General features: G+C 48.5%; 84 protein-coding genes, 1 non-coding gene and 2 pseudogenes across 87 annotated transcripts, besides 1 other annotated feature; 47 read left to right on the top strand and 40 right to left on the bottom strand.

Moving 5' to 3' along the window:
* Window positions 1–2,148: 2,148 nt before the first annotated feature.
* On the bottom strand, window positions 2,149–5,763 carry ARB_01895 (serine/threonine protein kinase (Kin4), putative; the record flags this gene model as incomplete). Its single annotated transcript, XM_003011867.1, has 1 exon — window positions 2,149–5,763. The coding sequence occupies one exon, from the start codon at window positions 5,761–5,763 to the stop codon at window positions 2,149–2,151; it is 3,615 nt and encodes a 1,204-aa protein (XP_003011913.1).
* Window positions 5,764–8,748: 2,985 nt separating this feature from the next.
* On the bottom strand, window positions 8,749–10,491 carry ARB_01894 (uncharacterized protein; the record flags this gene model as incomplete). The annotated part of the gene is made up of 2 exons (XM_003011866.1): window positions 8,749–9,680; window positions 9,843–10,491. 2 exons carry the CDS (start codon window positions 10,489–10,491, stop codon window positions 8,749–8,751), a joined length of 1,581 nt encoding a protein of 526 aa, XP_003011912.1.
* Window positions 10,492–13,499: 3,008 nt separating this feature from the next.
* Window positions 13,500–14,674, top strand: ARB_01893 (uncharacterized protein; the record flags this gene model as incomplete). Its single annotated transcript, XM_003011865.1, has 2 exons — window positions 13,500–14,251; window positions 14,308–14,674. 2 exons carry the CDS (start codon window positions 13,500–13,502, stop codon window positions 14,672–14,674), a joined length of 1,119 nt encoding a protein of 372 aa, XP_003011911.1.
* Window positions 14,675–15,863: 1,189 nt separating this feature from the next.
* On the top strand, window positions 15,864–17,606 carry ARB_01892 (uncharacterized protein; the record flags this gene model as incomplete). Its single annotated transcript, XM_003011864.1, has 1 exon — window positions 15,864–17,606. One exon carries the CDS (start codon window positions 15,864–15,866, stop codon window positions 17,604–17,606), a length of 1,743 nt encoding a protein of 580 aa, XP_003011910.1.
* Window positions 17,607–21,121: 3,515 nt separating this feature from the next.
* On the top strand, window positions 21,122–22,720 carry ARB_01891 (uncharacterized protein; the record flags this gene model as incomplete). Its single annotated transcript, XM_003011863.1, has 2 exons — window positions 21,122–21,535; window positions 21,644–22,720. 2 exons carry the CDS (start codon window positions 21,122–21,124, stop codon window positions 22,718–22,720), a joined length of 1,491 nt encoding a protein of 496 aa, XP_003011909.1.
* A 706-nt stretch (window positions 22,721–23,426) lies between these two features.
* Window positions 23,427–24,973, top strand: ARB_01890 (uncharacterized protein; the record flags this gene model as incomplete). Its single annotated transcript, XM_003011862.1, has 2 exons — window positions 23,427–23,522; window positions 23,594–24,973. The coding sequence occupies 2 exons, from the start codon at window positions 23,427–23,429 to the stop codon at window positions 24,971–24,973; spliced, it is 1,476 nt and encodes a 491-aa protein (XP_003011908.1).
* A 393-nt stretch (window positions 24,974–25,366) lies between these two features.
* Window positions 25,367–27,339, top strand: ARB_01889 (glutamyl-tRNA(Gln) amidotransferase subunit A, putative; the record flags this gene model as incomplete). The annotated part of the gene is made up of 3 exons (XM_003011861.1): window positions 25,367–25,559; window positions 25,649–26,185; window positions 26,255–27,339. 3 exons carry the CDS (start codon window positions 25,367–25,369, stop codon window positions 27,337–27,339), a joined length of 1,815 nt encoding a protein of 604 aa, XP_003011907.1.
* Window positions 27,340–28,005: 666 nt separating this feature from the next.
* ARB_01888 (uncharacterized protein) lies at window positions 28,006–30,455 on the bottom strand (the record flags this gene model as incomplete). The annotated part of the gene is made up of 6 exons (XM_003011860.1): window positions 28,006–28,166; window positions 28,238–29,176; window positions 29,244–29,895; window positions 29,964–30,190; window positions 30,270–30,354; window positions 30,426–30,455. 6 exons carry the CDS (start codon window positions 30,453–30,455, stop codon window positions 28,006–28,008), a joined length of 2,094 nt encoding a protein of 697 aa, XP_003011906.1.
* A 1,036-nt stretch (window positions 30,456–31,491) lies between these two features.
* Window positions 31,492–32,784, top strand: ARB_01887 (uncharacterized protein; the record flags this gene model as incomplete). The annotated part of the gene is made up of 3 exons (XM_003011859.1): window positions 31,492–31,838; window positions 31,945–32,476; window positions 32,644–32,784. 3 exons carry the CDS (start codon window positions 31,492–31,494, stop codon window positions 32,782–32,784), a joined length of 1,020 nt encoding a protein of 339 aa, XP_003011905.1.
* Window positions 32,785–33,436: 652 nt separating this feature from the next.
* Window positions 33,437–35,048, top strand: ARB_01886 (uncharacterized protein; the record flags this gene model as incomplete). The annotated part of the gene is made up of 3 exons (XM_003011858.1): window positions 33,437–33,494; window positions 33,528–33,852; window positions 33,908–35,048. The coding sequence occupies 3 exons, from the start codon at window positions 33,437–33,439 to the stop codon at window positions 35,046–35,048; spliced, it is 1,524 nt and encodes a 507-aa protein (XP_003011904.1).
* Window positions 35,049–38,825: 3,777 nt separating this feature from the next.
* On the bottom strand, window positions 38,826–40,340 carry ARB_01885 (uncharacterized protein; the record flags this gene model as incomplete). Its single annotated transcript, XM_003011857.1, has 1 exon — window positions 38,826–40,340. The coding sequence occupies one exon, from the start codon at window positions 40,338–40,340 to the stop codon at window positions 38,826–38,828; it is 1,515 nt and encodes a 504-aa protein (XP_003011903.1).
* A 3,517-nt stretch (window positions 40,341–43,857) lies between these two features.
* Window positions 43,858–45,951, top strand: ARB_01884 (uncharacterized protein; the record flags this gene model as incomplete). The annotated part of the gene is made up of 3 exons (XM_003011856.1): window positions 43,858–44,452; window positions 44,526–44,831; window positions 45,020–45,951. 3 exons carry the CDS (start codon window positions 43,858–43,860, stop codon window positions 45,949–45,951), a joined length of 1,833 nt encoding a protein of 610 aa, XP_003011902.1.
* A 1,249-nt stretch (window positions 45,952–47,200) lies between these two features.
* ARB_01883 (uncharacterized protein) lies at window positions 47,201–49,116 on the top strand (the record flags this gene model as incomplete). The annotated part of the gene is made up of 3 exons (XM_003011855.1): window positions 47,201–47,311; window positions 47,376–48,106; window positions 48,201–49,116. 3 exons carry the CDS (start codon window positions 47,201–47,203, stop codon window positions 49,114–49,116), a joined length of 1,758 nt encoding a protein of 585 aa, XP_003011901.1.
* A 493-nt stretch (window positions 49,117–49,609) lies between these two features.
* Window positions 49,610–51,476, bottom strand: ARB_01882 (C6 transcription factor, putative; the record flags this gene model as incomplete). Its single annotated transcript, XM_003011854.1, has 3 exons — window positions 49,610–50,612; window positions 50,754–51,207; window positions 51,284–51,476. 3 exons carry the CDS (start codon window positions 51,474–51,476, stop codon window positions 49,610–49,612), a joined length of 1,650 nt encoding a protein of 549 aa, XP_003011900.1.
* Window positions 51,477–54,325: 2,849 nt separating this feature from the next.
* ARB_01881 (short-chain dehydrogenase/reductase family protein, putative) lies at window positions 54,326–55,240 on the bottom strand (the record flags this gene model as incomplete). Its single annotated transcript, XM_003011853.1, has 1 exon — window positions 54,326–55,240. The coding sequence occupies one exon, from the start codon at window positions 55,238–55,240 to the stop codon at window positions 54,326–54,328; it is 915 nt and encodes a 304-aa protein (XP_003011899.1).
* A 741-nt stretch (window positions 55,241–55,981) lies between these two features.
* Window positions 55,982–56,071, top strand: ARB_01880. The gene has a single exon. It is a non-coding gene; the product is annotated as a tRNA-Tyr (tRNA).
* Window positions 56,072–56,481: 410 nt separating this feature from the next.
* Window positions 56,482–56,569, top strand: ARB_01879 (annotated as a pseudogene). The gene has a single exon. The product of its transcript is annotated as a tRNA-OTHER (tRNA).
* Window positions 56,570–63,037: 6,468 nt separating this feature from the next.
* Window positions 63,038–64,750, bottom strand: ARB_01878 (uncharacterized protein; the record flags this gene model as incomplete). Its single annotated transcript, XM_003011852.1, has 1 exon — window positions 63,038–64,750. The coding sequence occupies one exon, from the start codon at window positions 64,748–64,750 to the stop codon at window positions 63,038–63,040; it is 1,713 nt and encodes a 570-aa protein (XP_003011898.1).
* Window positions 64,751–65,676: 926 nt separating this feature from the next.
* On the bottom strand, window positions 65,677–70,384 carry ARB_01877 (gelsolin repeat protein, putative; the record flags this gene model as incomplete). The annotated part of the gene is made up of 3 exons (XM_003011851.1): window positions 65,677–65,929; window positions 65,990–70,055; window positions 70,222–70,384. 3 exons carry the CDS (start codon window positions 70,382–70,384, stop codon window positions 65,677–65,679), a joined length of 4,482 nt encoding a protein of 1,493 aa, XP_003011897.1.
* A 2,071-nt stretch (window positions 70,385–72,455) lies between these two features.
* ARB_01876 (uncharacterized protein) lies at window positions 72,456–74,748 on the top strand (the record flags this gene model as incomplete). The annotated part of the gene is made up of 2 exons (XM_003011850.1): window positions 72,456–74,638; window positions 74,691–74,748. The coding sequence occupies 2 exons, from the start codon at window positions 72,456–72,458 to the stop codon at window positions 74,746–74,748; spliced, it is 2,241 nt and encodes a 746-aa protein (XP_003011896.1).
* A 552-nt stretch (window positions 74,749–75,300) lies between these two features.
* ARB_01875 (uncharacterized protein) lies at window positions 75,301–77,806 on the top strand (the record flags this gene model as incomplete). The annotated part of the gene is made up of 2 exons (XM_003011849.1): window positions 75,301–77,040; window positions 77,102–77,806. 2 exons carry the CDS (start codon window positions 75,301–75,303, stop codon window positions 77,804–77,806), a joined length of 2,445 nt encoding a protein of 814 aa, XP_003011895.1.
* A 670-nt stretch (window positions 77,807–78,476) lies between these two features.
* On the top strand, window positions 78,477–80,606 carry ARB_01874 (uncharacterized protein; the record flags this gene model as incomplete). Its single annotated transcript, XM_003011848.1, has 4 exons — window positions 78,477–78,484; window positions 78,559–78,703; window positions 78,794–80,371; window positions 80,433–80,606. The coding sequence occupies 4 exons, from the start codon at window positions 78,477–78,479 to the stop codon at window positions 80,604–80,606; spliced, it is 1,905 nt and encodes a 634-aa protein (XP_003011894.1).
* A 411-nt stretch (window positions 80,607–81,017) lies between these two features.
* Window positions 81,018–87,183, bottom strand: ARB_01873 (uncharacterized protein; the record flags this gene model as incomplete). The annotated part of the gene is made up of 6 exons (XM_003011847.1): window positions 81,018–82,080; window positions 82,146–82,749; window positions 82,807–83,016; window positions 83,076–86,869; window positions 87,030–87,052; window positions 87,124–87,183. The coding sequence occupies 6 exons, from the start codon at window positions 87,181–87,183 to the stop codon at window positions 81,018–81,020; spliced, it is 5,754 nt and encodes a 1,917-aa protein (XP_003011893.1).
* A 1,949-nt stretch (window positions 87,184–89,132) lies between these two features.
* On the top strand, window positions 89,133–90,134 carry ARB_01872 (uncharacterized protein; the record flags this gene model as incomplete). The annotated part of the gene is made up of 2 exons (XM_003011846.1): window positions 89,133–89,595; window positions 89,746–90,134. 2 exons carry the CDS (start codon window positions 89,133–89,135, stop codon window positions 90,132–90,134), a joined length of 852 nt encoding a protein of 283 aa, XP_003011892.1.
* A 1,715-nt stretch (window positions 90,135–91,849) lies between these two features.
* Window positions 91,850–92,683, bottom strand: ARB_01871 (uncharacterized protein; the record flags this gene model as incomplete). Its single annotated transcript, XM_003011845.1, has 1 exon — window positions 91,850–92,683. One exon carries the CDS (start codon window positions 92,681–92,683, stop codon window positions 91,850–91,852), a length of 834 nt encoding a protein of 277 aa, XP_003011891.1.
* A 453-nt stretch (window positions 92,684–93,136) lies between these two features.
* On the bottom strand, window positions 93,137–95,296 carry ARB_01870 (uncharacterized protein; the record flags this gene model as incomplete). The annotated part of the gene is made up of 2 exons (XM_003011844.1): window positions 93,137–94,883; window positions 95,070–95,296. The coding sequence occupies 2 exons, from the start codon at window positions 95,294–95,296 to the stop codon at window positions 93,137–93,139; spliced, it is 1,974 nt and encodes a 657-aa protein (XP_003011890.1).
* Window positions 95,297–96,222: 926 nt separating this feature from the next.
* ARB_01869 (uncharacterized protein) lies at window positions 96,223–97,101 on the bottom strand (the record flags this gene model as incomplete). The annotated part of the gene is made up of 3 exons (XM_003011843.1): window positions 96,223–96,540; window positions 96,629–96,812; window positions 96,965–97,101. The coding sequence occupies 3 exons, from the start codon at window positions 97,099–97,101 to the stop codon at window positions 96,223–96,225; spliced, it is 639 nt and encodes a 212-aa protein (XP_003011889.1).
* Window positions 97,102–99,430: 2,329 nt separating this feature from the next.
* ARB_01868 (methyltransferase GliN) lies at window positions 99,431–100,333 on the top strand (the record flags this gene model as incomplete). The annotated part of the gene is made up of 2 exons (XM_003011842.1): window positions 99,431–99,765; window positions 99,829–100,333. The coding sequence occupies 2 exons, from the start codon at window positions 99,431–99,433 to the stop codon at window positions 100,331–100,333; spliced, it is 840 nt and encodes a 279-aa protein (XP_003011888.1).
* Window positions 100,334–101,503: 1,170 nt separating this feature from the next.
* On the top strand, window positions 101,504–103,565 carry ARB_01867 (cytochrome P450 pisatin demethylase, putative; the record flags this gene model as incomplete). The annotated part of the gene is made up of 5 exons (XM_003011841.1): window positions 101,504–102,352; window positions 102,406–102,720; window positions 102,845–102,967; window positions 103,050–103,213; window positions 103,388–103,565. 5 exons carry the CDS (start codon window positions 101,504–101,506, stop codon window positions 103,563–103,565), a joined length of 1,629 nt encoding a protein of 542 aa, XP_003011887.1.
* A 388-nt stretch (window positions 103,566–103,953) lies between these two features.
* Window positions 103,954–104,038, top strand: ARB_01866 (annotated as a pseudogene). The gene has a single exon. The product of its transcript is annotated as a tRNA-OTHER (tRNA).
* Window positions 104,039–104,403: 365 nt separating this feature from the next.
* ARB_01865 (uncharacterized protein) lies at window positions 104,404–105,914 on the bottom strand (the record flags this gene model as incomplete). Its single annotated transcript, XM_003011840.1, has 2 exons — window positions 104,404–105,149; window positions 105,230–105,914. 2 exons carry the CDS (start codon window positions 105,912–105,914, stop codon window positions 104,404–104,406), a joined length of 1,431 nt encoding a protein of 476 aa, XP_003011886.1.
* Window positions 105,915–106,450: 536 nt separating this feature from the next.
* On the bottom strand, window positions 106,451–108,519 carry ARB_01864 (Ser/Thr protein phosphatase family protein; the record flags this gene model as incomplete). Its single annotated transcript, XM_003011839.1, has 2 exons — window positions 106,451–108,123; window positions 108,192–108,519. The coding sequence occupies 2 exons, from the start codon at window positions 108,517–108,519 to the stop codon at window positions 106,451–106,453; spliced, it is 2,001 nt and encodes a 666-aa protein (XP_003011885.1).
* Window positions 108,520–109,671: 1,152 nt separating this feature from the next.
* On the bottom strand, window positions 109,672–110,614 carry ARB_01863 (protein kinase, putative; the record flags this gene model as incomplete). Its single annotated transcript, XM_003011838.1, has 3 exons — window positions 109,672–109,844; window positions 109,902–110,046; window positions 110,129–110,614. 3 exons carry the CDS (start codon window positions 110,612–110,614, stop codon window positions 109,672–109,674), a joined length of 804 nt encoding a protein of 267 aa, XP_003011884.1.
* A 1,347-nt stretch (window positions 110,615–111,961) lies between these two features.
* On the top strand, window positions 111,962–112,960 carry ARB_01862 (acyl-CoA thioesterase, putative; the record flags this gene model as incomplete). The annotated part of the gene is made up of 2 exons (XM_003011837.1): window positions 111,962–112,244; window positions 112,362–112,960. The coding sequence occupies 2 exons, from the start codon at window positions 111,962–111,964 to the stop codon at window positions 112,958–112,960; spliced, it is 882 nt and encodes a 293-aa protein (XP_003011883.1).
* Window positions 112,961–113,499: 539 nt separating this feature from the next.
* On the bottom strand, window positions 113,500–114,754 carry ARB_01861 (uncharacterized protein; the record flags this gene model as incomplete). Its single annotated transcript, XM_003011836.1, has 3 exons — window positions 113,500–113,878; window positions 113,970–114,092; window positions 114,180–114,754. 3 exons carry the CDS (start codon window positions 114,752–114,754, stop codon window positions 113,500–113,502), a joined length of 1,077 nt encoding a protein of 358 aa, XP_003011882.1.
* A 3,930-nt stretch (window positions 114,755–118,684) lies between these two features.
* ARB_01860 (Hsp70 family chaperone, putative) lies at window positions 118,685–123,445 on the bottom strand (the record flags this gene model as incomplete). The annotated part of the gene is made up of 8 exons (XM_003011835.1): window positions 118,685–118,884; window positions 118,952–119,390; window positions 119,441–120,376; window positions 120,451–121,218; window positions 121,260–121,589; window positions 121,741–121,770; window positions 121,883–123,125; window positions 123,222–123,445. The coding sequence occupies 8 exons, from the start codon at window positions 123,443–123,445 to the stop codon at window positions 118,685–118,687; spliced, it is 4,170 nt and encodes a 1,389-aa protein (XP_003011881.1).
* Window positions 123,446–132,053: 8,608 nt separating this feature from the next.
* Window positions 132,054–134,722, top strand: ARB_01859 (fungal specific transcription factor, putative; the record flags this gene model as incomplete). The annotated part of the gene is made up of 4 exons (XM_003011834.1): window positions 132,054–132,491; window positions 132,555–132,579; window positions 132,724–133,483; window positions 133,555–134,722. 4 exons carry the CDS (start codon window positions 132,054–132,056, stop codon window positions 134,720–134,722), a joined length of 2,391 nt encoding a protein of 796 aa, XP_003011880.1.
* Window positions 134,723–135,102: 380 nt separating this feature from the next.
* Window positions 135,103–135,836, bottom strand: ARB_01858 (uncharacterized protein; the record flags this gene model as incomplete). Its single annotated transcript, XM_003011833.1, has 4 exons — window positions 135,103–135,295; window positions 135,371–135,438; window positions 135,630–135,761; window positions 135,819–135,836. 4 exons carry the CDS (start codon window positions 135,834–135,836, stop codon window positions 135,103–135,105), a joined length of 411 nt encoding a protein of 136 aa, XP_003011879.1.
* A 799-nt stretch (window positions 135,837–136,635) lies between these two features.
* ARB_01857 (autophagy protein Atg27, putative) lies at window positions 136,636–137,625 on the top strand (the record flags this gene model as incomplete). Its single annotated transcript, XM_003011832.1, has 2 exons — window positions 136,636–136,873; window positions 136,946–137,625. 2 exons carry the CDS (start codon window positions 136,636–136,638, stop codon window positions 137,623–137,625), a joined length of 918 nt encoding a protein of 305 aa, XP_003011878.1.
* A 950-nt stretch (window positions 137,626–138,575) lies between these two features.
* On the bottom strand, window positions 138,576–139,563 carry ARB_01856 (uncharacterized protein; the record flags this gene model as incomplete). Its single annotated transcript, XM_003011831.1, has 2 exons — window positions 138,576–138,776; window positions 138,832–139,563. 2 exons carry the CDS (start codon window positions 139,561–139,563, stop codon window positions 138,576–138,578), a joined length of 933 nt encoding a protein of 310 aa, XP_003011877.1.
* A 2,498-nt stretch (window positions 139,564–142,061) lies between these two features.
* On the top strand, window positions 142,062–142,914 carry ARB_01855 (uncharacterized protein; the record flags this gene model as incomplete). Its single annotated transcript, XM_003011830.1, has 2 exons — window positions 142,062–142,520; window positions 142,597–142,914. 2 exons carry the CDS (start codon window positions 142,062–142,064, stop codon window positions 142,912–142,914), a joined length of 777 nt encoding a protein of 258 aa, XP_003011876.1.
* Window positions 142,915–143,062: 148 nt separating this feature from the next.
* ARB_01854 (uncharacterized protein) lies at window positions 143,063–143,697 on the top strand (the record flags this gene model as incomplete). The annotated part of the gene is made up of 2 exons (XM_003011829.1): window positions 143,063–143,119; window positions 143,227–143,697. The coding sequence occupies 2 exons, from the start codon at window positions 143,063–143,065 to the stop codon at window positions 143,695–143,697; spliced, it is 528 nt and encodes a 175-aa protein (XP_003011875.1).
* Window positions 143,698–144,797: 1,100 nt separating this feature from the next.
* ARB_01853 (uncharacterized protein) lies at window positions 144,798–150,173 on the top strand (the record flags this gene model as incomplete). Its single annotated transcript, XM_003011828.1, has 1 exon — window positions 144,798–150,173. The coding sequence occupies one exon, from the start codon at window positions 144,798–144,800 to the stop codon at window positions 150,171–150,173; it is 5,376 nt and encodes a 1,791-aa protein (XP_003011874.1).
* Window positions 150,174–151,004: 831 nt separating this feature from the next.
* Window positions 151,005–153,770, top strand: ARB_01852 (uncharacterized protein; the record flags this gene model as incomplete). Its single annotated transcript, XM_003011827.1, has 1 exon — window positions 151,005–153,770. One exon carries the CDS (start codon window positions 151,005–151,007, stop codon window positions 153,768–153,770), a length of 2,766 nt encoding a protein of 921 aa, XP_003011873.1.
* Window positions 153,771–154,495: 725 nt separating this feature from the next.
* Window positions 154,496–157,328, top strand: ARB_01851 (uncharacterized protein; the record flags this gene model as incomplete). Its single annotated transcript, XM_003011826.1, has 2 exons — window positions 154,496–154,683; window positions 154,751–157,328. 2 exons carry the CDS (start codon window positions 154,496–154,498, stop codon window positions 157,326–157,328), a joined length of 2,766 nt encoding a protein of 921 aa, XP_003011872.1.
* A 1,047-nt stretch (window positions 157,329–158,375) lies between these two features.
* ARB_01850 (uncharacterized protein) lies at window positions 158,376–158,597 on the top strand (the record flags this gene model as incomplete). The annotated part of the gene is made up of 1 exon (XM_003011825.1): window positions 158,376–158,597. The coding sequence occupies one exon, from the start codon at window positions 158,376–158,378 to the stop codon at window positions 158,595–158,597; it is 222 nt and encodes a 73-aa protein (XP_003011871.1).
* Window positions 158,598–158,929: 332 nt separating this feature from the next.
* ARB_01849 (cholestenol delta-isomerase, putative) lies at window positions 158,930–160,157 on the bottom strand (the record flags this gene model as incomplete). Its single annotated transcript, XM_003011824.1, has 4 exons — window positions 158,930–159,391; window positions 159,477–159,673; window positions 159,711–159,997; window positions 160,123–160,157. The coding sequence occupies 4 exons, from the start codon at window positions 160,155–160,157 to the stop codon at window positions 158,930–158,932; spliced, it is 981 nt and encodes a 326-aa protein (XP_003011870.1).
* A 507-nt stretch (window positions 160,158–160,664) lies between these two features.
* On the top strand, window positions 160,665–162,330 carry ARB_01848 (uncharacterized protein; the record flags this gene model as incomplete). Its single annotated transcript, XM_003011823.1, has 2 exons — window positions 160,665–161,154; window positions 161,225–162,330. 2 exons carry the CDS (start codon window positions 160,665–160,667, stop codon window positions 162,328–162,330), a joined length of 1,596 nt encoding a protein of 531 aa, XP_003011869.1.
* A 511-nt stretch (window positions 162,331–162,841) lies between these two features.
* On the bottom strand, window positions 162,842–164,797 carry ARB_01847 (uncharacterized protein; the record flags this gene model as incomplete). The annotated part of the gene is made up of 1 exon (XM_003011822.1): window positions 162,842–164,797. The coding sequence occupies one exon, from the start codon at window positions 164,795–164,797 to the stop codon at window positions 162,842–162,844; it is 1,956 nt and encodes a 651-aa protein (XP_003011868.1).
* Window positions 164,798–165,382: 585 nt separating this feature from the next.
* On the top strand, window positions 165,383–167,565 carry ARB_01846 (mtDNA inheritance protein Dml1, putative; the record flags this gene model as incomplete). The annotated part of the gene is made up of 6 exons (XM_003011821.1): window positions 165,383–165,454; window positions 165,509–165,714; window positions 165,805–166,243; window positions 166,311–166,858; window positions 166,946–167,217; window positions 167,417–167,565. 6 exons carry the CDS (start codon window positions 165,383–165,385, stop codon window positions 167,563–167,565), a joined length of 1,686 nt encoding a protein of 561 aa, XP_003011867.1.
* A 3,181-nt stretch (window positions 167,566–170,746) lies between these two features.
* On the top strand, window positions 170,747–174,485 carry ARB_01845 (uncharacterized protein; the record flags this gene model as incomplete). Its single annotated transcript, XM_003011820.1, has 2 exons — window positions 170,747–173,867; window positions 173,932–174,485. The coding sequence occupies 2 exons, from the start codon at window positions 170,747–170,749 to the stop codon at window positions 174,483–174,485; spliced, it is 3,675 nt and encodes a 1,224-aa protein (XP_003011866.1).
* A 1,667-nt stretch (window positions 174,486–176,152) lies between these two features.
* Window positions 176,153–179,164, top strand: ARB_01844 (uncharacterized protein; the record flags this gene model as incomplete). The annotated part of the gene is made up of 1 exon (XM_003011819.1): window positions 176,153–179,164. One exon carries the CDS (start codon window positions 176,153–176,155, stop codon window positions 179,162–179,164), a length of 3,012 nt encoding a protein of 1,003 aa, XP_003011865.1.
* A 1,107-nt stretch (window positions 179,165–180,271) lies between these two features.
* ARB_01843 (uncharacterized protein) lies at window positions 180,272–182,169 on the top strand (the record flags this gene model as incomplete). The annotated part of the gene is made up of 5 exons (XM_003011818.1): window positions 180,272–180,424; window positions 180,486–180,655; window positions 180,706–180,864; window positions 180,917–181,061; window positions 181,114–182,169. The coding sequence occupies 5 exons, from the start codon at window positions 180,272–180,274 to the stop codon at window positions 182,167–182,169; spliced, it is 1,683 nt and encodes a 560-aa protein (XP_003011864.1).
* Window positions 182,170–182,465: 296 nt separating this feature from the next.
* On the bottom strand, window positions 182,466–183,689 carry ARB_01842 (uncharacterized protein; the record flags this gene model as incomplete). The annotated part of the gene is made up of 1 exon (XM_003011817.1): window positions 182,466–183,689. The coding sequence occupies one exon, from the start codon at window positions 183,687–183,689 to the stop codon at window positions 182,466–182,468; it is 1,224 nt and encodes a 407-aa protein (XP_003011863.1).
* A 3,337-nt stretch (window positions 183,690–187,026) lies between these two features.
* On the top strand, window positions 187,027–189,238 carry ARB_01841 (uncharacterized protein; the record flags this gene model as incomplete). The annotated part of the gene is made up of 5 exons (XM_003011816.1): window positions 187,027–187,588; window positions 187,643–188,069; window positions 188,135–188,516; window positions 188,581–188,813; window positions 188,872–189,238. The coding sequence occupies 5 exons, from the start codon at window positions 187,027–187,029 to the stop codon at window positions 189,236–189,238; spliced, it is 1,971 nt and encodes a 656-aa protein (XP_003011862.1).
* Window positions 189,239–190,450: 1,212 nt separating this feature from the next.
* Window positions 190,451–191,494, bottom strand: ARB_01840 (uncharacterized protein; the record flags this gene model as incomplete). The annotated part of the gene is made up of 3 exons (XM_003011815.1): window positions 190,451–191,003; window positions 191,080–191,247; window positions 191,313–191,494. The coding sequence occupies 3 exons, from the start codon at window positions 191,492–191,494 to the stop codon at window positions 190,451–190,453; spliced, it is 903 nt and encodes a 300-aa protein (XP_003011861.1).
* A 4,169-nt stretch (window positions 191,495–195,663) lies between these two features.
* On the bottom strand, window positions 195,664–197,721 carry ARB_01839 (uncharacterized protein; the record flags this gene model as incomplete). The annotated part of the gene is made up of 2 exons (XM_003011814.1): window positions 195,664–197,558; window positions 197,676–197,721. 2 exons carry the CDS (start codon window positions 197,719–197,721, stop codon window positions 195,664–195,666), a joined length of 1,941 nt encoding a protein of 646 aa, XP_003011860.1.
* Window positions 197,722–197,908: 187 nt separating this feature from the next.
* Window positions 197,909–199,012, top strand: ARB_01838 (uncharacterized protein; the record flags this gene model as incomplete). The annotated part of the gene is made up of 1 exon (XM_003011813.1): window positions 197,909–199,012. One exon carries the CDS (start codon window positions 197,909–197,911, stop codon window positions 199,010–199,012), a length of 1,104 nt encoding a protein of 367 aa, XP_003011859.1.
* Window positions 199,013–199,384: 372 nt separating this feature from the next.
* ARB_01837 (uncharacterized protein) lies at window positions 199,385–202,817 on the bottom strand (the record flags this gene model as incomplete). Its single annotated transcript, XM_003011812.1, has 4 exons — window positions 199,385–199,854; window positions 199,911–200,163; window positions 200,210–200,391; window positions 200,579–202,817. The coding sequence occupies 4 exons, from the start codon at window positions 202,815–202,817 to the stop codon at window positions 199,385–199,387; spliced, it is 3,144 nt and encodes a 1,047-aa protein (XP_003011858.1).
* A 360-nt stretch (window positions 202,818–203,177) lies between these two features.
* Window positions 203,178–205,629, top strand: ARB_01836 (ankyrin repeat protein; the record flags this gene model as incomplete). The annotated part of the gene is made up of 3 exons (XM_003011811.1): window positions 203,178–203,596; window positions 203,655–203,920; window positions 204,044–205,629. The coding sequence occupies 3 exons, from the start codon at window positions 203,178–203,180 to the stop codon at window positions 205,627–205,629; spliced, it is 2,271 nt and encodes a 756-aa protein (XP_003011857.1).
* A 541-nt stretch (window positions 205,630–206,170) lies between these two features.
* ARB_01835 (uncharacterized protein) lies at window positions 206,171–207,451 on the bottom strand (the record flags this gene model as incomplete). Its single annotated transcript, XM_003011810.1, has 1 exon — window positions 206,171–207,451. One exon carries the CDS (start codon window positions 207,449–207,451, stop codon window positions 206,171–206,173), a length of 1,281 nt encoding a protein of 426 aa, XP_003011856.1.
* A 941-nt stretch (window positions 207,452–208,392) lies between these two features.
* Window positions 208,393–211,728, top strand: ARB_01834 (C6 transcription factor, putative; the record flags this gene model as incomplete). The annotated part of the gene is made up of 7 exons (XM_003011809.1): window positions 208,393–208,442; window positions 208,490–208,800; window positions 208,918–209,070; window positions 209,137–210,102; window positions 210,159–210,259; window positions 210,384–210,996; window positions 211,049–211,728. The coding sequence occupies 7 exons, from the start codon at window positions 208,393–208,395 to the stop codon at window positions 211,726–211,728; spliced, it is 2,874 nt and encodes a 957-aa protein (XP_003011855.1).
* Window positions 211,729–212,379: 651 nt separating this feature from the next.
* On the top strand, window positions 212,380–214,923 carry ARB_01833 (uncharacterized protein; the record flags this gene model as incomplete). Its single annotated transcript, XM_003011808.1, has 1 exon — window positions 212,380–214,923. The coding sequence occupies one exon, from the start codon at window positions 212,380–212,382 to the stop codon at window positions 214,921–214,923; it is 2,544 nt and encodes an 847-aa protein (XP_003011854.1).
* Window positions 214,924–216,837: 1,914 nt separating this feature from the next.
* ARB_01832 (uncharacterized protein) lies at window positions 216,838–217,398 on the top strand (the record flags this gene model as incomplete). Its single annotated transcript, XM_003011807.1, has 1 exon — window positions 216,838–217,398. One exon carries the CDS (start codon window positions 216,838–216,840, stop codon window positions 217,396–217,398), a length of 561 nt encoding a protein of 186 aa, XP_003011853.1.
* Window positions 217,399–218,019: 621 nt separating this feature from the next.
* On the bottom strand, window positions 218,020–219,109 carry ARB_01831 (uncharacterized protein; the record flags this gene model as incomplete). Its single annotated transcript, XM_003011806.1, has 3 exons — window positions 218,020–218,584; window positions 218,690–219,059; window positions 219,097–219,109. The coding sequence occupies 3 exons, from the start codon at window positions 219,107–219,109 to the stop codon at window positions 218,020–218,022; spliced, it is 948 nt and encodes a 315-aa protein (XP_003011852.1).
* A 3,089-nt stretch (window positions 219,110–222,198) lies between these two features.
* Window positions 222,199–223,314, bottom strand: ARB_01830 (uncharacterized protein; the record flags this gene model as incomplete). Its single annotated transcript, XM_003011805.1, has 2 exons — window positions 222,199–222,225; window positions 222,319–223,314. The coding sequence occupies 2 exons, from the start codon at window positions 223,312–223,314 to the stop codon at window positions 222,199–222,201; spliced, it is 1,023 nt and encodes a 340-aa protein (XP_003011851.1).
* A 637-nt stretch (window positions 223,315–223,951) lies between these two features.
* On the top strand, window positions 223,952–226,291 carry ARB_01829 (uncharacterized protein; the record flags this gene model as incomplete). Its single annotated transcript, XM_003011804.1, has 1 exon — window positions 223,952–226,291. The coding sequence occupies one exon, from the start codon at window positions 223,952–223,954 to the stop codon at window positions 226,289–226,291; it is 2,340 nt and encodes a 779-aa protein (XP_003011850.1).
* Window positions 226,292–226,622: 331 nt separating this feature from the next.
* Window positions 226,623–227,165, top strand: ARB_01828 (uncharacterized protein; the record flags this gene model as incomplete). The annotated part of the gene is made up of 3 exons (XM_003011803.1): window positions 226,623–226,781; window positions 226,840–226,992; window positions 227,067–227,165. 3 exons carry the CDS (start codon window positions 226,623–226,625, stop codon window positions 227,163–227,165), a joined length of 411 nt encoding a protein of 136 aa, XP_003011849.1.
* Window positions 227,166–227,612: 447 nt separating this feature from the next.
* ARB_01827 (uncharacterized protein) lies at window positions 227,613–230,964 on the bottom strand (the record flags this gene model as incomplete). Its single annotated transcript, XM_003011802.1, has 4 exons — window positions 227,613–227,801; window positions 227,867–230,371; window positions 230,448–230,489; window positions 230,593–230,964. The coding sequence occupies 4 exons, from the start codon at window positions 230,962–230,964 to the stop codon at window positions 227,613–227,615; spliced, it is 3,108 nt and encodes a 1,035-aa protein (XP_003011848.1).
* An 838-nt stretch (window positions 230,965–231,802) lies between these two features.
* Window positions 231,803–232,492, bottom strand: ARB_01826 (uncharacterized protein; the record flags this gene model as incomplete). The annotated part of the gene is made up of 1 exon (XM_003011801.1): window positions 231,803–232,492. The coding sequence occupies one exon, from the start codon at window positions 232,490–232,492 to the stop codon at window positions 231,803–231,805; it is 690 nt and encodes a 229-aa protein (XP_003011847.1).
* Window positions 232,493–233,187: 695 nt separating this feature from the next.
* Window positions 233,188–233,595, top strand: ARB_01825 (uncharacterized protein; the record flags this gene model as incomplete). The annotated part of the gene is made up of 1 exon (XM_003011800.1): window positions 233,188–233,595. One exon carries the CDS (start codon window positions 233,188–233,190, stop codon window positions 233,593–233,595), a length of 408 nt encoding a protein of 135 aa, XP_003011846.1.
* A 319-nt stretch (window positions 233,596–233,914) lies between these two features.
* ARB_01824 (uncharacterized protein) lies at window positions 233,915–235,242 on the bottom strand (the record flags this gene model as incomplete). Its single annotated transcript, XM_003011799.1, has 3 exons — window positions 233,915–234,388; window positions 234,444–234,766; window positions 234,828–235,242. 3 exons carry the CDS (start codon window positions 235,240–235,242, stop codon window positions 233,915–233,917), a joined length of 1,212 nt encoding a protein of 403 aa, XP_003011845.1.
* Window positions 235,243–235,558: 316 nt separating this feature from the next.
* ARB_01823 (uncharacterized protein) lies at window positions 235,559–236,443 on the top strand (the record flags this gene model as incomplete). The annotated part of the gene is made up of 1 exon (XM_003011798.1): window positions 235,559–236,443. The coding sequence occupies one exon, from the start codon at window positions 235,559–235,561 to the stop codon at window positions 236,441–236,443; it is 885 nt and encodes a 294-aa protein (XP_003011844.1).
* Window positions 236,444–236,677: 234 nt separating this feature from the next.
* Window positions 236,678–237,627, bottom strand: ARB_01822 (uncharacterized protein; the record flags this gene model as incomplete). The annotated part of the gene is made up of 4 exons (XM_003011797.1): window positions 236,678–236,843; window positions 236,909–237,028; window positions 237,103–237,169; window positions 237,366–237,627. 4 exons carry the CDS (start codon window positions 237,625–237,627, stop codon window positions 236,678–236,680), a joined length of 615 nt encoding a protein of 204 aa, XP_003011843.1.
* Window positions 237,628–238,155: 528 nt separating this feature from the next.
* On the bottom strand, window positions 238,156–239,202 carry ARB_01821 (alcohol dehydrogenase, zinc-containing; the record flags this gene model as incomplete). Its single annotated transcript, XM_003011796.1, has 1 exon — window positions 238,156–239,202. One exon carries the CDS (start codon window positions 239,200–239,202, stop codon window positions 238,156–238,158), a length of 1,047 nt encoding a protein of 348 aa, XP_003011842.1.
* A 2,387-nt stretch (window positions 239,203–241,589) lies between these two features.
* ARB_01820 (uncharacterized protein) lies at window positions 241,590–243,310 on the bottom strand (the record flags this gene model as incomplete). Its single annotated transcript, XM_003011795.1, has 5 exons — window positions 241,590–241,980; window positions 242,048–242,742; window positions 242,834–242,911; window positions 242,968–243,093; window positions 243,167–243,310. The coding sequence occupies 5 exons, from the start codon at window positions 243,308–243,310 to the stop codon at window positions 241,590–241,592; spliced, it is 1,434 nt and encodes a 477-aa protein (XP_003011841.1).
* Window positions 243,311–244,233: 923 nt separating this feature from the next.
* ARB_01819 (MFS transporter, putative) lies at window positions 244,234–246,167 on the top strand (the record flags this gene model as incomplete). Its single annotated transcript, XM_003011794.1, has 5 exons — window positions 244,234–244,492; window positions 244,661–245,165; window positions 245,226–245,459; window positions 245,524–245,771; window positions 245,857–246,167. The coding sequence occupies 5 exons, from the start codon at window positions 244,234–244,236 to the stop codon at window positions 246,165–246,167; spliced, it is 1,557 nt and encodes a 518-aa protein (XP_003011840.1).
* Window positions 246,168–247,040: 873 nt separating this feature from the next.
* On the top strand, window positions 247,041–247,822 carry ARB_01818 (nitroreductase family protein, putative; the record flags this gene model as incomplete). The annotated part of the gene is made up of 3 exons (XM_003011793.1): window positions 247,041–247,352; window positions 247,403–247,517; window positions 247,611–247,822. The coding sequence occupies 3 exons, from the start codon at window positions 247,041–247,043 to the stop codon at window positions 247,820–247,822; spliced, it is 639 nt and encodes a 212-aa protein (XP_003011839.1).
* A 192-nt stretch (window positions 247,823–248,014) lies between these two features.
* ARB_01817 (nucleoside-diphosphate-sugar epimerase, putative) lies at window positions 248,015–248,998 on the bottom strand (the record flags this gene model as incomplete). The annotated part of the gene is made up of 1 exon (XM_003011792.1): window positions 248,015–248,998. The coding sequence occupies one exon, from the start codon at window positions 248,996–248,998 to the stop codon at window positions 248,015–248,017; it is 984 nt and encodes a 327-aa protein (XP_003011838.1).
* A 1,296-nt stretch (window positions 248,999–250,294) lies between these two features.
* Window positions 250,295–251,511, bottom strand: ARB_01816 (uncharacterized protein; the record flags this gene model as incomplete). Its single annotated transcript, XM_003011791.1, has 4 exons — window positions 250,295–250,347; window positions 250,417–251,071; window positions 251,142–251,275; window positions 251,421–251,511. The coding sequence occupies 4 exons, from the start codon at window positions 251,509–251,511 to the stop codon at window positions 250,295–250,297; spliced, it is 933 nt and encodes a 310-aa protein (XP_003011837.1).
* Window positions 251,512–252,237: 726 nt separating this feature from the next.
* On the bottom strand, window positions 252,238–253,037 carry ARB_01815 (uncharacterized protein; the record flags this gene model as incomplete). The annotated part of the gene is made up of 2 exons (XM_003011790.1): window positions 252,238–252,726; window positions 252,786–253,037. 2 exons carry the CDS (start codon window positions 253,035–253,037, stop codon window positions 252,238–252,240), a joined length of 741 nt encoding a protein of 246 aa, XP_003011836.1.
* Window positions 253,038–254,654: 1,617 nt separating this feature from the next.
* On the bottom strand, window positions 254,655–257,009 carry ARB_01814 (uncharacterized protein; the record flags this gene model as incomplete). The annotated part of the gene is made up of 4 exons (XM_003011789.1): window positions 254,655–255,686; window positions 255,736–256,571; window positions 256,646–256,813; window positions 256,877–257,009. The coding sequence occupies 4 exons, from the start codon at window positions 257,007–257,009 to the stop codon at window positions 254,655–254,657; spliced, it is 2,169 nt and encodes a 722-aa protein (XP_003011835.1).
* A 323-nt stretch (window positions 257,010–257,332) lies between these two features.
* ARB_01813 (uncharacterized protein) lies at window positions 257,333–261,220 on the top strand (the record flags this gene model as incomplete). Its single annotated transcript, XM_003011788.1, has 3 exons — window positions 257,333–257,489; window positions 257,562–260,209; window positions 260,273–261,220. 3 exons carry the CDS (start codon window positions 257,333–257,335, stop codon window positions 261,218–261,220), a joined length of 3,753 nt encoding a protein of 1,250 aa, XP_003011834.1.
* Window positions 261,221–261,643: 423 nt separating this feature from the next.
* Window positions 261,644–263,920, top strand: ARB_01812 (uncharacterized protein; the record flags this gene model as incomplete). Its single annotated transcript, XM_003011787.1, has 1 exon — window positions 261,644–263,920. One exon carries the CDS (start codon window positions 261,644–261,646, stop codon window positions 263,918–263,920), a length of 2,277 nt encoding a protein of 758 aa, XP_003011833.1.
* Window positions 263,921–264,100: 180 nt separating this feature from the next.
* Window positions 264,101–265,756, bottom strand: ARB_01811 (uncharacterized protein; the record flags this gene model as incomplete). Its single annotated transcript, XM_003011786.1, has 2 exons — window positions 264,101–265,546; window positions 265,622–265,756. 2 exons carry the CDS (start codon window positions 265,754–265,756, stop codon window positions 264,101–264,103), a joined length of 1,581 nt encoding a protein of 526 aa, XP_003011832.1.
* A 1,703-nt stretch (window positions 265,757–267,459) lies between these two features.
* ARB_01810 (uncharacterized protein) lies at window positions 267,460–269,449 on the top strand (the record flags this gene model as incomplete). The annotated part of the gene is made up of 4 exons (XM_003011785.1): window positions 267,460–267,648; window positions 267,709–268,063; window positions 268,138–269,224; window positions 269,299–269,449. 4 exons carry the CDS (start codon window positions 267,460–267,462, stop codon window positions 269,447–269,449), a joined length of 1,782 nt encoding a protein of 593 aa, XP_003011831.1.
* A 71-nt stretch (window positions 269,450–269,520) lies between these two features.
* On the bottom strand, window positions 269,521–270,341 carry lsm7 (U6 snRNP-associated protein Lsm7; the record flags this gene model as incomplete). The annotated part of the gene is made up of 3 exons (XM_003011784.1): window positions 269,521–269,792; window positions 269,860–270,034; window positions 270,117–270,341. Coding segments are annotated over 3 exons (672 nt in total), but the record flags the coding sequence as incomplete, so codon positions are not given.
* Window positions 270,342–270,976: 635 nt separating this feature from the next.
* Window positions 270,977–271,415: a repeat region (AT_rich region).

Raw genomic sequence — 271,415 nt, 5'->3', positions numbered from 1 at the left:
GGAGAGATAGATAAGTTTATTGCATGCATGGAAATATATAGGAGTAACTCGTCCTAGGCTAGTTACCTTACTCTCTGGCCTGCTCTGTATAAATTGACTATTTCTCGGGCCGGTATGCCTTGCTCCCTTGTACAGAGACCTACATATGAAACCATTGGAGACCTTCTTTACCTGCCCCTAGCCATCAGTTTGTAAGAATCTATTTGGCCACCGGTTTTATACAACTTTCGCTTGCGCTGGTTTATCTACATAGTTACATTCAGAGTGCCAGCTTGCCCAGACAGATATTCATATCTATCTTGGTTGATTCTTAAATAATATACTAAGCAGGAAAACAGCTTTGTGATCTATTTCACAGACAAATATAACTATAACCTAGGAGACTAGGAGATTGGTTATAGTAGAGCGGGATATTCAGCTTGCCCATAACTAGTCGAAGTCTTGGGCCACCTTCATTAGATATAGAAACACTACAGTCGAGGCCGGGGATTAGGAAGGCAAGACAGCTGCTTGGAAACCTGATTGAATAGCTAGACTATATGAGAAACACTGCAGCCCGACCTTCTCTCAATATCCATATACTCTGGGTGTGTAATAAAACAAAGAGTGCAATACCAACTACGTCTACATCCAGATTGTAAAGAAACGCAGGGTCGGATGGTAGAAAGATGATATCAACAATTAGCCTATGTGGTGATGTTGGACAGGGCAACAGTGCATGCCTCATTAATATTAAAAATTCAACGGCTAAATCATTTGCCAACTCAGGGCTTGCGTTGTTAACAACCGGCAACTGCGCAGAAGTAGATGAACAGAGTGGTATGCTGAAAGGTAAGCAGGCCGGCAGATATGTAAAGGGACGTGTAAAGAACAAGGCAAGCGGATTCTGATCCGGCTGGCTGAATGGGGGGAAGAAGCGAGGAAGAAAAGGGAGGCCTAACTAAGTACTAAAACGCAGCTATGGATTTATAGACAACAAGAAACGAAGAGGATAAAGAGGCTGGCTGCCTGGGGGGGAAACAAAGCATTAAAATTAAACAAATAGACAAGGTAAAAGGAAATTATGAGACATAAAAAGGGTCTTCTGTTCTCACTTATTCTTTTCCTCCTCCATGGTCTCGGTTTCGTGTACAGCCCTATTTCTGTTCCGTTATTTGTTTGCTTCCATATTGCTTTGGTACGAGAAAGGCAAAGGGGGTGCGCGGATGGAATCGGGGAATGGTCAAGGGATAAGGGTGGGAATATGTAGTTGCAAAGCAAGAGGCTTGTGGGTATGGTACGGGAGGCTAGAAGAGGGTAACATGCAGAATCTGGCAAGGGAGGATAGAAAGCTCGATAAAGGTGATAGCCAGACAGAAAAAGACACAGACATATTGAATGGAAAAAAATCAGAAAGAACTATAAATGAAACCCAAACCCCAACAGAGACAAGGAAAAAAAGGGGGAAACACGAAAAAAGATCCCATCTGTTGTACAATGACCAATCAATGAACAAAATGGAACACTGGGAGAAGAAAATGAAATGAAAAGAATAAAAAAGGAAAAGATAACAAAGGAAAAATGGAAAAGAATAAAGGGATATCAATCATCCCCTTACTCCTCCGACTTCATCATTTAGCCGGACTGTACTGCTCAAACTCAACATCCTTCTGATTCTTCGATCACCCTCCTTTTTTTTTTTCTAACCTTTTCTCTCTCCTTAAGCTGACCCTCTTGATATTAAAATCGAATGGTCGACGGCCTGGTTCCAACTCCAATGTATGGAGGTTCGGTTTGATAAGGTGGAAATTATCGAAAGTATCACCCTTTTTCTTTATATTGAGCCGAGACAGACAATTGGTGCATCAAATGCAGGTGGTGAATAATAAAACGGCCAATTGCAGGCGCAAAGGGGTATCAAAAGTAGAAGCGGGAACGCAAACCAAGACAAACTAAAATTAAAGGGGTGTCAATAAAAGCCATGCGCGCTTGTAGTGTTGCGAACAATTCTTAGAATAAAAAATGAGACAGGGATGAATATCTCATTGTGTTGGTCTGGTTGGATCCGAGCTGAGGTGCATGTTTCCGGCTATTTGTTCAATTTATCAACTGTATGTGTATTGACCCTTTTTTGCTTTTTTCGGTTTGATAGAAATATGAGCGGGCGAGCTACCGGTCTTCACCAGCTCTGGCTTTTCCACGTCGTCTGAAGAAATCCATCACCTTTCTCGCAGCGCCTGAGCTTCCGGAGGTATGCGAAGGAGCCTGCTCGAACTCATAAGCATCGGCAAACTTGCGGTGGCCTTTCTGGAGAACATTGTTTCTTGGTTGTCGGCCTGCTTGCATTGATGGGCGAGAACCATTGTCAAACTGATGATCATATTGTTGCGGTGGCTGGTGGTCCTGGTCAAAGCCTTGAGAATGAGCATCGGGATACCCTTGCTGTTGGAGTGGCTGAGAGCTTGAGCTTGCAATGCCGAACATTTGATCATCACGCGGATGGGATTGTGGATAAGTGGGCTCAAAGGTATTTTTGATCTGGCCCTCTTGGCTGCTGTGTAGATTAGCAAACTGACGATCAATCTGAGCAGACAAGTTTAGTGCATCAATTTGATGGTCTCTAGAGACTGAAACTCGATCTTTGTACAGGTCGCTATCTTGATCGTTGGTTGGTGCCAGAGTTGCAGGCACAGCTGCAGGAGCGGTGGATAAACGCCGCTCTCGCTGGGGTTGCTGCTGTGGTTGCTGTTCTGCTTGCTGGGAATACATGTAATCATCAACATGAGTGGGACCAGGCTCTTCGACAGCTTGATGTTCTTTGCTTGAGGAGAATTTTGAAAATGTGGGGAGCAGGGAGAATCGGCGGGGACGAGAGACATTATGAGCATCACTCTGTCTCCTAAAGGCATGCGAGATGGAACGTCTGGAATCGATGGATGCGCGTGGTTCGTCCATCATTACATAAGGATCCTTCATGCTGGTAGGAGGATAACGCTTGCCTTGCTTCAGACGAGGAGAACCGGGGGTAGAAGATTTACCGCCGAAGATAGAGGATGCTGGTCTCCCAAAAAGTTTCTCACTGATGCTAGTAACAGTGCTGGATCGCTTGTGGCTCTTTGATGTCTGCTGAGCTGGTCCAGTTGGGGCACCAGAAATGGTAGTTGGATGGCCCACAGACGCGGAAATCTGTCCATGCGATGCAGGCATAGGGGCTGAAATGTTGTATGCCTTGCCGTTCTTTGGCTGTGCGAGCTTTCCTTGTACGTTGGTAGCAGCAACGGCGGGTGCAACAGGTTGACTGTAAGACCCTCGGGATGGCAGCCGAGAATCCATTCGACCAGCCGAAGCCATGGAGCCTCCAGTCTGGGGTCTTCCTGTAGGGATTTGGGAACCTTGAGTCCCAGAGAAAGCACCAGTTAATTCTGATACAGACCGTGCAACGTCTCTTGATTTTGGCCTCGTCATACCTTGATTGCGGTCTGCATAATTGTTGGTATAGCCCATTCTCTCACGGTTACGATCAATAACAGGTCTGGGAAGCGGCTTGTCGAGCTGAGGCTCGCCTTTGATGGCGCCGGTTGACGCAGCAGATGTGCGAGTGGCTGCGGGAGCCGCAGTTGGAGCTGAAACTGGAGCAACAGAGGATGCTTGGCCAGGAGAGCTTTGCTGATCGGAAGTGGAGCCACCTCGAGCGGTTGATGACTGAGGAGCAACGTATTCAACCTGGACAGTTCTACGTTTGGCATCTCGAGTGCGTTTAGGTTTCTCTTCTGGCGTCTGTGACACCTGTCCTGGCTGCTGGGTAAGCCCACCAAGGACGGCAGTATTGTTCTGTACATGATGAGGCTTTGGTGGTTCCCGGACAGATGCACTGCGCTCGAGAAGCGGTGTGTCTCTCTTTTCTTCTTCTACATGATTGCAGTCAGCGACCAAGCCAATGGTGAAAGGGGAAAACTGAAAAATAAGCATACCTGAGGGAACGGTTGTGTTTGCAATGTCTGCTACATCCGTAGTGTTGCTAGTGATATGAGAGACAACCGTGGCATATTCAGCAAGCCAGCTGTGACGGGCGACTTCAAAGAGATCGGCACGCTTTCGAGGGTCGGGCACCAAGATGCGGCGTAGGAGGTCACGGGCGTGCGGAGTGACATATTCAGGGAATGTGAGAGGAGTTGTCACGATGTACTTGTACAGAAGATTGATATTATCTCCGTCTGGGTTTGCTGGGTCATCATCGAAGGGGAGATACCCGGCTAGCATGGCGTAGAGAATGACACCACAGCTCCAGACATCCACTTTTCGCCCTGTGTAGAGCGAGTCACTAACGACAAGTTCGGGAGCAGCGTAACAGGGACTGCCACAGCTGGTCTGCATGAGGTCTCCTCGTCTGAGTCCGTTGGCATCAGTGCGGTCCAGGCGCATCTGCTTGACAAAGTCTCGGTTGGTGAGATTGTATTCAATCTCCTCACTCAGTTCGTCACTTGGGTTAAATGTATTCGCAAACCCAAAATCTGTAATGATAATGTTGCGGTTTCGGTCTAAAAGCAAATTCTCTAGTTTGAGATCACGGTGGACGATGCCCATTTTGTGAAGGTAGCCAACTCCGGAGACTAGCTGTGCGAACAGGCGACGAGCGGCATTGTCCTTTAGGTAGCGATGGTTAAGAATGTAGTCGAAGAGTTCACCACCCGAGGCGTACTCGAGGATGATGCCAATGTGGCGGTCTGTGTGAACGATTTCATGGATGCGAACAATGTTTGGGTGGGAAAGCTTCTTGAGAACGGATATTTCACGGTTGATCTTGGGCAGCCGGCCAGGATTGGAACCCAGGGTTTCACGGCGGATCAGTTTGATGGCAACCTGTACGCTTCCGTCTCGTTTCCAGCCAAGTCGCACTTTGCCGAATTCACCTTCTCCGAGGGTCTGGCCGAGAATATAGTCGCCAAAGGAGGTTTCCTTTCGCTTTCCGCTGGAGCCATCATGTCTACTCTTGGGGATGTTCGCTCCTTCATCCTCATCTTCTTGGAGGTCTGCTTCGTCAGGATATCCGGAGGTAGTAGTACCGTGTCTGGTATCAATATGTACATTTTCCTGGCGTTGCTGTGCTCGCGCAATATCAATGTCCGGGTTTGTCACGACCATGCGATCGAGCACGACACTTGGTTCATGCACAGGCCCAGTTGGAACAGAGCTGGGGCCCATAGCAGCTTCAGATCGGCTCTCGAGCGCACCGACGTTGGAGTAGTCCCTCGGCTCTCGAGTACTCGCAGCTCTCTGCGGGCCCTCTGGTGAATGGGGGGTCTTACGACGGGGCTTGCTGCTGGGAGGGCTCATATCATCTTTGGCTCTCTGCTGGCTATCGCCATGGCTCCTGCCGTTCTCACGACGTTTACCTTGTCTGGACGAGACATCCTGCGGACTAACATGGGCCTTGTTGTTGGACGAGGAGCGCGGTGGAGGAATAGGAGGGCTCCCATAGCTATTATCGGCGGTCCCTGGCCGGGCTCGCGGACTGGTGGAGCCAGGCTTGCCTGGTGGAGTGACCGGCGATGCGTAATCCTGGCTGCCACTCATTCCCGGTGACGCAGCAGACGGATGCAGACGCTGCGAGGCTGGCGAGCTCTCATTGTAGCCCGAATGGTCTCCTCCATGGGGGTATTGTACTGGTGACAGAGGGGATCCGGGAGGATGATACTGCTGGCCGTTCGACGTGGGGGGATGCATGTACTGGCTTCCAAGCTGCGGAGGATTCAACTGCGGGCTAGCCTGCAGTGAAGAAGACATGCCTTTCCCTTGGGGAGAGGCTGCTTTGGGGGGGTTGGAGGTATAGAGGTTGTCCGGCTGGTAGCAACGCTGCAGCGCGTTAAGGATGATGTCGTAGGCGTTACCAGAAGGGAATCTAAAACAGCAAAGCTCTAGAAGGTCTTGTTAACACTCTAAGCCATAAGAATTGGCCGGAACAACGCGTCTTGTCTAGGTAAACAACAAAGCTAGAGGTGCTGCGCGGGTGAAGCTGAGGATGTGATGTTGTGAAGTTGAAGTTGCGAGGTTGTGAAGCAGCAGAAGAAGATATCAGGGCGTTTCTTTTTTGGGCCAGCCCAACCTCACTTCCAACGCGCTAGCACAGCAACACACACAGAGCACAGCATAGCAACAGGACAGGATACAAAAGATAAAAAGACAAAAGCAATACTTACAGCAAGATGCTTCTCAGGACCAGTGTCTAACTGGAGTCTGCGGCTCTCTGCTACCCGGAGCGCGTCAATTCGACTGCTATCACGTCGCAAAGGGTGAGCCTGCCAGCCTATTCCATCCAGGCTGAACTGGACTGCACGGCGTGTTTTATAGTCGACAGCCAGGTCGAGCGCGAAGAGAAGAAAAAAAGACAAGAGGAAACAGGAGAAAAGACGAAGCGGAAGAATAGATCAGGCACCCACAGCTTGCAGTTGGACGGGAACAGTCAACCCCAATTGAAGCAGACACGCAGACAGGCAGGCAGCGTTGCCGCGTGCAGCGAGGGTATATATTCTTATACTACCGGTAGCGAGAGGATGGGTCGAAGCCAGCGACTTCACCGCGGCGGTCACAGGCACGACTTTATGGGCGGTCTCGTCTCGCCTTGGTCGGGTTGCAGGGGGAGGAGGGACGGGTTGGTCTCTCTCTGCGCTGGCTGAACTGGTCGAACGGGTTTCTCTCTCAGCTTGACCAAGGCAGCATGCTTGAACCGGCGGTAGGAACGACAGAGAAGCCAGCCAGCTAGTTACAAGCTATGAAAATTCAATGCGAACGAAACGGACCGTGGAGAAGCCGTCCGGGCGGCCTGGTCTTGTTGACGGGGCAAACGAACGATTGGCGACGAGTTCAGGACGGGAGGGAAGCATCAAGAGGGGCTTCTTCCTCAGGAGACTCAAATCGGAATCGGGGACGGGGCGAACGTCTGGCACACCTTTCGATGGTGTTGGTTGGGTCCTGTCCAGGGGGCAGAGGGTGGAAGAGACAGAACGGGTTGCGAGACAGAGGGAGGCTGGGAAGAGCGGCCGAGCGGTGAATGACGGGCCAACCAGCGCAAAGAGGAAAATAGAGAAGGAGAGGAAGAAGGGGATAAGGAGAGCGTCTACCGGGACAGAGACATATACTCTCGGGCTCTCTCACAGGCACACGCACACGCACACACGCACCTCGTCGTCTCCTTGGGGAGTTTTGGAGATGATGGATGAGCGGACGGGGACTGGAGGAGGAACAGACAGACACAACAGGAGTAAAAAGGCCCTGCGATGCTTCGCTGGTTTAGCTCGCGGTTTCGTGTCTAGCGCAAGCATAGGATGGAGTGACCTGGCACTTGGCGCTGTTTTGAACCAGGGCCATTCATTCTCCAGCCTGCGGGAGGCTTGCCAGAGACGAAAGGCTGCTGGCTGCTTTGCTTTTTCAATGCTCTGGCCGGGATTGTTGAGCTGGCTGCTGCTGCTGCTGCTGCTGCTGCTGCTGTTGTTGCAGGTACAGAGTATACGGTTTATGGCTACTACTCCGTACTTCTGGTTGCTGGTTGACGGTTGCTGGTTACTGGACCTCCCTGCTGGCCCGGCCTACGGTGCGACATCCCAACGTTAATTTCGTCTGCGGTACTCTGTATGGGCGCGAAGTGATTACTATATTTTACCAGTGCAACCAACTCGCGATGCATCCCATTATTAACACACCATCCACACGTTATGGGGATGCGCGCGCTGGCCTGGTTGGCGCTGTTGCACCGTCCTGGATACGTGGATGATACATCGTCCAGCCCCCTCTCTCCATCCACCACCCCCCTAAAATCCGCCTGACTTTTACTACGGGTACTTATACGGAGCATTTATGGCTGCCCTTGCCGTCTCTCTGCCACTCGCTGTTGCTGCCGGTTGGGCTGCGCTGGCAGGGTCTGGCGGTAAGATTATCCCCGGCAGAGCCTAAGACATCCATCAATATCAAATCAAGCCAGGACGGCGCCGCCGACTCCAAACACCGTCGAAAGCTCCGATGTGACTACGGGGTGCTAGATGAGGTGATGAGATAATAATAAATTATGGAGATGACAAGATGACGATGTTCCGTCTCCAGTCGATTGTCCGCGCTAATCTTACCTCGCTGCGAGTGTTGCTTTGCTCCGGGACTTGAAACGAGGCTCGTAATACCGCAATGTACCGGCGGACCCAGGGGACGGATAAGCCACCAGAAGCGATCTACGAGGCGTTATTTCGCTTGCGCGTGGTGCATATGGGAAAACACATTGGGCTGCAGGGACAAAAACAATCGCATCTATTTCCCTCTCTCTCTCTCTCTTTCTTCCCCTTGGCTCCTTGATGCTGAGGGCTGGCGGTTTCGAGTCAAGCGGCCGAACATGAGAGCTTTCTTTCTCGCCGGGAATGGCAGTTGAACTATCATCTTTTTTGACTGCTAAGCTGCCTGACAGACCTATCTGGCTACTATTTTTCCTGTCACATTTCCTTCCCGGCCCATTTTTTTGCTATCATCCAAATTAATGTCCTGAACCTCGTTCGTTCGTTCGAGGGAACCAGCCAAACCAGGAAAAAACCAAGGGGCGAAAAAAAAGAACCATATCAAAAAAAAAGGACAAGAGAAGAAGAAAACATCTTGCCATAGAAAAAAGGAAATCGTCCTCCAAGGTCTAACATAACCCACTATTCAAGATTGAAATTCATTAAAAGAAAAAAAAAAAAAGGTGAGGGAAGAAAGCGAATGCGAAGAAAGGGGTTCTTTTGTTTATCCCCCGAACTACTGGTACTTGTGACTGTCGTTCATCGGAGTGCCCCCCAGCGATTTCCCCCCCTGGGCGCCATACGCTGGTGGCGGCGCAGGCGACTGTGCTCGATACATCGGCCCTGAAGACGATGACGATGAGGATGCTCCAAATTGAGGCGAGAGGCCTGACTCCGGCTTGCCAGATGGTGGAGAGAGCACGCTAGATCCGATCTGCCCGCCGTCGCCTCCACCAACGACAAGCTGCTGTCCATCCTTCATACGACCGACAACCATCCCCTTGGCCACCGACTTGAGGATTGCCCGTCTTGAAACGCCCATCGCGTCAATATAGACTAACCCGACGTTCTTGACGCCGCCAGTGATATCTGTCGTCACTGCCCGCGCCTCTTCGCCGTATCGGTGGCCCATGACTTTGGACGCAGCCTGAGAACCGGTTGACAGGAGATGTCGAGCACTGTGATCGAGACCGTCACCCAGGGTGGAAATCGCAATCATTGACTTGTTGAGGATACCAGGCTTGTAGTCTGGTATCGGCTTGCCGTTGATGTCGTATCCTCTGTTATACGGATCACGCTCACCCCGACGAGTCAATGCCGCGCCCAGGTTCTGTGCATATTTACCTAGCTGTCCCACGGTTTTGGCTGATAGGCCAGCAGCAGACTGCGAGAAGGTGTTGATCTTGCGAATGTGTGCCTGTGCGGATGGCGAGAATGTCATGGGTTTGGCAGCGGGCTTGGTACTCCGGGTGAAGCTGTCTGCTCCAGTGTTTACCAGGCTGGCCAGTGCTTCGGTGGTAGTCACCAGAAGACGGGAAGCCATGGCTGAACCTTGAACAAGCGATGACTTTGCATATGCAGGGTGGCTTGCCATACGCAGGTACTCTGGCGGTGCATTGCTGACCGTGATCTGGTTGCCTGTCTCGGGTAGTTGGATCTGAACGGGGTCTAATGAAGATTAGCTTGACGTCCACGAGGAATAATCAACGAGGAATAATACGAGATGCCAAAATAAATATGGAAAAACAAAAATAAAATAAAATAAAGAGGAAGACACATTATTGAACGGCAGTTGCAAAAGAAAAAGAAAGAATTGGAGAGCTGGCATACCTTTTGACCCAGGCTTGACGTCTGTCGACTGCACAACACTGAATCCCTCGGTGAGTTCTCCCACAACACTCCCGTTCTCCTCATCAACTAGAACAATCTGGCCGTTCTTCTCATCGCCAGTCCCTGCATAGCCCTCTCCAGGTGCATATGTTGCAGGGTTATATCCTCCCTGTTGTTGCTTTTGCGGCTGCTTGCCCTGGTGTTTTGGGGGTGGAGACCGCTCAAGAAAAGCAGTACACTGCGCAAGAATGGTCTCAAATGTGTCGACGTCCTCCTGTGATACCATTCCAGACCCGCTTCCGATCTTGGGGAACTGAATGCGAGTAAACGCACCGGCCTCAGGCCCTAGATCCCATCTGGGAATCAGGTAGCTGTCTGGCGGCTGGTGGTAAACCTGAGTGGTGGCGGGCAGTGGGAGCTCAAGCTCTGGCGGCAGGTGAAGATGGAGGTAGAAGTCTTCCTCTGTGTTTCCTGACGCAGCGTGCGGGTTGGCAGGGTCTACAACGGGGATGGTCGTAGGTACCATGAGGAGGGAGAGCGTCTGAGGCCCTGAGGGGGTGAGTTCCGTCTCCTCGCCATCCTGGACATGGAATGCCCGCACGTTATCGAGACTGAAGAAGAGTCGAGGGTCGCTTGATCCCCCAGCCATGGCGAATGGCTCACTGTTCTATCTGGCTGGTCTTGAGGATGTATCGACTTTGGATAGTTAGTGGGACTTGGGAGAACTTGTGGCCTGATTTGTTTGCGTATATGTGTTAGATCGCGGGGTGTTTGGGTCAGAGATCCTCACAGCAGCAGCAGCAGCGTTTATTTTCCTAACAGCAAAGACAGGCAGCAGAACCACCCTGGCTTTCAATCCTGGCGTAGTCGAAGTGTGATATGTGACTTGAATAGGTGATGTGACTGCCTTGCGGCTTCAGCGCTTAAGTAGAAGAAACGACGTGCGAAAGATGCACCGCCACAAACGCGGCCTCCCCGCGCCCCGTGACAAGTGATGATGTCATCACTGCACAGCCTCATATGATTATGTAATACATGATTTGGCAGGCACGAACTGATAAGATAAAGACGGAGTTTAAGTTGTGTTTGATGTCGATATACTCTGTCGAAAGTAAACAGTTGCGGGAAGAGAGTGAAGGAAGACAAGACGAAGCAAGGAGCAGCTCGAGGCGGACGATGCTCGGGTGACGGAGATAGCCTGACCTTGCAGGGGACAGCACCAGCAGGGGGCAGCGAGTCAGGCCTCGGGACCAAGGCTGTGAGACGGCTGGTATGCAGATACGGGTTGCTAGCAATCCTCCGCAAGACAAAATGTATTCCCTCCCGCCTCTCGGGGCAAAATGGGCTGTCCATCCATCGACATGTCTATTTTTACGATAAATTTGTGAAAAGGACAGGCGAAGAGAATTCCGACTGAACAACAACCGCTATTACATTCCGACCATATCAACAACAATGCGGCTGCATCTCCTTGTATTCAGCCTGGGACTTCTGCCAGAGGCTTTTGTCCAAGCAGATGAGCTCTACCACAAAGTTCGGCTCGCCTTGAATTCCACTCCACAATAGCAGTAACTAACAGTATTCCAGGGTGACAGCAAGACTCCGTCCGTTCAGCATGATATTCGTGGCCTAGTCTCCTGCTCCGTCCCCGAGAGAGATGACTGCTCCTTCTACCTATCCTGTCTCGAGGCTGCGGTACCATGTGGACCCGAAGGCTACGCTACTGCCTATGGCGACCATTACTGCCGCAAATTTCAGTCAGAGCAGCAGAAGTTCTCTGACAAAGGGCAAGCCTGGCTAAGCAATACCATGTACTGCCTGCAGAGCAAGCTCGTACCATACGCGACTGGACAAAAACAAGCCACCTGCGACGCGATCCGGAAGTACGCCTTCGGAACACATCCCTCCTGTTATATCGACAACGGCTTGTGCACCCTCCCACCGTCGGACTGGTTTCTTATCCTCGATATCGTTGGTGTCGAAGGCCTGTTCGGTAGCATAGAAGCTCTTATTGCAACACTGGAGGCCGCAGGTGGATGTGGTGAATTTTACCTTTGGTTAATCAGGAATCACTTCATTGAAAACGCGGAAAGACGGATCACCAGCAAGGACGCGTGAGAGTATTTTCAAGTCGTATCTTGACAGTAACCAGAGTAACAGTATTGTAACTCTGGGTAGCTTTCGACTCATCCACGGTTCAGCGTACGATAATTTAGGTTAGCCTTGAATATATTCTAGGTTACACAAGATCTTACCAGACCTCAAATATATGTAAACACACCTTGCCTTAAAGCGAGGAACGAAGGATCATGGTTTGCTGGTTGATGCGACTTTCATGGTTCTTTTCATCCAGGACCTGGATTCCCAGGCGTAGATTCCAGGTAGAGATGGCCTGGCTGGAAAGTCAATACATTTCCCTAAGGTGAAACATGAATAGCGCAGTATATGATAGCAAGATTGTCCATCAGAGATACGCGTGGATGGCAAATTCAAGTCCTGAGCCCATACTATTTCCCAATAAAGCGCCAATGGCTGATGCTGCGGTATCATCAAACAATGATACCTCTTCAGGTTATCAATGAACACTGCTCAGGTTGCATCCATCCGGGTTTCAAGCTTATTTTGTGTATGAAACCCAACCCCAGAAAAGAGGAAGAACTAGATCTTCACCACGCAGTGATATGGATGACGCGTTGATTTATGAGAGCCAGTAGTGGCTATGGAGAAAATAGCTGGGATCCGCGCGAGAGGACAAACGCTAACTTAAAGATTGGATCTAACAATCGGATATGGGCAGTATTTATTATGGGTATTCGAAGGTCAAAGCTAGGCTTTTCAAATCTCATCTAACTGTGTATTTTGTTTTCACGGGAAACACAGCGGTAGACCTTAGAGTCGTGTGATAAACAAACAGGACTCTGGAGAGGACCACTCCAGTTAAGGGAAGAAATTTGGGTTTGTAGGAGCAATTTAGCTCCATCTTGGCTAACTTATTGCACCGTAAGTTCAGGTACCAGACTTCTGTAGGAGTTTAGTTGCCTTCACACATCGACTTGTTTATCAGATCTCAAGGTCAGGTTCGAGGTTTCTATCTTTAGCTGTCGCTAATTTAAGCTTTACCACGTGATAGATGTTATTAGTCATCTAGAGCTTTGACTATATCACGTGCCAACTTTGCATCCGTGTCTAGCCGAGGTTAAATAGAAAATCACGTGGCGCTTCTCGCTGCCTTCAACTTTCGGTCTTTCAAGTCCGCTTTTCGATTCTGATTCTTCTTCTCTAGGCCGAACGTTTGGTTGATTTCTCTGCCGTTGAAGTGCTTGCCCGGTGCCTGTTCTGCGTTGTTATACCCCGTATAGTCACTATCGCTCCAACATGGCATCCATAACCCGTGCGCTGCGACCCTTGTCCAGGAGGGTATATGCGCCTCTCCTATCCACGGCAAACAGAGCTACGGTCTCCAGGGCCGCACAATGGTACGTCAAAGCACATATTCCCTTGGAAGCCAATGCTGGTATCATTTCACAGCTCCGGTACATGTTATGCTGACTTGACTGACCTGGGTGCAGCTCCCGGGCGTTCTCTGCTACTCCCCTCCGCCGTGATGCCGACCTCACCCCCACTCCCATCACCTACCTCTCCGAAACCGAGTCGATGATGGCAGAGTCTGTCTCCAAGTTTGCCGTGGAAGAGATCGGCCCCAAGGTCAGAGATATGGATGAGGCTGAGACCATGGATCCTGCTGTTGTCGAGCAGCTGTTCGAGCAAGGGTTGATGGGCATTGAGATCCCAGAGGAGTACGGTGGTGCCGGCATGAACTTCACCTCGGCAATCATTGGCATTGAGGAACTCGCTCGTGTCGACCCCAGCGTCAGTGTCATGGTCGACGTGCACAACACCTTGGTCAACACCGCTGTGCTGAAGTACGGTAGCGCCGCTATCAAGAAGAGATGGCTTCCTAGACTGGCCACCGACACCGTGGGATCGTTCTGCTTGTCCGAGCCCGTCTCCGGATCCGATGCTTTTGCCCTCCAGACCAAAGCTGAGAAGACTTCTTCCGGATACAAGCTTAATGGCAGCAAGATGTGGATCACCAACTCCATGGAGGCTGGGTTTTTCATTGTCTTTGCCAACCTGGACCCCAGCAAGGGATACAAGGGTATCACTGCCTTCGTCGTCGAGAAGGACATGCCAGGATTCAGCATTGCCAAGAAGGAGAAGAAGCTTGGTATCCGTGCCAGCAGCACCTGCGTTCTCAACTTCGATGATGTCGAAGTTCCAAAGGAGAACCTCTTGGGCGAGGAGGGCCAGGGATACAAGTATGCCATCAGCTTGTTGAACGAAGGCCGTATCGGTATTGCTGCCCAGATGACCGGTTTGGCCCTCGGTGCCTGGGAGAATGCTGCTGGGTATGTTTTTTTCTCCTGAACTTACTTAACACATTCAATACTAATTGTGATCATAGTTACATCTGGAACGACCGCAAGCAGTTCGGCCAGCTCATTGGTACTTTCCAGGGAATGCAGCACCAGGTTGCCCAATCATACACTGAAATTGCTGCCGCCCGTGCTCTCGTCTTCAACGCCGCTCGCAAGAAGGAGGCTGGTCAGGATTTTGTCCAGGATGCCGCCATGGCCAAGCTCTACGCCTCCCAGGTCGCCGGCCGCGTGTCCGGTCTCGCCGTCGAATGGATGGGAGGCATGGGCTTCGTCCGCGAGGGTATTGCTGAGAAGATGTTCCGAGACAGCAAGATCGGTGCTATCTACGAGGGAACAAGCAACATTCAGCTCCAGACTATTGCCAAATCTCTGCAGAAGACATACACTAAATAAATATAAGCATCTGCAATATTACCTTAACTCCAATGTGAGTTCCAGAAGACCGGAAGTACTAAAAATGAGGACGTCTGGTGTTTGTTTCAGACTATTTTAATGCATGTATGAATATGTGCCAAGGGGATTGACTGATTAATTTCTGCTTTGGCAAGGACTATTTCTCTTGCTTTGATACGGAGTATCATTGTTATTGTTCTTTTTTGAGTCGACCTGGAGGTCTCGAGTATCATGATATAAATCTATAGACTGAACAAAGAATAGAATATTTGTCTGTGGTTATGTTGATGTCCTTGCTCGTCGGTCTTCTTTCATGCAGCAAAGCGTCAAGCAAACAAGGAAGGAGTCGGAATATAACTTCCTGCATCAACAACCAACGACTTCAACTACTAAAACTCGGCCCCCGGTCTAACACCTCTACACCAGCATTACGGCTGTCAGATGACGAGCCGTAGATGCATACTCCGTACGCAAAGTGAAATTCGTGTCTTCTTACTTGACTTGTCCACGTCGAGCAGTTACACAATGATAGCTCACGCCCCAGCAGGAGTTGCAGACGCCCCGAGCCTCTTAGAGCATCCTCAACTCAACACCAGCAAGACAGAAATACCTATCCGAAGATGCCTGGACTGGTCCACAGGATCGTTATCCATAGCTACGGGAATGATATCCATCTCGACTGATTGTTTAAGCAGCCTTGGTTACGGAGTAAATCCCACTCACTCTATAAGGTCACTCAGTTTTCTGGCACAACAGCGGGTGACGTGAAGGCTTACGCACTTACAGCGTACCGCCCAGTCTATATCACCATCAGGATCCAATTCGTCGGCTGCAGCTCAATAGAACAGGTGACTAGGGTTTGGCGTGTGCCTTTGGAACCACCTAAGCGTGTTAGACTCAATAATGGCGCGGAACCTCGATGGGAATTCGCTGGAGGCATATCACCACCGAGAGACGCCTCTAGATGGCGTCCCAACTAGTTAAGCATTATTAGACTACTTACTATCGATGGAATGGGGACCTTCAGGCTCTGATCCGGCACATTCTCGCACGACATGGGTTTTCTTCTCTTTTCTTCCTGGAGGTTAGAATAACGGAGAGATGTCTACGTTTTCCTAGGCGGTGGTAGAGGGTTGTGCGACTCGTGCTGGTGTGGGAATTATTTCGAGCTGCAGTCACAAAGCTCAAGATGAGAAACGACGAAGAAAAGGTCCCTATCTACAAAAGGCCTGATTCATCCTCTTCACAGTTAGATACCACGAACAGGCCAAGAGAGGATGAAGACGAGGCCACTGCGTCGTGGGCCTCAATGCCAAAGAAATGGCAGTTGGCTATCATAGTGCTCTCCTGGTTTTGGGAGAATGCGGCAATGGGAAGTCGAGGGACCTACATCCTTTTTCAACTCAGGATGTTCAGACTTCCTGATGGTTCTGTGCCCAGTGCAGCAAGCCTGGCATTCCAGGTCTCCCTCCTAAGTGTTGCAATCGCTGTTCCGCAGCTCTTCCTCTCGCCCATCTGGGGGATGCTAGCGGATTCACCCCGGGTCGGCCGCAAGAAGGTTCTGCTAATGAGCCTTTTTATGACTGGTATTTCCTGGCTGGGGCTTGCATTCTGTAATAGTTTACTGGGGGTTGTAGCATGTCATGTTCTGATCGGTCTAGCCAACAACAAGATTGCTGTGATGAGAACTATTGTCAGGGATATCAGCGGAGAGAAGTTTGAGTCACGAGCAATATTGCTGATGCCAACTGCTTTCAATCTTGGATCTACAGTCGGCCCTCTGCTAGGTGGCATACTCAGTGACCCTGTTAGAACATATCCAAACGCATTCGTTCCTGGAAGTTCTCTGACTTGGTTGTTGGAGAGATGGCCATATGCTTTGCCAAACATGGTCAACAGCATAGCCATAATTTTATGTGCGATATTGACGGCCTTTCAGTTTGAAGAAACACACCCAGGCAAAGGGCAGCGGTCCTTGTCTGTCATTCCGGGCTGGGCGAAGAATCTGGGTAGACGGTTGTCCTGGGGAGGATATGAAAAGCTCTCCACCGAAGACCACGAGCGTATCGAGATGACTGGTCTAAGGGAGGATGATTCAACGAAAGCTGGTCTGGCAAGGCCAGCAGCAGTCAGTATTTGGACCCGGCGATTGACCATGACTCTTTTCTCCAATGGGCTCATGATTATGCATGTCGGTATCTTTCCCGCATTACTTGCAATATTCCTCTCTACACCCCGTTATGACCCGGCTGGAGTCTCATCAGCAACGAACACATCCCCAAATGGCACCGATCAGCAGTCCACTGCATCCAACGGTGCCCTGTCTGTACCGCTCAACTACCATCCCCATGCGCCTTTTGTTTTCACTGGAGGACTTTCCTTTGAGCCAAATAACATCGCTTTTGCCCTTGCTATCCGAGGTGTCATCGGATTGTTGCTGCAACTCCTTTTCTTCCCTTACTTGAAGAGAATCTTTGGCCTTTTCCGGCTATATCTGTATTCTCTTCTGGTATTCCCGGTGACATATTTTGCTGTCCCGTTCTGGGCTACTGTCCCATCAACTACATCACCTCCCTTACCAGCGTCAGGGGCACTGCTCTGGATTTTCATCGCCATCACCTTATCCCTTCAGACGACTGCTCGTTCCTTCGTTACGCCTGCCTCACGCATGATTCTCAACGCAGCTAGTCCGGATAAAACCTCCCTTGGCACCGTTAATGGTATCGCCCAGAGTGTTGCAGCTGCTGCCACAATCGTAGGCCCGTTGATTACAGGTTGGACGTATGGAGTGGGACTGAGGCAGGGTATTGTCGGTGTTGCTTGGTGGACTATGTCCGGTTTCGCTATATTGAATGCCGTTGCGGGCGCTGCTCTCATGTATGAAAGCCGACGTGGAGAGAAGCGCAAGTTTCCTATACAGGGTGAACCGTAGCCGTCAGCTCGGCAGCGGATTGGAATGACGACATGGTCGATTATCCATGTATGACTTGATGCTCAAGTATGGAGTACTTGTATAGCACTTGTCGTTCTGCTTGATGGACCGATCTCCAACGGCAAAGCGGTTTCAGGGCCATGTCGTCAGTGGCAGTGGGTTTGTTTTTGATACTTGTGGTATCACAGGTGATGATGTATGGAGACGTTGATGTGTCCTGTTTCATGAAGTCTCAACTGGATAGTTATGAATAGCATGAATATGAACGTTTAAAGGAGCTTCTTTGCAAATAGACTCTCTGCGGGAGGGGGTATCATAACTAGTGCAGTAGAGGATCCTCGTAGTGAATTCGATAGTCTTGTATATCTCTGGCCGTTGAACTGTTGGTCTTCTGGAGTGTAAAGTGGCCATCAGTAGTCGGATTCAGTCTGTTTCATCAGCAATTGAAATCGCCCGTCGTATCCGATACACCCTTGGTCATCCCCATCGTCGATAGCCGAAGGATGGCTCCGTGCCATCAAACGTCAAACATCTCTCACAGCCATCATTCATCCTGCACCTGCCCGTAGTAATGGAAGGGATACGAATAAGATAGGCTGGGATGCGTTATCTGCAGCTGCACAATGATAACAGCTACTTAGTTATCTAACTGATAGTTATTTGTCATCCCGTTTTTGAGGTCTGATAAGAGCGATCAGGAGAGAGAAAAAAAACGGTCCAAAGATATCATTTCCCCAGGTCTATCTAATATCTGCCATCCTAAACACCTTGCAGAACATACGCTGCACGCCCAGAGTCAAGAAGAAAAGCTAATAATGGTACAACGGGAAGACTTCCCCAAATTAAAAGAATTATGGAGATACCGGAGGCCAAGATGGAGGGAGGGAATAGCGATAAGGGTTGCCAGACATGAAAGAGCCGGGCCCATCAGTCCAGCGGTGAGCAGCACCGGTCGAGATCATGGCCATGCTTCATCGGATATGAAGAAGGACAGCACTGCGCCCTAGCGCCAGGGACGCACGGAGGCGGAGATCCTGTTCGGGGGAGAGAGAGCGAGAGAAAAAGGACGAGGGAAAGAAAAAAAAAGCAAAAAGGGGCGAGAAAAATAACGGTTAAAAAAATAAAAAGGAAAAAAACAAGGTGATTAATGTCGGTCCAGGGAAGCCGAACGGGGAGATCGGGATGGAAGGATATGCTTTTTTTTTTCTTCTCTATTTCCAGCCCCCTTGAGCGTTGGATTGCTGGCATGAAACCTGATACACCGAGTTCTGTCACAGGTTGGGCCAGGGTGTAGTATGTACCTTGTCTGCCGCTTGTAAAACGGGTTAGCCGGCTGTTCCAGAATATTCTCATTTTATCGGGATGATTCAATGGTTCATGAAGAGGGAAAACGGTGAGGCTCGAGTCGGTAAGCAGTTGGCATTGAGCAAATGTAGACGCAGGCTATGGATGTTGATGTAGATGTACCGATTCAGAGACATCTACCATAGTGGTAACTAGTTAAGCAGCAGGGCGAATGGTTGAAGGGAAAAGAACAGAGCCTGCGGCCGTCCTCAGGCCTTCTTCGGCGCCCCGGCCTTTGCATCCGGGGTTGTATTCTTTGCATTTGCGCATTCGAGGGCCTGGCGGCACTGCCTCGAGACGTTTGCCTGCGTATATCGCTGTCGAAACATGCCGAAGACAAGATATCCGACTAGACAAGCCCAGGCAAAGCCGATGATGAACATGGCCTGCACGAGTAGATCCATGGCTTCGAACCCGCCGGTTCAGGCGTATGAAAAAGATGTAGCAGCAGAAGCAGTAGTGAGTATGTTGATTTCGGAGTAGACAGTAGGTGCCGGCCTTGGTAAATAGAGTACTCTCTGGCTGCTCCGCTGGTGGTACAGCAACGCAACTCCGGAACTAGGGGATGCCTGGTCTTCGGCCGGATAGCTTCAGGTAAGACTTTTTTTCGCGCGATTGGAACTCTCCCGGCGCAGATGGAAACGACTGTGAGTGGTATATGAAGGAAAAAAAAGAAGAAGAGAGAAGCGAGGGAGCTTGCCAGATGGCCGTTTCCTTTCAGTTGATAGTTGACTGCGTGGAGCCGAAGTACGTGGCTGAGGGTGAAAAGTGATAGCTAGCGGTTGACGAGGCCCTAAGACGATGAACAGCCACTAGACAAGGCAAGTATATGCATAGACGTGTTGTCTGAGGTCGGTTCAAGGTCGTTATTAGTTAGATGGCGATATTGAAGGGAGAGGCGAAGGAAGAAGAGCCGACTCTTGCGATGAATGAATGAAATACGGAGTCTGGCTGGAGCTATTTAAGGGGATGCCAAATTGCCGCGACAGCTCAGGTTGTTATATATATATTTTAATACCTCCCCCTTCACACGGATAAGGGATAACCAGACATCTGGATGGACAAAGGGACCGTTTCTTCCCCTTTCTCCTCGTCTTCTCTCGACCCAATTTTTTTTTTCCCGTACAGGTTTAAGCCAGCCCTGATTGCCGGCCAGACTGGATCCGTGGGCGAGAGAAACGGTAAGGGAAGGGGGTGACAGAGCTAAATTGTGAAATTATTTCATTCCTATCTGGCCCATCAGAAAGCTAGGCTGGGGGAGGATAGTTATGGTGTCATTCTTTTGCTCACCAAGTTCTCATTTCCTCCACAACAGGGGTGTGTGTTTTTTTTTGGTAGAGTTGAGATCCATCTTTTTTACCCCCTGGTCTGACTTGGCGGGTGTTGCTAGCTAGTTTATGCCCCGGCCGACGGGCATGTAACTATACAGAGAGGGAGTACTGCTGAGGCCCGCTGGATGTAGGTAAACCAGCTACGGGTTAGCCATTCGGAGTTGGATGAGCGGGCAGGTCAGTCACTGGCGGTTCTTCATGGTGGATGAATGCAACCCGGAGACCTGTCGACGAGCAAGCAAGGGTTTCGCGTAAATATACCCTGGGATCAGTTCCTGTTCTTGCATGAGAACGGGTGGGTAAAGCACCCTGGCACTGGCAGCACCAGCGGTGATCGGATGGAGTCGCTCTGAGGTAGTTTGAGGAATCGAATGGCTGAGAGACGCCCTTGGGGGGCCACTGACGCTACTAGGCCAGAAGACCTGCTCCTTATATCCTAGCCATGCATAGACGAGTCCGGCTGTAACTAGCCAGGGGCCCTCGTTGGCTAGCTGACTAGTTAATTCCTCAAGGTGCCCTCGTTTTTCAGCCGCTGGGTGCGCACTGCCTGCGTCGTTGATGCGATGTGCCGCAGCCCCTGGGAGGCCACCTTAGTTAACTAACCTAGCGGACTCGCCACGGTTTCAGGTCGCATAAAATATCTTTCAACTGCATGAACTTGCATGTGCGGCGGCTAGCGGTGCCTCTGAACTCTTCGCTCTGCCTCTGTGTCTCCCGGCAGGTTGGACTCGTAACAGCTATCCATCCCGGCGGCAAGGTGTTTCTTTTGATAAACAAACCAACGCCACAGCCGGCCTCGCGCTTCTGATTGGAGTCCTCGTCCTATACTCAATATTAGCCATGCTCATATCCAATGAATACAGGAATGCACTTATAGCATCTGCTCCTACCGTCTTGCCTGGAAAAAAAAAAAAAATCGAAGAGAGGTGCAAGATGAAACTGGTGGAGTGTCCTAGGGGACGAGACCTGCAGGCCAGCGCCTATTTACTTTCTCAATGCCCTCTGCGAAATGTGTCTAAGAGCCATGGACGGCCAGATACCACTCAGATGCTCCGCCCATGGGAATCTATTTTTACCATATCCACCCTTTTCTTCGTGTTTGATATCCTCCTGCTCTTTGCTTGCTCCCGGCTTGCTCATTGGCCGCGCCTCCATCTCGGTCCTCTGGGGGGGGATAAAGGGGGGTGTAGAGCAGCCCTGAGGCCGGCGCGAGATCATACCTCTGCTGTTTCTCATGGCCAGATATCTGTCCCGGTGCTCTGGTTCTTCCTGTTTCGCGGTTAAGATCCTATTCTTGGGGCTGGGAATGCTCCGAGCGCTGCGCCGGGATTTCATACGCTTCTCAATTTTTGGAATTGATAGGATGGCAGCTCTCCTTTCTGCTGGACTCAGGCGCCTGTCCTGGCAGAGGCTGCATCTGGCCTCTGCTTTCCCCTCCGTTCAATTTCTGGGTTATCCTCTTTCGAGCATTCGAAGGAGGCTGTATCTGCCTTTTCTTTCTTAACTCTAATCCTTATAAAGTCGACTGAGTTTGTCCTTGAACTGGGAGTCTTTCAATTCAGATCTCAACCACCACGGCTTTTGATAACTCTGCTACACGCTCTATATACCCAGATACTTGTTTATTGTTTAATTGACTATCCTTCCTTTGGGCTCGGCGTCTGCTCTTTACTATACCAATCCACAAAGCCCAACACTGTCACCATGTTCATTGAACGCCGCCGAAGCACAGGTGATGGCTACCAGAAGAGAGTCCTGTTCAGTCCCAAGGGGTTCACACAGCACCTATGCGAGGACATGGCCGCCCATGGATTCTTTGCAGAAGAGGAGTTGAGTGATATGGACGACGCCGTCAATCTCACAGGCTGTCCCCGGGAATCTGTAAGGGCATCTCAGTCCTCCCGAGTCCGCATCCGCATCTCCGTCAGCCCACAGGGAAAAGGCCATCGTCGGTCTTCCAGCATCCAACGAGACGTTGAATACGATGAACCACGGAACACTACGCTTTCCCTGACCAACAACAGCTCGATTGCTGGCCTCCGCAGGAAACGGTCTCCTTCTCCAACACCTTCAATGACATCAACTTCATCTACCGAGGAGGTCATTCGGCCCTCCAGGAAGAAGACCACTATTATGAAGCCGCTGAATAAGTTCAAGGAGGTCGTTCCGGTTGTGCACATCCCAGAATTCAAAGAGCTACCCGTCAAATCGAGACGCTTCAGAGAAGTGTCCCCCTCTGCCTGCCGCAAGGGTGATCCTGTCGTTATCACTCCAAGAGTCAAGCCGACGGTGCCTAGGAATACGACGCCTGAAGCAACCAAGGGCAACGCTACGTCTTCACCCAAAGATGGGAAGAAGAAGGTCCGTTTCGTCCTGGGAGATGATGACGGGAGACGCGAGAGTCCTCCTGTTCACGGTGTAGCCAAGCGTCTTTCTTGACCTTCGAGTCAAGCAACAAGCAGCTCGACAGTTAATATCACATAAATGGAGCTGTCTTTGAACCGACAATAGATTCATCGAGGCGACTCGGTTTGCAGCATCTAGCTGCTCATGTTCATATTCCTTCCGTTTACCTATTTTTGCATTATTTTCCTACATTTCCCTGCGCTCTTTTCCTGCATCTTTTGACCTAGCTTCCCTTGCATGTTCCGTCTGGTGGTAAGACGGCTTGATACCCTCGTTTGAATACTCTGGCATGGCGGTCGTTTTTGATTGATATTGGTGGTCTTGCATATCGGTTGGTGATTTGCTTCTCTGCGCTTGTACAGCTACTCTCGCTCTAGTTTCCTTATGACTCTCTTTTGTATCTTATGAACTCATGATTTTACGCTCGAATAAAAAGCATTCACTCACTTATTTGCTGTCTGGTCAAATTCGTATCGACGTCATCAATAAAAAATGCCGAAGAAACGAACAAGTAGTTAGTCTCAGCTTACTCAGCAATTTCAGCGACTTCGCCGGCTTCAACGAAGAAGAAGAAAAGAACAGACGTCGAAAAGAGAGAAAAGTGACCAGGCTGGCTTCTTCGTGGCATTGGCAGCTATTAAAGAGACGAGGAGCCCGGCTTGCCAGATGAGAGTGTAGCTACTACACGAGGGCTGCCTGCTGACGGTGTTTGCTGGAACGACCGCATCGCGCATCCATCATGGCTGAGAGCTACAAAGCTAGAAAGGAGGCCTTCGTCTCCAACCTCTCGGGCAGCAGCGTATGGGATATCCACACGGTTTCAGCTGTTGTCCCGGTGAGTATACGCATATTTACGGGTCTCCTCCTCCCATTATACAGTGCTGCTGGCTAACGGTTCTTGGGTAGAGTGCGGTTCTACTCTGGTCCGTCCTTCAATCGCGTCGCTCGCTATTTACTCCCTATGAACTACCGGCCGTGATAGCAGACTTCCTTTTGACCGTTGTCACTGTACTGTTCGCAGTGACAGCGTACTCCTCCTCGCCGATAGTGCTGAATATACTGCTCCTCTCTCCTGCCGCCCTGCTCCTGTTAAGCACCAAGCCCAAAAATGTACGGCAAAAGGCAAAGCCTCCACCAGGGTCTGCAAAGAGCACGACACACCAGGGCCAGGGAAGCTCTGATGCTGCGTTAGACGCCCTCCCACAGCGTCCATTTCTCACCCACTACCGAGCAAGTCTGATGATAAGTACCTGTCTGTCGATCCTGGCTGTTGACTTCACTGTGTTTCCTCGGCGGTTTGCAAAGGTGGAAAACTGGGGGACCTCTCTCATGGACCTGGGAGTGGGCTCGTTCGTCTTCTCGGGGGGCGTCGTTTCAGCGCGTTCGATCCTGGGACATAGTAGTGCCGCCTCCCGGGGCTCGTTCGCAAAGCGCTTACTTGCATCTGCACGCCACTCCATCCCTCTCCTGGTACTGGGCCTGATTCGCCTGTACAGTGTCAAGGGGTTGGACTATGCAGAGCACGTAACAGAATATGGTGTGCACTGGAATTTCTTCTTTACTCTAGGACTCCTCCCGCCCTTTGTGGAGATATTTCATGCCATGACCGCACTGATCCCGTGGTATGAGGCCCTCTCGCTGCTCGTTATCGGAGCGTACCAGGTAGCGCTAGAATCCACGAGCTTGAAGGAGTACATCTTGGTCTCTCCGCGGGGGCCGTCTCTGCTGTCCAAGAACCGAGAGGGAGTGTTTTCCTTCCTTGGGTATCTTGCCATCTTCCTGTCTGGCCGAGCAGCCGGGTTACGGATAATACCTCGCAAACCGCGCAGGACCCTACTCATCCAGCTGGTCTCATGGTCAGCAGTGTGGGCGACCTTATTCATTCTCAACTCCTCCTACTTCTTCGGCTACGGCGCGGGAATCCCGGTCTCCCGTCGACTGGCTAATATGCCCTATGTCTTCTGGGTTAATGCATTCAACATGACCCATATGCTGCTCTACTGCCTCATAGAGACCGTCGTCTTCCCATCAGTGGAGAAGGCGTCGAATAAGAAAGAAGAGGCGGAACAAAGCGACTTTGCAACTAGCAGGGTCATGCGGTCATTCAACAAGAACGGCCTGGCCATCTTCCTCATCGCCAACTTGCTTACAGGGGCTGTCAACCTGGGCATGAACACGCTCGACACCCGAAAGGAACTGGCCATGGCGGTTTTGATGCTATATTCGGTCATCCTGACTGCCATCGCATTGGCGCTTGATTTCTGGAATGTAAAACTCAGGCTATAAATAAAATAGACACGGAATAAATACATAATAATTGGACAGCAGCTTTTGAAACGTCAACGCCTTTTCTTTTTCCTTCACATGCGTCTTTTGGCGCTTGTCAAATGTTTTCTTTTTCTTTAGTTACTTTGTTACCTTTGAGCTGTCGGAGTCAACAAAGCTCAGGGATGGCTTTTTTTGGCCGAGGTTGGTTTGCACTGGTTGATAGCTCGGCTGCTTTCGCCGCTAAAGTTAACTGCCTAACCTCCTTTCAAACTGAGGGTATAGTGACATCGAGACATAACCAACAACAACGACGACGACGACGACATCGACATCGATCAACTTGCAAAAACCTGCTCTGTCGGCTTCTGTCCTGCATTGAAAAACCGACGCCCAGGAATTAATTGGCTGAACATGGCTGCCAATAAGAATCCGTACCGGACATTCCCCACGCCCGTTGAAGGCCCGAAAGTACCATACAAGGCTGCGCAAGAATCGAACCCCATCTTACGTGGCCGCGTGCTGGAAATAGCTGCTACTCTGTCAGTCCATCCCCATGTCTGCTATGGCCGTCGGTTTTATGTCCTTGCATGGGCTGCGTTTGCCGGTAACTAGCTGGTTAGAAGCTAACACGGTTTAATATCTACAGAGTCCAATCTTCGAGTTTTATCCAGTCCATTCTCTGGCGCAATGCAGGCTTCTCTACCATCCGTGACATCCAAGACCTAACGGCATACGAGCCAAAATTCGACCCTACTGTCCTCCCCCCGCTGACCCAGCAATCTGGCACTGAGACACCGGAGCTACCGGCCCCTACCAGACGACGCCAGGATGGCAAGGGCGACTACTATACGTCTGCTGATTACCGTGAGCTTTACAAGGCCGGCAAGCTGACTCCTACTGCTGTTGTGGAGGCGTTGCTGCCTGTGATCCGACGTGATACTTCTCCTCCTGGCGAGTTTTCGGCCGGTTTCTCCCAGTCAAAGATTGATCTCGTTCGTGCCGCCGCAGAGGCTTCCACACAAAGATGGGCTAATGGCACGCCATTGGGACCAATGGATGGAATACCCGTTGCTATCAAGGATGAAGTGGACATTGATGGATATGATAAGTACCTGTCGAGCAAGGTCGACTTCACAGCTAATCCTAGCTTCACTTCCTGGTGTGTGAAAAAATGGGAGGAAGCCGGCGCCATAGTAATTGGAAAAACCGTTATGCATGAAATTGGGCTTGGTACGTCTATCATATTGATCCAAAAATGGCGTCTGTTCTTGTGGTTTACTTGAATTGACACTTTTCTAGACACTACAAACAATAATCCCGTTGTTGGAACCCCGAAAAACCCCCATAACCCAGGATACTACACTGGAGGCTCCTCAGGAGGCTCTGGGTATGCAGTTGGCGCTGGTGTTGTTCCTCTTGCCCTCGGAGCTGATGGTGGTGGCTCTATCCGCATTCCCTCCAACTACTGTGGCATCTATGGGCTCAAGACAACTCATGGCCGGGTTTCAGCTGCTCCAACGCGTAGACTGGCGACAACTGTAGGAGTCTTTGGCCCAATGGCATCCAATATCGATGACCTGGCTATGGGCTACCGTATCATGAGCGCACCTGACCCGAGCAACCCTGTGTCGGCGGCATTCCCTGACCCCTTACTGAGTATTCCACCTTCGTCTTCCTCTAGGGGCAAGGTTATCGGTGTATACAAGGATTGGGTTGAGCGGTCTGACCCAGATGTCCTAGCTATGTTTAATAAGGCTATTGACTACTACCGTGACGAACAAGGTTACCAAATCGTCGACATCACCATTCCATACATCCCCGAAGGTGGAAAATGCCATGCCCTATCAATTCTAAATGAGATATCCAGCGGCCTTACCAAAGAACAAATATCCCAACTATCTGCTCCTACAAGGATCATCGTCTCCGTGGGCGGAACCCAAGGTCTTGCACAGGACTATTTTGCCAGCCAGAGGATGCGCCATCTCCTCATGAACCACCTTTCTTTCCTCTTCCAAAAATACCCCGGCATCATCATAGCAACTCCCACAACACCCACAGCCGGCTCCAAGATTTCTGGGGGCGAGGCTGATCTTACCAATGGAATCAGTGATTCCAATGCAACCCTGCGATCCATGGAATATGTATACCTCGCCAACTTCACCGGGTGTCCTGCTATTTCATGCCCAATGGGCTATGACGATGAGCCTTCCGTTCCTGTTGGGCTGATGGGTATGGGAGAATGGGGCAGCGAGGAGGCCTTGATGGAATGGGCTCGTGACGGCGAGGGAATGCTAGGTGATAAGGGTTTGAGAGCGCCTAATAAGGAGAAGGGCGGGAAGTGGGTTGATGCTATCAATCTGGCACTTAACCCAAGCACTGAATGAACCAACGGACTGTTTGCAATTGTCTGATATTGCCTGACACCATACTTTCTCCAGGCTTCCGAGTTATTTCACTTACGCCTCTTTTATATTTAGCAGGGCCTGGTGTTGTTGTTGCCTCTTTCTTCGATTAATTCTGGTAATTGTGTATTCCTAATGACTGCCTACCAATAATATGGAACTACTGAAATGGTCGCGCTTCAGTGTAAAGAACTGGATCATGAGCATCCAATAAACATAGCCAAGGTCCAAACACCATTCTTTTCATTCAAGTTGATGAAACTCCATTTTCGTGCCCGAGTCAAACAGGTGGTAGTTATTGGTAACAGGATAGTACATACCGGTCAAACAGCTGCTAGATAGCAAGATAAATGGATACAAGCTGCACCCTCGTCCTGCGACTTCTAATAGTCCTATGTCAAAAAGAAGAGGGTATTAAAAAGGACAACAAAGAATAGCAGATAAAAGGATAAATAAATGAGAACCATATCAATTGGCTAACGTGAATAAACCATGAGTGAGCTTTGATCGTCTTGAAACTGAATTTTAAAAATGATAGAAAAAAAGGTAAAGATATCAACTTTAGAATAAAACATGACCTTAGAAAAAGGTAAAAGGGAACATGATGGCATTGTAAATTCTCGGCTAAAGGGTCGGGTGTATGTGGATTTATTCTCCGTCAGTGTCTGTTTCGGTGTCTGTTTCGCTTGTGTCATCGGCAGCGTCGCCGTCGGTGTCACTCTCGTCGTCTTCGCTGGATTCAGCGATATGCTTCTTCTTGGGAGGTGCTTGACCGGTTTTTAAGGCCTGCATCTGTCCGGCAATGGAATCTGGAAGGTTGTTAGAATATATATGCATTATAAAGTGTGCCTACGGTATTAGTAGTAAGTTCAATGCATACCTTCGTCTGGTTCACTGATGTCATCTTCCTGAGCTACAGCAGCGGCCTTCTCTAAATCCTCAACTTCAAGAGTAATTTCTTGCTCCTGGTCAAATCCGATGTAGCTGTCGCAAACGATGTTAAGGACGAATGGGAAACTCCCGACCTGTGGAGGAGCCTGGAACTGCATCTTCATCGTCTGTACGTTGAAAGTTGGTTTGCCCTCATCGTCAAATATGGGCTTGTCAAATTTGGTGAATGTGAAAGGAGGAACGGCCATACGGTCCTGCTTAACATCCGCGAGGAATATGTGCCATCTTGGGGAGTGGTCTCGGGCGAAGTAAGGGGCATGGGCAAGAGGAGGCTGAATTTCAGGCTCATCTTCCTTTTCACTCTGGGTCTTCTTCTCTTTCTCCTTAGGGTCAACGGTAGCATTTCCTGTCTGGGCGTCTGCTATGGCGTCTTCGTCGATATCTTCAATTACGAGGTCCGACTCCTTGACCGGTGGAACGTATTCGCAGCCAGGTGGGACAAAGCGGGCTTTAACAACAAGTTGTACCAAGCTGCTAGGAGTTATGACTTTTTCGCTTTGCACTCTGAGAACAGCCTTGCACAGCTCCAAGGCGGGTATTCTCCTTGCTACCGATACTGCGGTTTGATACTGCGAGTCTGTCAAAAGTCCACTACCGATAGTCATGCTTCGTCGCTTGACTTCTGGCAATTTCATGAACTGCTGAATGGTCATGTGGGTTTTAGAATGTTCGCCTTCCACGGATCGGACAACGTTAGGGGTAAAGTAGGGAAGCTGAAGAAGCGGAGAGGAGTTCGGTGCAATAGCTTGAATGAGGTTTTGGGATGTATAGAGTGATGTCATGATAGGTTGCAGGTTGCCGAAAGCCAGGGCAATTGTGGTGAATGCATTGTTGAGGGTAACGGCAGGGGGTGCGACTTGGAACTTTTCTAGGAAGGTTTATCGGATTAGCTATGTCAGGCGGCCTCCTTTGGAGAAACATTAACATAAACCTACCGTTGTTAAGGGTATTGTCTTCGAGGTCCACCCTTCCAAGATAAGCCCATAACAGCGCAAGTGCCTTTCTCCTCCTCTCATCATCCAATTTGCTTAGAGCGAGTTTATCCTTGGGTGACATATCCACCGACTCAAGGATTTTCTTCTCAATCTTAGCTAGCCCTGAATGCGCATGATCCCCATCGAGGAGTTCTGTATACTCATCTCCTACGCTCATGGTGCCAATCATATCCCCGCCAGTCAGGCCCGGTTTGTACTCTCGGAACAGGTTCCCTGCGCTGGCCACAAGAACGTTGTCCTTGGTATAGCGCTGGTTACCGTACCACCACCTTCCAACGGTATACGGAAGGAGAACACCAAAGAGGATTCCATACAGCAAAAGGACAAACTTTCCATTTCCTTCCGTGACGATAAATTTGGGCAGGGCGATACCAATGCTGAAGCTCTGTTTTCCGTCAGGGTGGCCGAATTGGATGTAGTTGTTTCTGATTTCTTCGTCTGTGAGTGTCTTGTATGCCTTTGTAAGTTCGACGAAACGTTCGTTGAGCATCTCAACGGTTTCATTTTTTGCAGGGTCGGGCTTGATCTTGTCTGGGTGGAATTTGACGGAAAGGCGTTTATAGTGTTTGCTGATAGCTCTCTCATCCGCGCTCTAAACCAATAGCCAGCCATGGTTAGACAGTAAAAAAATTGTTATTTAAAAAGTAAAGGTAATCTCACTCTTGAAATTCCGAGAATTTCATAGGGATCCCAGATCTTGGGGGCAGATCTTGCAGTCACGGTGATCAGGTAAACCATCCAGGCCATAACTGCATAGCCAACTATCACCGTAACGATCCTCTTGATACGGCGCTCCTTTCGCAGAAGCTTCTGCTTCTGACTCTGTATGATATTGTCATGTTGTGGCTTGAAATCAGACTTGATTCGAGGGGCAGAATTTTCGAGTCCTACACGCGGGGGAAGGCAATATCAGCAAAGCTGCAAGGCACACGACATACAACGGCCTCGAGACGAAGGCTGACAAACCTTTGACAGGCCTTAGAAGGGTATATGTGAGAGGGAGGGTAACGAGGCCGGTCAGGGTGAGGATGAAGAAAGGGAAGAATTGGCCCTAGACAAAGCAAGCGGACGGGTCAGTCACGAACATTACAAGATATACACGTTGCATTGGACAATACCAACCTGCTCGTCGTAGTTATAGTCAGTCGACATGGCTGCGGATGCTCCAGCTCTCTAATAAGGGTCGAATGTATGTCTCCGGGTGAGCACAAGGGCTCATAGGGTGTGGTCCTCCCTTATATCTCGCTCCTCCGGCGGTTCTCACAAGCGAACACAGCTTTGAAAGAGATCGTAATGAAACTAGCACCTCAGTCTCGCGGGCCCCTATATCCTCGACATGGAAATATCGCAATATCTGGCTGGCGGCAACCTATCGACCCGTTGCTCTCTTTGTCGTCTTCTTCGGCTTGATCTTTGCGATCTCGATGTCACATCCGTGGCCTCTTTTGATAGATCGCCTGATCGGGACTAGCGCCATGGTCTAAACGTGGATTTAAGCTAATGAACTAGGCCTAATAGGGAAAGGCGCAAAGAATTATCTAACCATGTTAGGATAGTTTTCCCGGGGTCGGCACGGATGAGTAAGCGTCCAAAACGTACCTATGGATGGATTGCCCTATGTGTATACGGAGTGGCGTGCACACAAATGGATGACGGCATAGCCAAAGGTTAAAGCTTTCTGATATAAAAGCATCACTTAAGGACATCAAACCGCTATTTGGCTATCAAAGAACTTATCCTTTCCCTGGACACCGTAAAATACGCAAAGGTTTACTTTATTATAACGATATCACCTTGATAAGGGATGGTAATAGTGAACTTCTACTATTACCTCTCTCTGGTGGTCTGAAGCTCCACGAGGATTCTACTTGCTAAAATTTCCTAATAAGGAAACATATATACCATTTTCTTTGTCTACTACCAGATTCAATCTATTTGTTAGCGTCTTATGTTATTTGTCCTGTCCTGCAGCTGTCCTGCTATCTTGTGTTCTTGCCCCGCTCTTTATTTGACAAGCTAAAACTTCCATATTCCACAAACATAAAAGGCAGCTTGTTCCCCTCCACCTGTCTCCCAAACATTGAGATCAAACATATTTCCCTCTTTACCAGCTTCAAATCATAAGCCCTCCTGGATTCTGATTCTTGTGTTGAAATTCTTCGTTTCTTGAACTACATTTCATACAGCAATGCGTCCATTCCTTCGCCAGTCCATGCTTCACGCGCGTCGCCCACATTGTAAGTTAAATTTACAGTTTTTCATAAGGAGTGCAAATATTTATACCCTCCGGAATACCTCATGGACAAGCCGTGACCGGGCTCCAGCCGAACGGCCACAGGGTCCCCGGTTTCATACCCCCTATACGACACAAAGCCCAGAAATCTCTCTAGACGATGATTTCATCAGCCCAGAGCAAAGGGAACAAATATTCAATGGAGTGTTCCCTGCTGACTTTTCGGGCGAAGTGATATCCTTGAAAACAACAAGACAAGAATTTCACCACATAGCAAAGGCATTTAGAGACTCAACAGACAAGTACGCTTGCCTCTACCCACTATAATTACATTGCATGCTTACGCTGTCACTGGGGAAATAGGAAAAGCCAAAATGCAACTGTGCAATTTAATGAGAGTTTTCACAGTACCACCATTAGGCACAAACAAGTCTCTGTGCATGAATGTTTAGTCAATTCCGTTTCTCGTCAACTTCAGAATCTCATAAATCTGCATGAGATTTCATTTTACTGTGATTCAACGATATCTGAGGGAATCCCCGACCCAGACATTCAGATGGTCATAGACACAAAATCCGGCATGGAGTCCGTTCTTGCTGTTGAAGTTGGCTTCTCGCAGACCAGTGCCGACCTGGAGAAAAGAGTCAGATGCCTTATTGAAAAGACTACAGTCAAGGTCGCTATGCTTTTTGATCTCAAGGAGACTCCTAATTATAAAAACCCCCTCCGAACGGAAGAAAATAAAAAAAAATATCACGCTGAGAGAATGGCCCAATCGGAAAATCCTACTGCATTAATTCGGCAGTACTGCGAAGGAAGGGCTCCCTATAGCCCCGTGCTCTTATACGGCGCTCGATGGACGGGTGAGCTTACTGCCGCTATGCAGGTATTTGTTAAGAGCACCTCTACAGGAGAGCCCATCCCGCGGACACCAAGAATTGTAAGTTCATTTATTTCCCCCTTACATAGCTTAACAAATGCTAATGTCTACGCTTTAAGACCTTCTTCGGGCCCCCAAAGTCTCCGAAATTGAATGAGAGGCAATTGGAGACACCTATCTACAACGCCTACCCTTGTTTGAATGTAAAGTTGTCAGACTGTGTACAGTCGGAAGATGAGGCTTACAATAAGGAGTTGGTACTGGACTGGGACGAAATAAGACACCAACTGGAGAGAGCTAGGCGCCGTCTTGCTGCCGAAAGGCACGCAGCGGCTGCCCTTAAGTTATCTGCTGGTGGAAACCTATGATGACTTAGGTAGTTTTGGAGAATGGCGAAACAGTTAGGCTGGCGATAGGAGAGAACAGGAAATAGAGCAGACTCCGGGAACGCAACTAAACAGCAAGGCTCATCAGAGGGACTGATAACGTGCTGCATTTTTTTTTTTCATCTTGTATTTTCAGCTGGCTTAACTGCTCGTTAATGTCCTAATAAAAGAAACATCTCAACCAACACTTCTTACTCTACTTACTCTATTCTGTCCTCTGTGGCTTTAGTACATATCTAACATTATAGTAGCACGCTGGTAGCGTACACACATATATTCAGGGTCTCGTTAAAGGTTAAACATATTCCATCTACATCCTGAGTCCTTCGTCTTCCCCCTTTGCTTACATTGTTAGGATGAGTCATCCTCTGTGTTAGTAGAACTCGCCTGGTCCATGTTCCCTTTGGGAACATGGGGCAGGAAGGCCTTTTTTGTCCCATGGTCCTGTGGTCCATGTTCCAACAATTATTAACTTAAGCCTTAGTTAGCCAACTAGATTTGAGTTAGGGTTGGCTAGTTAGTTAGCAGACTAGGCTTAGTCGGGGCTAGTGAAGTCTTAAGCTAGTGAGTGACTAGCTTAGTTCAACGTCCCCCACTCCATCCACACCACGACCAGCAAAGGATACATGTCAAGATGGCGTCCTACTCGGTCACCGTCTCGGTTGCGGGAACCAGCATAAACAAGTATCCTGGTAAGTAACAGATTATATGAGTTGGTTAACTAGCTGGGTCAGCTGGATTCGACCTAGCTATGGCTGACTCGTATGATCCAGGGAAACAGCATGCCCGCAGAGTAGCCGCCTACCTGCCGAAGCAGCAGGGCCTCATTTATCTACCGGGCCAGCAGACGGTGTTGTCTGAAGACTCAGACCAGGCCAGGCCGTTTAAACAGCGCCGCTATTTCTTTTATGTGACCGGCGTCGTGGAGCCGGATTGTCATGTTACATATGACATCGCGGAGGATAAGCTGACGCTATACGTGCCGGACTTTGACTTCAAGCGGACTATCTGGACAGGTCCCACGCTGGGAAAAGATGAGGCTAGCCAGAGGTGTGTATTTAATGCGCTTCTTGGACTCCTAACGGAGATATTGACCTGAATGCAGGTATGATGTTGACCGAGTGGAATACTTCTCCGCGTTGGAAGGCGATGTTCTGCGTTGGTCCCAAGCGAACCCATCGCTACCCATATATATACTACACCCAGACCAGCGGCCGGTAACTCCGCTGACGGTGGCGTATCTCTATGAGTCAAAGTCACTGAAGCACGCGATGGATGCGTGCCGGGTGATCAAGGACGAGCATGAAATCCAATTGATCCAGCGAGCGAACCGCGTCTCTGGGGCAGCTCATCGGAGCATTCTAGCTAATCTGCACCATTTCAAGAACGAGGCGCAGATAGCCGGTCTCTTCATTGATGTCTGTCTGTCCCTGCGCTCGAAAGGGACGGCATACCAGACAATAGCAGGCTCGGGATCTAATGGTGCAACGCTGCATTACACCCGCAACAATGAACCGCTGGCTGGCCGACAGATGGTTGTACTTGATGCCGGTGCTGAATGGAGTTGCTATGCAAGCGACGTGACACGATCGTTTCCTATCCCTTCAAGCGTAAGCGGGGGAAGAGACTGGCCAAGTCGTGAGGCTGAACAAATCTACGCCATTGTTCAGCGCATGCAAGAAGAATGCATCAGTAGAGTAAAAGAGGGGACTTTGTTCTTCTCAATCCATCAGCACGCTCACGCCATCGCACTGGAGGAATTACTCAAGCTAGGAATACTGCGTATCCCCCAGGGTTCGACCAAGGCCGACCTGATCAAGGCAGAAGTGACAGCTCTCTTCTTTCCGCATGGTCTAGGTCACCATCTTGGCCTGGAAGTGCATGACGTCTCACCCGATAGCGGCACCATACCTGTCGAGCTTGCTATAGAACGGGAGAAAGGACTAATGAGTGTCACGGAACATCGACCGCCGTGCACGCTCTCTGCACCACCATTGGCGTCTGGAATGGTCATCACCGTGGAGCCAGGGCTGTACTTTAACCGGCTGGCCATCGACCAGGCACGAGCTGAGCGAGACGAGCCCAACTCGAAAGGCAGGTTTGTCAATTTCGATGTAGTGGAACGGTATGTGGATGTTGGAGGCGTGCGTATCGAGGATGATGTACTTGTTACCAAGGATGGTAACAAAAACCTCACCGATGCACCTAAGGGGAAGGAGATGCTTGATTTGATTTATGGCAGGTAAGCGAGCTTGTTATAATCCGTGTAGACGTTTTAAGTGTCGGCTAGAGGCTTCAACAGCTTAAACATGCATATACCTACCTACATAGACTAGTTTCCTCCATATCAGAATGATACTATGACTACACACAGGCACGATCTTACATCACTTTTTTACCCCCTAACTAGTTATCAAAGTCATGTTCTTGTTCCACAAATTTTAAAATTACTCGCACACCCTTTAGATCTGTTGGAGTCACTGCGATCAGTGCAAGGCAACCCCATTAATTGCTCCTCTAAATCTGATACCCCCTTCCCGCCCACTTTGTACTCACAAGCTCGTAAAGCCCAGGTATATGTGCAGATTATAACACTGTTCGAATAATAAATAGGTTAAAATAGCAGTCTTTCTTGTGTTATTATTATTATTATTATGCTTCATATACTCCTATGCAGTCATAGACTATGAGGAGTCCTATATCTAAATACAGGAAGAAAAGGAAATCAAAACTTTAACCTCCTAAGGCTCTAAGGTTTGGGGAAGGAGCAATTTGGTAGTAGCCTAACATAGGCAAGTTCCTGGTCTAATTAGGTGTCTTTCTTGTATTTCCTTCACGGATATATATGGCCTGTACCATTTAGAATCAGCAACTTTCCTTCTATTGTCGTTGAAATCCAAAACCTAAACTTTGAATAGGAATATCCCGGCGCTGCTGATCACGGTGGCATCCCGAGCGACGGAAAGAATTTTGTGAAACTCCTTAAAGAGCTAAAACAACCATTTCTTGTACTTCCTTCCCCGATATATATGGCCTGCACCATTTAGAATCACTGCGACCAGCACAGGACTGTCCCATCAGCGTCTCGAACTCAGCACCTAAACTCGTTACTCCCATTCCCGCCCATTCTATGCTCACAAGGTCGTAGAGACCAGGTATGTGTAGGGCACATACTATGGTTCGAATGACGAGTAAATCAAACACGCAAGGGCCCCCCAGCTTATATCTCCTACCCGGATACAGGTCGCTGTGAACAAAACACCTATAATCGATAAGTTTACCCGCTAGCAGATTTCTGTGTGCTGATCGAACACCTGACACTAGAGTTTTAATCCCCTGTTCACTAATGTCAGGCATTCCCTCGTCCTTATAGTCTTCTAGCCGATACCTCCTCTCCGCCGAGTAGCCAGAGTGCAGCGCAGTTATGCAGAAGGACGAAACGATTTTATTGCTAATCTTCGGAGCATTTAATATCTCTGCTGCATTAGGTGGGTAAGACAACCTAGATAGTGTAGCCGGGCTAGTGGAATCCCGGAAGCTCGTAAATCAATAGCTGAATTCCAATTAACTATCGGGGTGTAGCTCGGTGAGGCCAACCGCAACCTAGATTACGGCTCCAATAGTTGAGGTAATGTAGGGTTGCCTAAGGAAGGAGACCTAGTTGGGGGTATACGGTCACGAGTATAGCCCTAATAAGCTACTCTCAATCTAGCCTGTGGGGTGGGAGTAGTCGTCGATAGAGGTATTAAATACCTAGTTATGGAGTTACCGGAGGGTGTCGACTTCGGCGTAGAATCAGGCTTTCCAGAGCGAGATTGAGAGGGCGTTACTAGACCCCTTCGTGGCGTAAGGTGCAATATTGGCTTGGCCGAGCTAGGACCCTCGGATAAATCGTCTGATATTGTCGAGCTGAACGGGGAAATTGGAGGCGGAGGTGACTGAGAGGGTGCCAGAGGTACGCTCTGATAGTCAAGGCTACGCGGGGTGGTATATGTGCTGGTCGCTGGCGAGATAAGGAAACTCTGACTAGGAGCGGGAGCTGTTATGTTAGATAGCTGGGGCCGCTTTGTCCTTATAATCCTTTGTTCTTGCCGTGGTACCGCAGTAATACCCGTAGTTTGACTAGTGGGCGGAATGGTTGCAATCAATGATGGACTATGCTGGCTTACCAACATCCATCCAGACCAGGGGGCTATGGAATGGTCTCCCCATTGTTCCGGCATTAAACCGTTATAAAGCGAGTTGGTGATAATAGAGATCATATATGTAGTGGTTGAAATAGGCTCGAGCCTAGCTATGTCGAAATATATGTAGTGGTTATTCGCTGCTGCCTTGGTTTTTATACCAGGCTGTATCTGGGTCAAAATATTTTTCCGAAGTAGAATGCATATCAAGCCAACCCTGTGATAAAGGCCCCAGAGTATGCTGGATATTGTGGTATGTATGCTAATAACTAGTATAAATTAGCAAGTGGAAACATAATAAGGGTAACTGTATGCATACCTTTTATTATGTTTTGGAGAAGACGTTGAATTCCCAAAGTCTTATCCTTGGCCTTGTTGAAGCTGTGCCCAAGTAGGTCCCGAGCCTCACGGTGTGCTCAACCTCCAGGCTGTAACGCAATATGGTGGCAGGCCTGCACCAACAGGGATGGGCATCGGGTGGTGGTCGATGGCGGGACGGTAGAACTCAAGCTCCCCGCCAGTATCTGAAGACAATGCATCACAGCTAAGGGAATATCAAGGAGTTGACGACATCGTGCTCCAGGGTATACTCTAGTTCGAGACAGGTAGGGGGTCCGTCCTGTGTCCCATGGATGCCTAGTATGTAGGCCCATGAACGCCAAGATATATCACGTGAAGACTTAAACTTTCGGGTGTCGGTTGCTTTTTCCGGCTGCCAAGAAGTGAAGCCTTGGCAGCCTTCGAGCGCGCGCTCGAAAAGGGTCCCCTTCGCCCACGTAGCTGATGCGGAGGCCAAGTCGGCCGGTGGTCAGCCGGTGGTCAGCCCGGGGTAACGTATGGCCGAATGCCAGCCGCTATCAAGCCTCATATCACGTGAACATCAGACTCGAAGTATAGAAGCACTCGCCTGGAGGTAGCTGGCGATGCCTGGCAGCGAAGGGATGCCACACAATTAGGGCTAGCTGAAATCACGTGGCCCGTGGTGTCAGCCTACCCTTCACCCCCTCCCCTGAGTCGGTTCCAAGTCGTACCTTCCACCAAGTCTGTCACCAAACGTCCATGGTGGTACGGAGGGTACCTGGCGGGAAATCGGAGGGAGGAGTGAACTCGAGCAGGTCATGCAGTGCAAGTATCGAGCAAAATGTAACTGGGAGTGTCATCAGCTCGGGATAAGGTAGGTTCACCGGATAAAAGGGCGTTAGGCAGCAGAAAACTTATGGAGAGAGAAAAGGGAGACGAAAAGCGGATGGACAAGCTGTTATAAAGCTCTCCATTTTAAGCTTTTGATCACGTGAAAACAACTTTAGGGGTCGGATGTCAACCTTAACCTAAAAATAAGGCTTCGGGTCAACAAGTTACCAAAAGCGTTTACTACTAAGGGGGTGGGGAAGAGTGGTCTAATTGAAGATGGATTTGTGAGCCTGACGGTATAAGTTAGGTATGTATTCAAGATCAGACTGGCTTACATTAAGCAAGATGAGTCCTCTTTTCGCAATGATGACATGAATCGTTGGGCTAAGGTCTATTTAAGGAGTAACTTGTAGTGACATTCCTACAGCCCAACCTGGTCCAGCAAACAATCCCGGGCTGCAAGTTGTTAGTCTGAGAAGACATATGTGTATCTTCTTTACTTATAATTGAGTGAGATCGTATGACTACTGAAGAATGGCTCCCACGTACTATGCATGGAAAGGTCAATAATGCAGAAGTATGTAGGTAGGTGCTTTAATTACAGAAGTCTATCAATACTACTATCATCATCGGCAGTAACCATGATAAGCCTATAATTCGTCCCCCGTAACCTGTATAGGTGTTTTACTCCTTGCGCTTCTTCTATCATTAGCCCAAACTTAAGAAACCGCCTGTCATTCTTTTCACATCATCTTGGATAACGTCAATAGGGGTGACGAATGTAACGTTGAATTGTCCTGCTCGGTGATCAATCGCAGACACCATTCCAACAAGTTCACCACGCACATTGGTTACAAACGAACCAGAGTCTCCAGGGGCGGCGAAATTCGCTGTATAAGACAAGATTTCAATCTCAAATGTGGTTTCGCCTGATGGCCACTGCACTTCTCTATGCATATGGTTGACCTCCCCGGTAGTATACCCAGTAGAACGACCGCGTTTTGTTACCCAACCCCCCAAACGAAGCTGGGCTAACTGCTTTACTTTAGAGTCGGCATTTTGAGTGTAGGCCTCATTGTAGGGAAGTTCGAAAGGAGGTTGGATAGCGTCGCCTGGGGTTGGCTTATTTGCGGTAAAAGTCTTCGGGCTTGAAACCAGCGCCCAATCTAGCCTGGTATCCTTAGCTGTTCGCCTGTGACCTGAAGCGAATATGACATTCCCAATGCTGGGACTTTGAAGTCGAGATAAGAGCGCCTGGTAAGTCTGATCGTTGCTAATATCTCCTGGAGAATCTTTATATATCCGTTCAAGTCGCCGCATAGTATGATGAGAGTCATAAGCTGCCGGATATTCGACTTCAACCTGCCCGCGCGGATCACCACGAACAACACCGTTCATATCTGTATATATGGAGGTTGCATTGTCTGTAGACCTTACATCATGATAACAAGTCAGGACACAAGGGATCGCCTGCTTCTCCTGAGGCATATTTAATAGGAGCCATCCACCAAGAGAGCCAGCTTCCTTACTATTCCCTTTAACTCCAATGGATGAGCCATTCTGGGGATTTTCAGACAACCCGCTTAGGTATATGGGCAATTCATTGGGCTGAGAGAGATGAACTTGTCCCGGAAGAAATTCGACGTAAATGCGAGAGGTTACTTTCTCTAAGACTTGGAGAATCTCCGCCTCCGCCGTTTTAAAATCGCAGGACGTTCCAGGGTAGCAGAACACCACAATGGTAGGTTTCCAAAGGGTCTCATCCAAGGTCGATCCTAGAGGGGCGCGCAAATGGTATGCAATGGATGACATACCCACCATCCGAGTATGGACAATCTTTGAAACATCTGGCCTGATAGACCTCATATCGTGGAGTAGAAGCGGATCATTGGGTAGAACACGAGAAACATCGGAGTACATGCGGTGTTTGTTTTGTATTTCCACCTGCGTCTGGCCAGCAAACTGAGGAGGGAGTGCCTGGTTGAAAATTGAGAGTACGTATCTTGACGCCGCTTGCCAGTTGACGGTATTTTCATCATTCGTTTCGATCAAAATAGTATGTCTTGGGCTATCACGGCTATTTTCGCGCCAATCATCGAGGCGTGACAGAGAGAAGGGCACATTATACTCCGCCAATATTCGAGCTATCTCTGGTTTCACTTTGGTATCGAAGATATGCTGCAACTCTGGAGGGCTATTGCGGATGATAACAGGATATATCATCGGGGTGCCAAAGGCAACAACCCGAAATCTATCTTTCTGCGCTACCCATTCTTCTATAGTAGCTATTATTCAGAAGTATTATATATTAGCCACTTCTAGATTAAGAACGGACGCGAACCTACAGCTAATATAGCCGGGACCTTCAGACAAGTTAGCTCTCCTGACTCCGACCATATCTTATTGATAACTACGCGAGCTGTAGAGGCTACAAGTAGGTCGGGTATATCTGATGTATGTGGAATGGTTGAGTGATGCTCCTATGTGTCAGTTAGAAGGCAGCGTTGTTGCTCATAACTTTTCTTATAAAAGAAATCTTTGATAGTCGATGCAGGAGGATCTGCTGGTTTTATGTTGTTGTGTTGGTGTGTTCCAAAGAGAGCAGACCAGTTTGACATCATTAGTTACTTTGCAAGGACCACGAGACCAAGGAGCAGGGACTGTAGTTCTTCGTATGGTACGATTTGAGGGCGTTCCGAGCAAGGAAATCAATCAGAAGCCTGTCCTCGAGTATCTAAGGACTAGGAAGGAATAGAAAATGTTCTTAGTAGTATGAAGAGTTCTTAAACGTGTTGCACGTACTTTTGAAGTTGATGGTGATGGTGATGATGATGTTCTTCTTTAGGTTAGTTAAAGACTAAATAGAAGAAGCAGCCACGTGATGATCACCTGACCTGGTAGCTTAGGTAAGTTAAAGTGACTAAGCATTCGATGACTAAAATCAAAATTTCAACTCTGTTACTCCGGAGTTAGTCATAATATAGAGATATAGAGATGTTGTAGTTAAACGACATCAAGACGACATCAAGACATCAAGACGACGGGCATCGAGAGGACTGCGCCATCTAGCGTGAGCATGACGTCTGGGATACGCAAGTCAACACGCAGCTTGCAACTTGCGAGATGAGGGATTGTCCCGTCAGGCCACGAGATAGCGTGATCCACGAGTGACTGATCGCAGGCTGCTGCAATCATCCGCCAACATCACACCACCCACGGCCAAGCTGCAGCTTTTCCTTGACTCACGCCGCACCATCCGTCTCATAGCCTAGCCGCCCACTTTTTCACCTGGCCAACTCGCCGGCCGCTCCACCAGCAGGCAGCTTTGGCAGCGTCTGACTGGCCAGCGCCAGCTTAGTGAGCTTAGCTTCCGCCCGAGCAGCAAGTCAGGCAGCTCCACGCCCGTCTGAGTCACGGCTGATAGGCTCCCGACTGCGGCAAAAGTTAGCACCGTAGGGCTGCCTTATTTATATGACTCCTTCCACCCTCCCTCGAGGAGTTCGTCTCTTCCCCCCTTACGACTGGACTCCGACTCTGCCGACGAGGCAAAACTGAGTCGTAAGTCGTCGACTTCTGCCTGGCCGGGGGTGGGAAACGAGAAGGGGGAGGTTGTGGTATTTAAGCGTGGCCATGGCCCTGTTTGCTCTGGACGAGGGATGACAGTCCACCACGGCGGTTAGCAGGAGACGACTGACTCTCTCTCTCTCTCTCTTCCTGTTCTATTCCTGTTCCTGTCTCTCCTTCGGTTTTTCGTACTCTCCCATTTTTCTTAATGCTTGCCACGGCGGCACTACGAAACGCATAACGCATAACCAAAAGTTCTTCCTTGCTTTTTGCCTTGCATCGCTTAAGCGCCGGCCTCTTGCTATTTTTAGACCTACACCTCTATACCCTCTCTCTATATATACATACAATATATATATACATCGCTTGGACACCCCCACGATGGGCCAGAGACACAATCGGCGCCGGACAAGGCCTCGCTCTCGACGACGGATGAACAACAACAACATCAACAGCTCTGCCTCGCGGCTTCAGCCGGCCGTACCTCCGCTGCCAGAGGTATACAGCTCTTCATGCTTTGCTGCTTCCTCGATCCCTCCACCCCCTGGATTGCTCCCCAGTGCTCGAAACCACTGCCATGACCGTGTGCCCTCGGCCCAACTCTGGCATAATCGGTACGTGGCATGGCATGGTCGAGGCTCAGGGGCATCCTCTCCCACCTCGCAGCAGCAGCAACAACAGCAGCAGCAATGTCAAGAAGCGAGTGACAAGCTAGAGGCAGAGCAGTGCCGATTGTTTGGCGGGGAGCCCGGAGACGACGTGACGCTTTGTTTTCGCATGCTGGAGTTTTTTGGCGGTCTTGACTTTATCGAGTGAACCTCTCTTCTCGCTTTTTTATATCTTCCTCTCTCTCCTCTTACTCTCCTCTACGACTCCACTTTTTCACTTCATCCTACATCCCCATAACATCTCCCATCACACGACGATGGATCGAGATTCCACGGACATGCGCCCCATGACTTGCAGCAAGGACGGCCCTAGATGGGCTTCGACCTGGTCTAACTTAACGGGGATACGTTGATGTCCACCACCACCGCACATGGAGACTGGAATTCTCGACCTTGAAGGAACAAGAAACACGACCCCCAACGCCGCCACGGCACTGGTTGGGCGCCTAGTTGAGCTCGCACGCACGGCTTGAGCACTGCATGCCCTTTTTGCTTCTGAAAGGACATATCTGAGTTCGCCTGTGTTGCTTGAGCTCCGTTTGGCACTGCTGCCTAGGCTAGGCGGTAACTCCAGGGGGGCCAAAAACCAACGACCACCACAACCAACAAACCAACGGACAAACCGACTTCTTCATGATGCTGGCCATCATCGATCCAATAACGTGATGACGAACGATGTGCTCTCTTTCTCTTTTCTTTTGTGTGTTCACTTTTGCATACCCCTTCCATTCGTTGGGGTTGGGTTACGGCAAGCATGCATGCATTCTATGGGGGTTTTTTTAACGACATGTACATTCTAAATAGCCAAATTGGAAAAAAACGGCAAAGGCAAAGGGCAAGGCAGGGGGGGGAGTCATGGGTTGGTTTCTCTTCGGTTTAAACAAAAAAGAAAAAAAAGACTGTATATAGGATTCAAATCACAGCAAGCTATACTCTTCTTGCAATCGTCCTCAGCGATCAGGGTAAATATGGCCCCAGATCATCGTATATCTCCAGGCCGTCTCGGAGGGATCGGCCGCTGCCCTGGGTAGTTAATTGGCTGTCTTGCTATTTATAAGTGTGGCGGCCTGATCGGCTCGAGCCGGCCATGACGTGGAATCAGCGCTAAAGACAGGTAGAGACAGGTGAGACCTTGTTGAAACACCGGAAGCCTGCGATTCTCCGCTAAACCTCAGTAAACCTCAGTTAAACCGAGTCATCTCTCCAGTTAAAGACTCCAGTTAAAGCCAGTTAAAGATTAGTTAAAGATTAGTTAAAGGCCGCCGCTTTCCAGTTAAAGCTTTAGCTAAAGGTTAGTTAAAAGCAGGCAAGCGACCCGCTTAGTCAGCACCTAACCGCCGACTTTCTTCTGCGACTTTCGACGCCACAAGCAGCAGAGCCAGCTGAACCAGCAGAACAAGCGGGAGACGAAGACGAAGACAAAGACGAAGGATAAAGACATCGAGAGAGACCGCGAGACACAAGGACCCGACGACCAGACGGCCAGCAGGCGATGTCGACTCGCTGAGATGCGACTATCCGCGCCGTCCCGCTTCACCACCTCCGTCCGGCCCAGGTCGACCCAGCCCAAGTCCAAGGCTGCCGCCTCCACAACCACAACCACAACCACAACTACGCCTACAACTACGCCTACAACTACGCCATCGCCCACGCCCACGCCGACTCCAACACCGTCGAGATCGAGCTCACGACCGCGAGAGCAGCTGTCTCACTACCGCCTCCTCTTCAACAATGTGCGCCCGCAGCTGACTGACGACCAGTTCGCAAAGATGAGACACCAGGAGCCCGTTCGGCTGCCCTTCGACACCGCCGGCAATGGGCCCGTTGGCATCCCAGACGGCCCTCCTGGCGCCGGCGAGGGCAGCGATGGCACCGGCAGAGGCATCCTGATCGGCCTGCTGTCGGCCTTTGGCTCGGCCGGCGTCGCCCTGCTGGTGCTCGCCCTCTTCTTCTTCTTCAGATACACCCAGCGAGGCCGCATCCTGCTCGACCGCATCGGCCGGCCGGGCGAGTACGACGACGAGCAGGAGTTCGCCCGCGAGGAGGCAGAGGCCCTCGAGTCCATGGACGAGCTGCAGGCTGCCGAGTACTTTAGAGCAAAAGGTTTGGTTTTCTACTTGTGTTGACTGCTATTTACTTGCTTGTGGTTGATGCTAACTACGGACGAAACACACAGCCTTCGTTCAGGCAAACCCGCCAGAGACAATGCAAACCGATATATCGCTCTCCCAGTTCCTTGCGATCCAGGAAAAGGGCGTGTCAGCATGGGAGTTTGAGCCGGAGCTCGAGATTGCCAACTGCTTTGTCGAGGGACGCACCGAGATCGAGTTCTTCGACTCCGAGTGTGGCGTCCAGAGCAACCTGCCTGTCCCGAAGCAGAATGACGTTTACTACTGGGAGGCGAAGATTTACGACAAACCGGAGACCACGCTCATCAGCATCGGCATGACTACCAAGCCCTATCCGCTTTTTAGACTGCCTGGTACGTTTTTTCCTTTCTTTCGTTTGCATCCAGTTTGCTCCGTATATTTAAAGTAATGCTAATTCGGGGTATCTGGTTAGGCTTTCACAAGTCGTCGGTTGCGTATCAATCTACCGGCCATAGGAGACACAACCAGCCCTTCAATCCAACGCCCTACGCACCGCCTTATGTCCAGGGTGACGTTGTAGGCGTGGGCTACCGACCTCGCAGCGGAACCATCTTCTTCACTCGCAACGGCAAGAAACTCGACGATGTAGCCCACGGCCTTCGGTCGCAGAACTTCTTCCCTACTGTTGGTGCCAACGGGCCGGCTACCGTGCACGTCAACTTCGGCCAGATGGGCTTCGTCTTCATCGAGGCCAACGTCAAGAAATGGGGTCTTGCGCCCATGACCGGAAGCCTGGCTCCTCCGCCACCATACGGCAGCGAGCAGGGAAGCATTCTTCTCGAGGCCGGAGGCGAGAGCTCAATCGCGGCCCAGGAAGCTGCCGGTCACCAGATGCACGGCTCTACCACTGCACCTGTACAGCAATGGTGGCATCCAGAGTACATCCAACACCACGCCCAGCATGCTCATCAGGTACTGCAGCACCAGCGTCAGCAGCAGCAGCAACAACAACAGCAGCAGCAGCAACAGCAGCAGCAGTCGCAAACACATGCACGAACCCGCAGTGGGACGGTACGAGGACACAGTCTGCATCCATCCACTCAGGCGCCGTCAGCACCCGTCCGGACACCAACAGACATCTCCCTGGGCCCCTTGCCTCATATAGCCTCGCCATCAGCCTCCTCGACTGCTGGGGCTGCAGCTGCTTCACCCTCGACTGTCACTTCAGACGCCCCCGCTGGTTCCGAGACGTCTGAGGCCACGACCGTTGTTCTGGTAGGCAATAATGGCAACAACAGCAGCAGCAACAACAACAGCTACAGTGCCAGCGCCAGCAACAACCGTCCTCCGCTCGATGACGTTCCTCCGCCAGAATACCGTAGCCCAGGTCACTCGCCGCCGTGCGGCCAGGCCGGAGGTCCCCCAGGCGAGGTCCCGCCTATACCAAGCTACGATGCAGCAGTTCGTCAGTCCAGGGAACGAGACGGCCCACGAGATCAAAACGACTCTTGATATATCCTCCTCTGCTTTTGTGTACCTTTTTTTTTTTTTTTTTTGTTTTGTCTTTCTGCTTTGGTCATCTGTCTGCTTTTTATATTTTTGCTCCCCTTTTTCTCGTCTGCTTTATATCCCTATCAAATCTATGCTCGTTTATTCCCCTGCAAATTAGCGACTCATTCGATCTGGACGGAACACGGTGTGGTACGGGTGCGGTCTCCTTCTCGGTGCTGGTGCGGTCTCTTTTTCCATCTGATATTTCCTATGCTCTGTTCTTGTTGTTCAAAGTCTGCTTGCTCTTCCTACACGGCGTTTCCCGCCCGTCCTGGTCCTTTCTCTCGCTCCTATTTTCCCTTTTGACACTCTTGACTCTCTCTCTCTCTCTCTCTCTCTGCTTGCCTGTCTTTCCCCCAGTGGATATCTATCTTTATCTCTTTTGTCCCGCCCCTTGATGCAGCCCTGCCGGCGGCGCAGTCTCCTATCAATCAGCCAAAACCTATCAAACCCCCTTACCATCCCCAGTGCAACAAGACGCCTTGCTTATTCTCTCGCTGCCCATTTCCACCTGCCTACCTACATACACCCATGCTTTGCTGTAACTAACGAGACGGAGGTTAATAAGTAATAACAACATACGCAGCCTGTCCTTGTACATATATCTGCCTGCTCCCTGTCTATAGCCATCGCTGCCATCCCTGCCCTTCGATCTCGAGATCCATCCAGTAGCTATCGAGTCAAGCAAGTCAAGCAAGTCAAGCAAGTCAAGCAAGCTCCTCCACGATGAAAGAAGCTGGACAAAGAGAACTCGCCCTGCAGCACGCCACAGCCTTCTATCTGCTCGGGATAGACGGAGTACAGAGTATCTGTATAAATAGTGACCCGCCTGGCTAGTTAACTAGCTCGTTGGCGAACCAGGCCGGCGGTTTAGCTGCTGAGCTAGCTGGCTCGCTGGTTAGCTATTTAACTAACTAGCCTGTCGCTTCCCTTCACCCGCCATCGCAGGTCGCAAACCGTGGCGCGCTACACGATACGAGACGACAGATTAAATTTATAATAGCTTGCCTCGTTAGAGCCCTGCAGCACTCGATTCTGGTCGTCGACGGGGTGGCTTCAGCGTGACCGCGGACGGCGTCGTCGAGTTCTTTTTCTTCTGGCCGGACGGGATGCGAGGACGTCGGCTTCATCTTCGCCTCATCGTCGCATAACAAACAGCCAGCCAGCCAGCCAGCAGCACCGCGGCTTCAACTCCCCCTTCTTCTCGCTGATGCCTCGAGCTCGCGCTCGCAGACCCTCGTCGTCCGGCTCTGGTGCTGGCTCTGGCAGGATGATACCGAACGGCAGCGCGGACGGGCATGTCTTCCATGTCGTCGTCCTGGTGAGTGTCGCATGCCCTCCCCGTCCCGTACGAATTGCCATCTAGTTATTATTATTGCTAACAGGATACCCAGGGAGCATCGGGCGGACCGCGAGAAGATACAGCAACGGGCATGCTCGTCCGATCCACAGCTACAGACTGGGCCAGGGGCTCTGTCGTGGCCGTCGACGCCGGAACGCTGCTGTCAGCCATCATCCGCATCCTCGAGACCGACTCGCCCTCCGAGCTCGACACAGACTCTTCCCACGCCCGTACGCACCTCCACGGACAGCGGAGGGTGGTCTCCTCGGGGCCCTTCGCCGGCCTGGAGCTGCCGTTTGTCTCCGCTGAGGCAAACGCAGCGTATATCTTCCGTGACATCCTCGCCGCAGTGCTCATCACACACCCGCATCTCGACCACGTATCCGGCCTGGCCATGAATACGCCCGCCGTCGAGGCCCAGTCGGGGCCCAAGACGGTCGCGGCGCTGCCCTCGACCATCGCGGCGTTAAAGAACCATCTGTTCAACGATATCACCTGGCCGAACCTGTCGGATGAAGACGGCGGTGCCGGACTGATCACGTACCAGCGGCTGGTGGACGGAGGAAATCAGCGTCTTGGACGTGGTCCGGCAAAGGGATATGTGAGGGCTTGCGACGGGTTGATGATCAAATGTCTCGGTGTGAGCCATGGGAGGTGTAGGCAGCGGTACAATCCTGAGACAGAGAAGCATCATCGAGCTGAAAGCACAGTGTTTATGACTGATCCCGTACTGTTCCCGTCACGGCGGGTTTCGATCGACGCCTCCTCGTTACGGTAGGTCTACTACGGCTTTGTTTTGCTTTGCTTTGCTTTGGTAGTTCCGGGGATATGATACATCTAACTAACTACTTAAACTTGTTACTGACAGGTCGTATTCTCCATCAACTCAAGCGCAGCAACTCTCTCTTAGCACAAACGGGAAGGATAGCTCGATATACGCGACGGTCGAGAGCTCGGCGTTCTTCATCCGGGATGATCTGACGGGCGCCGAAATTATTATCTTCGGAGACATAGAGCCGGACTCGATATCGCTGGAGCCTCGCAACGAGCGAGTCTGGGAAGCAGCTGCTCCGAAAATCAACGATGGCTGTCTGCGTGCGATATTCATCGAATGCTCATACACCGACGCTGTGGAAGACAGCGCTCTCTACGGCCATCTATGTCCTCGCCATCTGATTGCGGAACTCGAGGTGCTCGCCGGGAAAGTCCTTGATTCCCAAAAGCCTCACAAGGGAGACTCAAGAAAGCGGAAACGAGCATCTTCTTTTACCGGGCTTCCTCCCCCAGCGGCACCGCCAGCAGAGCAGTCCAACGCACCGCTCAGTCCAAAGTCAAAGGAAAACAAATCGCCGTTTGCCGCTCCTTCAGCTCCCAAGACAAGGTCGGCCACAATAGCAGATTCCGCTACATCACGACATAACACCCGCCAGTCCGCCGAGAGGGTAGAATTCCCTACGGCCTACGCTCCCCAGCCACAAGGGAAAAGACATTCTTATTCCACTTCTTCTGCCCCCGGAGTCCCTGACCCAATGGCCATGGATACCACGACAGATTCACCTACAATCTCAGGCCCTCAAACCCGTTACCGCACATCAATAGGCGGAACTGCTCGCCCTCTACCTCTACAGGATCTAACAGTGTACATAATACATGTCAAAGATACCCTTACAGACGACGGTCCGCCCCGGGACCAGATCCTAGCTGAACTACGTCAGTTAGGTGAAGAAGCCGGTTTGGGATGCGAATTCCACGCTCCCTTGTCCGGTGAGGGAGTGTTCATCTAGAATGACCGGAAAGGACGGATATGAGATGATGTTTTTTGCAACGACTCTCTCTTGGGATGTTTGGATGGCGTTGTTCTTTCTTTTTTGAACCTTTTGCTGGTTTGCTTGCTTGGGTGGGTGGGATGGAGGATAAAAAGATGGTATACGGCCCTTGCAGGTGATGATTGGATGGCATGTATGACCTTTTTTACTTTCTTTCTTTTTCTCCCCCTTTTGTTCATGCTACTACTTTGCTTCGCTTTGCGTTGCTTGCTTTGGTTACGGTGCCCAGCATTGATGTTTGATATTCTTAGTTCATGTACCTCTTATGAAACGAGTAGTGTTAGGATAGTGAGACCCCGTGTTTAGACAGTATTGTTACGAAGTATCTACTATATTGTAAAAAAACGCAAATGGATATATTATGTGTATATGCTAAAAGATGATTGAATGGATATCAAGAATAAGATGTATGATCAAGGAATCAATTTGTTTCAAGGCGCAAGATTCGCTCTCACTGGCCGTGTCCCTGACTAGCTCTCTCGCGCTTCTCCAGCGCAAGATGGTGCAGGCTATTCATACAATGACATGCCTTGCTAGCTGACTCGCATGTCCCAGCGAGAGTAGATAGCCAACGAATAGCTAGGTCCGACTGGCTAATAATATCATCCATTTCCATCGGTAAATGGGGCTCATCGAACGAAAGTTCCGTTATAAGCACACTACTGGCCTGCACTATGTAATGCAGTATACACCACCAGGGGGTCTTGCCATGTAGTTCGACGATATCGATGTTCAGCGGCAGAAGCTGCAGTATCTGTCGAGCAGCCGATATGCAACGCACAGCTGCATCGGAGTCCATCTGCCTTGACGCCTCAGATTGGTAAGGAATGGTTAGAATTAGTTCGGACGGATCACACAGAACAGGTCTGTTGATCAGTATCCTTGCGCTAAAGTAGCGGAGGTGCAGGTATGTTAGGCTCGTGGAGGGAGGAGCGCAGAGGTCTATGGATTGGACGGTGTATGGGAAGCCAGGGTCAATGCTTGCGTACCATTGGCTTAACTTGTTGTCTAAATCGCTTATCAGGCGCTGCGTATGTGCCCATGTATTATCGAGAGACTTCATGCCGTACAGAGAGGTTATGGCTTCGTTTACAATTTCATCTAGTCGGAGCCCGGTGATGAAATTGCTGGATGGGTATTCCTCGTCAAAGGAGTAGACGGCGGAGAGTTCCAGGTCTAATGTATTACCTAGGATATTGAAGTTGGCCAGAGGAAGAGGACTTCTGATGAAAGGTGGCTCAGTAGTTTGGAACGGCCTAATGTGAATTGGCTGACCTTGAAATTCAGATGGATATCCTGTGAGTATGCAGAGGAACTGCTCTAGAGATCGAAGTGAGTGCCAAACGCGAGCTTCAAGCTGCTTGGATTCTCCGGAGAGTTCAGGGGCAGTGGCTTGTACATTGAGAGATCGATTATACGCAAACTTCAGCGCAGTGGTGACTGATGTCCATGCTCTGGCAACGCCAAATTAGTACTTGAAAGACTGCAAGCAGCCATCACGGGGAAAAATCGGACGTTGAAATAGTTACCCTGTGATTTGATATGTGGAAAGCTGATACACTCCCCTAATTGCGATAAGTTGTATCGGCTCTAACGAGGAATATGTGTCCGGATAGCCGCGGGGGTCGACTATCCCCTGAGCCAAAGCCTGTGATCTGGCACAGTATATGCTATGGTCCTCTACTTCACCTGTCGGTATCTGTGTATAACGAGCCCACAAAGATCCGAGCGCAAGCACCATATTTAAGAGAGCCAGCCAGGGGTAAACGCCAAGCGGGTCGCTCCCGTTGTGGTAGTAGGAATTATATCGAGACAGGAATCTTACCTTTGGAAGAACGGGGAAGAGAGGATGAACGGTGGTGAAGTAGGCATTTACCAGCAGATCAGCAACATCTTTGGGTGGTAAAGAAGTCAGATTATGCATCATGTCAAGCTGGGGGAGTTCAACCTCGCCGGAGAAATAGTTGCATTTTTCATTGACATCGTCTATCTTCGCAGTTGTTTCCAACTTCCAGGACAAATCATATGAAGCCATGGACATAATATTCTCTGGTAACGCGGTGAGATTATTTTTAGCTGATCATAATAATAATAAAAAACTGGTTATTTGAGGAGGATCTCTTACCTTCAGACATAAAATTCGGTAGTTGTAGCTTTACCAGAAGCATGCCCAGCCACCTAATAGTCGAAATTTCGCCTACACATTCCACTGGCTTCCTACGTCCAGAATAAGCCCGTAGGGGAGAGGCGATTCCAAATAGAACGGAATTTTCATCTTCAATAGTGTCTTCGGCTGATGGTGAGTTTTCGTCTGACATTGAGACGTCATCTTCAGCTACCGTAGAATTCTAAAAGAAATTAGATTCAACAATCTGATCATGAAGTAGCCGTTGCTGTACATATATATACCTCGTGCAGTGCGTTTCTAATCGCCTGCTGTACGTCAGGACTTTGGCTAGGTATGAGTTTCGTGAGGAGTTTCTCGTACACGCTTATCTTCATGGACATCGTTTGTACATTTCTAGACCTCTTTTTTTAGAAAGAATATCAAGAATAAACAGTCGTAAGCGCATGGTATGGGGTATAGATGTAGCGAAAGAGTAGTAGCGAAAGTGCATAGGAGAGAGGGAGAAAACGGACCGTTTCAGCCTTTCTCGCTTTCCGTCTGCATATATGCATTCAACGCCCTGGTTCTTGCAACGAGTACAAATCGGATGTACACCATCGCATTTGGATTTGCGTTTTCGGCATGGTTCGCATGCATGGTTCACTCGATTCCGGTCTGGAGCCGGCGACTGCTGTGCCACTCCGTGTAGGCGGGGGATGGCTACTTTGCCCTCAGTGGGGGTTCCTACCGGGTTGCTTGCTAGCCGCGCGGCTGATGGAGAAGCAAAGGAGGAGGATGACGCTGAAGCTGAAGCTGAAGATGAAGCCGTGAAGTTCTCAAGTTGACGTTGATATTGGGTCGAAGCTCTGGCTTGGCGGCGCGGACCGGGTGGTTGGGCCATCGATGGGCCAACTCTGTAGCCAAATTGTTGCCGTCGTGCTCTCTTGCACCCCTTTATCGTTTTTTTATTATCTTTTTATCTCTATCTCCCTGAGCTGCTCACCCTCACGCGATTCAACATCCAGGAATGATGGACCGGGCCAAACAGAGAAACGCACATGGAGACGGACGTGTAGCAGCTATATGTGCAGTAGCAGGAGAATGCCTGCTCCCTGGCCAAAACAAGGCTACATCAGAGCAAAGCAATGCTTAGCCTTGCAGACCGCAAGACTAATGGTATCGATGCCTCACCTGGCTTAGCAGGTCCATGGAACATCCCCGTATTCCTTTGTTTTCCTGCTTCCAACCGATTCAGCCAGCTCCCGTGGGGTCGATTGGGCTCACACGGCTCTCGTTCGTATACGGCCAATGTGATGCGCAAATCCACACTGCATCTATCTCCATGTCGATAGGCCAGGGATCATCGTCTCGAACGAATTGGATTTTCTTCTGCAAGACCAAGGAGCAATATCACCACCATCCTTTGTTTATCGGGCGAATACCCACTACTACACTTCATGGAAGACGTTTCTGAGAGGTAGTGCTGACACGGAGTACGCCTGGGATTGGCGTGTCTCATGGGCCCTTGCTTCCTGCACCCCTGGCAGACTACAACATCGATAAATCTGATGGTTCTTTGCTTGGGTTAAAACGGTCCTGACCCAACGCGGCCTCTTGCGGCCATATCTATCCATTCATCCGACCCCGAATTCCTTTTTCCGGATGGGCTTTCCACGGGATCTCGTGGCCGAAGTCCATCATGGGAGCAGCGAGGATAGACGGTTGACTTGCCCAAAGGATGGTGCACTGACCCCTTGGCTCCGTGTCCTCGCAAGAAGATAGGCAGCACGACCCAGTTCCATTGCACCCCCGCCAGAAGAGAGGTTGTGCCTCCTGCCGATAAGATAAAGGTTCAATATCGTTTCTGTGGCCAGCCTCCATAGATAGCGGCTGCAATTCCGCCATTTAACCTATACCCTCTAGACGCAAAGCTCCAGCCTCAGCTCTCAAAGTCTCGTTTGATATCCCTGTCGATGGGCCCCAATGTCGAAGAAGGTACTCATTGGCTAAAACTGACGTAGTTAAGCTCCTTCGACGTTGAATATCCTTGAAATCCGTGCCATCATGTGAGGGCTTTTAATTTTTCTTTTCCTTTCAAGATGTCTGTTTCAGCTCTGGTCGACACCTCCGATTCTTGGATCCTTCCCACATCTCGGGGTTTGGAACATCTGGTCCCACTAAACGATCGATTTCCAACGTTGCAGCCTTGCATCTGCCCCTCTGGGGTACATATCTTCACAAGGGGGGGAGCAGGAAGAATGAATTCGTGTGATTTGGATTACCTTGAGTAGAGGCCAAGCCCATGCTCACTCTACCACGCCATGGATCTATAGATATCCAACGCCTTTTGCTGCTTTAGATTCGGAGCTTATCGTATTTCATATCCCCCGGACACTACGGAGAACCTTTCTTCGTATCGAGATGTCGTCGGATATCGCCTGGACAGCTTGTTCGGTTTGGTTGGCTCTGGACGCTTGATCCCCCAGCATTGGCAAGAAACCTGCATATGCGACTTGGCTTAAAGGGAAACATGGAAGAGAAGTGCTTAAGGCAGCCTCAAATTCGGATTGACATGATTTCAGGTCACGAGCAGCTGGGTAGTGACTTGGCAATGAAGCTCACACCGCTCTGCTGACACTCGGGGCATTGCTCTCTTCGCATCAAGATAGACAGCATGGTAGCAAAAAAAGGGTTGTTCAATGATCATACCAAGATAAAATACAATATGGATGTGGAGAGGGGTATGTTTGGGTGGTGGGGCACGTAAAAACATAACGGACAGATATGATAAACTGTAGGAGGAATCTACAGTAATTAGAACCTCAGACAAGATTTATCATATGTTGTCAATTGCATCGACCGAGCCGTTCAACCTCGGGAGATCGAAGCTTGAGCTCCCCCACGATCTCTTCCCAAGCTCGTATCTGTAACACTTTCCCCTCGCTTGTTCCAGTAAGAGTAGCCGAGATGCTGTAACGGTTAGTTCCCAAATATAGAACGGAAAGAGGGCTTGATAACTACCCTGCATTGTGGGGGAGGATATATATAACTTGGGTGATCTTACTCTGGATATTGGTCACTTCTCCACCATTTTCCATGGGACTCCTCGCCGAGCATGGTAGCGCTCACAAGGGTCCTGCTACCTTGCTCTGACGTACGGCCAAAGATGAGTTCAAACACAGCAACGAACATCCTCTCGTGCCATGCGTCGTACTCGCGACCTAAGCGGGAACGACAGAACCCCGGACAGGCAGAGTTGACGATGACTCCCAGTGAGCCATCATCGCAGCGGGTTAAAGCAGCAATGCTTTTTGCGGTGTATTCGACAAGGACCTTCGATAATCGGTACTGAGAGTGCGCACGGAAGCTTTCCTCGCTATTCAAGTGTTGAAGGATGCTGTTCACTCCATCAGGCTGTAGCTCCCCTGCCTTTGCATGTCTGTAAGATCCGCTTGACACAAAAGTAAGATGAGCGGGGGCTCCCGTTGCGGTATCACGGCTATCTCTTAGCTTTGGGAGTAACAGTAGCCCCAGCAGTGCGGTTGAAAGTGCGTTGACTTGAAGCGTCTCTTCCCATCCGTCTGGTGTCAGGGTATATTTCCTATGCATGACTCCAGCATTCAACAGTGCTATATCAAGTCGTGGGACTTCATCGTTGATTTTCTGCGCAAAAGATGTCACGCTTTGATAGCTGGCCATGTCCAGGGGCCATATTTGAATGTCAAAACTGGCGGAGCTGCTCGCATGTTTTGCACGTTGTTCAATAACTTTTTTCGCTTCATTGCCCCGTTCAATGCTACGGCAGGCAATTATCAACGAAGAAACTCCCAAATTTATATATTTTATGGCTGCTTCGAGTCCCAGGCCAGATGTACCGCCGGTGAGGAGGACTGTTTTCCCTTCAAGCGAGGCTGTTGGGTTGGCAGGTGGGAACAGTCGGCCTTGTATGAGCCGTCCGAATCCGACGAGTGGCATTGTGCTCTACAACGAACAACACTAGAATATCAGGGAGAAACTGCAGGGCGATGAAGCGGCATTATCAGGATCTTCGCAAATGTTGGGTGTTTTTGACGATGTTGGCACAGAGTGACGTTGAAGCTGATGGGCATCTAAGTTGAGCGGCGCAGTTGACTTTTCCTACTCTGACGCTCTCCTGAAATTTCTTTTTCCGGGGAGCAGAAAGAAGCTTTTGACAAGCCCTGGAGCAATTCTCAGTTATCTTAGCGCAGTAAACTAGATATATTCTTCTTCCAGATCTAGCTCAATTGGGGAATAAGGACATTTAACACACTGCTTCTATGTATATTTCTATGCTAGTTCCTGGTCTCCCCAGAATATCCATCTCAATCTAAGCCTCCAGATCAGTATATGGTCACCATAGCAGATTAGTATCTGTAAGGGGACTTGGTCGTCGTGGTGAGGTCATGATAATATGTGGATAACTTTATAGAGAACAGTTTGTCAGTAACTCCATTCCCCTTTATATATCTATATTTATCCATTTATTTCTGGACTTGTTCCTTTGTAATTGAGCCTCTAACATAAGGTGAAGTATTCTTTCAACTAAGTGGAAGAATAGAAGGTTGCAATAGAGTCCGCGGTCTCCTTTTCCTTAGATGTGCCCCTGGAGGTGATGTTTTTATTTATGGCTGCCAATTCAGGAAGCGCCCTTGTCTGGTGATAGACAGCTCGTTCCGGGCTGCAGGTACCTGAACGCCCCTGGTCGTCTAGTTGGTTTAAGGCGCTCGGCTGTAATTGTTAACTCATGAAACCGAGAAATCGCTGGTTCGACTCCAGCCCAGGGGAGTTTCCTCCTATTTTTGGCCCATTTTTTGTGTTGATATTTTTTTTTTCTCGCTCGCGTTGTGGACATGGATATAAAAGCGCGGCTAGCCGGCGGGTAAATGTTTATTTACCCGATATGCACGTGATTTGCGGCTAATCTGCTTAGTAAGATGGCCAATCCAGCGATCCCCGAGAAGAAAATGGCGAGCGCAGGAAGAACGAGAAGAGGACGCTGGATATGCGAGGAACAAGAGTAGAAAAGAGCATGAAGCCCACCTGGGATACATTATCTACATTTGTGAACGTCGGTTTTCAAGTGTAAGCTACATTGTGCGACGTCGCCGGCGACTGTCGCTGGAGGACTCTTCGGTGTCGGGCGGGAGGAAGGCCGCTCAAAGGGACGCCAAAGAAGGGCCCTTCAACAAAAACATCTCCTGATGGTCTAGTTGGTTTATGACATTCGGCTGTAACTGAAAAATTGTAACCGAAGGGTCCCTAGTTCGATTCTGGGTCAGGAGAGTTTCTTTTTTTGCTTTTTATTTTTTTCACCCCATCAAAATTTCCCTAACAGCATAGAAGCCAATTAGTCGTCCACTTACAGATGAATAATGTCGGAAGTTGGGCATTTATAAACACTTCCTGCGCTCGTGAGGACACATATGAAAGTACCTAGCCTATCGTAAAGTCCCTCCTTTCCCTGGGGCTCCTTGCTTTTGGTGCAGTTCCTTCGCGATATACATAGTGGTTGACCAATACGCACCAAAAACCCCGTGCAAAATCCTACAGTCCCGATAATTAACCTACAGGTAAAGGAAAAAATCAAATAAAATAAAGCTAGACTAAAAAGCAAGGAAATAAAAGGAGTGAAGGATAATAATAACGAAAATCGGACACATCAATAGGCCATGTGGCGAGGAAGTTCCTTGTACCAAAGGTGTGCTGGCTTGTTGATAGAGCCACTGGCTGTAACATGCCTGGTAGGACAATCGTACAATCCGCCTCTCACATAAGTACTTACTCATTATTTTCGAGAGATTAACGAAATCGACGCAATGTATACATCCATAGCAACAAGGAAGTGGTAAAAGTCATAATGAAACAATATTTTATGGGTATCTCATGGCCTCGTGAGAGAAATGATTTATCGAATAGCGCAGGATGGCCCCCGGAATTCGGGCAGTAGCTGATTGACAGAAAGTGATTTCTCCTTGCTGGCGTAGAAATCATGATGGAAACTGGGACGGGTGTATCATAGGCACATATTCTCCTGCGGGGTGTAACCCTTGAGTTCGGACCACTCGAGGGTGTACCGGCCTGGATCTGATACACGTAAACCGTCGGCAACCAGTATCTCCCGTCGTAATGGGTAATCAAATTATGCCGACCATCCCTGCTGTGTGTTCCAGGCAGGTTGTTGCTCTACTTCAGAGTACGGATGGTGATACCCTGGGTACTGGACAGTAGTCGCGGCAGGATAGCCCAACCGGGGATCTGTCTGCGGACAGGTACTAGGCGTCATGGTTGCATTGTTCACCGAAACTGGGGATGGAAGGCTGTTACAAGCTAGGGTACTCGCTTGGTGGCTGGAGTGGGTGGGGGAGTAGTTACCCGACACATTGTTGAAGCTGGTAGAGTCCACTCCAGCCCGGTTATACTCAGGAGCAACATGTGTGAGGGCGACTTCACCGTTCATAGGCCAAAATGCCTCCTCGCGTCCAAATACCCGGAACGCTTCGTGTGCACCGTTGGTAGGCGAAGACTCGCATTTCACCAGGTCAGGCTCGGATGGGGTAGATATCGAGCACGAATCGCTGGACCGGGACCGGTCAAGCGCACAGCATGGCCTGATGGGGGAATTGTCGTGTTCTGGTGTATTCGGTCCCGACGATTCGTTTTTCCAGTACTTCGAAGCTGCCATCAGCTCGGCTTCTACGTTATGCGTAATATTCTGCTCCTCGGCTTGTTTGATAAGGCCGAGTCGGTCCAAGATCGCGTGGGTTAAAGGGTACCCATCCACGAGCTCGATGGGTTCGCCCGGAAAACACTTGTTGTTGATGCAATGTGTATATAACTGCTGAAGTGCCTTGACAACTAGAGCGTGATGGGACTCCAGCATCTCAACGAAGCTATACAATGCCACAGAGTAAGTTATTTGCAATGACGGCCGGTTGTTTCCTCCCAAGATGATTCCCCTAAAAATGGAAGTATATGAGACACCGTTCTCCTCACCCTCTGGAATATGCCTTGGTCTGTGTTGCCTTCCTCTCCCGGAACAGGCACGGATGGTTATACACAGCACATCGATAACATGGTTGGTTTCCGTCACACTGTAAACACGTTTTATATATCAGCGTCAATTAAGTATTCACAAAATAGTTGAACTTGGACACAAAAGCACAAAAACAAAGCCACAGCAGCCAGAAGACATTGCTGGGTGGATATATATACCTTTGTCTTCTTCACCCTACATCGATCACAGGCTTTTAGAACGTGCTTCCGCTTCGTTCGTAAGATCTGATGGCGTTGATTCATGTCCAGGGGACGAGGGACATGTCCATAGTTGGGGATGGCTACCATGGCCCCGGGTATGGGCAACGACTCCGAGAGTCTGGATGAGACATGGAGTTTCGGATAGATTGGGTGTGGTTGCGGCATTGAGACGTAATCTAATCAACCAGACGGGGGAGGAGGAATGTTTTACACGCCAGGAAATTGGGGTTGGAAGAGGTCAATTCCAAACAGTCAATAGGTGTTATCAGGCGGAGAGTAACCAAAAATGAGAGCAAATAAATTTGTCCCCTATTTGAACATGAGAAGGGGCTCGTGTGAGGTGAGTACGGAAATGGCTTGGTTGGAAATATGAAAGGGGAAGAGTGTCCTGTGATATAGTGAGGTTGATTTATGTTGTAGATGACAACCGATGTAGGAGGTAGATGCACTGCAAGTTTTTAAACATGCCTACCTATGGCTGTTTTCTGGAAAAGATCGCCTCAAAAAGCCCCAAATAGTGGGGATGACGTGGAGAAACCCGTTCTCGTCACTCTTATGTACCGGAATGTTTTGTTTCCTCAATTTAAAGAAGCTCGACACCTCACACGGAAATAAAAAAGAAGTACCTTTGTAGCGGCTCGGAAATAGATAAAACGGGGAGGGGGGGAGGAGGCAAGGATACCCACTTAAGCTAGCTAACTAGCGGTCGTCCTTGTATGCATGGGGATGGTCTCCCATAAATGACATCCTTTTCCACAGGTCATTCCCGATCTCCACCGCAGCAGCTCTGATGGAAGGGTGACTTGGCTTGTACTAATTAGTGGAGAATTCCAGTACCGCAGCCACTTATAACGGGCCGACCCGGTTTCCACAATGGGAAGGGGGGGTAATGTATGCATGGGAATGAAGCGAGGCGGGCGTGTAGCATAGAAAAGGTTGCCTAGGACTTTTGCTGACAAGGAAGTCTTGGGCAGCAACTTGGACAGCCGAGAGGATTTCAAAAGCTGCATCCTAAGGGCAATGGGAATAGCCGACGGATCAAAAAAGCAAACAATGGCTTAAAAAAGACGGCTCTATTTTCAACCGCAGTCGCTTTTTTTTGCGTTTTTATTTTTTATTTTTTAATGTTGAGCCAGGGGGGTATTTAGCTCGCAATTTCAGCTTGTATGGAAACCGAGGCTTACTAGCGACCTAATGGTTGGCAGGTCCCGTCCGTTCTGTCCCTCTGACTAGGGCCAGTCACACGACGACGGAAGAAAATTATGAGATTATCAGATCTGGTGCTCCGAAGTTGACTTTCAAGATAAACGCGATGTGAATGTTTCATCTGCATGAAGTAGTTGATAATTCCCAGTTGGATTGGGAATGGGCGTTCCAATTTGAGTCGTGGCAGCAAGAAACGGCAGAGCGAGCAAGATCTGCCATTTTGCTTAGAAAAGAAAAGAAAGGAGGGAAGAAAAACAATCCTAGCATTTTTACATACGCAAACCGCGCCTGTAAGGTAAATAAATCGGTCATGGACTCCTGATAGCAGCTTTGACAGAGAGCGCAAAAGTCCAAGTTAAAATGATCCGTCTCTTCACGTGCGCCCATAAAATGGCAGAAATCGTACCACCGTAACCTGTAACATGATAGCTGGATTGACATAACCTCCTTTCTCGTATGGCCAATAAACGGAATAGGCCAGGGGTTGAGCGCAGTGAGGGGGTTGCAGAACTACGGTGTCCAGTACAACAGAGGGGTATGATTGTACTCTGCAGCGGCTGTGTCGTTTCTCGCTTTGTAACTAGTACCAAGATGTATCAGCGTCTCTTCTCGAGTGAACCGCGTTCCAACAAGCAAATGCACTCGGTAGTCCCTTCTAGCCCCCTTGAGGACACGGCTGGAATTGCGTTGAGGCGGCAGTAGTGGGACCGTATCGGCCATGCAGCGTTCATGTCGGTGTTAGTGATGGCGTGTGATGGGCCTCATAGGCCGGAGGTACAGGGACAGGGCCCCTGGTACGTACAACGCCTTGGAGCGTATTTTTTTTTGTTTGGCGCTGGCAGTGCTTTGATGCAGGCTATGGTCATCGGTCGTCCGTGGACGGAGGTCGCAAGCGACGTCCTAATTGGGATCCTCGATAAACTGACAGGATCACGTGGTAAGAGATAAGATTAACCTCGAATCACGGGCCGCCCCGAGCTTAGATAAGCTTAAAACCACCTCGTAACAAAAAGTGATAGCTCACAGTCTATCTGCCTCCACCACACGACTCCCGAAAACGACGTCTGCGCGTAAACTGTCCTTTTTTTTCATGTGCATGATAGTTATGTGTTATGTATGTCAATGATGTACGACATTGGCCGCGCATACGGTACTCTGACAGAAACCTGCTTTGTACCCACATGCTTCTTATTCCTTCATGGTATTTTTCTTCGTCCAATAAGCTCTTTATTATTTCGAACCAGGATTGACAGGATACCATCTAAACAGCTTGGTTGGCCTATTTGATACTAGCAGAACGACGAGATCTGCATACTCCGTCTGTACATCCGATAATATCTCACATTTCCCCAGCTAATATTGATGTCCTGGATACGCGCCCGACGAAAAGCAATTCCATGATCACCTCGTTATATTGGTTCTGTAAAGGAACATATGCATGTTATTGACTCGCAACTTGTCTCCGTTAAAAATAGTGGTCTCACATACATATCTTGGCATGCAACGCCGTAACCAAGGATTGCCTTCTGGGTTGGGGTTGTTATTTGTTGGTGGTAAATTCGAACCACCAATAACATTGTAAAGCATTGTGCTGCCTTGCAAAATATGTGCATGGATCGTGGTTACTTGCTAACAGGTGAAATGCTCTGAAAAATGCAGCCTCGATGTTGCATTTAGTCAGGCATCGTGGCTCCAGGTTCAATTAACAATCCATGAGAATATAGCCTTCTGTCAGAATGTCTGCTGGACAGTCTAGAACTAGCGGAAGATTTATACCAGAAACACCCGGGTGACGGGAGTATACCCCGTGTCGGAGGTTACTCTATCCATGCCGTTTTACTTGCTGTGACAGAGTTTCCTATCCCATGGGACATAACAGTGGAGTATAATTCCCGTTGTGTGCAGGAACAGGCCTTCGTTTCTTTTTCGGGGTTGTTATCATGTACAAAGCTCGATCCTACACTTTGCAGCCGATGGAGATCATTATTACGAATCAGCCCATGTAAACCATGGTCGACAAACCTGATACTTTGCCAACAGACGTGCATATATGTGCGTATTTTTTTTTTTTTTTCTTTTTTACCTCCACCCTGCAGCTAAGGGTGCAAGTGCGGCTGGCGGCTTTTCCTTCGCGGCTGCCTCTAAGTACAGCGGGCTCCTTCCCTTGATTTCACGCTGTGCTCGCTGTATGCGTTCGACGATTCCCGAGGACAGATTGAATACTTGCATTGTATACTGCGTCTATATACAAAGAAGATTGTTATACCCACTGCTAGAGGCATATATATTGTGGAAGACCAGTGATCAAAAGATAGCTTGGCGAACAGCGTCCGTGCAACAGGGTGTGGTCAATGTGCAGGGATAGGGGAAGGTTGTGGCCAGGGGGCTGCAGGATAAGGCCCTTAATCAAATGCCGACCGAAGCTAACTCAGGGTACATTTCTGTCTGCGGGCCAGTCATATCATCAGGTCGGCTATTGATTCATTTTCCGGCTGCTGGTTTAGCCGATATACTTCCCGCTTTTTTGCTTTCTTTCTTCCTTCTTTGGAAGCGTCATCTTTGACTCCTCATTACAAATTGCAAAAACTAAGCAGAGTCAACGCCGAAAAAGTTAGAAACATAACAAAAGGAAAATACCTCCCAGAAAGGATGATTGCTGGCTTAGGTAACCCTAACGAAGGGCTTATATGCTTGTGAATTCACTATGTTTAGACACTGACATGCGGCCTCCCTGCGAGTTATATTCGATGTACTCTGAGCGGAGCAAGGGAGAAGGGCTGATCTGCCGCCGGGGTAAGTTTTACGGAAAGCTCTTGAAGAAAGTATGTCTTCATTAGGCACACGGACGGTATATATAGCAAAAAGTCATATATATCTACCCTCTGTCACCTTTCTTTCCGGGCCCTGGGCAACGAAAGATCAAAGAGAAGGGTTTGAACACCGTAGTTTTTCAACCCAGCAAGGGCTGCTAAAAAGTGGCGCATTGGGAGTAATCCCGTTGGTGCATTTCAAGCGACTCGGTGTCCAACCACAAGGCTCATTTAATAGTTAGTCAACTAAATTAAATTGATTTGAAGTGCGTAGGCTGCGCGCCTGCATGTCACTGTACAGGGCGTCAACAATTTTCCGCCCTTCCCATACGATACCAAAACATGCCTACAGGCACAAATCTGCATTTGAACAGATAAATAATATAAAATAACAAAAATCAAGGATAGATTATTCTGCATACTCAAAATACAGCTGAAGAATGATGCTGCGAAGTGATCTCTCGACTTCATAGTCGCCCTGCTAAGGCAGAGTGATGCTTGCTTCCCCTTTCGCGAGGTGGTCAAAACTTTCCTCGCTTGCAGAGGTTGTTGGTGGGCTTGGATGACTGCCGGCTGCATTCGCACCGTCCTCCATATCCCCATTGCCGTGTGGGGTACAGCCGGGGATAGTGCCAATCCACTCAATGCCATCCCCGGCCCCGGGGGCACCTAGCACCCGTTGCTCCTTGAGCTGTTCTTCAAACGCTAAAGTCTGGCCAGGTGATTGCGATGCAGCTGTAGAGGGGGGAAGTAGGTGTCTTCTGTGCCACGCACCCAGAAACATTCCATCAGGATCAGCCTCATTTCTGGCCTGTAGCCATTGATCCAAGTTGTCCCCGTACATTTCTCGGAGGGCCTCATACCCAAGGTCTTCTCCAAAATTTTTAGCCCAATGTGGTTTCCCACCTAGATCCCGCATGAGCCATTCAAATGCCTCATAGTACCTTTCCCTGCAAGGAGGATCACGCAGATAAGGCCGATATAGAGTGGCGTTGAGAAAGAGAGTAGGGCCATCAGGATAAGTGGAGTCCAGGTACGGGCGAGGAGTCTTTGAGATCGAAGTATCGGAGACACGTACTTCAATGGGGCAATGTACCCAGACAGACTCGGAACTAAATGGTATACGTGCAGTTTTCTCATCACCATGGAACCAGGCGGACAGTCGGGTAATGGCCTCTGGACCCTTTTCTAATGGAAGTGCCCATTCGTTCACAAATTGAGAATACAGGCAGTCCATCAACAGACCAGTGCGAGCGGGTTGGACTGCCTCAGTAATAGTCTTTCCGGGCGTAAAACCATATTGCATGCCAAACACAAACCACTCAACCCAAGGCAGGATCCGGGGCACGTAGTTGGAGAGATACAATAGGTTATGGTAGATGAAGTAACCTAAAGCACCACCGTACCAGCTTGCAGGGGGATCACGAGTCGGGAGATCGGTCTTGTCCGCACGCCAGACAATCGCGCGCTTCATATAAGGCATCCACCACACCCTCACATACTCCGTAGATGTCCATAAGCCAGAGTCCCACGTATCCAATACCTGTGGCAATGTCTTCAGGGACTGCTGCCAGGCGATATTGAAAGTTGGGACTGCCTGCAAGGTCATCTCCGTGATGATACCAATGGCTCCAAGGGACACCAGGGCGGCACGAAACAGCGACGGATTGGTCGCCTCGCTACATCGGACAACCTGGCCATTCGCAAGCATGATTGACAATCCCAACACACGTTCGGACAGCAAGCCATACTTGAGTGAGCTGCCATGTGTCCCCGTTGAAATCACTCCTGCTATAGACTGCTCATCGATGCTGCCGAGATTAGGAAGCATCAGCCCATTCTTCTCCAGCTCAATGCCAAGCTGTCTCAGCCGTATACCGGACTCGACCGTAACAACGCCTGTATCACGCGAAAACGAGAGGACCCGACGGTAATTGTCCAGGTTGACAACCCATGATGACGTGCAGGTAAGATCAGACGGCGAGTGACCACTGCCGACGGTTACTATGCGTCGGCGGCATCTGCGAGCAAGAGTGATGACCTTTTCAATCTCGGCAACTGACTCGGGCTGAATGTAAAGTTCTGGTCGAGAATAGAACGTTTTTGCCCAGGTGTGATGGAGGTGTGACTTGGTCGCTCGAAATGGCACCGAGGGGTCTAGTTTGGCGAGTTCGGCGGTTACGAGAGCGTCCATTTTTCCCGTTTCTTCCGCTTCTCTCCTACTCTTCTCCTTTTCTCTTACCCAAATTTCCTTTTCCCGGCCCCTTTGCCAGGCTTTCGAGTCTGGATCTCGCCTGCTGGCTGCTGTTCAATAGCCGGTCGTTCGTCTGGAGGGAGAATCCTTTTCCCCACCACGATATCTGAAACCAGGAAGTACCTCTCGGCAGGATGGCAGCAAAGTCTACTCGATCAATGCATGACAGCGGTGGCGTAGGAGAGAATGCCAGCTGTCTGGACGATGATCTTGTCTTTTCGTCTTCCTCCCGCGGGTGTGATGTTCTTCGGAGGTTTGAGGTTGAGATGGGAAAAGGTGAGACGTCTCGATAGTTAACTAGTTAAACCTTGGAGAGCCACCGGATTAGTTAGTTTTAACCTTGAGCGGTTCTGTTGGGTAAATAAAAGACGCAACCTGTAGTATATAGAAGAAGTTAGCAGTAACTAATAGATCTGTAAAGGTGATGGACAAATTAATCGAGCTAGAAGTCCAGCAAGACACAGTCTTGATACTTATCTGACGTTCATATCGAAGTTCCACCTTGAAAATGGCTGGTGGCTCTGATTTGTTCACCCATGCAGCCAGTGATGTTGCAAGAAAATAGTTTATCAAGATTTAAGAGGAAACAAAAAGTACAAAAATTCATGCTATTCTATGCAGTCTATGCCATGTAGCATCCAATGGTTTTCATGACCCTACTTCTGAGTGCCGATAAAAGTTGTACAAAACCCGAGCTGACAGAAAGACGGGTAGCCAGTAGGAAGAGAGTAGACGAAGTATAAAGCAAGAATTGATAGCCTCCAAAAAAACCGCTAATATGGGATAAAAAGTAAAGAACAAGGGGAGAATCGAAGATAATGCTAGTAAGAAATGGTGCCAAAGAGTATATGGTGAATCATGGTAGCTCATCGGATTGCATCGATAGCCACAGCCAGTGGAATGATGATAGGAGTCTTGTTTAGCGTGCCGAGGGAGTGTCTGCCGTTCCAGTTTCTGAACGCTCGTTTGCACTCTGTCGGCAGGCCTTCGAGAACAACATGGCTCTTTGGCAGGAATGGGCGATCTTGCTCAGAGACAGCGAGGATTCCATATTCCTGGGCAAATACGAGAGCGGAAGCAAACTCTGCCGAACGTGCGTTTGATCGATCACCAACAATACTAGAGATTGGTTAGAATCTCGGGTAAGAGAGTGTCAGCTGCTACATGAGGCGGACTTACACATAAATTTCAAAAAACGCATCAAGAACGTAAATATGCGCTGGGTCAAGATCACGTTGGCAGAACGGTTCGATCTCCTGCACTGTGTCATTCGGTCGAGACACTGGCGATGAGGCTCCACGACGGTTGAAAAAGCTCGCTCCAAACCACTGGCCAAGCTCATGGTCGATACGGTACAGTCGGCACGAGTATTTATCGTGCTTCGGTTTCAGCTGCCAGTAGTCTGCTGACGGTGGCACCGCTTTTTCCTGGCTGGGGAAGGATTCGAAGAAGCTGCTCGGTTCCTCGCCCTCGGCGACCTCTTCGATCTCACCTGTTGGCCCGATGTCCATACCTATCAAACGGGCACAACCGATTTCGTCGGCTGTGCTTCCGCGTCCTTGCCATAGGAATAGTCTATTGTTCTTGCCGGATATTATGTAGGTGAATCCTGAGCAGAGGTTGCTGATGGACAGATCGACCTCGTCAAATGCTATTTGGCCCATGTGTCGTCTTCCACAGAGCATGTATTGAGCTGACGAGCCGGATCGACTACTTGGTCCTCGTCGCGTAATCATGATACCACCGAGGGCTTGGATGAAGTTTGGTGTCTCTTTACCCTGCTTCAAGAGCTCAAGTTTGCAGTTGTGCTCTCTTGCGACCTTGCGAGCAAAGAGCTGCGCATCTTCAGCGGTTGCTTCTCCAACTCCGTCACCACACCATAGGTGTACTTCTGTTGCTCTGCCACCAGAAGATTTCTCGAACGTGTGAACGCAAAGGTACATGCTCTCATCGAACAAAATATACTCTTGGTTGCCTGGCAAATCTTTTCTCTTTCCATCACCAGTCAACTCCCATACATGCTTGGTGAGGGTTGTGGTCTTGGGATATGTCTCGGGTTTGCCCATCATAACTGATGCGGGATCAATCTCTACTTTATCTTCAGCGGTAGGCTGGTTGAGGAAGAAGTTCGAAAACATTTGAGATACTTCGGAACTTTGGGCAAATGCTGGGGTCTTAGTCGGCGACGGCGAGCGAGATTGCTCTCTTGGTCGATTAGCATTCAAACCCGATAAGAACGAGGGCTTTCCCAGGCGTGGAGGAGCTAAAGTAGTGAAATCTGTTAGCCCAGCCTTCGCCTCAGATTGAACTGGCCTCTTCTCTAGCGGAGAATCTAGTCGTGCCTTTTGTGGTACGGGAGAGTCATCTACCAGGGTCTGCTTTTTAAGACTGAGTGGAGAAGTAGAAAGGGTTGCGGATTTAGGTGGAGGGCTGGGCCTGTCCTTATTCTCAGCAGGGCTGCTCTTTGATCGACTGGGTGCTGCGAGGTCTGCTTTAGATGATTCGCGCTCTACTGCGGGAGTAGAAGGAAGGGATGAGTGGAGAGGAACCTCAGGTTTCTTCTCTTCGCTATTTGATGTTAGAAATTTATTCTTCAATTCCGAGTTCAACGGTTTTGGCGCGGTAACAGGTTCATTTTCTGTGGATGGTAAACGACTAGTCATAGCCGGCCTAGCTTCAGGTAGCTTTTCTGGAGCAGTGTCATCGGGTTTGGCAGCTCCAGGAGTCGATTCCTTTGCAGTACCTTTAGGTAAACGTCTCTTGGGCCCTCTGGCACGAGATTTAGTCATGTGTGTTAGTGCTTCTGTAGTAGATGGCTCAGCGGTTGATTTTGTTGACACGGACGCTGAAGGGGCAGCCTTTGATGGAGCTGGAGGTCCCCGAGCAATGAGATTTGCTAACATGGGGTTCATTCGATTACCAAGCTTGCCCTTGGCTGCGGGAGACAAAGTGTCGTGGCTAGGAGGAGCTGCTGTCATGGTTGCATTCGAGCCATCAAGGGTGGTGGTAGGGGGTTCTGTTTCTGTAGGTGGTGATGGGACAGGTGATTTCGTCGGCGGCGATTCTAAGGCCTGAGGCGGCTGGTTCTCTTTTTCCTTGGGGATCTCTTCAGAAGAAGATGAACGAAGGGCTGCCGGCTTTGACAATGGTTTGGCAGGTGCGTTTTTTGATCCAACTGTGTTTCTTATACTATTCGACCTACCAAGATTCTGTCTCACGAGAATGGCTTCTGGGGTAGAATCTTGCGGGGGCGGATTATTGGAAGGCCCAGTGTGATCCGGGCGAATTGATCCACCTGCAGCTTTCATTGCCTCCTTGCGCTTCAAGAGGCTCTCTTTGAATTCGTCCACTCGCTCGGTTTTCTTGGGGCCGCCGGTCACAGTCAGCCCAGCTTTACCGCGAAGTATATTGCCTTTGAGCTCGTCAGGGGCAACATAATTCTTAGTTTCGGCGCGCCGTAATTTACCAAAGACTGCCTTGAATTCTGGCTCGTCCTTTTTAACGCTATCACCGACCGTTTCACGACGGCGCAGATTGGCGCGGAAATCAATTTGGGAGGACTTTACACTAGGTGCAGTTGGTTTGGAGGGGGTATCTTGGGCTGGAGATGAGACTGATCCCTTTGTTTCCGACTTCAGGAATTCACTTTTTGCTGGGATTGGAGGTGACCTGGTGGAATCTTTGGGAGGTGGGACTTCAGATGGGCTCGGATTTGAAGATTCTATGGCATCCTGAGGCGGATCTATTTTCAGATCAGAGGAAGACTCCTTCAATATTGGACTCTGAGATTTTTCCGGTGAGCTGGGAGGGTCCGGTTGTTTAGTTGCGGGTGCTACAGCCTTTTTGGGCTCAGGGGTCGCTGTTTTCTCTGGCTGATTCAGTTCCTTAGCCTTTCTCAGCCTGTCTGTTAGGTCCTTCTTCCATTCTGGCTCCTCTGGCACACGAGGCTTTGGTTTGGGGGAGTCCGGCTTGCTGAGTGCACTCTCTAACCAGGATGCTTTTGTTGGACTCCATCTTCTTGGATCCATAGTCTTAGTCGGGCTGACTGGGAGGCCCGAATCTCGTCCACTAGCTGTGCTCACCGATTCCCTCCGTCGAGATGGAGGTCTTACATAGGCATCCGTCGACCTACTTATCACTGATGCATCATCTCCATCTCCGCGAACAACTGTTGCATCACTATGGCTAGATCCAGGTCGAGAGTCAGGCCGTGAACCAGGCCGCGAAGGCATGCCTGAAAAACCATCAGGAGACATTGCGGGTGACGGAAGGGCCCTGGCACCGCCTCCACGTACGGAATTCGTAGGGAGTTGGGCACTCCAGCGTTTAGATACACTGTCTGACCGTTTAAGCATGGCACTCTGGACGAACCCACCGAGGCCCTTGGTTGGTGATGAAGGTCTATCGGAAGCCAAACGTCCCTGCGTAGGTGACATTGTTAAGTGGTCACCTGTCTGCTGTTCTTCATATATCGATGATGCGCGTTCGTGCCTCCGAGGGCTTGTCAACGGAACTGGAGAGCCCAGTCCTGCTGTCGTCGCAGAAGACACGCTCGAGTATCTGTTCCCAATGCTACTGCCACCATATACAGAGCTTGTCCTCGATGGTGAGCGCGGTCTCTCTTCACCCAGCTCAGAGGCCGGACGCGTACCGAGATCACTGACGGCTTCCCGGCTGAGTCCCGGCAATTTCACATTCGATCGACTTGTAGAAGCTTCGGAAAAGGAAGAATTATGAGCTCTTCTATACGCACGCGAGCCTTCTCCTCTGTCACTAGTCTGCTTAAAAAAGGCCGGGTCCTTCGACCCCAGGGATTGAGCAATCTGTGTGCGAGACACTGCAGCATCGTCCTCCTCCTTTCTCTCAGGGCCGCCCGTAGCTCTGGTATCGGTAGCAGCTTTCTCTTCTTCTTCTTGTATGGCCGGCTTTAAAGTGACAGGGCTCGGCGAGCTCTGGTCTCGCGACATAGGACGTTGTTTCCAGGACAATGGCCGGCCGCCTAGAGGAGAAGACTTCATGGTATCCGGCGAGGGCTGCTTGGGTGGTGTTTCTGACTGGTTCATCTCGGAATCACGTCTCGGTGGGCCACTATTGTCCCTCGAGGCCGAAGACGACGGTAGCAGGTCGACAGGAGGCTGTATTGAGTGGGAGAGTGGTGTTGATGGCCCGGAGTCTCTCTGTATCAGCTCGTCAAGTTGTTGCTGGAGGGGCGAGTCCTTGGTGGGAGAAATTGATCGGGCGCGCTCTATATCAACAACCAAGGTCCGTAGTCAGTAAAATAGCTTGGATGCAGCAGCGATACGGCAATGAACAGGATAACAGGCCAATGGAGGAGGCAAAAGCAAAAAAGAATGCGTGGTGTGTGTATGTATGTATATGTGTATGCCTGGGGAGTGCAGCAGCAAGCGTACCAGCTCTCCTGGCCTGTCTCTCTCGGCGGCCCTGCAGGATCTCCTCCTCCAGTTTTCGCGTGCGCTCTTCGTCTTCCTTGTCCCGCTTGTTCCCCAGCTCTCGGATGCGAACTAGAAAGTCGTTAACGTCTTCCGACCCGTCTGCGTCGTGCGAGGTAGCCATTGTTGTTATTTTATTTGTTTATTTGTTTCCCAACGCCGGACGGACAACAAGAACTAAGCGGGTGACACCGAATACGGATAAACATAAAACAAGTAGGCGGCAATAGTTATATATATATATATATATAATTTATTTATGAAGAATAGAAGAGCTATCGACAGCAGAGGCACCAGGCTCGCAGCGTGTCGGGAGGGGAGGGATCCGGCGACTGTTTGAGGGAGAAATGATGAAATGTAGCAAAAGATGAAACAACCGCCAGAAGCGAATCCAAGCCGATTTGAATGTTTGCGATGCTCATGAAGAAAACAAAAGTCCACCTCATCGAAATAAGTGATTGGCCCCCCTGCTGGCCAGTCTCGTTTCTTTTTCCAGCCTACCATGGCCAATGATCGGGGGCGAGCTGAGATCTGGTGGGAACCCGAGGAGGTCTCGTATACGCTGGGTTGGGTTGGGCGGCGGTTCATGAGTTGGGATGGGATGCATGAGGGTTGCTCGAGAGGTCGGGATGCCCTGCCAACCTGTGGATAACCAGTTATCCGCTGGTCAGCCAACAAGCTAGTTAGTTAGAAGCGAGCGTGATGGTAAATAAACAATTGTAGATCGCCTGTCAGGGCCAGTTCAGTAAAGGAAGAGCCGGTCCTTTGCATCTTGGACGACCCAGGAGAGGCCCTTGGTCAGGTTCAGCCCCGTCACGGCACTGCAAGGCATAATCGTCCACTTGTGCGTCTTGATGGCGTCGAGCTCAAGTCCCTAGTTATAACGTATAGCTAATTAGACCCCATAGACGAGGACAATGGACGGGTGGTAAGAAATAATTACTTTTCGAACTTCGTCCTCGGTCATGCAACCGTCGACATCCGTCTTGTTAAGAAAGACAAGAAGGCTTGCTCCCATCAGCCGCTGTAATATTATTAGCCAAAATATTCCACTCTTGCTGTCTAGCAACTGATAGTTAGTTAAGGGAGTCTTACCTCTTCCACAAGAAGTCCAGCAAGCTCGCGTCGACAGTCATCGAGTCGGAATCGGTCAGTGGCGTCAACAATCCAAATCAACGTATCTGTCTTTTCAAAGTAATTCCTCCAGTAGGACCGCAGTGTCTTCTGACCACCCACGTCCCCTATACAGTGTCAGACGATCTATTGATCTGCGTAGCCAGTAATTATAGCTAGTTATGTGAAAAACTCACATATATTCAATTTGTATCTGTTGCATGGAGTTAGCATTGCTCGGAACTGGACAATCCACCACCACGGACACTCACCCCTCAAAGTCGATGGACTTGATGATAAAACCCAGCGTAGGGCTCACCGTAGTTATATCTTCTCCCATGATCCTCTTCACTATTGTTGTCTTGCCGGCATTGTCGAGTCCTCTGGGTGTCCTGGGTCAGTAAATGGGCATCTCAACAGCTGGCTCGATCTTACAGCATCAAGACTCTCATCTCTTTATCCTTTAGCCTGGCCTTCCTCAGGACAGACAGCATTTTCCCCCTTGTCTTTCTCTCTTTTTTCTATAGGAGGTAGTAAGTTGTGGGTGGTGGATGGTTGGCTGCAGTTTGGTTACTTTATGTGCAAATTTGGTATTTTATTTGCCTATCCTTTTAGTCAGTCTCCAGCATCTAGACAGTCTTATAGTGTAAAGTTATAATCATAAAATATGAATGTCTGCCTGTCAGAATCAACTTTGCACATAGGCCTGGGTGTGGCTCTGAGCATGATCAAAGTGAAGTCTGGTGGTTGCAATAAAGATAGATATAAAAGTTCTACTAGACTAGTCGCTAACTACGCGTTTTTCTTCTGCTCCAAGATCTAGATATAAAAACAACAACATCACGTCCTCTCGGCGAAAGTGCAGACCCTATCAGGCAAGTCAAGCAAAGAACGCAGAACCCTTCCCAAGCTAATAGAGTATTATCTCTAGCTCCTCCATAGTCTCCTAGGCTATTAGGAAAGGCTTCTAGCTCTCTAGCCCCTGAGGAAGCTGGGAAAGCTCGCGTTGACCTGCATTTCTTCCTCCTTTGGTTCCCCTGGCTGACCTGATATCTAGATAGGAACGCTCCGGAACAGTCACAATGGCAGAGTCCAGTCAGCAGGGCCAGGAGAATGGCCAAGAGCGAATCAGCGGCGTTGAGCAATGGGGTGATTATATTGCTGCCATGAATGCTTTCAAAGCCATTGCGAGTAACATTTACAGGCCACCAGACAAGTCAAAGGCCCTCGCACCAGCTACCAACGTAGCAGTTCCTCGCCCCGACAAACTTGCTGTTCCAGCCCTAGCTCCAACTGACGCTCCGGTTCGGACTTTAAGTGCCCCGGCGGAGGCAGAACCTTCACTTCACGTTTCGTCAAACGCGAGCAGAGCCGTTACCGCTAGCAACGAAGCAGTCAGCGATCAAGAAGCATCTGGCGCGTCTAGTTTAGCTGCCATCAGTCCGTCTGAAGGCATGACACCACGTCTATCTTCTGGTGCAACTGCAAACGATACTTCTTCCATGAAGATGGAGGGAGAGCGAGCTGAAGCAAGCCAAACACCAGCGGGTGACAGCAACAAGGCACAGCATTCTCAGTTGACCGGTGAGTACTTGCTCTGGAACACACACATGCCTCGTGAGCCTCAACTGAAATCTCACTGTAACCTAGCAGGAGGCTCTGATGGTTCAGATGAGGTCGTGTTTCGACAGGACGAACTGCGAATGGTCGGGCCCAACATCCCATACGGCTTTCGTAAAAACGAAACTCTGAAGGCTCCCAAGTCTGTTGGTCAGATCAAGATGAACTATCCTCGGGAGCAGGAGAATAATGATAACCATCCTCCTCATAGACACCGTCCTAGCCGTGGACGTAACTATAGGAAGCACGACGCTCCAGCAAGGTCAACCCATAAGCAAGGTTCGGAAACTAATGGCGTCGTTTTGAAGGCCCCGGTCACCGCCATCGACCGTATCAAGGAGGCTGCGAAGGCGGAGTTGCTTGAATTCCAGAAGAAGGAAATGGAGCGATACGGAAAGAAAGTTATGGGACTCTTGCCAGAAGAGTCTCCAGAATCCATAGCACTGAGTCTCGCCCGCCAAGGTCCTGGGGTAGACCCAGATTCTGTCTTTTGCAAACAGCATCCGTTATACCTCTTGACCGATTTGGCAGAGAGCCTCAAGACCCAGACCGACGAGGCTCAGGGAAAGCTTGAAAGAGGAGATGCTCGTTCAACTGATGACGATCAGCAATCTGGCCCCGCTATGAATGAATGGGCCCTTGGAAATACAGCTAGCGCTGTTGCAGTGGACTGGCAATATCGTCCATGGGAAAAATACGGCGACGAGTTCTTCGCTCAGAAATTCCGTAATTGGTTGGACAAAACTATGAGAGTTGGTTTCATCGTGGACATGACCCAGGAAGATTTTAGGAACGGAGAATATCATGCTAACCTTGATACCGGAATGGGCCCTTCAACATTTGTCTGCCCCGAAACTCTGAGAGATATCTCCGACCCTGAGACCTTGAAGCACGCTCACGAGACAGCAATTGGTTATGTTCATAACTGGAATCTCAGAATCCGTCAAGAGGAAGAGCGCAAAGAAGCAGAGCAGCAGCAAAGAAAACTCCTGGCCATTATGCCAAAGTCAGACTCCGCTTTCAACGAACCGAAGCCATTGGAGCCGAAGCTCAACATGTATATCCGTCCAGTCGAGCCAAAGGATATCATTGCCCTTGTTGAGCTTTTCAACTGGTATGTCAAAAACACGGTACGTCGGGCTGATACGGAAGAGATATCCTTTGATGAAATGAGAGAACACATCGAGGAACTTCAGCACGACAACTACCCTTTCATTGTTGCTGTGCAGAGACATCCTCGAGCCTGGCATTCCATGAACCACGAAGCGGAAATGCTGTACGGTTTCTGCTGCATCAGCGACTTTACCGGGCCTCTCTCTACACAGCGATTTTCCTATGACTTGGAGGTGTTCGTGCACCCAAAAAACTTCAAGCAAGGAGTCGCAAGTTGTCTCCTTGACAAGATGCTCGAAATCTGTGATCCCAAATACAGCGCTCAAGGAGGGTACATCTTTGACTGTTCCTCTCGAGGTAAGGATGTGTACACTTGTGGGCTGTCTCGTCCGGCTATGAGGCTCTGCGCAGTCATCCACCACTCGGACGAGGAGTTTGCAGAGTATACTTGGGTCAAGGAATGGCTTGGCAAGAAGTTCGGTTTCGAAGAACAGGGTTACCTTAGAGGATTCGGTGTCAACAAGAAAGCCCCGTAAGTTCCCATGATATCACCGTTGAGACTTTTGCTAACGGTACTTCATTAGCGTCAATGCTGGCTACATGGTGTACAGCACTGGCATCGACATCCCAGAGAGCGAATAGACGACATTCCACATTCCGATAAGGGTAATATCAAGACAAATCTAAGCCTTGGGTTTAATTTACTTGGTATTTCCACGTCAATGCCAACGAAATGCTCAATGCACTATCTCGATCAATTCATGGATTTCTGGTATCAAAGTGGATGCTAGCATCACCAGTGGGTTTAGTATGTCAACAGCCATAGCCAGGTCGCATTTTCAAAGAGGGCCGAGGGGTTTGAAACGTGTCTATGGGCTTTGATGCATCTACATGCTTTTTCTTTTCGTTTCGGTTGTTCTCTTGACGTTGTCTTTTGGCGGTTCAATTTAGGTTGATGACTAAACATTTGAAGTCTCACCGCTTTCAAAGGCATTGTGGCAGAAAAAAAGTAAAAAAGAAAAAAAAAAACTTTGGGTTCAATTTTATATCAAGAAAATATTTCAGTTGCTCTTAATTGTATTAGAGAATAGCTGCACTGGTCTCCCGGCCCTGGAACGTGCAATTGGCTCGTGGGCGTGAGATTCAACTCAAGTCTCCCCCCAATTAATTTACAATTGAAGATAACCTAAAAACATGGCGCGACTCGATCCTGAAGACGACTTCGTCTTCACACTGTCCGACGAGGAAGCCCCTAACGTCGACTCGGATGACAAAATCGTTGTCAATAATAAGGGAAAAGTTGCAGGTACTAAACGAAGGAGAGACGAACCTGAAAACACCCAAGCTGAACAGAGCACAAACTCGAAGAAGCGGAAGAAGCAGAAAAAACGTGGAATGAATGGTACCGATAGCAATATAACAGACAAGGGCACCGCTGATGATGTGGAAGAAGAGGATGAATTCGGCGAAGACGAAAATGGTGTTTTGAACCCTGATTTCGAGTTCGACGTTGGCGGGGTTGCGAATGGCGGATTAGTGGAAGACTTTGATGGATGGGGAGATGAAGGAAGAAACAAGACCAAAGTAACAGAGAAGAAAGGTGTCGACATCGATGATATCCTTGATCGAAGGAGACAAAAGAAACTTGAAAAGGAAGAGCGCGAGAGAAAGAAAGCTGAAAAGAGAGCTGCTGAGGAGCATGAAGATATGGACAACGATGAAGCAGAGGCGGAGGAAGATAACGATATGCAGGTGGACCTTGGTGATGATGAACTTCTTGCTCCTGATGTGTTTGGAATGGGCGCTCAGGGCGCCTCAGAAAGTGAGGTGGAAGGTGAAGAAGCTGAGTCTGATGAGGATGGAGAAGAAAGCAATCCTGAAGATCAAGAGGAGGGCGGAGATGAAGATGAAGATGATGATACCAACTCTGTGGCTTCGGCAGTACCACATCCAGATGATCTTGCGTCTGATGAAGATGGTTCAGGCAGTGAAAGTGAAGACGATGACGAAATCCGCAAGCAAAATGAGTTCTTTGCTCCCGAGGAACAAGTGACCGAATCAAAGTCCACTTCTGGAGCGCCTGCTTCATTCCAGAATCTTTCTTTGTCTCGTCCCATCCTCCGAGGCCTCGCATCTGTAGGATTCTCAACTCCTACGCCTATTCAGAGAAAAACGATACCAGTTGCCTTACTTGGCAAGGACGTGGTTGGTGGTGCTGTGACTGGTTCGGGCAAAACTGGCGCCTTCATCGTCCCTATTCTTGAACGTTTGCTCTACAGACCGAGAAAGGTCCCGACAAGTCGAGTTGCTATTCTAATGCCGACACGAGAACTGGCTGTGCAGTGTTATAATGTTGCGACAAAACTGGCTACGTTCACTGATATCACGTTTTGTCAGCTGGTAGGTGGTTTTAGTCTGCGAGAACAAGAGAATATCCTGAAGAAGCGCCCTGATGTCATCATTGCTACACCCGGTCGATTCATTGACCATATGAGGAATTCAGCAAGTTTCACGGTAGATACCTTGGAAATATTGGTTCTTGATGAAGCCGATCGCATGCTAGAAGATGGATTTGCGGAGGAATTGAACGAGATTTTGACTACGATACCAAAGTCTAGGCAGACGATGCTGTTCTCTGCCACCATGACTAACTCTGTCGATAAACTCATTCGTGTTGGCCTTAACAAACCTGTTCGATTAATGGTTGACTCAAAGAAACAGACTGTGGGTACCCTTGTTCAGGAGTTCGTAAGATTAAGACCTGGAAGAGAGGATAAACGATTGGGTTATCTCATGTTCTTGTGTAAAACTGTTTATACAAACAGGGTTATTGTATTCTTCCGCCAAAAGAAAGAAGCACATAGGGTTCGAATCATTTTCGGGCTGATGGGCTTGAAGGCGGCTGAACTTCATGGAAGCATGAGCCAAGAGCAGGTGAGTCCTCAATTTATATACCAACAGTAATACGCTATTTCAAATACTGACGTCTTTGCAGAGAATTAAAAGTGTGGAAGACTTTAGAGATGCCAAAGTATCATACCTCCTAGCTACAGATCTTGCATCTCGTGGTCTTGATATCAAGGGCGTTGAGACCGTCATCAACTACGAAGCACCACAATCACACGAAATCTATCTACACAGAGTCGGACGTACTGCCCGTGCTGGCCGGAGTGGTCGCGCATGTACTATCGCTGCGGAACCAGACAGAAAGGTGGTCAAAGAAGCTGTTAAAGCAGGGCGTGCACAAGGCGCAAAAATAGTGAGCCGAGTGATAGAGCCAGCCGTTGCTGACAAATGGGCAGAACAAGTCAACGACCTGGCCACAGAAGTTGAAGAAGTTCTCCAAGAAGAGAAGGAGGAGAAGCAGCTTGCACAGGCAGAGATGCAGGTCACTCGTGGGAAGAACCTGATCGACCACCAGGAGGAGATCATGTCCAGGCCCAAGCGCACGTGGTTTGAGTCGGAGAAGGACAAACGAGAATCAAAAAAGCGAGGACTGATGGAGCTCAATGGACCGGACTCTGTGAAGAAGGGAAAGAAAAAGCTCAGCGGCAAGGATAAGAAGAAGCTGGATGATACACGGATGCGAGAGGAGGGCCGTGTATGGAAGAAGGGCAAGGCTGAACGAGAAGCTAAACCCGGCAGCCAAAATAAGGGTAAAAAGAAGAAGAATAGTGGCAAAGCAGGGAAGAAGCGCTAGACCTAGACCTCCTTTTGCATAAGATATTCCGGATTCTTAGGCGATAAAAATAGAAGATGCCGCTGCGGCGTACCTTAATCCGTAATGGACAACGGGCGTACTACATGACTAGCTTAAAATAGCCACGCTCCATCAGATATCGAATCAACAATAATGAACCCTCAGTTATCAACTGTAGCCATTGATCTTTCCAATGATATCAACGAATAATGGTTAAGCGGAAAATAAGCAGCGGCTAACGCGTCTCATAGGATCATTGCCGCGCGTCAAATGTCCAATGATAATGTACCAATTGGCACTCACATGCTAGTGGCTAAAGACCGATATCGGCGTGAGCTCGGACCGCAGTCGCATGCCTATTTTTGACTCACCGCGTCGAGCACAGCTGGTTACATAATCCGTGGCAGAAAAATGACTTAAATCAGACGAACCTGAAGCTTTTAGTTTCTTGTATGGACTTCTTCTATATTTCTTGTTGTCTTCAGGTTGAGAGCTTCGAGGGTTGCTGTCTGGATATCGTATCACCATCTTTTTGTTGGGACACACGACCCTTGTACTTAGTTCCCTGTCCAATTGCTTCTTCCCTGCAACATCTGATAAGACCTTAGTTATCTCACCTTCCCGCCAAAGCTGAGCTCCCCCCGGTCACAGCTGAGTATCTTTATCCAAAATGCCGATGTAAGAGATATTTGTCCTGCATCATTCCTACAACCATGTGAGATAATAATTAATTCGTTTGCATTTTGGTACAGGCTCAAGGATCCCTCCAAAAAATACAAAAAATTCCAGCCGATTGACCTGCCAAACCGTCAATGGCCAAGCAAGACAATCGATAAACCACCGCGATGGCTAGCCACAGATCTTAGAGATGGCAATCAGAGTCTGGTGGACCCAATGGTGAGTATACCGTGTCTCCTCGGCCACTTGCTGCATATATTTCCAAAATTGTTATGTATTCAAGTGGCTCTGCTAACATCTGACTCATAGAATGGGGAGCAAAAACTACGGTTCTTTCGTATGCTAGTGGGCATTGGATATAAGGAGATAGAAGTCTCGTTTCCATCAGCTTCCCAGACCGATTTCGACTTTACACAAGACCTCATCAAAACTCCTGGAACTGTCCCAGATGATGTCTGGCTGCAGGTTCTCTCACCTTGCCGTGAGGAGTTCATTCGACGCACTGTCGACTCCCTGAAGGGTGCAAAGAAAGCTATTCTCCACATCTACCTTGCCACAAGTTCATGCTTTCGACGCATCATCTTCAACATGACCAAAGAACAGAGTATGGAAATGGCAGTACGGTGTACGAAGTACGCTCGATCTATTACAAAGGATGACCCAGCAACTGCTGGCACAGAATGGCGATTTGAATTTTCCCCTGAGACTTTCTCTGATACCGACCCTGAATTTGCTCTGCAGATATGTGAGGCCGTCAAGGAAGCATGGGGGCCAAGTGAAGAGGCTCCCATAATCTTCAACCTACCAGCTACCGTCGAGATGTCTACCCCTAACGTATACGCTGACCTGATCGAATATTTCTCCACCCACATATCAGAAAGGGAGAAAGTTTGTATTTCCTTACATCCACACAATGACCGTGGATGTGCTGTTGCTGCAGCAGAGCTGGCCCAAATGGCTGGTGCACAGCGTGTTGAAGGTACCTTGTTTGGAAATGGAGAGAGAACTGGAAATGTTGATCTCGTCACCCTCGCTCTCAACCTGTACACACAGGGCATCTCACCTGGTGTCGACTTCTCTGACATTCTCTCCATCATTAGAGTGGTAGAAGAGTGCAATAAGATACCGGTTAACGAACGCTGGCCTTATGCAGGAAAACTGGTATTCTGTGCATTCAGTGGCAGCCATCAAGATGCTATCAAAAAGGGATTCCAAGCTCGTACCGCCGCTGGCCTCAAAGACGACGACCCATGGGAGATGCCATACCTGCCTCTCGATCCACAGGACGTTGGTCGGGATTACGAGGCTATCATCCGGGTCAACTCCCAGAGCGGAAAGGGTGGCGTTGCTTGGGTTATTCTCCGCAGTCTGGAAATGGACCTCCCTCGTGGCTTGCAAGTTGCATTCAGCAAGATTGTACAGAAGGATGCAGACCGTCTAAACCGCGAATTGAAGCCCAACGAGATTGTCACTTTGTTCGAAGAGGCTTATCATCTCAAGACAAACCCTCGCTTCAACTTGATAGATTACAATATCACTGCAGATCGGTCTATGTCTCCTGCTCCCCCGGCTCCAGGCAAGGCTGTCAACACTCAGAACTTGAAGAGGCGTTTCACCGGTATCATCGAAATCGATGGCATACAACATGGCATTGTTGGCGTTGGAACTGGTGCTATATCTGCCCTTGCACATGCCTTGAATTCCCTAGGCATCGACCTTGACGTTGTTAACTATACTGAGCACGCTATCGGTCGTACTAGAGATGTCAAGGCCGCGACATACATCGAATGTACTGCTGCAGGCTGCTCTCAGAGCGTCTGGGGTGTCGGTGTCCATCGTGATGTTGTCCAAGCCAGTTTAATCGCCTTGTTGAGCGCTGCTAGCTCGGTAAGTTGAACTTCGCCTCTGCCCTGTGCAAATGTAGGCAAAGCTAACTATGTCTGTCTAGTTCCTTACATCTCGAGCAAGCACTCCATTCCGCCCAACTCGTACGCAAAATTTTAGTCAGGCGGACATTGATGCTTTAGAACAGCTCCAAGGGTATATGCCACTTCCACCTAACGGATCGGAAAATAAAAAGGTAAATATCAGCGCCTTGGAATCTGCAGCAGAGAACCTGTGAATGTAATATTTTCTCCCTCTTGAAACGAACGGCCAATAATCGAACGGCCAATAATGTATGCCTCTCCTTATTTATCTGAAATGGCTATTTTGCCAGTCTTATTTTAATATTCCCCCTCAGGCGTTGGCATATCACCGTGTTCTAGCTTTCACTTCTAGCTGCACAATAATTCTGTCAATTTACAAAAAGTTGCCGACTACTTTTATCATTTGCGAGATGGAGTAAGGAATTGAAAAAATAAAATAAAATAAAATAAGAAAATGAAATATTTTAATAAGAATCAAATATAAATTATTCGTTGGTTTTTACATAGCGTACATCATGTCATTATGCGCTGGGATGTCGGAGCGTTAAAATGGCCGAAGCGCAAAGAGATTTCTGCCATAGTCCTTGTTATCCAAGCAGCATTCATTACTGGTGCTGAGGGTGAGAAGCACCTGTACCCTCCGTCCAATTATCGATGATATCATAAGCTTCGTCATCATATTGCGTATTTCCATGAGTGCCCCCATTTTCATGGCCGACGATAGCGGGATTAGGGCCATGGAAATTATCTTTTTGAATACTGCTATTTCTCACCGGTAGGGTGTACGTAGTGGGAACTTCTTTCCTCTTTGCCGGAGGTAGTAATTGTGTCTTTTCGAAAATCCCAAAGTCTGGTGCTGTTGAATGTGGACGGGAAATAGGTTCGTCTCCATTATGAACGCGCAGGCCGCTTCGAGGAGGGGAAGTACTGTTGTGGCGAGGAACCTCACCGGCAATAGGAGCAACGGCTGGAGAAACCGTTCTGTTTATGCTGTTACCACTACCATTACCAGCATAGCTTTCAGGGCTTTGGACTCGTTGAGCATCCGGATTACCCGCAGGTGAAAACCCCCTTTCTACACCTTCTCCGGTGGGAAGCGTTGGCTCCTCGGCGTGAAGAGACTGGTGATGTGACACATCATAATTCACCGTGCTGGGATCCTGATAGTGCTCAGCATTGTCTGTGCCTATAAGAGATGGATCAATATAATCCACAATACCTTCAGAAAGAAGGGGGTACTGTTCAGCATGCTCGGCAGGCCCAGTAACGGGTGGCTGTTGCATCTGACCATAGTCTTCTGGTTCGGGGTATGGAGAATGGGTTTGTGGCTGAAGGATGCTGGAATCCATGATACTGCCAGCTTTAGAGGATTGGCGTCGTTCTGGTCCTTCGCCACCCTTCATCTCGTGACTGCCACCATCGCGGATGTTGAATTGAGCGATTGTCCTTAGTTTCTGCGTAACCCAAGTAGCAAGGATTTTTCCACGTTGTTTTTCGCCCAAGCGAGATCGAGGGAAATGCCCACGAGGGACAAACGCCACAATGTCCGTAACGACTTGGTGCTCATTCAGTACACTGTTCACAATAACAGGCACCATAGAGGCCAAGTAGGCCTTGCGGTTAACTTCTACCAAGGCGACCGTCAAACCGCCTGCTTGGAAGACAGCACTATGAAGCTTTGTTAGAATATTGCTGCAAGGTCAATTTGCCATATAGTGAAGTATGGTACTTACCTTCCGCCCTTGACAATATTTCTATGGCAATTTTCGATAGTAACCTCGATATCGACGGGGAAATGGTTAAGGCCGTTGATTTCGAATGTTTCTCCTATACCACCAAGGACGAAGAGAACTTGCATCTCAACAGGCTGTCCGCCAGGCCCAATCGGCCTTGTCACGGTATGCAAGAAGCCTAGATCGCCTGTACGAACATAGACGGCATCTGGGTCGCCATCAACAATACGTCCTCGGAACCGCTCTAGATCAAATTCTTGCATAGATCCATAGAAGGCCTTTGCACACGCCTCAGATTGAACCCAAATCTCTCCATATTCCCCAACGTGAGATAGGCAGCAAGTCTCAGGATTCACGATGGCAATCTGTGTGCTTACAGGAACCATACCCGAATCTTGGACAAGGAGGGCGTTAGTTGCAGTCTCAGGATCAACGGGGTATATGTATCCTTGTCTGAGATATAGTGTATCAAGCCAAAGCTCAATTGGCTCTATACACATGTAGGACCTTGAAGCTATCATCGGGTTTAGAACGTGTGAATAAATGGTGTTAATGGCAGTTCGATCGAGACCGACAGCCGCAAAATGCAGTCGAACTTTCTGGTCTAAATGGTATAGTCAGCATTGTGGTAATTTGCAGGACGGATATTTCGAAGACATACAAACATCCACCTTTGGCCTTGAGTCAGTTGCCACCATCAAGTTCTTTAGCTCATGAAGTTGGAACCCCTTTGCGGTCATGCTACTCATAGCATAATCCAACATTTGGCCGGTGGCATATGTATCTTTAATCTTATACCTAGCCAAAGTGTGGAATAATGATGACGGGTTGGCAGCAAAATCAACCGGGGATACAAGGTAAGTAGGAGCCCCTAATAAGGACCGTTAATAATGTCACATGCAATCGAAGATATATACGGACACAACTTACCGACGTAGATTCCCATTAGACACGTATGGATGAATCCGAGACCCATGGTACTTCGAATACTTCCAAGCACGGGACGGGAGCTAGACATTTGGCAAGTCTCTTTCTGGACTTTACACATGCCCATAATTGTGTCATGGCCAATATGTACTGATAATCTTCTTTGATCTGGTGTCCAATACGTCCACACCATTGCTGGCAAATGAGACTTTATAACTGCTTCACTTAGAGTGAAGCCCAGATGCCGGCATCCATGAGACTGTTTGGGTGGTTTTGCGGTGTTATAGGTCTGAGGCACATTGACGCGGAGAACATTCGCTGACTGTTTGATATGTTGGGCAACGACCTTTTGTTTGAGTAAGTCATTCACGTCACTGTTGACAAGTATCACCTTGACGTGGAAGTCCGAAATCAAATGAAGCAAAGCTGGGGCATCCTCAGACAGTCGGTTCTGGTCAATAGGCGCCATTGGTATTATAACCAGGCCAAGGCAGAGACAGGCATGAACAGCATACACGAAGTCTTCGGAGTGGGTATACATCAATATCACATGGTCTCCTTGTCGAAGTTTGACTTTATTCTTCAGATATGCTGCCACAGCCGCGACCTTGGTATCGAATTTCTTCCACGTTATAGCTTTGCCTTCCCGGCCGCGACCATCGATAGAGCAGTAGCAAAGTTCCTCTCCTTGCCTGCTGACTCGCCATTGGAGTAGATCAACAATGCTGGCGAAATTGTTTAGGGGGGTAGATGTCCGGTCATCCATTATTACATCTCTGATGTCAACACCAGAATATTGCTTTTCTTGCATCGCAAGTGCCTCCTGACGAACGGCAGATGATGAAGGAGACCAGATTCCTCCAGCCGGATCAGTACCAATAGGCAGATTGAGTACTGCTCTTTCAACACCAAATTTGACGTGGACACAGGGTAGGGTGCCATTGTCGAATTCCCTACGACACAACATATTTCCTATTTCCTGGCGGCCATTTCTAGTCGATCGAGGGAGGGTATTAGGCGCCGTAATCATGATGCAGTAAACCCTCAAATGATGCTCCTGATACAGAACTTCAATGCATCTCTCAGCAAGAGAGTCTAGAAGTAAGGTATCAAGAACACGCGGGGGTCCACCAGAGGTAATGGGTGCGGTAGAGGCAGCATATGACTCCAAAAGGATGACAGGTAAATGCTCGTCATTAACAAACACGTCGAACGCGGAACAGTCGTGGATTTTGGGAACGTTTTTCATGATGCTGAGAATCAAGTGCTGAACGAAGTAATAACGATGCTCGGTGTTTTCAACTCCATGTTCCACCCATTCTACCTTTTGGCGCAATCTATCCTCGTATAAACCAAGAACGAAAACCTGCCCCTCGATAATACATCCAAGTAAGCCCGTTCGTAAGAACTCTGGTTCCACGATTACTGGAGTAGGACTGCCCTCTTGGAACCTAAAGGGACGAGCATGAAAAATAGTTTCAGTGTGTTTCGGTAGTGCCCAGAATCCTCCAGATAATGATGGGGAATCGACCCAGATCTCTCCGATAAGATTTGGTGTGCAAAGAAGTCCGGTTTCCGGGTCGACGATAGCAAGAGTGGCATCGGCAAGGGGGTATCCAAAAGCACCAACTCTTACTGAGTTTGGAGTGGTGTCTGCGAGTTTCCGGGCTTCTTCACCCAACGCGAGTACCACGACATCATTGTTCTTCAATGCTTCTTTGTCCAGTAATACCTCGCTCAGCTCGTTCCTTGGGGATTCTGTTTTTGGAGAAGCCGTAGGAGCTCCACCAATCAAGCTGCTTCCAAAAGTAGATTTTGGTTCGTCAGTTTTTTCCTTTTCTTCAGTCTTGCTGTCCTTGTCTTCCTCTACGGGGTGCATTTCATGCGTCAGGGGGCAGCCCATTCGCTCTTCACCTCCAAGCCAGTCCCTAATAGATATCACCATTCCACCATGCTCTGGTAGACAGAGCATAGCAGCTACTAGTTCCCGGGCTCTAGGGTTTCGTAGGGGGCGTAGCCATCTATCAGCCAAGATTTCATGGAACTCGCAATCAACCGACAATGCATCTATAAGACAGAGTTTCAAGCTGGAAAAATTCGGTTCAACGTTCTTCTTGAAGTTTCTCGTCGTCATGGGGTCCTGTTGATAGTTGTACACAGCGCGTTTCAATCCAGTATAATCTGCGGCCAAAAGAGTAGCTCTAAATTTGGTGATCAAACTAGCGTATAGACCAGGAGTTTCAACAGCGTGAGACTCTAGCCATACGGTGGTGTGTCCTCCGTATACAGTTAGAAGTACTCCCAGAATCATCCCGATTCCCTGTCTAGGATCAAGGTAGGTCATCAAGAGTTCAGCGGGAGATTTTGGGCGGTCAGGGGAAGGTGGGACAGATGCAATGACTGCACTGAATGAGGCCATTTGATGCATGATTGTCCGGTGGCTCAAGACAACGCCTCTGAGGTCACCGGTAGGAGCACGGGAAAACTCAATGTAGGCCAGGTCCGGGACAACGAGTGCAGGAACATCTTCTTTTTTCTTTGGATGATAACTGCCGAATTCATTTGTTTTCCACCACTCCACGCCTCTTGGCCAGTTGAGTTTTTGGGTAGTGATATCTCTCTGGAACGTCTTCAGGTTATTCTCTGTCGTCAAAGCGAGATGAGCTTGTGTCGAGGTGAGGATAACGTTTAGACTCGCATAATCTTCCAGGTTATTGATGGGGACCGCAACAACACCGGCAATAAAGCATCCCATTAGCGCCACGGCGAACTCGATGAGCTCACTGTCCCTATAGACCAGGGCAACCCTATCTCCTCTGTATAGATTGCTTTTGTCTCGTATAACTTGGGCGACCTTCTCCGCTCGACTACCTAGTTTCTCCCAAGTAATCGATGCGATTTCCTTGCCACGCTGATCAAGAACCCAATACGCTGGCTGTTTTGGCAGTGTGCGTGCACGATGTCTGAGAACAGTCGGGATATTATCAAAGCTTGACATTGGCAGATTTAGGTTATGTGGGTCTTGAACATCAAATGGGATATCTCGGGGCTCGAGAGGAAGAAGGTGGTTGACGGCAGCTCCGCCAGGCATGGCTGACATTGGCATTGGAGCAGGAGGTATGTTCGCGGTAGGAGAGAAGGGTTCCATTTGAGAATATCGTTGAAGGTTCTGTCCATAACTATCTCTCCTGGGTTCTTGCTGGTGGCCGGCAAAGTCAGAGAAGTATGCTTGCTGCGAATCGATGGTTGAGTGTCGTGTTGGCGGCTCGATTTCAGGCTGCTGGTTCGGGTTGAATGCATAATTCTGGCTTACCAGCGTCCCCGTTCGGGAAGCTTCATAGCTATCCGTAGGACCTCTTGGAAGGAAAAGTGAGTCATACGAACCCACTGACTGATTTCGGTTCCCAGTAGGTCCAATGGGAGCTGTAGGTGGTGGTGCAGAAGGTGTAAGGGAGAAGCCAAGTTCCTGTTCTTGAATCCTTGAAAGTTGGCTGCCCTGATAGGGGCCATAATTAGGGTCTGCCCCTGCTGTCTGTTCGCCACTAGAAGGCCCGAGTAGATGCGAAGGTATGTGGTGCTCTGGCTGCTGCCGGGTGCTCGGCGGAGAAACGTTTAGAGGAAGCGGTGCATGAGCTCCAGGACCAGCCGGGCATTCTCCAGACGAGACATTGATAGTCTCAGAGCCGCGCGGTATCTGCTCAAAGCTTAATGGTCTATGCAGGGGTGGGTTTTCCGGCTGGCTAGCGGCAGGCTGTGGCATATATTGCGATAGAAGGAGTGCGCGGCGCTTCTGGTACCTATATCAGAGGTCAATCGTCATGATACAAGGCTTCCGGTACTCGTAGTCAACACCACGAGTGGTTCCGGTTAACATATGTATGGCCGTGGTTATCGAACCCCCGCCGCCGAGCTATCGGGCTATGACAGCCTTGATAAGCTGAGAGCTATGACACTTACCCCTTCTCCGTAATATCGCCATCCTATACGACAGATTCAGTCAGTATCCTGCGGCCGTGAAAAGACAGCAAAAGCTAGAAAAGAACTGCCATACCTCCAGTTCAGCGTCAAGCTGTCGCAGCGCCGCTTGGAGTTCGGGGTTATCCTCCGCCATGATCTAGGACGAAAGCGATGTGGTGCGCCTCACTCAGGCCACTGCATGACAGGTCTTGCTGGTCCGGAGTGGTGGGAGAAGGACAGCGCAAAGCATAGAAGACCAGCCGACGTCTTAGAGACCTATCCAGCCGCACTCCTCAAGCTGAGATCCTCCTTGTCGTTCTTTTCTCCTCGTCGTCGGCTTCGTTTGCTCTCGCTGAATTTCGACTTTCGCGCTTAGTTTGGGGGGAGGGTCACGGGATCAGGGATAAATCTTTATCCGAATAGCTTAGTCATACGTGAGTAAGCTGATGAAAAGCCGAAGCCGTTAGAAAGAAAAGAATATAGAGAAACGCCAGACATTGAGAAAGTGAGAAAGAGAGAGAAGAAGAAAAAAGGGACATTTAGAGATGAGAGAAACGGCAGTTGATCAGGTTCCTGGCAGCTATATATCCTCCTCGTGATGGCTTATTCTCACAAGTTCCCGCCTCTGACGATCGATGCCGGCGGTGTCTTCCAGACTGTCAACAGTTGACATGACCAGTGCAGATGACCTCAATACGACAGGCACGTCAACATACAGGAAGAAAGCCTATCCTAACCAGATGGATACAACCTGGGGTACTTTTGGTAATGGTCTGTCTCTCTTATAAGCAGTAGGGTCGAGATTCCATGCAGGGAAACAGGGAGCTGGCTTCTTCTATGAGGGACATGGCACCGGATCTATGACCTGGAGTCCACAATGAAAACCATGGCATGAGGTAACACCGAAAGCAGTTAAGATATTTGCTACTTAACTTGCTTCCATGATACCTCCGTTTTATAAGGTCCTATCATGTCCCTGCTATGATCACGCCACGGATGGTTTGTGGTTCCTCGAGCTGCCCCCATTTATCGCGTCACATTTACAGAGCGAAGCTTGCCCGAGACGACCTACCAATGTTATTAGCAGATCACATACGGAGTACTCTGCATATACCTGAGCGGAGTTTTACCAGAGACTTACTACCTTGACTTCCGCGAACTACTTCAACACTGAGGTAAGGAGTATTTTATTAGCTTGCCTCTAGCATGGACCAATAACAGCGTCGATATATCAACTTCATGAACCGCTTTTAAGTGTCACATTGGATGAATGAGGCCCTTTGGTAACGGAGACAAATGCTTGACTTCTGCCTTTCCATCTACACAGCCATCCTTTGGTCCAAGAGATATCAGCCTGATGGCACAGCCGCCAAGGAAGTCTGCGTATTAATACTACAGTTTATTATGTTTTGTTTCTTTATAAACCTTGAATTAAGGCATGCGTTTATACTTCTGTGACATTTCAGAACGGGAGCTTACATATTCTGGAACGCCCAAGTATTGTTTTCATACTTGAGTTTATCTCCCGCAACGGTGATTGTGATGGGACAACAGCCTTGACACGGCCGCATATCCTGATACGTGGACATATTGACGCTTTGCGCACAATATCTACAATACCTCCTCGGGTTACAGCCCTGCTGTACCCGTAGCGGGTACTCCAGGTAAGAGAGTGGTTATACTCTAGTAAGCCGGAGGAGCGCGAATTACGTGGTGCAGGATCGAAAACTGGAGCACAGCTAACACGGCAGAAGAAGCATGGCTGCCTACCTAGCGTCCGCGTTCTTTAAAGCCAATTTGAAGTAAAGTATGTCGGATCCACAGATCTGCTGGCTTTAATATTTCTCATGCCGCAAAGCACAGCGGCACTAGACGGGCCTTTACGTTACGTACTAACCGTTTAGGGTTGCCTGGCATTCCTTACTTATATAAGGCCGCTTTTATGTGGTAAACTCAAGGCTGAATGGATATCACAAGGGCTTTAAATAGTGGTTATCCGAGGAGCCCTCAGATATAAAACTCTATGGCTCCCCTCCGTCACAGCCTTTGTTGCTCTCTCGTTCGCGTTACCAAGTGGCTTTCCATCATAAGTCCGCCGCTATCATGATGTTCTACCGTCATTTTGCAGCGTTCGCTGCTATTATCACATCTACTTCTGCTTCATGTCTGCATGGAACCAGTTTAGCACCACGTTTGGTCAATCATGATGGCACGGTCCCAATCGCAACCTTCAACTATACTGGCGAAGGCGGCCCCCTACATTGGGTTGGACTCAATGCTACTGCCAACAGAGAGTGCGGGCATGGCCAAACACAATCCCCTATCGTCATCAACACGGCGATCGTTCCGCAGGTACCCAAAGGTTCAGTTACCATGAGCATTCCCAGTGTCTTATCGGCAGAGTTTGAAAACCTAGGATCCACTGTGGAGGTAATCGTCGGAGGAAAGTTGAAGGCCAACGACAAAGATTATGAGCTGGTACAATTCCATTTCCATACTCCAAGCGAGCACCGAATTGACGAGGAGTACTCCCCAATGGAGGTTCACTTCGTGTTCCAAACTTCAGGTAAGTTCATTAAGTTTATCCAATATATACCTTAACCCTATTTCTCATCTCGAACCTCTCCCCTGAACATCCGAGCCCCCCCCCCCCCCAGTCTATATCCCCCCTTTTATATAAGTCCACCGGCTAAGACGGATGTGATATGCTGTTCAGATAAATCGATTGCTGTGGTTGCGTTCTTCGTGGAGTTGTCCCCGTATGGCCGTTCTACTCCACTTCTGACTCAAGTGTTTGCACATCTGCATCGGATCACAACCCCTGGCACAGTCACAAAGACAAGGAGACTTGATTTCACAAAGCTCGTCAAGCATCTTCACGCCCATGATATCTACACGTATACTGGGTCGCTCACGACGCCTCCATGCAGCGACAAGGTAGCTTGGTACCTCAGTGCCGCTCCGCTCACTATTAGTGTATCGTCATTCAACGCCCTCAAGAAGGTTGTCAAGTTCAATGCTCGTTACACTCAAAACTCACCCGGTCTAAGAAACCTGATGGAAATCGCAGCGCTGGACGTGGGATGCCCCAGCAGCAGGCAGTAGTCAGGCCATTAGGGGCGTGTCTTAACTTCGGGTTCAGGTGCTCTCCGAGACGGGATGTACGGCCACGAATAGGATGCGGGCCGTCTATGTTCGGGGCTTGCAGGATTATACTCTACTGGATTCACATGCAATACTTCGCTTACATTTTTGCTTCGCTGGCCTTTTTGCTTTGGTGGCTCCGCGGATTTGACCTAGATATTATTCAAGTATATAATGCGGCATAAATTAATTATAATCTTACGTTTATGTTTCCAACGATGCTTGCTTCTCGTCTAGGGCGGTGCTAAATTAATATTTGCCCAAGGTTGGAGAAGAACCAACTTATTATTCCAAAACCTCTATGAACAGCAAGCCTCAACCTTCATTCCGGTAGCCGATATTATCTACCAGGCCGTACTCCGTATCTTCCGCCCAAGCCCATCGTTCGCGCGGAGGGAAACAAAACTATAACTATATTCACAAGATGCCACTTCGCCACCCTTGCTACGCCTATCCACGGATTCGATAGTCTCTTCTTTGAAGCCAAACCTTCCTCTGAACCATTTCTCCGTCTAGCTGAACTTTTTTGGTCTCAAGGGGTGTTTTAACAAGTCAACACCCACCAGGATACGCATGATTCCCCTGTTTCAAGCCAGCAGCTAGTCACAAATCTGCGTCCCAAAATAATAGGGGCTGGTACCGGCCAACATGCCGAGCATGCATCTAAGGATTAGTTACAGTAGTTAGTTGGTGAACCATCATGACCATAGCGAGGTTAACGCTGCCGAGCCGTCAAAAGCAAACGCCTCCTCGCCAGATATCTTGACTTCCAGCACAGCTTCGAGGCTGAAAAGCTTCGATAAAGCTTTAATTGGCCGCTTTGCTAGCCTCGCACTCATGCTCAACCTGAGTCTCTCGAGTGGATGGAAGTAGGGCTGACTCGATTTCAAACAGGCCTTACTCCTGTGTTTTGCCCCCAGGGCTAAGCCTGCCTGCTCCCTCATGTCTAATCAGCGGCTACGCCGGTTTAGCATCTGCAAGGCTGAGAAACATCGCTGGGAGCGGCCGAGAGACGAGACGGCAACCCGTTCGCTGCGGAGAGAATGGATCACAGCATGCTGCACAGCAACATCATGCGTACCCCAGTTGACAGCATTTCCTGGGTCTTATATCTGGTGGAGACGGAACGTTGGACACCAGGACAGTTACGCAGTTAGTGGAAGATTGACAGGGCGTACCTGAAGTTTAAAGGCACTTCTGGCGGCTGCGGATATAAATAATAATACTATGGCCATGGAATGATCCTCTGGGCTCTGCCGTCCAAGAAGTATTGTGTGCTGCCGCCGAGATGCCCAGCAACGGAATGACAGTCTAGGCGCAGGCCAAGTCGAATATCCTGCGTGACTATTCGTGTAAAATCTCCGTAAACAGAATGCCATGCAGGTTCCCTCTCGGCGACATGGCATGGCTCGCACGTCCGGAAGCGATATTCTCAGGTGTCAATGCTGCCCCAAGTGCCCTGAGCTTGGAGAGCCTTGAATGCACAGATGGGGATTCGAAAGTCCTTCAACAATTTTATTATTATCATACTAAAAAATTCACTGCATCCCTAATGCTGACCTGCATACCTTAGAGACACAGGTTTATTCAAAAAATACATGCTGACAATAGTCAATATACATAGTGTAAAGAAAACTGCCCAGCTACGGCTGATAGAGAGGCAACATTAAAAGGGGTTAAACTCCGCTCATCCGGACCTCCCTTGCCCGCCGCAAGTATTCTTCATCGACGTCTTCTCTCCTTTTCAGAAAATCGGCATCTTCAAAATCGCCACCACCACCATTATTGAAATTGAATGCGAGGTCCCAGTTCTCCTGCTCTGATCTTCCCTTCAGTAATGATGAGGAAGGAGAGGATGCCTTCCATCTCAAGGTTCGTTGTCTCCCAGTCCTAGGCAATAGAATGGGTCGAGAATGTGAAGGGTGAATGCGTGAGGGAAAGGAATCCTGGCCGTCGAAGTCCTCGTCATCTTCTTCAATTTCGAATCCACGTTTATATGAATTAGGTCTTGGAATCGATGAGGAGGATTCAAATGATTGGGTGGACTCCTGGCTGCTAAACGGAAGAGATTCCTCGTCCAGCTGTCTTGCAGCTGTCATTGGCTCAGTCACAGCTGCTGAAGGCTGAGGGAACGATTGTACTCCATAATTCCCAACCTTGAACGCTCCGCTGAAGGGGATAAGTTCGGTATATGCAGGGGATATTGAGCTGTCTGTATAATGTTCGTCCCGGAGTGTAGTCTTGGATTGGTGGTTGTTGGCCTTGGCTATGAGTTTCGTTCGGTATCCTTCCGGCACAGCTTTTCGAACTCTCATGCCAACAGCAAGTAGAGACGACTGTATCGTGGGAGGTAGGCTTGGGTGCGCTGAGTGTGTGGGTGCGTTGTAGTTGAAATGCGACGAGGGCTCGCTTTCTGTTTGCTGTGAGGGAGATGGAGAAAAGTACTGCGTGATAGGGACCTGGAATCTTCGTTTCTTCGACGAGGCAGATACGGCAGTTCCTGGAGCCATGGCGCAAGGTGATGTGTCTTGGATTTCGAGTTGCAGGGGTGGCCTATGCAGACTGGATATTACCGCAACTCTGGTTTTGATAATAATCACTTCTGACAAGAGGAGCGGTAGCTGATATAACCGTTCAGATAGCAGTGGTAGCAATGACGGCAGTGGTGGCGGGAGAAGATGTCGACGATAAGGAGAAAATCGCCGTCTGCGTCTCTTTCTCCAAAGTCGCAAAAGACGGAGGTTGGGAGAAACTCTAAAAACGCGAGACGCGCCAAAGCCGCGGAGCGCGCTTCTTAGGCGCCAATTTAGCCTCTTCTGGAGGACGCGACACCGTGACGTGTTGAACGGTGATAGACGGCGGTTATCCATTATATACGGAATGAAGATTTGAATAGATGAAGGGCAGAGAAAAGAGACGTCTTATGTATTAACCAATCTACAGTATATATGGCCAGGGGGTATCTATCCCTGGTTTCCTCGCTTCCCTCCCCGCTTGTTCCGCTCATGATGCGCTCTCAGCGTCGCCCGGGTCTCAACAAGGCTTCGCTTCCCCTTCGCCTTCGCCTTACCCAGCGTCATCATGAAGTTCTTCTTCCTAGCTTTCTCCTTGTTCGTTGAGCTCTTGCCCAGCTTCTCCTTGGTTTCCTTTTTGCGAGCGAGCTTGCTCTTGAACTCAGAACGGTCTGTCTTGGTCTCGTTGACGTGCGCAATCTTCTCCTCTCTGGTCTGCTTCCCAGCCGAGAGAGCAGCGAGGCCTTCGATCTCTGCAGCAGTCAAAGGATCATCAGCATGTCGGTTCGCAGCAGCTTGCTGTAGCAACCTCTTGCGCTTGTTCTCAGGGAGCAAGGCGTTGACACTGGCAGCAGCCCGTAGTTCTGCAAGTTTGGCCAGGTCAGCAGGCGTGAGAATGCGGGTTGTTGCGAGACGTGATATCTTCTTCGCCTCGGACTCTTCCGTTTTCTTATCGTCGCCAGCTTTAGTAGCATCCTCGTCTGTTTTAGCCTTCTTAGCGGTTGGTTCATCGTCTTCAGAGTCACTGAACACAATATCAACATCACTTTGAACGTCAATCCACCCGCCAGAGTCGTCGCTGTCATCCTCCTCCATGTTCCATGCCGCCCAGTCATTTTCATTCTCCTCGTCTTCATCGGACTCCCCGTCAGATGGAAGGCCATTCTCTCTCCTGTTCTTTCTTCTTTCTTCCTCCTTCCACTTTTCAAGTAGCTCAAGGCCTTCAATTCCACCGATTTCCTCTTCTCCATATCGTTGTGACTTTCTCTCTCCAACCTTTAATCCCATAGCTGCATCCTTGCCTCGATCCCTCCTCTTCAACTTCTCTGCGCCGACTTCTCGGTATAAGCTCAAAAGGCCCTTAGCTGCCATCATGACGCCCTTGTCCTTACTCTTCCTATACATCACAAGGTCTTGTAACAGGGTATCATTCATAGCCAGTGGCTGACGAACACATATCTCTCTGATGGCATTGAGACCTGCTGATGCAACTTCTGCAGCAGAACCTTCAGAGACGAATTCGTTTGCAATCTTCTGAATCAAAGGTTCTAAGGTATCTGGAGGAACAAGCGAGTGGCATGATTGAGCGAGTGATGCTAGGAAAGACGTGACGGACGGCTGTTTTGGAGTAAGGTATTTCAGGAAGTAGGAGTATAGCTGGATGATGGTGAGTTTGTGTAAGCCAACTAGTCGAGAAACTAGCTGTAGCACCAATAGCCTCTGTTCAAGATTCAGTTTCGCTTTGGTGTTTTGTAGATGCTTCTGAAATAAGTTCTCTGCAAAACCTTGGGGGTCATGTAGAAGGTGTAAGGCCGAGAAATTCAAGGGGTGAGGAGCGTTCTTTTTCTTCTCCTTCTTCTTCACTATTGCCTTCGCCTTTTCAATGGCTTTTGCTCTTTTCTTCGACCCCTTGTTGATGGTAGCTTGATGTTTGACCTTGCCAACGTCTATGACATCGTCATCACTGCTCTCGTCCTCAAGTTCTTCTCTCTCTTTATCACCACCCAGGAAGAACCGGACACCACCAATAATAACCTTTTCATTATCAGCCAGGGCGGCTTCTTTCATGATTTCCACCGCCTTTGATTCGGTCCATATCTGGCGTTTCCATAGCTCGCGAGTAATCTTTACCGACCAGAGAGCCTTGCTTGAAGATCGGTCAGCAACAACCAGGTTGAACAGCACAGTTTGGATGGTTCTATTTAGTTTGTGATTCGTAGTCTTCGCATTAGCTGATCGTAAGTCTGAAACTATTTTTTGGAATAGGAATGCTCGGAGTGTTTTGCTCGGTGTCGACACTAGAATAGGGAATAATGTCTGGAGAAGACTGTATATCAATGTAAGTATATGTCTAGAGCGAACGAGACACAGGCTATACCCTTACGTCGAAGAATCAATTATATCTTTCCGCTTTAATAGCACCAGGCTGCCCACGATTTTTTCCCGTAAATCTGGACTTAGCACCGCATGGTGAAGCGAAATCATCTCAATTAACTCTTGCGGAAAATCTTTCGTTATTTCTGGATAGCATTCTGCAACATGCGCCACAAAATCAATCAGATCTATCAAGGATATTATTCCGGTATCGGTAGCAGCTGAAGGAGCAGCCATGAATATCTCGCGGTGGTTTTCATATTGAAGGTGTTGGCTTCTGAAGTCTTCAACATAGGATCTGTTGCGCAAGAGAAATGGTTAGCGATGAATATTCGCTGACCACAGATCCCAGTATATTGGATATATATAAAACTGCATAGCAAGAGATGTAACGTACTTTGGGTCTCGTCGAATTTTGTACTGTAGATTTGTTCTGTTGGATATGAGTTAGCTGCCTGTATACGAAAGAAGCCGCAGGATCAACCACGAAACGAGAGAGAACCGGCATCACTAACAAGTCAGCATCGACCTTCTCCAATGCGCCTAACTTGCGCTTCCCCATTATGCTCCAGTTAATTAAACGAAGGTGTTGGTCGGTTGGTGTAATTGAGAAATTTGAAGGCGCAAAGATGAAAAAAAATTAAGTTACTATCTTATCAAATTTTCACGATACACTAACTTTTGGACTGCCTCGGGGTCCCAGACAGCCAAATTTTTCGTACACTCCCTGCTGTGCTAAGTAGTGCATATACTGAGAGCGATGGCAACCACAGTTTAATAGAAATATAGCCGCTAAAAGATTCCTTTACATTTCAAGGTGAGTCAAGTTCGGATCAGCTGAGGCACGAATACTACAATCCCTTGTCAATAATGATCGTACAGATTCAATGAATTAATGGGTCGTTGTCGAAATGTAGATCATAATAGTTTGCATTGCGGCTACATTAGAAGAAAGGTCATCCATCTTGGATTTTTCTTGTTCTCTTTAACACCGTATGGTTCCCGTGGCCCAAATTTCACACACAATATGAAGAGCCGAATCCATACAGAAGTAAAGGGCAATTTCGTCCTCGCCTCACATACACACCCATGCGCAATACGTCAGGGAAAAAAAACGCAATAACCCCCAAATGGCAAATGTGTATTCCTTGCATTTTGATTTTTTATCGGTTACTCTTGGCGACACGCTCCAACTCGTCCTTCTTCTTGATGGCGTAAGAGTTTGAAGAGCCCTTGGCGGCGTTGATAAGCTCGTCAGCGAGACATTCAGAGATGGTCTTGATGTTGCGGAAAGAGGCTTCACGAGCACCGATGGTGATGAGAGCAATGGCCTGGTTGACACGGCGGAGAGGGGAGACATCAACAGCCTGACGACGGACGGTACCAGCAGAACCAATTCGGGTACTGTCTTCTCGGGGACCGCAGTTGGAGATAGCATCGACGGTGATCTGGATAGGGTTCTGGTCGGTCATGATGTGAATCTGAATAAATTAACGTTAGCCCGGTCGTTGATCTCGCTAAATTTGATCTCTAGTAATATTTCTGAGCATCGAAGGTAGTTTCACGTACGATCTCGAAGGCGTGAGCAACAATTCGGACAGCCATGACCTTCTTTCCGTTGTTTCGGCCGTTCATCATGAGCGAGTTGGTGAGACGCTCAATGATGGGGCACTGGGCTTTCCGGAATCGCTTAGCAGCATATCGGCCAGCGGAGTGAGGGACGTAGACAGGTTGTCGGATCTGGATGTAATCGCTATATGCGCATGTCAGCTTCCAGTTGCGCTCAGTTTAACAATCCTTCTCCCTGTTCAATCTAATGCTTTGTATATGTTCTTCGTTTCGTTCCAGAGGGGAGGAACCGATCTCGCGCAGTGAAGAGCCCGCAAAGAAGACGGAAAGACGTACGTCAAAGAGATGTCTCGGACCTGAATGTCCTCGTAGCTCCATTTGTTGAAGAGCTTGATGTTGCCCATCTCGGCGGTGACATCCTTGGGCAGCACATCGTAGGCGCCGGTTTCGACCTCAACTTCCCCGTCAGACATGTTGGAAGCCGTTTAACCGTGAGTCGACGAGTCGATATACGTGGACGCAAGGGCGTTATGGTGGTGGTCGGCGATTTCGTCCAAGTCGTGCTGCTGGTTTCTTCTTCAAGGGAGAGAGGAAGAGACTTGAAGTTGAAGATTCAACTTTCGACTTTCGCTTAGCGACTTTTTTTTCTTGTTGCGTCTTTGTGGGTTGCGCTTTAGGGCTGAGCGCTGATTGGCCAACAGACATTCAGCTTAGTCATTGGTAAACGAATCACGTGAAAACGTGGAATTTTTATTACTCATATATTACTCATCAGGGGTTTGTCATCAAAACATTCACGTGACTGTAATGGACTCTTGGAACCCAAAAAGGAAATTCACGACGACGACGACGACGACGACGAGGTGAAAGACAGCGATGGCACAAACCAAAGACGACATCCAAAGGACAACGCAGCGCTGACATCTTGTCTATCAGCTTCTCAATTTTGCAAAGGAAACACCCGGATCCTACCAATGGTTGCCCAACACACTGCTCTGCCTCGAAGAGCTGATCCTGTGGGTTCCTGGCATGAATATCAGCAGCGTGGAGCTCGTTGATGGACACCTCCAGAGTATACAGAGGGATCTCGATAGAAGCAAGAAAAAAAACGTTCAAGTCTAATGTGCCAATGCTGGACCTGGAGGCGAGCTCGCTAATTGGCGGCAGCGACAGTAATTATCATTTACCTGATTTCTGTCCTCTGGGGTACTCCGTACTATGGAGTCGACTTCGCCCTTGATTTCACCCGCTGCGGGGCCATCTTCAAACGGCCACATGCAAAGAGAGACAGGCCCTTGCCGCCAACGTACGGAGTACGGAGTACATTTCCAACGGTTGCCATGCAGCAACATTTCACGAATTCATAGACGGAGCAAAAGAGCCCAGACCAAAAAAAAGTGGTTGTTGGCCGAATTACCACTGGAGAAGAGATCATCCCAAGCTTTCCCTTCAGCAGCGCAATTCTCATTGGTGACCAGAGCTCAGGCGGCCAGTCCTAGCAAGCGGTTTTCTGACCTTTGTGGCGGCTTGTCTGTCCACTCACCGTTGTCTCGACCTCACCCTTGTTGAGAGTGTATATTGACTCTCGGGCCTTGGCGAAGGCGCGCCCAATCACTCGCACGCTCACAGCTGGACACCATAACTAAGAGAAACCATCGTCAGGCCGCTTTCTTTTCTTTTATCGCCAGTAGTGGAACGGACTAGGCTGCCCTTCCAGTCTGCGCGAGAGCTATTTCTTCTCCGTGCGCTCCTGGAGACACAACCTCATTTCATCCCAACTTCAATCATCTGGCGGTTTGTGGCCAAGTTTTGCGAACTGTATGTAGTTCGTCTATCGTGTGGAACATGAAGCTCCCTGCTGGAATGTAAGTCACTTGCATAAGATTCTGCATCAACCATGCTCTTCCTCTGCCTTACCCTCGGACTGAATGACTGATCACATTCGTCTTTCGCGTCTTGAGCATTTATTTAAGCTCTCGATTTATACCTCATGTCTAACTCCTCGAGATAACATTCTATCTCCGTCTATATAGATTACAACAATAGGGCTTATCGAGTTTTTCCTACCCGTTCGTATATATATCATAATAAACTAGTGACAATGACATCCTCGCCGTCTGTTCATTCGAGTCCATCGAAATCTCACAGTCCTTCACAACGCCCATCGCCTCCTCAAGAAGTACCGGAGTCCGACAACCCTCACGGCAATCCACTGGTATGTTCATGAACGTCAAAGGACAAGGAAGAACAGGATGCTGATATCGTCCCACTAGGAAGTGGATGATGACCATGATTCGGATTTTCCAGATGACGAGTAAGGAAGGTCTTGATAATATAAGCATTGGCCCGTTTATACTGATAATTCTGGCTGTTGTCAATTTAGCAGCGCAAGCGATACAACGTCAATAAAAACGGACATTTGCGCTTATAGATTCGAGAACGGCAGAAGATACCACGCATATAAGGCTGGTGCCTATTGGTATGAGCTGTTAGCAGACCGTATGATGTGGTACATATTCTGATATGTTTTCTTGCAAGGGGACCCAACGATGATCGGCAAAATGAGCAACTCGATATCGCGTACGTCTGTGGGACCTCTTATCACTATCAGCAAATTGATTTACACGCTAACAAATCTCTTAGGCATCATATGTTTTCGCTTTTATTAAACGGGAGACTTCTCCTTGCCCCAATCGACGAGAATATACAGGTATATTCCCTTGGAGACACAGCTTTGGGTGGCGCAATCATATTAACTATATTTCAGACTGTTCTTGACCTTGGGACCGGCACGGGAATAGTATGTACTGGTTATCTCCTCTGCTTCTGACTCTCTCACTGACTTTTTTATTCGATAGTGGGCCATGTAAGCTCCTTAAAAATGAGTCACAGCACCATATGAGCGGTTGTCTAATAGGCATACTCAGTGATTTTGCCGACGAATATCCTTCCGCTGAGGTTATCGGAACCGACCTATCTCCAATTCAGCCTGCCTTTGTCCCACCAAACCTCCGCTTCGAAATCGATGATGCGAGCGAAGATTGGACATTTCCGGAGGACCACTTCGATTTGATACATATTCGTGCCCTTTATGGTGCGATATCAGACTGGCCGAAACTTTACTCCCAAGCTCTTAAGTACGGTTTTAATTAATCGCAATATATGGACACCGTAACTGTGCAACTCTAACGGTCGTACAGGCATCTGAAACCTGGCGCATGGTTCGATCAGATCGAGATGTCCATAGAATTCCGATCAGACGATGGAACCGTTACTGACGACCATGTGCTCGCAGTATGGTCGCGGACGTTTATTGAAGCTGGTGAAAGGATTGGCAAGACCTTCCGTATCGCTGATTTAGCCAAAAAATATATGGATGATGCTGGCTTCGAAAATGTTGTGGAGACGAGATTCAAACTCCCCGTAGGAGGCTGGGGGAAAGACAAACAGATCAAGCGGCTCGGCCAGTGGAATCTTCTCCATTGCGAAGAGGGCATTGAAGGCTGGGCCATGGCCTTACTTACCAGAGTCATGCAGGTATGTCGTTGTCCAGATTTCTTCTTTTCCCCATCTGTCGCCCCGGGTGTCCAAAATTTTGACTTTCGCCATCTCCTCCAGTGGACTTATGAGGAGGTCCAAATATTTTTAGCTAAAATGCGGGCCGGGCTTCGCGACCCGAAGACCCATGCATACTTCTATGTGTAAGTTCGCTTCCCTGTTTGCCCCAAAACTCTTTTTTCCGCCTTCCCCTCCTATCTTGACCACGATACAGGAGGGATGCGAGGTGTTGCACCATCGTTGTCAGCGAACCAACGTGCTCACATTTCCATAGTGTCAGCGTCTACGGGCAAAAACCCTACTCTGCGCGACCAACCGCTTTATAATCCTTCTTTACACATAAGGTTCGGCATACTTTCTTCTTCTCAACCTGGAATGTCTTTTATCATGGGGAGGACACCAACCGACGATCAAGTTATTCTTTCAGCTACAAGTCCCACTTTTGAAGAGTTCGCTCTGCCTTCGAACCCCAGAGAGACCATCTGTACTTACTTTACAGAGTAAAGTCGTTTTCCATAATTCGACATACTCAGCTGTACGTCATCTGTCGTATTATTCGTGAATATAGCAGTAATTTCTTTCGCACGGACGGCTTATTTGAGAACATAAAAGCCAGAACTTAGGCTGACATATACACCCCTAACAGTGCACCAATGCCACAGACCATTAAAGTAGCCCGAGGCTAACGAATACGGAGTGCTCACAGACGGCGATAAGCAGATCATGAGGATATATAAATCTATGACGTTTATCGAATCCGTCACCTTTTTCTAGATGTCACCTTTTAGCCCGTATTCAAATTGAAAGATGGCATGTGTGGATCCGAAATACGATGTGGAAATCTGTGAAGAATATCAAACTCCAGCGGTGATTGCTAACTTAGACTAGTAATATGAAGCCCGGCGGCCAATTTCGACGGTTCATCTGTTCACCTGGCGCAAAAATGGCTGAATTGGCGCCTTGAGGGTATGGGCTTGGAACATCTCCCATTCCCTTCCCCGGCATGCCAGCCAACGAGCTTCGCTCCACTGAAGGGTTGTAATTTCAACCCAAACCCTCTCAATCATGCCTTCATCTTTCGCGTCCCGCTCCCTTTTAAGGTTCGATATCATTACTTGTGACAGGGTGGTTGGTTCTTGAAATGTATACGGAAGAGTATAAATTGCGGGCCAGCTTGACAATCTTAGTCTCGTCTTGCTCCCTGACTTATTTAATACTGCATATGTTAATGTTAATGTTTGCACCTGCTGTAAGATGACGGATCTCTCTGCGGTCTCCCAGAGACAGACGATATCATAACGTCGTCGGAGTGAAACCATGGCTGGCTTCACTGGCTATTTACTTGATCCTTCCTCTCTCACCATCCTTGCCACCGTAGCAGGATTGGGCACTATTGTTTGGTTTGCAGCAGTTGTTATATATCGAATCAATTTCCATCCATTGGCACATATTCCTGGCCCATTCCTTGCCCGAGCGACGCACTTATACTCCTTTTATTTCAATGGTATATTGGATGGGAAGCTATACCTTCAAATCGATAAGTTGCATCAAATATATGGTATGATTCGTTCCTGGTATATATACAAATATGAGAAGTCGAAACCGAGCTTACTGGAGTATTATGTAGGCCCTGTGATCCGGATAACTCCTGATGAGATCCATTTGAGCAACCCAGAGAACTATGATAAGATATATCATGTCGGGACCCCATATAACAAGAGTGCCCCTTTTTACGATGCATTCGGCGTGGACAAGGCGACCTTCACAACCGCCGACAATAATGTTCACCGAATGAAGCGAGCGGCCTTCAACCCGTTCTTCTCTCGAAAGCGTGTCCTTGAACTTGAGGGCATCGTTCAATCGAAGGCCAAAACTCTAGTGAGGCGCATATCGACTGCTCTCAAGACCTGTGGGGGAATAGATCTCCATCACGGGTTTCGAGCAATCTCAATCGATGTCATTAGTGACTATGCCTTTGACAATTGCTACAACTTTCTAGAAAAGGAGGACTTCGGCGCGCCGTTTTTCGACATGATCCGAGGTTTTGGCCCGATGTTTTGGTTTTTCCAGCAGTTCCCCGTTTTGCGGCCTATCTTGCTTGGAGTACCGCCATGGGTGGCCCATTTGACGAGCCCATCCTTGACACGCATGTTGCAGTTCCATCAGGTAAGTCTCCCCATGTAGAAACAGTATGGCCATTACGCTGAAACCGGCTTTAGAGCAGCCGAGAACAGGTGGTCAGAGTGAAACGTCAGGTGGAGGCCAACGAGAAGCCCGAGCGGACCACTATTTTTCACCAATTCTTGAACCCGGAGTTCATGAAAGAAATCCCGACAGTTGAACAGCTGAAGGACGAAGCATACATTGTTGTTGCTGCTGCTGCTGACACAACAGGAAATGCCATGACAATAGGATTGTACAATACCGTTTCATCACCGAAAATATACGCAGCAGTAACCGCTGAACTGCGCGAGGCATTCCCTGATCCAAATGGAGATATCGACTTCGTCACCCTGGAGAAATTGCCGTATTTTGTTCGTCATTACCCCTTGTTTTTCTTTTATTTTCGTTTTCGTTCGAGCATCACCGCTGATAACAGGTACCATGAGATATAGACTGGTATAATCAAGGAAGCTCTGCGGTGAGTGTGACCGCTAGTTATATGCACCAAGACAGCAACTAACAGGGTATATCAGCTTATCATTTGGTGTTGCTGGACGTCTCCCCAGAGTGGTACCAGAATCCGGTGCCGAGTTTGATGGGTATAAAGTACCGGCCGGCGTAAGTACTCCGTCCCCAAACCCCAGCCCACCCCGTCCCTCCTAGGGACAAATGACAGCCAGCGCCCTAACTATTTATCCAGACAACCGTGGGCATGAGTTCATGGACTATGCATCGAAATCAAGACATTTTCCCTGACCCTGACAAATTCGATCCCTCGCGCTGGCTAGATCCGAAAGTCAGCGCCGAGCTTGAAAAGTATCTCGTGGCATTTAGCAAAGGATCCCGCGCCTGCGTTGGCATGCAGTAAGTTTTACCAAAGCCTTTGCGTACTCGTTTTCTTTCCTTCATGCGGCCCACCAGTCTATCTGCAGCGTCCGTCCCCGGCCAATTATATAATGGCTGCCTGGGCTCCGTCTGTGTGCATATACATGGCTAACATTCTCGTTCCTTTTTTTCCTCCTTGCGCCCAAATTCCAGACTTGCTGCCTGTGAGCTTTATGTGACTCTCGGCAGCGTGCTGCGCAACTTTCCAGATTTGACCATCAAGCCGAAGACAAGGGAAGAGCTGCTGTATATGGACTACTTCTCATCCTATCACCCGGAAAAGTACAACAAGTTCTACTTCGAACTCCCGAGCAGCAAGGCGGAGGCATGATCGTTACGCCACTGCCCATTACTGCCTTGGGTGCTACGGTCTTTCCCCTCAGACACACCCTGGTATTTGTGGCAACGTTGGCGTGAGATAGTACTCGATCAATAACTCTTACGGGGAATGGCAGCGCAGCCCCGTGTCCGGATCACTCGTTTGCTGTTCTGATTTCTTTTTCGTATGTCGTGTAACTGCTGCATTGTATATCAGTTTGGGGGCACCTCAATACTCAATCGTACTCATGCTGTCGAGTCAGTTCATGGGACATAGCGATAATCCTTTTGTTGCGGAAATACAACTCGAAAATATCACCAGCTGGCTACCTATCTTCTCCGTATTCGTATCCACAGCGAAAACCTCATCTTGAGGCGGCCGTGGCAATTGCAGCATCTCCGGTGTCGTAGTCTAATGGTCATGATAACTCGTTGTGGAACACAAGCAAAGCCGAGTTGGTCCCGGTTCGATTCCGGGCGATGCCACATCTTCAAGTAACTATGCCTGCCAGCCGGCCTTTGGGTGGACTGGCTCCAGTCTTTTTTTTTTCTCTCTCTTCATTTTGTTGATGTCAAAGTATGCAGAATTTGCTGTGTTCTAAACAGACGGTTTTTCGGCGATCTTTTAAGTTTTGTGGCTGCAGCAACTTTTTTTAGTTGCTTCTTTGGAATCTTTGGCGCAACGCTGCAATTGACCCCCATCTTATTTTGGTGGCCGCCATGTCAAGATGATGAAGGATAAAATATTTAATACAATAGTAATGGACGAATTAGCTGCCGAGTGTAGCAAAGTTTGGGTGTACAGCCCACCGTCCAAGACGCTCGAATGTTGACTCCAGCGTTATATGAATTCAGTTGTCCAGGCTCTGTTCAAAACTGGGCAAAGCCCAATTAACCATCCATTCTGATTCCAGGACTTGCAATGCTGTCAGACGTTCTTCGGGTCGGAATACAAGCATTTGGCGCATTAAACTGAGAAATGCAGCCGCTTCCTTTTCGCTGAAGACGCCGTTTGGTTGCATCTTTCGTCGATACTTCTGAACTCCTTCCTCAAAAGCCTGGTCCAATGGAGGCCAAACTTCCCTGCCCTGTGTGGGTTTCCCATTCTCGTCGAAGTACTCATGCCGTTCATCCCATCGCTCCCACCACTCCACAGGCATGGGCCCAAGTACTTCGATGTGCTGCTTTGTCACACTATCTGGTGTTGCGAATTCACAACTCCAGATAGCTTTCATGCCTGCTATCTCCCAGATTGCAACCGCTAACCCCCATATATCAGCTGAATATGACATCTGGGTGTCTGGCTCAAATCGAGCTTCGGGAGGCCTAAGATGTAAGGGTGTGTGGCAGTCTTTTCCCAAACGAGGTTGGGAGCCGGGGGAAAATGCCTCCCCAAAGTCGCTCAACAGTACATGTGTGTCACTAAGTATAAAATCTTCTGCGTCTTTGCCCAAACTAATGGGTATCACTGCCTGTGCTGGGACATTATGTGGAAGTAGGGCTCCATCACGTCTGGTAATTGATACAGTCTCGGGTTCTCCATATTCCGTGTAAAACTTTGCAACCGAGAGCTCGTCAAAGCTAGACGGCAGTTTAGCTAGGATATTTCGCAGGTGTATATTTATGATGGTTAGAATGACGCTGTCAGGTTGATTAACGCTCTGTCTTACCACGCACCTCCATGAACAAAACCCCGAGAATGTATAGAAGCAGTGGATAAAACAATGGCAGCAGATATTGCTCGTGCCACATCGATAGGGAATAAACGACTGTACGATGCCTCCCATAGATTACACTGAGCTGGGGGCATCGTATAACATGGATGCGTTCCATTAGGACCATGTATGTTGAATTCATCAAGAGGAACGGGTATTGATCTATGTGCATATTCTCTAAGCTTGGTTGGTATGTTTGGCAGCGTAGATTTCACTGATGCTGTTGAAAGGGCCTGGAGCGTTTTTATTTCGTGTGGAAGGGAATCTGCAATCCCAACTTTGAGAGCAACATAACGGCCTAATTGGAAGTCTCGGGCCAACCAGATAGTTGCATAGCCGCCAAATCCCAGCTTGTCCACTATATGGTATCTATCACGAAGCATATCGCCAATCGAAATGGGGTGATAGCCTCCTGGTTGATATTTTGAAAGTGACTCCGCGCCATCGACCCAGTCGTACTCGATGTATGGAGGGTCCGCGTCTGTATCGTCATTTACCAGTACTGCAGCCGGTATACGAGATGAGAAAGACCTCGGGAAAGGAGTACTTAGGAGTTGACGACGGTTTATACGTGTCGAGGGCAACAATAAAGCCGTGGTGATCCTCAATAGCGATGTATATGGAACTGATGCTTTCAGCCAGGTCATCACTGTGACATCCAAATAATGATAATCACCGTTTATCGACTAGCTATTAGCGTAAAGATTGTTGATAAGAAGCAGGTTTCGGGTCCAGCCATTTACTATGCTGTCTTCGTCTGACGTTGTGGTTGAAATTAACAAAAAGGAGGCTCAAAAGAGATTTGATGCCGTCTTCTAATTGGCTGATCCCGGGGCAGCTGGCTCTTCCATATCTGCCATCTAGTTCGGTAGGGTGCATAGATGTGCCAGTTCGGAATCATGGGCTCTTAGGGGGTAGGGATACCACCGATCCTCTTTCTTGTGGGGAGTAGTGATGGAGACCTTACAAGATTTAGAAGCCACTTTGGAGTTTCGTAAAAAGGAAGACATATCGCCTCTATTTACTCAACAATGACCATATATCCATGTATAAAATCATATAGCAGCTCTATTTTTGGGCTGTTACAGTTGAAATCCCTCCAAACGACAAATAATTAACTTCATCATTATCATATCTACATTGAATGTTTAATCATTTAAGAGCCCTTAAAACATCCCAGTCATTAGTTGGTAGTGCAGTTAGGCAGGCCCTCCTGCCAGAACTCGAGAGCATACTCGCGCAAGAAGCTCGATGATCCAAAGTCCTTGTAACTCTGGATATCGCTAGCAGAGTACTTGCCACCAAGCTTGTTAAGGGCTGGGATCACGTATTTGGCACCGATATAGTCTACAAAGGCGAGATCGACAACTGTCGGCATGGAGCCATTAGTAGGGAAAGAGGCGTTTGCCTGGATGTCAATGGGCACCTTGAAATACGGGATCTTGGAGTGTGGGGTGTCGTCTCCATCGAGACCAAAATCATCAGATGTAACGTAGCCGGGATACAACATAGAGGAGTCGATGGTGCGGCGGGTGATGGGCCTGTAGGGCTGGGGAGCCTCGCGGCGCTTGAGCTGAACGAATTCAGGCGAAGGGTTGGCGCAGACCTCATTAGTGCTTAGCTGGGGGGCCATGGGAGAGTATTCCTCGGACCGTCTCTGGTAGGGTCCCTTGTTGAGGGCATCCAGGAGTTCCTTAGCAATGGAGTACGGTACATCAGGCAGGTATTGGAACTGATTCTTGAAGGGATAGACGATGTACTCGTCGTCCTTAGTGAAGGGGCCCTTGACGAGGTCGAATCGGACGCCGCCAGTGTTCAGGAGGAGCAATCTTGGCTTATCAGCGCGATCCTCCTTGACAACAACCTTGGCCAACATGTCGATAACAAGCTGGTAAATGTTATTCTTAGCTTCAAAGGGAACACAGGACATGCAGTAGGTCTCAGGGACGCATCCCAGAACGGTAGAGGTGTTGAGCTGCTTGCGAGCATCAGTGATGTCGTGCGTAATCTTCAGACCCTTTTGAGTGTCAAATTGTCGATCCTGAGACTTAGAAGCATGGTAGGCAAAGGTCAAGCGGTTCCAGTCGAGATAACGGCGGGCATAGCGGAGGTCCAATCCCTTGCGTGGATGCTGGTACGGCTGGGTAGAGGTAGTGGCATTTCCCTTGATGGCACGACGAGTGGGATTGGGAACACCTCTTGGTTTCATGCTACCTCTGAAGGTACGAGAATTGATTCCAGTCATGGATAGCCATCCGAGGGTCTCACAGTATCTTCCGGATCCGAGAGCAGTAGAAGTCTCGTCATAGACAACGAAGTCTCGAACGTGATTGTGTCCACCAAAAGCCTGAATTGGGACACCAGGGCGAAGTTCCTGGATTTTCTGACGCAGAGTGCGGAGGGTTGGGAATTTGTCATCAGTGCGGGCAGGTGTATGGCCGAAGATGATGAAAAGGTCAACGGGTTTGGGTGTCTTGACGGCATCGATAAACCAGGATTCCTGGACAAGATCTGCAGCTTTAATGACCTTAGAGACGTTGGAGTTACCAGTGAAATCGAAAAGGACGCCAAAGGCCATGACCTTGAGACCATGCTTGGTAGTAAAGTAGCGGTACTTGCTGCCAATGTATTCGTACTCGCCGGTCTCCTTGTTGATGATCTGGACGTTGCTGGTCACGTATCTCTCGCCGTAGACCTTGGAGAAGTTTGCAAATGTCTCATAGGCGACATCAGTCACGTACAGTTCATGGTTTCCGATGCTAAGCAGGTCGTAGTCGACGCGGGAGAAGATCTCGTTGGAGATGACGCCATTGGGCGAGGTAGAGTCACTTAATCCGTTGCCATCGTGCAAATCACCTTTTCCCAACATCAGCCAACACTGGCGACGACGGCAGGAAAGAAGATAATATAGAAGTAGAACATACCGCAGTCGATGAGAAGCAGGTCGACTCGGAGTCGGTCAGCCTTTTGTCTCATATGCTTGACGAACGAGGAATAGTCTCCCCAGTCAGCGCCGTAGTTCTGCTCCTTCAGATGGCCCTCGAGCCATCCGTGGGTATCGGTAGTGTGCAAGAAGTTGATCTGGCCCCATTCGAGAGGTCCCTTGGGTTTCGTGAGCGCTCCCAGAGCTTCAGGCTGCATGCGGCGCACCAGTCTTTTATGCTCGGCTGGCTTGCCTGGCTCACTGCAGGAGTCGCAGGCGAGAGCTGCGGCCGCCCATGCGGCGAGACTGACTAGAGTCGAGAAACGCATCTTGACTCGACGGCACAGCCAAATTGTGTGGTGACAGAACGGCCTTTGCGCTGACAGCTGGCCCAACCACCCAGAACTGGCCGGCAGGGTTTTTATAGCTGCTCGTCAGCAGCCCTTTTCTTTTGGATAATTTCCATTGCATCCTTGACCAGGCCTAACTAAAGTGGTGATCGGCAGTGCCCGCTCAGCGAGCTAACAAGTTAGTTAACGAGGTGGCCCAGCGCCGGAACAGGCCTGCGGCGTCGTCGCCATGCCTCGCTGTCTGGGCTGAATTCCCAGGACAGGGCCATAAAAGTTATCAAAAATGCTCAGCAGCATTGCATCTCCCTGTCAAGCATGTCGTATCTATTGGCTGAAAGGCATCGACGCAGCCCGTTCTGGATGGAGAACCGTACTTCTGGTCCGAGAGACTAGCAGGCATCCTAGCCGAGACGGACTTTCTGATTCCCACTCTCTGGGCGTTTGAATTGTCCGAGCTGGCTGGCGGGGTCACAGTGCGCTCCTCTGGTGGCTGGCGAGAGTAGAAGTGCAGGTCGACATGCAGGACTGAAATGTTGGGATTATAAGGATATCGCCTCTGTGACACATAAACTAGGCAACTAGCTAGTTAAGAATCTTCGAAGTACGGAGTAGTTAAGCAGTGAACTCCTGCCGCAGCGGCGCATGCACAACTACGTAACTTCTCCGCAACAGAAGGCAGTTCATTAGCTGATCAGTTAGTTAAGCTTATAAGCCAAAGAGAGCGGACTGGACACAGCGTCTCCCGCTCTGAAGGAAGTTTAGGCGGGCAGACTCCAGGCGATCCTCAAGGAGTGCTCCATATTGCCAAAGAAATCATTAACTGCATAACTAGCTGGCCACTGGTGTGGGCTTTCTCTTTCGGCTCAGTGGCAGCTTTTATGTTAAGGGCGAGCTAGAGGTCGGTCTTGTTTGTCAGCTCGCAAAGCTACCCGCATTTTCTTGATCCATTAACTACTCCGTAGTTAGTTATACTCAACCTGGCTTTATAGCTGCGAGAAATAATCCTCTCGGAGCTTTGTATTAATTATCCACAATCTGGAGTCGAGTTGTCTGTGACTCTGAACTGAACGATTGCCCATTACTGATAGCACATGCTGTTTTCCAGGGTGGTTCGGAATCAGTTGTTTGTTTCTACGACGTCAACCAAGGATCCTGCATTAGCTCTTTTGCAGTAGGTCTCTCTTCAGGCATCCAAGTCAGAGCTCGCCGTATGAACTTCAAGAATTTCTCGTTGTTTTCCAGCCGGTTCTCCACGAATTCTAGTGTTCTGCCTTCTGGGATGGGTGCCAACTCCAACCATTCACCTAGATTTATTTAATATACCAACGAACAAGGAAAGGCTCTCTCGGATGGTTAACTACCTTTCTCGCCCCAGAAATCAGCTCGTCGCTCAGGGTTCTTGGCCAAAAATTCAGCTGGCGGAGGACCTAGGGCTGCAATCATCTCAGCAAAATGAACCGCATCGTACGCCTGGCCATCCTCTTCATCTCGGGCTGTGAAGAGCCTCTGGCACCCGAGCAAGTCCCAGGCCTTAAATAAGGAATATTAGCTGCTAATTATTTACTAATAGCGATGGAAGGAAACATACTGTAAGCCCAACACTCCAGATATCAACCGGATAACTCCAGCCTACATATAGTAGAACCTCAGGAGCCCTGAATTCAAGTGGCATAATATCTCCGCCATGGGGTCCTGGGCCAATTCTTGCCTCTCCGAAGTCAGATAACAGCATTGGCCCTTCTTTGGGTTTACCTAGTCGTGACATATAGATAGTCCGAGAGTCCGAAACTGGCTTGCGAGGAACAGGCGAATCAAATTCCATCTTTTCGAGAACTTGGAGTACATTGTTATCATACAAGCCCAGTAGCAAGTTGCCAGGATGTATATCTAGTGGTAGTGAGCAAATGCAATGTCTGCCGTCTTCCAGGAAGAATACAAGCATACCGGTGTGAACGACCCCTGCGCGGGTGTGGAGGAAATCTACAGCCTTAAGGAGCTCAATAGTAGCCGCCTTGACAAAAGATTCTTCAAAACCATTGGGAAAGAAGACGGTCTTCATATCACGGAGGCTCATCTGCGATGCTTCACAAACTAAAACGGGGTGTATACCATGGGGTCCAGCTAGTTGAAAGATGCTCAATACTCGTCGTATGTTTTGTCGTTCATATTGTGATTTCGTATTTGTAAGATGGCGAGAAATATGATCGTAAAACGGAGGTTCCCTGAGGTATTTAGACGTATGCACGTATACCTTTAAAGCTACATATTCATGACGCCTACGGCAGTTAGATAAGGTTGTCACAGCCAAGTACTTCGAACATAGGGAGTGGGGAGAAACATACCTGAGGTCCCTGGCCAACCAAATAGTCGATGATGAGCCAAATCCTAGCTTCACAATCACTTGGAAACGGCCTTCAAAAACTTCTCCGAGTTTAACGGGATAAAATCGATCGGCTCTATAGTCAGGGATCGCCTCCTCTTCAATAGCTATATTTGAGTCAACGACCTGGAAGCCGTCGGTGGGAAGCAACCGCCGCCTTTCGGGAGGCTTAGGAAGAAATGATTTTAGAGAAGAAGAAATGCTAGTCCATAGAAAACGCCTTGTTCTCGTTGCCGGATACACTGGAAGTTGCCAGGTAATTGGTCTTGAGTAAGCTGATAATCTTGTTAAATGAAGAGTATTAATCATAGCTTTAGAGCATATATATCTTCAGATATCATAAACCATGCATTCGGAACTTGTAACAATGTCAAAAGCAACCGCCCCATCTCCAATTTACATATTGCCCAAACGTCCACCACTTGATTGTTTGTGGTTGAAAGTTGGATGTACAGAAAAAGCAAAAATAAACGCGAGAAGCGCGTGTTCACGTGACTAGTTAATTGAGTTCAATCTATTACATAAGTCCAGCTGGACCTCGGCTCAAAAAAGCTTTGGACGGAACCAAAAGGCGAAAGGAAAATTCACGGGCGCCGGCTCGGACGCGGCGATAATGGCAGGCCTGGTCAAGAATAAATATCGAGCCGGTCGTCTGTATCTGGCCTCCTTGGCCCGCCATTTGTCTTGTATTGCCGTTGGATATTGAAGGAGATTCTGAGAGAAGAAGTGGTTAGACATGGGTGCAACGATATTTGAAGCGCCCCCTCACGACCCTTCAAAGTCGCAAATCGAGAATGTCCTCGAGCTAACGCCAGTGACAGATCTCGGCCCGGTGCGTACAGTCTTTAGGCGCCCAAGGTGCTGCCTATTCTTGATGGAATCGAATGGGCTAACGGTTTTCTGTCTTAAAAGGATGTGTTTACAAACACTAGGCCCCTCTGGCACCCTCCTGGCGCTCGAGGCATATACGGGGGCGCAGCCATAGCCCAATGTCTATCCGCAGCTCAAAAAACGGTTCCACCTGATTTCTACCCCCATAGTATGCATTGTTACTTTGTCCTTTCGGGAGATTCACAGTTACCGGTGCTATACCACGTTGAACGAGTTCGTGATGGGAGGAGTTTTGCTACCCGAACTGTCCAGGCACGACAACAGGGGCGGCCCATATTCACCACAACCCTTAGTTTTGACCGTGAAGGAAGTTGGGGAAAGAAAGAGATCAAGCATACCAGGAAGAAACCAGATGTTCCCTTGCCCGAGCAGCCAGATGGGCTTGGACGAGGCCGAGGCCCATTTGAGTCGAGACGGGTTGGAATAACAAACAGTACGCGAACATCCGGGGACAGTGCCGCATTTTATCCCACCTACTAGCGGATAACTGGTGGTTATGCATAACCTTGTATATGCTTAATGGCTAATGACATGGATTTGAAAATAATAGGAGATTCCCCCCACGCTGCGGACAGGTCCTTGCAACTGTACAACAAGGCCCGGGGCACGATATCTGCAGAAGGTGGCAGACAAGCCCATCTGACGGCCTTAGCGTACATGTCAGATAGTTATTTCATTGGCACCGTATCCAGGGTCCACAATATCCGCCGCTTCTCATCTCCAGGGGCTATAGAAAGGGCCGCTGCAGCGCTAAAGAAAGAAGTGGGTGTCGAAGAGGAGCTAGCTAAAAGATACCTTACGGACCTCGCCGAGCAAGAGGAGCAAGAATTAAAGCTATCAAAACAGACCTCAGATGACCCCAATATGGAAGTAGGCATGATGGTCAGCTTAGATCACACGATATATTTCCACGACAGGCGGGCGTTCCGTGCAGACGAATGGATATTCTCAGAAATGAGAACTCCATGGGCCGGGGCAGGCCGAGGCCTTGTCCTGCAGCAGATGTGGGCTCAGGATGGCACCCTGATCGCGACATGCGTGCAAGAGGTAACTAAAAAGATTCATAATCTCTGCTATATTTCTTTTTCTATCCGCCCTCTCTCTCCAAATCTCAAAGCACCCTTGCAAAGTACTAGACCAGACGGCTGACCATTCGATGCAGGGAGTCGTTCGACTTAAGCAAGATAAGCCCCCAACAAGCAGCAAACTATAATCCGGTCGACAGTGTTTTTTCTCTTTACCGTGCTACACGCCTTTAATTCCAAGGTAATGCATGTGGCATAGGTACCCCCTTCGTCTTCGTTTCTTGTTACTTATAGGGCGTCTCTTTCCCCGCAACCACGTATATAGAGGGTGTTTTCAATTCAATCTTGTATGTATCCTTCTTTTTTCACGCACGTCATTCGAATATAATTCTTTATACGGATTTCCTCCCACTACTTGACTCTGTCGAGCATCACAGGGTCTCGTTCGCAGAGCTTCATGAAATAACAAATTCAAAATACCTCCATTTCCTCCATTGATACATGCCCCATTCCTATACCATGCAGCAGATAAAAGACAGGGAAAAAAAAAGAGAGAGAAAACCGCCCAGACTTATGATTCAATTTGAAATATCCAGATGTTCAACCCAACAAGAAGAAAAAGGGGGTTGATACCATGCATGTCTGCTTTGTCAGCAAGCTACGTCATAGGTAACTAGCTTCCTTCGCCCGGCAAAAGTTCGATATTGTCTCTCCCCAGTGAGAACGACCTTTGTACGCTGCCATGTCTTCGGGCCAGCTCTCGATATCCTTTGCCAGCAGTTGAAGCTCGCCAAGGGGGAGGTCCTCCAGGAACGAGACTGTTGTTTTGACAGTGAAGAGGATGCCGTTGGTTTTCGGAAGACGGTTGAAAGTCTGCCTCTCACGGCGGATCAGGACGCGTTCAGGGGTTGGTACGGTGTGGTCTTGCAGCAGGCCCTCGGGCTGAAAGAAAATAGATTCCCAAGGTTCATCGGGCTGGATAACCTGGACGAAGTAGCTGGAGCGTTCCATGGGTGATTCAGGGGTTAGCCGCGCCATGAACCTGTTTATCAGAATGTCAGCGGGAGTGAACCATGGAAACGAAGCCGGCCCGAACAACCAAACGGAACATCAGGAACTATGGGAAGCCTTACTTGTTCACGGAAAAGGCGATCTGCCGGGCCCATTGTGGTACGGGAGCATGCATCTCGTTCAGCGTCGAGCCCATGCGTGTATTGGCAGACCAACCAATAAGGAATGCACTGGAGGTTGCAGCCCTACACGATATCATCAGCAAGTTGAACACAATTATTTATCGGAAGTGGATAACTAATTTGTTTGATTGATAGACAGATACGACGTACACATAATGGTCACCGCTGTCATTCTTGAGGAGGATGGTCATGTCTTCCATGGCTAGCCTAGCGGCTGCTTCCAGGGCTGGAGTGCTGCTGTTCTCCAGGGGGAACTCTTCTCCCATACGTTTGTTTCTTACGATAGTCCCTGATGCTGACTCTTTGAGCTCAAACATGTCAGGGTATGTCCGGCATAGAAACGAGGACACTTCCTTCAAAGCCTCGTCGCATGCCTCTTTTGCTTCAGGAAGGCACTGTGACACCTCCCGGTTCCTGTTGTTGAAAAGGTTGGCTCGCACTTGATGTCTAGCGTTATAGTTATCGTCAACGACGAGCCAGCCAGCTTTGTCCATTCTCTTGAGGCCCATGGTGATTCGGTATTTCGGTTTCTCTCGCACTGGAGCTGGAGATGATACTGGGCCTTGGCCTGAGGCAGAAGAGTGAGGGAGGGTCACTCTCTGGACCTTATTCTCTGCCTTTTGCTTCTGGGCTCGCCATGAGGAGCGGGACAACCATTTATGTGTCCAGGTCAGAACAATGCAGAAGATGGCCACCAGAGAGGCGGCATTGAAGAGGATGAACATGACGGCCAACGGCTCTCTATTGACAGCGACAGCGGCAATCTCTCATATGAAAATCAATGTTATTGAAGTGAAAGGAAAGCAGTCCAGAGGAGAGCTCGAACAGAATGAAATATATAGAGACTCAGAGTGAAATCCATTTCCATGTGGTCAACGGAAAAGAAAACAGGAAAAGGAACAGGATGCCCGAAGGGATTTTATTGCAACCACGAGCAGAAGTGCCGGAACTCTCAGTCAATATAGCCCAGTCCAGTCACACAGTGAACAGTGTCGGCCCCATTCCCATTGATAGCGAGCTGAGCCACAGGGAGCAATGAATAACCCGCCAACGATCCCTATTCGTGAATGTGCGACAAGCACGACTGGGTCAGCAAGAAGACATACGATCATCCATAAGCTTCGTTCTTGGAAAACGACAAGAAGCAAAAAGCTTCAAGCCTGTCATCCTATCCTCTTCCCCCTCTCTACCCCCAACCCGTCCAGAAGCATATATGCTTTAATTGTGGATATATTGTTTTTATTTTCCTGCAGGCAATCGCGCGAAGGTAAAGGGGGTTCCACCGCTGAACTAACTCACGGTTTTCTCACAAGCCCATCATCCATAATCTGTGGCCCAGGGCCAGGGCCCACGGATCCAGATCGTCTGTCCTTGTCCGTGCGCCAATGAAGCAAAAATCTTGGACTTGCAACCGATGGAGAGGCTCGGAATGTACGGTTGAAAGACCACTGATTGAGCGGTTTTGCTTATGACGCCGACTACGGAGAACAAATTCCACCAGCTCAGTTCATTGCGACATGGGAATGGTATACGTTGTACGCAAATGTTAGTATGCATGGGGTATTATTTGCTATGACTGTATATGCTCCCTTTTTGCCTTTTTTCGTTCCTTTTTCCCGTCGACACCTCCCAATGGTGGTACTTCCAGGTGGAAGAAGGCCACGCGATCTTTTGATTCCACCCTGGTCCTTCCATCCCCCTTCGACGAAGTATGAAACGGGAGCAAGCTCACGAATGATGGCATTAATACAACGCTGACGGTCTTGAATAGACATCTATACGCCTCCTTGCCACATCAATCATTTACGCTCGTGACCGCTTCAATTAGCCAGTTAGCCGGCGATACCGAGGGCTCACACATACGGTGTATACTTGGACATATCTACGCACCGCACTTGCGCTTTTTATGCCCCTTTGAGTGTGCACAACGGCCAAGCAGCGTTCCATGTCAGTGGGAGGCTTTAGCCCGTATCCACCCCCGCGAGAAATATCCCTGTCCTATATGAAATGGCAAGTATTATCCACAACTAATATTTCTGCGCAGAGGGCGGCTGTTGTTCGACAAGCCAGGCCTTCGGTTCGGTCATCTATGAATGTGGCTTGTGACACTACGAAGCGCGAACCGAGAGAACTAACTATACTATGCCTCGAGGGAAGGAAGCAATATCCCCCCTTTCACGACGGGGTCCCTCGACCTCGTAAAGAATGGGAAGTTTGAATTCAAAGTCTGTCGATTATACGGACGATGGATGGCTTTGTTTCTTTCTCAAATTTCTCGTTGCTTTTTTTGGTCATTACTGTCATGGTCCTGCAAGAGATTTTGATGATGCCAGTCTTGCGCTTGGCCGGCGTTCAAGGCCAGCTGAAAATGTCACTGATCCATCCTCGTTGGACAAGTTCGAAAGCAGGGATTCGCTGGCAGACATGTTGTCTGGACCGTTAGACTGTGGAGTGCAGTGGTACTATTGGAAACAGTCATAATTAATTCTGTCTGGAGTCGGTCAACTTTTTGACGTCCCCTGGCACCTTTTGGTGGAGAGAAAAGACCCCCACGATATGGTACAACCAGCTCGGCTTTGGGCGTTTTTTTTTTTTTTTTTTTTTTTATAAATACAGTGGCTAGAAGTGGCGGCCACAGAGAAAAACGCCTTGCAGGGGATCAGGGGATACGTTTCGCGTGGCCTTTTTGGACATGCTGCTTATGACGGGCTGAATGATCGAGCTTGACCTCAAATATTGATTCCACTTCTTTTGTAAAGAAGCGGTCGAGCGGAACTCAAGCAGTTGTGTATTGAATGCCGCTGTCACCGCCGCTGCTGGTCCTGCTTCTCCTCACCTGTGTCTTATCAGAATCCCATGCCCCTGTTCAGCGCTGCGCCTCGTACTGCATGAACCCCCTCCCCGTCAGACGAAAAAAGAATCCGCCCAAGTGACCACCCAACATGCTTCGAACGGGGAACGTCCATCAGCACAATCCAGGGATCCACAAGGTTATGTTGTTTTTGTCTCCATATTGCGGTGTTTTATGCGATTCGTTTTACCGCGGTAGCCGTGGCTGCAACATGTCTGCCCAGGCCCCTAGTCGCTAGCAGCAAGCCACTTGCTAGGCCATGCCAGGTGGTCAAGTGAGCTTTTGCCTGATCCATCGCACGATGAGAAAAGGTAAAGCAGCAGCAGCCAGCTGATGCTCAAAGCACTGTGGCCCGATATTTTCTTGACATCGGCAATAGGAGAGGAACACCTGGAGGCATGACAGCTGCAGACTGTCATGCAAATTGGCCTGCGCCTAAGAGCGAACGAATGAGTGAGACAGACGTGGAAGACAGAAAACAGTCGACGAAGAAGATTGAGAAGAGCATCAAGGACGCACTCAACCTGCCTGGGTGCCTAACGCATCCTAGCTACATGGTACATTACATTTATTACCTCAAAGAAGCAAAAAAGGGGGGATACACATCCCAAGGATGAGAAAGGGAGGAGGTCGCGTGTCTGCTATCCAGATAAAGTCAATGCCAGGCAACTCTCGAAGCCAACACAGCCTCCTCTTCATGATTAATGCAGGGATGATAGCAATATGGAGACGAATAACTGGTTAATTCGGTGTCTGCAGCTTTTCCGGCTCTGACATACATCCTCTCTTTGCTTTTCCCGCTGCCCCGTCGACATGTCAATATGTGCTATGTTTTCTGTCTAGTGTCGTATATCATGGCATACCCTTGTGTGCATATTTGTTATTCAACGGGATATCGATATTCTTCTTCACAGGGGAAAGGAGGGGAGGGAGGATGTAATAACTAGTGCATGGGATGAAAGGGATATGGTCGGTGATTTATGTAAAATTATCGTATGATCGGCGGCAGCGAAGAAGCCTTGGGGAGGCGTTTTGCTTCTTCTCTTCTTCTCCCGTCGGGTTGAAGTGCTTATTTCCTTTCGTACATGAGTAGCAAACAATTGGAATAAGAAAAGGAGCAGAAGCCGAGAGCAACTAGTTGACGTTCTGTGCCTGTAAGGCAGACAGGCACACCGGGAAGAAATACGATGTTAAGAGAAGTGAAAGATTCCTTTTTTTATTTGAGTAGGCTAACGATATTGACAGCCGGACCAGTCGGATCGAAGGGGAAAGGGGTATATAAATCAGTAGGGCGAGGCTGGCTATATTATTTAGCAAAACAGAAAGATGGTCGTGGGCTGCGTATAGTAGTAAGTATGCCGTGATATGGTGTTGGTAGATGTCATATATGGCGTGAATGCTGTACGTGTGTTAAGAGATAGGTAGGATGAATCTGCTACCAACTCGGCAACCGGCAAGAAAGAAGTGCGTGAAAGGGGGAAAGGAAGGGGATAAAAATAGATCTATCACGAATAGAAGGGAAGTGAAAAAGAAATGCGAGGCCAATCAATAAGTTAGTATGTAAACCAAGGCGTGAAACCATCCACGGGGAAATGGCCAAGGTGGAAACGCAAAGCCCCCTGTCTCCTATTCCTAATGTTTCCTCCACCTCTCAACATTTTTTTGATAGGATCTCTCACTCTCTTCTTCACTCTATTCTCTCGTTCTTATGAAGTTTTTTTTTTTTTTTGTTGGCCGATTTTGCTTTGCATGGATAATATAAAGGGGAGGGACTGGGAGGGAGAGTCGGAACGACAGATACCCTTTATCGGAATCTTGCTGAACAACGTCCCATGACTTCGCCCTGACAGACGAGTTCAGCGTTGAACTCGCTGCCGTCAAGGGTGAGATAGATGTCGAAGTACACTCGGTAAAAGGTACCCTGAGGAGTGTCCATGCGTTCAAAATCTTTTTCAAGGTTTTTGCGAGACAGGTCGGATGTAAGGGTGACAACTTCCTTGATCCCTATGATAAGAGCGAAATTAGCTGACGATTCAAGAAGAGAAAAGGGAGAGAAAATATGATAACATACGTGGATCCTTTGTATATTCGGGACAAACATCCTCATCACACGCGTATAAGATATCCTCATACATTAGTGTCGCTCCTGGCGCCACCTGTCTGAAGAAGCTGACCTTGACAGGCTCTCCGTTCTTGATACGCTCGCCCTTTTGCACGAATATCTGGCGCGTGTACTTGCATCTATCCTTGCCATCGAGAGACGGGACACGGTATTGTTCAGGGTGGTGACCCTCCTTGAAGGGCTGCAGGGTGGCCATCAGATAGTGTCTACGAGCCACGCGGGAGGTAACGACACGCTCTGTGATACCGGCGGTTACTGCACCCTTTACGATAGCGGCGACGGAATCCATGGGGCGGACGACCTTGGACTGATACTGTGGAGGGACGTGGAGTTTTATCTGTTGGAAAAGATACTCTGATGCACCGAATCCACCGACAACAAGGACATTCTACACTATTAATATAGGATTGAACAGTGATGGCGTTGGGGAGGACTTACCTGTAGTGGTCTGTTCTGTGCCTGAATGGCAATGATCTGGTTCCTGACCAGCTCCAAAATGCGATTGACAACGGGCTCAAAACACTGCAGAATCTCTTCATTGGTGAAAGTCATGTAGCCTTCTTCGATGCCGGCTTCAGGGAAATCAGCCTCGATACCAACATCCACGGCCCACTTCTGTCCGTTATTTCTGAAATCGGCTTTGATTCTGTTCTCGAAGTCCATTATGCATTTGGCATATACCTTCCCGGCCGTACGTGATCCATCTGGCAGCTTCATCTTTCGGATCTTTGCGCGCAGGATGTTGCTGAAGTTACGGTTGAGCGCGGTAGAACCGCAGCTGTCGCCGGATCCAGCCGTACACTCGCAGACGCTGAAAGGGGTCTCCTCATCGACTTCGTAGGCGATGAGATCGACTGTACCACCACCACAATCAACGATGAGAATGGCATCATGGATTTTGAGATTGAGTAAACCTGTCTTTGCACAGAACATGGCCGCGGCCTCTGGCTCGGTGATCAAGGTGAGACGATTGTCATTTTCATCGCGCAGAAAGCCAGCCTGTATGGCAGCCGCACGGGTAGCAGCCTTTCCAGCGTCGTTCCAGATGGCGGGGACGGTCAAGAAGTAGCGGATGTTGCGTTCTTCACGGTTGAAAACTTCACCCAGAGTCTTCTGGAGCTGGTTGCGCATGGCCCCGCGTAGATGGAAGAGGTAGTCTGCGGCCACATCTATCTCAGATTTGCCTGGCGGTAACGGGGGTAGGTTTATGGGGTCTATATAGGTGTTTCCACCAGAGGACATGAGCTGTAGCTTGAACCATTCGACCTTCTGTACGCCTGCTTTGGGGTATCCGGTGGGAGCGAGTGCATCCGCGATATCAGGGCCCCATCCTACGACTTTTTGATACTGGTCATAGTATAGAACGGTAGGTATCTATGCAAACAAAAAGTTAATGTCAATATTTGTTTATTTTGATAGTTATAGATAAGAGGCCTCTATAAACGAACCTTTTGTTTGGTATGTGTGCCAGCGCCAGGCCACTCAGTGATAATGTCCTCCCTGGCCTCGGTATTGGTAGCAAAGGCATAAGCAACACCGGAGAAAGTGGTTCCAAAATCAATACCGACAATCAGCTGGGCCTTGCTGCGCGCCTGGTTGTCGAGCTCCCCGGTATGGCCGCGAAATGGCGCGAGGGGCTGTGGGATGCCATGTCCCTGGCCGGTCGACTGAGGCGGGTAGCCACCATACCCTGGCGGCGGAGGAGCAGAGGACATGCCGCCTCCGGTAGGGTATGGCACACCCACGCCCGTGTTCAGCGGCGGCGGATGGTGGGCGAGCTGCTGCGGGTGATGCTGGCCGCCAGGCGGGAGCGGGCTGGCGGGCCTGGGGGCGCCGGGAGCGTATGTGTAGCTGGGCGGGCGGCCGAGATGGTTCTGCGGGTTCATGGGGAGACTGGCGGACGAGGCGTTTGGGTTGGAGGTGTTGCCTGGCGGCGGCGAGGGCTGCGAGGGTGACCCGTTTGGGGGGGTGTTGGTCGCGGTGGTTGTAGGAGCGAGAGAGGAGCCACTCTTGCGCTTGTTTCCAAAACCGAGCTTGAATCGAGAGCTCATGAGATCCATAAAACGGGGGTGTCGAGTAGATGAGAGGGAGGAGAGGAAGAGGGAGAAGAGGGGGAAGAGAAGAAGAAGAGAAGAAGAGAAGAAGAGGATAAAAGGAAGAGAGGGAGAGGGAGAGGAAGAGAGAGGGCGGAGGGGAGCAATACGGGGTGTACAGGGCTAAAAGAAGCGCCCAAGGAGAGTATATTGGCAGCAAGCACAGCAACGGCTGGGGGTTCTTCTTCTCCCTGGTACTTTTTTTCCTTTTCTCTTATTCCGTTCGAGGCTGAGAGAAGCGAGAGGGAGCAGAGCAAAGAGAACGAGGGAGGAAAAAGGGTCGAGTCGACGCAGAGCAAAGCAACAAACGCTTCTGACCGGGGGGCTGAGGGCGCAACGAGGCTGCGCTGCAGGACTTGGTGGTGGGGTTCTCTAACGGCCAGTGAGCTGCGCCGGGCGGCGGCGTCGTCGTCGTCGTAAGGATCTTGGAGGAAGACACAGCCGCAGCGAGCAGGAAGAGACAGCAGAGCCGAAAGAGAGAGTGAAAACGCTGTCTAAAAAGGGACGAAGTTGAAGCTGAAGTCGACGTCGATTTTGGCGCATCGCGGCTTTTTGGGGGTGTTGCGTATTGGTATTACGGAGTTGCGCGGGCCGCTTGGTTGTCTATATACGGTATTTTTGGTATTTCTATTTCCATATACACACTATATATAAAGAGAAGAAAAGACGGTCGATCTACGGAGTAGATGGATTTTATATCGATGCAGGGAGGATGAAGAAGAAGTCATTGAAGATGTTGATTTCGAGGAGACAAAACTGGTCATTTCTTTCTAACAACCCAATGCACCGGTTTGTAGGTGTTGAAGAGCATGCTGTCGGGGTCCTGGATGTAGCCGCAGCCCCCTATGTCCTCCTCGACCTTCTCGACGGCAAAGCCCATCCTCTCTATCAGCGCCAGGACTTCATCCTGCGACAGTTCTACAACTCCAGGGTCTGCTATTCCCTCTCCCTGACCGTGCCCTCGGCTATGGTGGCTATGGCTATGGCTATGGTTGTGGCTGTGACCATGTCTATACTCCCTCTCGAGATCATCGTCACCCGGGGCATGGGCAGAAGCGGCTGCGTCCTCTGTCACCTTTCCACTATCACCAGCAGCAGCAGCAGCAGTAGTAGTAGTAGCAGACGGAGCTGGTCTGTCCTCAAAATGCCACAGTAGCGGGCCAACATTGCTCCAGATGCCTCCCGGCCGTAGACAGTGGTGCACCGTCTGGATGTACCGTATCAGATTTGGCGCAGTGTCAATGAAGAACACCGTAGCCACGGCGTGGAAGGCCTCTCTGTTCGACTCCTCATTGTACAGTAACAGAAAATCTGCAGCTGTCATGCTCATCGATCCCGTCATCTTCCTCGTCTCCTTCCGGCTGTCTTCCTTGCCTTCAGCGTCAGCCTCGTATCCTCTGACTGCGGATCCAGGATGAACATCCGGTACAAGGACCTTCTTGAACTGTTGCTGACGAGTCCGCAGGTTCGAAAAATGCAGCACAAAAGGGTATATAGCGCACTCTTCCTTGCGTTTAGTCCGGTTCAGCACCCAACTACTTGTCACCAGCTGATGGTACGAGATCTCATTCCCTTCTGCATCGAAACCGGCCATTGCAACGTCAAAAACCAGCCTACCTAGCCCAGCCCCCGGAATCAACACCCTGGTGCCCTGCGCAGGCATCTCTCCAAACTCATCTTGCAAGTCTCGCATGACAGGGCCGTAGCATGTCTCTCTTTCTACAGCACCCCCCTCACTCCAGTCCCGGTATAGCTGGCGGATCGTAGAGTTGGCCTTGCTCACGTCTGATGAAGTAGCTGTGTCATGCCATGATACGTCTCTGCCATGGCCTTCCTTTGCGCTGTCCTCAGCCTGGGGGTGCCGGGGAAGCTGAAATGCCTCCAGGGCAGAGTCGAGGATGGCCTCAGCTACCTCTGCATTGGCATCAATGGCGTCGTCCACCTTGTTGAATGTCTCGAGCAGGTTAAAGGGTGGCGCGGCAAGGGTTTTCCAGTGCAGCGAGGGTAGAGCGTAGAACGACTGCCGCCGTCTATGAGTGACGTTCCGATGCGCAGAGCGGCGGTATTGTCTATCTGTAGCATTAGCAATTATACACAGGCTGTCAATTCCAAGTAAGAATGCCTACCTGAAGGAGTCCAGAGAGGCAAACAGTACCCTCCGCTCCTCTGGGTCAGCAAACGGGTCAAATGCACCACTCCATTCTTCTTCCCCTTCTTCTTCGTCTTCTCTTCTTTGCTGCTGCTGCTGCTCTGGTTGGTCCTCCTTATCCATTCTGGCAGTTCTATTCCTTGAGTTTGACCATCCCACCTGTCGATGTCCCTTGGCTAGAGGTGTAACTGGCTGGGCCATCTAATAACTAAACCAACCAATGAACTAATTTATTCAATACCATTATTAACGAGCTAACGTTAACTAGTTATAATTGGTTGACTAGTTAACTAGTTTGACTCGTTATATTGCTAGTTAAAAACTTTTTAGTAGCGGTGTATATAGGCTGGGGGGTTTGATATATCACTTTCCAACCAACTACCCAAAGACAAGCGATAAAACCGGATGTCAAGATTACAGATATTGGCAGCACTACGACAATACTTTGGCTATATAAAACTCAGGTATCTAGCGACGGTAACTAATTACCTTGATAATTCTGGCTTCCCCTTTATAGCAGCATGCTAACATGATGATCAACCTCACAGGTCTCTGATCCGGAACCCTCCTGGTTGATACCTAGGATGATCCCGAAAAGCTCACAATATGTCACCTTCTTTTGACTCACATTGCGAAGCTGAACATCTACGGAACTTATATCCAAAGTCTCTACCTCGAATTAATTTTTTTGAGCCGACTGTTGCACTGTTCTACCAGCTGTAGCCGACATGTAAAGGTACAGGATAGGGTGGGTGCTGTTAGCCTAACCGTCTATTCTTTTCACTGTGAGGTACTTTCAACATAGATTGCATATCTTACTACTTACGTGCAACTTATGAAATGTTAGAGTAGATTCTCTAATGATCAACTATGCAATATTTTTCGAGTTGCATATTTCCTTAGATTGGCATAATATTGAACTAGCTACATGTTTGATGGTGAATATTCCCGTTGCAACCTTCCAAGGGCTACTCTCGCTTGGTATGACCAAGTAGTTACGCTGGTTAATTATTTCTTTGTATATCCCATCATATGGTATAGCTAACAGTACACTGCCTCCAGCACTCACGAGGCGAACACTCTAACTTCTAACAGACAGACCTCTTGGCTCGGATAGATATATTGCATTTGCTACGGTAAATAATAAGGGAAAGAATGGCCGCTTCACACACTGGTTGGAAGTATGTGTCGGAAACCAGATTCTCAAATTTCCGCTAAAAAAATATACCCCTAGCTGCTCGCTGAGTGCACAGATTGGGATACCAAGAGACAGGGGTAACTGCCACAGATGCAGAAATTGGCGGATGTTCGCATCTCACAACCAGTGCCGATGTTCAAAGCAGGATACCCGGTCTCAAATGGGGCCACGGTTTTCCAAGGAAAACAGTCATGAAGCTTCGTACACTCGTGAAGTCCTACTTCACGCCTAAAATCCACGGTCCATATATTTTGGTCTTGGCTCAATGTGACCCAGAGTTCCAAGAAGATAGAAGGGCAGACTAAATATAACATAGGTGTCATACGATCAATTGCTCGGGGCGGTGAATCAAGATCACATCCCCTTATTCTTCATTTCAAAACACTGGCCAAAAGGAGAGGAGATCTCGTAGATCCGGATCCTCCCCAAAGGGGCCGCCGGGTGGACTCACCATGTTTGGCTTGTCTCTGAGATGAGCAGCGGCCCTAGGAGGTGCTTGCTACCAGCAAGTCCACTTATTCCAATCGATTCATGTTACGTTGACAGCCATTCAGGCCAAACGATCCTACTGGCCTTTTGGCAGACGTTGGTAGGAGGAATCCAGAGTGTGGGTAATGAGAATATTGAGGGCGGAAGGAGTTCTATCGGCCGATGGAGGGTGAAGGGAAGAAACATGGTTTGGCAAAATGGCGACTGCATATATCACCTCCAAACCAAGAAATTACGCCGGGTGATTGAAGGGCAGACAACATCCACAGCTGTTGGGTATATTCGCATCGAGGAGTGAGCCAGATGGCTGCTCTGCGAAGTCGGAGGGCTTTAGATGGTGGTGACTGGTGAGAGTGGAGCAGACAACCTGCATCTCCTTACTGACACCGTTATGCAGATTTGACGTGAGTTCAAGCTGAGCCTGGGATTTTTGGACGCCGGGTGGAATATAATAATATTCGCACCTGGTCCCCTGCTCAGTCGGATAGTAGCCGGGCCAAGATCCAGGATCAAGGCCCTACGGGCTCTGCCATCAGCTTCAGCCTTCGAAAGCGTATTCTAGAAGTTCCGCCGAAGGTACAGAGAATGTATCAAATCCACGACGCTAACGAGTTATCAAATAATGGGCGTCGTCGGGCTGAAGCTGAAGTCGCTCACATGACGGCCGAAAGGGGAAATACCAGACGTCACCCCTTCGACTCTGTCTCTTCGACTTGCAACCTTCAGACTTCAAACCCGGGCATCAACTCCAGCAACGCGAGCTTCTCAGCAGCATCACCGACTCGGGGAGAGATACCCGGATGATTAGGGCGAAGACGAGTGGCATTCTCCTGTTCTAGCACCGTTTTAATCACTAATTAAACACCGTGGTGGGTTGAAAGCCATTAATAAGATCGGCAGCAGGGCTCGCTAACCAACAGACTAGAGGACTAGTTATCACATCGCACCGTTTCATGAAGATAGCGTCAACTGATTGAAATGCTATTTAAGTAGTACCTATCTACTTTGCTTGCCTTTTGAATGCTTCCGTCGAAGCCGCTTCTGACGGTTCCACGGAACAAACAGAGGCTAGCAAAATTCTGGCAAAGCTCCGTGCCTGATGAAACAAGCCGTGAAGAAAATCAGTCGTCCTGGAGTCTGGCCGGCTGTCCCGTCCAATTGGAGGCTCCTTATTGCCGGTATGGTACATCAGACTGGTGACCGCATTCGTTTGTCAACTGCCTCATACGCTGCTATTGGATGCGGCCCGTCCTCCATTCCGAGTTAGTTGACGCTTACCACCCCTCCACAACTCAAAGTTTGTGGCCCATGGAAGGGGAAGAAGGAAGATTGCGCGACAAGGGCCTAACGAGATCGAAGAGCCGGCTAAAATGGAAATTGGCGATGATGGAAAATTCCCCTTTTTAACCGATCGCAAGGTCCAAGCCCATGTTCGCTCCTCGGCTGCCCTATTACATGCTTACGTATATTGGATACGTGCATGATGTCAATATGCAACCTCTTCCGAATAAAAAAACGAATCTCTTGATAAATTTTTAACACACCCTGCGACTGGAGGGGAAGCCAGTACCCACCATCCAACAAACTTTGCCCCGGGGCCTGGGGAAAGGTTTGACAGACCTGGTTGCCACCACAGTCATCACTTCCATCTTGGCGCATCTTCGGTTACGCTCCGAGAAGCATTTTCCATTCCTCGCCAACATTTCCGACACGAGGTTGAGCGTTTCTACTCCTCCCCGCTTCGGAAAATACATTGGATCGAAAACAAAGCATCGTCAGGTACTTAGCTTTTTCTCCAATCAAGTACACATAGAACTGCGGTGTGAGGCCCAGTCTTGGCGGATAACTAGTTAGTTAGTGAATAACGGTCGCAAAAGGAGATCCGAGGAGACGGCCCATGTACCAGGTGATGACGGACTCATACTCCGTATACGAAGGACAACCAGAGTCTCTCGTCTCACATGTGTAACTCCCTTGTGCTGAACCAGGGACTGGTCAAGGCCTTGCTCTGCTATTGTCGTGTGAAGTGGCGTGAAAAAGACTTCCCGCCCTCGAGGCCCGTGCTCAGCTAACGAGTTATCCGGCGTCGAAATTCCAATCTAAACGCTTCCAGGAACCAACTCTGGAAGAAGAACGAGGCCTGTGGAATAAATGGTATGTAAGAAATGGAAACCTTGTTGAACCAATGTCCCTTCTCCGGAGTACCCTGTTTACAATTTGCGAGCGATGAGACGATGGACCATCACCAGGATGGCGACACTTGGATTTCGTACACATGCCCTTCCATGCATATACGGGTACATAATTAATATCGTGGCCCCGTCTCCTCTGCAGCCCCTCCCCATGTGAATTCGTCCTCACCTCATTATTTAATAAGATGGTGGTTGGGCACTATCGAGAACCCGCATAAGCAACTCCTAACCCTTGCCCATATATGATATATATATATGCTGCTAGCATTGCTCGAGACATGGCCCTGCTGGCTTCCCGGAGCAGAGGATCGTTTTACGGAGCATTGAAGATGAACTCCGTGTGCCCAGCGCTTACTTTTTGCAGAACCCCGTAACTATGGTTAGACCATTCGGCATCTAACCGTAACTAAGAATCCCAGATCCCAGATTCCGACTTGTCTTTTCTCCCTTGGATAACCTTCCAGCCTCCCCAAAAAGGTTGATTTAGCTCTCTCCGTGTTGACCCACCCATATATTATTAACGTCCGTTGTTGCACAGTATACGTACTCCGTACATCCTGTCCATTCGAGATGCGTTATTTTAACAGCCTTTTTTTCATGCGTGGAGCCTTTCTTCAGCTTTATCGGCATCCTCCAAAATGGCGATCAAAGCCTCAATCGCAGAACTCGACTCAAAATTGCACGATTAACAATTTGCAATATTAAATAATGAGTTAACTAACTAGTTAGCTAACGCGGAAGGCATCCGCCCGATAAGCCACTTCTGAGACAACAGCCCAATAGACTGGACTATCGTGCACAGAGCAGAATGATAAATATATAAGTACGGAGTATCACAGAACAATGAGGGGGGAAAAAAGCAACGGACAACCTCTTTAGGATGTTGGGCATTCTTGAAGGATCTGCAAAAAGACACGGAGTTTCCTAGACATCCAACGCTAACATGACTCAAATTAACACGGATATTACTGCGGGTAACCAATATATACTCTCTCGTGGCGAGATGTGGTACCTGTTTGTCGGTTGAATGGAAGACCAACATATACGAGCGATATCCATGCATGTTTTCCCTATCGCCGGGAGTATCATTGCCAGAGGAATCACGAAAAAGCATTGCCCCAGCCGATGGCTATATAGAGGCGAAGGGGTGTATAGGGGTCATTTGTTGATTTGGGAGATGCTCGCCGGCACCGTAGCAAGAGCACCCTGAGTATCACCTTGAACCTACCGTGTCATTTGACACCTTGTTTCCTGGACCCGATCGCGCAAAGGGCAAGGACGGCTGAATTTCCGCTGTGGGATATTGTTACATACAAACAAACAGCCGCATGCCCGCCCAACAACACGGAGCCCGTGGCCATGGCTCAACCTGCATCAGCGCCAGCGTTGTGTTCCCGGCTTGTAAGTATGCTCTTTGCCTAGTTGTGTTTAATCCTTTTCCTACATGCGGTACGGAGTACCAAGAGGCCTGTTGATCGCGGTGAGACAGTTCATATTTTTTTTTTTTTCAATAATATGTTCTGAGACAGGCTTCTTGAGTTGATACTCGCATCTCGAGAATAGGGTTAGACGGCAGCACCGCGTGGTATTCTTTTGGCTTCGCCGTTGAGGTCGGCGACATCGGCTTAGCTGTCCGTTCCTTCATGCATGTTCCGTCTATACAATATGTACTCTGTACGGAGTAGTCCATACTCATATATACCCTACCCAAAAGAGTGATGTGAGCTCCTTTATCACAATCCAAATCTCGGTACCCAAGGGGGACGATATCTGGAAGGGTAATATCTCATCATCAAGGTAGCTAATTCTTTTTTTTTCCCACTCCCTTCCCTCCCGCTCCTTGGCTTGTTTTGCTTTTTCACCTTCCTGGCCGTGATATCCCGGAGATGCAGGATATGTCTGGTTCATCCTGTGTAGTACAGCAGCATGGACCAACCAGTTCATGACGAAAACAGAAAGACCGTCATGCTTCAAAAGAGAATTTTCTTCCATAAGAAGCAATACCGGATCTGGGCCTTGGAGAAACTCAAGGCAAAAATGAAATTAAAAAGGAATCATATGTGACAAATGAAGGACAAAAGAGGAACAGGAGAAGAAAGAAATGGGCATCACACTCGTTTAATCCTGCCAAAGCAAATGATATTTGTTTGCTTGAAAGGGATCCTCCTGCGCCTTAGGGCTGTCGTTGCTTTTCCCACTCCGCCATGATAGTATTGACAACCTTCGTCAACCCCTCAGTTTCCTCCTCGACCATCATCCCGGAAAAATCGGCGCTGCAGCCAACATAGACGGGCATCTTCATCCGACGAGCCAGAATCCGGGCCGTGCGTGTTGCATAATCTACACTAGCTGGGGACGAATAGAGAGTTGAGCAGATTGTAGATTTTTCGTTTGAGTTCTGTGTGTTCAGATACAGCAGAACGGGATCGGAAGATCGGGAGGGGAGTTTGTTAGTTTTCTCTTTCTCTTTTCTTTTTTATATTGTATGCTTGGACGATACATTTTGGAATTGGGCAATAATTGAGAGCAAGGCATCTGGAATGAAGGGTGACAAGACAATCAAGAGTTTCCAATTTTTGTACCTGTTCGATATTGGAGAATGGGGAGAAATGTAGCAAGGTATTGAGGCGTCCACAGCCTTGCTGCCTACCTCCCCCCCTTGTCACACGAAAGGGGATTTTTGTCTCATACATTTGAGCTTGGGTATTGGATGTCGTATAATTGATACGGGGATGGCAATTTCAAAACAAGCAAGGCGTGCCCGGGACGAAAAAGAAAGCAGGAGGGGAGAGGAGAGAAAGAGTGGTTCATACATCTGGCATGGCATAGACGAAGCTGCCCATGGGCCGGGCAACATTTGAGTCGCCGATCGAGGTTGTCGTCAGGAAGACGAGAGTCGAGGTAGCGAGGCACGTAAGATGGATATGGAGGTTGACGTGTGGCGACTTTGGCAGCGGAAACGACAGCTCGGTGGGCTTGAGAAGAGCCATGTCTGAAGAAGCTCCGCGACCTCGCAAAGGGAAACCGAAACTGAAACCCGCACTGGTCAAGAGACGACGTTCGAAATCGGTCAAGATATGATTCTTAGAGCCCAGCTAGCTAACCGGCAACCAACTAACTAGTTACCAGAGTTAGTGAGAGGAGCTAGCTTCGCGGAGAGTTGGTGGCCTTCTGCGAAGTTCGGTACGTTCGGCAATGGCCAGTCCCAGCCGGCGAAGGAGCTCCAAAGGTTCCTCAGTTGAGACTGAGACTTGAGGGGTGACAGAAGCTTCCTCGCTGCTCGCTACTGGATGATCCCTCCTGCATGGCGCTGACGGCCGGACGATCTGAACACCCTCCATCAGCGCAGGCGCAGCAGCAGCAGGGCAGGGCCAAAATTCCGACAAGCACAAAACGGTTGGGCACACCACACCCAGTGTTTCCATGTGGTTTCACTGTCGCAACTCCAGCGTCCAGAGCGTGGAGACGGGAACTACCTTTGCAGCTGGCCAATCCGACCCGGCGCTGCCCCTTGGGTGACGCTCAGCTTGGCGGGCGCTCTACTTAATTTCGGCTCAGGCTGGATGTGCGAAGTTGAAGGACGGGCGGGACTTTAGGGGCGAACCAGGACGCTTCCGTGACATCGAACCTCGGGCCCAAGCGAAGAGCATCCTGGCTCGTACATGCAAGTACCTCTCTCTCTCTCTCTCTCTCTCGTTCTGGTCTCGTTGTGGTTGCGGCAAGTTGCCTTTTTTTTTACTTTTAGTTACACTTTTCCTCCCTGCAATTATCCAATTCTTCTTACTAACGAATCCTTATCGCTTGGTAGGGACACCACTATTTGCGTGTGAGTGAGAGCCCAGGCGCAGAACCCAAGCGAGGAACTGGGAGCCCGTGGTCTGACTCCTATCAAGAAAATGCCACTCTGGAGCTGTGAAGTCGTTTCAAGCTGGTGGTGATAATACGAGGTTCAAAGCGCATTTTCCTGCTCCTCCCCTTCAGCCTTTGCAAAAAAACAATAGAGTTGGGATTCCTCGCAGTCTAGCCGTCCGCCTCCTTTTGCCTTCGGCCTGTGGAACTGACAGCCGCATGTGCAGGAATTAACGGAGTATGTAACAGCAGATTGTCCCAGGTTTTAATCGACACCAACCGCCTTCGATTCTCAACCCCAGCTTTTTTCCTTTTTCCTTTTTCCTTTCCCTTTTCTCCCTGGCCCGAGTCCACTGTTGGGCGCTATAACTATCAGCTCCGGGGTTCTTCTCTCGCAAGTTCCCACCACCGCCTGTCCGTGAGACACGGAACAGGAGCTGTCGAATCCTCTTTTGCTCCCTTGGCCCGAGAGAGAAAAGAAAAGAAAACTTCTATACTGCTGGTCGAAGTTCCTTCTTTGAGTTTCAAGATCAGGTACGGGGGGTCTTTAATAATAATATACATATCCACGAGCCACACACGACAGGTATCTCGTGAGATCTACGATTTACTCATTTAGTTATTTCTCATCCTCGGCACTCCTTTCCAGCTTGTCGGAAGATTTCTTCCTGTGGGGGTAGCATTGGCAGCAAGCTGGAAACATCATCCGATACTTAACTATGAAGAGACCTTTGAACCCCGCGAATTGACTCCAGCTCGGCCATTATATATAGCTAGGCTCATATTCCTGGTCGGCAATAAAGCCGCTCCTTGTACCTTGTCTGCTTTTTTTTTTCCCGCCCCGGAACAAACACCCATTGGAACATCACGATCTACTCATCCAGAACAGGCATACATTTCCAGTTACATCAATAGAAGAATAACCTGGATGCGAATGGCTGTCACCATTCGAGGCTTGTGAATGAGATTTTGGCCAGAATAGACGGAATGCGACAAGGCTCTTGCTCACACGTCCAGAGCCCAACATTCAGCTGACACTTGTGATTCCTGCATTCAAGCCTGAGAGAAAGTCTTTTTCAGAATGCAGAGACAACAATACCCTCCCCCGCCTCCTAGGAGTCAGCAGAGTGGCTATTATGCTTCGTCACCTGTCTCGTCTATCAGCTCTACATCAACGACTGCTCCGCGACCACCGTCAGAACCTGGCTGTGGCTCTGCACCTCACCGCGGCCCGCCAGGCAATGGACTCAAGATATCCAACCTTCTCTACACTTCAGCTCCGCATAACCAGCATATGTCTATGGGCAATGCATATCATCCGCAATATGATTACTCGCAGATGCAACATGGAGAGAGACCTGGCTTGTTGCTTAGCCCCCTCCATAATGGCTCGATTTCGGATGCTTCCAGCTCTGCAAGCCACATTTCTCCTGCCGTTCCTCAGCAATCGCACAAGCGCGCATATAGACAGCGACGGAAGGATCCTAGTTGTGATGCATGTCGCGAAAGGAAAGTAAAGGTATGTGTACCCGACCTTTGTTACCCGTACAGCTAGCTGAGCATATACTGATAATCTTAACAGTGCGATGCTTCAGACTCGTCGAGTTGTACGGAGTGTTCCAACCGCAATGTCAGATGTCTTTTTACAAAGGAGACGAACCGACGCATGTCATCTATCAAGTTGGTCACCATTATAACTGCTACGCTCGATCTTCGTTTTTTTCTCTAACATAATCCAAGGCAAGTTCAAGATCTTGAGAGGCAGCTCGCTCAGGCGAAGCTTCAACTGCAACAGTTGCGCTCTGGTGCACCAAAAGCTGCCAGTCTCATGGGATCCGATTCCGATATGAACGAAGATATGCCGGCAATTCCAGAGATAGGCTCTCAACCTGCTCGCCTTCACACCCCAAACGTTAATTATGACTTCTCTCGAGTATGCTCGAAAATGCGAGTCTATGGAGACGGCCTTCTTCATTTCCCGCAAACCCCGTATTTTCTACGACCGCAGCCTGTTCTGGATGCAGATGTGCCCCCGCTTCCGCCAACAAATATCGCACATGTTTTGATGCGACATTATTTCTCTTGTGTCCATTGTCTGTACCCAGTTCTCCACTGGCCTACCATTTTACATGTTTACGAGAGAGTCCATCAGACAGGGACCCTACAAGGTGTCTCGAGGGGTTGGGCTGCTGTCTTTTTTGCCCTGTTGGGCTGTGGGTCTCTGCATTCCCTTGATCGAGACTTAATTGCCAAAGGTAAGGAATATATCAAAACCAGTATGGGCTTGATCGACCTTTGGCAAAATACGTTCTCGATTGAGCAAGCTCGCGGCGCAATGCTAGTGAGCATCTACTTGTCTGAACTAAACATCAACTCTGTCAGCTGGGTATGGCTTGGTGCGGCAGTACGGATTGCTCAGGACCTTGGTTTCCACATGGAGTCAGGCCCATGGGAACCGATGGATGGTGAAATGCGGAAACGCGTATGGTGGTCCATTTACTCGTGGGAGAGGTTAGTTCACGCACAACTTCTATGTTATCTTGTCTTCTCCTTGGATAGAGTTGCTAACAAGCGGTTAATAGATTGAGTGCTTTAGAACTTGGCCGCCCACTCGCAATTATTGACGAGGACTGTGATATTTCACTTCCATCCTCAATCGAAGAGCAACTTATCCAAGAAGGGACTCCGGCCCCAGATCAGAAATCAAACCCCTTACTCGTTATAGTCCACATAATGCGCTGCGTTTCGCAACTTACGAAAGCTCTCAAAAGTTTGGTTATATCGAGTGATACCCTGGAGCTATTTGATCGGCATTTCCGGGCTTGTTTAAACAGCTTCCCGGCGGATTATCACATGCAGTCAAATCAATACTTGGATCCACGATCGCTTTCCCCTGTTATTATTCTCCAGAACACCAGGTTAGTTCTACACCGCCATAACCTCTCTCCCGGATGTCCACCGGAGATCCGGAATATCGCCATGGATCATTGTTTGGCAGTTGCTCGCGATACCACCGGGATTTTGACCAGATGCATGCGCTCGCCAACCTCTGGAGAACCTGGAGCTCCCTCAAAAGTCAACGGCGATGACTGGCGCTATTTATTAGCTGCAGCCGCCACTTCCGTGATTTGCAAGCATATTTGGCGATGCATTCTGCTACTGTTATGCAGAGCCGATTATGCTGCTGCACTAGTATGCATACAAGCCTGTTCTGCAATCGGAGATGCTAGAGCAGTGAACATTGCTTCGGGCCGGTACATCACTTTCTTCTTGAAGTTTCTACTTGAAAAGCAGCAGAAAGAAGGCTCCTTCAACTTTGTGGATGATGAGGAACTTATGGCCTACGTGTCGGGCGATCTGCAAAGTTCCATGGATACCTCATGGGTCTGGAGGTCAACCTGCTCCAACCCGTCCTTAGATATAGGGGCCAAGCCACCATCTAGCACGCTAGTCACATCGAGCCCACCATTAAAGACGGAGTCTGCGGACACCGCTCGAGCAGACGGTGCCGAAACTGATGACCAAGCACAAGAATGGGAAGGATGGGGCTGGGTTGAGATGGTAACGCAGCGCTTGTTAGCTGAGCAGCAACAGCAGAACACTGCTATTTCTCCTAACGGTCTAGACAATCCCCGTCTTGATCGCCCAGTCCCTAATGGCGTTAACGCCTCTTGCCGCTCTCCCGAGACGGCCTCCAGCCCATGTCAAAAGAGCAACATCTCCAAGATGACAATCGCGAATATTATATGAGAATGGAGTGTTCTGAAACCGCCACTCGACCGAGATATAGCATCGATTCTTCATCTCTCGTGCCACAGCAATCCAGCCATGGCTTGGGCATTTAGCATCAATGCTGAGAACAATGCCACCACTGTCGCTACACTTTACTTATGCCATGGGATACGAAAAGGCACAGAGAAGATGGGGTGACATGAAATAACGAATGTACATATGATACCCATTTACAACTGGACTTTGTTTACTAGAATATTCTTTTTTAATAATAAGAAGATCTCAATGATCATGTTTTCACTTCTATTCGGCGGTCGTTGTCCAGTGTACTTTGTTCAATTGAAGCAATGCCTATGCTGTGCTATGGATCTATATAACACCACTCATTTTTTTTTCTTTCAAGTCTCCAAGTTAATACTTTTTCCGAATCGTGCATAGAGAGCAATTTTCAATTGCTGTGCTTCCTCCTTTAGTGCTCCCAACTTCTCCTCTAGGTCAGAGACTTCGTTGTCAATTTTCTCAGTCGAAGCAGCTAGCATTTCTTGTGCCTCCGATAGGGGAAGTGACATGAAAGAGTCACCAATTTTGTACCTACTCCAAGTTAGTACGGCTTATAATAAAAATTTTTGCACATTCAAGCAATATTCAGACTGAGGTATTACTTACGGGACTGGAACATCCTCGTCGGCGAGGTCAAGTTCAGCGGAAACTTCCTCAAGATCTTCCTTGTCTTTCTGTGGTGTTTGTTAGCCCCTCATTCGTCATAATAGTCCATCATAATATGTAGCGCGGGGTTTAAATCGATAAAGAGCTCATTGTAGCATAAGTCTGAAAAACCAGCTGTAGAGATATCAAGGCTTGAGACACAAGCGTGCCGTATTCGTTCTTAACACCGTAGTATCTTCCTCGGTGCCAGAATACGTACCAGTTTTGCCTTGAGCTGTGCTTCCAACACGGCCTCTCTTTGATGTAGTCGACTGAAACGATTTATCTTTTCTTGATCTTCACGACGGACCTCAGTCTCTTCGCTACTGGTGGCTTCATCGTCCTTCGAGAGCTAACATGCCCGTCAGCAGAAGCCAATATGGAGGGCGCGTCGGGGGTATATTCTTACCATCCGACGTTGAAACATCCTGACCTCTGGGGTTCGTATAATTAGAAAGGTCTCCTGTCAATATCTGGTATATCTATAGCCTGTCGGCTGGGCGTTGTTGGGAAATATATTAATTATACAGTGTGGAAGGTGTTGATGTTGTTGGAGATTTATCAAATGGAGGCACAACCGATGCGAATTTTGATATTTGATTTAACGAACAACGAGCCCCATGCAAATAACTATCAGCACAAGCATAAACTACACCCAAGAGACGCCCGGATATGTCTAGGGAATAACACAGTTAACGATGATGCGTTTAGCGAGCACCCACGGAAATTTCTATGGATACAAGCCCGCCGCTCAGGCGGTTTGCAAGTAGAGTTGACAGGAATACCGGATATCAAGAAACCAAATGTTTGAAGCCTTTTTACATGCCTATCTGTCCAATATAATACATCTTCCTCTTTATATTATACATGCTAGCTTTCTGTACCTGCTGCTTCTCTCTGCTGCCAGGTCCCAATAGCAGTATCACGTGACGCGACCTGAAGGGGAATGTTTAGTTATGATGCAACGCTGCGAAAGTCCAGCTTGCAAGCAGTTTACAGCTTTAGCATCCACATTGGCAGAGAAACTGCACATTTCCACGACGAAGCCGCTCTCAAGCCCTCTCTAGAGCTTCTCTTTTGATCTATCTATCCGTCTTTTCTCTCTCGCTCTTTTGACCCCGGTCGCAAACCTGGAACTGTTGGGACAACCAACCCGCGTGACGTCCTGAATTAAAGCCGAGCTTGGGCTGTAGCCTGCTACGACGACGACGGAGGCGGCGGCGATGATGGCGAGATACAAGGGGCTGTCGATTCTATCCTTATTTGCGGTCTTTTCTTCATTAGCGTCTGCCGAGCTAGACTGTTCTAATATTAAGGTCGATGGAGTAATGTGGAATTTTGGCAAGCTTGGAGGTGCTCACTCGATCTCGGAGACCGCCAGCAGCCATGAAGGCTACAATACAACGTACACACTTGACATATGCAAGCCGTTAACCAAGACTTTGTGTAAAAAGGGTGCTTTTGGTGCGTCTACCTCTTGTGTGTTTTCCGTGGCTAGTTTGGTATAGCGCTAACCCTCGATTCTTTTTATTGTAGTCTGCGCTGTCAGGAATGCAACGGATATAAATGGAATAGAACGAACCATGGACGTGATTGATATCGCTGGCAATTTCGTTCTGAACAGCGGCAGGACACTTGATCCTATATTCACACGGCTTAAGAAAGAGGATCCGAAGACAGAAGGCCTGAAGATGGAGCTCCACGGCGGAAAACATAAGTTCGGCAACTTGTTAAAGAGACAAAAGGCAGTGATTACCTTGCTGTGTGACCGGGAACGAACTGGGCTGGAAGGTTTGGAAAGCCCCAAGCCGGACGGGGATAAGAAGAAAGATGGTGAAAAGAAAGACGATGATAAAAAGGATAATAAGGACAAGGAGGGCAAATCCAAGAGAGATGGTGAAGAAAATAAGAGGAGCCTTATTTTTAAAAGCTATAACGAGGAGGAAGGCACCTTAGATCTGGAGTGGAAGACGAAATACGCTTGCGAGAACGTTGAAGACGGCGGTAGCGCACCATCCGGCCACTGGGGATTCTTCACCTGGGTTATTGTTCTGTATGTTGTTCTAGTTTCTTTACCTTTGTTGTCAGAGAGAGTGACTAACGTTCGATGCCATTCACAGCCTGTTCCTGTGCACTTCGGCTTATCTGATATTCGGCTCGTGGCTCAATTACAGCCGGTATGGAGCTCGCGGGTGGGACTTGCTTCCTCACAGTGACACGATCCGCGATATTCCCTATATCCTCAGGGATTGGGCTCGACGGGTAGTTAACACCCTTCAAGGAGGCGGCACCCGAGGTGGTTACAGTGCCGTGTGATATTTTCTCTATACGTCACGACTATTATTTCCTCCCTGGGCCTTAATGAGGGCTGTACACATATCTCTACCTACTTCACCCTGTACTATTTCCGGCCCGCCTTGACGGTCTTGTTGAGCTTGTTTCAACGGAGCAGGGCCCGGTCGATCTTATTCCATCCATTATTCTACCCACATACTCAACCTATTTCCTGTTAGATCGCACCGACTATTTATCCTTTCAGAATTTATGAGTTCTATTTTTCTTTGGGAGCTGGTGGTCTTTCTTTTCCTGCATTGATTATCATAGTTCTATTCTTCTATTCTATTATTTATCTATTTCGTTGGAAGAACTTGCTCTACATGCAGTTTTAGCTTGATGTCACCTCTCGATATATAGTCATCGGTTTGATGCCTTGCTTACGAGTATGAGAAGCAGTACGTTATACTACTTACGCTCTAACGTTGCTAAGATTGCACGAATTCCTTTACTTTGTTTGTCTCTTGACTCTTAGGTAAAGAAAGGGGCATATTCCAGCATAGCAACAAAGCACCACGATGCAGCATTCCGTACCACACTATGCCGAAAATGCCACTCCCGAACTCGTCATATCAAACCATAGCCTACGTAAATGGGGCGCTGGATAACCGAGATAAGTCTAGCTAGCCTAGACATTGTGAGAGGACAGCAGGTAGGAATGACCGAAAAGGAAGAATGAAAGTAACAGAGGAGCCCTGGTAATAATATCATCTGAACTAAGACATCACCATGCGGGTTGAACCATTTGGCACAGATGCTTAGCATAGCTATTTTTCTCCCGATCCTTTCCAAAGTAATGTGCAGGGTTCGAATGGGATGGAGAATAATTGAGCTATATCTTCATGGCGAATTTCTTCAAATAGCGGTAATCCGCCATGTTTCGGTCAACGGCAGAGCGAATGATCTTTGCTCCTTTCTCACCGTACTTCTCCTTCCACTCAGCATCGAACTCTTCTTCAGTTTTGGCTGCTTTCTTCTTATTGGCGACGGAAGAGTAAGTGTCAGCTGTACAGGTTCCAAAAATAGCAACACCCTGGGTGTCAGGGCTACACAGAGGGATTATTAAGTGTTTCCCAGGGAAGACTTACGTGGGCTCTTGGACGTAGGCTTTTGGAACCTAGTGCATCATCGTGGAAGCCATGCCATTTGGCAAAAGCGTCATGAGCCACTTTCTGGTCTTTCTCTGAGGACCACTGGAGCATCTCAGGGGTGTACTCCTCCCCAACACTCTTGCAGAAGCGTTCGATCACAGCTGCAGGGTTGTCCAGAAGATCATCTGCGTCAACCACGCATATTTCGACCTTCTCCGGCTCACTATGAATTCCATTTGTGGTTCCATTTGTGGTTCCATTGGCGGTCCCATTCAGGGTTGCATTTGCATTTCCAGTATGGACTGTACTTGCGTGGGATGGCCCAACAAATTGGATTTTGCGGAGATAGTCGAAGAACCGGCGCAGTTCGTCATATCCAGATTCGTTTTCGTAGAACTCATAGAATCCCGTGACATCGTCTAGAGGCGGGATGGTGCAGCGGTAGTACGATGGGATACTATAGTGCGGATCACGAATCAAGAAGGCGAAATGGAACTTCGAGAGCAGCTCTTGCGGGATAACCGTAGGATTATCAGCCTCCGGGTTAGTTTCTGGCGCTGAGATGCTCCCGTTGGTACGGTGTGGCGTGTTAGAATCCTGGGCTCTGGCCACACCGTTAGAAGAGGCCCCGTTGGTGTCCATGTTGGTGCCGATTCCACGTTTGGGTATCTGAAGTGAGGCTACTCTGGTTGCTGGCTGCGCATCAGGTGGCATGATGTAGTATGCCATGTCCTTGATGAAGAGTCGTTTCCCCTAGATGTAACGGTGAGCATTTTGCGCTGCGTGTTTGACGAAGCCAATGAGTGACCGCCGTAGAATGGGAACATTGCGGGGGGCAAAAGAGATAGACAGGAACAGCAGTGTCAAATTTGCTCGAGTGCGCTACTCTCGGATGTAGCAATCGACGAAAGGAAAATGGGCATCATACGGATCAGTGAAGAACACAATATGAACACATATCCTGACACGGGGGCATTTGAGCGTCCTCTAGATATCCATCTCAAGGAATAAGGGGGGTTCCATATAATTTGGAAAGTAACAGCAGCATCAGGAGGAGAAAAGTAGGAATGAGAAGAGAAACATCAGAACGCATGGAAGAGCAAGAGAGTGACGGCCGCGACGGTGTTTGCTTTTCTCAATTGGCAGGGGAAAAAAGGGTCACACCTCTGATGCTTCTCTGTCAAAGCGGTCGAAGATCGTCTTGTAGGTTGACTCGTGGAAGCCCGTCTGGATTCTGGCTTCCTCATCATCCTCGTATCTTTTGCTCAGTCTCTCAGGGCCATAGTAGAAGGCATCGCCGAGCGGTTCGTGGATGCACTTTAGAGTGTCATGGCGGGTCATGAAGACCTGGATGAGAGGTTAAACCACGTTCAGGGGAGGGAGACGGCAGTATTTACTCTTTCAAAGGCCGTAGAGCATGCTCGAGGATGCGTAGCCACGAAGATAGAGCGTTTAGCCATGGTGAAATTCCAGTAGTAGTAGTAGTGTTGATATATGGAAGAGCTTCTCAGCTGTAACTAGCTTGCAGATGGCAGGGCGAAAAGAATGGCTGCCAACACTGACAGAAAAACACAAGACGCTTTTACGTCAGGAAGACTGTCAGCAGCGATTGCCTCGGTGGCTTTATATCAGAAGAAAAGAAGCCAGCCAGAGTGACGGATGTTGGTAACTATGAGATAACTAGCCGGGGGCAATCGACAGGAGAGTCAAACTGCCGGCAAACAACCGCAACGTCACGTAGAGAGATGAATGCGATTTAGTGACGACAGAGAACCGGACAGAAGACGGATGGCGGGAGGGTATAAGCGTTTAAATATATATATTTCCAAGTATACTCCGTACAGACACACTCTAGCTACCACGGAACCAAAGAAAGCGTCCTGAGTCAAGGCGGTGGTGGCCCGGGATGACGTTGATATGGAACCAACACGATCAACACCGAACTCGCAGGGCAACGAGGGAGCGGAAACGAAAAATCTCTGCTGGCTCGAACCTACACGCGTGTCTCTCCAGTTTTTTTACCTCTCATTCTCAACTAGCTAGCTAACTAGCTAGTTATCGTTTTCGCCCTGCTGGGCCTTGCCGGGTTTCCATGACACATATTTCTGTGGACACCAAATGAAAAAGAACGCACGCAGAACGTGTATTGGGGTCGATGCTGGATAGGAACTGCTCTCCCTGAGGGCCTTTCGGGCTCGTTAGTTATTGCCACTCACTCACAGCAGACGGGCTGGTGGGATGGAGGGGAGCGAAAAGTGCGCAGCTTGCAAGGTGCAGCAGGACGCATCAAGGGGGCTGGGTTGGATGGCAGAGACGGCAGCCAGCGTCAGGGAGAAGCGAAGGCGCTTAGTGCCACAGCGCCGGCTTGTTTTTTTTTTTCCCTCCCTCCTGCAGGCCTGTGATCAGCCCGTAGTCAAGTGCCTCCCTGCTTGCAGCAAAAACCGGGTACTTGAACCTGGATCTAGGCCTGATTTGATGGAACCTGTCGGGGTAGCAGTGCCATCAGCTGTGGACAGGCAGGCCAGGTGTGCCTCGGTGGTTAGCCGGACATGGAGACGAACGGACCCACGGGTTCACTGTAACCACTATGAATATATAGCCATCTACTTAGCCGAATCCAGGAGTCTCATGAGTTAGTTGTGCTATATCTTGGGCTAGAGACTGGTCCTTAGCAGGCTAGTTTCTCCATACATAGCTGGAGAGACGGCCGGGAAGAGTGACATGACCGTCTCGCCAATGCATCTCTTCGCAGTGCGTATTGACTGTAGTGACTGCATCCGGCCACATGTAGTTATTTTCCAATTGTTTGAGCGTGTTTGCAGTGCGTGCTTCTACTTCATCTCTTAAGCCTTCGTGACCAACGGACAAGCCACTGCAACAGTTACTTCGTACCGAGAGAAAAGTGACGAGAAAGCAATCCTTGATATATTAGTCATCCACATCGCCTGCGGTTCGCTCACATTTTATCTGGATTCCCGCTAGATTCTCGGCCACTCAGTCCCGTGCGCCCAATATACTTAAACTGTGCTGAGTAATAACCTACTTTTGCCGTCACGCAATTTTGGCGGCCATCGTCAATCAACGACGTCATTTACGCAGACATCTTCTGCGTCATTCACTGATGGCTATGGATGCGATTATAAAAGGGGCCTGTATTCTTCAGGCGCTTGAGATGCTGCTTGCCATCTCAACATAATGTCCTACAGATCTGATAATACCCAAATACCATGACTAACATTATATCCAATATCCTGCAAACTTTATACCCATATTGCTCCTCGCTATCCGGGTTGATATCCAATATGGACTGGGAAAAGATGGTATTAGTACTCGCTACGTCTTGGGTCACTCTTCGGCTCCTTGGAATCGGCCTTAATTTCGAACAGCTGTTCGACCTCCTGGGAATGGACTGCATATCCGATAGAATTCGTGCAGTAAAAGGATGGTTCCTTCTCCCAGAAAGTCGTGTGCAGCTGAAGTGGGTTGAAGAAATGAATAAAGAACGCGCCTATTACATCCTTCGGACGCAACAATTCCTAGCTATCAAAGATCTGGCTATTGAACATGCTATCCAGCGGAAGCTAGATGTTATCAGCAAGTCATGGAACACAGGTCCCAAAGACTGGAAACATAAATTACTGGAAATACGATACTATGAGTGGATTGATAGAAACCAGGAATTTGCCGTACGCGTAAGGAAGCCGGAAGGGCCCTTTATACGGCAATATGAACGCCAACAGGAGAGGAAACATAAAGCTCTAGCTGCCAATCCAACCAAGTACCTCTCACAGCCCCATCTGGTTGAGGAATGCAAGACAAGAGGCGGGTGCTGTGCAAGAGCATGCCAATGCTGTCTGCGGCCCCGAGGCCTGTATCCCGACAAGACGGTTTTATACTCCCACTGTACGACTGGATGTGGGTGTTGTATTTGGAATCGGGGATTCGTCCATATCGTTCAATCAGATGCCAGGAAGATTCCTAACTTTGTGGACTCTAGAAATTGGGAATACCCTATCGAAGAAAAGCCGTGGGAAACTACAGTGCTCTGAAGCTTTGAGCAGCTCTTTTCTTTGCTCCTAGATATCCTTATCTCTCTAGATAACCCCTTGATAACTCCTTAATATGATACCTTTAACCAAGTCTGTCCCCTAAGGCTAAAATCCATCCTTACCCTAGGGGTTACCAGAAGGGGAGAGTGAGGTATAGAGGCTTCATTCCCCCTTTTGCCATGCAGCTCTCCCCCTTTTCCCTTCTTTTCCTTCTTTTGCTTTTCTGTTACTTCTCGGTCCTTAGAGGAAGGCCTAAAGCTTCAGAGCCGCATCGCACTTGCCTCATGGTGCCCTGAGCGGGGGAGGACACGAAGTCCCAAAAAGGAAATACCACGAGGGGTAGTCGCGCCTTCCCTTCTCATGGCAGGAGACGTCGTCCTCCGCGTCTTTTTCTCCTCCTCCTCTTCTCTTCTCTTCTTCTTCTCTTCTTCTCTCCCCCGACCAAGACGAAGACGACGAAGACGACTACGACTACGACCACGACTACGACCACGACTACCACCACGACTACGACCACGACGACAACAACAACGACAACGACGAGGAAGAAGAAGAAGACCACGACAACGAAGACGACGAAGACGAAGAAGAAGAAGTAGAAGAAGAAGAAGAGAAGAAGAAGAAGAAATGGCCTCCACCAACGAACTGCCGCTGCCGCCGCCGCTGCCGCCAACTCGGCGATGTCGATGGCGCAAGCCATTGTCACAGTATGTGGCCAGTTCAATGCGTGGTTATTTTATCTACTCATTCTAACCATTTCACTGGCATACTCGAGGCTCGTCGAGATCCCTATCAGGTAATTATTTACTATTAACTTCTCTCTAAGATATTTTATCTCTATACTAACACTTATCTAGCTGGTTGAAGCGTGAGCCTTCCCAGCCGGTAGGGGTCTCGACGAGCCTCCCAACAACGCAGCAGCAGCCGCCCGCCCCCATATACTACTGCTGTGTGGGGATCCACCATCCCCCTCCCCCTGACCTTCAACCCCCTTCCGGACGGCACTCCAGGAGTGCCTCCACCGCCAATTAGCAGTAAAGTAAAATATCTACTTCTCTAATGTTTATAAGTTGGAATCTGAAGAAAAGATGGATTACTAACAATACCATCTTTTAGGGTTTTATTTTTTTCTCCTTTCTTCCTCCTTTTTTTTTTTTTTTTTTTTTTTTTTTCCCCCCCTTTTTTTTTTCTTTTATTTTATTTTATTTTATTTTATTTTATTTTATTTATTTCTTCATTTATTATTTTATTTATTATTATTTAGGTATGTTGGTATGTGCCATAGCTCTAGTTACCCCTGCTAGTTCACAATTCAATCTTAGCGCCTCGCTTGGCTTGTTTACATCTCCCCGACTTTGATAACTAAACACTGATGCGTAGATACAGAACACCGAAAACACCCCAACCGCGACCATCTGACACCGTCGAAGCCGTCTGATCTCGTCCTGGCAGCCTTTCTGTCTCCTCTCTTGTTGTTTGGCCGTCGATGCTCATGCATGTTACCGTGAGTCCGCCTTTCTGCCTGACCCCCCGGCCCGTCTCAGCGTAACGAGTTAGTAACACGACACTGCATGACGGAGGTCAAACATCCTGGCCGCCAGCAGGCCTTGACCGTTATTCTTCTTTTCTAACATTTAATAGCTCGCCATCTCCCATCAAGGAGTCGCTCTCTCGCCCTCTCGCTCTCTGGACACTCCATCATTTAAATCAAGGCATGCACAGCCCGTTTGTCCGCCATATCAACAAGTGGTATGTGTGTAAATAAACAAAAATCCGCCCGCCACCCACAGATTCACCATCACCACCACCACCCACCACAGTCGACTTCTCGGCTGCTCTCTCCCACCCTCTCTTTCCCGCAGCCACAATTGTAACGGTACTGTTAACGTCAGTTCTAACCTGCCGTATAGATAAATGCCCACTCCTCGTACCCCCCGTCGAACCCCCAATCGTGGGAGCGCGAGACCGGCCCAGTTTAAGGAGATTAAACCTCTCGATCTCGGTGAGGCTTTGGGGCCCCATGATTCAGCTACAGTGAGAGAAAAGGTTCGCAAGTGGCAGCAGCTCGGTGGAGGGGTCGTGATAGCGCCAGATGTTGGGGCCGGCAGTGACGAGGACGAAAGCTCGTCAGGAGCCGCTAAGGTGAAGGAGCCAAAGCAAACACCAGATAAAAGCCCAGCGGCAAGCAAACGGCCTACTACGCCCAAGGACAAGACTACTCCAGAGCCTGACCGGAAGACGAAGAGCCCTACCAAGACAAAGGTCACGCCGCGGACAACACCTCGGTCTACACCTAGAACTACACCTAAGAAACGAGTGGTCAGCGATGCCCACTGGCGACGGAACAGGTCTCCTCCTCCCAGCTCCAGTGCCCCCTCGTCTGCACATGCTACCCCAACTAGACGTAAAGATGTGCTACAACGGTATGAGGAGGCCAAGGAAAAAGCAGCAAGGTCATCTGGCATCAAGGACAATGACGGAATTGCAGTCTATCCGGGGCCATTACGGGTTCCCGAAACTCTCAAGTCGACCTCTTCTGCGTGGAGTTCTGACGTAGGCTCCTCTGCTGGCGAAGGGACCCCAGACTACAGCGGCCACGAAAAGACTTCGCCCCAGAAACGTACGCCAAAGAGGACTCTGAGGCCGAACTATTGTGTCAACGATGACAAGCCTCGTCTAGGCTCACCTAGGAGGAAGATCCAATCTCCGGATATACCTCGAGCAAGCAGCCCACGGAAAAAATCTCTTTCGCCAAATCAGGCTGAATCTCCTCCAGAGCCAGCTCCTGCAAAGCCTGAACGAGCTGAACCGGTTCGAAGAAGTGAAATTAGGCCACACAATCTGCTTTCGGGGAACATCATCTCTCAGGTCATAGATGAGTCTAAGAAGATGTTTGCGAGCATAAAACCCCCAGAGCCATCACCACCTCCCCAGCAACATCAGTCTTCTCCGGGACCGTCAGTGCCTCATGGATCTAAGGTTGAGGCCTGGTTATCATCTACAGCCAATGCCGATCCTTTTGTTGACGACAATACTTCAACCATCAGCGCGCCAGAGCCCTTGAGATCTTCTACTACCAGATCGTCCATCCCGCATAAAGAACACTCGGATAGTGAGTGTGAACACGAGAGCACGAAGAAACGCCCATCTCCTTCCTCAGACACCAAAGTACGGCCGACCAAACCCGTTAGGGGAAAATACGACTATTCCGATGGAAGTGACAGTGACGAAACACATAGGGCCAAGTCCACTCCACGCAGAAGGGAGTCCAAATCTGATATGTCGGTAGACAGTGTCACTGATTCCCAGCCTTCTACTTTAAACCGAGGAAAAGCATCTTCTAAATCGCGACGACACTTGAGCGCATCTACAGAGGCAGAGAGAATGTCTAAGCTGAGAGAGTCGGTTGAAGAAGCTCTGCAAGGGTCCAGCTTGGACAGGCCAATTTCTTCTGATGGATCTGAAGTCTCGGCAGTCGACCGTCCACCGCCTTTGATGCTAAAACGACCCTTCCCTAGTACTGGAGGCCATAGGCTCTCAACAATTGCATCTGTAGATACTTTAACTTCAAGCACCAATACCAGCACCACTGCCAGGGAGACATCAAGCCACCCCCTCACCCAGTCTGAACTGACCTCCCAGCTTGACGACGGGGACGATGATGCAGTCTCCGACTCCGAGAAGAGAGACAAATTTGACCCCAGCTCCTTACCAGGACCAACACAACCATTGAAGCGCCGACTAACCAAACATTCGGATCTCATGTCTGTCTTATCAATCCCTGGAGGCAGAAGCCGCAGCATACGGTCCGCGAGAAGCATCCGTACAAACAGGAGCCGTCTAGCCAATGCAACTGTGAGCGATATCATGCGGGAGCTCGCATCGGACGAAGTGAAGTATATGCGTGAATTGAGGACCCTGGTCGGCGGTGTTATTCCTGTGCTATTGACTTCAATCCTCTCTCGGGCGGATTCAGCTATTGCTGCCGGCCTGTTCCGACGTACAGCCGATCCAGCTGACCAGGAAAACTTCACTCGGCCCATTATAAACATGGGGGTTTCCCTGGAAAAACTCAAGGCTCTTCACAAACGGTTGCCACTGAACAACACAGACGCACTCTTGTCGTGGGCCGTAAGTGCCCAAAAGGTGTATGCAGACTATTTGAGTGCCTGGAGACTCGGATTTCAGGATGTTATCGTTAACCTGGCACCCCCCGATCCAGAGGACCCCCTCAAGGCTGAAACCCAGAGCTTGTGCGCTGGTATGGCACAAGATGAAAATGGTGATGTGATTGATGGAGATGGGGAGAGGGTAGATGTTGCATTCTTACTGAAGAGACCCCTTGTCAGGTTGAAATATCTATCGAAGACTTTTAAAGGTCTAAACTACGTCCAGCCATCCCCCAAAGCAGGTGAAGTTGCAGAGACCTACCAGAAGCTAGTCACAGATGCTCGACGGAGAGCAAATGAAGAACGATCCAGACTTGAAGATGATGCTGCAGCGAGCATCGATGCATCCAGAGCTCGCGATATACATACTCTAGCCATTCTCAAGGATGTGGAGGTTAATCAGACTAGGAGGGTTCGTGCCCGCGACTTCTTTGACCTCTCCTTGCTACATTCCACAGGACAACAAATCGACTGCAGGGCCGAGTTACTACTCCGAGATAATGCACCTGGCGAAGCCCCTGGAGGTGATCTTTTTATTTGTGAGGTTGACGAGACGGACCGTTGGCTTCTGTTTCCCCCAATTGATTGTACCTGCATCTCAGCCAGGAACGGAGACGAACAGGGAGAAATTGTACTCATGGTTCGCGCATCTGCTGGAAATTCAACCGAATGGTACGAACTGTTGTCATTTATAACAGATGACGAGCAAATTGGTTTCGAATGGGTACAAATGATTGGCCTCAATCCTGTTCCGCCCAAGATAAATAGGTCTCTCAGCTTTGTTAACCGTGCAAAGGAGAGGAAGGAGAAACTGGCACAGGCACGTCAAGCCAGTCATAACGGTACCATTCCCATCCGCGATTACGACCCTTCTGAGGTTGATGTGCCCATTGGAGAGAAGGCTACTGTGGTTGGTGAAGATATTGGCCATAAAAAGGAATCCACCAGCAATAAACATGACGCTGCTCCCCCAACGACACCCTCCCGCGGCCCAGGAGAGACCGTAGAATTAACAAGCAGCGTGTCACCATTAACACTAAAGAGGTCCAAAGCAAACCGGCGGTCGAAGTACGATTTTGCCTCACCAACCAGTCCAGTTTCCTCTGACATCCAGTCACCCAATAGGGAGTCGTCCAATAGACCGTCCTCACCTTTGCTCTCCAAAGAAGACCGCCGTGGTCGTGATAGGACTCCATCGCCAACCTATAGTAGCGGAGGCAAACAAGCAAAACGCCCGATTGCATCTCTGGTGCAACCTCACGGGCGCCGCTCCCTATCACCTGTCCCATCATTGGAATTCCCCACAATTCCGAAGCTGAGAAAGAGCTCGAAGGATTCACCTCCCACTTCACCGAAGAATGTCCCCCTTCCCGCTTCTCCAGTTCAAAAGCCAGAGGATAAGGTTGAACAAAGCACGCCTAGCAAGGGGAGGAAGTCTCTTGTTAACGGCGAAAAGCCCGCTAGGGCATCCAGCGATGACCAAGTGTCCAGCGAGGACGCACCTATACCACCGCCACATAGTACCCCTAGCCCGGTGTCATCAAAACAACTCAAGAGCCCTGTTATCAGCCCGCCAGCACCCCCCTATGCACGTCACCGACGGACCTCATCACCACTTAAGCACGAGTACGCTCCCTCAACAGCCTCAGAGTCTTCTGGGTCAGATACAAGCTCTATTCATCGATATGATGTTGATTCATCGTCCGAAACTTCAGACGAGGAATTGGAGGACGATGATATCCCAACTCCTTTACCACCCATCACTCGCCGCCTTTCCAAGCGCGCACCACCGCTTGAGTCTGTGGATGTTACCCCTACAAATAGCCGACCAACTTCTGCGCACCGGTCCTCACCGAAATCTATCCATAGCTCTTCCGACCGGGCGTCCAAAACGATTGCATCAGTATTTTACTGGCACGACAAAGGATCATGGGAGCCACTTCACCTTAACGAATGTCATATCATTGTCTCTCCTGGTTTGATTGAAGCATTTGAGCTTGGTTCGAGCCACTCTAGACCATCTAGCCAAGGCAATGGATCGGCCCCTGAATCCACTCGACCATCTGGGCGACCTTTAGTTGCTCTTGAGCTTACCCCCTTGGTACCAATTCGGCGTGGAACAGCCATCGATATAAGTATTCGTTCTCCTCCCACTGCACGGTCCAAGGTTTCTTCTGGCAGCAATGTTATGTTCCGATCCCGCAACCCAGATGATTGTGACAAGCTCTACGGCCTGATCAACCACTCTCGTATTAACAACCCAACATACATTGCTTTGCAAAACGCTGTGCCTTACCCCAGCCAGCCTACTTCAATTTCAAGACAGAATTCTACCCGATCTACTAAGGGTGGCTGGTTCAGCTGGCATGGTGGTTTCTCGAAGAGTAGTTACCGCGCATCTACTGCACCACCTGCCTCCCTAGCAGCCGGAACAGAGAGTAGTGTCGGCACTATGTCCAGTGCTTTCTCTGCACTGAAACGTTTTGGAGCTGGAAGCAAAATGTTTAGCATCGCAAGATCAACACTTACCTCTCGCAACGGCCGTGACGACACAAGCTTATACACCTCTACCTCAACCGGCTCAGGATCAGGACGACGCATCTCTTCAACTAACCCGGAAACTGCAAAGATGGCAGCGGAGGGTGGAATCGGCTTGACAAATGCAAAAATACGTCTATACATCCGTGAATCAGCAGCGAAATGGCGAGATCTGGGAGCAGCAAGACTTACCATTCTGCCTGCAGACCCTACTCCTTCAAATACTCCCCCCAATCACCCTGACGACCAAGAACCAAGCGGCACCTCAAGCCCACCATCCGGCTCTGCTGGCGACCCTGCCGCACTTTTGGCCGGTAGAAACGGTGCACCAGTCAAGGACGAGAAACGTATCCTGATAAAAAGCAAAATCAGTGGCGAGACTCTGGTCGACGCATGCTTGGGTGAAAGTGCCTTTGAGCGAGTCGCTAGAACTGGAATCGCAGTATCCATCTGGGAAGAATATGATGGAATTGCATCTGAAGGCGGTGTTGTTGGTGGATGCTTCAAAGTGTACATGATTCAGATGAAGGGTGAAGCAGAGGCTGCATATACCTTTGGCCTTGTCGGCAAGTTGAGATATTAACCGCCATATGTTATCTTCTGTTCTTCTTGCCCCATTTTATACATCTCTAATATTCGTGCTAGCGTGCCGTTATGTTCTGTTTTTCATATTTACTTGACTTGTTCATAGCATTATACCTCTGCTTAGTTGTCACTCCCCTTCTCTATTTCACGCAAAGATGCACATACACAAGAATTTGAGTGGTTAGTTGTTAATTAGCGACGAATTCGACATTGCAGTTAATAGTCATATCAGTGAGGAATTACCTACAGTCCTCATAGCTAGTATAATTAGAGTTAATATCTATTTGGCATCACGAAACGTCACACAATGTAATATACCTTAAATATACCCTGGCTTAAGAATACCACAGTTAATACTTCATCGCAAATCACCTAGTATTGTCGGAATCCTAGTGAGCGACTTGAGTACCAACTTGGGGATACCCGGCTATATAAGTGAAGTTGAAATGAAATTGACACGAGGTTTGTTGGTGTTGCTTCCTATCTGGGCAGGTACCGGGATGATGACATAAGCATTCACGAATAATTCCCTGAATGTCAGAAACTTTGGAAGTGACGTCATAACTTTATGGTGCCAAGGAACATTCGTGAAGGCGCTGGACACGGCGCGAAACATCGACAAGGCTCACGATGCAGGCGGAATAAGCGCCCAAGGGGATATATATACACACGCATGCGAGTCTTTGTTTACAATTAACCACTTTTGCTAACAACTATCGTTTTCCAGGGTGCTTCTCAAGAAATCAAGCACACCAGCTCTCACACACATATATAACGGAAACAGCCCTAAACACACACACACTGGTTACCCCTCGACCCCACGGCCACGATGGCTCCCAGTCGTGAGTCGTTTACCGACAGGTCCTACAATGCTATAGAGAAGGCAGCAGACGAAGCAGAGGAGCATGGCCACCCACAAGTGGTGCCGGCTCACCTTGGTTACGTTCTCATGAACGGAGATGACGAGGAGGGGCGGGATGACGTCTCGATGTTCAAGCAGGTCATCGAGAAAGCCGGAGGAGACCCGGAAGCGATGACTCGATACTTGAAGAAAGTCATCGTCCGACTACCCGCCCAGTTCCCGGCAGTCTCCCAAGTCTCCGTCTCTTCCGCCCTGAGCGAAGTCATGGCTGCTGCCTATAAGCTTTCAAAGAAACAGAAGGACTCTTACGTTGCAATCTACCACCTTATATCAGCGCTTGCGCAAGAAAGGTCTATCGAAGAGGGACTTAAGGAGGCTGGAGTCCCATCTGCCAGCAAAATCGAAGAGGCCCTCACAGAAATACGCGGCTCGAAGAAGATTGACAGCAAAACCGCAGACTCGACCGATGGTGGAAACGAATGGCTAAAGAAGTTTACAGTTGACATGACCGCCCTAGCCAGGGAAGGAAAAATTGACCCCGTCATTGGGCGGGAGGAAGAAATGCGAAGAGTCATTCGCATTTTAAGCCGACGAACAAAGAATAACCCTGTCCTGGTTGGTGAGCCTGGTGTTGGAAAGACAACAGTTGTCGAGGGCCTGGCGAGACGTATCGTCAACTCGGACGTGCCAGCAAGCTTGGCCAAATGCAAGCTGTTATCCCTCGACATAGGCGGCCTTATCGCCGGCGCCTCATACCAGGGCCAGTTTGAGGAACGAATCAAAAACGTGCTGAAGGAAATTGAATCTTCAGACGTGACCATCATTCTTTTTATCGACGAAATCCACATGCTCATGGGCGCTGGCGCCTCTTCCTCCGGTGGAATGGATGCTGCCAACCTTTTGAAACCAATGCTCGCAAGAGGTCAGCTACACTGCATTGGAGCAACGACCCTTAATGAATACCAGAAGTATATCGAGAAGGACTCTGCTTTCGAACGCCGTTTCCAGCAGGTCCTGGTCGCCGAACCGACGGTTCCGGAGACCATATCCATTCTGCGAGGTCTCAAGGAGCGATATGAAGTACATCATGGAGTCAACATCCTAGACTCGGCCATCGTGTCCGCAGCGACCCTCGCTGCTCGGTATCTCACCACACGACGACTTCCAGATTCCGCTGTTGACCTTATTGATGAAGCCGCTGCATCAGTTAGGGTAACCCGTGAATCCCAGCCAGAAGCCCTTGATCTCTTGGAGAGACGGCATCGTCAACTTCAAATTGAAATCCACGCGCTGGAACGCGAGCAGGATAAAGACTCCAAGCTGCGTCTGGAGAATGCGAAAAAGGAGGCCGAGGCCGTCAATGCGGAATTAATTCCACTTCGCGACAAGTACATGAAAGAAAAGGAGCTTAGCCAGACCATCCAAGAGGCCAAGATCAAGTTAGAATCTCTCAAAGTACGACTCGACAGTGCAACACGCTCAGGAGATACCCAAAGGGCCTCAGACCTGGCATACTATGCCATCCCCGACGTGGAAAAACGAATCAGCGCGCTGGAGAGTGCAAAAGCCAAAGCTGATGCGGCCCGCGTGAACGCCGGAGGAGATGATAACTCCCTTGTTGTGGATGCCGTTGGACCCGATCAGATTAATGAAATTGTTGGACGATGGACAGGAATCCCTGTTACTCGACTGAAGACAACCGAGAAGGACAAGCTGCTAAACATGGAGCAGCAGCTATCCAAAACCGTGATTGGCCAAAAGGAAGCTGTCAAGTCAGTGTCAAATGCTATTCGGCTGAAAAGATCAGGCCTTAGCAATCCAAACTCGCCTCCGAGCTTCCTGTTTTGCGGTCCATCGGGAACAGGAAAAACACTCTTAACCAAAGCCCTGGCTGAATTCTTGTTTGACGACCCAAATGCCATGATTCGCTTCGACATGTCCGAATATCAGGAACGGCATTCGCTCAGCAGGATGATTGGTGCTCCTCCGGGATACATCGGTCATGATGCTGGTGGTCAGTTGACAGATGGCTTAAGGCGTCGACCATTCTCAATTCTGCTATTTGATGAGGTCGAAAAGGCTGCAAAGGAGATTCTCACTGTTCTCCTACAGCTGATGGATGATGGTCGTATCACCGATGGCCAAGGTCGCATTATTGATGCCAAAAACTGTATTGTCGTCATGACCTCCAACCTGGGCGCAGAATACCTGAACCGCCCAACTCTTCCCGATGGCTCAATCGATCCAACAACAAGACAATTGGTCATGGGTGCATTGAGCGACTACTTCCTCCCCGAGTTCCTTAACCGCATTTCAAGCACCGTCATCTTCAACCGACTTCCGAAGCGCGAGATCCGCAAGATCGTTGATGTCCGACTGGCTGAGATCCAGAAACGACTTGACAGCAACGGTCGTAGGGTGAAGATTATGTGCTCGCCCGAGGTGAAGGACTACCTTGGCAAGGCAGGTTATTCACCCGCATACGGTGCTCGACCATTAGCCCGTATAATCGAGAAAGAGCTTTTGAATAACCTAGCCGTTTTCATCTTGCGAGGAAGCATCAAAGACGGAGAGGTTGCTCGGGTCGTGATGCATAATGGAAAAGTCACGATTGTCCCCAACCATAAGGATGACTATCCAGATAAAATGGACACTTCTTCTGATGACGAGGACTATGATACCGAGGATGACGATGAGGATGAGGAAGGCGATGCTGAAGGGCTCTACAAGTGAGCCTAATCCGTTTTGGCAAGATGGCTATCCAGTTTCATTTCACTGCTGATTCGTTTCTTTTCTTTTCTTTTTTGTTTTTGATATGATATTGTCACGATATGCATGCTTTTCCTTTGATTGTCTGGGTTACCTGGAACTTTGATTTGATTTTCAATACACAAAAAGCCTTCTTCATTTGAACGTTAGCACGCACTCATAAAGTTGCGATATATACCCGAAATTTCATATCTACTTTCATAATCCGCTCCGTTGAATACTTTATTTTTTTTTTTTTTTTTTTTTTTTTTTTTAGCATATAACTGGTGGGTAGAATTTGAAAAAAAAAGTTGATCAAGACCATATGAAATGCCTCCAGAATGCTCTATGGAAGTAGGTATGTAGAAACTGTAATTTGAGTAATAAGTTTTCAGATGAGTGAGACTTCAGTACGGAGTGGCTAGACTATGATCCATTCTTCCAGCAATATTCGTAATTTTGCATACTGCAAAAGATAACATTCTTATAAAAATATATCATTAAATTCTAAACATAAAGTATTATGACCTAATAAATTTATACCTAAAGTTTTGGACAACGAAATGATCACGTGATAGCGCGTCTGCCTTGACGCGTGTAACGCTTAAATTAAAAACTTTGGACTCCGCGAACATCGACGGCATCAGCTTCATGTTATTTTTACATTAGGCAGTAGACCAGGCAAACTACTTGAATTCTATGCTGGTGCAATGTCATTCAAGCCATTCCGTTCCCCACTTCCCAGAAAGCCACAACCCTCGACCACAACTGCCACAGCGCGTGTGCCTTCAATCCCCGAAGAGCCTTTGCGTAAACGAAGGCGGGTGAACACCTGTGATGACGGTGACAAGGAGGTAGTAGAAACTTGCGATAATGAGACATACTACAGCGTACTTTGGTAATTATATTATTATATCTATTGTATTGACTTAATTATGCAAAGCTAACGACTGAAATATTCTTAGGCGCAAACCTACTGCTAAGAAGAATAAAACTTGGGATGGAGACGGAATCATCATTGCTCGGGGCGACTATGGCTACCTGCAGGATGTATCTGGGCGGGAAATGGGCAAGATTATACTGAGATCTAGCCTGGAACCTGGAGCTTCATTGTCTATAAGTGGTAAGGATGTCGAGGTGGAGTCAGTGCTTAGCCGGAAGGAATTCCTTTCCACTTCAAATGGAGCACAGAAAGACAGCATTGAAAAAAAGAACAACATTGCAAATACTCCATCCCATAACTCTCGCCTTCCTTCTAATACAGTCTCGAAACCCGGAATGAAAATTTCGCTGAATGATTTGAAGACCCAAAAACCCCTTAATATGTCTGCCTCGCGGAGTTATGCCACCAATAGCTCTTTTAAGAACCCTTTGAAGCAGTCTACCGTGTTACCGCCAGGATCGAGCGGGCAAATAACCCCTAGACATGACCCCACTCTACCTGGCGCTGTGGTAATGAAAAGACCTAGCTCAGTCCCCCCTGGCAAACAGATAGTAGATGTCGTCGTTGACCCGATTCTAGGGAAACATCTAAGGGAGCACCAGAAGGAGGGTGTTAAGTTTCTTTATGAGTGTGTTATGGGGCTGCGGCCTTTCAATGGCGAAGGAGCTATTCTAGCCGATGAAATGGGTCTAGGGAAGACACTGCAAACAATAGCCTTAATTTGGACCCTACTGAAGCAGAATCCCATATACGGTTCTCAGCCAGTAATCAAGAAGGCCCTAATTGTCTGCCCGGTTACCCTTATTAACAACTGGAAAAAAGAATTTAAGAAATGGCTAGGCAGCGATCGAATTGGTGTATTTGTTGCTGATGGTAAGGGAAATCGGTTATCAGATTTTACAATGGGACGAAGCTATAGTGTTATGATCATTGGTTATGAGAGACTACGTTCTGTGCAAGACCAACTTACAAAAGGGCCTGGAATAGACATTGTTGTTGCTGACGAGGGCCATCGGCTGAAGACTGTGCAAAACAAGAGTTCACAGGCCATTCAATCTCTAAACACTACACGCCGAATTATTCTTTCTGGGACACCAATCCAGAACGAATTGAGCGAGTTCTTTGCTATGGTGGATTTTGTCAACCCTGCCCTCCTAGGAACGTTTAAGTCATTTATGAGGGATTTTGAAGGCCCAATTGTTGGAGCTAGACAGCCAAATGCTCCTAAGAAGGTCATCGAAAAGGGGAAGGCTAGAAGTGAAGAACTGGCGGAGTTGACGTCTCCGTTTATCCTCCGCCGGACAGCTGATATCCTTTCAAAACACTTGCCGCCAAAAACAGAGTACATATTATTCTGCAATCCTACTTCTGCGCAGAGAAGTGTATACCATCACGTTCTCGCCTCTCCTATGTTCCAATCTGTGTTGAGAAACTCTGAAAGTGCTTTACAACTTATCACTATTCTGAAGAAAGTATGCAACAGCCCCTCGTTGCTTAAGCCGAAGGTAGAGGATAATGGCAAAGGTGAAGACACATCAATGAGTGCTTTGTTATCCTCTCTCCCACCGAATATTCATCGCTGTCTTGCTGCGGGTTCTAGCGGGAAGATCAGAGTTCTCGATCAATTGCTCTATAACCTACAGAGTAAGACGAAAGAGAAAGTCGTCCTGGTGTCCAATTATACTTCTACGTTAAACCTGCTGGCAAATCTCCTGACTTCGCTAGACCTCCCATTCTTGCGTCTAGATGGTTCTACACCTGCCACGAAACGTCAGGCTCTAGTAGAGGATTTCAATCGTTCTCCGTCTTCATCTTGTTTTGCATTCTTACTTTCCGCAAAAGCAGGAGGTACAGGGCTGAACCTCATCGGAGCCAGCAGGCTTGTACTTTTCGACGTGGACTGGAACCCAGCAACTGACATCCAGGCAATGGCAAGGATTCATCGAGATGGCCAGAAGCGACACTGCCATATCTACCGTCTATTGCTCAAAGGTGGAATAGAAGAGAAGATCTGGCAGCGACAAGTGACAAAACTTGGTTTGGCAGATAGCGTTATGGATCAAAAGGGTGGCATAGCCCATTTTTCACAGGAGGAATTGAAAGATTTATTCCGTCTGGATGAGATCTCCAAGTGCCAAACTCACGAATTATTAGGATGCGAGTGTGGTGGTCGGGGAGAGACGTCTAAGGATATAAAGGATGAAGACAACCTTCGTGCAGAATCAATCTCCGTTTCTTCTTCCGAGGATGAAGACCATGAGCTGGAAGATTCAGACGACGAGTTCCCTGATCTTCCAAAGCTGATGAAAGCGTCGGAGCTCATGATATCTGGAGCACCTCAACCTTCATCTAAACAGCAGAAAGCATACGAGAGAGCCAAAAAGCGTTTCTTAATGCAATACTCCCATATTGATACTACCTTGTTGAACACCGGAGAACAAGATGTTGACGGAGACGAGGCCGTTTGTGATACAAACACAAGTATTGAAGCAAGTATTGGAGACGAAGTTCTATTGTCATTGCTAAAAGAAGAGAAAAGTGGGGTGGGATACCTTTTTAAGAAGAGTGGCTTTGCGAATGCTCCATTACTCGTTGATTAGAAACCGAGGACTGGGCTGGTTGCATTAAAGTAAATAGAAAATATAGAGAGAAAAGATATATTAACAATACCAGAATTTATATTTATAGGCTTATTTCCGTTTTTATCTTTTTACGTGATTTTTTATCAAACGCTTGATATTGACAATTGTCATGAAAAGTGAGTTGACATCGCCTTTATTAAAGGGCGCATATATTTAGTTACAATACGTCATAGTGACAGTTGGATAAATGCAAATAAACTATTTTTAGTTCCTCTTCATTCGCCAATAAGGATTCTCACAAAATAATTAAATTTGTAATTAGCGTTGTTGATTGGATGAACTATTTTTATTTTAAAGTTTAAAGTTTAATTGGAGCTCGGCCAAACTGACTGCGAACAAAAACACCAAAAATACCTACGATGCTTTCTTCCGCCGAGTTGTTGCCCCGGGTTGTGGGATAGCTGGACCATGACGAGTGAACAAACATTGCAGATTGTATTTTACACCTATCCAATATTAATGATTGAAATTATGAATAACTAACCAGCGAGCGCTACCAGCTATGAAGTATATTAGGTATAGAATATAGATTGAGTAACAGTCATGCAATCAGCACCATGGTCTAGATGCGTAATGGGAAGAATATTTGCGGCAAGTCCACGGATAACCACATAACCATTATTACTTTAGTTCATTTATTAATTTCTGCTTGGTCGTACTGGTGGGAATACACAATATGCAGAGATTTGGTCCACACTTTATACATAATGTGCATGAGGGCCTAAGTAATGGTAGGCCTTGACTCTTCATAGGAACTACACTCCTACATACTTTAACTAGCTATTTAGCTTATTTACGTCCAACTAATCATATTTTGGGTTTAGTAACGGGGTTAACATTATATATCTGGTGTATAGGTAAGTATATGCCTGCGACTCGGATTTCATAGGTGTTACCCCTGAGTTGTAGTACTTAACCAGGCAGGAAACATTTATTCTAGGATTGGCAGTCTTGGGGAGTAACTAATAGTAGTAGTCTACTGTTCCTTTACTCGTGGTGCTCGTGATGGCAATTCGAGCGGAACGAGACAGAGGAGGGGAGGAGGGGGAGGATATTGGTGATGCTGAAGATGATGTTGAAGATGATGCTGAAGGTGATGCTGGAGAAGATGATGATGAGAAGAAGGAGAATGAGAATGGTGGTAGTAGTGTGTTGTTTTTGGCAGTGGCGCTGATGCTACACGGCGAGCACGACGCCAATCCCCGTAGCTGGCAAATGTTGTATTAATACAAATTGATGTCCCTGGATGTCCGTAGATAGGAGTTGGGAGTTGACGCTTACTTGGCCAGCAGCCGGCCCAAATGGCCAGTTCTGAACGCGGCAATTAAGATGGCCAAAATTATGGCCACAAAGTTGTAAATATTTAAGGCCTGGATGGCCCTGGCCATCAATGAGGGTTGGGGGGGGGGGGGGGGAAGGAGAGGAAGGTTCGATGCTACCCATGGTTCTTCCTGAGGGGCGTTAGTTAGAGACTTTATACAAAGCGCCATATGTTCTATGTGATTTATGGTGCATGGTCTATCTAGAAGGTAGCGTCCGGTCTAATTACAATTGCATATCTATTCGCGAAGGAGGCTGAATATGTCTGTTGAACATGGTGCTCGTAAGATGGTCGTGAAGTCCATCAAATAAGATTTAGTAGAAGACGGAGATATCACTGGGTTTTGCGGTTTATGGTAGCGGCCTTCATGTACTGGATCGATTTGGTAATGATGCCTATGCTCTGGCACATGTAGTCTGTCACAATCAGTATGGATACTTGAGAGGCTGGTAGGAGTCGACTTACAGGCAGGCACAACGATCCAGATGGCGTTCATAGTGAAATAGTAAAACCAAAAGTAGTATCCCTCTGGCCGGCAGTAGCTGACCTGGTGGAAGTAGTGGTCGAACATGCTAGTAGCATAGTAGAGGATGTCTCCGTATATCTGACCCAGGGAGACAATCACCTGGAAGGAATGGCGCAAAGGGTGGTCGACGGTAATAAGATATGCGAGCAGGAAGCACAATGGGCCCCAGCAGACCTATTCTTCATCAGCTTCATGCCCTAGCAACCAGGACCTCTTCCTTCCTTCTTTTTAAATAGGGGGTAAGGTTATCGAGTCTCACCGCAGTAATGGTCTCCATGCACAGCACGAACGGGTCCGAGGTGAGGTACCGCGAGTCCGAGAGAGAGTATTCCTTCCACAGCTGGCCAAAAAAGTCCTGCGCCGGTGCCATTCGAGTGTGGTTATACACAAAATAGCCCTCGAAGAAGAAATGGATGCTACCGCCTGGTCTACTGTTAGCAGCCAAATCTCTCAAATCTAAATACCAGTACCAGCACAGGGACAAGCTACTCACTCAGGACAAACCACAGGATGGCCACCTTGTCGCCCATCTTCAGGCTGGGGCGAGCAACAGAGACCACCGCCAGTGTCAGCAGAAGCAGCGCGCCCCATCCTCCAAGAAAAGCGCATACCAGTGTCGGGACGTCCCAGTCGTTGGCCAGGTATCCGACCACTTTGGCGTCTAGCGGGTAGTATGGGTGTGCAGGCTCCATGGCAGCTCTCTCGTCTCTCGTCTCTCGCTCTTCTCGGTTGACCTCTGCCCGGTGAAGGTGAATTGGTGTCGTGGTTGAGTTGTTGAAGCTGCGAAAAAGCAGAAAAAAGGAGAAAAACTGAATAGGGCAACTAAAGTTTGGGTGATAACTAGTGCCGGTCACCACCACAACCACCACCACCACAACGGTAACCGCAACGACAACGACGCATACAGACACAGACAACGAGACGAGACAACAGCGGTCATCGAGACTGTGAGTGACTCTGGCGGCACGGAGCCATGCCCTCAGACAGCAGACCGGCGGGGATGGACTTGGCCTTCGACTCGCCCGGCGCTCCCCCAGACATCGCGGCCTTGTTCCTGATCCGCTTTGACATCAGAGCCGGGTAAAGCCCCCAGCTGTTCTCTGCTGCCTCTTCTGCTTCTCTAGCTAATTGCAAGTGTTTAACGGCAGATATACGATTGCCTGGAAGAAGACGGCTTCAGAGAGTACGTTTGACCCTCCCCTTGCCGCAGTATTCCCTGCTGACAGATGGTCTCCAGTTGTACTCGAGAATGCGGTGGAATTCAAATCTCTACCCTCTGGCGCACACAACGTCAAGGAGGATCTAGTGTACGTGTTTAGACGCTCCTGTGGGAGGATACGCTGCCAGTCGAATACTTATACTGGGTAGATACTTCGTCCATGATCGATACATAGGCCTCAGCGCCTTTATCAACCAACCCGCGGGGGAGGCGGAGCGCAATGCGATTATGCTCTCAGTAGGGATACTTGCGCCTTTGAGCCATGGTAGGCTCGGCAGAAGCTGGAAGCATGCTGCGGGGCTTAAGGAACTTGCCATGTATGCATTCTCATTGCTCTTCCGGACTATAATCCAATGGAGACTCCTTGCTGACCTTCGTGATAGACAACTAGCAACAGACCCGGACGACACTCAGCCATTGGCCAGCTATTGGGACAAACACCAATTAAGAGACAGCGAGGGCAGTTCACCGCCCGAGTCACCATTGGAATCCATGTCCCATCCTAAACCAACCTCTGTGCCGCCTGCCAAACGTCGACAGCGCGCTCTAAGTGATGCGACGGCGCTTATATCAAGTCGCACACTCCCGTCATATCACCCTGCATTGACTCTGCCGGACTTCCTAGACACATTTGGACCCTTGATATTCCCGTTATATCGTGCAGCTCTCTTGCGGAAACGCATAGTCTTCCTTGGTGATGCTCCGGTCGAGTCCTCTTGTAATTTTAGTACGTTCACCCCTTGAAGATACTCACACCCATGAGTGACAAGCGAACTAACTTCAACCAGTATATAACATATCCTTACTATCATCTCTTCCTCAGAACTTACTATCCCTCCTTCCCTCCACCAAAGATATACCCAGTTTCCGACCACGACCTCTATTCAATATTGGCATACACGACATGGCCCAGCTATCTGCTCTGTCTAGCACTGACCCATGCTGGATAGCTTGTTCTAGTGACCGCGTTCTCGGGTTACGACCAGAACTTTACGATGTCCTCGTTACCCTTCCACCAAACTATTCCAGGCAAGCACCTGAAAGAATATACCCCAAAATGTCCCTTTCCCCTCCAGCTGCTGCAGGCCAGCAAAAGGACCCAAAAGCAAAACCTACTCCCATAAAAGCTACACAACGAGATAGCCGTCGATTCATAACATTACGAGATGGACTCAGAGAGTTCTCGCGGCTAGGCGAGATATCCGGTCCTGACAGAGAAGACTCAGATAACGCATCCACTTTTTCATCAAGTTCCCTTGTTGAACCGATCTCCTGGCCTTTACTAGCATATACATCTTTCATATGGTGGGCTTCTGCTGGAGAAAAAGGCGCAGGACCATCAGACGAAGAGGCAGAACAAGATGCGGAACTTCTCCAGATATCCAGTGACGACACAGAGGCTGTAGACGACCATTCAAACCCGAATTCGCTCCGCCGCCGAGAGTCAATGGTCATACCAGATGCGAATAATACGTCCCAGGAAATAGCTATAATAACCTACTTCAGACGATTGACCACCCAGATATTCACTATCTTATTCGACATCATCACTCGCCAGACTGAAGAAGACTTGGACGAATCTCCTGACCTCAGCAACCAGAGCGAAACGTCCTCGCTTCGCCGCTACCGTGATAATGAGGGCGGAGAGCAGGAGGATGACGAACAGAATTCTTCTACGCTTGTAGGCGAACATGATGATCAGCCGCTCTTGCGTACACCAGACGAAGAAGAAGGCATTATCACGATTACTTCCTCGGATATAACCAACATGGGCCTTGATGCCTGGAGTCATGCCGATAAAGTCTTCGTTGTAGAGCTGGTGAATGTATGGTGGGGGCGGAAAGCCCAGGTTGAGGGATCTCATATCCAATGCTGTGGTGTAAGAATCATATAACTAGGTGGAAAGTCTTGTATAGTTTGGTATATTTACTTATGATGCATATCAACTATTACTTTCAGAGCATATTTGTTGTTACTTACTCCTTTTCCGTTGCCTTAATGTTGACCAAAATGGTGAAGTTATCGCAGAGATATCAAATAACATATAGCTATATGATAGATTTAAGAAAGAAACTAATCTATCAAGGCCTATATATTCCCATAACTCCAATTTTGTTCGACGAGATAGAGCGCTAGATAAAGGAAACGGGCTCGAAAACTTAGGTCATGGCATATGCATCGTAAAAAAGGGGGAAAAGAATGGTGAATGCAACGCTATGAGTGAGGTAGAAAGACATCAAAAGCGAAACCATTAAAAGGGGTACTACTTTCAAATATAATGCACGCACTTGCTGCAATGAGTATGCACAGTGGATAAAAAATTCGGATAAAACCTGCGAGATATAAAGTCCTTAGGCTCCGGAGGCTACTGATGCCTTTGGACTGTTGCCTTTTGATACTGAACTCTAGTATCCATGGCCAGCAGCAGAAAGTCCACGGCGGCCAGGTTTGGCACGGTTGATCGTACCTTCAGCTCTTGACAGGCTTCTTACTCCATTTCTGGGGGTTGAGGCTCCACTGACGACACGGGGACGATGGCTCGCATCGTTTGCGCTGGCAGACCGTTTAAGGGCGCTCTGTGTACGGCCACGTCGTGCTCGAATCTGAGCCAGGGCCTCTTCACGACTAATGGGAGTACCGGGAAGCTTTGCAGATAAATCGGCTGACGGTTTTTCGGAATTAAGCGGGACCGTCTTCGTGGTTGTGATTGTTTCAACTTCGGCTGTGGGGTTGTTTTGACGCTGGCGTTGTTCCAAGGGGAGAGGCGTCACGTAGCGTTTCCGAGAGTTTGTATCAGCAGGCTGCTCCTGAATACGCGATCGTGAAGATGAAGGCTGATGATGAGAGGCCTCTAATGCCGCAACTGGTAGTGGCTCTTCATTTCTCTTCTTTGGTTCACCCAAGCTTGGAGTCGGAATGGGGTCGTCATGAAGTGATCGCCTTAACTTTGGAGGTGGATCTGCATGGTTCACTGGAGGACGAATATTTGGCTGTTCACGTCGCATGGTCTCTGCTTTGCGTACTGGGGATGGGACTGTTTTGAAAGTTCCGGTATCTGGACAGAAGACAACATCGGGTTCGACGGGGGCCTCATTGCTTGCAGGGTCAGGTTCAGGACAGTCAACATCATCACCTTCCGGAGTAGGAGATCGTTGAGCTATCTGTAACTGCGGCGACGGCTTCCTGGCAGGCGGTGGACTGGGTATATTTGCAACTGCCTTTTTCTCTTGATTCTCAGCAGGACTTATCTTTTCCCAACCTAAGTCGTGCACATATTTAACCCCTTGCCGTTCCGCAATCCTGCAAGAGCACCGTTTAAATTGACATTCTAGCTTCAAGAAGTCAATCATATCCTCTGCACGTCTTCGCATTAGCTTCTCCCAACGCAAATCCTCTTCAAGCTCCAATATTATTTCCCTTTCATTATCCATTAGCTTCAAAGGCTCATCCTCCTGCTCAAATGGTACCATGTCGCGGCCAGGCGTTAATTTCGTGGGTGATTTCAAGCTAGACCGGAAGTCAGGTTGGTGTTGAGCGCTCTTTTTCCGGACAGGTGACATTTGATCCCTTGAATCAGGCTGGCCACGCTTTTTCCCTCTCAACGCTGGGCTTCCTGACATGAGATTTATGCTTGACCTCTGCACTCTGCTTCGCGGTGTTTCTCCTCGCATTATTTCTGCTTGCGCCTCAAGAATATCTGACTGATTGTCCGTCTCGAAGGCCCTTATTTGTTCCTTTAGCACTTCATTTTCCTCCGTCAAACCTGCCAAAGCATACGCGCGTTCAAATGCCTCTTGTCTAGCTTTGTCCTTGGCTTCTCGTTCAGCCTTGACCTCATCCTTGAGGTTCTTGATCTCTCCTCGGGAGGATTTCAATTCCTCTTGTGCCTTGACCAAATTGGAGCCGGCACGAAACGCTTCTTTCCTGGCACGCCGTATCTCCTTTTCAAACAGTGTTCGCTCTTGTGACTGTCGTTCTTTGAATGTGTGTAGTTCCTCGAGTAATGACTCGAGCCGTTCACTCACTCGTCTTTCCCGTTGCCTTGCCTCGTTCAACTCCTCAGTTGTTGCTTTCAATGCTTCTTCGGCTTCCTCGCGGCCCAATATCGCTCTTTGCAAAGCGGCATGTGTGGTCGATGACGGGGGCAGTGGCGCGGGGCTGCTGGGGCTCGCAAGCCTGTTGAGAAACGCAACTTTGGACTGGACATCGACAGAGTGCCTGTCCGATTTGGATTGCAGATACGCCAGATCCGAAGGCACCGGCGATGCTCTGTTCATTGTCTGCTGGTTGATGCGACGCGGTGATAGCGGATGAAGGGGGGAGCCCGTATCTCGAGTGTACTTCAGCGACGACGACTCCATGGCGCATTGACTGTCTCCTGGGAAGCGGGTTGTAGTATGTCACTCCCTGAAGTTGTGTCCCACCTCACTGTCGACGGTGTCTCCTGTCAGTCGCCTGTCTGTCCAATGTGTGGTGTGTGATGATGTGATGTCTGGGTTTCTGTGTGTTTCTTGGATCCTTGTTTATTTCGACAAAAGAAAAGCTTTGTTGCCCCGAGCAACGCGTATTATGTAATCACAATATCACGTGAATGCTTATATCAGTAACTGCTCTTTTTCGACGACGACGACGACGACGACAACGACGGAGGATGAGATGATAGAGAGACCGCCGTCAACCACCTGTGCTGGTTTTATTTATTTATTTATTTTTTTTTTTGATGCTATGAGTGCTGGTCCTTTGCCGTGATAGGCCCGAGAAGTGCTCCATAATCTACATGTACCTGATGTCAGGGACAAAATAAATCGCAAGCGAGTAAATTCACTTCGCAAGGATAACTAGTTAGATCTCCACAAACTGTTGAAGATCGCAACTTCGGCTCCTTCAGCTTTTGCATATTTATAATCGAGAGCTTTCCCAGTGTAAAGGGCAATTACAGACAAAAAATGCATGAGATAATTACCCTCCAGCTTGGACAGCGCAGTAATTATGTGGCCACCCACTTCTGGAATGCCCAGGTATGAGCTCCGATGACCCCGCGATTGGCTGGGCGGCAAGCTAATTGATATTAGGAATCATATTTTACATACTCAGAGAATGAACAATCGCCAGTTAACCATGATATCCATTTTCGTGGTGGTATAGGGGCTGATGGCACAGAGACATTCACTCCCCGGACACTTATCTACGATCTGAAGGGTGGATTTGGCACGCTACGCAAGTACAATGCTCTATATCAACTCGAGGAAGACCAGCCTGGCCTGGATGGCGGACTTTGGTGAGTAATATAAAATGATAACTAAAACTGAAATGTCGCATTTTCGTTCTTGTCTCTTATAGTTGACGTCCTAACATATTGACGGCGTAGGGACACAAACGGAATCTTGCAGCAGCAGCCTAAGATACCGCAGATTGAATATCAAAGATGCCTCGATATGGGGCTACCGGTTCCTGAGTTGACTGCAGAAACCGTTAGGTACTGGTCCGACTTTAACCGCGTATTCTACAGCCCACGCTCTATCCAGCAAATCAATGAGTACGACCTTGGTTCTCAGCTGATGCCGTTTGAGGACTGGTCCACGGGACAGACTCTCTTTTCCGACCTGGACAGAGAACATGACCTACTGGACCGTGATTTACGGCCTTTTGCGGAAGAATGTGACCAGTTGAAGGGGATCCAGATTTTTTCCGGAGTGAACGATGCATGGGGTGGTTTCGCGGCAAGCTACGTAGACCGCTTGAAAGATGAATACGGAAGCAAGAGTATTTGGACATGGGCTCTAAATGATCCATCCAGCCTACGACGAGTAAGTTGGCCGCTCCTGTTTCATCCTTACCATGGCTTCGAATCGTATTCTAACCTCCGAGGACAAGGAAAAACGTAAGCTTGCATCTGCGAACCTAGCAAGGTCAGTGAGCGAGATAGGCAGTCAAGTCACAGCTTTCATACCCATTGCAGACCTGCCAAGCAGGCTAGCGTCCTATGTGAAGCCAGACCTGCGCCATACATGGCTCTCATCGGCCCTGATATCTTTAGCTCTCGAGAGTATCAGCCTTCCCACTCGACTAAGAGGACATGAAGCGCTTGACCTCTGGGAAATAGCTTCCCGAGATTCACGGAACATATATCACCTGGAATCCACCGTAGGCACACAGGAGTTATCTGGTTTTCCTACCGATAAGGGAAGTTCAGGGCAGGACACATCTGGATCTGGAGCCAGTCATGGCCATGATGATGATGATGACGGACCCCAAGAAAAGTTGAAACAGTTTGATGTTCAACTCTCTCCACTCGGTCTTGCATCAACCCATGACAGTAGGGTATTCCATCAACTCTCGGTTAGAAGAGACAGAACTAGCGATAAGTCTAGTTCTTCAAGCAATACAGGGCCACCCGTGAATGCGAGCTCCAAGACCCAGAGGTAAGTTTTTTGGAACCATCCCATCCCCCTCGATTTCTTCGCAGCGAAACTGCGGGGAGACAGGGAGGCCGAGAACTTTCGAAACAGTACTAAAACAGTTGCTAGCTTCGATACACAACTAGAATACCCGATACTAGACTCCTTTCCCCGTGACTTAGTCGCAGGCCAAGGGCCACCAGGGTCAACACTCAAGGTTCATGCGGCGCTATCTATATCCTCACAAGCAAGAGGATATCTCAAAGAATTGCAGCAGTCGATGGGGATCTACGTCCCCTTTGACCAACGCGAAGAATTATCGAATTCCCTAGCTACGCTATCTGAGGCTTATATTGATGGATGGGAGAGCGATAGTGATTCTGGTGACGATTGAGACAGTCTCCGTCTGGTGTTAATTAATTCTTCACGAGATCAACACTTACTGAACATCTTCCCCCACACCCCCTGACTGATCTGCAATAAGGTTCAATGAAGCCCCAGAAATTCCTGGAAGGCAACATGTGTGATGGCAACAGCCGCAGACGGCTCTACCGCTGCCCGCCCCTTACCGCCTGAATGCAGCCAAAGCCGAGTCTGTCTTCCAACGTATTATTCCAGAATTGAACCACCCTCCTAGACGCCGACAACAGAGGATTGATATCTTTATGAAGAAGAAGAAGGAGGAGGAGAAGCAGATGGGAATGCCTTTGTTTCTCGGGGTTTTTCTTTAAGCTTCTGCTCTCCACACAAGGATCGCCCTTTTTTTCAGGTATGGTGGCATATTTTTCAACAGCTCATTTTTTCATCTCCGCAAAAAGGTACCAGCCAATGAGAGGCTCCAAATCGCTAACCGACCCATCCCGCCATCAGTATTTATTTTTCTTTTCTGGATATTTTCATTCCTGTCTATTTGCATCTTTCTCTCCACTAATCTCCACCAGCGCATGTTCCCCAGATTCAGCCACGATAACAACACTTCTTCGCATAGAGGTCCCTTCGTATACCACGGTACATACAACATGCTTAGAGCAGCGAAATGGTCTGATGTAAGTGGCGAGGTGCTCCTTACACAGTCTAGTCAGGAATGAGTCATGCAGTGCCTGCATCGGTTAGTTGACTCGACGGCCCAGCATTCAATTCGGGTACTCCGTAATGAGTTCCATGTTGGACAAAATGGGATTCAACAATAAAAAGATATATTGAGGCCGGAAAAAGTAAAGTTGCCGCCAAGGAGAAGGTGCTGTTAATTCAGCAGAGCAGACCGGCACACCAATGGTGATAGCACAGCGGTTGCATGGAGAGCAAGTGTGCGTCGCCGCACAGGAATGTTCTGCCAATTCTCGACGGCATCGAGGGCTTCAATCCTTCAAAAGATGCCTTTGTCTCCTTGATTTCGAAAACGAAAATTTCTCGTGGCTGAACCAAAAAGCAATTGATGGCGGGCTTGCCTCACATGTTAAAATCCGGCTTTGCCACTTGCAACAGACTCTGGGAATGCTGCCATTGTTCACACCTACCTGTTTCAAGCATTGTGAGGGAATTCGGATACTGCCTGAGGGCAGTGACAGTTGTCTGTTGCAAGGACTATCGCTCGATATCCAGGATGACATCTTGTATTGACAGTGTGTGAAGGTATATATGCATTTCCTGACAGGAACTTTCGGCAAACTTCAGGAACGCAAGATGCGGAGTTGGTACATCATTCAACCGTAACCCTATGCTTTGATATACATACACATAACACTGATCTGACGATCTGATGACTTAGGCCTCAGATTCGTTATGGATGCGGAGCTGATCTCTAACATGGTTTTCTACTATTATCCCGCTGGACCCGAGTGAAATCCGAGGCCGGCAGAGGCTACAGGCCAATATGCCACCATCATAGGGGAGAATAATGTTCGGGCCCTTCGGGATAATCCCGCTTGCCTCAATGAGCTGGCCAAGGCATGGAAACCTTGGAATGCTCTTCTCGGATATCGACTAACATGCATACCCGGGAATATAAGCGTACATAACCACCAATATGAACCGCCTACATTAGTCCTCTATCATTGCTTCAGGCATGGGCAAGCGATGCAGCCATTCCATAGTGTGCCTCTTACTCTGCTACAAGGCAGAGATAGCCAATGAGACTAGCTTGCAGCGGGAGTCGTACAGGTGTCAGCAGCGTCCCTTCTCCCCGCATCCCATACAAACTACTTTCTTACCTATTCTCGGGGTGCATAGTTACATGATACGTGTCCTGGTACTCCGTATGTCAGACTACGTGCAATAACTATAAACGCAAGCATCCAGCCCGGGAATACTCGCCTTGAGATTGACAGGGGGTGACATCTTGAATCCAGAGACATGGCTCCAGCAATTTCCACTCTTCGGCCTGGAGACTCAGGGCCCGAGTTACGGAGAGTTCTCTACCTGGTTGAACGTGAAATTCGAGGTGATGCGATGTCGCTCTAGACACCGCAATGACATCTTTAGCCACATAGCGGATGAGATCTGCGCTTACCGCCCCTTGATATTAGTCGGATTCCTTAATTGTGGTTAATTGTTCAGAGTTAATAATACGGAGTAACTAAACCAACTTTGCTCCCACGCCCCCGCCTGTTAACTTAGTAAGTTTTTGAAACATCAACCACCTTGCCTGATCTTCCAATGTTCACAGCCGATATATTGGATTATCATCATTATCGGCGTGGAAGCCCTCATCCGTCCATGCTGGGCCCGGCCCGCCCAACAGCCGTTCCCACCAATAAGCATGAGCCATGGTGGCGTTTTGTGCCTGCTGTTACCAAAACCAGAACAGCCATCATAAAAATAAATAAATAAATAAACCCACTTCTCGATATTTTTGGGTTTATCAGGCAAACCCTACCATGAGAATGGAGGGACGAAGCGCCGGCTGAGAAATGTGAGTCCATGCATCAAGTTCTACGAATCGTGTCCGTTCGCACTGCATATTCTAGTTACCACCCACCGAATATTCAGAGGGCTGGAAGAACATTTGCCTCTCCATCAACGTGCCAGTTGGACAAGGATTTCCCACAGCTCCGCTGCAGTGTCGCCTTTGATCAGAAACAAACTCCCCGGATGGCGTGTTTCGATCGGATTATCTACTGGATAATACGCAGCAAAAGAATTGATATATTGTACGATTCTTGGGAGCTACATAACTGAATTTTTCTTTCGTTCTTGGGGATAGTAACTATCGCTGAGAAGGTTCACTTATTGATAGCATCAGAACTGAAGAAGAGGGTGCTGTAAGTATATGTCGGTATATAAACACCGGGCTAAAGCCAATTCCTGTTAAACTTCAGCTAATTAAGGTACAATACAGGTAAAATGAGAAGTTTAGAGGAGTGGGAAAGTTAAGCCTTGAGGATGAGGATGCACAAGGGCTCCTGATCCTTGCAATTTCTCTTGAAGCGGATATCTTGTGAGGACTGATGTGCACGATGCAGCCATACACATTGCTAGGACTCCCTTGCAGTTGTTTAGGTTACACACGATATCTCGGTCTCGGTAACTACAATATATTTTCTTTTCCTTGCCGGACCAAATCGACGCTGGTCTCTGGCATGGCGCTGGAAACCTTGATTGATCAAGTTACCCATGATGTGTTTTATCTAGGCCCGGATGATATTCATCATTCCTTACGATAGACGCCCACTTGGGGTGCATATAAGCCCCATGCGCTCCCTACATTCTCCCTTGCTCTCTCTTTTTTATACCCAGGTGTCGTGGAAGTCATAGTTGGCATCGAGGAACTCCTTCGCTACGGTTCCTTCAATTCACTCCTTTCATTCATTTTATTTTATTCTATTTATTTTATTTTATATTTATTTAACTTTTTTATATTGTGCTTCCCACGCATCGGAATTGCTGGCATAACTTTCATTGTTGTGATTCGAGATGAAGTCAGCCCTTGTTTGGCTGCCATTGGCAAATGTTGCCTTTGGTGCTGCCATCAAGCGCCATGAATATGGAGGTGGTTATGGAGGTGGTTATGGAGGTGGTTATGGAGGTGGCTATGGAGGTGGCTATCCAGGTGGCTACCCAGGTGGCCCTCCCGGTGGCTTTCCGGGCGGCTTTCCAGGGGGCTTTCCAGGGGGATTTCCAGGCGGCTTTCCAAGCTTTCCAGGGAATGGAGGGGGCTTCCCAAGCTGGCCTCAAGAACCAAGTGAACCTACTGAGCCTCAAGAGCCGGGTTGGCCCACCTGGCCTAATGATCCCTCAGAACCGACCGATACTCTGACATACCCTTATCCACCATTGCCGACATATCCTCCAAGCACTCCAGTTCCTCCCCCGACAGAAACACCCATTCCAACGCAGCCTACGTCTCCTACCGGAACAGATATCCCAATTCCAACATCGCCTACTGGAACAGATATCCCTGTGCCAACGTTTCCTACCGGTACAGAGACGCCAGTCCCAACGCAGCCAACCTCTCCAACTGGAACAGATATCCCCGTGCCAACCTCTCCCACCGGGACAGAGACGCCAATTCCAACGCAGCCCACCTCTCCGACTGGAACAGACATCCCAATTCCAACATCGCCTACTGGAACAGATATCCCCGTGCCAACATCTCCTACCGGGACAGACATCCCTGAGCCAACGTTTCCCACCGGAACAGATTTCCCTGAGCCAACCTTTCCCACAGGAACGGACTTCCCAACGTTTCCCACTGGCACACAGACGCCAGTTCCAACGCAGCCAACCTCTCCTACCGGGACAGAGACGCCAGTTCCAACGCAGCCAACCTCTCCTACTGGAACAGATATCCCCATTCCAACCTCTCCTACCGGGACAGACATCCCAACGTTCCCCACGGGAACGGACTTCCCACCATTTCCCACCGGCACAGAGACACCAGCTCCAACACAGCCAACCTCTCCTACCGGGACAGAGACGCCAGTTCCAACGCAGCCAACCTCTCCTACTGGAACAGATATCCCCGTGCCAACGTTTCCCACAGGAACGGACTTCCCACCGTTTCCCACCGGCACAGAGACACCAGCTCCAACACAGCCAACCTCTCCTACCGGGACAGAGACGCCAATCCCAACTGGCACTCCAATTCCAACCTCTACTGGCACTGTTAATCCTACTGAGACCACAACCTGTGAACCTACGGATACTCCAGTTCCTACACAGCCAACCTCCCCCACTGGAACTGAGATCCCAATTCCAACGCAGCCAACCTCCCCAACTGGAACTGAGATCCCGATTCCAACGCAACCAACTTTCCCTACCGGAACCGAAATTCCAATTCCAACGCAGCCAACCTCTCCAACCGGAACTGAGATCCCGATTCCAACGCAACCAACTTTCCCTACCGGAACCGAAATTCCAATTCCAACGCAGCCAACCTCTCCAACCGGAACTGAGATCCCGATTCCAACGCAGCCAACCTCTCCAACTGGAACTGAGATCCCAATTCCAACTGGTACTCCAATCCCAACTTCTACTGGCACTGTAAGCCCAACAGGGACAGATACTACAACCTGTGAGCCTACGGAGACTCCAATTCCTACCCAGCCAACAGGCACTGGAACTGAGACTCCAATTCCAACACAGCCAACAGGAACTGGAACTGAGACTCCTATTCCAACACAGCCAACAGGAACTGGAACAGAAACTCCTATTCCTACTCAGCCAACAGGCACTGGAACTGAGACTCCTGTTCCCACTCAACCAACAGGCACTGGAACGGAAACCCCTATTCCTACTCAGCCTACAGGAACTGGAACTGAGATTCCAATTCCTACCCAGCCAACGGGCACGGGAACTGAGATTCCTGTCCCAACATTGCCAAGTCCTGTTCCTACTCAGCCAACAGGCACGGGAACTGAGACTCCAATTCCTACCCAGCCAACGGGCACGGGAACTGAGATTCCTGTCCCAACATTGCCAAGTCCTGTTCCTACTCAGCCAACAGGCACGGGAACTGAGACTCCAATTCCTACCCAGCCAACAGGCACGGGAACTGAGATTCCTGTCCCAACATTGCCAAGTCCTGTTCCTACTCAGCCAACGGGCACTGGGACTGAGACTCCTATTCCCACTCAGCCAACCGGAACTGGAACTGAGATTCCTGTCCCAACATTGCCAACACCCGTTCCTACTGAGCCAACGGGAACTGGTATTCCTATTCCCACTCAGCCAACAGGTACTGGGACTGAGATCCCTATCCCAACATTGCCAAGTCCCGTTCCTACTCAGCCAACGGGCACTGGGACTGATACTCCTGTTCCCACTCAGCCAACGGGTACTGGAACTGAGACTCCAATTCCTACCCAGCCAACAGGTACTGGAACTGAGATTCCTGTCCCAACATTGCCAACTCCAATTCCAACTGAGCCAACAGGAACCGGTATTCCCACTCCTACGCAGCCTACAGGAACCGAAACGCCTGTTCCCACTCAACCAACAGGAACAGGGATACCTATTCCTACTCAGCCAACAGGCACTGGAACTGAGACTACTATTCCAACTGGGCCAACGGGCACTGAGACCCCTATTCCTACTCAACCAACCCCTACAGGAACGGAGACTCCCATCCCAACATTGCCAACTCCAACCCCAACTGAGCCAACAGGCACTGAGACTCCCGTGCCTACTCAACCCACGGGAACAGAGACTCCTATTCCAACGCAGCCTACGGGAACCGAAACGCCTGTTCCCACTCAGCCAACAGGCACTGAGCCAACAGGCACTGAGACTCCTGTTCCAACTGAGCCAACGGGCACTGAGATTCCTGTTCCTACTGAGCCAACGGGCACTGAGATTCCTGTTCCTACTGAGCCAACGGGCACTGAGATTCCTGTTCCTACTGAGCCAACGGGCACTGAGATTCCTGTTCCTACTGAGCCAACGGGCACTGAGATTCCTGTTCCTACTGAGCCAACAGGCACTGAGACTCCCGTGCCAACTTACCCAACATATCCTACTGGAACAGAGACACCTGTCCCGACATCAACAATTACTCTGACAACTACTGAGACATACACCAGCACCAGCTGTCCAGGTAAATTGAAATATCTACATAAACGTTCAGTTAATCTTGTAGCCGTCACACTAACAGATATTAGTTACTACGGAGACGCACACTAGCGGAACCGAGACGTTTACCGAGACTAGGACCGAGACTAGCACTTTAACCTACACCCATACAACAACAACTGAGACTGTGGTTCCTATCCCACCATCTCCAACTGGTACTGGTGTACCTCAACCACCCCAGAGTCCACCCCCGCAGAGTCCTCCATACCCAACTGGAACTGGTGTTCCGCCACCACCTCCAGGGAGCACTGGAGTTCCTCCACCAGTTCCTCCACCCTCTTCATCGGAGACTCCAGTCCCGTCTGAAACCCCGGTTCCATCACAACCCACTGGCACTGTTCCTCAGCCATCTCAAAGCCAGCCACCCTCCTACCCATCACCGCCACCCTCATCAACTGAGACTGGCATTCCTTCCGCACCGCCATCAGAAACTACCACTGGTGGTACCAACCCTACGCAACAGCCAAGCCCAACAAGCCCAACTCCAGTTATACCACCAGTATACACTGGTATGGCCACGCGTACTAAAGGTTCTGGGATTTCTGTCCTGATGGTTATTGGTGCTGCTATGATGCTGGCATGAGCCATGTTCCCTTGAATTCTACATGTTCATTTTTTTCCCCTCCATTCTAATTGATCAGACGCTCTTTTATTTCAACCATATATGCCACCCACTTGGCTATTATATTTTTAATTTCATAATTGACAGTAGTAATTGGGGGCGAACATGGCGGAATGACAAGCAATTGGAATAATAAAATTTCGTATACCTTTCCCTCTTCCATGTGATTTGGAGCTGTGAATAGGTTCGGATTGTAGAAATGCAGATACATACTCCTCACTTAGCGGCACATTTCCCTTCCGTCTCTGATAACACTGCTCTAGAGAGCACCCCTTAATTTTTCAATAGTTCCTTAATTTTTTGATTATGAATCTATGCTCATAACTATGTACCAGTACTCATTGGAATCCCAATTTTGGTGGCCTTGTGTAAACAGGAGATGTACGTGGACTCATTACCAGGCCTCGTGGATACTAAAGAAGCATGATAAAACCGTGTCATCTCCGCCTGGAGAGTTAGAAAAAGTCATCTCGGGCATTACTGGTTTCAAAAATAACGTGTGTAATGTGAACCAAAACCCCTCCTTTTATCACACCATCTGCATATGGATACAGTACTACTTTCTCCACACAACGTTGCTGGTGATGCAGAGTGCACAGAAACATCGATTGCGCCCGACGTGTGCTGTGTGAGGCAGCATGCCAGTAGTCTAGACAACCTATGAGTATTTCCAGCAGCTGTATGCCATCCGAAGCAAAGTGCAATACGTGGTAGTATGTTACGTTGCTGAGTGTAGTATACCCCCCTGTCACAGAGGGGGTTCACCAAACTGCTGCCGAAGTGAACCAAATTAAACGACGGATGCTCCGGTAGTCATATTGTAAATAGGGCATTGTCCACGTCTAAGCCGAGTGGAGCTACGATATAAGAGCATTAATATTAGATATTGTTCTTCCTGATGGTAAGCAGAGTCGTTTTCGTTGGATGAAATATTTGATTGGAAGGAGGTTTGGTGAGGTGCCTGTTTGTCTTGTTTGTCTCTTGAGACATCTCATTACATAAGCAAGAGGATCAACTATAATCCGTGAATATCCACGTGACACAAACTTGCCAAGATTTAGATGCAAACATGCCCAATCCAGCATGTTTGTTCCCTTTGCACCGACCAAGCTCTCGACATCGCCGAAAGTGCGTTAAGAAGCTGATGCCAAAGTGTCCTTATCGCGGCTTTCTCTCTCTCTCTCTATCTCCCGCTCTCTCTGTCATTCGCGGCCAAGGCAGCTAGTTTTCATACCATTAATTATACATACATTCAATTCGGGAATTGGGCGCATAGCATAGACGTGTCCTCTTCTGCCCGTTAGTTTTTATTCGCCGCAGCGGCGCTGGTTTATATTTTAATTTGACCGCAACATCTAGTTTGCCCCCCATTACCGTGATCTGCCAGCCACTCCCGCACTCTCTTGGTTCTCCCTTCATGAAGCAGATAGCAAACCTGTTGCCGTCAGCGAGGCTCTGACTTATTGTATATATGCTCCTTTCAAACTTCTCATCAAAGGTATGACCCCATTCAACCAGGCCGAGATGCTATTACCTGTATCTGAGGCGCATTGTAATAACATCCAATTACATCTTAGGTCTAGATCTGTAGCCTTCCCCCTCACTTCTCCTGCGAAGTCATCGTCACAATGGCGCTGCTTGGACGGAGGAGAGCTTCTCTCTTCTATCTAATCGCCGCAGCAGCACTGCTCTTCATTCTCTCCGTCACTATCCCCGCAGCCGCGGCAGCCTCTGTCGGTTCTGGTGTCATTGGCATTGATCTCGGAACAGAATATATAAAGGCCGTCCTTGTTAAACCAGGAATACCCCTCGAAATAGTCCTGACTAAGGACTCAAAGAGAAAGGAAGCAGCAGTTGTAGCGTTCAAACCTGCCCGTGAATCTAGCCCTACATTCCCCGAACGGTTTTATGGCGGTGACGCTAGTTCACTTGCTGCCAGATTCCCGGACGATGTCTACGCCAACTTGAAGACTTTGCTCGGCATTCCCGTGGATACTGGCATCCAAGGCTCCGGGTCAGAGAACGAAAACTTGGTTGAGATGTATAGGCAGCGCTACCCGGCCCTGAAAATTGAAGCTGCATCTGGAGATCGAGGGACTGTTGGGTTTAGGAGCGCGAAAGTTGGAGCAAATGATGGGAGAGAACCCTTCCTTGTCGAGGAACTGTTGTCTATGCAGCTGAAGCAAGTCAAGGCAAATGCAGAGGCATTGGGTGGAAAGGGGACAAACATTAAAAAGGCAGCCATCACAGTTCCGCCTTTCTATACCGCTGAGGAAAAGCGTAGTGTGGAGTTGGCCGCGGAGTTAGCTGGCCTTGACATTGTCTCCATGGTTAGCGATGGTCTAGCCGTTGGCATTAACTATGCCACCTCCCGCACATTCCCAAATGTTTCTGACGGAAAGAAGCCTGAGTACCATGTTATTTTTGACATGGGTGCTGGGTCTACTAGCGCAAACGTGCTTCGACTCCAGAGCCGCACTGTTAAGGATGTGGGGAAATTCAACAAAACCGTCCAGGAAATCCATGTCCTTGGGACCGCCTGGGACAAGACCATGGGTGGTGACATGTTCAACCAGCTAATCGTGGATGATATGGTAGAGAAATTTGTCTCTACAAAGAAGCTTGGAGATGTGACAATCTCACAAGTCAGGGCTCACGGAAAGACGATGGCAAAACTATGGAAGGATTCTGAGCGGGTTCGTCATGTTTTGAGCGCAAACACCGAAACCACAGTATCCTTTGAGAATCTCTATCAGGAGGATGTCAACTTCAAATACACTCTCACTCGGGCCGAATTTGAAAAAATCACTGAGAAATATGCCAACCAGGTTACTGTTCCACTGACAGAAGCAATTTCCGCGGCAGGCTTGAAGATGAGCGATATTGAATCCGTGATTCTTCACGGTGGTGCCACCCGAACTCCTTTTGTCAAGAAAGCACTCGAAGAATCTACCGATGGAAAAGTCAGAACAAATGTCAATGCCGATGAGGCTGCTGTATTTGGAGCTGCTTTCAAGGCTGCCTCCCTCAGTCCCTCATTCCGCGTCAAGGAGATCCGGACTTATGATACCTCGGGCTACGCTATCAATATGAGATGGAAATCAGGAGACAAAGATAGGCAACAGAATATTTTCACTCCTTACTCGGAGAGTGGGTCTGTCAAGTACCTGACGGTCAAGAATGTGGAAGATTTTACAATCAAGTTTTCCCAACTCTACACCCGAAATGGCAAGCAGGTCGAAGCCCCCATCCTCGAGGCACAAACAGCGAACTTGACTGCGTCAGCTTCTAAGCTCAGGGACGAATTTGGCTGCTCTCCTGTGAACATTACCACCATGGTGTCTGTCAGATTGAACCCTGTAAACGGACTCCCTGAAGTTATGAGTGGCAGTGTGAGTTGCGATGTCCAAGTCGAGAAGAAGGGAGTTGTAGAGGATGTCAAGGAATTCTTTGGACTTGGGTCGAAGAAATCTGACCAGGAACCTATCAAGGAGCCTGAGGATGCTATTGACCTCGAGAACACTTCATCATCTACGGCTTCGACAGCAGACAGTGCGTCTGCGAGTGCGACGTCCTCGACTAGTTCCTCCAAGGAAGCAGAAAAGGCTGCCAAAGAGCCAAAAGTCCGAATCGAGTCGGTTTCGGTTGGCTTTACATCCACCGTCTTAGGGATACCCCCAATAACGGCAGAGGAAATGAAGCGTATTCAAGATCGCCTTTCCGCGTTTGATGCCTCTGACCTTTCTCGTGTTCATCGCGAAGAGGCATTTAATGAACTAGAAGCCTTCATTTACAAAGGTCACCATTGGCTTGACGAAGAGACTTTCACCAAGGCTACGACAAAAGATGTCCTAAAGCAATTGGAGGAGAAGCTTTCTATCTTGGGAGAGTGGCTTCATGATGATGGCACCAGTGCCGGAATAGAAGAGCTCAAGGATAAACTGCGCGATTTGAAGGGAATTGTCGATCCAGTAGTTGACCGAAGGAATGAAGGTTTGACTCGCCCCAGAAAGATCGATGCCTTGAAGGGAAGTCTTGACAGCACAAAAATGCTGGTAGAAATTATGGAGAGTCAAATTAAAGCTGAAGAGGAGCTCTTCTCTTCTTCCTTATCAGCTTATGAAGCGGCTTCTACCGAGGCACCATCCAGCTCGACAAACGAAGACTCATCCTCTCCTTCCACCGCCTCAACACCAGCTGGCACCCCATCTAAGGGTTCAAATGAAAACAGCGACCTTGATAATGATAACTTCGCTGAATCATCGTCCGCAACACAATCTGCACCCCTAGTCAAACCCACTCTTACCTACTCACTCTATTCACCTGAGGACCTCTCAGCCGCCGCAAGTCTCCTAAACGCCACCACCAAATGGCTTGAATCTAAACTCGAAGAGCAGAATAAGCTCAGCGAGTTTGAGGACCCGGCACTTACTATCGCTGAAATCGATGCCAAGCTCAAAGAGATCGAAAAGATTCTCTCTTCCATTCTCACCAAACAGAGACGACAAGGCTCCAGCAAATCTAAACCAATCACTAAAAAGAAGGTCAAGAACATGAAATCGCAGTCAAAACCCAAGGCTAAATCGAAGACCAAGGAGACCCCAAAAAGCGAAACAACGAGCGCTAAAGATGAATTGTAATGGTTGTTGATAGATATGGACTTGGAGCGTTTTTATTTTATCAATCCCGTACCTTGTTAAAATTAGCAGATTTCCGATTATCATTACCTTAGACCTTTTATACTAGCGAAATGATAAAGATAGAAGAATCAACCCGTGCACTTCGAATCGTTCTGGGTGTAGCACAACGGTAAGGGTGCCTGATGACTAAGCAAAGGTATCCATGGACCGTGCACTTGGCTGTTAAGCTTAATTTGACGCGAAAAGTTACTTTTTGTTGCTATTTTTTCCGTCGATATTATTAATGCTATCGAACCTCTTCGAAGATCCAACAAGAGCCATCCTTGGCCAGTAGTCCATAACTAGCAGCGGACAGAAACTTCCCGTGGTGTTTGCCATTTGAGCCCCCAAATCCACTGGCTGAGAAGCAGTCTTGAATTGTTGACGTCAACATACGAACAAATTAACAAGAGCAAGGGTGAATGAAAGCAGGGGGGGATGGCTCAGTGCCTGCGGCTTTTACGCGGAGATTGAAGCCCGTAGTTATGGCGGCTTTTAGCCTCTTTAAGTCCGCATGGCAGAAAGAAGCTTTAGATGGGCTACATGAATGTACCATACCCAAGGATATGTTCCGTTATTGGATCATTTCAGTAACTGTCGTCATTCCTCCCTTCCAAGGGGGAGATGATATTATACCCAGAAAATATCCTCACTCTGGTTATTTTCTTGTTCGTCCGAATGTATTGAATTTTCCAGGACCACCTCGGATCCGCGGGCCGTTGATTTATAATTATATCCAACGTGGTAGACCCACTGGAGCCTAGCTCAATGCTGACAAAATCACGTTTTTGCCATTATGGTAAGGGGTACTTCGTGATGGCATAATAGTAGCTCTTAAAGCTACCAATCATGTTTCCGTGTTATGTTATGTGTGAATGCATCTCTCTAGGTTTTGCTCTAGAATTAGACCGTCCTCAGAGACTTTTATGTTACCAGGATTGATATCATTGAGTCAGAGCATAATGGCGTGGGCTACAAATTGTGCTGATATCCCGCGGATTGATGATTGACATGAGCATCAGCCATTTCATCGTCTAAGAAGCTGGACGTCTACTTACAGTACTTGCAATGGATACCCCAGCACAATCTTCCGTTCCGCCGAGCGGGCAGGCTTCGATTTACTCCATCGAGAGACCCCTAACGAATACTATTGATAACTCTGAGAAAGCCGTTGGTGATGACAGCCATGCAACAATGCCACCTCGAGTACATGGATGGAAAGTAAGCAGAACACCAGAAATTTAGTAATATTAGTTCACAATAATGCTGACATTTCTCCCAGTGGTTCCTTGTCTGCTGTGTGCTCTATTCCTCCGCCTTTTTATACGGACTTGATACAACAATTGTGGCCGACGTCCAGGTGCCCATCGTGGAAAGATTCGGGTCTGTGGACAAGCTTAGCTGGCTAGGAACCGGTTTCCCTCTAGGATCAGTCGCAACTATCCTTCCAATGTGAGTTTATCCAGAATATAATTTGCGGATACGCCAGCTAATATTCAAAGTGGCGCTCTTTATAACATATTCGATATCAAATATGTATATATAATCTCACTCGCTTTGTTTGAAGGTGGAAGTGCTCTTTGTGGAGGTGCCCCAAATATGAACTCGTTGATAGTAGGCCGAGTGATGGCTGGGATCGGAGGGTGTGGAATGTACCTTGGGTATGTCTGAACATCGTTTAAAGCATAATTTTGGTACTAACATGTTCTTCAGCGTCCTCAACTACATTGCAATTTTCACCACCCTTCGAAGACGGCCTGTATACATGGGCTTGACTGGAATTGTCTGGGGAGCGGGGGCTATCCTTGGCCCTGTAATTGGGGGCTCCTTTGCAGACAGCCCTGCTACATGGAGATGGGTAAGTTTCACCTTCCTTAATGTAATAACTCCCATCTCTAACATATTTCAAGGCATTTTACATCAATCTAGTTCTTGCTGCCATCACGCTACCAGCACTCTTCCTGCTCGTTCCAAGACATAATGCATCTCCAGATGGTTCTGTGCTCTCGAAGTTCAAGGAACTGGATATCATAGGAATGATTCTTAACGGCGGAGTGTACTTCCTTTGGGTCATGGTTCTTACATTTGCTGGAGTGACATGGAAGTGGAACGACGGACGCATAATCGCCTTATTCGTGCTCTTTGGAGTCACCCTTATTGCCTTTATTCTCCAACAATACTTTGCAATTTTCACCACGCCAGCCCGCCGAACGTTCCCTGGAACCTTTCTCAGAAGAAGGTCATTGATCATCCTTTACATCAGTACCTGCTGCTCCAATTCAGCATTTTTCGTCGGTGCATATTATATCCCGCTATTCTTCCAGTTCACTCGTGGAGATAGCGCAATTGCCGCCGCCGTTCGCCTCCTACCATTTGTCATGGTCACAATAACGGTCATCATGTCGAGCGGAGCTTTGATGCCAGTTTTCGGTTACTACATGCCATGGTATTCCATCAGTGGAATATTCTTGGTTGCCGGGTCATCCCTTATGTATACTGTCGATGCTCAGACACCCACCGCAAACATATACGGGTATTCTGTTCTTCTTGCCATCGGAGCCGGAGCAATAGCACAGGCCGCTTACAGCGTCGCCGCTGCGAAGGTTAAAGGGGTTGAAGTTAACCAAGCGGTTACTTTTATAAACCTTGCTCAGCTTGGGGCAACGGTGTTGTGCCTCGCTATCTCTGGTACGATATTCCAGAATTTAGCCCTAGGAAACCTGGAAACTGCCCTTGCTCAATATGGCAACTATTCGAGGGAACAGCTTATTTCGGCAATTGCGGGTGCAAAGAGTGACATTCTCATCCATGGAACACCAGAAGTTAAAGAGGCTGCAATCAATGCCATTGTCTCTGCGATGAAGAATGTTTATGTTTCGCTTATCGCTGCTGGGGGTGTCGTATTGACCACCTCCTTCTTCCTTAAGCGGGAGAAACTGTTTATGAAAATGGAGGCTGTTGGGTAAGTAATGCTTGCTATTATGATAGAAAGGCCTAGTGAGAAATATAATTATAGTAAAGAAAAAGCAGAAAGAAAATTAGCTACAGAATTTAAACTCAGAGATGATAGTTATAAACAAATTAAGAGCACGTTCTTCCTGGTCAAGACATGTAGACATGAGTATGGATATTGAATATCAAATCGCTTCTCCATATGTATATAGTGTTTGAGTAAGCTCGCAATAATCACTGATAAAGCATTTGTGACATGTAAGGCTGCTTGTTAGTGGTATGGTATCAATTCGTGCCTCACTAGCTGGATTCAATTACCAAAACGACGGCGTATCACAAGCTCTTCATCAAGATCGGAGCTTCTTTCCGATCTCCATCTTGCAGAGCTGTCTAGCTCAGACTCCTCAGAATCACTAGGGAACGACTGTGTATCAAAGCTTGCGTCATAGTTCTGTGACTCTATGGGGGCAGCCTGGTCCTGCAATTCCTCATATTTTTGGTTCGCAGCTGCGATGAAGACATCTCTTTTCTCCTTGGCCCAGTCACGAAGATTGCGGTATGCTGATGCTCCCCTGATGAAGTCATCGCGATCGTTTACCATAGAGTAAGAGCATAGCGAGGTCATGATATGTTTAGGGCATTCATCTTTCTCAGTTGGAGGAGCAATATGATGACAATATAGTTTCAAGTGGCCATAGTGATAAATTCCGGAGATAGTGTAAGCATTTCCATCATAGATTGGTTCATTGTTATTGTAAGTCTGTAAGGAATGCATGCCACGGGCTCCAACAGTCCCGTCATAACAAGCCTGTCGCATTGCAATAGCAGGGTTTCCGTCAGGGCCCTTGGCTTCCAAAAAGAAATTTGGTAAGATAGGAAGGTCTGTTCGAGTAGAGGGTACAATGGTATCGCATAACTCGTCCCGAATTCCTAGGCGGAGGCTTTCGGGAATGGCCCCATACACAATGTCAGGCTTTGTGTCGCAGAGTGAGCCATCAGTGATGGGCCCTGTGTTATTGAACAGATAGTCTCTCGCGATACTCCTGAGATCGCCGGTGAACATGTCTATAATACATAGCGAGTCGAGAATGACATCCCTCTCATTGAAGGCCCGAAGGTCTTTCTGTTTGAACCTTTGAAAAGCCTCATCGGAAAAGCGTTCTGGTGAAAGAGAAGGATGGGGTTTCTTTATAACCTCCTGCAACTCGTCCCAATTCCTTGGCTTTGCAGGCGGGTGACCTTGGACATCCGAATAGCCATCATAATAGATTCTGTGATCCATGAGGTGGTTCAGAAATTTGCCACTGTGTACTGTGATAGCATTGTATTTCTCCAACTGTTTCTTGCTGTTTGCTGTCCCGGGTGTGGTTTTTATGGTGCTAGCTGCCGGAGTATGGTAACGCTTTTTCACGCCGGAGGTAGCAGATTTACGGGTGTGAAATCGCTTTTCAGAGGTCAGAATCACTCCACGCCCAGATTTTTTCACAGAACGAAGTTTAGGGGTATCTTCAGCATGAATCGGAGCAACAGCCATCCGACGGTTGAATCGGACCTGGGTAGACCTAGCTCTTGTCGAAACCATAGTGGATAGGGTAAAAAAAATTGATCAATGAATAAAGTGTGATAGCCAATGGCAAAAACAATTGTGCAAAGGTTGTTGCTGAAAGATTTGAGTGTGCTTATTATCTGGATACAGAAAGGGTCTATTGGGTGTTTGGTTTGCGATTTTCTCATAACAAGTGATGAGCAACGAAGGGCAGTTTCCCTTACTTATATAGACCGCTCCATGGGAGGGGACTGGGATAAATGGATGACTAGAGCCCGGGGATCAAAATTCAATGCGACCCGAATGGGTATAACTGTCTCAGCCGCATGATTGCGGAAAGTCTGGCAGGCAGACGTGAAGGCGGCAGTGAAAACGGTTGGATATAAAGCACTCAGCAGCATACTTGGCAATGCAATCGTTTAATGCACAATAAGTTCATGCAAATAGTGGAGTATCCAACAGTTTGCGAGGTAGTTAATTGGATAAGCATTCTCAGACCAGGAGGCTTGTATATTTCAGCCTGGCAGGGTGGAGTGAAAATGGATAGACGTCTCAAGGGCCATACAAATGTGTGAACTAACCACGTAACCGAGTATGGAAGTCATCATAATTCTTAATTCCTATTGGCTTATTTTAGCCGCTGCGGTACGGCCCGCATACACAAGATCCTTGGCGCGAGGCGCTGTTTATAAAAATAGCCGTGTGATACGTGTGGGTTTGAGAGTGGTTAACCTGTTCATTTCTTGAGCTATTGGATAAAGAACGAACAACTATATACTCGCACTAGTTTTTCATTTTCCATCTCTCTCACCCAGCTTTAGCCAGAAAAATACAGGAAAGCGCACCCGGAACCATTGGTAATGTGTACGGTCACATCAGAGCAGAATGTCAGTCCAACGGGAAATAGCCTTTGGGTATCTGTTGCTGGGTGGAGTTGGTGTCTGGATTAACCAGGGTTAAATTTCAGGCTCTATTTAAACTTTAGGCAACGGTTTCAGGCCTTACAAAGGGGCTCCCAATGATTCGTCTCTGGCATTCTATTGGCATACGAGCGTCAAAACTCCACCGTGCCACGATGCGCCTTCAAAGCCGCTTGCTGACCCACAAAATTTCAAAAGTTTGGGCTGAAATTGATTGAGTAAATGAGGCGCTATACCCCTCCACAATCGGCATTGAAAAAGGAGCTTAATGACACCTTAGACAAGCGATTGGGCATCGTGGTTGCTCTCAGGAGAGACTAATGCACACCCCTGCGGCTTTGATAGAATTCATGCTGCTGCCTGGATGATCAAACTTAACTGCAAGGGTGAATACTTGGGAATGGTTTGAATACAAACCCTGTGGTATCTCACCGTTACCACATCACTCCTTGTCTCCGTTTTCTCAAACTATGTCCACCTCACAAAATACAGGGCTCCATGGTCCCTTCCATTGACATATTTGACTCCTGGAAATATCAGCAGGACATGGTATTGTATTTGGGTCAAGAGAGATGACATAGTTAGCAGACCTCTTATTTTTCAACTGGTACGATTAATTTAGAATCTTCTGTCACCATGTCCCGAGTGGCTTAGTACGGAAGTCGCTGGAGACGGCATTCCTCCAAGAAATCCGAGCCACAGATCTGTGAAGAAGCTCCGCTGACGCTGGTCAATTAACTAGAGAGCGCGTGAAATTACAACATTAGCAGAACAGGGTACTGTATCAGGCGCAAAGATTCAAATGTCTAACTGATGGTTTAAACACTTTGAAATTTATTTTTAGTGACATCGACTATTATTCGAGCGTTTCCACGAGGTTAGCTCTGGAAATATGCTAAAGCTATATAGTACTATAGCTACTCTCTCTGCCACCGACCAGCGGGTTCACTTTTGGTTCAGCAGCTTGACAAAGTATTTTGCAGGGACTCTTGTATAGAGATAATCTCTTCCCAGTACAATTCAGTCCATCCACAGTGGTTAGTTATCCCAGAATATAGGCCTTGAAACCTGTGCATCTTCACAGTATAATACTGTATACTCACTGATAGTTTCACAGCGTAGTACCCCTGTGGTGTTGTTCTGTTCGTCAATCATTGTATTGTGAGGGACATTCATGAGCACTGGCCATCAATGGGTAGCACGTTAGGTAAATGATATTTATATAGATAGCCCCGGAGGGTGGTTGACCATGATATCTTGTGTCAAGCGTTGGCCATATGCAAGGGAGCCATCAGCTGCATACCGAAACAGACCATCATAGTCTGGTGGGCGAGGTGTAGTTTGCCCCAGAGCTCAAGTCTCAGACTGGATGGATATTAAACCTTTCGGTCTGTTTGATGTGATTTGCTTCTCTTCTGTTCAGCGTAGCCTGAGATAGTCGAGGACCAAAATATCAAAATCATCTCAGAGTTAGGATGGGATTGTGTAAAAGCAACTCCGAGAACTAAATCCTAATATATTTATCCAAGAGAATATATTCCGTATTCAGTAGGTGGTAGTTCCAATATCCGGTAAAAGGAATTCTGAGGTTCAAGCATTAAATGCACCATGGTATAACTAGATATTCGATTGAGACTGAGAAAGGCTTGACAATTAGTTCCTGTAAAGGTATTTTGGGTATCAACATCGTCCACGGATAATAATCTATACACCCTAGGTACCGTTTCCCTTCAAGGCATACTCATTTCTCACCTTTGGCCCACGAGACACCTTTATTAACCTGGGGGGGCTCGTCTTATCTCTAGTACTCTAAGAGAGCAGTAAAGATGGACGGCCTTGGGAAGACACAGCAAGGGAGAAACCTGGAGAAGGGACATTAACAAGAAAGAGTGAAAGAATTCTAGAGGAGAGAGTGACCTGGGCAGGAAGACGGCGGTGATTCTGGGCAGATACTCGTTGAATGTGTTCACTAACAACTCCACCTAGATTCCCGGAGACATTGAGACTAGCTGAGATTGTTATTGGCTAGCCTCGCCCGCAGCTACCACCACCGCCGGTAGCTATTAGCTATGGTGCCGTCTTATCTTGTATTTTTATTTTGTTTCGTTTTATTTTGTTTCGTTTTATTTTATTTCGTTTTATTTTATTTCGCCTATCGCTAAGAATTAATAAGAATGAATTGCGGCTAATACTACCACGTGATCAAATATTAAGTTATTACGTAAGAAAGCTGCAGGCCTTTTTGGCGGGGGACTTTCTAGTTTTCTAGTGGGAGTCATGATTATCAAGTAGACCGTCGACCTTCTGGCGCTCACGATTCCGCATGCCCTTTAGGAGACTCCCTTCTTGCTGCCACGTTGGTCTTATTTTGAAGCCGAGGATATTTGACTGCTAAGGACGAAAGGATGGAGACGCCAACGGAGCTGCCAGCTCGTCCTAAGCCGGTGGAGGAGAGCCAGCCCGCCGAAGACCAGAAACCTGCCGCAGAGCAGAAGCCACCAAAAGAGAAAAAGCCCAAGGAGAAGAAACCGAAAGAGAAGAAGCCAAAACCCGAAAAATCTGAATCCAAGCGTGCTGCTCCAGCTCCCAATGACCCCGATGCGATGTTCAAGGTCGGGTTCCTTGCCGACGTGTACAAGGAACGGCCCCTCGAGAGTACAGTCAACAAACAGGTCGTAACGCGATTCCCCCCGGAGCCAAATGGCTATCTCCACATCGGCCACAGCAAGGCCATGACTGTCAACTTCGAATTTGCCAGATACTACGGTGGAATATGCTACTTGCGTTTTGACGATTCGAACCCGAAAGGCGAGGAGGAGCGTTACGTCGAGAGCATCAAAGACATTGTCAGCTGGCTTGGTTTCACTCCAGTAAAGATCACACACACAAGTGATTATTTTGATCAGTTGTACGAACTAGCGGAGAAGTTGATCTTGAAGGACAAGGCATATGTCTGCCATTGTACAGGTATGGAGGGTACTGAGATTATTGCTAGAACCTCACGCTAACACGTTTGATTAGACAGCGAGATCAAGGCCCAGCGCGGTGCAGACGAGACCTCGGATAAAAAGGGAAACGAAAGATTTGCTTGTGCTCATCGTGACCGTCCTACTTCAGAATCTCTTGCCGAGTTCCGTGCAATGCGTGATGGGAAATATCGAGCTCGGGAGGCAGCCCTCCGTTTGAAGCAGGATTTAGAGAACCCTAACCCTCAGATGTGGGATCTTTTCGCATACCGAGTAGTCGAAACGGATGACGGTAATTTCGCAAAGCATTTGCAGACCGGTGACAAGTGGAAGATATACCCAACATATGAATACTGCCACTGTGTGTGCGATAGTTTTGAAAACATCACCCACTCGCTGTGCACCACGGAGTTTGAACTGTCGCGTGAATCATACGATTGGGTAGTTAATGAGCTCGACATCTACAAGCCAATGCAGAGAGAGTATGTATTCTTTTCCGGCGACAACTGCACATTGGGAAATTCAGGCTTTTCTAACGTATGCGCAGGTACGGTCGCCTAAATATCAACGGCACTATCATGTCGAAGCGGAAGCTAGTTGAGCTCATTGAAGGCAACGAGCCAAAGGGATGTAACCGGGGAAAATACGTCAAGGGATGGGATGATCCTCGCCTCTTCACTCTCGTTGGTCTTCGCCGACGTGGAATTCCTCCCCAGGCTATCTTGTCCTTTGTAAAAGAACTCGGTGTTACAAAGGCCAAGACGACAATTGACGTTAAGCGCCTAGAGCAGTCTGTGCGATCATACCTAGAGTCAACGGTTCCTAGGCTTATGCTTGTGTTGGATCCCATCCCTGTTGTCATTGACAACCTCCCAGACGACTATGTGGAGATGATTGACCTGCCTTTCTCAAAAGACCCTAGCCATGGGGTAAGTATTCGCGGAATCATGCATTTGTATGCCAGTTTTACCACAGTTGCTGACACCTATCTAGTCTCACACTGTACCATTTACCAAGACCGTCTACATTGATCGCAGCGACTTCAGAGAAGAGGCCTCGGACAACTTTTTCAGATTGGCTCCTGGTGGGTCCGTCGGTCTACTAAAGGTTCCCTTCCCTATCACCGCTACATCTTTCGAAAAAGATCCAAACACGGGTCTCGTTACGTTGATTCACGCGAAATACGATAAACCCGAAGGAGATGAGAAGTTCAAGAAACCCAAAGCGTAAGTTGACTTCCTTTCAGAAAGCTCCGTAGCCCAGAAAGCTAACCCCTAATCATAGATATATCCAATGGGTTGCTCTATCTCCCGTTCACAACAGCCCTGTCAATGTCGAAGTACATAACTTCAACCCTCTTTTCAAATCAGCGAACCCCGCTGGTCATCCCGATGGCTTCTTGGCCGATATAAACCCAGACTCTGAAGAGATTCTCCCCAATGCAATCATCGAGACCGGCTTCCATGAAGTAAAACAGAGAGCTCCCTGGCCAGCTAACAAGGGAGAGTCAACTACCGATAAACCATCCCCTGCCTCAGTCCGGTTCCAGGGTATGCGTGTAGCATACTTCTGCGAGGACACAACAAGCACACCCGAGAAGATCGTACTTAATAGAATAGTTACACTAAAGGAAGATGCTGGGAAAGCTTGAGGGATTTCTCAGACTTAGCACAGGAAATAAAAGTAGTACTATTATTGTATTCTACTCTGCAGTTCATTTCAATCTTCGGCATTTCGGCAAAAATGGTAAATTAACTAACTAGTTCATTAGCTGGTTGACCAGTTAGCTCACTGCAGAGCTGGTTAGCTTCCTGTAGCCATCGAGCCGATTGCCGGTGCCCCTCTGTCTATCTGGACGACTAGATTAAAGGTGTTTGTTTCGCTCTTCATAATATACGACCATTAACTGTGTATAGTAGTTAGACGGGAGGATATTGTGAGACGGCGGATAGTAGTTACAGTAGGACGGGAATATGTACACAATGAGTGATCTGTCTCTCTACCGCCTCCTTACCAACATCTAAATATCCAGCGTCAGGTTTGTCAATTAAATAGCTGAGTGAAAGCTTTTCCCTCCCTGCAATCCAGAGATCCAAGACACTCGCTGGTTTTAGCAGGATAATCTGATTGATTCCGATTTTGCGCCCGGCCTCTGCATCTCACACCTTTGGGGTTTCCTGTTGTGCAGCGCCGAGTGGTGAGGAAACGGTGCGTTGCATCTATATAAGTAACTGTTGGTGACTTGTGGCCTGTAGTAATACGGCAGGATAATAGCATGGAGGCGAATTGGCTACCCGTAATGAACACGTTTGGTAAGGGGGGATGGAATGGGAATTGGTAGATATATATTCAAAAGCAAAAGGAAAATAATACACCTATCCATATTCATCTAATAATCTTCACATTCGAAATAAAAGCCGTATAGTCCTGATATCCATAATTCCACATGATTAGAGAATGGTGCCACTAGGCCCCTCCGTTGCCCGCCGACAAATGAAATCCAAGTATAAGTATAGATGGAGAAGGAAAATAGCTAACCGTGCCTAGGATGTATGGTTAGAGTGTAAAATTGATGAAGAAAGACGAATTGGGAAGACTCCGTTCCATGTAAGCTCCGATCGGGTGATGCCGGTTGAAGTGGAAGAATAATTGAGATCCGCCCCGTAGTAGTACGCTGGTTGCCCCTATCCTCTTTCTGCAGTGTATTTGATAGAAAGTAGTTAACCGAGTGTAGAGAAGAAATAAAGAAGGTTGAATATCTGGTAGTACATGGTTCCGGGTAACTGGAAACATAGCAGTCTCCCCGGCAGTAGAAATGTTCGTTTCGCTCATGCAGCGTTATAAGTGAATGCGGCGGCCCATCCTAGCTGATCAACTCTGCTAGGGGGCGCATTTGGTCTCGGTGGCTGCGCTGGGGCTGCCAGTATCGAAGAGGATTCAGCTTGTAAGCCGAAGTTGGGCTTGAATGCACTTCGGAAGGGTAGTTGCTTGGGGCAGAGACAGAATGCAGAGATCGCTCGTATGCATTCTGCGGAGGAGTGACGAGCATCTCCTCTTCTGTGCCAGCGATGGACTGGGGATCGGGAAGGTCTATGCGGAATGTACTCTGCGATAGTTCCACGCTTGGAGCCCTATCGGGACGTAGATAGAGGCGCAAAAGCTGTCTCCTCTGCAGCTCTGCGTCATCGGGAGCCACTTCACTGGCAGCTCGAGTTCGCGCTCGTCTTCGCTGCCGTGAACAGGTCACGGTCAGCCAGTAGTCGGAGAAGTAGAAGGCCAGGAGCCCATAGGCAGCTGTCGAAACGCAAGAGATGGCCACGATAATGGTGGACAGCATGTTCATTGGCAGCAGTTTGCGCACCAGGATATTGATAACAACATTAAACATTCCTAGGATGGAAGATGTAAAACAGGCACTGTATGTACATATAGTCAGCGTGATGTTGCATGACATCAATTACCAGCAATGGATTTATACGTAGGAGCCCATACAAGAAGAGAGAGTTGAAGAGGTAGATACTCCTGCGCCACCGCACGTAGTAGAGCGCGCTGAGAAGGTATGCAAGCGTAAGGAGGATGACGGCGGTTCCCAGGAGCGCATTCTTGTTCGCTCCCAGCTCCGCGCCGTTTGGCTCCATGGCGAAGGGGAAGAGGATGAAGCTACATCGCGGCAGAAGAAGCGGATGTCGTTAGCATTCGCTGGCTCCGGCCAAAAGGAGGCAAACTCAACTTCAACCTCGACCTCAACTTCAACAGCAGCAGCGATCAGAACGAAAAGAAAACACATCACATACCCGGTCAACAGAGACCACGCTGAGCCGACGGAGACAACTTTCCAGTACCATGGCAATTGATCTCCCAGCAGGCCGAGGGACCTGCCCAACTCTGAGTAGTTACGGGGAGCCATCTTGACCGGCCGTCATCACATCGAGAGAGAGCGAGAGCCTGGAGCGCACAAAAGAGCTGCTGGTGCACTCGCTTGCTGTCCGCAGAGGGCCAAACGAAGAAAGAAGATATGAGGAGAGAACAGTCTCAGGGCCTGAAAGCAGTGCGTATCTGGTCGTATTCACAGGCTAGCAGAGGGCTAGTTTCTTATCGGCAGCAGGGTTTAGCAGTCTGCACCGTGGTGGGGAAGAAGAGGGCGCGTTGAACGAAAGACTCGGAGATGGAGAAGGTCAAACGAGTGAATATGAGACAAGTTTACTCTGTGGTCCTGTGGTGGAAGATGGCAGCAGAGAGATCCCCGGAAGCTCCAGAAGACAGCGACGAGTCAGAGGCTGAGAAGGGACGAAAAGACAGGTACGAAAGGAGGACAAAAACGACCAAGGCCTGCGGTAGGGATCGGTAACAATGACAGAAAAGGAACTAATCAGGGCCAGGATACTCGCTTCTTTTTCTTCCATGTCTTCTTCACCTTTTTCTTTTCCAGCTCGATACGACTACATACGGAGCACGGAGTACGTCAAAGGGTGGGAGGGGGTAGGGTAATAGGCCAGGACAAGGCGCTTTTGTCCTTCCTGGGATGCTCCGAAGATGCATGCGTTCTGCGGGCCAATCTCCATCATGCGCAAGGGATGGGAGCAGGGGTAAAAAAGCAGGAAAGTCAGAGACCTCCTCATCCCCCCGGCCATGGGGACGCGCGGGTGCAGGCCAGGGGCCAAGTTCAGAGAGCGCATCACTGTCCCTGTTCGGTTAATCTGGACCAGCATCACATCGAGTCATCAATCATAACACAGCTCATCAAACGGGCGTTGGAGTTGACAAAGGAAGAGCACTCGTTGTATTCCTTGTTTATTGTTGCCCGTCGCTGGTATACAAGCCACGGCTGCTTGAACAAAGAGAGAACGGCGGTACCACTCCGGATCTACGCTTGGAGATCCCACAGAGTTACCTTGTCGTAACTTCCGGGCTGCTGCCCTATTATTCTCTCCTTTCTTTTGTGGCCTCGTTTGTATATTTGTTGGTATGTGATTCCACAGAGGACATAGCTATGACTGGTTAACTAGCTTCCCAGAGTAAAAACTAACCAAGTAGTAGTTAGTTACTAGGAACAACTTCCAGATGGAAGATATCTATAATTTATTAAAATGGGAGAATGTATGTATACATTTAACAAACCGAGAGCCCAGTAGGCGGTTGTAGTCACCTGGAGTAGATCTAGAATTATAGAATAATTGAATGTTTTCCTTATTGGTTTCCCACTTACCTGCCTGATGAAATGAAACTAAAATACATCAATGCATTGAAATAACTATAGTTCTGCTTCTCATAGGCATCTACCGACGCTGGCGACTGAGTTGTAGTGGAAACACACTTGCGAGCATGCTCTCTTGCACAGTTATCCATTTAAATTAGTTGGTTTGGCGCCTGCTGCAGATCTGAAGGGTGGAATGATCATTTCAGCTGGCTCACGGCACAGCTTAACTTGTTCAATTACTGGCAACGCTTCAACCAAGGTTCTAGAAAGCTGTTGAGCCGCCAGTTATCGTAGATACACTGTCCTTGGGCCACTTCATTGTCAGCTACCTACCGTTTCTCTGGGATTGATTTTTCCATCGGCCAGAAGTCTAGACAGCCATGGTCGGTAAGCCTTTTTTTTTTTTTTTTTTTTTTTTTTTTTTTTTTTTTTTTTTTTTTTTTTTTTTGAACCATCTATTCTCTTCAACCTGAATGATGGGACTGTAATGCGATATCTGATCTCTTTTACCACTAATATATCTCTCCAATTCTGCCGTCTAGCATCTGTGTAGCCGGACATCTCATTGGAGTCTCTATCCCTATATTGGTCCATCGATGGCTGTCCCCGTAGCGGCGTTTGAAGTAGTTTTGTATAATTTCTCTGGGCAGTTAGTCGCATTTTCAAGTGAACTTGCAAAGGCGAATGAGGTCCGCACCGAGTTTGTCTCGGGATGTCACGCCAGCATCTGGCTTTCATCTTGAAGGTTTTGCAAGGGTTCACATACATAGTCTCTGGGCAAAATTAAGCTTGCAAGGAAACTCTGCGAGTTTCCTAAGCTCTGTAGCTGGTCAACTTACTGTAGGGCTGACGTAGCTAGATTCGCCAACGATGATCTTGTTATAAAAGACCCAGTCTTGGTAACTGAGCGGCTGTTGGTATATAAAAGAATAAAAGAGTGAAATTGGACTTATTCGTCGAAAGAGTATTAGTTGTCTCTGCCAAGTTGACTATCATGGTTGTTAGTTAGTACCTAAACCGCACACACTTTGTCATCAGGAATTCAACTGCACTATGACTTCGGATGAGTTCCCTAGACAGACATGAATAGCCCCCCAGACGAGAACTCAAAATAGGGTTCTAATTGTACCTGTAAAAGCCGGGAGAAGGCCCTCCGGCGCCCGGTGGTAGTGCTAGTGATCCATGGACAGATACGGCGTCCAGATATGTATATTTAGTTAGTCGATACATGGCAGTGGCCAGTTGTGCCGATATGAATAGTAGGTGATAGTGTCGCCGATGGGAGGAAGGGTAGTTCTCAGTATTTGGCGTCATGGCTTTGCTCCCATCAGGATAAATCAGGCTGACAGCCAAAATAAGGACTGTTAATGTACGTGATGTCTCATGATGTGCGGAGCCACGGCGTGAAGTGGTATATATCACTGAGATGAAAATACCAAATAACGAAGCATCCATTAGAACAGCCTCCCAAGCAACATCTAGATATCCATGCCCTCGAGGGATCTTGGTATGAATTTGAAATGCAACACCTCGCACCCCCTTTTTTTCCCTGGAACCTACATTCCCACGGATTACCTCGTAATGGTTAAACGAACGTAATAAAGCCTGCTATATCTGCTGACCGAGCAAAACTTATACTGTACAGCCCTGAGTGGCGGAATCGATGAGGATAATGGCATATGGAGTTGTTGACGGAAGAACATAGAAATATGAAAATATATGGAGAGTTTGTCAGGGGAAGAAACTAACTAAATCTAACTAAATTAGGCAAGTCGTTAATTGTCCAATAGGAACGTTAAACTTTAGCTCCAACTATGAAACTTAAAATGCCACCGCGGCTACCAAGTTGTAGTCTTGGCGCTAACTCGCTAGTTAAACGTCGCAAACAACGACTCCAGGCTGACATCTCAAACAAGGGAAACAAATATGGGCACAAACTTCGCGAAGCTCTGTCGATATCTTCTGGCGAGAGATCAGTTTGACATCAGGAAGTGCATTTTAATTCCAATGAGACTGCACCACTGGGTCTTTTTTTTTTTTTTTTTTTTTTTTTTTTTTTTTTTTTTTTTTTTTTTTTTGGTCTCAATATTATCTCTTGCCGTACTCCGTACAGAGTAACTAATTATCAGAGTTCTCAAAACACTCAGCATTTATCTATCTAGTCATAACTGCCCCTGAAACTATGACTCGGCCACAAGGGACAATCAGTCTGACTTTTTTTTTGCTGTGGAGCAGGTCCGGGGAATGTATGGGGAATGTATTCTTGGTGTTTGTGTGGCCACATACTTCGAAACAAAGAAACGGCTAAACCCCCTGTGCATCTATGTGCATCTATACCCATGGTTCATTACTATTCTTTATCATCCAAAGTACAGAGCTTTTTGTTCCAGGTCTTATAATAGCTACATATGTGACATATGTACTATAAATTAGTCCTTTCCAGGCTGTGATACACATATAATCCCACAATGATGGCGCTTTAAAGTGAAGATACCTCTGTCCGGGGTAGTATCGGATGTACACGTCGAGCACACCCTACATACAGCGCCTATTCTCTTCGTTGACAACCAGTATGTGGGCTACTGTTCTCTTCGCGGCTACCATGACCTCATTGGAAATTAATATAGAGTTATCAGAGTTCGAACGATAGTGTTAAAATAACTTGTCTAGATAATTTGCTAACTAAACATTTATTTTATATAGGAGAAACTAATCACAATGCATGCCATACGGATGTTGAATCATTTCTTAAGGCACCCAGTCATGGGTTATTTTGGCCGAAGGGTCTAACCGAAACAAGGCTGCATTTTACCCTTGGTTGACAAGAAATTATCCCTTATTCTAACTCCCAGATAACAAATAACAGGAACGTCCCAATTTCAAATAAATGAATAATGGATCTCTTTCCTAACTTTCCGAGCTATATCGAGCGCTTCTTTTCTCCCCAATCTTGAAAAGACATTGAAATAGGCCATAAAAGTATTTTGACCGGAGTTTGGATGCGGCACCTTCTGGCCCCGTTTAATGAAGCATGCACACCGGCTGATATTTTTAGCTAGATCTGGCCTTCGTGCTATCAAGTCGGCACAGATGTCGTCCGAGTCAAATATACCCTCGCAAGTAGACGGATAATCGGCAGGAACAAAGACCATGACACTAGTATATTGGGCTCCGTGCTTGAAGGGCTGTGATAGAGCGCGTACTCGAGCCTTATCGCCCACAGCACTAAGCACAGCTATGGCCCAGTATTCAATACCATACGTGGATTCAGTTATCTGAGAAGCTGTCATGCCTGGTGGGCGTGGGTTAATTTCTATAAGCCAGGGGCTTGGCTTTCGATTTATAGATTTACCATCAAGGGGCGTCAACTCGAGAGCACCATCCATAGAGGTATACTCAACCGATGAGTTCTCAACTCGACCTTCAAGGTGCATAATGCCATTTTTTAAGCCTAGCTTGAGCAGAGTGTCCAAGAATGCGCTCTTTATCTCGTCCTTCTCCAGGGATGGTAACGCAGAAGGGTATACGATATCCAACTCATGGAAATTAGTAATTATTCGTCCATTGGGGCCATTGATATCCGCTGACTTGGGCAAGTCATCACATATTTCAGAGAAAAGGACTTCTCCGTCTAGTAAGACAAAATTAGCGTCGAATTCTGGACCTGAACAGTATGGTTCCATAACAAATCCGGTTCCGTGGCGGGATGCATCGATTGACTTAATGGCTAGAGCCAGGGCTTCCTGTGAATCAACGCGAGAAACTCCTTCTGAGCTCCATCCGTCACATGGCTTCACAATGAGTGGGTACTGAAGGTCTTGCTTGTTGGCAATATCAAGAGCTTCATCAACGCTACATGCAAGATGAGCATTATGACCAACAAACTTGCTTGTTAGGTACTTGTTTGTGGCTATTTTAAACCCCTCAGGTGCACAAGTTGGCAACCCAAACTGCTGTGCAACTTTGGCGATATACGGCCAGTATGTGTCAGCAAAAGTGACTATGCCATCCACTGGCTTGCCGTATGCTTTTAACGATTCCGTGATGTGGTCAGCTAAGTTCTCCTCGACTGGGTTGGTCAATCTGGTGGGAATAAAGGCCTCGCGCCAGTGAGCATAGTCGGGCCCCTGAAGCCAGTGTCCAGCGTTATCCATGACCACAATATTAACTCCAACTTCCATGGCCGCAAGATAGAAGCCAGATCCAGTACCGCCTCGGTCAGGATGATCAGTATTTGCGTCAACAAGGACGAGTGTTTTGCGGTGCGTAGTTCCCGGTAGTATCCATGAGAGGGACAATCTGTTCTCAAGTTCTGACTCAACAAGCAACGAGATTGCTTCCAATCCCATATTCTCCTCACATTCTAGGTTCAAATTAAGAATAAGTCCAGCAGCAGCAGCTGAGAAAAGCTCTGAGAGACTGTTTATTTTATCTCCATCCAGAGCTACACTCTTTTCAAATATCCTAAGTGGCTCTGCAAAAGAGACTGCTGTTTCAACATGTTGGTAATCCCGAAGGCGCAAGGGGACGATATCAGAGCGCACAATATACCCCTCTTGTTGGGGAAAGATGAGTTTTGCCAAACATATATGGCCCTGAGAGGTCACTGTAGTGAGAAGGCATTGCAAGATGAATTGCAACGCTTTTGTTGAACCAAGACATTCGGAGAGAATTTCTTGAGATGAATTTGCACAATCAGATAGGACATAGATATCATCAAAATTATCCAGAGCAATATTGATATTAGACGAAGCTGAATGATAGAAGATAATGTCTATGGACTGCCAGGTACTCCCGGCCGGTGGTGACCGGAGAAAAGACCACGAACAGTCCAGCAGAAGAGCTAGATCATATTAGAAAAGAATGACTCGGGGTGGGTGACATCTCTTACAGTCATCCCTCTTGGACCGAACTTGGATCTTCTGAAGAGCTGTCATAATGCAGAAAACTCCGCAAAGCTATGGACCTGAAAACTCAAGAATAATGGAAGTGTAAGAGGTTATGCTATGAAATCCTATGGGCTAGGCAGTGATATTTATACCTTTTACTAGTTAACTAGCTAGTTATTTAACGAGCCAAGCGGCCAGGCAGCAACATCGATGAACTTTCAACCTCAATTTGAATATGTTCCGTGGCCAGGAGGTGCATATCAACATGGCAACAGATATACCCCAGACTCTTGACAGCAAAACCCGCCCTTCAGACGATAATGATGAGCCGTTCTCGGATGCTTCCAGCACATATTGGCCTGAAGGATGGAATTGGGCACGTCTGAGTGACCCCGAGGCGAATCTTGCCGCTCTATCCGAGGACGAAAAAATCAGGATGTTCAACGGTTTGAAGGAAGTACTCGGGGAAGAGGGAGCTAGCAGGTTGTCAGTCTACAGGAGGCGAAAGTATCAGAGACGTCAGGACCAGCAGCTGCGGGATGCGGGTGTTCCTCCACCCGAATATAAAGCACCGGAATACCTCAAATTATCACGGCAGCGATACTCCAATGGCCACTCTTGGGGATTTGTTGCATTCCGTACCGCCCTCTACGATAACGAGGAGATGTGGGTGGAATTCAAGGATCGAACCCAGAAAACCTTGAATATCGCCTTCGACCGTGTAGTGGAGAACCATAGAGGGCATGAGTACGAGGAGGTTGCGTTAGCACGGAAGAATTTTATCCTTCATTGGATTGAAGACAAAGATCTCGACGGCGCCAACGAGGACACTCTTCGTGAATGGTATAGAAAGGTCAAGGGGGCTGTGCCAGCCGGTATGGGCTATGACCTCTTCCTATCTACTTGCTCCGAGTCTGTGGATTCAGTTCTGTCTGGCCCGCTCCCAAACCTCGATTCGTTTCATTGGCGTGATGATGCGCCATTCCTACTTGTCGTCATGGAATCAACCGAAGAGAATCCCCATGGGGACGATGAGGAGGAGCCGTATGACCCCTACGATCCCCATCATGAGAAGAACTGGTATCAGTCTGTCTTCAAGGTTCCTATTGAGATTATTCCCGATACATTCTGGCCGGAGATTGAAATGGCGATAACCCCGCCCACCAGGCTCACACGTCAAGTCAAGGGGTTCAACCACCTACTGGGAGGACAGAAGCCACGGGAGATACCTCTTATAGGCGATTTGAATGAACTATGGTGGGGGATGATGCCATCATCAAAGCGGTTACGCGAGAGAGCCAAGCTTAGAGGGTTTCCCGAACCTGTCTATTTCTTTTGACCGAGATGATTTATGTTACTTAATATCTCGATATGAGTTAGGAGTTAGCTAATATCCAGACGCTTTTTGTTTATTTCAATGAGGGATATAGCCTGTTTATTATCATAACCCTGACCCTTTATTACCGCTAGGCCATAGTATATCCCAAGAGTTATGTCTTCTGTTTAAGGCTAGCCATAGTCTATCCAAGAGTTCAGTGAACTTGTGCAGTGATATCAACACTCTTTGTAGCGGAGACTACCGGTACCAAAACTATTCTAAATGGTTTAATTATTCTAAACCCTTTAGAGTCTTAGATACTAGGGCAACCCTGTCTGCCACGAGCAAGTCGACTCCGGACTTGGCTTGTAACTACAATCCAGCCGTCAGCAATTAGTAAATTCTCATAGACCAACCACTGGATAACAATAAAGAAAATGGATATAATAAGCTCACCTCGACATTCTCTGGAATATTATTCAATGGGCCGTAAGTAGCGCAAACTAGGCCTTTGATTTTGACATAGTTCACCAACAGCGGACACATCACTATCACATCTGAAGCAAAAACGACTCCAGCCAGGCCCCATTTGGTTGCAAAGCGGACAGCAACTTGAACACTTCCGGCTCGTTCCTCCTTGTCTACCACAGGCAGCTTTCCTGCGTTTGTAATGAAGAAAATGAGGTATGCCTTTTGTTTGATTGCAAGAAGAATGCAAATTTCAGGGGTGAAGGATGAAAGTATTATGTTGCGAGAGCCGGCGTAGCGGGTTATCAAAGTGAGTATCGTATCAACGAATGTGTTAAGTTCGATAGCTATAGGGGCCATCTCAATGGCATGCGCTTCATGGATACGGGGGTATTCTACCGTGGCCATTGTAAGCATTCTTTTATAGGAAGATAGTGCGGAGATGACGTACTTAGCTCTATATCAAATCCAACCTCTTCGGGTACATTAAGCAAAGCCTCTTCTAAAGTTGCAAGGGGTATTTGAATGAAGTCTCCCCGTGTATTGGGTTTGTACCCATTATTAGAAAAGTATAACGTATGCTTCATTCTTAATCTGGCTTCGTTTTCCGCTGCTTTGTGGTTTCGAGACAGAGATCGAGAGCGTGATCTGGAATCATCGGCGTCATTTTTCGACGATAATTGCATATCGCTAGCATGGATGAACTAGATACGTCAGAGGTTGTGACATAAAGGAAAACGGATCGCGTACTTGTTTCAATGTCAAGTCATGGATTGCAACATCAGTTCCTGACTCGCTTAGAGACAGGTCATGGTACAAAACTGGTATAAGATCTCTTGTCAACTGTACATCAAACTGTAGAGCTATCAGCAAATTAAGTTCACATAGATCAAAAAGCTGGTGTGTAATACATACCTCAACGTGAGACGCCCCTAAGTTAGCAGCAGACGTGAATGACTATGACAGTTGGTTAACACGCTATAGGTTATTTGAATTAGCAGTATCTCTTACTTGAATAGTGTTCTCCCCTAGCTGAAGATAGTCACGGTCTGCAGTATTTTGCCCGGAACCTGGAATGGGTGTGAGAAAAGGCCATACGAGTAAATGCTGCTGGCTTACCTCGATGTCCAATTAACTGTGTTGATCGAGTTTTCTCTAGATACTCAAAACTTGAGGATCGAGTATTCAAATCTAGGAAAGGGGTCGCAATGAAAAATGTAAATGTAATTTTTCCTATCAGCTCCATGGTTTCCTTCTCCAAGATCGGTACGGTGCTCTCTCTAATCAGGCTCTTATGATGGGAAATATTCGCATCCTTTTTCCTTGATAAAAGAGCTACACCGCTGCCAATAAGTGTATTGCCCAGACTTGAATGTGAAGTATTCTTGAGAAGTTTAAACACAAGATTAGTTTCCAGCGGGTCGCTAGTAGGAAAAATCAAGGTATCATCAACCAGATCCCTTAAAAAGGGTAATCTCAGTATATGAGCAGGACCCCCGGAGGTGGAAATTTCTAGACTCAGTGCACTTTCAGGTGACATTTGACTTGACATCGTTGAAGCATGATCCAAATCAAAGGGGCTGATTTCTCTGCCCTTTTGCACTGACCCTAGGTTGACAATTAGATATGCGGTATCACCCATGAGATTAGGAGGTGATGTAGTTATGCAAGGGTTTTTGATTGTTGGTGTTATAGTCTTGTTCGTCTTGAGCCTATTCAAAACTGCAAAATGACCCCTAAACGCTGCGTGATCCTTTGCTGTCCAGCCTTGATAGTCAGATAGTAGCTCATTTGCACCAGCGCGAAGGAGAGCTTCAACTATTGGGAGATATCCTCGTGTGCTGGCTATAGTCAATGGTGTCCATCCGTACGTTTTCTCCTGGACATCAATTGCCGAATTTTGTTGAGAAGTAATTTCCAAAATTGTATCAACATAGTCCCTCCTACCAACCCGGGAAGCGACATGCAAACATGTCTCTCCATTGCTAGAAAATTGATTGATCATAGTACACCTGGAAGCTAGAAGCTGGACTAGCTCGTCATTTTGGTATTCTATGGCGATAGCTAGCAGGTCATTGGGTGTGTTATCGCTGGCCTCATCTATGCCGACATATAGGGCATCCAGGAATATGCGAGTGACATGAACATGCCCCCGTGCAACGGACCACTGGAGCGGCGTTATACCTGTTGTATTTGCAGCCAATATGGCCGATTTTGGTGAGATTCCCAGTTGTTCTATATACTTTATGATGAAGTCACAAATCACTGGGAGTCCAATTTGAGCACTATATTGTAGAGAAATCGCTCCGGCAGCATCCGGGGTGATTAAAAGATCCTTGGCCTTTATCCCGGCATGGTTGAGTATGAGATTAAACAATTTCATACATAAGTTTTGAGGGTCAAAATTCTCTCTCATCTGTGCATCCTTTTCATGGGAAGATATTGGGTTTAGACGAGAATGTTGGAATATAGCCAAGAGAAGACCATTGAGCCAGCTACTATTGACCAAAGATCTTGTCTCTGCAGGGTGGTCCTCGATTAAAGCTGTAGTACATGACCAAGACCGGCATATGATTGACATTGTCAAAGATGTGTTAAAAACTTCGTCGACTATGTCCTTGGAAATACCTGGTGTGCGCTGGAGCTTTCCCAATAAACTGCTCAAATTGATGGATTGGTTTGCAAGGATATCATTATTGATAGTAGTAAGGAGAATCCGGGCATTAGAACACTCCTCAGAGAGACTCATCAAGTTGTAAGTAGACAGAGCATTGCTGCCTTGCCTCGTGCTGCTGATCATTCTTTGTAGTCTCTCTACCTCCGTCAAACACTGCCTTTCACAAACTGCTTGCTCCTCAATAAGGCCATCGAGTCCACAATATGGTGTTGTTTGAAATATCCTCTGTAATTTTTCGGCTTTAGAATTTATCCTTTGAGAGGCCTCATAGTTCAATCTAATGAACATGTGTAACCTGTTGTAGTCTTCAAGGAGTTCACCGTATATCAAGTACTCATCATCCACGGCCAATGACGCTGCCCCATGACGGACTCGTTTATAAGGCTCCAATACAATGCTCTCTTTACCCTTGAGTGTAGTCAACTGGGTATCTACAAACACCTTTATCTTACCAAGAGCACAGCGAAAAGCCGACATAAAATCTAGCATGAAGTCAGACAACACGCAAATTTTCACTCCACCAACCGCAAGGTCAAACGTACCTTTCAGGTTAATTTCATATGACGACCGATGCCCTCCTTTGGCGAATAACTTCAGCATAGCTTTCAGCCGTCTGTAGGGAAGATAGTTTGGTCTCCATTCTGCGGCCTGAAGTGACAGGAACTCCTCTTCAAACTTCATGGCAACCTTGGTTTTGCAGGTTCTAGGATATAGCAAACCACTAAACACTTCGTTAACTAGTTAGTTAAAGCACGAGATCTTAGACTATCGTTAGTTAAGGAGCCAGTCTTGTTCAAAGGACCCCCCGTGGATACTGTGTACCGCAAGGTTGAGTCAACACCCGCGTCTCGGCCAGCCGGGATTACCCGCAGCGCTAAGACCACCCCTGGCGCTTAAAAGACAACGCCGTCTGTGATTCGCCCGGAGTTTACACACGAATTGTCGCTCCAATAAGATCAGGGGATGTGGGCAATAACTGGTGGGAACAGGCACTGATTCCAGTTGCGAAGGTTTCATCTTTGGCCACTGTTTAATAAAAAGATGGACCCTCTCTCGGTCACGGCAAGCATCATCGCCGTTGGCACCGTCGCCGGCAAGATATGCTCTGCCTTCACTGAGCTGAGGTCTCTTTGCCGCAGCCTTCCTGGGCGTCTCCATGCATTGAACAATGAAGTTGCTGATCTGGAGATCGTCCTCTTCGAGCTCGCTTCGCTCACAGAAAGGCGGACAGCGGTAGTCGATAGTGACCGGCTGTCTCTTCAACACCTGGTAAAACAGGCAGAGGTCAAGCTGTTGGAGCTGCAAGAAATTGTAGGCCGACTGCGAACGGCGTATCGAGATGCTGCGGTTCCATTTGCCCTTGGAGCCTTTAGCAAGGAAAAGACCAGGCTCCAGGGATTGCAGGAGGAAATCAGGTCGGTCAAATGTGATTTGAACATCATGCTTGGTGCTTCGAACTCGTATGTACTCTCTATTGCCTGGTTTGATCTGTGCTTCTTTGATCTGATTCGCTTTCAGACAAGATATGACCGATATGCGTCTTCAGTTGGAGGCCATATCCATTATTACTAGGGAATCTTCCCAGGAAAACATTGCTTTGCAAGGCCAGCTGATCAGCAGTCTTTCGCATGTAGACAAGCGGGTGGCCCGTGTTGAAGAGCTGCTACGTTCCCAGGCACAAAAAGTCAAGGAAGAACAGTTCACCCAGGTTGGACCGCTGTACAATATCGTTGCTGCGAGACGACACTCCCCCCATCCAAGGAAAGCCCCTATACCTAGAGATGGTGCGTTAAGCACTTACAGTGGACCGGCTACCCCGTATCGAGTTCGATGTGCTCGAGCATGTACGTGTGCCTGCCATACACAGTTACGGAGGGCCTCTCCTGGCCTCTTTGGGCGAGTTATAGGACAACTGTTTATTGGATGCTCGGGGATCCCCTATCTGTCACCGAGCTGCGATGTTGATACCTGTACCAAATACCGTGCGAGTAAGATTAGCATGGAATACTGGTTCCCCATGGGACTTAACTCAACCATTCTCCGTATGCAGGCAGGGTATCAAGCCAACACTGGTCTCCTTTTCCAACTGCAGACTTTTAGAAGCGTTCCTGACGACGCGCAGTGTGTGAAATTTGCATTGGCTGGGGATATAGAAGGTTTAAAGTATCTTTTTGCTAATGGCCTGGCTTCTCCCAGAGATGTAAGTCCTGCAAGAGGCTATACCCTTCTCCGCTGGGCGCTCTACGGGAAGAAATATGCCACTTGCGAGTTTCTTCTCCATGCAGGTGCAGATCCGGACTACAGGCCCATAGCCACGTCGGATAATAGCCCTCGGATAAAGGCCTGCCACTTTATTCTCGAAGGAGGCCTCCCCGAAGATGGCGCTGATGCATTGCGACTAATTGCTCGAGGTGGCCATTATGACGACTTTATCGACGAGTCAAACTTCACTCAGACACATCGTATTGTTCTTGGTTTGTCACTTCGGAGCTTAGAAGAGGAAATAAAACTCCATCCGGAAGATATCAATGCTCAGGATTCTATGGGTCGGACTCCATTGGCTTGGGCGGCGGCACGAGGGGATAGCCATTCTGTTGTTACCCTGTTAAGCCACGGAGCCGACCCAAACATCATAGATGTACAGATATCCGGGCCGGTATCAAATGCAGCTGCGAGAGGCTACACGGCATGTGTTCGGCTGTTACTCGAGGCTGGAGCTCATCCAGACCCTCCAATGCCCCCAGGGGTGAAAAAGGGCTCGCCACTGAATGTAGCAGCCCGCAATGCCACTGATATCCTTCTGCTGAAGAATCTGCTGGACTTTGGGGCTGACCCTGATTCAAGCGGTACAGACGGAGACACACCTCTAATACATGCTGCCCGGACCGATAACTCTAGCTTCGCGTTACTATTTCTTGAGTATGGCGCAGATATCAACTACATCTCGATAAAGGGAGCCACCCCCTTGACAACTGCCATCACTTATAACAGCCACAATGTCCTGTCCTTGATCTTGGACAGGTGGCATGAGTATTCGGATTGTCCACGTCTAAAGGCACCGGATTTACTCCAGGCAGTTGCCTTGTACGCGGATGTCAAGACTATGCAAATTATTTCGAGTATGGACCATCTGCGATCGAGGCAGGACAAGGATTATATCGTTGGAGACTTCAGCAGCCGCCTGCATCAAAGGCCTGACCTGACAGAGGAGTTAACCCTTGCGTTTGGCAACCTGCTAGATGCAATCAACAATGTCAAAACCGCGAAGCCGAAGTCTCGTATCTGCCCGGAAAAGTTGCTCGAGGCTGGTTCTATGCCGTCCCTGCTCACTAGAAATCAGATATCCAGAGGAGATTGTCAAGACAGCCCAAGCTCAGAATCAGGATGTTTCTTTTCCTGCCCTGGGTCGCCTGTTGGCTTCTTTGATAACAGTGATGAGGATGCTCCAAGCACTTTCCCAGATGACGTTGAGTCCCAACCAAATCACCCGTGAATGTGACCTTGCGCTATTTCTCTTACCCTTCAACTAGACAGGATTTCAACCGCCTTTCATGCTATCCATTCTTCTTATATTTGCTTCACATCTTCCTTAATGGGTTCGTTTTAGAAAGGAGGCTCTTCGGTCTGATAAGATTAAGGTTCATTCATGCCTTGATTGCACGTGAACGTTTCATATCAAAACATTTAGAGGCAAAAACTGAAGAAAAGAGACAAAAAACGACAAATGGAGAGATGAAGCAGTATAATCGAGAGTGGATGAGGAATTGGGAATTATAAAGTCACTTGTTCTGAGGCGATCTCTTATTAATCAAGGGAATAACAAGTGGGAGGCTACGTTGAACAACGTTCATATCTAGCAGCTGAGCACAGCTACTAGAAATATGTAATATGAGGGAGATGGAAGACAATTCGCCCGATTGACATACCACTGCTGATACCCTGAGAAAAAGAGACGGCGAATATCATTTGACTAGTCAAAAGAAAGCAAGCAGAAACAGAGCAAGCAGGGGCGGAACATCATCTATGTACCCCTTTTACAACTTATACCTCTCCTGTTTCCAATGGGCAGGAGTCCCGCCAAGGCAGTCGACCAGTGGCCAGCTTTGCTCTCCGTACATGCTAAATTGTGATATCTCGACTCTCTCATCACCGCGGATGAGGTCGAGCATCATTTTCAGTTCGACAGTTAGGAGCGTACAACGCTCGGCACTCTTCTGCATCCAACCTGCCTCGAACTTCGCTGTGTTTAAAGCAGCTTCAACAATGACGAGCTCTTTGGACAAAAGGTCTGCGAAAAGCTTTCGTCGATCCTTGGGATCACTAGCAGATATCGATTTGGCAATGCTTTCGGCTACTCGTTTGCTAGCTGCCATACCTCCTATGCCATCCGTGGCATTCAACATCCTGGCGTCCTCATGGTACTGGCGAGTCTCCTTGTAGTCGATGGGAGAGGTGTAGCTACACCATCTGCTTAATATCCTGGACAGGGTGTTAGCGATCATGAGCCTTTTGGTATGTTCGATTTCGTGTGGATAGAAGATGAACGGAAATTCCCTGATATCGACTGTGATCTGTCTCCAGAGAAGGTCAAGCTGTTTCCTTTTAACCAGAGATAGAATATCCGAAGAAAACCGTCCCTGTCGGACAAAATCTCGGATCTCGTCAAAGCATCTCTTTGGATTTATACCTAGGTGGTCACACGCCATCTGGAAAAGAGTCGAGGGCAGAATTTGTGCGAATCTGGCTGGAATTTCGCGATACTGCCTTTCCTTGAGAATGGCCATGTACGCCCCCCTCCAGTAATCAGCCAGGTCATTGTCGTACGTGTCTGGTATCGACTGATATCCCAGCGTCCCTCTGCCCTTTATGCGCTCAAAGATCAAGGAATATCGATTATAAAACGACCGTTTTCGGAACAACAGGATCTTCTCTGCGACTTTTCTGGCCAATTCATATTCTGATGGTCTCAAACTCGGCTCAAGATTGCAGTGCATCCGAAAGCTGTCGATAAGAGTTGACCACATGAATCGCAGCCTGAACTCCTCGTCCTGATACTGGCATAGCTGCTGCTTGTCGACGCCTGCTGCTTCTGCACTAAGGTACCGCTCCCGGGCAACCTCGTTAAGGGTGTCTCGCCGCTGCACGGCCTCGCTTACCAGGCTCCATGCGCGCTTGGCTATCGGGGAGAGTTTGGGGTCTGGTGGAGATGATGTCTGTTTCCTGCCGGAGTCTCCGCTTGCATCTGCAGAGGGCTGCAAGGTCACTGGCTCTCCATCTTCATCTAGCGGGAGAAGACGTGGGGATTTGTCTTCCATCTCTCTGGCCGCGAACGGTTATAACAATATACTCACTCATACGAATGGCACAAAAATCGACCTGTCTCTTCGCTCCAGCATTCCGCACTTCCTCTTATCCCGACGACTTCCTAGGGCTGCAGGACACCACCACCCTCTGCATCTTGCCCTGCCACCGCCATGAGACCCTGTATAACGAGAAGGCGAGGTTCACTGGCCGGTGAAGGAGCTACTTTGGTTAACCCCCTTCAACCCCTTAACCAGTGAGGCAAAAATAAAAAGCCTCTCTATATAACCAACCATAGCTAAAAAAAAAAAAAGACGACGCTTCACACAATGAACCACAGGCTATCCACTCTCGTATTCAACGTCTCTGTAGAAAAAGAAGTAGAGCAAAAAGAAATGGTAGCTAGCCCCTTTGTCTCCAGATTAGTGATGCTTCGGCCTAGAACGCCGGCACAGACCAGAAAAGCTGGCATCGTGACTATTTGGCGCAGACTTGGCCGTAGAAAAAAAAAACCTCCCCCCTGCCCCGAGCCAACCGGCAGGTCGACCGCCAGAACGCCCCAGCTTTCCCCGGCCATGCTCGCTTCGTCCTACTATCGACACATAGACAACCTCTCGGGGCCTTGCGCAGTCGGTTACTGTCTCCAAGGTGCGCAGGAGTGCAGCAGACAGCCCATGACCCGGAGATGAGCCAGCCGCCCTCTCAACGGCCAGGCGGTTCACTCCCAAGACCGATCAGGTTCGTGTCGTCAGATGGCCAGCCGCAGACGAAGCGGCGCAGGGTGATCGCAGCGTGAGTACTCCTTTTTATCTGTGTTTTGCCTTTGGTCTGTCCGGGCTGTTGCTGACCGTCGTTTGGCCTTTGTCTCTCTGTCTAGCTGCCGGACATGTCGAAAGCGCAAGAGCCGGTGCTCGGGCGAACAGCCAGGTATAGAACTACCATCGCCGGCGTCTAGATGTACTGTCCAAGGGATACCTTTACTGAACAGTCTCTTCTCTATCAACAGTTTGCAAGACGTGTACGGACTATGGGCACACTTGTCTTGGATACAGTGACCCTGCCAGCGCTCAGCCGGCCGCATCCTCATCCTCCACCACCACCGCCGCCGCCGCCGCCGCCGCAGCCGCCCCTGCCACTCGACCGGCTGCACAGCCAGATGTGAAGGGAAAAGAGGCTTCTGGGAAACCTGACGGCCCAAAGGAGAAGGCAAAAGAATCAGAGGTGCTTGGGCGCAGTGTTCCGGTTCCCAGTACGGATCATCGCGAGCAGAGACGAACTGCAGACGTGACCGATCAAGCGCAAGATTCTCAGCGAGAAATACATGTGGAGGATGTTGCGCCAGCTATCAGCAGTCCAGAGAGCAGTAAGTTTATATCTAATACAGTCTATGGTCAAATAGACGGTTTATGCTGATGGAATACCACTATATAGCACGGTCTGCCCTTATATCGAACCACCGAACCCATGTCCCGTACTTCAGGTATTTTGGGCCGACGGCCATCGTTCCGGGATTCAAGCAGATGGTATACATCCCTCAAGTACATCAGAAAAAAAGACATAATTCTAACGAGCGGAATACTTCAGGTTGTTCGGGTCCGGGAAACTCGCAAGAGTAATCCTTCACTCTCAAATGGTGTGTTGTGCTGCAACATACTGATACTAGTTACTGAGGACTGCTAATCCTAACTCAGAGCATCAGATTCAACGGTGTCTGTTCAAGATCCAACTGCGGCTCATGGAGCTGGAGGTTCGCGTCTTGGACCTGGCAACTCGAACAGCATACACTTCTATGATCCTGACGATCCGCTTCCCAACAGTGAAATCGTAACCCATCTGTGTGAGGTCTTCTTCGCTCATCTAGGCTGTAACTTTCCTTTCCTCCAACGAGATAGATTCCTTTGTAGCTTGAAGGAGAAGCAGCTTGCGCCCATCCTTGTGGATGCAGTGTGTGCCTTGGCTGCCAGATTCTCTCTTCATCCTCTGCTCTCCGTCGAGCCCGTTAATGAAGCTCCATACCCCCATCATGGCCAGGCCTTCGCTCATCGTGCTATGTGCGCCGTTGTGGATGCACTAGCCTGTCCAACTTTGGCTGTCGTCCAGGCGTGTCTTCTCCTTGCCTATGAGGAATTCGGTTCTAACCATGACAGCGGTCTATGGATGTATCTTGGAATATCGATCAGGATGGCGCAAGATTTAGGTATCCAGAAACTTGATGGGATGAAGTTCAGATATGGCTGTGTTGGTCTTACTCCCAAGGCTGTCATAGCCGGCCAGATGGTTGATCCTGAAGCCTCTGCGTCTGCTGCCTCCACCGAGTGGACAGACGAAACAAACCTCAAAAATTCGGATGCAGAGTCGGTCGAAGCAGAACGAGCAAAGGAAAGGGAAAAAGTCGATCTGTTCTGGAGTATTTTCTTCCTTGATAGAGTGATATCCTCTGGGACCGGTCGGCCAGTGACTCTCCGCGACGACGACATTGAGATTCATTTCCCTCTAGATTCGGAATCAATACTTCATAATGGATGGCCATCTCCGTATCCTCCACTAATGAGAATCATACATCTATACGGGAGGATGACGGATCTATTAAACTCAATCAAGGAGGTTAAGCATGTCACTCCAGACGTTCTTCGGCGGCTTGCTGGGATGGAAAGTGACCTAACTGGTAATCTTCAAACCACTGCTTTCCAATGATTAATATGTGATACTGACTAGTTATAGGCATATACCAAAAGCTGTCTCCCAAGCTACATTTTAATGTTATCAATTTCCAGACCTATGTCAAAGCCGGCCAGGGGACCAACTTCATCCTCCTACATTTTGTAAGTCTAGAACCCAACCAATGCTTCTACCGTAATAAAAGCTGACATTTGATAGTGGTTCCATACTCTCATTGTACTGCTTCATCAGCCTACTCTACTGCATTCATTTAGTGGTAAAATACAGCAGTTGTTTTCCAACAGCCGAGAACTGTCTATATCCTCCGCCAAAACTATCGCCGATATCCTTGCTTTTGCCGAACTGATAGATGTCAAAAGCTTCACTGGAAACCCCTTTACCAGCCAGCCCATCTACATCGCCGCATGCGCATTTCTCATGGAGAGTGCCTTCTACTCTGTCCCTTCATCTCGGGCCGAAAGCCCACCTCCTAAACCTGCGTCTTCAAACCAGCCGTCGAAACCCCCCGAGGCTGAATCAGACCGCAATACAGCACCAGACCGTAGTTCCAACCCTAAGCACTCACTACTAGCTGCAGCAGCAAAGGAAAATTATCAGCGCTGCTACAAGGCCCTGCAGTCATTAGAAAAATCCTGGGCCGGCACCAAATACATTCTTACGGCATTGGACCAAAAGTCCAAGGGAATATGGGATCCTTTGCTGTATACTGAAGAGGAAATGGAGAGCACTGCTGGTGTTGATATATCGCTAGCTATAGCCTGGAAAAAGACGCAGGCCAGTTCGACAAACGCCCAAACCACTAGCGAGTCGCCTCGAACTGGCTCATCTCATGGTGCAGCCCCTACCAGTCTGGAGTCTGCCAATATTGATCCTAGTCGGGGTGAGTATTTGTACTGTGAAAATGATATTCCCGGTTACTAACTATGGAATAGCCATAGGCTGGTCATTGACCGGTGCCACCAACTCGTCCCAGCCAAACTTGAGCTTTTTATATCAACTTCCAACAACCTCAACAGACATTCCGGCACAATACCCAGAAACCTCTCAGCTACAAACTGCATTTCAACGCTCCCCTTCATCTAACTTACAGCCCACGAGTATCGCCGCCACCCAGCCATCACTGCAGCCTTTCCAGGGCCATGAATCTTCTAGCCAGCCAAGGGGAACCCCCCAGCTCCCGTCCCCAGCCCAGCAAAACACGCTTTCGCCCCCTTATTCACACCTCCAGCCTGACAGACAGTCCCCATCCAGCGCCACACTCAACCTAACTCGCAGTCCAGGTTTTACTAGCCAGACCACGTCTCTATCTCGCTCTCAGCAATCCGTCTCGCCCGGAGCACAGCTACGGCAAGACAGCAACACGCAGTATAACTTTCACACTCCGCCTCCGTTTGGTAATCAGCCCATGGCCGCCCTAGATAATACACATATACCTGGATACGACAATGTACCCTTGAACGCCCAGAACCTCACTATCGAAACTCAGGATATTGACATGAACAACCTTCAAAACCAAGCGAGCTTCCCGTTCTCGTTTGAAGGCGGTTTCATGCCGTGGCTGGAGTATCTCCCCGAAGATGTCCTGCATTTCTTCGGCGACCCTCAAGGCTAAGGGGTGCCATTTGAACCTTGTTCTAGCCTGTGGCTACTTTTCTTTGTACATCTTATATTGTTTTCTGGTTTTATGAGCGATGATTTCATGAGCGTTCCTCACTGCGAGCCGAGATACCTGTGGTTACATTTCGAGTAGGGATAAGCGGGTTTTTCTTATGGTTACTCATCGTAATTTTGTCCTTTTTCTCCTACTTTCTCCTTGATAGTGTGTAATTATATTTATTGATCATATTCAATAGCACTATGAATAAGGCATAATCAACAGTGATCTTCTTTTCCGTACTTTGTTGCAGTTAAGTTAACTTTGCGTGGTTGTCCCTGGCAACGAAGAACATCCCAGCCACCAGCGAACACATCATCAGCGCGAGCAAAATGTTCACCGAGATTTGATATGCGACGCCCCCCAGCCGTACGGAGTACTTGTGAAACTGTTTTCAGTGTAAAATATTGCTTATCTACGAGGACCTTCCGGTGATGATTGACGTATGCAGCTATCCATCCCCTATTTGTGTCGAGGACGGCTGCCAACTTTTGTTTACAGTGTATATAACGGGACCTCGGACCTAAGGAACCGCCATCCACGTCGCTTTTACAGACCTTTACTCTTCTAAGTCGAGGTGAAGAACCATTCTACAACTCCCAATCGACGATGACCACCCCGCAATTGACAGAAGACAAGATAAAGATAGACGCCGCGGCGAACAGCAACCCTGTGGACAACGGGTCAGCCAAAGCCACCTGTACACAAGCTCCCGCAGGGCCGAAAAACAAGAATCAAACGCTGGGCGAAGCAGATATATCGATGGATGATATAGATACAGGATCCGGGCCGCATGAGAATGGCACTGGTGGGCCTACACAAGCCAAGGAGGAATATAGATACAGCTCTTCGTCCACATCACAGCCAGGATCAAGAGGCAGCTCTGGAAACACCGAATATGGAGAAGGAGAGATAGACGATTTCCCGTACGACGATGAGTTTGAAGATGAAGACAAGTCCTTTGTCAGTGACCTGCGAGGCGGTGGGAAAGGGATTCGTTCAGCACGTACTTCGATCTCGTCACTACCAGGATCGGTTGTTGTTTTTCCCAGTAACAAGCCAGCGGGAAGTGGACAGCTCGCAAGGGGAGATTATCGACAAAATATCAATACCAATGCTTCTGATAGGAATCCCATGTTTGAAAGCCCCCTTTCCGGTGGCAGAGTTCGCTCCAAGAAAAATATAGCTAAGGACGGGCGGTACAGCTATGCACCGCATGTAAGAGACTTGGACTCCCCGTTTCGCCACCCCAGCTCCGTACGGGCTATGCAGATGGGGGATGAGGACTATTATGATGACGGATGTATGGATGATGGGAACTATTTCTCGTCTCCACCGTCAAGGAATGGTCGGATGGGCGGCCGTCAACATGGATCCCCAAGGATGTCAGACGTTTCGTTCAGATCAAGACCTATGTCTCCGTCTGATCAACGGTCATATCATGCCAGTCCACCTCAGCCAATCCAGCCGAGCAAGGAGTATGCACTTATTCTACTTCATTGCACCTTACTTCCACCTTGTTTCCCTCTCTCACTTCCCCCTGGATTACCCCCACCAAGCAAAGAGTTGCTCAAAGAGATATTACCTGATGCTTATTGGACTAGATGGAAATTACTAGAAGAGAAGATCGGCTCTACCGGCCTTCTACGGGACAGAGGAATCCTTATATCTCATCCCCAGGAAGCATATGACTTGCTTGAGGAGCGTTTGCTGGAGACCCTGGGGTTGACTCGCCCAAGACTTGCATATGGTCATTTCATTGGGGGAGAGGATGATACCGATGAGGATGAACAAGTCACTGAAGATGAAGATGAAAGTAACGACACTGAAACCGGTTGTGTGAGGCACAAATGCCAGGATTGCGGCCAGAAGGTCATCAAGAATCGTGATGGGGTTGAAAAGAAATGGGAGGTCAGAGTCTACGCTGCAAACGGGCTTATGGGACAGGGCGCTTGGTCAGCTGCTTGGAAAGAGATGGAAAAAGTCGATGTGGAAGTTGGATTGTGTCTTCCGACGAAGCTGAGGAATGAGCTGGAGCAAAAACTGGCTCAGGAGATGGTGAAGCCAGAAGCCAAGGTGAAGGATTTTCCACTCCAAGAATCCAAAGCAAGTGACATCCCTTCGGCGCGTCTTCAATCGCAAATTGATGGGTTGGATGAACCACCACAGGCAAAACCAACAGCTAAATCGCCGGCTCGCGAGAGAGGGCGAATAGCGTCTACCCCAAAATCAACACAGTACTCTAGGGATGATGTCAACCTTTGGAAAGCACTCTTTAATTACATACGAATAGTGTGTCGAGGCAATCAGCTCCCGATAATGACCGTCTTTCTTGTTCTGCTTGCCCTTCTAACTCCTTCTCCGTACCACCTCTTTGGACACTCCCCGGATGTTACCATCCCACAGCCCGACACCATATCCCTAGACCAGGCTCCAATTATGCCAATGCCTACCAGCCAAGCAGAAGCAGTGTCTCAGCCACCGGTTAGCTCGGAAGAGATTGTGGAAAGCTCATTGCCGGTAATACAGGGATTGCCGACGGCATCGTATTCTGAGGCCAGTTCTCTGGAAACTGTATCAGCCCAATTAGATTCTTCTGCCTCGCATCCTAGATTTCAAGAGCAAAAACCATCATCCGACTTGGATCTCTTGCTTGATGAGAATCCTTCAGCTGAGACAATCGTTTCGACACAATCAGGTCTTCCAGTGTCTGGCTACCAACAGCCAAAGGATACCATGATACCCTCACAATCCAATGAGCCTGCCTCCCCGGTTCCTCCAGCTTCGCCAGATTACCCAACACAACAGGATCAGCCATCCCCTTCACCCATACCAAGTTCCTCTTCCTATGCAACTTCATCTGCCTCTCCCAGCTTGCCTCCTGTTGGAAACGGAGAACAACCCGTAGATACACAAGATTTTTTACACTCTTCAGTATCTCAAGGTCATGCGCCTATTTCTACTGATGGTGCAGTACCTAAGGTCGAAGTAACACGCGATGAGACATTTGAATCTGTGCCAGTGCCACCACAGTCAACGCCTGCTCCAACCTCTGCCGCTATGGAGAAGGGAAACGAGCTACCGTTCTTGAGTCCCCACGAGAAGGTTGTCCATGCAGACTCAGAGCCCTCCACGGATGAGGAGGATCAATAGCCGATCTTGCATCAATATTTCTATTTATAGCCCATCCTTTTCTTTTTGGATCTGAATATTCTATGTTTATGTTTATGACCTCATCACGCCTTGATGTCGCCCAAATACTTGCTGTCATTCGTGTTTCTACCTGTACTTCCACAATATACCCCTCTCGCCGCACTATGCCAACGACAAGTTGTTGCAACTTTGTATGTTTTCAATCCGTTATTGGCAGCGTTTCACTTTTTCTTTTTCTCTCCTATATTCCGCATCATTTTAAGCCCTTTGAGCAAGCGAATTTCCTCCATCCACTATGTCCTCAGCACTACCGCAGTTTTTGCCCGTCTTTTTCTTGAAAACTGAGGAATTGTGTTCACCAAATACGCAGACGATAAGCCTCGCTAGTATTTACTCTTCAAATAAACATGATACTGATAGTACAAAAGATATACACTATGCTGCCCTCTCTGTTTTTACTGTAGGAAAGGGCTGTATGACAATGCTGGAATTTCTGACTTTCTTTTGGCACCTGAACGCATTGCAAACTCCCTGAACTAACTAACTATAACTACATGCTTAGTGCCAACTTTTAATCCCTATGGACGTATTAGATTCAGCTACATCACATCCTTTGAGTATTATTTGGTAGTTATTGTATCGCTTCGGATACGGGGAGGCTGACATAGAACTTAGTTCCCTCAGCCTTGAAGTTGTGACCTCTTCACCCCAACAAGCTAGCTTCTTAACTATTCCCCGAAGAGCCCCAAATTAAGGTGTAAGACATCCATTTTGTGGCGTCTGGGGAGAGAGGGAAAAAGAAAACAATGCATACCTAGCCAGAGCTAGCACATGGCAATGCGGTGTAATCGAAGGCCATGGACCAGGCTTTCTAGAATCCCAGCGGGATTGACATTACTGAGAGCAAGGATCAGCCATCGCTTGACAGATGTCATTGCATGGATGACGGTATTGCTCAGTGAGATGCAGTCTGAATCTCTAATACTGGAGTTGTATCGACTGGAGTTGTATCGAGTCAACCACTACTCAGTTCTACCCGAAGCTGCAGCATCAAAGTTTAACGTAGCCTCCACGAGGAAAGCCCAAGTCTTAGTGTTCGCTAATAATAGAGAGGCACGTTGAAGACAGACATTTAGCCCAAGGTTTAAGGCCACTAGAGCCGAATGGCCACAGGCTGGGGTCACGTCCTGAGCACTCTCTAGATACTGCGCCTAGGAAGAGAGGGCAGTGCATATGTTTCGTTGACGCCCTCTTACCCTGCCGTGGGCTTCGGTAGCTGGAAGAAGATTTATATCAGCTATTAACAACAGTTAGTGGATTGATTGAGATGATTACTTTTTTCAGACATCAGCTAGCTAGGACAAGGTCACAGAAGCTTAACGTCCGTCTCGGGCAGATATTTTGATACACCGCACGCTGGATATCCTCCTGCTTGGTTGTTAGTATAATTATACGCGAAGGAGTTAGTGTATGTCTTACTTTTAAGGACGAACCACAGATCCAAAAGATACCATTTTACGGAAATTCAACTACCACGCGGGGAAGTGTAACCCTAAAATTAGTGTCTGTAGTGCTTCATTTCGGGGCTTCGAGTTCCATTCCGTATCCAAGAGGTCTTATCTAATTGCTTTTCTGGGTAATGCAGAAGCTTGGATACCATAGGTCCAAGAATAGAACCCCATTTCTGAATTAGTGCAGAGTGCAACTAGTCCCATGCAACTAGGCTGAGAGATGGCAGTGTATCATTCTCATATAGGATAGCAAGCCGAGAAATCGGGGTATAAATTAGACAATCTTCCCCAGAAAATCTGTATTTCTTCTCATCATCGTCAACAATCAGATCTCCCTTTCACTCCAAAGAAAACTTAGAATTCTCTGCACGATTATCTCGGCTCACACCATCACCCAGCCAATATGAAGCTCACTGCCCTCTTTGTATCTGCCGCAGCTGTCGTCCTCGCTGCTCCGACGGGTAATTTGAACAACCCGGAGATCGAAGCACGCAATACTCAATTCGTCTCCCCAAAAGACACCTTCCTTCATTACATCAATACTGGTGTCACCAATCACGACGTTTATGGAAGACCTCTGGTGGTAAAGAATGGCAAAGCCGCTGAAGAAACCAGCGCAGTCGTCACCTTTGATTTTGACGGGAGCTATAACGGTCGCCGATGCAGACTCCGCTTCGACACTTCAGCCGGTGACACATCCAAGGGTTCGCAGCAGCTTGACGTATACAGCGTGATTAACCCACCAACCTGGCCCATTCAGAGCCCTTTCAGCAGAGACCAACACCGTGGCCGAATCTATGTTTTAGTCTCCGGAACTGCACAGTGGGTGCAGGGTTATAATGGATATCCTGAATTTGACTGCCCCGTCAACAAGCGCATTGGGTATGAGTTCGTTGGCGTTTACGATTATGACATTATCGACTGGAACGTCGGTTCAACTGGACCTCGCATTGAAGTTTTGTAATGAGGGGGTATAATCCACGGTGGCTGAGCGATGGGTGGTTTTCATTTCTTTTCATCTCTTTTCATAATAGTTAACGGCTCATCGCTGCGTGTTAATTCTCTTAATGTTTTGATCAGTGCAATGTGATCTATAGCGAGTATATAACCTTTGAATGCTATTTCGACGTTTAACTGTGATTATTGTTCTTACCTACGGTAACTCTGAGGTTGCAGTAAATTCATGTTTTTCAAAGTTCAATGCTTGAACGTTTTTCAATTTTGAGCCTCAAGATGGTCACGTGCACAAACAACCCCAATTTCAACCAACCTCATCCTCCACGTCAACATAACAAAACAACCACTGATGGCGTCTGTTTGATAGAGGGACCCTGCTTATAAGCCTATCAATAGCTGCTTTACAGCTATGCCGTGACCAGAAATCTGCAATGCTTGATACGATTGGTTCTGCCGGACCGTGAGGAAAAGCAACCCACCCAGAGTTAACATCCTATTGCTGCCCAGTCAACTGAGCTTCAAAGACTCTCATTATGGGTAAAAACTACTCTAATGCGAAACAAATTCTTTGTGGATTAGTTATTATTTATTTAGGGATCAAGTCATGATGACAATATCGATTCCATCCTCAGGCTTTCGCAAATATATCTGGTTTCTCTGCATTGCGCACCGGCGGTTCAGCAGCTTGACCACTGGCCTCCTCTTCCAGTTCTTCTCTCAATTTTTGCTCTTTAAGCTGTTTCAAGTGCTGGCAAAAGAGACTTCCAGCTCTTATCCGGTCTCCGTACCGAATAAAAGCGAAAGGAATCGCCGTCATAGCCAAGCTGGCAAAAGCAAGCAGACTACACCCCCAACTTATACCAAGAGATGAATACATGCGGCCTGCTGCTACTGGGAGGGCGGTTCCAAGAATGCTTCGAGCAAAACTCGCAGCTGACTGTGCGCTTGCTGAGAACGTCTCGTATGCGTCAGAAAGATAGTTAATCATTGCAATAAAAATGAGGAGAAATCCCGCGCCGAACGGGATGCCAGAGAGCATGGGGATAGACCAGTGGATATTGGGTGAAGCAGTCCATCCCAGCCAGAAGAGAGATACAACAAATAGCGGTCCCCCAACGACAGCTAGTGGAAGTCTCCGGTATTCTTCCACGTCTGCCCAAGGAGCGTTTCGAAGTTTTGAACGGTTAAGATAACTATCCCAGCAGAAAAATAGACCAAGGGCTGCAGCAACTCCGGCGCCAACTAATCCAATTGATTAGACTAATTCGAACTGAGATAATAAAGGGAGATCAACTTACTTGGTAGGTACATGAGCCCTGCAACTCCTGGGCTCATATGGTATGTCCCTTTCCAAGGTAAACAAGTTAGCATATGTTTCCCATTCACTCCAATTGTCCAGATACTCACTTTGAAAAATTAACGGATATGTCTGAAAATACATGAAGAAAATGGCATAAACCAATGCTAGATATAGACACGTGAAAAGCACGATTGATTCAAATATGATCATTCTAATGGGCCTTGTCAGGGTCACAGTCAAGGTCTCTTTGATCCCTTTCTTCTCGAGATCGAGAGCCGAAACTATTTTATCATCACCTGTTTCCTTGCGCAGTTTCCGAGCTCTTTGTTGCAGAAGCACTGGAGCATATGTTTCGGGCGTCAAGAGAACTATTGGGGCTGTCAACCCGGCAAATATCAAGCCTACCCAGAAGCTCCATCTCCAGTTTACTACTGATATGAACCCTGTGACAGGTGGACCAACAATTGGGCCCGCACATGTTGACTGCAAAAGTTAGCCTTGCCTTTGATTAGAATGAACGCTGGGGTTTCTCTTACTGCCATAAAAAAGGCCATATATCTCCCTCTTGTCCTGGGCTCATCATACACATCGGCAAACACTCCTCCAACAACGGCTATGGGCGCTGATGCTGACACTCCGACAAAAAAACGCATGGCCAGCAGAGCAGCCCAGCTTTGCGATAAGGCACACGCAAGCGTGAAGAGCATAAAGGCTGCAAAGCCTACTATAACCACCGGCTTACGCCCATAAGACTCCGATAGGGGGCCGCACACAATTGGCCCGAAGACATAACCGAGTAAAAATAGAGAGATTGGAAGAGTCAGCTGTTCAGCAGATCGAATGTTGAACTCCCGTGCTATATAGGGTATCGCTCCGCTGGGCAAAGAAGAACCAAGAGTGCTATTTAGCACGTTCATGATTCCAGAAAAGAGAATGAACAGTTTTTTGTTCTATATTCTGTCAGCTCAGCCTGGGATTCCACCAAGACAGGATCCATACCGTTGACCAATTTATTGGGTTTTCGGGGTCTTTTGCCTGGAACGACAGGACTGTCTTGGAGGCTACACGGCGACATCTATAGGAGGACTTGTAAGTGCCTCCAATAGGCATAGTTTTGCCATCTTCATCGCCATTGCCGACTACTTCGGATAATGATGAACCCGCAAGTATTTCTGGAACCGCTACAGGATCTGAGGAGGCATCAGCACCATCTCATGGTCCGTCGATATTCTGGGTCACTCACTAGCAACTACAGCGATTTCTTTTAGCTGGCCATCAACTTGCGCCGAAGCCTTTTCGACTGTCCCCATCTCTCCTACTTCGCAGTTTTGAAGGCCAAGACAGAAATGCCGAGTTTAAACCGAGAGAGCTGGGGGAATGTTTCAACCTTTATATTCTCGATTAAGGGCATCACAACATTATATCATATTTGATTACGTCTTTAGGCTCTAATCAGTTTGACATAACAGGGGAAGAGATCATCATATTCACACAATATAATGTGAAGAAGACAACATAGCGGAATAACCGTGGGGACAGCCCGGTTAGCACGGCTTCTTTTCATGCATTTCTTTTCTATACGGGTTTCCAGACCTCCTGTCTAAGATATAAGGAGCATTGACAACTGACTAACCAATCACTAGTCCGCAACTTCAGGAGGATGAGAGTGTGGAATTGTTGGTCTCGTTTAGCCTAGGGCCGGGGGTCCCTGAAACGTTTGCCGAGGGAGAGAACCGACATTTTTGGTTGAAAGTCTCTTCTTTCCTGCAGTTTCTCGGGATAACTATACGCACTTGACCTTTCCCCCACCATCGAATCTGCATCCTTCAAAAAATAATAATTCCAGGCCTTGACTCTGAGTGGAGACTGTCGACTCGTGGAAACATCGTACCGGGATTTAGCGCGAATGCCTGCAGACGCTTTGACAGGAACAAGCATTGCACCGATAGACAGAGTTAGATAACTAATGCGGTGAAAGACCCAGCATCAGTACTTTTAGAGAACAACTGCTTTACCTAGCATCTACCAGAGCCCTTCACTTACTACTACTATGCCCTGCCAGTCCGTGATGCTAACCAACCCGTTGGATAGTGAACGGGGTTAATTTAACCCGAGAGCCAAGAGCGGGACCAGCACGAAGGCCTCCCTGATGCTGTGCAACACGAAGATTCCGCTGCTGATGCATGGCGGGACCTCGCCTGAATCAACACCCACGAGGTGCATGGTGTGAGCAAGGCCTGAGTGCATGGCCGCCGATATGGAAGCAATGCGTCAACCCTTGCCAAAGATTACAGATGCATTTCCCGTATGGAGTACCAGGATAATTACTCCGTAGTGGCACATAAATTGTCGGCGACACATCTAGGCCCTTACACGATCATAGACAGCGTCATGAGAAATACAAGAGACTAAAACATCTCTCTCTATATATATGAGACCTCACTTTTATTCAGAGAGACAACGAAAATGCTTCTTACAGGGGCTATTATTGGTTGTTGCATGCTCGGGATTCGGAGAGAAAGAAAAAGAAATTCTTAAAGAACGGGGGAAGTTGGCGTTAACAGGTTGCTTTTGTGCTTAGGTGGAGTCGGTAACCTGTTGAAGGAAATAAAGTCCACAAATATATTATTCTGAACGATGATATCGATGGATACACGTTTCCATTATTGAATATGCGATCGTCTGATATGTCGGAAATTCATGACCGAGCATTAGTTATCCAGTTAATGCGGAATTAACTAGTTACCACTTTGTGCTTGGAAGTTATCCAATCGAAGTGCAAAACCGCCTTTCCGCCGAGTCTCCTTCCTGGCTTGTGCTGGACTCTAAAGGTCAATCAATAAACTGTTCACCGATCACGTCAATCTGCCCTCGACCCTCGGCCCCCTCGTCAACCCAAACACTGATACTCTTTGGGCCAATTTTGAACTCGGCATAACCTCGAGGATCAACTTCTACGGGTGCCGTGGTCACCGCACCAGATGTGAACAATTCCGTCCACTTCTCGCCAGCATGCCGTATGCCGACATACATGGTCTTCGACATAGGCGCAGCGCTAGTACTGGCGTTTAATACGCACGCCAGCCCAGATGGGTGCGCCGTGTCGCCGTAACGAACGAAACCTGCAGTTGCATCAGTAACAAGCTGAAGCTTTCAATCTCGAAAATGTAAGACCAAAGGTCTCCGAGTAACTAACCGATACATTTCTTGTTATCAAAATAGTCCCTCTGTTTCCCGTAAGCATACATAGTTCGAATCGTCGCTAAAGCTGCTAACTTATCAACGGGTGGAAGCCGATACTTGGGTTCAGTGTTGGTTATGCCGTAGAGATCACCGTAAAACAAACAGGGGTAACCATCCTGACGGAGGAGAATTAGCGCATATGCAAGAGGTTTAAACCAAGCATCAATCAATATCTATATACGGGTTAGCAAGGGGTGAATAGATTGCGGTTATCGATATTGTTGGAATCTTACTTCGAGTGATTGCCCTGGTTGCTAAGGTATATTAGCGGGTGCCGTCATGTTTGTTGATCTACATGGAATCTCACCGTATCATGGTTCGAGACAAAGGTCTGGCAATAGTTAGATAGGTTGCCATCGGATATATTTGAAATTTAGGACATACCACGGCTTTCTGTGGGCGAACCTGCACGAGGGTCTGGTCAAATATTCTTCGTAAGTCTTGACCCTCCTTGGCGAAGAGGGAGAACCTCCCTGCTAAAGGAGCGTCAAACAAAGACACGAGACCTTCCATCTGATCATGATAATTTAGCATATCGCTAATATCCCCCGTCCAATATTCTGCAACCAGAAACCAATCTCTCCCGACAGTCGTTCGGATATGCTGAATAAACTCTTTTAAGAACCCTCGGGAATAATGCTTGACTGCATCAAGTCTCAGTCCTTTTAGCTTGAATTCGGTTCCTAGCCATTCGATCCAGCGCTTAACATCGTTCGTTACCTCAGTATTGGAATAGTCCACGTCTGCAAACATGAGATAATCATAATTCCCATTCTCAGTGCTGACATCCTTGGCCCAATCCTTGTTCCCCGAGCCGACTAATTTGTAAATCCCAGATTTTTGTTGGAGGGCGTCGTAATTAATTCCACTGAAATGGTACCAATGGTACTTCAGCTCGCTGTATTTGGTTCCACGGCCGGGGAAGTCGTAGCCCAGCCAGGCTTCTATCTCTCTTGGCTCAGAAATATTGACAGTTCTATCTATTTGACTGTTAGAGTAAAGTCTTGAGCAAGTAACAATAGCTTCGTCACCTTTGGGGTCCACTTCGACAGCCACGCATTTCTCCTTAGTATCTGCTCCAGCTCTGTGGTTCAAGACAGCATCCCAATATATCCCGATATCAAGCTCGTTTGCTAAAGAAACGAAAGCTTCAAGATCCGATCTTGATCCCCATTTTGTTGCAGTTTGGCCTTTTTGTTCGAACTCGCCTACATCATACAGGTCATAGATGTCATATCCATTACCGCCTGTAGCACCTTTGCAACCGGGAGGTATCCAGATGTTGTTCACACCCATTGACTTCAGCCGTGGGAGGCTTTCTCGAAGTCTGTTCCAGTGTTGTTGGTCTGTCGGAATATGCCATTCGAATCCTTGGAACATGAGATCATTTTCTTTGGCGACTTCGGGCTCTTTTTTGCTAGGTTAATTCAAATCCAGGAACAGCAGTGAAAGCTGTTCCCCAGAGAGGAGAACAAGTGACTGGCAATGAGATGGGGACTAACCATCCAGAATATCCCATTTCCTATTCCTCAGTCTGCTATATATCGACAGTATTTGGCCCATAGTGGCATGCTAACTGTATGAACTCAACGCTAAAAAGAATGCAAAAGATAGCCCATGCGGATAGGAAAAATGGTGCTGAAGAAGCTGAATCGACAGGTATTTATTGTATTCCAAAGCTCAACACTCCACCTGGAAACATCTTATCCTTGTGTCATCTTGAACCCTGGCTGTGATAGCTAGTGCGACTAAGATACGTGTAAGAAGCACAATAAGCAAGCTGCCCAATAGGATTTGTAAATTTCCACTGTAATATCACCAGGATATAGTACAGTACTCCGTATAATACTTATCAATAATAGCTATCAAACAACAAATGGCATTACAGAGAAATCATGAAGTTGGTGAAAGTTGAACTTTTATTGAAGTCAAAACATCCCAGATTTTAAGAATAAACTTTAAGGTTCGTTATCATATGATATTAAACCTTAATTCATTAACACGTTGACTAAGCAATATGAATTTTGATCAATTACTTTTGAAAAGTAGAACTTTCGACGGAGAAACTCGAAGAGAAAAGGAAGGCCGCGGGGGAATTGTTCTGGTTGATTTTTTCCTGATTATGGATGCTTTCAAGCTCCTTACAAGGTCTACAAAGATCAAATCTTCAACTAACGCCAAGGGAGCGGCGTCCAGTCCTCTGCCATCAACCGGCGAAGCTCGCACACCACAGTTATTTCCTGCAAAGCCAACTAGGCCGAATGCAAAAGGAGGCGATGATGATAATCGGGGGAAGAAGAGGAAGCGAGGGGCGGGTAATGAAGAGGACTCTGAAGTTAAGGATACGACGCTGAATTTCTTTAGCGGCCCGGCTTCGTCTGCGCCCGAAATTACCTCGAAGATATCTACGGACATAGATGCGGAAGACCAGAGCAGTGACGAAGATAACGGTCGCCATGATGCTAATGCACAGCTACTTTCACTCTCTGAAGCTGATAGAAAATCTATCTTGAAGTCTCATAAGATTAAAGTCACTGACCTTCGAACACCAAAGACAAACTGCGACGATGCCGGAACAGCGAAGAAATCCAAGAAACGGAAGCGAGAAAAAGAGACTGCAACTGCTTCTCTCACGAAAAAACAGCGGAAAGCATTGCAATCACTCTACCCCGAACCCCTCGTCTCGTTTGAGTTGCTACGGTCGAAGTATAATATTTCAAGGCGTTTGTTGGAAAATATACGCAATCAAGGGTATACTGTACCTACAGAGGTACAGCTTGGCTGTCTACCAATGCTGCTTGGAGGGTTGTGTGCATTGACAAAAGACGAAAAGGCCAGCAAAGGTTTGGAATGTGAGCCTGACCTTCTTACGGTTGCTCCCACTGGAAGCGGGAAGACATTGGCATTTATGATCCCACTTATCAGCAAGATAATGAAACACCGACACCAGAAATCTGGCGAGCAGTCAAAAGGAATTCTAGGCGTTATTGTTGCGCCGACAAAAGAGCTTGCGAGCCAAATTACAAATGAGGGCAGAAAGCTCGCTCTGGGTACTGGGGTTAAGATTACATCTATGCGCAAGGGTATGCGCGTAGTAGAAGAACGTGGTGGAGATTATACCAAACAAGAAGATGATGATAGTGAGGATGGAAGCAATTCCGATACTGATGAGGAACGGCCAAAAGAACGAGCAAAGTCTCTTGCAACCGTAACGAAGAGTGACATCCTAGTTACAACTCCATTGTTATTAGTCAACGCACTTTCTGACAATGGCCATGAAGAGCTTGCCTCAATGCCTTTAGTCGAGTCGCTTATCCTTGATGAAGCGGACGTTCTTCTCGACCCCCTATTCCGGGATCAAACGCTTAAAATATGGCAATCATGCGTTAACCCTAGGCTACGTGTCGGATTGTGGTCCGCCACAATGGGATCTAATATCGAAGAACTGGCCAAGGCAACCATTGGGGAACGTCAAAAGGCTCTAGGCCTAAAAGAAGAGTCCTCCCTCGTCAGACTAGTTGTTGGTCTAAAGGACTCTGCTATCCCAAACATCTCCCATAAACTCACGTACGCTGCGACGGAACAAGGCAAGCTTCTAGGTTTAAGACAACTTCTACATCCAACAACTGCTACAGCATCTGCTGGCAAACATCTTCGTCCTCCTTTTATCGTTTTCACTCAAACTATTCCACGAGCAGTGGCTCTACATTCTGAACTGATGTATGATATTCCACCTGAAGCAGGTGGTTCTTCCCGGATCGCGGTTCTACATTCGGAGCTTTCCGACTCTCAACGGTCCGATGTTATGGCTGGGTTCAGGAAAGGAGAAATCTGGATCATCATTACCACTGACCTTCTTTCTCGAGGTGTGGATTTCCGTGGAATCAACGGAGTTGTCAATTACGATATCCCCAACTCAGCTGCTGCCTATGTGCATAGAGTTGGGAGGACTGGTAGAGCGGGTCGAGAGGGCGGTGTTGCGGTTACTTTCTACACTAAGGAGGATATACCGTATGTCAAGAACATTGCCAATGTGATTGCTGCGAGTGAGAAACTCCGTGGTGGTGAAGGCCACGAGCCAGGTATACAGAAATGGCTTCTTGATGCGCTTCCCGACTTGACAAAGAATGACAAAAAGGAATTAAAGCGCCATGGAGTCCAGGCCCGGAGACGAACACCCGCAATGGTCAATGATAAGAACCGCCGCGCAACCCGTATCAGCACTAAAAGCGGTTTTGAAAGGAGGATGGAGAATAAGAAGAAAGGGGCTATCAAGGGCAGTCAAGCCAGAAAGCTTGCTCAAGAGGCTGACGGTGATGCCATCGAAGAAGAAGCATGGAGCGGCATTGAGGGCTAATAGATACATCCTAGTGCGTGATACCAATATTGATATTTAGATCTTAAAAGGAAAATAAAAGAATATCAACATGAATGATCTAGTCTACTGCTTCCTGTTACACTATTGCCAGTATTGCAATTCCTCCCTAGGCTCCTGGCCTTGATTCTTTTGTTGAAAATTCCCAGCTCGTATTTGCCTTGTAATTCCGGATCAACAGCACGCCCGATGCCTCCGCATTTCAAATAGCCGAGATCCATTCCAACTCCTTTATCATAAAGTCGATAGCATTACTCCAGGTCAATGGTAACATCAAGAGAGTGTATATCGCTATATCTATAACCAGTTAAGGATGTCTACCAAAACCGCTGTCCTTACAACCAAGGCCCCGGCGCCACTTCCGGTGCTATCTCAGGCCGTCGTCCACAATGGCATGATATATTGCTCTGGAAGCATTGGAATGGATCCCAAGACAAATCAATTAGTCTCTGGAGGCGTTGCAGAGAGGACGGTTAGTCCGAATATCCATTGCCTCAATATACTATAGTCAACTACTGATCCCTCTATAGCATCAAGCTCTAAGGAACCTTTCAGCAGTATTGGAAGCCGGCGGCAACAGCTTGAAGAATGTCGTCAAAACAAACGTCTTCATCTCCACCATGGATGACTTTGCGGAAATGAACAAGGTGTACCAGTCTTATTTCAAAGATGAGCCGAAACCAGTACGTTATTCCAATACCTTTTGATCTTTGGTTTGTTGACAGTACGTTAGTGCCGGACTTGCGTTGCTGTGAAGCAGCTACCATTAGATACCGACATTGAGATTGAATGCATAGCTTATCTGTATGAACCATCCACTGAACTGCCTCTGTCCATGGTTGAATCATCTAACTAGATTAATAAAATAGGAACGATGTGAAAGCTAAACTATAGAGCCAAATTCATGACTAGAGTTAGGTTTCAGACAGTGATGGCTACATAAAAATGCTACGTCAACTTTTTCAATTCTTGTTGTGCTATTAACCCATAGGTAGTGGATAATATAGACAGTAAAGGCCCACTTCATGTAACATTGAACCCATATGGGCTGCAATATAGGTAAAATAGCCGTCGGTCATCGAATGGTGAATACCATAACAGGCATAGCACCTTAAAATATTGAAAGCCCAAGGGAATCAAGGCATTGATAGACATCTGGCATCAAGAACCGCATCAGGTAGACAAATTTTTTAAGCCATCCATGACAATATCAATCGCGGAAGCCGGGTTGAATCACAAACCAAATGCCCAAACATGCACGATTTGTAAAGGCTCCGACTATCATAGTTCGTTCATCTCGAATTTAGGCACTAGAGCCCTTAGCAGAAGCCAAAGGACGGGCCCAATCGCATGCAACCTGACTCATTTTCATGGCATTTTCCTTTGCCATTGCGCATGCAACTTCGGCCTCTTTTGCCGCCTGGATGGCAGTCAACATTGCCTTCTCAGCATCATGCGAATTATTCACGGCTTCAATAAGAATCTTGCCAAGCTATAAAATACAATCGCCTACAGTTAGCAATTATTTAGAAACATTCAGGGTTTAATGACACTTACTCTAATGAGCTTCTCTTTGCGTGATGTATCGACTTCATTCCGCGCTGAATCAAGAATCTCCATCGTGATAGTGCTAATCCTTCCAGTGTCTCTCAGTGCAGGGGAGCGTGGAGGTTCAAGGTGGCGGTAACTGATGTCTCCATTTGACATGCCACTTGGAATTCCGCTTCCACTAGCACCAAGATGAGGAACAGATTGAGACGCTGGCACAGATAGTTTGAAGTTACTCGTAACTGTTGGCTTCGCATAAGAAATCAAAGGGCGCATGATTTCTTTTGGTGCCTCAGATTTATTCTTTGAAAACAATCCACGGAAATTGGAGAATACTCCTTTGGAAGATGATCCTTTGCCTTTGATTGGTTCCGGAGCGGTGGTGATAGGATCAGCAGAGCGGTGATGACGCTTCTTATGACGCTTATCTTTCTGTCCCTGGCTATCTGCATTGTGTGACGAAGGCTGATCTGGTCCGATGTGGATATCATTGTTTGGTCTAGGCCTATAGTGGGCTCTATCGGTAGACGGTCGGTGTGGGTATCTTCTAGGGGAGCCATACGTAACACCAACTTTGCTATTATGCCGAGGGCTTCTAGGAGAATTCACCTTAGATGCTTCATTCTGGGACTTCCTAGTGCGCTCTACTGGGCCAGCGGACTTGGATGGAGATGGGGAATTGTCTGTCACAGCCACGGGAATAGAGCTCTTTTTGGCAGATTCAATAACTGGGGAGCTGCAAGGCGCTTCGTTAGGTTTTCCAAGCTCTGCAACTGGTTCCCTATCTATCGATGCAGATTGCTTGGAATTCAAGTCTTTACCTTCTGTGTCTAGGAACGGGTCAGCATCAAGCTTTCCCGAAGCTGGGTGAGGTAGCTCCTTTTCAGGGGAAGATTTTCGTCTCATCGAGCGATGGCCAGAGGATGCTCGGCGAATTCCAAATTCAGCGCTCTTTGCTTTTGAGATTGATTTTCCGGCTGGTCCTCCAGCAGGTGTAGGACTGCCTTCCTCCGCTGGAGGTTTACCACTGAAGGACAGCCTATAAGATGAGCTCTTGGAACGCTTTGAGGAAAAGGTCGCAAAGAGGCTATCAGTGGAGAGTCTAAATTCCCTCTTGTGTCCGGATTGACGACTAGGTCCACGACTAGGACCACGACTCTCTTTCATATTCTTCTCCAACACCTTGATATCATCTTCACCCATTATGAGACGCTCAGCCTCTGATGAAATACGAAGTTGCGGGCCATGGCATGGGGCAGACTTCGAAAGCTGCTTCACAGTGATATCATCCGAGAATGGGTCGGCATTTTCCTCCATTCCCTCGGTTTTACTGTTCATTTCACCCTGGGATTCGTGTCGCAGATTCATGCTAGAATGGATATTGCCCTTGTCCATTCCAGAAGGATTTTCCTGTGCTACAGCCCCATTGGTGGTGATTTTCTCTACTCTATCAAAAATAGCAGATGGGGTGGTACCTTCAGGTACGTTTTCAGGGCCGTTATCCTCCCTATTCTGCTGGAGCATACGAGTAGGGAGTGGGATTGAGCTTCTCTTTGAAGGAGAGAAGACAGTTGTTTTCGAGCTATGACCAGCCCCCGAATCACTCTCAGGGAATAAATTCCGCGGCGACATTCGAGGAATTTTAGAACCGCTTTTATCCGTTCGAGGCGTAGTAGTTAGTGAGGCTGGATAATAGGGGTTTGATGGAGTAGGCGTCCCCATTGGCTTTTGTTTGGGAGTCATGGCACCAGGTGTCCTAATAGGCGAAGGAGAATGTTTAAATGAGCAAGAGGACGCCCTATTATCTCTCGTCAGTAAATGATTCATACTGCCAGGTGAAGATGCAACCCTAGGACGGTCTCTAAATGGGTTAGACTTAGGAACCCGAGAATAATAGCCAGGAGATACCCCTGTGCCATGGTAAGCAAAGGATCGTTCCGTCTGTACTGGATTTCGGTAGAAATCGGTAACAATCTTCAAGTTTTGAGGCTTTCTAGGTGGAGAAAACGGACTCTCTGTTGAAGATTGACTGAGAGCAGATGTGCACCATTTCGTAGAGCCAGGACTAGCAGCCTCTGCCGCACTACTCTCAGACGGGTAATCTTCTTGCACCTCGCTTTTCTGTCCTTCACCTTCTTTTCCAACCTCCATGCAAGCTGTGGCCTTTGTAAGTTTGGATAAAGCATCCGCAAACATACGAACCCCATCAGGGATTGGAGTGTGTGCGTTTTCTTCTTCAATCCGTGTCAACTTAATCTCATCATTGCCATTCGGCTGGGCATCGCTCGTGGTATCTTCCTTGCTGTCTTCAGCTTGTTCTGAGGCAGTTGTCGCCCATTCCTTGTCAGAAGGAGAACAAGAAGGCGGGTGTTGCGATTGGTCTTTGCTTGTTTCGACAGAGGTATGAATATCCAAATTACATGTTGAATCAACCCCTGAAATAGGCCCGGGTGGGTAGGGCAATGGCTTTTCGGAAGCAAGCTTCTTATCAGCAACAGTTTGAATGCAAGCATTCTAAGTAAAGGGGGAGAATCAAACAGGTCAGAATCGACGTTCTAGCAAATTAGACGCGTTTATGCAGTTCACATACATAATTGCACTCCTTGGAGTTCCTATCTGGACATGGGGTAGACTGTTGCTCCGTTTGAGTTACAGAAATCAATCGATAAGAACCCTAAGCAAGCAGGTGTCAGCAGTCATGTAAGCTTTCATTTGGGAACCTGCTTTCCACGTACAACACCTGGGGATTGACCGTTTTTGTAAGGAGTCCTTTTGCTATAGTTCGTTGACTTTGCTGATGTGGAACGAAAGGCATCCACTCCCTTTGACGCGACTGATGCCCAAGTCTTCTGACGTGGTCTGTTAGAGCTAACAGGCAGGGACCTCGTAGGTGTCTCCGGGCGTGGTTGTTTAGGCCTATCAACCGAGGGTCTTCGAGAAAGGCCTGAGTTTGGGGGGAATAGCTGGTGACTCGGACTGATGGGTGTCATAAACCGAGGGTAAGCTGGTTGTGTATTGTCAGTGGACTGGATTGAATTGTTTGAAACCGTGCTCTCGTTCGTAATAGGAGGCTCGCAAACAGCCATTCCATCTACCTGGTCCTCCATGTTGAACGTGTCTGCTCGAGTAGATGAGAGGCGTAGACCTTCTCAGCAAGCTCGTCCTGTATGGGCCATACACAGATCACAAGATGTAGAGTGAATACATTTCGGTATCAGTTAGAGCATAAGCTGGAGGACAGAAGTCTCCACGAAAATGAATGTTGTAGTTTAAAAGGTGGGAGATGACATGTGTGGGTGAGGGAAAATAAATGAACGAGTTCGAGTACGCAACGGAATAACTTGTCACGTAGCTCTAGGGCGAGAAGAATATTGAAATAAAGGCCTATTGTGAATAAATCCGGTCAAAGGACAAAGGGAGACTAAGGAATTTGCCAGGTCTAGAGACTTAGAGAGTAATGATATCAAGGTCTCCGGCAAAATATGAAAAACAAGTCAATATCTAATAGTACTTAGTACTATACAATTATCATAATCACAATGGATGGCGAGAATATTGCGCTCTTCAGAAGCACAATATATAGTTAGAATCAAACGCGGGAATATATTATGAGAATTAGGGTCCAACAATCCAAACTTGAGCAAGAGTTCTCTGTCTGATTTCAAGAATCTCCAGAGTAATCAATGGGTGATGTACAGCATGCCGGTGATAGCAGATGATATCTGATGTCAGAAAGAAAACTCCATAACAATGGTAGGAAATGGAAGAAAACTGAACTCCAATGGCCATGGATTGAAAAATACGGGATCGGATAGCAGAATTAAAGATTTTAAAGTCAAGGCATGTCCACAGTTTTGAGCGACCTTCAGTCGAGGCTCTGGGGTCTGCTTTTGGAGGCAATTTTGATATGCAATCAAGAAAGACGGCTCACTCCTAAGGATCTCGTTAGACCACGCCAATAGTCTTAGCATATAGAATAATAGCATAAGATAAACGAACCTGAGGGGATTTTCTTTTGGCGGAAATTCTTGGGCTATCGGTGGTTTCACTGGCCTCTGTGGAGATGGATGGGACGGTGTCATGCCACTCGGTCACCTCCCATTTGACATGCATCGTATCGTTACCTCCGACGCCCCTGCGGTGTTTCCCTACTCTCCCCAGTCGGCTTCCTTCAATCATTTCCTCAAACCAAGGAATTCCTCCCAGAGTACCGCTTTGGCGGGTAACAAACACCTGTGGTTCCGCGGAGGCGACTTGCCTCGACGAGGAAGCCGCGGGAGTAACACTTCTACTAGACGTAACCGGAGCAAGCTGTGTTCCAGCATCGACGTCTTCCGGAAGTAGCCCCAGGTCCTCAAGGGCGCTTTGGTCCTGGCCGAAGAGGCTGCCCACAGTAATCGACATGTAATCAGCTTCCTCGGGAGGACTCTCGGTCCAGTAAGTCAATGGTGTACCGCAAAAGCCACAGAAGACACGCCGACAATGCGGATCATCCGGAGGAATAAAAGTGCGTCGAATAGCAGAATGAGTCTCATCAGGGAAGAAGGACACAGTTGAAGATTGATACCACTCAAGGGGCACTCGGAGCCATGCTGTCAACGGAGCGGCCTGCGTCCGACCTATAGACGACGACATCAGCAATCAGAGCATATGACGAACGCATCATTGAGCTATGCGCGGTAGAGTACTCACGATTCACACTGCTCGAGTCGAAGTAGACCTCGGCCTGGTCACTGGCATCAAGTGGGATGTTGATGAAACATTTGTTTCGCCCACAAGAACAACCGCCTCGAAGTGTCTGGCTCATGGTATCAATCAGAAAGATTCAAGTAGAGACGTAATTCCTAAAGACTCAATTCAAAACGAGCGGGAGATAATCGCATCGCGAGACAAAGCGCTGCTCTGCTCCTGTTCTTCATCGTCTTCTCTTCCTCTTCTTCTTCCTGGAGGTTGTTTTTCCCTTCAAGTCCAACTTTCATCTAAGTATGATGTTATAGATTAGGTAATCATGCATGAGTTAGGTGATGCCTTATGTAATTAATGACGTAATTGCTTAGTCATATTTTCACATGCGGAGATATTCCCGTTATCGGATTTCTCCTCCGCGCTCCGCAGCTCCTTTTTTCAACTTCCAGTCAATGTCATCTGAACAGCAAAGAAATAATAGCAAGATCAAGGTCGCATGAAGGACAGGACGAGTGCCCAAGAGAGACGGCCAACCAAGCAGAAGCCATAAAAGGGCCGTTTGCGCTTTGTGCTCCGTGTTATTTGTTTGTTGCTCGCCAGCGGGTTACCAGCTTACCTCCTCCTACCCGCTCCTACCCATCGTCATGGCTCCTGCAACTTCGCCAACAGGAGCTGCCGCCGCTCGAAAGCCTAGCTCAACCCCCGGCGAAGACACAGAGCAGCAGATGAAGAGAACGTCCAACTCGCCCTCCGATGCCCGGCCTGCTACGTCCGAGAGAGAGAAACCTCGTCTTTCTGAGCAGGAGAAGAAGAACAATCATATTGCCTCTGAGCAAAAGCGCCGGGCAGCCATACGTGAAGGGTTCGACCGATTAACCGAACTTGTGCCGGGTCTGACTGGTCAAGGCCGTAGCGAGGGCATGGTTTTGCGCAAAACTGTTGATTTCATGCAACTCAAGGTCCAGGAGCGAAAGGATTTGATTGAAGAGATCGAGCAGCGGGGAGGAAAAGTCGATGACAGGCTGCGCAATTTTACGGAGGCCATTAGATGATTTTGCTGTTTAACAATTTTCTACACACATTGCAGTATGGATGGGCAGGCGGCGTTTTCTTGGGGCTTTCAGGTTGGGGGGGGGATGGGGGTTTGGATGGATGTATTGAGCGGTGATACCCATCAAGTCAGTGTCAAATCAGTGGCTTTTAGGCTCTCATTTTTTGCCTGTGTTTAACAAGTAAATCAGAATATAAACATGAAATGAGAGGTTAATATTCTAGATTGAACATCAATACTTGAGCATTGCGTTTTCAGGCTTTGCAACCAACTTAGAGACGCCCTGGGACTGCAGCAAAGCCTATTTGCATCAGAAGCTGCTAGTACGCTTGAACGATATAATCCTGCCCGCCACCGAGTCTAAATGTAATAAGACGTCCTAGATCTGTTGATCCATCCTCCTGCACGCCCGTTTCTTCAAGGTCCCGAAACAGCTTGTCGATGTACTCCCCCGCGCCCGAGAGACTCAGAATTTTAGCTATTGCCCGGTGTAGAGCGAGTAATCGAGGAGATGGGGGGTCGATCGTTTTCCCATCGCTAAGAAACAGTTTCCGTGTCACAGGTAGTCCTAGTCGTTCAGCATAACCTGGAGTGTCGATACTTTCGATACGGTAGGTATTTTCCTCCCCCGAAACAGCTTCGAAATAGATCTCAAAATTTCCAAAGATGTTATGGAAAGCATGTGTGAGACTGATAGCATTGCGAGGACTATCGATGTAAGGCCCTTCTATGAGGCTTGCAACATCACAATCAAACATATTTAAGATATTAATGGCAGTCCTTCTTGCATCATTCTACCTAACAGTTAGTATACCCGCAATGAAGATTTCTTTTGTTATAATAACTTACAAGCTGCAAGTCCTTGTCCACTTTTACAAGGGAATGTGGTAGTATGTGCGCAACTTCCAAGAAATCCCTTGGATCTTCGACTTTGATCACATTTCCATCGTCATCCATCACGACTGGTCCCTGTTCACGCAGTCGGCGACGCTCCTCTTGCATGTCAAAAACTCGAGAAACAACACAACGATGACGGTCGCGGATAAGGCACAAGGACCTAAGATACGAAACTCTTTCCACGGTGCCGATGATCTCATGGGGTGATTGAATGCTTTTGATGGCAGAAATTTGATCTGGCGTAGGCTGTGGTGTTCTCTTCCCATTTGCTTTCACTAGGTAGATATTAGTAAAGAGAATGTCATATATTTACTATCAAAAAGGCGTGGCACAAACATGGGATAAAAAATTGGTCGAGGAGCATATCTGCGAAACCCTTGAGTTTGTCTGTGAGCCGGCTATCGTCTGTGTCAATATCTGCATCACTGTCGATATCGAAACCCATAAAATTAAAGAAAACCCGCAGAAATATATCCTTTGATATATCTGAGGCCGAAAACTCGTAGGAATGGAGGATGAGCAAGTTGCGGTGGTACCCCTCCTTGATACCAACTTCATCACCAACACGACGAACAACTCGATACAAAACATCTTGAGCACGAGAACGCTCTACTCCAGCCAGGGGCGGTAGTTGGTCATAGTTTATGACCCCTTCGAATGATGCTTGGTGGTGGTCGTGAAGTTGGGGCGGAATGGGAGAACGTCCAGGCAAGTCAAGCACTTCCTCACGGTATGGTTGTTGGGAAGCCATAACTACTCGAAGTAGTTAAAATAATTTGCGTAAAGAAACGAAGAAAGGGTGTTAATCTGATTAATGACCCAAGTCAGAGGTATACAGGTAATAGCCGGCCTTAATGAAATCTGAGGCCATCCTGGCGCCTGGTGTGAAGAGTGTAGGAAGTGAAGTGCAGAAGGTGAAGTATTTAAACTCGCTTCACTATTAGAGTTCACGGGACCCGTCGATGCGGCTCTTCTTCGTGTAAGACGGGGAAGAACGAGGGACACACCCGCATTGACGATTATTATTATTTATTTAGTGAAGTAACGTCCGCCATCCCACCTCGAAGATGAACATCTTTAGGAGTGCAACCTCATACGTCTACAACATCATTCCATCCTTCCAGGAAGACGAAGACGAGACAGACAACATGTCCAGCCAACAGACACACCCTTCGGGAATACCATCCGATCCACCACCGTCTTACGAAGCCTCTCAACCTGCATCCAAGCCTCATCCGAAGCCACTTCCGCCCTCGCTTCCGGTGCTTGTGAGCCTGCGAAAGAAGAGAGTAATCCTCGCCTCGGCCTCTCCTCGCCGTAAACAGATAATCGCCTTCCTCGGCCTTCCCAATCTTGAAATCATCCCCTCGAATACAGCAGAAAACCTCCCCAAGACCCTCACCCCGTTTGAATATGTGCTCGAAACAGCCACAGAGAAAGGTCTGGCGGTGTATAAGCAGGAGATAGACAACGAGGTAAAGGGAGAGCCAGCGTTGATTCTGGCCGCCGATACCATTGTTGTCAATCCAGAGACAGGGGATATTCTGGAAAAACCACACTCAGAGGCAGAGCATATAAGTATGTTACAGGGACTGAGGGATGCAGGAGATCATAAAGTGTACACAGCAATTGTCGCTATAGCACCGTTGGAGAGTGCACAGGCCCCGGGGTACGCGCTTGAGTCGGTTGTGGAGGAGACGACCGTTCGATTCGACCCTCAGATCACAGACGAGTTACTGCTCATGTATGTGAGGACAAGAGAAGGTGCCGATAAGGCCGGAGGATATGGAATGCAAGGGTTGGGATCAGTACTTGTGGAGAAGATTAATGGCAGCTACGATAATGTCATCGGCCTGCCGCTGAGAGCTACGCTCAAGCTCATCGAGAAGATAATGACCATCGCAGAGGAGGATGCAGAAATAGACCATGGTGCATTGGCAGATGATGGTTAGACGCCCACGTTAAAGGGTTACGGGTCCGATATTGATAGCATGATTCCCACTTCTGTATTTTACGCACCAAAAGAGGGGGAAGTTTGATGAAATTGAATGCTTTATATGCATATGTAGGTATCCATGGGACCGAAGACAACTTCATGGAAAGGAATAGAAATAAAAATGAAAGGGGGGGCGAAAAAAAATTGTGTATCAGGGTACAAAACAAGCAGAAATACAGGATATATACATTTACGCCTTCCAGATCCTCTTGAGAGCTTCTGTTACGCCAACATCGTTAGTCTCAAATTCGTACAGGCCAACCGCAGTAGCGAGAGTGAAACCGCGGAGGAGCCAGTTCAAGAAAGCAGAGGTCTTGGGCACACGCCATGGACGGAAGTAATCGGCAATCATGGCCCTGCATACAATTAGCTCAAAACTATCACTTGAACAGATGGTGATGGGTACTGGTATATGACGTACTGGAAACCGATGTGGGAGTGAATGACGAGGGTACCGCAGAGCACAGCGTCAAGGACAGGGCTGACCGATCCAGAGGCGAATGGAGCAATTGTGAGAGGAATTAAGGAGGCCGCAACCACTCTATAGAAAGGCGTTAGTTATACCAGCACCACAGCCCCGTACGTAAGTGTACATATTATATGCCCAGTACACACCTCTCAAAGGTCCAATGGTAGCTTCCGTGGGTGGGAGAGGTGGGAGGAATTGGAGCAGCATCATTAGCTATAGATAAGCATTAGTTAACCTGGTATCTTGATGACATCGTATGTAGTTCTTGCGAGGACGTACTGGTTCCGTGGACAACCTCTATAGCGACACCATGATACATTAGCAAACATATCTTGAAAACTCAAGGCCAGAACTTCTCAACTCCTTCCATCTCGCCTGTCAAAAACACCCAATATTCCGCAGTACTCACGGGGCAATGGTGGCAGGATATCCTTCTTGCTCGAGGCATGGAACCATGTCCGCTGTAGCTGGTTGGCACTCAGTGCGGCCAACGGCGATCTGTGCTGGAAGCCGGCGAAGCGGCAGCTCTGCCGGAGAGCGGAAACAGAGGGGCGAACGATAGAGGAGGCCATCTTGGTCCTGGCTGCTGCGATGCGGCGTCGTGGTTCGGTTCGATATCCTCCTCGACTTGGATCTTCGTCGTTGGTTGCACTTGAAGCAAAAGCGAACATCGAAAAACATCCTCGGGAAGCGGAAAGTCAGCAGAATCGGCGGCGTCTGATTGGCCAGCGTACACTCTTGAGCCGAAAAATCCCGTGATCGATTAGGTAAGACGTGCAGCGGATATAAAAGCGTTTCTTGCGAATTTTTGTACGATCGACGAAAGGCATTCAAATCCTGGTATTGGGCTTTAGTACGTTGCTGTTGATCTAACAAGAGTGGCAGGCGTTATAGCAAGGTGTGGTGCTGGCGTCGGTGCTGTTCTGACTGCCCGTCGACCTCAGACATCAGCAATTTCTACGACTCCTCCTAGTCACCAACAACGACCAAGACAAGACCTCTACAAAAACCAATGGATACAAGGCACGAATGTGAACTTTTCACGGCTGATATTGCTATCTTAATTGAAATAGAATTCCCATGATCATCCCAGGTAAACTGAAAATTAACCAAAACCAACAGTTAACAACTCCAAAATGCAGTAGAAGTGGAAAGCCGAAACCAGCGAATTAGGTACACATATCGATTATCTCTTACATCTACAGCTTCAAGACGGCCTTGCCCAGGTTCCTTCCGTGGAAGATACCCACTAGACCCTCAGGCGCATTCTCGATGCCCACCGTCTCCGCAATCAGGGGCTTGAAAGAACCGTCCTTGATCCATTTGGAGACACGCTCGAGGTGCTCCTTCGACCACTTGTCACCCATGCCGGGATCGTTGACAATGAACCCACGCATCGTCAAACGCTTGGTAATGAAGTAGAAGAGGTTCTTGATAGGATATCTCTCCCTCATTTGCAGGTTATACTGCGAAATCATTCCACAGGCGACGATGCGCCCAAAATCATTCATATGTTCGAGGGCAGCCTCGAGGTGATCTCCACCAACGTTCTCGAAGTAGATGTCAATGCCGTTGGGAGCAAGCCTCTTGAGAGCGTCGGCAGGCTTTTCTGTCTTGTAGTTGAACCCAGAGTCGAAGCCCAGGGTCTTGACGATATAAGATAACTTCTCTTCGCTACCAACACTGCCGATAACTGTCAGTCCTTCATGCTTGGCTATCTGACCGACTACCTGGCCGACTGCACCGGCTGCAGAGGAGATGAAGATGGTCTCTCCCTTCTTCGGCTTGCCAATTTCATACAGAGAGGCATATGCGGTCAGGCCAGGCATGCCGAGTGGACCAAGGAAGACACGAAGATCCTCAAGGCCTTCTGGATTCTCGAGCGGCCTGATGAACTTGAGATGGGCCTCGGGCAAGACGATGTTCTTTTGGATGGGCAACAGGCCGATAACAACATCGCCAACTTTATACTTGTCGTTCTTGGACTTAACTACCCTTGCGATGGTGGCGCTGGGAATAGGCTCGTTGAGGCTATATGCTGGAGTATAGGACTTGACGTGCGCTGGTCTCATGCGGCCTCGCATGTAGGGATCGAAGCTGGTGTAGAGGCATTCTAGCGTCAAACCGCCATCTGGGGCCGGGGCCTCGGGGTCGAAAGGGACATTCTCAACAGCTATGTGTACTCCGGGTTCTGGGAATGCCGACGGAATCTTTTTGAAATAGAGGGATTTGGTTGTGGTAGCCATGGCTAACGTATATGTTTATGTTGAAACTCCAGTATAACGACGGCGTGGACTCTATTATGAGGTCTCAGCACAACCACACTCTCACTAAAGATCAAGTTGGAGGAGATTTACATATATATACTCGACAGTGGTGCAAGTCCTTGGCCCGGACGAATTTTGACCGTTTCAGATCTTATCAACGAAGCAGACTATTCCCATTGAGAGCCTGGCTCCCGCTTGGTGGAGGGGAATGGGGATAGGGGGGGAGGGGGGTGGTGTCTCTGCTCGGGTACGGGAATATCCTCTAATTTTTCAGAAAATAAAAAAAAAAAAAAAATAATGCCTGTGTTCAAAATCGCGGCGGTCCTTGCTCAAATAAGCATCTCAACTGCACCGCTAGGTAGCTAAACGAGATCACCGGCGGCTTAAACAGAGCATGAAACCCGGGTCTTGCCACAAAATGTCTGAGCGAGAGATGTCCCTTTCCCTCCGTCATAATTATATAGGTTATAGTTATGACATCAGTATAGCCGCAGCCCGAGTTCGCCTCATAGCAGAGCCAACTAGTTGGACTGTTTACCAGCAAGACAAACAGCCTCGGTGCCTAGGTAGATTTTATCATTGAACCAAAGTAGAGGCGTAACCACTTTTTCTTCGGCAGACCCTCTTGCCCCTAGTTGTATGGAGTCAGCTCAGACTCGGTTCAATTAACGGAGCGCCATGGGGAAATCTCTCTTACCTATTTTTCCAACGTTTGTCTTTTTTCTTCCCACCTCCGCCGCCTGTTATACCGAAAAGAGAGTCCTCCTCCGACGGATCTGATGCAAGCACGGCCGTAGACTCGGACAACGGACATGATTTAGCTTCTTCCACGACGGAGCAACTTGGCTCTTTGTTTCTTCCACAGTGCATGGTATGACAGCCGTAGATTATATAGGAATGCAGCTCCGTGCTGGCTTGCTAAGCATAACCAGTGGTGGAGCGGCGTGTCGTATGGTTGCTTGGGCTGCTCGGGCTGCTCCATACACACCATCCCGCCAGCGAGCGAGGTACCAGAGCCGGCGCTGCTTGGTGCAAGGTGTACTTATACAGGCGAGACCAGGCGAGACCGAGCAAGCCTCGTGCATGCTGGTCGAGGGAAAATAATATCCGTACATTAGCTCTGGCTCAAGGCACCGCGGCCGTTCATCGAATCATGGCGTGTAGTTAACTATCGGCTCACGCCAGCTTGTCTCTTCGAGCAACACGGGATGGCTTCAGATAAAGGACACGCCTGATCGATTCTCATATGTGCTGAGAATCTACTGCAACCAACTGGCTAACATGCGGTCGTTGTTAGCAGCCGGAGAGTTAGATGGTGCACTCTCGTGTATACCTGGCGTCGTGCGACTATCAACACCGTCATCGTCGACCAGGTTCTGCCGTATATATTAAAGACGACAGGGCTATATTTGCCTCATTTGGACCTGCTTGCTGGCAGACCCAGGGGACTCGAGCAAAAGTCTCAGTGCGGTTTCACGCCCTCGCCGGCCGCTGTTCTACTGAATGTGTCTGTGAAGCTCAATATCTAGCCCTGTCTGCTGTCTCGGTCCTTGATGGAGGCCTTGCCGGCGTCGTCCGAATGCAGCCGCCTCTTGGAAGCTCGAGTAACCATTTCTGTGTGCCTTTGGAGTGCATAACATTAAGATACGTAGGTTAATGCCCTGTTATCCCGGCTGCTTCTGTGCGCTGGAGCTGCGTACGCCCGGCACTATGGACGGGGGAGACCAGGGTGGATGTGCTTGCTTCTTGGTTATGCTGAAACCGACCTGCTCGGAAGCGTCGACGTAGACGGCAAGTGTTCAAAAAGTAGAAGAGGAGGTATTAAACCCCCTTGAAGTTCCCCCCTGGCAACAGCCGGAGAAACGGCTCTTTTGTTGATTGCTACGTGGAATTCTATTGAGAACGGATGCCTGGGGAACACTGGGGAACAGCAAACCCTGTGGTTAAGAGTTGATCATAGCCAGTGTGGCTGCGTAGAAGGGGGGCCCCCCGGCTACGAGGGGATAGATACGTCCGATGGGGAGAGGGAGCTAACAGTCAACTAATATCAAATGGAGGAAAATGCAGTATTTAAGTAATGCGGATAAAGGTAGGCGAGGGAGGCGGAGGGAAAACGGGTCTTTAGGTACTGTACAAAATGATATATAGGACCACAGCTATCGATCCCACTTGAGAATCTATCAAAACAAGACAAAGACCAAGAAACGGTGGGGGAGAAGTGGAATCAGGTACAAAGGAAATTACATTTGTGAAGAGAGAAAAAAGTCTTCGCGGGGTTGCGAGGCTTCTTTTTTGTCTTGTATATTTGTCTTCTGTTTTTTTGTGGCGGATTTGTTACAATGGTCTTCTTTCTTCCCTCTCTATTTTTAAGAAGCATCGCGGCTCATGTCGTTGCGGATTCTCTGGTAGTCGAGCATGCCCTCAATGCTTCCGAAAGCACTGACGGCAAGGTCCTGGTCCCAGAGTTTCCGCTGGGCAAAGTCCATGACGTGCTTCTCGGTGATGCCGTCGATGACACGCTCGATTTCTTGTGGAGACAGGCGGCGGCCGGTAGTGACGATCTGGCGGCCGGTGTCCTCAGCCACGGCAGTGGTTCCATCGAGAGAGAGGAGGATGGATGCACGAAGCTGGGCCTTGGCACGCTCGACCTCAGCAGGGCTGACATCGTATGATAGGCGAGACCATTCACGAAGGGTGAAGTGGACGAGGTCATCAAGGTTGGTCAGGTTCTCAGATACAAGGTAGATACCCCAGAGACTGTACGAGTTAGTAAAAAATGCATCTATGGTTAAGAATATAACCAAAAAAATAGAGAAATGCTCACCCGGTATCACTGTAGCTGGTGGAGAAGCTCATGAAGCTGTTAGCCAAGTTGTGGTGGTTGATGAACGTGCTCAGCTTGCTTCCGAGGTAAGGAGAGTTGCCCATCGTACGATCCCAGTTGCCAACAATGGCCTGGGTGACAAGAGCAGTGAAGTAGTCATCGTCCTTCCAGCTGACACCCTCAACTGCGAGAGCAATGTGAGCAGTTGGGACAGTGTCATCACGAATTCGGACATCAGACCCAATGAAGTCTGGCTGACGCTTCTGTTCGGCGGCAATGGCGGAGGCAGCAGAGCTTGGTGGTTGGCTGGGAAGGTTTCCGAAGTGCTCTTCGGCAAGTTTAACGAGCTGCTCGTGTGGGACACCACCAGCACCAACAAGAACCATACGGTCAGCAGTGTAGTTGGTCTTGATATAGTCGACAAGTTGTTCACGCTGAATGCTGGCAATGTTCTCCTTTGGTCCAAGGATAGTTCGGCCAAGAGGCTGGCCCTGGAAAGCAGTGGCGTGCAGGTGGTCAAAGACGACTTCCTCTAGTTGCTTGTCGACTTCCTCTTGCTCTCTAAGGATGACGCTACGCTCACGTTCGATGGCAGCTGGCTCGAGTTTGGAGTTTTGGAGGATATCAGACAAGATATCCACGGTCTTGGGAACATCGGCATTGAAAGACTTGGCATAGTAGACAGTGTTCTCTCGCTATAATGGAAGGAATAGTTAGCGCTCGTCCTCGGTGATTTTAAGTTTTTGATATGGTCGGATGATAAAAACGGTCGATTTAGAGACATACCGATGTGTAGGCATTGAGGTGTCCACCCATGTTCTCAATTTCCAACTCCAATTGGTGCTGGGTTCGTCGGTTGGTGCCCTAGATATTGTAAGCATTACATCACCAGCAACGGACCTTGAAAAACACCAACACACCTTGAAGGCAAGATGCTCCAGGAAGTGAGCAGTTCCATTGGTCTGATCAGTCTCAGCTCTGCTTCCGGCATCGATCCATACACCGACGGTCGAGGTCTGAGCCCATGGAGAGTATTCGGTAGCAATCTAGAGGGACAGTCAGCGTGTCTCTTCCATCTCAGCCATCTCAGTCGTCATCCCCAGCTCGATCCGGACTCACCGTTAAGCCATTGGACAGTGTCGTTGACTGCGTCGTGCCAGCGACTGGAGATGCAAAACCTCGCCTGCTGCGCTGGACAGCCTGCAGCGCGCTGCGAGAGCGCACCGCCTGGTGGAAATTGAGAGCGAGTCTCCGGGATGCCATGGCGGAGGATGTGGGAGGGAGCCTGGTGGTGAAAAGGTGAATTGGGGGCAGCGTTCGACTGTCGCTTCGTCGTGCCTTTTCGTTGAAGTCGTGAAAAGCGAAAGTTGTGAAGTTCAAACTTGCTGTTTCCGATCATCACGTGATACCGGATGAGAAGCGCATTTCTGCGCCCTCTGATTGGCCAGCTGCCACGACATGCAACTCCATGACAGGCATCCAGGATGTTTGTGATATTTGATACTCGACGCTCGACAATGCTTAGACACAGTTGTAGGGCTCGGTAGCACATGAGAATGGACATCGAGCAGGTGAGCAAGGCTATTCCGTCAGGTGTACGGCATATTAACCGGGAAACACGCAGGTTACTCATAGCTAAGTTAGCTTATGTGAGCCGCTCGTCTCCGTGGCAGGCAAAGAATGTATCTTCACCAGCAGCCATTGTATGTGCCTGCACGGGGTCCTATGGCTACGAGAGGCTCTTTATGTTTCAAAAAACACTCACGCACTGAATCCAGCCTCCTCTCAGTACAAATATACTCACCCAACATGTCACAGAGTACGGAGTACTGCTTGTCCGTCCAGCTTTTTCCGTACCCTTGAGCCTATTTTTTAAGTGGAGAAGGTGTTGCCCCAGGGCCCTGGAACCCGCCTCAGATGATGGCATGATATGCCCTGTTCATTCTCTCAATTTTCTGCGTTGGGGCATATATAAAAGATGACAACGTTCTTTCAATAATATATACAAAGTACGCTTGTTGTATCGTGCTCTTCGGCTGTTATATACTGCGCCCTAGGATCAGACAGGGGTGCCGTCTTGATCCTTTCCACCCCTCGAAACTCGCAGAATTTTCTCTCCTCGAGAGCCTGTTTGTTAGGGTGCTTGAAGACAATAGTCGATAGCATAGCTCACTACTCGTCCAGACATGGCGACTACAGAAGAAGGCCGGCTGATTCCGGCTGAAGAGATAACTGAGCAAGCACCATTGCTGAGAAGAGAGGGTGACGAAGGCGTGAGAAACTCGCATCCGCGACTCTCTGGAGCTCGCTCCACGATTATTATACTGGGACTGACTGGTGTCACCTTCCTAAGCTGCGTGTCTAACGGTCTTCTTGTTGTCGGACTGCCTGCGATCGCCTATGACCTTGAGCTTCCCGATCACCTTTTGTTCTGGTTTGACTCCCGTAACCCTGGAATTAGACATTTGGATAGGGTAGATGCTTGCTAACACTCGTGTACAATCTAGGCCAACATCCGTCTATTCGTAAGTAGGATGGTGTTTTGTTCCTCCACGGTATCAAGTAAATCAAAATGGCATCTCTAATAGTTAATTGCTTGTGCATATAGACTAGCTAGCGGATGTGTTCTCTTGCTCGCCGGCTCCTTAGCCGACATCGTTGGTGATCGGTCGATTAATATCTTGGGTACTGCAACCACAGCTCTCGCAATCCTGGGTACGGGCCTATCTCGCACCGGAATGGAGATGATCATATACCGTCTCGTTCAGGGTATCGGCGTCTCCATGTGTCTGCCAACCGGAGTCAGCATCATTACGAGGTCGTTTCCTCCCGGACCCCAGCGCAACATCGGATTCGCTAGCCTGGGCTTATCCCAACCACTTGGCTTTTCTGTCGGCATGGTTGCCGAGGGGCTCTTTTCAGAGGCCCCCGGAGGCTGGAGACTGGGGTTCTATGGCAGTGCCAGTGTCGCACTGGTCCTCACTATATCAAACTTCCTTGTCCTACCATTTGATAACAAACAATCTACCTTTAAATGGGGTGACCTCGTGGGCAAGGTCGATTGGGTCGGAATACTGATTGCTAGCTCTTGCATGGGCATTATCTCCTATATATGCGCGTGAGTATTGATCTCCCTTATTCAAGAGTCACGAGCCAGGCTTACAATGTTATTCTGTAGTATTCTCACAGACGACGTTGCCAATATCCAGAATGCCGCTCACATAATACTTATTGTGTTGGCCCTTGTCCTGATGCCAGCATTTGGCCTCTGGATGCATTGGCAAGGAAAGAGGGGCGCACCAGCATTGATACCCAACTCGATGTGGAAGAACACTGTCTTTGTTTCCATCAGCTTGATCGTATTCTTCACTTGGGCTGTCATATTAAGCTCTGAGCTAGTACTGAGTTTATTGTATGTTCAAATCCCCTCCTCTTCGCTGTTTACCGGATTGCCTTTACTAACTCGTCAATAATAGCTTCCAAAAAGTCCAGCTGTTGTCTCCATTTGATACTTCCATCCGTCTTCTGCCCAATGTCATCATTGGCATTATACTCAACCTTAGCACCGGACTATTCGTCCACCTGGTCCAAGTTAATTTACTAGTCATTGTAGTGTCTATAATCGCAGCAATTGCCCCGCTGTTGATGGCCATCATAGACCCAAACTGGAACTACTGGGTCTGTGCGTTCTGGGGAGTGCTCTTGGGACCAGTGGCTATCGATGGTATGCACGGCTTTGTTCTCCCCTTCCCCGTCGCATTTACACAGCATTAGCGCCAGTTACTGACACATGATCTACTCCCACCTAGTTGTATTCACTATCGCCCACTTGATGATCACAGATATATTCCCGAGCTCCACCCAGGCTCTCGCTGGCGCTGTGTTCAACACCATCGCCCAGCTTGGAAGCTCTGTTGGTCTCTCTGCCATTGCAGTCATTTCAGCTGCGGTAGAAAAGGCCTCACCTTATCCGGACCAATCGCCCGAGGCCATCATGGCTGGGTACAGGGCCGCATTCTGGGCCTGCTTCGGTACCATGTTGTTTGTTGCGTTCATTGGCCTTGTCGGACTACGGAATGTGAAGAAGCTTGGGGTCGGAGACGATCACGAACGAACTTAGACATACACTTGACGAACTTCATTGACTCTCAATCTTTTTATTGTCATGAGGAGTCCGTCCGAAAAATTCTTCTTAATTCTGTTCCCGGCACGCAACAATCTGGTAGGTCGAGGACCTCCTAAGTCGGGTGCTTTGTCCTTTTCTTCTAAGTACTTTAATAAGCTCTTGGTATGTGCTCGGGGTACATAAAACGACTGACATACTTGAAAACCAGTAGCATACATAGAATAGATAGCATGCTCTCAATGACCATATGATTACAACTCCTCTTCGGGAGCAGCAATAGACGCAAGATAATGCATTGACTTGATGAAGATACTTAGGAGGCCGCTACTTTAATTGAGATGCTGAAATAGCTGCCGACTGCGCGTAGTACTAGATCATTTACCTCCTGAACTAACGTCCTACAGCGATTTCTAGCTCCATAGCAATCAATTTTTCGCCTCTTAATGTATATCATAAGCACTAAAGGGCTCCACACAAAACTTGCTACAGAGTTTGTCAGATATTTGAAATATTTATTAATCACTTTGTAATAGTTAACTATCTATCCTTGACCCCATCGGACCAACTTTCGGACATGCGACTCATTTGGCATATTTCGCGCATGCCTATCTACAGTGAAAATTCATTAAAGGCAGGAGGACCCAATACCACGGTTGAGACACCAGCATGGTGATCAATTCTTTATTCTCCCCCTAATCACCCAAACAATCCCTCCTCTCATCTGAATTCAGCCCGTTTAGTATATAAATACAGCATTGACCTCTCAGTGTCCGATTCAACCAAAAAAAAAAAAAAAAAAAAAAAAAAAAAAAAAAAAAAAAAAAAAAAAAAAAAAAAAAAAAAAAAAAATATCAATTTTCCAAAGCTATGGCACCATCAACAGAAACGTTCATTGAGCTGGCAAAAGCAAAAAAATCCGGGTACTCTATCACCAACGCAAGTACTGTGCCGGATTCTCAGCTTGAACAGCTTGTCCACGATGCAATCAAGCATGTTCCCAGCTCCTTCAATACCCAGACTACTCGTATAGTCCTACTTCTCCATGACGAGAATCAGCGGTTCTGGGATACTGTTCAGGGGGTGTACATGTCCATGGTGGAAAGGGGTACATTTCCCGAGGACAAGTGGAAAGCCGGCACAAAGCCAAAGCTGGACAGAATGAGAGCTGGATACGGGACCGTAAGTTGATTTGATATCTGAGGGCTGGTATTGGTTGCTGACATGACTAGATCCTCTTCTATGAAGACCCAGCGGTGATTCCGGGGATGTGTGAGAAGTTCCCCCAATACAAAGAACAATTTCCCATATGGGCTCATCATAGCAATGCCATGCACCAATATTTTCGTGAGTCCTGGATGCAATTGACTTATATGTCATGTTGAGATTGTAGTTAACTATTCAAATCCATGCTGACCCTTCTCGTAATCGAAACTTTAGTGTGGACCACGCTTGAATCCCTCGGATTGGGTGCGAGCTTGCAGCACTACAACCCCATTATTGATGCAAAAGTTACGGAAGCTTTCTCACTCCCGTCTGACTGGATTTTAGTGGCTCAGATGCCGTTTGGTGTCCCTACCGCACAGCCATCTGAAAAGTCATTTGATCCGATTGAGCCGAGAGTCAGGGTATTCGGAAAGCAAGACAATTAAATTTCATGCAATGACTAGAGGGGGAAGGGTCATCAAACTTTTCAAGATATTTAAGTACAGCATGTTATAGAATTGTTCTATCCAGTACTAATCGTGCCTCGTTAAAGAGTTGTATATCATAATATATATACTGGTATATAAAGATAAACGCTCAACCAATGATCGGCGCATATTTCCACACTAGTTAGTTAGTTAGTGAACATGATCCTTTGCATATCGCTTGACGCTTTCCAAGAACGAGATGTCTTCCTTGAATCCAAGTTCTTTGGCCCATGTAATGTCGAAGTTGGGGGACCAGCCTTGGACAATCCTATCAACCGTCTCGTCATACTTTTCCTCAACCAAGGCTCTCTTCTCCTTTCCGCCAACTTGCTCCAGAACATCCAGCATCTCGGTAACAGAAACCTTAATTCCAGGCAGGTTTACCGCTCTGGAGTCGCCGAACTTCTCCTTTGGAATGTCTTTGGCATAGATCATGTTTTCCACAACGACATATGGAGAGCATATCCAGAGCTCCGTGTCTTTCTTGACTGGAATAACGCTCTTCTCGCCCTTCAATGGCTCACGTATGATACCGGAAGCAAAGCTGCTTGCAGCTCCTGTGGGGGCACCAGCCCGGACAGTAACAGTAGGCAATCGAACAGATCTCCCATCAAGGAAGCCACGGCGTGAATAGTCATTCAGGAGTAGCTCAGTTGCAACTTTCGCCGTTGCGTAAGAAGATGTAGGGAGCGGTGGGATATTTCGTTCATTTATCTTGAATCCAGGGGGAGTAGGCCCATAGACAGCCAACGAAGATGCAAAGACAACCTTTACGCCTGGAATCACTTTTCGCAACCTTTCGAACATGTAATGTACCGAGAAGAAGTTGATCTTCATGCCCAGGTCAAAGTTGGCTTCTGAAGCACCGGACATGATGCCATGAAGAATGTAAACCGCATCATATTGGGATGGAGAGCTGATGAGCTCGTCAACAGCGGCCTGCGAAGTCAGGTCTGCCTTGATGCTGGTAACGCGACTGGCATCTTCTGGTTTTGCTGAAGGTGGAACTGGAGGGGCCACGGTAACGTCTGTAAGTGTGAGACGAGTGTCAGGACAGGCATTCAGAAGTCCCGTGGCCAACTCCTGCCCAACAAAGCCATTTGCCCCGGTGATAAGGATAGAGGGCATTGGCATGGCTTTCTTCTTTAAGCTGAATTCAATAGGTTGCGGTTAAGGGGTTGACTGGTAACGGGGTTAGGACGGCCCGCCTGGGTAGACCCAATAACTAATAGAAAAAAGTATAGGGGGGTGATAAAAGCTGTGGTTGCGATTATCCAGCCCATATCAAAGGGGTGGGACGACCGCTATTTAAATCCCTCCCCTTGCCTGTTCTGCAGCACAGCCATGAAGATGCATCCATGCGGAGGGCCGTCAGAATAAGGAGTAACGCCGAACGGTCACCCAACCGAGTACCACGGCAACTGTACCGGATACTGTAACTGTCTCCAACAGCCTCTGAAACTGGCTCATGTTTCTATATTTCTTTCTTCTGTGCCGTTCAGATTCGCTGCTTCAAGTTGAGCTCCACGGCTGCTGGGCAAATCCTTGGTCACGTGTCCCGGTATTACTCCGAGAGCGCTCTTCGTCGGCGGTAGGCCCGGACTGGGGCTGTGCGGCTAAAGACGAGTTCACGACGTGGCTGGAGGAGTTTATTATCGCCAGGCATAGGCTGTTATATCAATTTTGATCACTCTTCCGAGAGGTGGTTGTCGTTGAGGGGCCGGCAGTGCAAAATGGGTCAATATGGTGAACTACTCGCCTGCCGATGCCAGGAAAGCAAAAAAATCAATCACGAGTGTTTCAGCATCATGTATGTCAGCGATCAAGTACCCAAGGGCACTAACCTTAAATCCCTAAACTAGCGTTTGGAGACAGAGTTAGGCTGTCGGGCCATTCTTCCGCCCTCTTCCACACGGAGATAAACAATCCCCTCTAAGCTGCAGCTAAAGGGAGCTTGCCGGCGAGGTGGAAAGATGCAATGCAACGTCTAGCCGGTAAGGCAGCTTTTCGCAGACACATCATCGTTGCGTAACTCGCTTGGAGAGAAAGCCGTTCCACGTGACCATATCAAACCTTAAAGGTAGGATACCTGCGTAGTCCAAGAAGAGGGCAAAAGGGAGGATCGAAGCTCTATCATGAATAGCAGACTAGTTGAACATGGGCCAAGAGGCGAAGAGTAGATGGGGAGACACAGAACAAAAGCAGCCCTATACATTTTTTTCGAGGAGGAAACAAACCACCACATGGCTATATCTGTGAAATAAACGGATCCATTCGTGTTTCAATGAGAGCCCTGGAAGAAGACATAACACAGAACTCACTCAAAAGGGGAGAAACAAAAAAAAAAAAAAAAAAAAAAAAAAAATTAAAACTCTCAAACGCCAATGATAGATGGAAAACCAAAAGAAGAAACACCTGAAAAATTCCCAGTTAAGTTGCTCGGTAGATACCAGCGACAATGCAATGGTCACGCTCGAAAGGTTCTAGAAAAAGGAGTCAGTTATATATTCGCATTAATAGGTGGCAAGATCTTGATAAGAGTGGATACGCACCAAGTGTAAGCTGCTCCTTTGGTTTTATCTTCTCGTCTCTCATCTTTTGTACTTCTCTGGCAAACACAACCTCTGGTTTGGCGGTACTGTCAATACAGTTGGCTTTGACACTGACAATAACACCACCACCAGTCTTCAAGAAGAGATGAGCGTTGAGGCCAACAATACGGGCCTGGTCAGGTTGGGCAACATCAGCAAAAATGACATCAACCATGCCAACCAGCATTCTGTAGCGGAGAGGGTGACGGGCATCCTCGACAATTGGAATAACGTTGGTGCGGTGAGTGGCCATGCCAATCAAATCACGGCCAGACCGGTGGGAGAATTCCACAGCATAAACGGTTCCGGTGGGCCCAACTATGTCAGCAACGTGACTGACGGAGGTACCGCTGGCGGCTCCGAGGTACAGAACCTTTGACCCTGGCTTCATGTAGATGTCATCGAGACCACCGAGGATACCTGCAGCAAGCTTGCTTCTGAAGGGGTTCCAGACACGGTATTCAACTTTGGTAGCGGGCTCATCCCCTGTGGAGGGTCCCTCGACGGATATGCGCTTCTCGCCGTACACAGATTCTCCAGGAGTGATGTTTTTGGTGACAAGGAGGTCCTCCTTTCCACCACGCGCAACGAACACGCCTCCGTGACGATGGGGTTCCTAGGCGAAATACCATATCAGCTCAACCTGCGGGTCAAAAGTTATAATATAAATGCCACCCAGGACTTACCACAATGACCTTGGCACCACCACGGGCACCGGCCTTTCCACCACGTCCGCCACGTCCAGCACCGCGGCCCCTTGCGGCTCCTCGTCCACCTCCACGGCCGCCTCTGTCACCACCACCGCGTCCGCCGAAGCCACCTATTTCAGTCAGCCACTCCGCTCTTTAGATCTGCAAATTGAGGGATAATGCAAAGCTAACAGTCCAAATGAATCTCTGCCGGGGCTTGGATTCAATTGGACCGCCATTGGCAGCTCTTCTGCAGGTACAAGGGATTTTACACACCGCGTCCACCACCGCGAGCACCGCCTCTTCCGCCTCGTCCTCCACGACCACCACGGTCACCACCACGTCCTCGAGGAGCTCCAAATGCCATTATACCAAGATACCGAGCTTGCTTTTTTTGCGAATGAAGTATCGATTATTCTGTTAACAGCCCGTCTTTTGCGGAGTGGCTGGACCTGAATGCGATTTGATCTGGTATTGAGCGATAAACGGCGGGGTATATCCGTTCTAAAGGTCGAATAGGTCGCTTCCCCGGAGAGAAGAATATATCGACCTGCGAAATTATTTGAGACAGCCGACCGGCGATATTTGAATTGAAGGATATTTATTCAAGGTCTTTAGAATTTGATTCTATTTTTTTTGCTTCTTCATTTTTTTTTTTCGCACGATGATTTTGCTAAGCTTCTAACCAAAAACAGCTAGACTTGCTCTTAGATTATGTAACAAAATTCCCCATCACGTGAATATCCACACGTGACTGTTAGGTGGTCCGAGCGCACATAGTGGCTTATCTAAGCAGGATTTCGGGTTATGGAGCGTCTCGATTTCCTTCCTTCACGGACAACAAAACAACAGCTTAATTGATATTGCATGTGCCATAAAACCTAACGCCAATACTCCGGTTTTTTAACTATGTTCATACCTATGTACATATCTGCTGTTTTTCTCGTCCCATAAATACATGCAACAACCCTGTGCTAACTATGCAAGACCGCAAAATAATGACGATCAGAAGAAAAGGGTATGATGAAGGAAACTGAAAATACATGGTAAAGAAAACAAACAAAAGAAATTCATAACATTAGCCACTTTTATTTCATCCATAAAACCAGTACTCGGCGGAATATTGGATCTGGATCTGTTCTGGCAGTCCAGCACAGGTTGGTGGTGCTTTGCCTCCAGCAGTGTTCACACGATATACCCTCTTTGCCTGCCCTTTGCTAGAAGGAGTCGATTCAAGCATCAACCAGCTAACAGCGCCTTCTTGCTCATCCTTGACACCCTTCATAGCGTTGGGTGGTGCATCCTTGGAGTCGACCTTCTTAACACCACATATACCGAGCTTTGGCAGGTCAAATGTTGGCACGCCTTCACCGTTGAAGTAGTGGTGACCCATCACCATTAGGTCTACTGGGCCACGAGCGTTGGTGAATGGAGACGGGTTGGTGAGTTCGAGGGCAACGTTGGGGAGAAGCGAGAGTAGGTAAGGGTAGTTGGATGCAATGCATGAGGCGTCAAACAACGTGGCAACTGCGCCAGTAGCTTTTGGTGCTTGGTCTGGGGATAAGCCAGCGCAGGTATAATTCTGTCGCTTGGTTAGTACGGACTCATCTAATGTTGTCGGTGATAGTCGGTGAAACGTACTTGAGTACCACGTCCCACTGCAACCGCAAGCAGCTTCTGGTCTGGGGGAACTTCCGATAGCTGTGGATTGCTTGGGAGCACAGCTTTGGAGAGGTCACAATTAGGCTGACGCGGGAAGCCTTGGTTGGCGTGTTTGGAAATATAGTCGCCAATTTCAGTGAGCCATTTGGCAGAACCCGGAGACCAGCCAGCTGGTGCAGCGTTCACTCCCGCCAATGCGATACAGGCAGAGAGAATTATGGAAAAGCGCATGTTGGGCAAGTTGGTATGGTTGGGGTTTTTTTATTTTTTCGTTTTAATATTTTTTTGGTGATTTGGCAATGAATGGCAATGAAGGAACCGTTTCGTCAAGAAACAGTGATTTCAAACAAACAACGGATCAACCGAAGGAAAGAAATAAACGAGGAACAGCAGAAAATAAATTAAATAAACAAGAGAAAGAAAGAAAAGGAAAGGAAAAAGTCGGATATCGCAGACCAGATGCAATACCGTGAAGAGATGAGATACAGAGTGAAGAAAATTGAAGCAGGACAATCGCCAACAGAAATCATCTTTATATACAGATCGCCTGGCAGGATTTCCCCTTTGAGCGATTCTTCAGAACATGCAGAGACTTCCATGCAGCCGCCCACCAGGACCCAAAAAAAGAACAACCCCAAACACCCAAACTCTCGCACAATTGCTCCCAGGGCGAAGATGAACGCTCAATGGCCGGAAGGCTCACGGATAAAAATAGCCGTGAGCAAGGGCCAATCAGTTGATGGTCGGTGCATGGCGGCTCGCAGGGATTGTCCCTGTGACTATCTTTAGCCAGGGGCCCAACGACGAATACGATTGGCTGTGTGTAAGCGCCGAATGAACCCATGGCATGGAGTAACCTTCAGCTCAAACCATGCTCTGCAGGACCTCAGGCTCTTCCGCGGACATATCTCCTATTCAAAATCCACTCTTCAGATTCCAGAAATAGGTTCTCGCCATCGACTTCAACGTTCGGCATTTCAGTTTTGCCCTCAGGGTTGCAATGCACTGTGGTAGGCCACTTGGCTCGTTCCTTATCTAGCTGTGAATCGCCACAGTTATCTTCTGTTAACTAACTAGTTAGCTGGCTAGACTCAGCTAACCCCGTACAATTTTATACCCTGGAAATGGCATTGACTTCCCGTCAGTTATTTCCATTTCCAGACCGTGCCGCACCCTTGCTACCTATTTCCTTGCATTGAATACCCCCGTATGTCTTTGCAGTGCCCTAGCTAGTTCAAGAAATTAACCACTGTCCACCAAGGTTGTACTGCCTTCCTGGAGACCCTGTAATTTATCTCTTTTTGGAATTATACTCCGTCAGGGCTTCGGCTCGAGGCGAGACACTCACATGCATGCCACAGCGTACAGCAATGCGTATGCATGAAATTCGCAGCAACATGTCAGTTGGCTTCTGCTGAGTTAGTTACCCGGGCTACCCGTCCGGCATGCATGATTCTCAAACATTGCCACATGTCCAAGCAACGGATATACGCCGTTGAAAATAGGGTCATCACGTTCGAAACGATACGATATGCATGACATGTATAAATCATAAGGCTAAGGTTGGCGCGTACAGATGGCAACGATCAACTCAGGGTAGATCATATATTGACTACCTTGGCTAGCATACATCACTTGAATACTGGTAGACAGACTCTTCAACTATATACAGGCAGAGGTGTGATGGCACCTGAAGGGGAAAATCTTAAGGCCTAACAACGAGTACATATTGGTTAAAGAAAAATCAACTCCGTCTAGACATAAAGAAATGTCAAGCCTCACACAGAAGGATACGAAAATCTCCGCGAAATAACTTATCAAACACATATGGTTTCAAAGAAAGACTAGTTAGCCAAGGGGACCATCTTCCGCTCCGTTGAGATTTTGACCCCTGCCATGGTCTAGCATGATGCCAGCATGCTTCTCGATACCTGTAGTGCTCATAGAATACAGCATTATGATTAAGAAGATGTGCAAAGCAAAGCAATATGCCGCAAATAGATTTCTGCTTGTCCTGTTGGCAAGAACCATCCTGGTAATTGAGAAAATGATCCGCTCCGGCACACTCATGCGCTTATATGCACGAGCAGACTCACGGCCTCTAAAGGCTGCGAATGGCGATATCTGAGCCTCGTATGCTGACTGGTATCTATCAAGTGACAGACCAGATGGGGTATCAGGATCCACTTGGATTGCCGTCGCGTTCGGCCTGTTTGAATACGGTGTTGCAGTTGAGGATGTCGATGCTTGACCCCTATTATATGTTGACACATACCGGGTCTTCTCATAAAGACTAAGATTATCTTTCTGTAACGATGCGACTTCTGCCCGCAGAGATTTGACGATACCATATGTCTTTGAAAGCTCTTCTTCTAGCTCGCTGTTCTTCTGCTTGAAGCGATCACGCTGTGCTTGGACCATTGGAAGAATGCCGGAGCCACCCCCAACAGGCTCACCCGCCCGAATTGCTTCCATAGTGGTAGGAGACATGGAATTATCGAAGCCGGAGATAATGGAGGAGGTAGGGGATACCCGCCCTCTACGGGAGCCGTGAGGGTACCTTGATACATATGTTCCTGCTACTGACATGGCAGAGGAGTTGGTTGTTTCACGCTGGATGTGCAGGAGGTCATTCTCCAGTTTAGTGGCCAACTTCCTTGATTTTTCCAATTCCGAATTGGTTCGTGAGAGCTCTTCTCGAAGGGCCCCTAGTTGGCCTTCTAGATCTTGATGAGATACTCGCAAGATCGTGAGCTCATTCGATAGTTTCTTGTTGCGTGCAAGAAGCAATTGTTCTAAGTTATTCTCCTTGGAGTTTGAGGGTTTGGAATCGTCAACAGAGGTATCAGGTTCATCATCTCCAGTTGAAAATTCAATGGACTACCGCAGTTAGTAAAGGAATTGGTACCTAGACTAGATGAAAGCATACCTTGATGACCTCCAACTCGCGCTTGATATCATCATAATCTGCAAATTTAGTAAGCTTTTCACGGAGTTCATCTCGCTCTCGCGTAATCTTTGAGCTAGTTCGTTCGCACTGGCGGAGTTTTCCTTCCCAGGTATTTTTCTCCGCATCCTTATCAAATCGAGCAGCCTCGAGCTTCCGCATTAACGAAGAATTCTCAGTTTGCAATCGCAGGTATTGGGGATCTTCCTCCACGGGGCGGGAACTTTGTTCAGATTGACTCTGAGAAACTGCTTGGGCAAGCTCGAGACTAAGTTGCTCATTGCGAGCCTCCACCTCCGCTAGACGGATGCTGGTTCTCTCTAAATCCGAAGCGACTATTTCGAGCTCAGCTGCTGTTGCCGCACTGCGCGTGTCCCCTTCAGTATTCTCGCTGTGGTCCAGCCGCTGCGAGACTTCGTAGCTTGCTTTAAGCTCCTTAAGCAAACGGTCATGGTTTTCGGCCTTTTCTTCGAATGCCTTCTCCTTTGCTTCCCAGTTGCTCGTCTTTTCCGCCAATGCAGCTTTCCAAGAGGCTTCAACTTCCTGGATCTTCTTATCCTGGTTCTCTTCTAGTTTTAGTCGTGTAGCACGTTCTTCAGCTAGTCGTTTCTCGGTCTCCTCGAGCTGATATGTTAGACGGTTGACACTGTTCTGCAAAAAGTCCTTTTCAGCATTCAACTTGGGGACGGTATCTTCGGATAGAACTAGAGAGTCGATCGAGGCTTCAAGAAGCGGATAAGGGTCCGGAGCTTCAGATAACGCAGTATATAACTGTAGAAACGAAGAGGAGGCAACCTTCCCTTGGTTTGTGAGGAGATCTATAAACGCCTGATATGCTTTTAAGGTTGTCAGCGAAAAGATCCCCTGTTCCATCATAGCTATAAATACACACATTTCAGCAGCCCCTTATACTCCGATAGTTTTGAGGCATCGTCTAGCTTCCTGAAATCCTTTGTCTTTTGCGCTAGATCTTTCCTCTGGACGAGGGAGTCTCTCTGGTGTGACACGATGTCAGAGGCGGTCGTATCGTGTTTGGCAATCAGGTTTGCAAGATCAATTCCTACACAAAGACATAGTTAGCAGGCCATCCATTAAATCCTGTCGTTAAAGGAAAGGAACACACCTCGCCATACTGCAATAGCTCGCTGGAACTTGTTCTCCTCCTGAACCTGCTCAGGTGTCTTGTTAGTCTCAGCGCTGCGGCCATTCTCAGTAGCCTGTGAAGTTGCACTCTCAGACGCAATCAACGGATCCATCTTCTCTCTATATCTGGAATGATAATCCTGATCTATCCTGCATAACAACAAAAGAGGCGTTGCCAGGAAGAAGAGGTCCTCGCCAACTGCATGTCTGCCTCCGTGTCAACTTGCGAAGCTCCAGAAGAACGTTGGTCGCTTACGTAAGCTGCAGCCTCTCCACGCTGTAACTTAGAAGAAGCTTCGGGACGGGGATGCAACAACAGGCAGCAGAAAACAGACAACAAACGACAGCAGACAAGAGAGGCTGGCTTGGAGCACCGTTTGGGCGTGAGTCTCTGGGGCAGAGCATGCCTTGAGATGCGCGAAGTTGAGCCAGTATTATGGGATCTGATGGTGACATCGATCCGCGCCGGAAACGGAGGCGCATCAGCCCTCCAGAGACAGGTCCCTATGTGCTGCGGCCGCTACTCGAAGATGTCCCGGTGCAGGCGGAAGATGGGGAGGGACAGGCATATATAACCTGCGTGGAATACTGGAGTACGCATTGCTTTTCTTGTGCCATTTGATTGCTTCAGAATGTCTTTGTTCTAACACTTGGCTTGTGAACAGATGAGAATCTATACGTTGGCACCTCCGCAGGCGAGATATTACACTTTGTTTCTCTTCCATCTGAATCAGAGCTCGAAGCTGGCAAACCCTCATTCATATTAGCTTCAAGACAGCCCATTACATCGTCGGCTCGTACCGGTACTTCCTGCGGAATACAGCAGATTCTAGTACTTGCTACGGCCAGCAAGGCCTGCGTCCTTTGCAATGGATCCGTCTTCTTCTACTCTTTGCCAGAGCTCAGCCCCGCCTATGGGACAACAAAGGTGTCCAACTGTAACTGGATTGGTGGTCTTGATCTTGACGAACTAGATGCCGAGGATGGGGAGGAAGCTTCAGACCCTATCATCATGGTGGGAATGCAGGACAAGATAATGCTTGTGAAGATCGGGGGAGGACCGCGAAGAGTGAGGAATATTGAATTTCCTGGGTGCCTGATTGCAAACCGAAGGGGTACCATAGCGTGTGTAGCAGATTCCCGTTCTTATGCGTTGCTTGAGGTTGAGCATCGTCAGAAGATACCTTTATTCCCAATCTCCTCAAACGACGAGTATGACGAATTTAAAGTAGAGGATATACCATCTCGGAGTGAAAGCCCCGCACGGGACAAATTGCCAGTCGCTTCAAATGGGAATTCTGGGGTAAAAACCCATGGACGGAGCACTAGTTTGAATGCTATAGCCGCCAGCTCAGAGCTGCGTCAGCAGAGCACACAACCTGACGTCTCAGGAACATCTACCCCTGACTCGCTTGCGGAAGGCAAACTACCGAAACCAACTAGTTCCCATGATAGGCGATTATCAATTCCAAGCAGGTCTCCGTCAGCCGCTCCAGGAGATGGACTTGGTCAGAAGCCACTCCCGCCAACCCCGAGCCCAACTCCAAAGAAACCAACCTCAATGTTGAAACCACATATTGTATCGCCTACACCTTCTGAGTTTCTGCTGGTTACAGGGACGGATGCTTCGAGTCCTGCTGTTGGTATGTTTGTCAACCTCGAAGGCGAAACTGCAGAACGGGGAACTATTGAATTTCAGACATATCCCGATGCTATCGTGCTTGACAATGGAGATGAAGACCCAAACTCTCACCCAAGCGGCGATGATGCCGATGGGTACGTTTTGGCAGTGGTAAATGCAGCTATTGATACGGAGGCTGATGGAGAAGTTACGGAAGAAAAGTGTTTAGAGGTGCAAAGATGGGACGTGAATCCCGGGGAGGGAGGGAGACAACGATCCCTAATAAATATTTCGCTTGAACCGCCCGTGTCTGGGCCTGTTGGGGTTGCTCGGACAGTCAGCCCGAACAAGATAAATTTTGCAGATGTCGGGGAGCTTCTACAGGTTGTCCGGCTCAAGGTGCCAGACCTACGAACTCCTGGATCGATGACGCCGCAAAAGAACAATGATCCGAGGACAGAGGCATCTATAGAGCAGCTGCAAAAGGAAAAAGAGCTATTTGAAAACGACTCCGACAGCTCTAAACAGGTCAAATTGCGGCGTGGATGGGAAGCAGAACGGAATGAAGAAGAATTGGCATTTGCAAAAACACTGGGTTATGTGAAAAGTAACGTCATGCTGTGGGAGGGAAATCAGATATGGCGTGTACTCCGTAACCCGCTGGCATTACAACTGGAAAATGCCCTTACGCTCACTCAAGAGATACAGGACGCAAAGACTTGTCGGATTGCTGACAAGGGCGCGATAATAGACATGATGGCAAGACTTGATTCGATTTTACCCAGAACAGCTCCTGAGTCTCTCGGGTTGAATTATGTTAAACAAAAGGCAAGTCTGTTGCTTTTTGGGGACCTCATTGCAACAAATCCTGAATATCAAACCCCAAGTGCAATTAAGTCTGTGGAGGATGTGTTGATTGCCGGAGAGTTAGACCCTCGCATCATCATTCTCTTTACACCCTTGCTTAGAGAAGAGATCCTGCAAGGGCCGCAGGGGATTTGGATTTGTGCCGGGCTCACCAAAGTCATTGATACCCTTTTGGAAGTGTCCAAGGACCAAGATGGGACGATCAAGTTCAACTTTACAGAGCCAATCCTACGGATGCTCGTCAGATACTTGACTTCCTGGCACCGGAAGAGAGGATACGGGAGCGTGACCGATGATACCTATGTGTTTGACAGTGTGGATTCCGCTCTTCTTCGTCTCCTGCTTCATCTTGATGCAACACACAATGAGGCAGTGAACGGAAAGATAGTGGCGTCTGACCTCCGGCAAGAGCTTAACAAGCTGGTTGACAACTGGAAGGGAAATTTCACCCGTGCAGTCGAGTTACTAGAATTATACCAGCGGCTGTTTGTCTTGAGCCGTCTATATCAGAGCCGCAAAATGTCCGGCCATGTTCTGAGGACATGGCGCCGAACGATCGAAGGAGAGAAGGATGTTGGGGGTGAGATGACCATTCCGGCAGTCGAGCTCCAAGTACGGAAGTATTTGGTGAAGATAAGAGATCCGAACCTGGTTGAGGAGTATGGGCTCTGGCTCGCGGCGAGGAACCCCAAGCTTGGAATTCAGGTATTCTCGGATGATAGCAGCAGAGTCCAGTTTGACCCGCCACAGGTGATTCGAATATTGAAAGATCGTGCTCCTGGCGCTGTACAAGTCTACCTTGAGCACCTTGTCTTTACCAAAAATGTGTGTATTCACTGAAGCTCTTATTTCATACCTATTCTTGATCGTTACTGACTTGCCTACCAGATTACACGATACGCCGACGACCTGATATCTTATTATCTTGACACCGTTATCTCCGTTCTAGAAACATCACCTGAAGCCAGGGCTTCCCTTACTGAATCATACTCTACCTACCGTGCTCTCCGACCTCCAAAGCCCTCATACCTAAGCTTCATTACTGAAAACGCACCTCCAGAGCCGTGGTGGCAATCTCGTCTCCGGCTGCTACAACTTCTTGGAGGAGCTGCCAGAAGCCAGTTTACCTCCGCAGCATCTCTCCCCTCAGATCTACCTTACTCCATCTCTGCAGTACTCGAACGAATCGAGCCGTTTAAAAATGAACTAGTGTCTGAATGTATTATTCTCGGCGGCCGCCAGGGACGGCACGATGACGCCCTCCACCTTTTAACCCACGGCCTCGGCGATTATGACTCCGCAATCCGATACTGTCTCTTTGAAGGATCAGGCGCCTCCGCATCTCATAGCATGTTTTCCCGGAAGTTTGCCCCCTCTGAGGGGCAAAAGCAGCTTTTTGCGGGGCTCCTCCGGGAATTCCTTCATATCGCCGATCCTTCAGAACGTACCGAGCGAACGGGAGACCTGCTGGCCCGATTCGCTCCGCTCTTCGATGTGCGTGAAGTACTTGACCTGGTCCCTGATGAATGGAGCGTGGATGCTCTCAGCGAATACTTTGCCCGGGCTTTGCGTGACCTTACATCGGAATCTCGAAACGCAAAGGTCCAGCGTGCACTTAGCGCCGGACTTAACCTCAAGGTTTGTGCCGACTTCATCAAGGAGTCGGAGAAGATCGGCGGATGGATTGAAGATGCTGGCGACGTCAAGCCTTTGAAAGCAAGCAGAGATAGCACCACAGAGTCAGAGCCCCAGGCTGAGGGTGCTGCTAAAAACAATCAATCACCTAACGAGGCCGGCACCCAGATACGGCCAGACGACACCCTGAAGATATCTTGACATATTATTATCTCACATGCTTTTTCTTTCTCCTTTATCTCTTTTGATTTACAGTGTGCTTAGCCCAAGGGATTGTGTCTATATATCAAGCCGAGCGTCTAGATTCACTAGTTAACTAGTTTCTAACGGCGTCATATTTGCCATTATTATAATAAACCTGCCTCCCTTTCAGTGTATCCGGCTTCAAGATGGCCCATCCATGTCCAAGAATCGCCGAGACGGCTGGGATCGAGATCCTTCAGGCCTATAACTCCCGGCAGTTGATGCCCGGAAGAGTTAGATGATTACTAGCCTTGTAATTTAGGCACAGGGCGTCATACCGACCAGTATATATAGTTAGCATTGAGCATCCTAACTATACGCCAGATCTAACTTCACAGCGTCTTTCACTACACTTAGATCTTGTCTATCAAGCTGCCCAAGATGGCTCAGGCTCGCCGTTCAATCTATCACAACCCAAATGCGAAGCAGTTCAGGCTTGACCGCGAGGTGGCGGGCGCAGAGAAGCAATTCCATCAATCTCTACCATCATACGAACCAAGCCCACTCGTCTCTCTCGACAGACTTGCAAAGGAGATCGGAGTGTCCAAGGTCTTCATCAAGGATGAGAGCAGCCGTCTAGGTCTCCCGTCATTCAAGATCCTGGGTGCTTCATGGGCCACCTACCTGGCTGTGTCGTCACATCTAAAGCTGTCCGGCCCCTCTCTAGATGAGCTCTCCCGCGCCGCCGTCAGTGCTCGTATCAAACTGCTGGCTGCGACAGATGGCAACCATGGACGGGCCGTTGGTCGAATGGCGAAGATCCTGGGGATATCCTCTGAGATCTTCATTGGCAAGAATCTGGACCAACATACTCGGGACCTGATAGCCGGTGAAGGGGCGACGGTCACCGTTGTTGAGGGAGACTATGACGATGCGATCTCTGCTTCTGCGAAAAAGGCAGATGAATACCCTAATTTCATTTTGGTTCAGGATACTGCTTTTGAGGGCTACGAGAAGATCCCTGCCTGGATTGTCGATGGCTACTCTACGATGTTGACTGAAATTGACGACCAACTGCAGGATCAAGGGTTGAAAGCTACGGTTATAGTCTCGCCCGCTGGCGTGGGATCCCTCTGCCAGGCTGTGGTGTCTCACTGCAAGACTAATGGAAAGGAAATGTCAGTTCTTACTGTCGAGCCGGATGTTGCTGCTTGTCTGCACAAGAGTTTGAAGGCTGGAAAGATGACGCAGGTCAAGGTATCGAAGACGATAATGAGCGGAATGGAATGCGGAACTGTCTCATCTATTGCATGGCCAATATTGCAATCCGGAGTCGATGCCAGCGTGACTATCTCTGACTACGAGGCTCATCAGGGAGTTCAGTACCTAAGCTCAAAGGGAGTTAATGTTGGACCTTGCGGTGCTGCTGGTCTATCTGGTCTACGACATGTTGCAAAGACAAACCCATCCTGTATCGGTCTGACTTCCGATTCTGTTGTTGTTATTCTCGGGACAGAAGGAAGTCGTCCGTATACTACACCCAGGGATGTTTCTTCAGATGATTGTGTTGAATTAACCCAGACTTTGACTCAGATCAACTCCTCTAACCCATCTGAGACGAACCCTAGTGGTGTTGGAGAAGGTGAGATAGCGAACTATATCACTGCCTGGTTGGAGCATCGAGACCTGGAAGCTCATCGGCTAGAGGGTACTCCTGGCAGGCCCTCGGTGATAGGTGTCCTTCGAGGCACTGGCGGAGGTAAATCCCTGATGATGAATGGCCATATCGACACCGTTACGCTGGACAGCTACTCATCTGGGCTTGACCCCCTTTCAGGAGAGCTAGCCGTATCCTCTGCCGGACGCAAGAGGGTGGTAGGACGTGGAACGCTGGACATGAAGGCTGGCATTGCAGCTTCAATGGCTGCCCTGGCAATGGCCAAAACATCTTCCCCTCCACCCCGAGGAGACGTCATATTAGCAGCCGTTGCGGACGAGGAGTACTCGTCCATTGGCACCAAGGAGATACTCAAAGCAGGCTGGCGTGCCGATGGAGCTATCGTGGTCGAACCAACGCTAGAAACGATCGCCCATGCACACAAGGGGATGACGTGGCTAGAAATAGAGATATTGGGCGTTGCTGCCCATGGATCCAGGCCTGACGACGGGGTAGATGCAATTCTGCTCTCGGGATACTTCCTGACAGCCCTGAAAGAATACGAATCCAGCTTGCCAGAGGATAGTGATTTAGGCAGAGCGTCTCTACACGCCAGCTTGATCAAGGGCGGGATTGAACCGAACAGTTACCCTGCCTCATGCAAGATGACAATTGAATTCAGGACGATCCCTGTTCAAACTAAAGAGGGCATATTGGCTGATGTTAGTGATATACTGGCGAAGATCAAGAAGCGAGTCGTGGGGTTCAAGTACCGGCCTCCGCAGGTCGTCGCGCACAAAGCTCCATTTGAGATTGCGAAGGATCACCCCTTTACGCGGTGTGTGTATAATGCTACTGGCAAGGTATATGGAAATCCTTGTGTGTTCCAGGCCCTGGATCCCTGGACAGATGCAGCTCTGCTTCATGACGCGGGAATTCCGTCGATTGTATTTGGTCAGTCTGGCGCTGGTTTGCATTCAGAGTATGAGTGGGTTGATGTTGAGAGCATCCAGAGGACGGAGGGTGTGATATCTGCACTTATCCAGGATTTCTGTGGCTAATCTAGCAAAGTTTGAGGAAAGAAAAAGGCACGTTTGTGACAATGACGGAATGAGAGATGATAATAATGCATTAAGTATTCGATATTGTATTCACATTTCCCTGACGACTCCAGAGTAACCACCTGGACCGCATATTGTCTCTATAATAAAAGTGAGCCCAGTAACCGTTATACCAACCCATTACTCGTCATCTTCGTCCTCGTCCTCTTCATCGTCCTCGATACTCTCAACGAGAAGGTTGACTCCTCTGCCGATTCGCTCCCTTACCGTGCCTCCAGCTTCAAGTTCATATACAGCACGAGGCATTGGCGAGACAAGACGGAACCCATACTTATGTTCGAAGTTTTCTGGCTCTGTAACTTCCGAGCTATTTTCGTCTTCCTTGTTGGCATTGTCCTCCTCACTTGGGTGTAGTACGTCGTAGCATTCAACGAACGCGTAGACTTCCTCTATATCAGCATCACCGGAGAAGCGTCGTATGACCCTATCTCCCGAAGTCAAGCGAAGGCTGATACGGATCGCATCCTTGTTGTCTGCCGATGGCTCTGCAGGTATAGATTGTGCTCTCCATTTCTTCCACTGCTGGAGGTCCTTGTAATGCTTCTCAGCAGCGGCCTGCTGCTCCCTGGCCTCTCGCTCCTGACGCTCACGCTCGGCCTCAGCCTCACGTCGCTGTCTTGCTCGTTCCCTATCCTGGGCCAGGGAACGTTCATAAGCAGAGTCCTGTTCCTGCCGTAGCGTCCGTGAAGCCTGTTGCTCTGCTCTCGTGGAGCGGACGCGGTCGAGAGAGGCCTTATGCTGATTCGTAGCTGCACGGAGCTTCTCAAGGAACTCGGAAGGGGAAGTGAGGCCTGGAATCCTACCTATGATCGACATGGCGGTGGATGAGACGTTGGGGGTATGAGCAATGGCTACTGCAAAGGGAAACTTTGTGCATTTAAGCGAGTTGGCCACCTGGTATGATTCAGAGTCATGGACGTTTCCACCCCAGAGAAGCACATTGTTTGAAGGGTCGTTTATGTATGTAACTACCTCCGGAGAGAGTAGGGTGTCCCGCACCCAGACGTCGGTGTCATCATGTTCCGGAGAGAGTAGAACGACTAGCAGAAACTTGAGATCCTTGTGGGACTTCTCAAGAGCCATGTTATATCCGTTTTCAAGGAACGGGAGCGAGTGAGGCCCATATTCTTCCTCAAACTCCCGAATGAACCGGGCTGCTGTATCCTTTGGAGCAAGAGCTCTTCTCCCCTGAGAAGACTTATTAATTCTCGACATTGCCGAGCTGGAGAAGGTATTTAATAGGCGAGGTAGGAAGGGGAATAATGTTCCGAATAGGCGGAGGGAGCCAGAGAGCAGCCTATATATTAGATTAAATGGAGTAAACAGGAGAGCTAGTAGAAACGGCGGCCGGAAGGGAGGGGTATCGTTCGGCTGAGACGTTATCCGGGGGGCTGGATCGGCCTGCCGTATGGCTGATAGTATGTTCGAGCTCGAGTACAGGTCAGAAGCCATGAGGTTCTCGCGAGTCTGCGGTATAGGAGGCGGTACCCCGGAAGAATCCATGGCTGCTCGAGCTTCCTCGACGGGATCTGGAGCTTCCCCATCGAAGAACCTGGTTATAGCAATCTATATCACCCATCAGTATATCGTCTTTTAGTGTGCCCCCGTCTCTGCTCGGGCATCGAAAAAGTGTCAGCCTACCTGGACGTTCCATTCTGAGCGCCTGAGCAGCGGAATAGCAGCCTCTCGGTCCTGGCCCGTCACAGCCAGATATGTCTGCAGCGTATTCTCCTGGTTCGTCGAGAGCTGGGCGCCCTCTCCATCGTCTCCGGACATGTTATCTCGAGGTGGTCGAGCTGCTCATCCGCCACTGCTCGTGTGCTTTGCTCCCTGGCTGTAGGCAGGCGACAAGACAGCTGTGAGTCCCGTACTCTGGGATGTTTTAGACACCGAAGTAGCTCTCAGCGGTGACTAGCAAGGCCAAGTAACTCTTCCTAGACTCTGCCAGCGCTCGTCTTCGTCCTCGCTGCGCCGCTTCAGCTGCTCTTCTGACGTCTTCGCCTTCGACTTCGACTTATGATGAAATCCAAAAAAGCTCCCAAAAGCCACGATTCACATGTATCGTAAGGCTGTTGCGTAATATAACAGTCACGTGACTGATGTCCAGCCAGTACCGATGTAATGGTACGGTATTTCTCATTACATAAGCCATGGGAAAAAGGAAAAAGGAACATCTCGAACTTCTCGCAGCGAAAGCGAGCGATATCAAAGTCGAAGCACCACGCCGAAACGGACGCCAGAAGACCGGAGTCGCTCTTTGCTCGCCGTGTGTGTCGGTGCCCTGTCCGCCGCCGACGTCTGATACTGCTTGGGCCGGTCTGCATCCGGAACATTGGCGCAGTGCCTGGAGTTAAAGACGTCAGTGACTGTTTCGCCGCTCTCCCGCGCCCGCGCCAGCCAGCGCCCACACCCCCCCAAGCAGCTTAAAGGAATGCGCGGAGTCGCCCATCGATCTCTCGTCTACGATCTGCTACCCCCCAGCCAAAGCCGATGGGGCCTCTCTCGCGCTGACTTGCGTGTGCTGTGATCTGTGGAGGAAATGGCATCGATAGCGAAACCGGGACTCGAGGACGGGAGACGTACCAATGGCTCTCCAAAGCTGAAAGGGCGCGGTAAGCTGCAGCGACGAAGCAACACCCCTTGCCCTTCCTCTCCTCCTCCGCATATTCGTTTCGTTTGTTATAATAATAAAGAGCAGCTTGTCTAATCTCGTCTGTTGTGACTGACCGATCAGTGGTAGAAAACGCAAAGGATACGCTCTGCCGCAATGTGACGATCTATGGCAGGTGTCGATATGAGGATAAAGGTGTGCAACTCGACCGTCTTCGTTCACTTGCAAGACAACAGACCAGCCCAGCTCAGCCCGACCCCAACTCACAAACCCTCCCCCTGAAAGCCACGATGGGTTTCTAACCATGCGTTTAGGATGCGCGTTTAACCATGACCCGCAGAAGGTGAATGCGGCGCAACATGAAAGGTTGGGAGAGATGCAATATTCAATGATTCTATGCGTTTTCTTAATGCATTTTTTCTGAAGCTCAGATAGCTCATGTCTGGCCTCCAGTAGCAGTGGTGCCGGCGTCAAGCAGAAACGGTTGAATGTTGAGTCGCCCAGTTTCACTCCCTCGACCACGCCGAACAACGGCACAGCTCCGACCTCAGCAGTCACGGCGAAGAAGCCGGCTACGCTGTCTCCAAAGGCTGCCGGTGCAGCGCCCTTTCTTCCCAAGGGGTCACTCTCACGTACGTCAAAGCTTAGGCATATGTAAAGAGAGAAGTAGACTGACTGTTGACCGCTTTCAGGTGCAAACTCGGGAATATCACAGCTACGTCAGGAGACCGGGACTCCGGAATGGGGTTTGACGGATGTACCTGACTTTGTGCCACAGCGGTTTGATACTGTGGTATGTTGCCTATTTTAATTCCAGCTTATAATCGGGACGGGGTCGTTTACTAAGATACTAATTGCGCAGGACTCGATGCAGGCCACCAACAACGGTGTCCTGGCCTCTGGGAATGCATATGACCCGTTTGTATCGACGACGACTCCGCTAGGCACTGCCGGAGCGGTTGTCACACACCCGCTTCAACCGAACCCTTACGCTCACGACCACACCGGTATCGGTCCCACCTCATATTTCACCGCTCAAAGCACCTTTCAGCAACCAGTACGTTAAAACACACTTCTCCTTTTTCCTCAGTAATTGTAGTGCTGATGGAGAAATTAGGCACAATATCATCTCTATGCCCCGATTGGACCTCATAACCAAAACATTCTTGGATATCAGCGGAATGTACATGACTTATTTATCCCGAATGACTTTAGAGAAGAGCTGCAAAAGAAAGCAGCCGCAACACTACAAACCCTTCCTAGTACGTTTAAACTGTTATATTTTATTCAGGGTTTGTTTACTGACTGCTGGTTAGACTCCCAACTACCTACTCAAATCGACCACTTTCACTCTCTTGTGCCGCTTGACGTAACGCACCAGAAAAATGCTACTATCTTCGGCTACCCTAGCTGGGTATATAAGGCACAGTCAAGTAAAGATGGCAACTACTATGTGCTTCGAAGGCTGGAGGGTATGCTATATAGATATATATATATATATGTTAATCTACGAGATAGAAGAGTCCAAAGCTAACTTCTTTAAAAGGCTTCCGGTTAACAAACGAAAAGGCAATCAGATGCGTGCAGGCATGGAAACGAGTCATCTCCGCCAGCGTAGTGACGGTGCACGATGCCTTTACCAACCGCAGCTTCCAGGACAGCTCCCTGATCTTCGTGACGGACTACCACCCGCTGTCCAAGACGCTGGCCGAGCAGCACCTGGAAAGCCCCACGCGGTACCAGAACCGGCACGCGAGCACGCATGTAACAGAGCCTGTGCTCTGGGGGTACGTGACACAGATCGCATCGGCCCTGAAAGCCATCCACAGCGCCGGGCTGGCCGCACGGGTGATCGACGCGAGCAAGATACTGCTGACAGGCAAAAACCGCATCCGACTGAATGCCTGTGCCATCCTGGACGTGGTGCAGCACGACACCCAGCGGTCCATCGCGGACCTACAAAGCAACGACATGGTCAGCTTCGGCCAGCTAATACTCACACTTGGAGCGAGCTCGTTAGCGCACAACCCAACCAAGGCGCTAGAACACTTCTCCCGCGCCTACAGCGCACAATTGTACAACTCGGTGTTGTGGCTGCTAGGCGCCGGCCCATCCAAGGAACCCCAAGGCCAACTCCAACCCGCCAACCAGAGCCAGAACCACAACGCAAATGCAAACCAGAATGCGAACCAGGGCTCCGACCGGACCATCGACGTGTTCATCACCGGCATCTCGACGCAGCTGATCTCGACCTTTGACTCATCCCTGCACGTCGACGACGAGCTAACGCACGATCTTAGCCGGGAACTTGAAAACGCGCGGCTAGTCCGGCTGCTGACCAAGCTCAACTTCATCACCGAGCGGCCCGAATACGACCACGACCGGCACTGGTCCGAGAACGGCGAGCGGTACTTCCTGAAGCTGTTTCGGGACTACGTGTTTCACCAGGTGGACAGCCAGAATGCTCCCGTAGTCGACCTGGGCCATGTGCTGACGTGTCTGAACAAGCTTGACGCGGGAAGCGAGGAGAAAGTGACGCTGATCAGCCGGGACGAGCAGAGCTGTTTTGTAGTGAGTTACAAGGAGCTGAAGAAGGGCGTTGAGATGTCCTTTCAGGCCTTGATGAAGAGGAGGTAAACAACTACCTAGAAAACTTTTTTTTTTCAAAAAAGGTATCTAAAAGGTATACTACAAGAACGGTTGGTAGAGAAAGAGAGGAGTGGGTGGATGGATGGATGGCAGTTGGGATATGGCAATTGTTTGTTTTATATATATCTGACCCGCCCGGAACCGATCTAGCCTTTGACTCTGCTAGTGCTTATATCAAGAATGAATCAACTACATATCAATACCATTGAATGCAGTAGATGCAGCTACTTTAGATTAACTATAAATGAAGTAGTAGTAGTAGTAGCAGTAGTACTTTTATTTATTCGTCTTCCTGCTGCACGAAAGGGTTGGCAATCTCCTCGCTCCCGTCCGCCGGCGAGAGCAGCACCAACAGCGTCCCCCTCGCCACGATCAGCCCCAGCGAGCGAGTCGTTACATTGTCATTATCATCTACCCCCAGCCAGTCAGCAAACATATTCAAACCATCTACTTCTTTAAAATCTAAATGTACTGTCTTACCCCGCATGGTCTCCTTGACATCGTCCAGCACGAGGTTCATGAGCTGATCATACCCCTTCAACACGCCGGTAACTAAAAAACACCAGTCAGCATTTGCACATCCACAGTAAAAAGGAAAACAAAGTCTACAAAGACTCACCCTCTCTGCCGCCGTTGAACTTGACGTTGACTTCCTTGTCCATGTACTTGGTCAGGTCCAGGATGTTCTCCTTCTTGGGCTTCTCCTGCTGCTGCTGGCCCTGTCCGTCTCGCTGCTGGCCCCCGTCTCTCTGTCCGTCCCGCTGACCTTGGCCATGGCCTCCCCGGTGCTGGCCCTGGTGACGCCCCCGTCCGTCCCCCCGGCCTCCTCCACCCCGGCCGCGAGACTGTCCTCCTCTAAAAGAGCCTCGTTCAGACATGATAATTTTGGGTATTATTTATTGTTTTTTTTTTTTTTATCTTGGTATATTGTTTTCTTCTTTTTGTGAATTGTGTGAATATGTTGGTATGTGTGGGGGGGGTATCAGCTTGTGTATGGACAGTCCAGGAGTAAAGATGTAAGAGTAGGTATCCTCCTCGAGCAAGGTCGTTATGGCCTGAGTTGAGGCTGGCTGTTCTTGTTCTCTTCTTGTCTTTTTTGCTCTATATAACTAACTAGCTAACTTCCTTCTTTTGGCCGTCGACTTTCTTGACGTCGAAGCTGACTTGCTGACTAAGTGAACGTTAATATCACGTGATTAACCTACCGCCCAACAGTAGCCGTCTTAGTAAGCAGTAAGCTTCTATCTCAGGCCGACTTTGCTACTTCGAAAGCCGCTGAGGATCGAGCATAAGAGTCTACAGTGGCTACAGGCTACAAGCTGCAGAGTGATATTGCTGCTGGACTACTCCGTACTTTGGACTGCTTCACTCTCTCAGCAGGGCTGCCTGACTGCACCACCACCACCATCGCCCTGCATCTGCTGTACTGCTGTACTGCGTATGACCTACGAGTATCCATTTCCGAGGTACCTCGCGGTACTTCCCTTTGCAGCCACTTTCTGCCGCCGCTTTAAGTCCCTCCGAGGTTCCTCCCATCCATACCGGATAAAGTATGTTTTGCGGCACTACTATCTTCCGTAGCCCGACGGTGTCCGAATAGAGCTAATATATTCTAACCTAATTAGATATATTAAGTAAGTAATAATAGATATACTATTACTTCTTTTAGATACCTTCCTACTATTAATATATATTACTAGCGAGTTATACTATAGATACCCTCCTTATCTTTTTAAATACTTCTAATATACTCGCGGAGTACTACTAGATAAGTAGATTATTCTTCTATATATAGGGAATTAGAGGTTATTAGTATTAAATTTAAATATATATCTATTATATCTATCTAGCTAATATTATTAAAGGCTATCGCTAGCTATTAATTACTCTTCTAGCCTTATAACTCTTATAGAAATATAATATCCTATATATAAGTAATAAAGAAACCTCTCTAATAATTTAACTAGATAGTATTATTATAAGTAATATTAATTAAAATAGTAAAAATAGTAGATTTAACTATAGGAACTCCTATAATTATATATTTATTAGTATTAGCTATATATAAAATAGGGAGTTATAGGATAGTATTTTACTAGATAACTTATATTAGAATAATATATAGAAATATCTACTTAGTATTACTAAGTATATATATAAAGATTATAATAATTT

Source organism: Trichophyton benhamiae (assembly GCF_000151125.1).
Source record: "Trichophyton benhamiae CBS 112371 chromosome Unknown contig01106.0, whole genome shotgun sequence".
Lineage (NCBI taxonomy): Eukaryota > Fungi > Ascomycota > Eurotiomycetes > Onygenales > Arthrodermataceae > Trichophyton > Trichophyton benhamiae.
Note: the sequence above shows the minus strand (reverse complement) of the source record. Positions and strands in the feature narration are given on the sequence as shown.